At 41.6% G+C, this 288,358-nt stretch overlaps 1 protein-coding gene across 8 annotated transcripts; it reads right to left on the bottom strand.

The window, feature by feature from the left end:
* Window positions 1–90,139: 90,139 nt before the first annotated feature.
* tnrc18 (trinucleotide repeat containing 18) lies at window positions 90,140–255,537 on the bottom strand. Of its 8 annotated transcripts, none has more exons than XM_072268661.1 (30): window positions 255,239–255,537; window positions 254,772–254,909; window positions 252,999–253,328; window positions 198,606–198,782; window positions 181,728–181,853; window positions 175,276–177,099; window positions 163,458–163,548; window positions 155,610–155,815; window positions 154,329–154,475; window positions 153,146–153,330; window positions 151,547–151,961; window positions 149,848–150,810; window positions 147,688–147,884; window positions 145,947–146,083; window positions 145,385–145,513; window positions 144,783–144,957; window positions 140,611–140,986; window positions 138,251–138,556; window positions 133,878–134,081; window positions 123,706–124,103; window positions 122,594–122,743; window positions 120,833–120,974; window positions 118,652–118,769; window positions 113,564–113,639; window positions 112,794–112,902; window positions 106,206–106,322; window positions 103,925–104,122; window positions 101,893–103,121; window positions 95,973–96,209; window positions 90,140–93,895 (listed from the first exon to the last, which is right to left on the bottom strand). In XM_072268661.1, the coding sequence occupies exons 3-30, from the start codon at window positions 253,198–253,200 to the stop codon at window positions 93,689–93,691; spliced, it is 8,841 nt and encodes a 2,946-aa protein (XP_072124762.1). In that variant the 5' UTR covers window positions 253,201–253,328; window positions 254,772–254,909; window positions 255,239–255,537; the 3' UTR covers window positions 90,140–93,688. The 8 variants fall into 8 exon arrangements, with proteins under 8 accessions (XP_072124762.1, XP_072124760.1, XP_072124759.1 ...); XM_072268659.1 differs by lacking the exon at window positions 255,239–255,537 and adding an exon at window positions 255,067–255,126; XM_072268658.1 differs by lacking the exons at window positions 254,772–254,909; window positions 255,239–255,537 and adding an exon at window positions 254,955–255,126.
* Between the last annotated feature and the right edge of the window lie 32,821 nt (window positions 255,538–288,358).

Raw genomic sequence — 288,358 nt, 5'->3', positions numbered from 1 at the left:
CTTATATTTACCCTCAATCAATAGTAGGTCGATGGACAAATCTATCATCACATCCTGAACATTAATTTGATCACCAATGATCAGCTTAGGTTTTATCAGATCCAGTCAGTTGTAGACCTCAGTTTTTATATGAGGGGGAAGAAAGGCAAGTTAAGAGTGATTGTTAGTGACAACAAGCCAGCATTTGTTTGATCATGGTATCAAGGAGCTTCAATGAAATTGAATTTAATGCGAAGCATGGTTGTTGGAAATGATTACTCTCAGCTCTAGAATCTTGATGCAGAGTTCCATAGGGCAGTGTTGCTATGCTTAGCCATCCTCAGCTGCTTCATCGGTAATGCTTCCTGCGTCGTATCATAAACGGAGGTATTGCGTCATTTCAATGTACTCATTACTCCTCAACAATTGGAGCAGTCCATGACAGATATATGCCAGAGAGATGCAACCTCTTTCAACAGAAAATTGACCATTTATTCAATATCCTTTGCCATTAATATTTCAGGATCAGAAACATAACTAAATCAGCTGTTTAAATATTGTGACAATAGAAGCACGTTAGATGTTACAAGTGAATCTCCTCCTGACTCCCCAAGGCCTTTCGACCACCTAAGGTGCACAAGTTACAAACAACAACCAACAACCTTCAAGAAGTTTAACAACATTCCAGTCAAAGCAGATGAGTTGACCGACTCCAGTCGGAGCACCCTAAACATCGACTCTCTCCTTGAAGTGAGCCACCTGATAGCATGGACCATCTATAAAATCTATTGGAATTTACAAGGGATCTTCAATAGTACCTTCAAAAATCTCCACCATCTAGGATTATGGCAGTATGTGAATAGGAATGCAGCCCAGAGCAAAGTTCCCTTCCAAGTCATATATATGATGACATTTTGTCTGTCTTCATTGCCATTGGGTCTAACTTTTGGAACTGCCTGCCATGGGAGCATTTTACACAGCACTACAAGGAGGGGATTCAGCACTATCTGTTCAAGTGGAACAGGATGTGAAGAATATATTCTAACCTTGCCAATGATCTCAGCATTTCTTAGATGTAAGATTTTTTTTGTTATTACCAATGTAATCCCAGTGTGAACATGTAAAAGTAAAAGTCCCATACATGACGCACCAGCATAGTGGTTAAGGTAACACTATTACAGAGCCAGTGATCTGGGTTCAATTCCGCCATTGTCCACTCTCCCCATGACTGTGAGGGCTTCCTTCACATGCTTGGGTTTCGTTCCACATTCCAAAGCTGCCTGTTTTAGTAGTTCAATTGATCACATGGGTGTAATTGGTGGCATGGGCTTGTTGGGCTGGAAAGGCCTGTGTCTATGCACTATGTCTAAATTTTATTTTAAAATGACACATATTCATTTTGAGCCAAGAGATTGTGTATTTACCAGAAATGGTCAGCCTAAAGTCTAGGAAAACACCATGACAGGAAACCAGAGGAAAGTGTTCTATTCATACACAGAACAATAAAACTATTTATGCCATGTGTCAGACTGACAGCTGGGAGAAAATATAAAATCACAAATACTCGGAATCCAAAGTGGAAACTGATGGAATTGTTAACCAAGGCAAGGAAATCTGTGGGATGGTTGTTCCTGATCATGGCTCAGATGGTGAATTGTTTTCTTCCTACAGTCTCTGTCTTTTGTTTTATTTATTGATAATAAAATTCATTACATCGGAATGTGAAACAACAAGAATTCTTTTTTTAAGCTTAGACTGTTGAACTACAAGACTGCAGCGATGTACAATAGCATAGTGATTAAATTACTGGACTATTCATCTGGAAACTGGAGTTTGGAACCTATTTAACAGCAGGGGAATTCCAATTCAATTATCCAAATTGGAAATTAATAAGTTAGTATCAGTAACCATGAAACTACCAAAGTGTCATAAAAATTTAACTGAATGACTGCTGTTCTTCAGAGAAGGAGATCACTACATTTACCCACTTTGGTTTATATGCAATCCCAGAGCACATCAATGTTCACCTTTTCTTCTTTGGCTGTTCATTGGCACAACTGGCATCATCTCCGGCTCTGGGACTATAAGGTGACTGATAACACAGATTTGACCGTAGGTGGGCAGGAGTTGCTTGGTGGGGTGGGTTGTATATGCAATAGGGTAGGAAATGTGCTCCTACTGCTATTTTTAGTGGGTTCCTATGAGCTCCTGACAAAGATACTCGAGGTTCTTAATACATTGTTTTCAATCCTCATGGGCTGGGGATTCTCACAATTGTTGGGTTCCTATGAGCTCCTGACAAAGATACTCGAGGTTCTTAATACATCGTTTTCAATCCTCATGGGCTGGGGATTCTCACAATTGGTGAAAATGCTACAATTTTTCAAGGCGTCTTTGAGAACATGCTTGAAGCATTTCCTCTGTCTTCCTTGTATTTTCATGGTTTGGTTGACGTCAAATTATCATACAATATGGTTGTCTCTTAGTTTCCCCCAGAAATAGCTGAGCAAGTGGTTTGAATTGTGTAATAATGCTGGGCTAACCAGTGATGACATCCAATGAATGACTAAATAAAAGAAAAGCAAACGGCCATTGTAGCTATTGAGGAAAGTAGTTTGATTCTCATCATAACAATAGCCTATTTCAGAACAGTTCTTAAAGAACAAGTCGTCGTCATCGTCGTCATCGTCGTCGTCGTGGCTATTCCTTGAGGTCGAGGATGATGGTCTTCATTCTGAAGTGGCCCACAGAGTGAAGACACCTGTGTGTGTATTTGTTTAACGTGTACTTGATGTTGCACTCCAAGAAGCACACAATACTTCACAGATCAACCAACTGATTCCAATGGCATGGAAACCACGACGATTGGAGCTGTTGGATTTGTTGCAGCCTTCTTCCGCCTTCACAGCCGTTGAGTTCGAAGTAACTTTGTCCACCTGTTCCACCAATGAGGTCTTGGTTGGATTGTTCTTTGTCAGGGACCTCGCCCTCGACCTTACCGCCATGGTTGACCCTACCAGGAGCATAGCTCCAGACGACATTGTTCTCAGGATCACAGGACCACACAAGCTTCTCCACCATGACAAGGTGACAATCCATGGAGAAGTAAAGAACAAGTAATGGTAGAAGATCATGGCATCCTGATAGTTAATAAATGCATTAAAACCTTATCTCCTCATGAATGCATTCCTTTTCTTTTCAATGGACAAGCTTTTAGATAAATTCAGGAAACAAGCTACTTGTTAGTTTCACATTTTGCAAACTCCCACATGGGTTTAGTGAAGCAAACTGGCATTTATTATCCGTAGCGTATTCCATTTCTATACTTACTTTCACTTAAAAAATGAGAATGGTTTGTCTGTTTCTGTTATAATGCAATAACCAGAGGTTCTTTCATTATAAAGTTATATTACGCTATGAAGGCTGTTCAAAAACTAGATTTAAACTTGGAAGTGCTTATTGACACCATAATGCTTTATTATTAATATTTATTTTTTTCTCAGCTCCAGCTGGTTAAACCTGAGGTATGGGCATAGCCAAGCATACTCATTTCTCAATTACTAGGAAATTTCAGACTATTCTAGTAATCAGTATTGTGGCTTTCTGAAGATTTACATAGATGTTGCTGTGTAGCCCTAATTCTTTAATGCTATTGTGGAGTGCCTTCGGGATGATACCAGTTGAAGATATTACTATTGGGACAATGTATACCTTGTTCATGTTCCAAAGTCTTTCAATTTCCTCTTCTGATTCAGCATATTTCTGGTGTTTTTCACTTATTGATTTCTGTGTGTTTGGAATGGCTATATCTATTAAGTAAATTGTTCTTGCTTGTTCATCCTATATTATTATATACAGAAGGGTATTATGAATAGTTCTATCTGTAATAACAGATCAGTTATAATATAATTTGTGGGATTCTGACTCTGAAACTGGATCAGGCTTGTATTTATAGTAAGGTATGGTTTCTTTTATGAGTTTGTATATTAAAGCAAGATTTTAGTGAATGATGTTTGCCACTTCGTTGTGCCTGTTTAAGTAATCAGATTGAGTTAAATTGCTGCAAGATCCAGTAATGTGTTGGATTGTTTCTGTTTTTTCTTGGCATTTTCTACATTTATCCACTTGAATTTGTTGGTCTTTTATTATATATTTTTGATAATTTTTGTGTTAATCACCTGGTCCTGTGTTGCCAGAAGGAACCCTTCTGTTTCTTGAAGGAGGTCTCCAACTTTGAGCCAGGCATTCAATACTTCCTTGTCAACATCTAGTCTGCTCAGATCGTGGGGATGTCTTCCATGGAGGGTCATGTTATTTCATTGGTTAAATTTTTCTTCAATAGTGATAATTTCTTCACTTTTCTGGGTTGTACTCTCATTTAAGTTTAGTGTGTATGTTTGTTATCAGAATTGCATATTCTCGAGTGGAATGCTGAATCCAGTTTTCATTGATGAAAATATATCCTTAGAAGTTTTACCTGACTGTTGCGTAGATTTTTAATGTCTTTTATTCCTCTCCCCCCCCCCGCCCTTCTGCTTAAGTAGTGTTAATCTAAGTGCATTTGAGTGTACATAATGTTTTCTGAAATTTGTAATTTCAATTCTTATTTTTCAGTGTAAATTTTCCAGGTCAGTTTCAGACTAAGATATTACGGCAAATGAATATGCTTATATAGGTATAGTGAAAGTGTTTATTGCCTTTGTTATATTTTTACTGTTGAGCTCTGTTTGGTAGGTTTTCTTAAGTCTTGAAGTAAATTGTCAAAAGTCTTTCTTTTATCACACTATGATCTATTTCCTTTCCTTGTTATCCCAAATATGTTTGTATGTTTCATATTCATCCATCAATTGTATTGTATCCTGCTGCTCTGTTTTGTATTCTATTAGCTCTGTTGCACCTTTCTTTATACTTAATGTTCTGCACTTATCCAGTCCAAAGTTCATGTTTATATCTTTAGAAAATGGTTCTACTATTTGAATTAATTGCTATTTATGGTTTTATTACTATTTGATTATTTATGGTGCAACTGTAACGAAAACCACTTTCCCTGGGATCAATAAAGTATGACTATGACTTTAGCTTTCCTGATGAAGGAGCATATAATTTCAAATCATCCATGTATAGAAGGTATGTCAAGGTATAATTCATTTCATTGTCTCTGATTTGATACCCAATTTTCATCGGATTCACTAAATTAGAGAGGGGGTTTAAAGCTAGACAGAGCTATAGTGGACAGAGGGTTGCCCTGGGAAAGGCCTCGGGTTATTTTGGTAATGGTGATTGCTCTTTTTTAGTGTTAATAGACAGGGTGATTATAGATGTAGTATGAATTTCATAAGTAGTACTATTATTATTATTATTATTATTATTATTATTATTATTTTCCCATAATAAACTAAAAACGTTTAAACTATCACTTCTGTACAGGACCATGAGTGGAACATCTTCACAGAGAAGGACAGCAATCTGTCTCAGCAGCATTTATTTAATTACCCTCACACACTCACAGTAAACCATAAACTAAAATATACATCTCAGCAAGCCAGTTACTAGAGAACAGTTTCTTTGTATCCTTAGTTGGCAAAAGATTAGCGGCAGAAAAGGGGATATGAATAGTTCAAATGAGAATTTAGCCTTCAGTAAAATAAATAAAAGCCTTTGGATGCTAAGTCGAACATAAAATTTTATTGCCAAAATATTATTGCTTCCTTTTTTGTTTGAAACACTTTGCAATTGAATACAAGTTTAATAATGTGGGGGAATATGAGAAGGAAGGGCAAGTCAGCTGTTGATTCTGCAAATTGGTTCAAACCGGGTTTAGATCAATGAGGTGCTCAGGATTGAATCTCCAATCAACTGTCAGTTCTGTGAGTATTATACTTGTAATTAGATTCAGTGCTGCGAGAAGAAAACTATTCTTTGCTGCCTCTGTGTGTGTGTATGTCTGTGTGTGTCCACTTCTATGGATGTATACATGCTTGCATGTAGGTGGTGGTGAATCTGTGGAACTTATTGTCACAAGCAGCTGTGGAAGCCAAGTCTTTAAGTAAATATACTCAAAGGGAGGATGATATGTTCTTGATTAGTCAAGGCATCAAAGATTACAGGGAAAAGGCGGGAGAATGAGATAATAAATCAGCCATGATGAAATGGCAGACCAGATTCAATGGGCTGAATGGCCTAATTCTGCTCCTATGTCTTATGGTCTTATGTCTACTGGTATGTGTCCATATATGGATGCAGCACAGATGCCGGCCTGTATGTTCGTGTGTGTGTGTGTGTGTGTGTGTGTGTGTGTGTGTGTGTGTGTGTGTGTGTGTGTGTGTGCGTGGATACTCAGATGTGCCAATGTGAGTGTGCCTGTATGTACTTCTGTAAGTTCTTGTGAATGTGTATAGTAATGTATGTGACATTTGATTCTATGTGCAATAGCCTCCCCACTATCAAAGACACCTTCAAAAAGTGAGGATCATCTTGTTTGGATGGACCAGCATCACAGTCAAGTGATCCCCTGAATGAATCATGAGGAACATCCACCTAGGCCAGACCTACCAACTCAAACACTGGTCATGAGCTTCAAGGAGAGAAGGCAGGAAATTGGTCTGAGTCTTGCTAACAGTGAATGATTAGCTTTAAGAAGATGTTTATTTGCTCCAAGATAACATCATCCTGCAGGCAGCAAATCATGGATCCATTCTTCACCTTAACCTTTCTATAAACTCAGTCCATCTTGGAATGGAATTCAATTTCAATTGTTTGGAGATCTCTGACATGCAGATAACATTTTAATCTTGCATCTATGAAGCATTCTTTTGCCATATTTTGCTCTTTACATAGACTCCTTTATCTATATTTAGAAAAAAAACTTTCCTTCTGTATGATGAATAATTACTCAATCTACCTGGCAGAGTCTAATTGTGCAAAATCAGAAATGAAAGAAAATCTCATTTTTTTCCCTCAAGAGTAAATAAACTAATATTCAACCATGGTTTTAAATATAATTCCAACATGAAAGAACATATAAAGTGGAGCTGGAGTAGCCATTTGGCCTTGTGAGTCTGGCGCTATTTCCCTGGATTATTCCCATGCCCGCTAATCCCTCTTTTGAACAAGCTCAATCTACAAGCAAACTACTGCAAGCAAAATTTGTAACGAAATCTGCAGCAACATCCTGCAGTAAAAGGAATGTACTTTTTCTGGAAAAATGTAATAGTGCATGAACGATAACTGAATTGTGTAAATACCATTCCTAAAATCAATTGCCATACTCTGCAGCCGAGATGGACCGAGGATTTAATCATTCAGCTCCACCTTGACCAGGAACAATGTCTGTATGTACAGCCCTCCCTATGCCATATCAAATCTCCTATGGTACAAAACCTCGTGTGTGTAAATCTCAGAGCCACATGAATCTGCAAAGCTGTGTTTACAGCAAGCAAGATCAGATTTGTTTTAACTGTTGCTCCCCCTGCCCCCATCTTAAATTTAATGAAGTCATAACCTTTTATCTCAAGAGCCACTCTTCAACACAAAGGACAGCAAACAAACACTCCACTTAAATTGAAAATGGTAATTTTTTCTGGTAATGCGTACAACATCTGCATCTCACACCAGACTGTATTTACAAAACTTTGATCAGTTTCTTCTGGCTCTTGTGTGATCAAAAGAAAGTTAACAGGAAATACAAACAGCATAATCAGGTTTCTGTTTTCTTAAAAATGCAAGTAACTCTGTTTGAGTGAATTTTTAACTTCAAAGCGGAGAAGTGGGGTTTTTATCACCCGCATTCTGCACAATCTGTTTTATGATTTTCCAAAACCACATGCTCAGCTGAACATAATAAAGAGAATTTAGCTTATTATGCAGAGCATACTACTGATGTTTTGGATTATGAATGTGGAGAAAAACTTGTTTAGTGTAACATCAGACCCAATCCAATCAGAGAGCATGCACCAATTCACCAAATAGGGTAGGCAGCAGTATTAATGAGGCCAGAGATGAAAACAACTTGTGGGCAACTCCCAAGTACATACGATGTTATAAGCTTTGTTTAAATCATAATTACAATACAGGGAGTTTCTAAGTGAAGGCAGATGGTGTAACTGTCAGATGTGGATGGACCACTAGATTGTGAACACTATGGTGAAATATATTCCTAACAAGACTCCTTGATCTGGCCACAGGTTACACTCATTGCCATTTGCACATTGGACTGTGGGTTTCCCAGTAATTACCAGGTTTTCTTCCTCGTCAATTGGCTCTGAGCTCACATGGACATTTCCCAGGTGAAAATTGCTCAGGTAGTCTTTCCCCCGGTGGACATTGCGCAGGTAGGCATTGTTCAACTAGGCATGGTTCAATAGATAGGTAGATATGTCGATAGGTAGTCCTTGTTCAAGTGGACATTCACCAGGTAGGCATTGCTCAGGTGTAATCCTTGGCCCTCCATTCCCACAGTCTATTAACTGCAGGGTTCACAATGTCGTTTACTCTGAATTCCACTCACTTTGTCTTCTTCCGCTAAGATAGTGGTGTGTACGATCACTGTGGTCTCTCTGGGTCCAATGAAAGGTGCAAGTGTTTAGCTTCAACATTTTTCTTGTGATCACAGGGCCCTGTTGGACATTGCTAATATGAAACACTGCCAGTCTGGTCCATTGATACATTGGTGAGACCGAAGGTGGGGGAGCTACATAGCCTTGGTTGTTGCACAGACCAGGCTATTGTGCTGCGCTGTCACCTGTCACAGCCACCCAGAGGAGTAGGTGCTAGAGGCGGGCTGGGAGAGAACAGAGCTGCGGATGGCTTGCTCTCCAGTGTTAGCTCTTCAGAAGACAAGCTAGATTGCCTTCACCTGCAGCTATCCAGCGTGAGACAACCTGCTTTGGCTTCATCTGCATCTGACCCACAACGAGACAACCTTTTTCTACGGCTGATCTGGTGTGAAACAAGCTGATTTGCCTTCATCTGTGAGATGAGGAACTGCTGCATACTTGTGCTTGCAGAAATGTGGCTTCAGGACGACATCCCATGCACCATCAATTTTCAGGCCATGACACTCAGGGGCTTGTGCTCACACTATTTTGAGACACTGTATGTTTTATCATAACTGTATGTGATTGTATGTACTGTGCTTTACATCTTGATGCCAGGGGAATGCTGTTTAATTTAACTGTATACATGTGTATAGTTGAATGACATTAAACTAGAACTTGAACTTTACTGTTCTTGCTGACCAGGAAACCTTTTAATCTGCCCTTGGCAGCCTCAGTAATAACCAGGGATCAAGCTTGAAACTTTTCAGCTTTGAATAGGCCATACTGTATGAGCCAAGTACCCGTTCTCCATTTGCATTATATTCTGTGTTGTGTGTTTATTATTTTATTATGGTAATTAGTCACATGAAGTGGGAGCGTGGTAAAAGCAAAGGGAATAAGTTACGTATTGTTGCTTATTTTGTGGCAGTTTGAACTTGGATCTGGCGGAGGTCATACCTTTGCTGACCACTTAATATTGCTTCAAGATTGTGTGTTTGCTAATTGCTAATGAAGGATTGAACAAAGGGTTTGAGTCTTGGGAAGAATCATTTCATTAGTGTTGAGGGTGCATCATGCAATTATAGCAGCCCCGTGGCGGTCGCAGGATAGTGGCGATTGTTTTGTTTAGATTTTGGACTAGTTTTGCTGTTACATTTTGTCAGCAAAGATTTCAGCACTTATACTAAATGAACATCAGCACTCGGACATGTCCGACAAATTGGAAGCACCAGCCTGGAGCAGCTTGTGGCAAGTAACAAGCTCTGTTGTCATTTCATGCTCTGTGTTTGGATTTGAAACACAGACTTGAGTGGTCAAACATTGCTGTAGCCAACTGGGTTGGGTTGGAAAGCTGTTCAGTGGTGTTTGCCTGAAATGTTTGAACCTTGGTTCTGTTGAAAAGGAACCAACCCATTAGTTGCATTTCATTTGACAAAATGAAATATTGCTTCCATTGTTGAAAAGCTGAATTGAAACTGCCATTGTTTTGTCTGGTTTATGCACTTGGAAGCAAAATGAGTTCAGCTGGAAGCAGTGACCTTGAAGCCAAGACTCAGAGAGAAATTAAACAATCATGTGATGTTGAAGGTCAGTTCTCTGGGGAAATGAAAATACTTAGAAAGATAAAGAACAGACTGTGACTACATATAAAGTTGAAGACAGCGTGTCTAACGTATGTGCAGCCAGATCTGTTGCCAGCAGAATGTCCCATGCATTTGATAGCACATCAGTGCGCATTAGAATGGAGACTGATTTAGCTGAGTTATACACAAGAGAACAGGTGCTGAAGGATATCCACGCTTTGGAAGAAAAATTGTAACAATTTCAATGAAGCCATGTTAAAATGCAACGTCAGAGGAAGATGGAGTAGCTTAAGTTACAGAAAGAAATTGCAGCCAAGATTGCCAGAGTTAAAGTGGTAAGGGCTCTAAGTCCTGTGAGTACTAAACATGTTCCAGTAGAGCAGTTCTCTCATGAGAGTTCCTTTGTTGGCATGGAACAGAGAAAATCCAACATATTCGATATCAAGGTGGATACATTAGAGGATCAAATGTCTATGAGCCACAAGTTCGAACTGCAAGGGGTAGTTCACTTTCAGTCTGCACCAAGGAGGCACACTGAAACTATGCCGTATCCAATAACACAAGATGCTTCTGAGGATATTGATTTACGGTATGATGATACTTGTGTTTCAGATGATAATGATTTAAATGCCGCATTGAAGGCCATAGGACATGAAAGGAAATAACAAGCATAGTTCTGCAACATCAATGCATTACATCTCTGTCCAGAGAGATTCAAATCTTCAATGCAATCCATTGCAGTATCATTCATTTATGAGGGCTTTCAAGAATAGCATTGAAAGTAAGACAAAAGATTATGGTGACTACCCCTATTTTCTCAAACAGTACACTGGAGGTTACCCTAAAGAGCTCGTCAAAATTTGCAATTGGGCCAGCCTGGAAAAAGGATATCTGAGCCTCAGAGCTTTACTATGGGAACGTTTGGTGATGGGTACATAATTTCTGTGGCCTGCACAAAAAAGGCTCTTTCTCGGTGGAATATTAAACCAGAAGACGCAAAAGCTCTTCAAGACTACAATCTTTTTCTTAGGAGTTGTTGCAATGCCATTGAAAACGTGCAGGATGAGCATGAGTTGAACATGCCCGCTAATGCAAAGATCCTTGTAACTGTGGATACAATAGGATCTTTTAAGAGGCTCCTGGATAGGTAAATGAAGCTTAGAAAAATAGAGGGGTATGGGTATCCCTAGGTAATTTCTAAAGTAAGTACATGTTCGGCACAGCATTATGGGCCGAAGGTCCTGTATTGTGCTGTAGGTTTTCTGCGTTCTGTGTTCTAAGTTGCCCAATGAACTTAGAAAAGAATGGAGATTGGCGGGTAATGAACTGTAAAAAAGGCACAACCATCAGGTTACTTTCACTGAGATTGCTGATTTTATTGAAAGGCAAAGAAAGATTATTACGCACCCAGTGTTTGGGAAAGTATACAAGATGTGAACAAACCTGGATCCCAAATGCATTCTCAAGCTAAAAGAAGCAGCTTTGCATCTACTGTGGAAAGTGAAGCTGAATGAGCTGGAGCTGATGAAAAGGGTGAAGATTCAAAACAAGCCATGAATGAAGCAAACTCATCAGTGAGTACCACCCCGGTATCTAAAGGTCTTATGAGGGCTGGTGATCATCATTGTGAACTTCTTATCATTCCGGTTCAGGTGAAGTCTCAGAAAAGTAACAAGACAGTGGTTATTTATGCCTTCATAGATCAAGGAAGTATAGCAGTGTTCTGCACAGTGAGCCTCATGAACAAGCTCAACTTGACAGGAAAGGGAACACGGGAATTCTCTTATGCACCATGTGTCAAGAGAAGGTTGTGAATGGCTACGTCATTTCAGGATTGGAAGTGGCTTGCTTCCATAGTGAAAACTACTGTGGACTGTCTAACGTCTATACTTAGGAAAATATGCCTGTCCACAAAGGGAACATTCCTCATCAATGAGATCTTCAGGAATGATCTCACCTGAAGCATATTTATTTGACAGAAATTGAGCTGCTGATGGGGTGAATGTGCCTAAGGCATTGGAGCTGTTGCAAGTGAATCACAGTATTAATGATGGACCCTATGCAACCAGAACGATGCTGGGCTGGACTGTTAATGGGTCATTGAAAGGAGACTGTGCTGGTGGAAGTGACTACCCTTGGCTAGAGCTGACAGTTAATGGGACTTCAGTTTGGCAATTCAATGAGCTTTGGCAGCAGCAATTCAAGACACGTTTTCCTCAATGCAGTCAAGAAGGACAACCTGGTTTGGCAGAAGAAAAGCACAATGTGGATGGAGAATTGGTTAGCAGACAGGAAGCAAAGAGTGGGAATAAACGGGACCTTTTCAGAATGGCAGGCGGTGACTAGTGGGGTACCGCAAGGCTCAGTGCTGGGACCCCAGTTGTTTACAATATATATTAATGACTTGGATGAGGGAATTAAATACAGCATCTCCAAGTTTGCGGATGACACGAAGCTGGGTGGCAGTGTTAGCTGTGAGGAGGATGCTAAGAGGATGCAGAGTGACTTGGATAGGTTGGGTGAGTGGGCAAATTCATGGCAGATGCAATTTAATGTGGATAAATGTGAAGTTATCCACTTTGGTGGCAAAAATAGGAAAACAGATTATTATCTGAATGGTGGCCGATTAGGAAAAGGGGAGGTGCAACGAGACCTGGGTGTCATTATACACCAGTCATTGAAAGTGGGCATGCAGGTACAGCAGGCGGTGAAAAAGGCGAATGGTATGCTGGCATTTGTAACGAGAGAATTCGAGTACAGGAGCAGGGAGGTAGTACTGCAGTTGTACAAGGCCTTGGTGAGACCACACCTGGAGTATTGTGTGCAGTTTTGGTCCCCTAATCTGAGGAAAGACATCCTTGCCATAGAGGGAGTACAAAGAAGGTTCACCAGATTGATTCCTGGGATGGCAGGACTTTCATATGAAGAAAGACTGGATGAACTGGGCTTGTACTCGGAATTTAGAAGATTGAGGGTGGATCTGATTGAAACGTATAAAATCCTAAAGGGATTGGACAGGCTAGATGCAGGAAGATTGTTCCCGATGTTGGGGAAGTCCAGAACAAAAGGGGTCACAGTTTGAGGATAAAGGGGAAGCCTTTTAGGACCGAGATTAGGAAAAACTTCTTCACACAGAGAGTGGTGAATCTGTGGAATTCTCTGCCACAGGAAACAGTTGAGGCCAGTTCATTGGCTATATTTAAGAGGGAGTTAGATATGGCCCTTGTGGCTACAGGGATCAGTGGGTATGGAGGGAAGGCTGGGGCGGGGTTCTGAGTTGGATGATCAGCCATGATCATAATAAATGGCGGTGCAGGCTCGAAGGGCCGAATGGCCTACTCCTGCACTTATTTTCTATGTTTCTATGTTTCTAATGCAGGATAGACTGCTTACCAAAAGTGGACATTTGTGTAAGTGTTGAGATTTCATGTCTCTTGTGTCATAGTAACATGTAGTCGTAATTATTGTAGTATAATGATTAGGGGGCTGGAATGTCGGAGCCTTGTAACTGATCTCAATTTGCTTTGTGTTCTGTGTTGCACATTTACTATGTTTATTTTGGTAACTTGTCATATGAGTGGGAGTGTGGTAACATCAAAGGGAACAAATTACGTATTGTTGCTTATTTCGTGGCATTTTATAGATTGCGACCGGCGGAGGTCATATCTTCGCTGACCACTTAATATCACTTCAAGGCTGTATGTTTGCTAATTGCTAATAAAGGATTGAAGAAAGGATCTGACTCTTTGGAACAATCACTTGATTGCAGCTGAGGATGCCTCGTGCAAGTACAACAGCCCTGTGGTGGTCACAGGTTAGCGGCAATTGTTTTGATTTTGGATTGGTTTTACCACGACACATGTGGTTCTCAATCTTATTGTTAATTAAATGTATATATGTTTTATATAAGCTCTTACTGGCTTAACTTAAAAATTCTAACCTTGTTTTGAAATCACTTCATGCCCTTACCTGTCATGGCTTTGTCCAGCTTATCAACGCTCAGGTCTCTGCATTCATGGAGTTTCTTCAGTCCGTCACTTGTAGGCATGCCTAGGGCTGCCTCACCCCGATGCTCTGGAATTCCTCCCCGAAACATTTCTAACTCAGCATCTTCTTTCAGATGAAAATCAGAGACCCCAAATCTCCAGCTGATCAGAAAACATCTGTAGAAAGAGGTACCTTCATCAGAGTTGGGAAAGAGAGCAGGCAAGTTGGTTTTAAGTTCAAAGTAAAATTCATTATCAGAGTATATACATGTCACCACATAGATTCTTTTTCCTGTGGGCATACTTAGCAAATCTATAGAAGAGTAACTGTAAACAGGATCAATGAACAACTAACGGTGCAAATGCAAATATAAATAAATAGCAATAAATAATGAGAGCATGAAATAACAAGATAAGGAATCCTTAAAGTGATTTCATTGGGGGTGGGAGCACCAGAAATAGAATGAGTGTTGTTATCTTCTTTTGTTCAAGAGCCTGATATTTGAAGAGAGGATGGAGTCAAGGATAGTCTAATGGATATACATATTTAAAAAGGTGAGGTGGAGGTTGTTTTTAAATTAAGTCAACCAGTTGATGGGTTAATATGGGGGGGGTGGTTAGAGAGAGAGAATCTGAACATCAGAGTATAAATGCTGAGAAATGCAGAACTGACAGAAATAGTCAGCGGGTCATTGAATTCAATATTGAATTGCGATGGCTACTCTGTGTACAGACATGCAGAGTGCTGTTCTTCATCTTGTTATAACACTGCAGGAGGCCACAGACAGGTAGGAAAGACTGGGAGTGAGATTGAGTATTGGAGTTGGAGGCATCTGGAAGTTCAGCTTAGCCTCTACGGAATGAATGCAGATGCATCAAAAAACAGTCCCTCAGTCTGTGTTTGCTTTCTTCAGTGTAGAGGGCACCACACTGTGAACACTGAAAGTAACAAACTAAGAAACAACAGGTGAATTGCTTCTTTACCCGGAAGGATTGGATGGTAGGAAGGGATGAGGTTAAATGGTAGGTGTTGCGTGGTGAAGTGCCACGAGGAGTGACAGGTGGAGATGGAAGAATAGACCAGGGTATGGTCCCTCTGGAATGCTGCAGGGGATGAGAAGGAGAGGTGTGTCTGGTGGTGGAGTCTCTTTGATGGTGGCAGACATGACAAAGGCTGATCCATTGAATGGCATAACTAGCAATGAGGATTTCACTAAAATTAAACGTTCTCCATTTTATGCGTGGACTATGCAATTTTGTATTGGTTGAAGCAATGGAATAGACTGAAACAGCATGCAGGAAGCTCCTTCTCCAGAACTCTGGCCATAAATTCAAAATCCTAATTTAGCTGGATTTTTGACATGGGTCTCGGCCAACAATTTGTGTCCCTTAAGACATCAAGATGCTGTAAGTGAGCCAACCCTTTTTTGTTCTTAAATGACAGATGCACATAAATAATGACTGCCCCATAGCAGATTAAACAATCTAACGAGTTCTTTCTTGTTTAGATGTATTTAACGCAGGAATGCAATTGACTATTCTCCTGTACAGTACTTGGCTACACTCCTAAGTATGAACAGGCCAGGGATAAGAAAGAACACAGATGGCTGAAAGCAGAACAAATCTATTCTTCCTTCAGACTAAAAGTGAATTTCTAAAGATGACTGGAAATGGAACAGGCCATTCAGCCATTTGAGTCTCCCTCCTCATTATCGATCAGTAGCCATTCAGCACAGCTCTGTTTCAGTAAGTTTTAATACCCTATCCTAGCAAAATTCTATCATTACCTGTTTCAACATTTTAAAAAAATTTCCTGTGGAAGAGAATTGTTGGTTTGCCCTTTCGTGTAGGAACTAATGTCCTTAGGTATCTATGGCTCTTACCGAGACTGGTCCCTATGTGGCTACACGACCTCAGCAATGTGATTGGCTCTTAACATTGACTGGTCACTGTCTGAAATAATTAAGGAAGATACTCAGTTCAAGAACTGAGAGATGCATATAGTTCCGGTCAGACTGTCACGTGTGTTGTTTTCTGGTCACGACATAGTGTGGGCAGTACATTCCAATAATTTCCTAGCTTAGGGAATGGGACTAATGGAGTGAGAGTGAGGGAAGATTTCCCACCACATGAACAAATCAGAAACTTTCCAGCACCCTCTGTGTGAAGCAATGCTTCCTCACTTCAAACCTGAACGGCTCTTAACTTATTGGGCCCCTTAACCTAGAATTTCTCTCCATCTAATCAATTAAATTATTTAATAATGTTCTGCATTCATCACACATACATTCCCTGACTATCCAGAATGTGGGGTTATAAACATAAGAATTCTGTGCAGGTAATTCTCACTGCTACAACCAGACAGGAGGTACAAAAGGCAGAAATCCCACACCACCAGGTTCAAGAACAGTTACCTCCCTGGAGCCAGCAGGTTCTTGAACGGACTTGCACAACCGTAATCCTTCATCAGCAAAGGAATATCACAGACCACTACTATGGATGCCTCTGATTGTGAGGGTTTTTTTGCACTATTATGCACAATCTTTTTCTCTCTTCATACCTTGTTTAATTTATGTTTTATGTGTTGCATGAACCTACATGCCTGTGATACAGCAGCAAGCAAGGTTTTTATTGTACTTCTACAATAGACTTGACTTGACTTTCACTCTCTTATCTATTTCATCCCCTACAAGCAAAAGAGAGAATAGGTTTGCTGCCACAAGCTTTGTGTTCTTCATTCTGCAGGGAGAGTGGAGGGATCCAGCCAAACACACTTTCATGCAGGTTTACTTGCCCCATAGTGTGAACATGAAGAACTGGACGTACGACTTCTCCCTCACTCTTGCATAAATCTCTTTGTAATATTCCATTCAGTCAAGGTCCAAACACACAGTCCTCTTGTGGTTGTTTGGATCTGGTTGGGTTCTAGATTGATCTTAACAAACTTATCTGTTCATCTCTTACATTCCAATTGAAGGCCAGTTATTATTAACTTAGCAGGGAGTGGGGGAATGAATGAAGACAATTTTGTCCTGCCGCTGAGCTAAATGTTCCAGATACTTACCTCGAGTTCTTCCAAAACCTTTCATAACCTCTGTAAAAGATAGCAATATTCCTTCTATTAAAGTTGCTGGTGGACGCAGCAGGCCAGGCAGCATCTCTAGGAAGAGGTGCAGTCGACGTTTCAGGCCGAGACCCTTCGTCAGGACTAACTGAAGGAAGAGTTAGTAAGAGATTTGAAAGTGGGAGGGGGAGGGGGAGATCCAAAATGATAGGAGAAGACAGGAGCGGGAGGGATGGAGCCAAGAGCTGGACAGGTGATTGGCAAAAGGGATACGAGAGGATCATGGGACAGGAGGCCTAGGGAAGAAAGACAAGGGGGGGGAACCCAGAGGATGGGCAAGGGGTATAGTCAGAGGGACAGAGGGAGAAAAAGGAGAGTGAGAGAAAGAATGTGTGTATAAAAGTAAGTAACAGATGGGGTACGAGGAGGAGGTGGGGCATTAGCAGAAGTTAGAGAAGTCAATGTTCATGCCATCAGGTTGGAGGCTACCCAGACGGAATATAAGGTGTTGTTCCTCCAACCTGAGTGTGGCTTCATCTCACCAGCAACTTTGATGTGTGTTGCTTGAATTTCCAGCATCTGCAGAATTCCTGTTGTTTGAATAGTCCTTCTATACTGCCTTTGTCAAAATAAGAATGAACAGACGGTTGAATGTGAACTGCAAATATTTCAGAAAGGCATATACTCCAATAAAATAGAATAGTTCTTTTGTTTTTTTGTAAAAAGAAATATGGACCTGTTCTTGGAGTCTTGCCCATAACTCAATAACACTCCTAGAAGAAGAAAGCAGATCAGCAGCAGAGAATTTAGTGCAGATTGATTACAGCACCAATTCATCCTCCCAAACTCAACCAAAAAGTCTGCCAATATACAACGTTACTTCTCATCAGGCCTCAGTTAAACGCTGAGTATGTAGAACAAATTGCTTCAATTCGAAGATCAAAAGAGTCAAAGTAAATTTATTATCAAAGTATATTTGCGTCACCATATACTGTGATACCCTGAGATTCATTTTCTTGCAGGCATTTACAGAAGCACAGTAGAATCAATGAAAATCTGCAAATAACCAATGTGCAAAAGACAACAAATTGTGAAAATACAAAAAAGGAAAAAACAGCAAAAATTATAACAATAATAAATGAATAATAAATAGTAAGAACATGAGCTCAGTGTTAGAATGAGTGAAATTATCCACTCTGGTTGAAGAGCCTAATAGTTGAGGGGTAATAAATGTTTCTGAGCCTGGCGGTATGGGTCCTGAGGCTCCTGCACCTTCTTCCTGATGGCAGCAGTGAGAAGAGAGGATGAGCAGGATGGTGGGGGCCTTTGATTATGGATTAACAGAGCTCTTTGAAGTTGTACTCAATGTTGGGGAGGGCTTTATCTGTGATAGACTTGGCTGCATCTACTAATTTCTGCAGGGTTTTCCATTCGAAGACATTGGCATTTCCATACCAGGCTGTGATGCAACCAGTCAGTGTATTCTCCACCAGTCATTTATAGAAGTTTGTCAAAGTTTTAGGAAACATGCCAAATCTTCACAAAACTTCTATGAAAGTAGAGGCACGGTCTTTGTCATGGCACTTACCTGCTGGACCCAAGACTGATCTTCTGAAATGATAAATCCAAGGAATTTAAAGTTGCTGACCCTCTCCATCTCTGACCCCAATGAGACTCAAGGACCTCTGATTTTTTTTCCCTCCTATTAGTCAATAATCAGCTCTTTGGTTTCGCTGACATTGAGTGAGAGGTTACTGTTGTGGCATCATTCAGCCAGACTTTCAGTCTCCCTCCTATGTGCTGATTCATCACCACCTATGACAGTGGTGTCATCGGCAAACTTAAAGTGTGCTTTGCCCCACAGTCATAAATATAAAGTGAGCAGATCAGGGCCCTGCTTTGCACCAATTCATGTACTCATCAATATTGCCATCATTTCTATCTCCAAATCAGAAATTTGCTGGATCAAGTATCACTTCAGAGATCTGAGCAAAAAAAATAGGCTACCATTTCAATACAGCACAGAGGGTGTATTTTAGTTTGGAGGGCTGTTGTATTTCAGACAGGAGGCTAAGTTACAGACCTATTGTCTTTCAGAGCTGGATGCAAAAATATAACCAGGAATTATTCTGAAGTGCAGGGAAGCTACCTTCGTGCATTTTTAAGTCTTGATCAACAAAACTGCAATGGTTTAACAGGTCTCATAACACTGATTTTGGTTAGAATCAGAATCAGGTTTATTATCACTGGCATATGTCATGAAATTTATTGTTTTGTGACAGCAATACAGAGCAATACAAAAAAATCATAAGAAATATAAAAAAAGATGTGCAAAAGAAAGCAAAATAGTGTTCACAGATTCGTGGACCATTCAGAAATTTGATCGCGGTGGGGAAGAAGATGTTCCTAAACCTTGAGTGTGTAACTTCAGGCTCCTGTACCTCCTCCCTGTTTGTAGTAATGAGATGAGGGCGTGTCCTGGGTGGTGGAGGCCCTAATGATGGGTACCACCTTTCTGAATCATCGCTTTCTGTAACTTTCCCCGATGACGGGGGTGGGGGTGAGGCTGGTGCCCATGATGCACCTGGCTGGATTAACAACCTTCTGTAGCTTTCTCCGATCCTGTTCATCAGTGCCCCCCTCCCCTCCCCCCACACCAGACGGTGATGCAGCCAGTTAGAATGCTCTCCATGGTACATCTGTAGAAATTTGCTCAAGTCTTTTGTTACATACCAAATCTCCTCAAACTTCAAACGAAATATCGCCACTGGTGTGCCTTCTTAGTAACTGGGCCCAAGATAGATTGTCAGAGATGTTGACACCCAGGAACTTGAAACTGCTCAGCTTTTCCGTTGTTGACCTCTCATTAAGGATTGGAGAGTGTGTGTGTGTGTGTGTGTGTGTGTGTGTGTGTGTGTGTGTGTGTGTGAAAGAGAAACTTATTCAGGTTGCTAACCTTCCTACTTTCCACCTTCATCTTCCCTTTAATAAATATTTAATTTGTTTTAAAGGCCTTTGTGATGCTCTGAGATTGTGAGGTTGTGATATAAATGCTAGGCTTTTTATCTCTTTCCAGAAAAATGTAACTGTACTGAAACCTTAATGTATACCTACTGTAGACTGCTCCTTGGTAGAATTCTCACTCTCTGGGTGAGAATGGTTCAGACGGCAACCTGGGCAGAACGGGCTGGCAACCCAATCTGTGTCCTCTGAGAGGAGGACCCCCACAAAAGCTACAAAGAATCTAAGGGAAAGATACCCCCAGGGGTGCCCAAGAGCGGGGGAGGATGAGCACCCCAGTCGGATAGACACAACGACATCAGACCCAGGCAATGAACAAACGACGATGAGGAAGCAGTGTGCATGTGGCAAAATCTGCAAGAACGATCGCAGCTTGAAGATCCACCAAACGAGGATGAAGTGTTTGGCGGGAGCAGGAGCAGCACAACGCGCAGGTGTCCAACCTGGTGAGACAAAGGAGGCGCCAGGCCCGGAGTCACCCCATAGTGCCCGGAACCTCCAAGTGTTGCAAACTAATGCCTCTAACATGAAGTCTAACAGGAGGCAGATCAAATGGCCTGCAGCTAACATGACTTCACTGTGGAAGCAGTTTGATGAAGATGTTAACCAGATTCTGGAGGCAACGGCGAAGGGAATAGGAAGCTGCAAGCCATGACAACAATTATTGTCAGTATCGCAGCTGAATGGTTCGGAGAAGAGGAGAAGGAAGGCTCCTAAACATCTTACTCGAAGAACCAAAGAGCACTGAGGATCCACAACATCAGGCAGGGGATGAAAGCGCTGAAGTCCCAATACAAGGAGGCAGGAGAAGAGGTGCACATTGGCTTGGCCCAGCTGATGTGCATACTACGAAAGAAGATCAGGGTCCTCCACCGGGCAGAATGGCATCAGAGGCAGCGTTGTGAAAGGGCCTGAAAACGTGCTGCCTTTATCGCCAACCCCTTCAAGTTCACCAAGGAGTTGCTGGGGGAGAAGCGCAGTGGAAAACTGGCCTGTTCGCAGGAAGACATAGACCAACATCTGAAGAAGATATATAATGATCCTGAAAGAGAGCAGGAGTTGGGAGAGTGCGACATCCTAATAGACCCACCTGAACCGGATGTGCAGTTCGACATGTCAGAGCTGCAACTAAAGGAAGTCAGAGAGGTCGTCCGCAAAGCAAGGGAAAACTTGGCTCCAGGACCAAGCAACACCTCGTACAAAGTGTACAAGAATTGCCCCAAACTCCTGCTGCGTCTGTGGAAGATCCTGAGAACCTTCTGGAGAAGGGGGAAGATCCCAGAACAGTGGAGAGTGGCTGAAGGGGTGTGGATCCCGAAGGAGGAAAATGCCACCCAGATCGATCAGTTCCGCATCATCTCCCTGCTGTGTGTCGAGGCGAAGATCTTCTTCAGTGCCGTTTCTAACCGGCCGTGCACCTACCTGGCAAAGAACACCTATATTGATACATCAGTCCAGAAGGGTGGCATTTCAGGGATACCAGGCTGTCTGGAGCACATTGGTGTGGTGACACAGCTCATCAGGGAGGCCAGAGAGAACAAGGGCAACCTATCAGTGTTGTGGCTCGACCTGGCAAGTGCATATGGCTCCATTCCACACAAGCTGGTGCAGCTCAAACTGACCAAATATCACGTCCCCAGCAGAATCAGAGACCTTATCGCTGATTATTACAGCAACTTCAGGATGAGGGTCTCTTCAGAAGCAATTACATCAACCTGGCACAAGGTGGAGATCGGCATCATCACAGGGTGCACTATCTCAGTGACACTGTTCTCCCTAGCCATGAACGTGCTCGCTAAGTCTGCTGAACCAGAGTGCAGAGGGCCCAGAATGAATTCCGCTCAACGGCAACCACCTATCAGGGCATTCATGGATGACCTCACAGTAACCACAGAATCAGTCCCAGGCTGCCGGAGGATTCTGCAAGGGCTCGAAAGCTGGTGGAGTGGGCCCGGATGCGTTTCAAACCTGCCAAATCAAGATCGATGGTGCTGAGGAAAGGGAAGGTGGAGAACAAGTTCTGGTTCAGCATCGCAGGCACAGCCATCCCAACCATCACAGAAAAGCCAGTCAAGAGCTTAGGCAAAGTTTTTGACAGCTCTTTAAGGGACACAGCATCCATTCAGGCAACCTGCACCGAGTTGGATGGCTGGCTGAAATCTATGGACAAGTTTGGCCTACCTGGGAAGTTTAAAGCCTGGGTGTATCAGCATTGCATTCTTCCCAGAATCCTGTAGCCCCTCCTCGTCTATGCAGTTCTGATCTCGACAGTCGAAAGCTTAGAGAGGAGGGTTAGCAACCACCTCAGGAGATGGCTGGGGCTGCCAAAGAGCCTGAGCAGCATCGCACTCTATGGACACCACAACAAATTGCAACTGCCCTTCAAATCCTTGGAGGAAGAATTCAAGGTAACAAGAGCCAGAGAAGTGCTACCGTATAGGGACTCAAGTGACCCGAAGGTGGCTAGAGCAGGGATCCAAGTAAGTACTGGCAGGAAGTGGAGGGCAGAGGAAGCTGTTCAGGAGGCAGAGGCGAGGCTGGTGGGAGTGGTCACACGAGGCCGAGCTGGGCTAGGATCCTTTCCAACTCCCCAAATGGACACTAGAGGGAAGGAAAGGAATCATCTAGTTCAGGAGGAGGTGAGAGCAGTAGTGGAGGAGATGAGAGCCTGCAAGTTGGTGGGAATGAAGTAACAGGGAGCTTGGACAAGATGGGAGAATGCGGTTGAGAGGAAAGTGACCTGGGCTGAACTTTGGAAAGCCGAACCACACCGCATCCAATTTCTCATCCAGGCAGTGTATGATGTGCTTCCAAGCCCATCAAACCTGCATACAGGGGGCAAGGCAGAGTCATCTGCGTGCCCACTGTGCTCCAAGCAAGGAACCCTGGAGCACATCCTCAGCGGCTGTGATGTGAGGGATGGTACAGGTGGAGGCATGATCAGGTCCTGAAGACCATCGCTGAAGCCTCAGCGCAGGAGTTGAGTGGGCGAAACAGTCCCAACCCTCCAAGCAGACAATTGCTTTTGTCAGAGCTGGGGTGCAGCCAATACCTGCCAAAAGAACATCTGCAGGCATTCTGACCTCTGCAAGGGACTGGCAGCTGTTGGTGGACCTCGAAGGGCAGCTGAAGTTCCCCAACCATATTGCAGCCACCACCCTGCGACCAGACATTGTCCTAGTGTCTGAGTCTACGAAGCAAGTGGTGCTGCTGGAGCTGACAGTCCCATGGGAAGATAGCTTGGAAGAGGCCTTTGAAAGGAAGCTCTCCAAGTACGCAGGACTGGTCAGCAACTGTCAGCAGGCTGGATGGAGAGCGAGGTGTCTCCCAGTGGAGGTTGGTTGTAGGGGATTCGTAGCTCATTGTTTAGTTAGAGCCTTCAGCATTTTGGGCATCGAGGGAGAGAGGAAGAGGAGAGCCATTCGCAGTACCACCAATGCGGCAGAGAGGGCCTCAAGGTGGCTGTGGCTCAAAAGAGGGGAGCCATGGAGTCATAAGTAGCTAGCCATCTGGACACAAGCTGGGCTCTGATCAGCCCCGGCTGGGTCACCTGGAGGAGGTTGCATGATGTTGAAAGACCCGAAACACCCGATGATTCCAGGAACATCACTGACGATGTGTCCAGAAACATCAATAGATGTATGTACACAGCAGGCCACTGCAAAGACCTATATACACATTCACTCAGCACAAGTTAAAAATCCCTTATTTGAAAAAGAGTAAGGAAGTTGCTCCTGTGGTGCTGATGAGTATTTTATCCTGTAGCAAAGATATTATTTGTTTATATGAAGCTGCTGATTCATACTAGCTGTCAGCTGCTTGGCCGCTGTGTGTCCTACAATAATGACCAGGCTAATTCTGTTGCCCTAAAGTTATGAAATTTGCTTTAAATGTCTGTTGTGTTTTTGGTCCTGTGCAGTCAGAATGTACAAAACCTGAAAATTTATTTTCAGACAGATACCCTTGTACAGTGCTCAGAATAGTCCAGCAAGTTCTATAATAAGTATCCAAACCTCCCTATTGGATTACCACCAGCCCTCAAAGATGAAAATCAGCTTCCATATCTTGTGTGCAATGAGTTATGAAATGTTGGAAGTATCCTGTAATAGGTCACAATACAAGTGACCTTCTCTTTTTCATTTTGTAAATTTCTGTTGCTTCTTCCCCCACATGAGCTAGAATGAGTGGGAAGAATAACAAATATTTGCAATGACAGATGATGTGTGCACCACCAGAACTCACTGCACTAGACGCTTCACAGCAGCGAGAGAGAACAGGAGTACCATTGTGCATTTCTGCCCTTCTCCTGACAGACGCAGATCAGGGAAACTCAATTTGTCTATGGCGATAAGGGTGATTTTTTTTTATGGTGAATTGAATGTCAGCCTTCCAGTGCAGACCCTAACACTACGTAATTGATATAACTCAATTGCAAATCCTCCAGGATTGTCCTGGAGTAAATATTAATCTCCAATACATCATGGCAAGCAGCCAGGAGAAAAATTATTGATGAATCAAAAAGACATGCTTTTGTCATGTGCTTCAGTGCAGATGAAGGGTCTTGATGCAAAACATTGACTGTCCATTTCCATCCACAGATACTGCCTGACCCATAGATTCCTTTGCAGCTTGTTTTATGTTTTTAATGTTACTGTTTACCAGCTTCATAAGTAATGCGATATTGTAACAATCAGCTTTGATGTCAGTCAAGCAAAACGAAAGTTCGTTCGATTTGTAAGTAATAGAGTTGGTTGTATTGGTTGAGCACTGGTGTGTGTGAAGGGGCAGGCTCATTCAAGATGGGAAATCTTGCTCTGAAACCTGCAGGAATACATTCCTTTAGAGTCAGTAACTGGGCGAGAGCACACAGCAGGGAACGTGACAGATTTGACTCGAACTACTTCACCTCTGTTGGAAGTTTCTTGTACAAAAACCCAGGTGTACATAGCTCAGAGTCACGGGTTCTTGCAGCATAGAACTCTACACTCTGTGTACCTCCTGTACCTAATAAAATGGCCACTGAGTGTATTTCTCTGTGTTCATGGTCTCCTGCTGCTGTAGCCCATCCACTTCAAGGTTCGACATGTTGTACGTTCAGAGATGCTCCTCTGCAAACCACTGTTGTAACACATGGTTATTTGAATTACTTGTTGCATTCCTGTCACCTTGAACCAGTCTGGCTATTCTTCTCTGACCTCTCACATTTACAAGGAATTTCTGCCCACAGAACTGCCACTCACTTGATGTTATTTTTTTTTCCACCAGCCTCTCTAGGGACTGTTGTGTGTGTGGAAAAAAAAATCCCAGGAGATCCGCAGTTTCTGAGATACACCAACCTCTCCATCTGCCACCAACGATCATTCCACAGTCAAAGTCACTTAGGTCACCCTTCTTCCCCATTCGGATGTTTGGTCTGAACAAAAACTGAACCTCCTGACCGTGCCTGCATGCTTTTATCCATTGAGTTCCTGCCACGTGATTGGCTGATCAGGTGTATGCGTTAACAAGCAGATGTACCGGTGTACCTAATAAAGCGGCCATTGAGTGTAAAAGTACATGCACAGTCACTGTTCTGATCTGTAGTTTTCTCCACAAAAACCAATTCATCTAACCTTTTCTCCCCACTCTCTTTTAATAATTTTCAAATGGAAATTTCATTTTCCTTTAAACCAACTTGTGGATTTTCCACAAATATTTGTTTGTAGTTTAAAAATTATTGTGAAAGGCAAATATTTGCAAGCCAGTTGATCTATTTTGTTGGTGCTCATCTCAAATATATTCCATCTTGCTACTGTCACAGTGACCACTGAAAACATTTTAACGCTATTAATTTTGTTGTGACATTTTGTAATCTGAAAATATCCAATATGTAGCCTTTGACCCTTGCAGCTAGAGTGCAAAGAGTTTTGCTTTGTAAGTCTCTCTACGTAACTGTATCTGTTTGCTCATGATAACACTGGGAAATTTCCATCACTTTCATACTCTTCTAAAATGGGCTGATCAAAGCAGCGCTCAGTATTTCAACTGCAGGCTGCTTTGCACAAGTTTATATTAAAATCTGTGTCTACCAATAGTTTTAAATAGATTTAAATTTGCTTTCACTACAATCACTAGCATTCTGCAGATTTGAACACAAAGGTCGCTCAGTCCTTGAAACTCTTGCTGATTCTCTCTTTCTACATATTTCCAAATTGTACTCCCAGAACGCTACAGCACAGAAGGTCATTGACCTTGTCATGTTTAAAAGAGCTAGCCAACTAATCTGACATCCCCTGCTCTTTCTCCAATTCCCAAATTAAATTGGCTTTTCATGACCACTCACTGAGTAAATTCGCATGTAACAGCCAAAGAATAAACTACTAAACGCGTTCACAATGCTGCAGTTTTTCACATTAACAGTTCCCCGTACCTCCCAATTTTCTGTGAGGAGTATACTTCATATGGGTCTGGTTTTCAAATGAAAATCAAGTTTGACTGTAGCCGCCAGCATTGTCCGTGAAGTGCTGCTCCTGTGTCACGGTTGTCTCTTCACCTCTTCTGTGGGCAATCAGAGGCAAGCTGTATGTTGTTGGCTGCCATTTTTTTTTTGAGTGTCATTGGTGGCGGTACAGAGTATGGAAGCCGCTGAAAAGTGACGGGGTAATGCATTGTCGGTGGGAGGATGAGAGCAGGTCGTGGCATTGGGAGGAACAAAAGTCAATCAATTCAATCAATCAGTCAGGTCATTTGTTAGGTAGCTCTGACTGAGGGCTCAGGAAGCAAGTTATCCCCACTCCCTTTCAGTTGTGAGGAAGGCACAGAGAGGAAGAAGGAAAGACATACTTTATGAATAAAGAAACTGATTGCAGAGATAACGTTAATACTCACTGATAGCAAAGACATATCTCTCTTCACAGTTTTCTCCCTGATTTTATGGTAAGCTACAATTTGACTTCAGGCTGGCTTTAGTGGCAGAAATGTTGCCGAGGACCATTTCAGAGTGCGCCTCAGGCGGGATCTCTCACAGATTAATGTGATTTATGAATTTCATGGTGGAATGAAAACAGATTGTAAGATTATATTTGGACTGTATACATCCCAACAGGTCAGTGCGGAGTTTTGTTATTTCATATGTAACATGAATTGCAATAAGACTGAGTGCCTTAGCACCCTGAGCCAAATATTTCATTATGGAATTGAAGCCAGTGTAGAATGACATTCTTTATCTTTGCTTCCCCAAGTATGTAAATACTGGATAATAATGAAAGGAGGGTGAGTTACTGAGCTGTAATTCAATCAAACCTTTCAGATGACTTCATAAACTGAGTCATCATAAGCCATCAGCTGACCATACAGAATGAATTACTCACAAACTGTGTTCATATAACAAACCTTCTTTGTTATATTAATCCAATTATTTTAATTTTTGTCAGGTTTGGCTGTTCCCTTAGAACCTTTCTGGGGGAAAGGCATTAGACTCTGCTAAAACTGAAGCTTTCTTTCAATGAATAATGTAAAATTGACTTTTAAAAAAAAAACGCTCTTGCTGTTTGGCTAACCCAAGTAGGTGCGCAGGGTGACAAGGTCAACAGCATGTGCATTCCTTCGACAGGAATTGATACTATTTGAGTAGAAGGTCTACCTCTCACAAAGGTAATGCATGCGGGATGTGTGTATGGCCATGACCTTTAAGAACTGAATCTATCATGTGGTAAGACACCTGATACATTGTTGTACCAGCCATTGCTATTGGCTTAGCATTGATAGTCTTCAATGGAGGATGGTGTCTCTACTTCTGTCACCTTCAATTCAATAGTGCCTCTACTCCTGTCATCTGTCTTGATAAGGAAAAATAACAAAAACCTAGTGACACCATACAAGCAACAAGATTCAAAATTAAAGTAAATTTATAAATTTATTATCAAAGTGGTAATATGTTATTATATAATATCTTGAGATTCATTTTTTGCGGTATGTTGTGTATTTAATATTTCAGTAATATTTGAGTAATATTCCAAATATATTATTTGATTGAGCATTATTTGTTTGTTTAAATAATTCACTATGTAAAAGTACATGCAAGACATACACCATAATTGTTTGCCTTGCTAAAGGCAAAAAATAATGAAATAAGAGTAGATGGGTTCTTCCAGGCTCCTATCTTTTTCTCAATTAGTTTTATGTTTTAGAATTTAAAATAACAGTGGTGATAAGAAAGTTTTAAATGAACATGAGATGACTAGCTACCTGCTGAAGTTCAGCGAGATGTTCGAGTTTTAAAAGAAACGCAGACATTCGAGTTAAAAAAAAAAATAGCAGCTCCTCTTCAGTGGAAGGATAGAGACAGTCCACTTTAAAGACAAGGCAGAAAAAGGAAGAATTCATGGGTCAATAAACTGAGTACCAGGTAATAGAAATAATAAATAAATAATAGCAGAAATGGCTGGCTACATCAGAAAGGTAAACACGTTCGATTGCCCAAGAGATAACTTGTTGATGTACATTGAATGAATTAAGCAGTATTTTGAAGCAAATGAAATAACCAATGCAAAGCAAGTGCCAGTTTTGCTGAGTGCATTGGGTGGAAAAGCATACAGTTTACTTAGAAGTTTGACTGCTCCAACCAAACCAGCTGAAATGAGTTTTGCTGATATTGTGAAAATAATGCAGGTACATTTAAAAACTGAAACAATTGTTGATTGCAGAATAATTTAGGTTTCATAAGTGGAATAAAAATGAAGGGGACTCCTTCAGTTCCTCTACAACTTCTATAGATGTGTGGTGGAAAGTGTGCTGACTGTTTGCATTGAGGCCTGGTATGGGAACACCAATGCCTTTGCATGGAAAATCCTACAAAAGGTAGTGAATTTGGCCCAGTATATTACATTATCGGTAAAGTCCTCCCAACTGTTGAGCACATCTACATGAAATGTTGCCGTAGAAGAGCAGCATCCATCATCAAAGATCCTCACCACCCAGCCCATGTTCTTTTCTCGCTGTTGCCATCAGGTAGAAAGTACAAGTGCCTCAGGACTTGCACCACCAGGTTCAAAAATAGTTATTACCCATCAACCATCAGCCTCTTGAACAAAACAGGATAACTACACTCATTCTATTTCTGGTGTTCCCACAACCGACGGTCTCACTTTAAGGAATTGTTATCTTGTTATTTCATGCTCTTGTTATTTGTTGCTATTTATTCATATTTGCATTTGCACAGTTGGTTATTCATTGACCCTGTTCACAGTTACTGTTCTATAGATTTGCTAAGTATGCCCACAGGCAAAAGAATCCCAGGTTTGTATGTGGTGACGTGTATGTACTCTGATAAATTTTACTTTGCAATTTGAATTTCAGCATATGTGGCTGAATTGAAGAGATTGGCTGAGCATTGTCAGTTCAATGATGGGCTAATGATGCAATTAGTTTATGGAATCCTAGAAGAAAACATTCAAAAATGCCCCCTAACTGAAGCACAACAGACATTTAAAAGAAATTGCTGTATCAATGGAAACAGCAACCAGAGACACAATTGAGTTGCAGTCAGGAATGAAAGTGAATGTGAACAGAATTGACCATCTAAACAGCAACCTGCCTGGCTGAACGAGTTATGTTGCTGTTGTGGCAGGGGCTCACATACACTAGACCAGTGCAGGTGTAAAAGCGAACCTTGTAGGAAATGCAACAAAAAAGGGCACATACAAAGAGAATCTCAGGCAGTCAAAAATAAATGGACTGCACAAGGTAGGCAAAAAGATAAAAGGTTAAGTTGCAATTTCAAAAAGAGCATTAATCTGCAAGCTGTTGAAGAAAAATCTGATAATAATGAGAGTGACACAGGACTGTGTAGCCTTAAGATGTACAAACTGAAAACTAACAATAGACAAGCAACATAGCTTACACCAGAAGTGAATGGCAAATTTAGTAAAATGGATTTGGACACTGGCTCAGCTGTTCCTGTCAGTCCACAAAATGAGAGTGAATAGCATTTCAAAGATATCCAACTAAGAATATATACTGGAAAAAAGATCATTCCTGTGGGAATGATATTTGTAACAGTGAAATCACTAATCAACAAGTCACATTGGGCTTGTATGCAGGAGGGCCGGCATTGGGAGCCATGATTGGTTAGACAATTACAACTTGATTGGAGATCCATCATCACTCACATGCCACATTCCCTGAAAAAAGTCAACTGAAAGTGAATTAAGAAAGGTACTGGATAATGTCACAGCGTGTTCAAGGATAGCACTGGAAAATTCAAACATATCAAGGGTAAAATAGTGTTAAATGAAAATGCCACACCCAAGTTTTGTAAGGCCTATCCAGTTCCTTATTTCATCCGTGATAATGTAGCCAGTGAGCTAGATCACATGAAGGTTGAAGGAATTCTTTCAAAGGTTGAGTGGAGCTCATGAGTAATGCCAGTGGTCCCAGTGGCCTAGAAAAATGGGTCTCTCTGGCTCTGTGGTGACTTTAAGGTCACCATCTACCCAGAACAGAAAGTAGTTCAATACCCTCTGCCCAGCATAGAGGATATTTTCGCAAAACTTTGCAAAACAGTTTATTGTGGAATAGTTCAGTTATTCCTGGAAATGAATAGAATAAGGTATATTCCATCTGTACCATACCACTCATCTACAAATGGCTTGGCGGGAAGGTTTGTCCAGGTTCTAAAGAACAAGTTGCGAGCGAAGTCAGCAGAACACACTACACTGACACTGAACCAGAAACTCGCCAATTTTCTCCTCGAATATCGCAATAAGCACACTTCACAACCAACAACTCACCAGCTATGCTGTTCCTGTGTTGTCCTTTGCATTCATGTTTGGATCTCCTCAAACCCAACCAGTATGCAGGACAAACAGCTGAGACAGATTGAGAGAGAGATTCATTCAATATTAAGTTGTTTATACCTAAATAGGGAAGAGCATTGTCTATTTCATATTTAATTAATATTTGAGTAACATTGTAAATATATTGTTTGATTAAGCATTCTTTGTTTAAATAATTCTTTACGGGTTATACAGTATGTAAAAGTACGTGAATGGCATATGTTATTACATTACCACATCACAAGTGTGCACCTTGCTAAAGGTAAAAAGAATAAAACTGCAGGGCTACTTTATCAGTAAGCTCCTCGTTGATCGGAGTAGCTGTACTGGTGCTGGTGGTGGAAGTGTCAAAGGAGCTGGTCAGGTTGTCGGAGGAACCCACCTATGTGTTGGAGCAACTAGGAGCTGACCTATCTGCAGAGCATGTTGCTACCTGCTACTCAGAAGCATTGAAGTTGGTGCAGTATAACCGTGGGAGATGGTCTTGGATATTTCACTTGCAATTGCAAGACTCTGTTGGACAGTGATAATGTAGGTTGCCACAGACCTGTTTCCCTTGTCTGGTGGAGGGACAGTTGACTTTGTAGCAGTGTAGCCTCAATTGTAATGAGAACTGGGCCTCAAGCCTCGAGGTTGCCTGCTACTGCAGACCAGGTGAGCGATGCGAAAGCGCTGCAGTGTAGTTGAACTTGGCTGGGGCTTAGCCTCACCCATCGGTGTTTGAGCAGTGGAGTGACAGGCTGGATTGTGTGCCTCTGTACACTGCCGGGAGACTGTGCCACCAATTGCTGGACATTATTGCTCAGGGTCTTGGACTACATATATTTTTTTTTTCGAGTGAATATGCTTCTTTGCTCGATATTTTGAATTGGGTTACTCGCTGTTTTTGAATGTTTTGCACTATGGCTCCAGAGGAATGCTGTCCTGTTCAGCTGTGTCTATGTATGGTTTGAATGATAATTAAACTTGATTTGATTTGAAAACGAAGGGTAGACACGTTCTCCCAGGCTTCCACCTTTTTCTTTCAAATAATTTTGTGTTTTGGAGTTACAAAACATAACAAAATACAATGGAATTTATGAAAAACTGTACATAACCAAAGACTGACAAACACCCAATGTGCAAAATTGTGCAAATAAAGAATAAATAATACTCAGAATATAAGTTGGAGAGTCCCTGAACATGTTCAAGTTCAGAGTTGTGGTGAAAGAAGTTATCCACACTGATTCAGAAGCCTGATAGTTGAAGGTTAATAACTGTCCCTGAACTTGGTGGTGTGGGATCGAAGGCTGTTGTACCTCTTGCCTGATGGTAGCAGTGAGAAGAATGCATGGCCTGGACTGAGGGCGAGGTGGGGTCTTTAATGATGGATGCTGCTTTCTTGTGGCAGCACTCTTTGTAACTGTTCCTGCCACTTTCTGTAGACTTTGCTGTTCCTGGGCACTTGGAGCTGTTCCATACCAGGCCATGAAGCAGCAGTTCGGATACTTTCTACTTTGCATCCATAAAGGTTTGTCAAAGTTTTAGGTGATGTGCTGAATCTACGCGACCTTCTAAGAACACAGATTGCTGTTGTGCTGTCTTTGTGAAGTTTGGGTTGTTGTTACTTGAGGGAAAATGAGCACCATAATCAAGTGTGAACTTAGCAGAGAACAGGATCCTGTAGTGATGAACACAGATAGTCAAAATGATGGACATGGTGGTGAGTTTGAGAATTACAGTTGGTTACAACCAATTGCCTGGTACTTAGAATGAGTGGCAATGTTCCTGAATGTGAGTAAAGTGTTGCTCAGATACCGAGGGAGGACACAGACAGAGGAATGTGCTCATACCTAAGCAGAGAAGGTAATGTTAGCAGTGAGTTGGAAACAGTTAAAACATTGATGAGTCTATCAACACCAAAAACTGTGCATGGAGTGCGGTAAAAGCTCTGAAAGAATATTTTAATTCAGCACTGCCAGAAGCTTTCAAGAACAATGCATCAGACACATGTGAAATGCAGCAACTGGTAAAAATGATTGGTAAATACATGGCTGAAGACAAAGGGCACCCCATCACATGAAATCTGAGATATAGATTTGGGTGCTACAAGCTCACGAAATAGACCCAAACTTTCAGAGTATGTTCACTGCTATGGGTGAAGCCCTACAGATTACTGAAGTATAATTACGATAAATGGTCATCCAGTGAAGGAAGCCATTAGCATGACTCCAGATTTGTTAAAGGGCCACAACATGTATATGAAGCTGATACGAGCGACTGCAGTGCCATCATGTGGCTGTACTCTGGGAGGTCTTGCAAGCTCTCAGAGAAATATCATGTAGAGTCTGGAGAGGAAGCAGAAATTGTGGCCTACCACACACCATGGTCAGTACTAATGACTACAGGTTCTATATTTTGACAGGATATTAATCTTATAGAGGTGGCAATGTAACCAGAACAAACTGAAATAACTTCTCAACAATTTGAACACTGGTTAATATTACACCCACATTTGAATTTGTCCAGTAGCCAAGCCCATTATTGTCCCTGTGCCTGTAAATGTAGCTGGAAGAGTAGCCATATGAGTTAATGAGACTGGGTTGCTAGTGAAGGTCTGGCACGCATATAGTAGTGGACCCAAGGCAGGCAAAATTATGCAATAATATAGGGACTGTAAAGTTACCTCAGTAGAACTGATGACAACGTACATAGTTTCCCACATTGCCCAATTTATTCACGGAGTTTTGGGATCCTGATACTCAAGGATAGTATTTTAGACAGAAGGAGAAGACTTATGCCCCAAGAGGAACACTGTCTCATTCGGCTGTATCCATGTATGGTTTGAATGACAATTATACTTGATTTGATTTGACAATGTCGCTAAAGAAGCTGGGTTGCCTATGTTTGCAAAATTTTCAGAATTCAGTGAAGGAACAAGAAATCAGTGAGGAAAAGAAAACAGAATTCAAGTCTATTGAAAAACATGAAGATACAGACAAAAATTTCTAGAGATATTAAAAAGGAAAATAGTACTAAAACCTGGTATACAGCTGATCCTCATGGTCTTTGCCCTATCATAGAGATCCCCCTCCTTCACCCTCCCTATAGCTTATCTAGTATCTCTACTCATATGAAGTTCTGAGAAAAGACAACTGGATTGGAGTGCAGCTTGTTGTTATTATTCTGGTTTTTTTTTCTTTTACTTTTAGCTTTCTTTACACTTGCTGATATGTTTGTATAATCACCTGTTTGTCTGTAAACTTTTAGTAACGTAGTACATTTCGTTCTATAGTTCCGTAGTTTCTTTGTCAGCAAAGCTGAATTGTGCGACTCAGTCAATACCTGTTTACAGGTTTCTTACCTGAGCTGATTCAGACCTGTCTGCAGTATTCAAGGGAAGCATATGCTAAAGTTCCTCGGTTACTTCTTTACTTGCCTTGCTTGCTGATACAGGTTGACCCTGTACGTACTATGGTGAACATCTAACAAAGCAGCTGCAACCACAAGCTTTTTGTCTCATTCTTGGCCTCTGAAGATTCTTCAGGACAATATCAACTTCAGATTTAACAGGGCCTTTGACCTGAAACCTTAGCTCTGAATCCTGTTTTTCTTCCCAGCAACCCACCTGTTTAAACTAGCCTAATCACAGGACAATTTAAAATGATTTATTAACCTACTGACCAGTACATCTTTGGACTGTGGGAGGAAACTGGAGCACCCAGAGGAAACCCACAGGATCATGGGGAGAAGATAAAACTCCTTACAGACGGCACCGTAATTGAACTCTGAACTCCAACTCCCCGAGCAGTAATAGCGTTGCACTAACTGCTATGCTACTATGTCCTCCAACCTGTTGAATAACTCCAGCATTTTCAATTTTCGTATTATTAAAGTTTAGAAAAAGATCCTGCGGGTTCTTTTCAGACTGAGACAGGAAAAAATATACTGTGTGGTAAGGAAGTGGCAGAGGAATTAAGCCAATATTTAGTGTCTATCTCCCTGGAAGAAAACAGGAAACTTTCAGGAAGTAGTGGAGAATAACATCTCCAAAGTGAATGAAGATCTGATGAATGGATGCTGCCTATCATCTTGACCAGGTACTAGACATAAAAGAGATTTTAGTTCTCGTAACTGGTGAGCAGCCAATAATCAAGCCTGATAGCCTGACATAATGTATTCGTTCTGTGGCTGCCTGTGCACCAGCTATATCTGAACCACACTGGGAAACCAAATGTTGGCTGCTGGAAGACGATGACGATGGCAATGGCAATGGGTGGATGCAGCAGACTACAAGGATTTCTATGCAAGCACATTTGAGTAAGTATGTCTTATTACAGTTAAATATGGCCTTGGTGAAATCACAACCAGAGTACCCTGAGAACTGAATCTAATTTTAATCTCATGACCGATTTTCATATAAAAAATGAATATAGAGGAGATATAGTGAAGACTCATCAGAATGGTAACCATTTACAAACACTTGATCTGATTTTTAGGAGATACACAATTGTTTTTCCTGTTCCATCAGGTCTCGGATGCCCTGTTTCCTTCAAGGTTCTGTTATCAACTTGTACTTGCAGCAACAGGTTCCTCAAAAGAAAAAATAAAAACTTAAACATTCAAGGCGAGTCCACCAACAGCACAATGTGCGAGATTTCCAGCTACAGCTAATTATGGCCCTTTGTAAAACCATGGCACAAAGAAGGAAGCAGCATGCGTCCTCATATCTCCTTTCACAATGTCAGGTGATCTGAACAGCATTTCATGAGAAGTGGACTTAGTTGTATCCTATAGGAAATACAGCAATCCATGGGTACACGGCAAAGCCCCACAATTCACAATGGGTTAACTGATCAAATCTATTGCAGTGAAAGTAGCTAAAGAACAAATATTATTCAGAACCCCAGTGTGGTTGGATCTTTCAGATCAATCTCAAAAAGGAGGTGAGACCTGAATTTAATATAAGGTGGCACTTCTCCTTGAAAAGCAGTCTCTTATTTTTGCACTGTGGTGTCAACCTCATATGTATGGTCACGTTTTTGGAGTACACCTGAGCTTCTGACTCTGACAGGTGGCAACTGCGCAAGCTGAAAATTACGCTGTTTTGAGATTAATGTAAAATCAAATCCCACTTTCTCAGATACTGCTTGTTCCCAATCCTGCTAGACGTGTGAAAATACATTGTTGTAGCTTCCACTCCGGAGCTTTTGTTTCCAACCTGAAATAGTTTGTAATCCTTAAAGATGATATGTAAAACACATGTCTCTGGGCTGGGCAATGATGGTAGTGAGTGATTTAAATTAAGCATCCTTCTATCTGTTCCCCATTTTGAAGGCTAATGTGTGAGATGCAAATAATTTCCAGTCTTGCCTGCTTCAACATGTATTATGTCAATGTGAGAGTGTCACTTATACATTCTTCACCCCTTGAAGGTTGTCTTTTGCTGTCAGTAGCATGGCAAATCTCAGCTGCATTAACTAAATGAGATGCACTGCTCAGATCAGTCTACAAAATGGTGACATGAACGAGCTTCCATCCCTGCCTACTCCTCCTACCTGATAGCAGCATACTGTCATAATAATCATGGATAAACTGCTTTGGCCATTTCAATTACTGTCCCGGCTGCCCATTAACTCAATTGACAAGTAGCTTTTAAAAAGCACTATGTTTTTAGATGCAACAAATGTTCTTTGACCTTTTCATCCATATTCAGCAAGGTGATCCATTTTCGCTGGGATGTTTTTTAATGCTGATTCAAATAAGGTTGGATATAGGACATCTTTGGATTTACATGGTTGGTAAGTTTAGAACTGTGCTGAGCTTATCAGATTGATTGTTACTCTCAGATCAGGGCTGGGAAAAGGTAACCAGGACACCATCTCTGTCCTCTCTCATCTAAGTTCAGATGAAGAGGCACCATTCCTGGCTGGTTTTGCTCATTAGGCGCAGATGCTTTCTTGTCTTCTGTTCTCTTTGTTCCTTCCCTCTCCTGTTATTCCCTGAATCCACTCTGGAGGCCTGAGGATTTAGTCCACGTTAACACTCATGCCCGGCAGTGAGGGAGTGTTTCCGTGTCTGAGTTGCTTTCTTGTCTTCTGTTTTCTTTGTTCCTATCCTTGCCTGCTATTCTCTGAATCCATGGTGTTTGTAAATCCACCTAAAGATTTCGTCCAGGTTAACACTCAAGCCCAGCAGTGAGGAAGTGTTTCAGTGACTCAGATGCTTCCTTGCTGATGAAATTCCAAATCTTGCTTGTTTTGATGTTCTAGCCAATATTCAGCCTTCAACTTACAACTGTAAACAGGTTCTAGGTTTCTGGAATCTATCCAAAATAAACAAAGCCCCATTTCTATTAGTTTTAGACCATAACACTATAAGATATAGGAGCAGAAGTAGGCCATTCAGTCCATCAAGTGTGCTCTGCCATTCAGTCATGGGCTGATCCAATTCTTCCAGTCATCCCCACTCCCCTGCCTTCTCCCCATACCCTTTGATGCCCTGGCTAATCAAGAACCTGTCTTTCTCTGCCTTAAATGCATCCAATGACTTGGCCTCCACAGCTGCTCGTGGCAACAAATTCCACAGATTCACCACCCTCTGAATAAAGTAATTTCTCCACATCTCTGTTCTAAATGGACATCATTCAATCCTGAAGTCATGCCCTCTTGTCCTGGACTCCCCTACCATGGGAATAACTTTGCCAATTCTAACCTGCTCAGGCCTTTTCTATTCATTTTCTAGTTCTCTATTCATTCTTCAGAGTTAGGTTTTATGTTGAGATTCAATTCTAACTCAGTGATACTTTTCAATATAAGATCAAGTGGCATTTCTTGCTATGTGAAATGGAACAACAGGTATTCACAGATCATTTGGTTTTGGAGGCATCAGCAGTGGATGATCATTATACTCTGTTCTTGGTTGGTGCAACTGTAACGAAACCAAATTTCCCTCGGGATCAATAAAGTATGACTATGACTATGACTATTCCAGTGATACAGTCCTGTGACTGTGCTGTCTTTATTGTGCACTTCAGTGCTTTATTTGAATATTGTACAAGTGAATCTGAGTTTTTAGTAAAGCTTTCAAAAATATCTCACACCTCTGCATTCACTAAATGTCACTCTGGTTGCTAACTTACCTTGGCTCTTGATCACCTAGCACCTTAAGGTCTTATCTTTCCATTCAAACTGCTTCTAGCCTTACAGTTTCCTCCTTCCTCCTTCCTCCTTCCCCCCTCACACCCACACACTGTGCCCCGCCATTTTCAGCCATGGTTTCAGATGTCAAGGCCTTAGTTCTGAAATTCCCTCTCTACACTGCTTCCTTTCTCTCCTGTCTTAAAGCCCTCATTAAAACGTATGCCTTTGGCCAAGCTTCAGGTTAGCTACAGATCTGGAGTAAAGGCCACAGTGCCTGACTCCAGCGATACTGAATGAGTAAGCAAGAAAAGCAAGGCACTTCAAAAAGCACTGCTGAGGCAAACTAATCCTAGATTCTAGAGGGCCAAAGGAACAAAAGCTCTGAAGCTTATATCTGAAGAGGAACAGATATAAAATGACTTGCTGCAAAATCTGAAATGATTATTCTTGCTTTATGGATGAAAGCAACTTCCCTTTTTGTTCATTTGGTCACTGTGCTAATGTTATTCATTTAACACATTTGTACTGGTTTGTATGACACTATTAATCACATTATACAGTTTAATAATACTCCACTCCCTTGCCTCATCAGAAACGATAGATATCACTGAGTTGGTTGAAAATGACGCCCTTCTTACCAGTATCGGTGCTGTCCCATAATAGCCTGCTTCCATCAATGTCTTTAAGGTTTTTGTAAAGCTCTATTCCAAGTGGCAGGTGCACTTAAGAGTTCATGAGTTGTATGAGCCTTTGTTCAACAGGACAGCCGATGAATCAACCTCTCTTTTGCTTCTCTTTAATGTTTTACTTTTTGGACTCCATTTATTTTGCTTCAATTTGAAGCTAGTTGGGAACAAGTTTTAGAAATTTTCTTGACAACAAAAGTAGCTAGCTATATTTCCTTGTGAAGTGATATGGCTTTTGAGGGACACTGAATGAGATTCCTCTGCTTTTGCTCTAATGACAGGGATTGGAACCTCAAATAAAAATGAACTTTATTCTGTTAAGAAATGAGGTTAAGTTAGCAGATGTCCTTCCTCAAAGTTCATTAATGAACCAATTTAATAGCTTCATAGTTATCTTTACTGATACTAGGCTGTACTTCAACACCTATTCCATTTTTTATTTAAATCCCCACTTGAAGAACTTTAGCACAAGCCTCTGATGTTAGTTGCTGGGATCCAGAACGATTAATTTAGTAGGAAAGGCAAGAGGAGTTAAATTAAATGACTTTGTCTACTGTTGTTATTTTAAACCCATGATATTGTATTGTTATAAATGCAACATTAACCAAAAACAAGCCAATGTTTAATACACCTTTGCCTCCCCAATTGAAGGTCAGACGTGGTGATGTCCATGTTCAAAGTTCAATGTTTATAGTACATTTATTGTCAAAGTATAATCTGGATGATGGGGTGGTAAATTGGATTAGTAAATATGCAGATGATACTAAGATAGGTGGTGTTGTGGATGATGAGGTAGGTTTTCAAAACTTGCAGAGAGATTTAGGACAGTTAGAAGAGTGGGCGGAAAGATGGCAGATGGAGTTTAATGCTGAAAAATGTGAGGTGCTACATTTTGGTAGAACTAATCAAAATAGGACATACATGGTAAATGGTAGGGCATTAAAGAATGCTTTAGAACAGAGGGATCTAGGAATAATGGTGTATAGTTCCCTGAAGATGGAATCTCATGTGGATAGGGTGGTGAAGAAAGCTTTTGGTTTGCTGGCCTTTATTAATCAGAGCATTGAGTATAGGAGTTGGGATGTAATGTTGAATTTGTATAAGGCATTGGTAAGGTCAAATCTGAAGTATTGTGTACAGTTCTGGTCACTGAATTATAGGAAAGATGTCAATAAAATTGAGAGAGTACAGAGGAGGTTTACTAAAATGTTGCCTGGGTTTCATCTCCTAAGTTACAGAGAAAGGTTGAACAAGTTAGGTCTTTATTCTTCAGAGCGTAGAAGGTTGAGGGGGGAATTTGATAGAGGTGTTTAAAATTATGAGGGGGATTGATAGAGTTGACGTGCTTAGACTTTTTCCATTGAGGGTGGGGAAGATTCAAACAGGAGGACATGGGTTGAGAATTAGAGGACAAAAGTTTAGGGATAACATGAGGGGGAACTTCTTTACTCAGACAGTGGCAGCTGTGTGGAATGAGCTTCCAGCAGAAGTGGTTGAGGCAGGTTCGATGTTGTCGTTTAAAGTTAAATTGGATAGATATATGGACAGGAAAGGAATGGACGGTTATGGGCTGAGCGGAGGTCAGTGGGACTAGGATAGGGTAAGAGTTCGGCATGGACTAGAAGGGCTGAGATGGCCTGTTTCCGTGCTGTAATTGTTATATGGTTATATATACAACGTCGAGATTCATCTTCTTGCAGGCAGCCACAAAACAAAGAAACACAATAGAACCCATTTAGAAAACTCAATATCAAAGACCATCAAACACCCAATGTGCAAAAAAAACAAATCGTGCCAATAGTAAATAAATAAACAAATAACTCATTGAACATTAACTGCAGAATCCCCGAAAGTGAGTGCACAGCCAGGGAGCCAGTTCAGTGCTGGGGTGAGTGAAGCCAGTCCAGGAGCCTGAAGGCTGCAGGCCACAGCCAAGGAGCCAGTTCAGTGCTGGGGTGAGTGCCGATGGTTGCAGGCCACAGCTCCGGAGTCAGTTTAGCGCTGAGGTGAGTAAATCTCACAGAGTAATGAGCTGAACGCCAGTTTGTCTTTCACCCTCACCCTTGACGCCTTGATCTTTTTAATCTGGCTCGGCACTTAAATTGGCCAAACACCGATTTGCTTTTTTACTCTCCGGCCCAGACCCTGCTGCTTCGATACAGCCCAAGTCCACCAGCAATGATCAAACATCGGTTTGTTTGATTGTGGGTGTCCGTTATGCCCTCAGTAGTAGTTTTGGCCTCTCTTTCTCAAGGATGCCATAATCTTCTGAGAATTAGTTTGCATGGTGCACCCAAGTGTTTCTAAGTAGAAGGTCCATTAATCTGACCTGCATGAGAATGAAAATGAGAGTGGACATGAGGAGTGGGTTTGGTGGTGAATGGGAATACAGTCACTGGGAAAAGTTGTGCAGATGTTATACACTTTGAGGCATACAGAGGAATATAACGACCTGGAAGAAAGGTAATTCTTTTTCTGTTATTTTAAGAGGAATGAAGACGAGAGCTGAAATCTATTGTGTAGTGAGACTTTTGTTTTGACAAAGATGCAAGAAGTGCATGTAGGGATGGGTACTTTTGTCGGACATGGGTGCAGGCAGAAAACACGTTAATATGTTATAAATGGTGGGGTCACTATCCTACCTTCAGCTGTGCCTGTTCATTAGGGGAGAAATCCATCAGCCCTGCAGAGATTTCTGTGTCTGATTTGAAGATTAATCCCTGGTCAGCACTGACCTTAAGGGAGAGGGTTTTGAGATTTATAAGTGGCCTTTGCAGGTAGGGCTGAGGGGAGGGAAGGCAAAGTGCAAATCTGCATTATAAAAGAGGAGAGAATGTTGTTCTATAGCCTTTCTCTAATGTCAATTGAAGCTCCGGGTGTGATGGTATCAGACAGAACTGATATTATGATAAACAGCTTTCAACATTCCCTTATAAAGGTGACCTCAGTATCCCAGGCTTTAAGAAGCATCTTCAAAGGGGAAGGGAGAGGCAAAGAAGTTTGAGAAGGAAATTACAGTAAGTACAGCAGCAATTAGGGTGGCACTGTAGAGCAGAGGTTATTTAACACGATTACAGTGCCAACTGTGAGATCAGGGTTCAATTCCTGTAGCTTTCTATAAGGAGTTTGCACGTTCTTCCCATTACCATGTGGGTTTCCTCCAGGTGCTCTGATTTCTTCCTGGATTCCAAAGGCATACAGTTAGGGTTAATAAGCTGTGGTGATGCTATGTTGGTGCCAGCAACATGGCAACATTTGCAGGCTGCCCAGCACATGTGATGTGGCGTGATGTGACACAAAAATGACAAGTTTCTCTGTACTTTTTGCAGTACGTGTGACATATAAAGCTAATCTTTCTTACTGCCCAGAGAAAGGTCTATAGTCAAGGAGCCAAAGTTGTCAGAGGGTTGTGAGTAGGAGGAGGTTGCGCAGGTGAGACTCTGGGGGGATCTGGATACATATGTGAGAATTTGGAAATTAAGACAACAGAGGCGCAAAGTAAAAGCAGCTCAAGCTGTGAATATAAACAAAGTTGTTGTGTTCCCAGACACAGATAATCCTCTACTTGTCAAATTTCTTTTGTAAAGGCACCAATTCAGAAATTTACCAGAATATTTTAGGACTCTCAGAATCAGCAAGAAGTGCTTTGCCTTCCTCGAGTCACTTCATGATACCTTGCATTGCTTGATGGCCATGTTAGTCACTGACTCGGGTGCAGGGCATGGACTGGCGGATAGAACTGGAAAGCAAGTACTGGAGAGCAGATTGGTTAATGAAAAGAATCAGAGTCAGGTTTATTTTCCCTGGCATGTGACATGAAATTTGTTAATTTAGCAGCAGTTCAACGCAATAAATACTCTAGCAGAGAGAGAAAATAATAAATAAAATTTTAAAAATAATAGTAATAAATAAATAAATCAATTACAGTATACATATATTGAATAGATTTTAAAAAACGTGCAAAAACAGAAATACGGTACATTTTTAAAAAGGTGAGGTAGTGTCCAAAGATTCAATGTCCATTTTGGAATCGGATGGCAGAGGGGAAGAAGATGTTCCTGAATTGTTGAGTGTGTGCCTTCAGGCTTCTGTATCTTCTACCTGATGGTAACAGTGAGAAAAGGGCATGCCCTGGGTGCTGGAGGTCCTTAATAATAGAAGCTGCTTTTTTGAGAAACCGCTCCCTGAAGATGTCCTGGGTACTTTGTAGGCTAGTACCCAAGATGGAGCTGACAAGATTTATAACCTTCTGCAGCTTCTTTTGATCATGTGCAGTAGCCCCTCCATACCAGACGGTCATGCAGCCTGTCAGAATGCTCTCCACAGTACAACTATCGAAGTTTTTGAGTGTATTTGTTGATATGCAAAATCTCTTCAAACTCCTAGTAAAGTATAGCCTCTGTCTTGCCTTCTTTATAACTACATCGGTATGTTGGGACCAGGTCAGATCTTCAGAGATCTTGACACCCAGGAACTTGAAACTGTTCACTCTCTCCACTTGTGATCCCCCTATGAGGATTGGTATGTGTTCCTTCACCTTACCCTTCCTGAAGTCCACAATCAGCTCTTTTGTCTTACTGACGTTGAGTGCTAGGTTGTTGCTATGGCACCAATCCACTAGTTGGCATATCTCACTCCTGTACGCCCTCTCCAACAATAGTTGTATCGCCAACAAATTTATAGATGGTATTTGAGCTATGGCTAGCCACACAGTCATATGTATATAGAGAGTAGAGCAGTGGGCTAAGCACACTACCCTGAGATGAGCCAGTGTTGATCGTCAGCAAGGAGGGTATGTTATCCCCAATCCGCACAGATTATGGTCTTCCAGTTAAGAAATCAAGGGTCCAATTGCAGAGGGAGGTACAGAAGCCCAGGTTCTGCAACTTCTCAATCAGGATTGTGGGAATGATGGTATTAAATGCTGAGCGATAGTCGATGAACAGCATCCTGATGAAGGTGTTTGTGTTGTCCAGGTGGTCTAAAGCCGTGAGGAGAGCCATTGAGATTGCATCTGCCATTGACCTATTGTGGCGATAGGCAAATTGCAATGGGTCCAGGTCCTTGCTGAGGCAGGAGTTCAGTCTAGTCATGACCAACCCCTCAAAGCATTTTATCACTGTCGATGTGAGTGCTACTGGGTGATAGTCATTAAGGCAGCTCACATTATTCTTCTTAGGGACTGGTATAATTGTTGCCTTTTTGAAGCAAGTGGGAACTTCCACATATTGTAGTGAGAGGTTGAAAATGTCCTTGTGTGCTTCCGCTAGCTGGTTGGCACAGGTTTTCAAAGCCTTACCAGGTACTCTATCGGGACCTTCTGCCTTGCGAGGGTTCACTCTCTTTAAAGACAGTCTGACATTGGTTTCTGAGACAGAGATCACAGGGTCATCAGGTACAGCAGAGATCTTCACAGTTGTAGCTGTGTTCTCCCTTTCAAAGCATGCATAGTTCATCTGGTAGTGAAGCATTGCTGCCATTCATGCTACTGGGTTTCGCTTTGTGGGAAGTAATGTCTTGCAGACCCTGCCAGAGTTGCCGTGCATCTGATATCGCCTCCAACCTCATTCGAAATTGTCTCTTCGCCCTTGAAATAGCCCTCCCCAAATCATACCTGGTTTTCTGGTATAGGCCTGGGTTGCCAGACTTGAATACCACAGATCTAGCCTTTGGCAGCCGACGTACCTCCTGGTTCATCCACGGCTTTTGGTTTTTGGAATGTACAGTAAGTCTTTGCAGGCACACACTCATCCACAAGGTTTTAATGAAGTCAGTAACAACTGCAGCATACTCATCCAGGTTCGAAGATGTATCCCTGAATACAGTCCAGTCCACCGATTCAAAGTAGGTACTCCTGTGCTTCCCTTGTCCATACCTTCTTGGTCCTCACTGCTGGTGCTGCAGTCTGCAGTCTCTGCCTATACTCAGGGAGTAGAAGTACAGCCGGGTGATCAGACTTCCCGAAGTGAGGGCATGGAATAGCACGGTAGGCATTCTTTTTTTATATATTCTGTACTGACTGTACTGACCTTTGAAGCTGTTGTGCTTTTTAGCTTTTTCAGGCTGAAACAGGAATGTTTAATCGTATCCATTGAGAGAACAGCTGACAGTATATTTCATTTGGATAAATAATAACAAGCTTCCAACACTTGCCAGTTGTAGATTTATAACTGAGATATACTTTATGTTTAGACAGTCGAAGGCAAATACAGCGACAAACTTTATGTGAAAACTTTCATAAAAATGAAAGAACTTGCCTTCAAGTCCTCTTTTATTCTCAGGCAGTCCCTTAGGGTTGAAGATGACTTGCTTTCACTCCACTTGTTCAGAAGCGACTGAAAGGCGATGTGGGTCCTGCAGACTGTGCCACAGATGGGAGGGGGGGGTGGATAGCACGTTGGGAGGTGGTGAACAGTGCTATCACTGTGCCACCTTCTATAGGTTGAGCAGTCGTGGGCCAGGTAAATGAAAATGTTTTACATTTTCATGGAGGTTTTGAGGAATGTCTTTGAAGTGTCTGTTTTCTCTTCCTGGTAACCCCTTACTGTGTCACAGATCAGAATGGGGGGGGTCTGTTTTGGGAGCCTGGTAGATCGATGGGGTCTGCCTATCGAAGCTGAGCAAGAGTAATTAGAGCTGGAGGCATGAGCCTGGGCAAGCACACTGACCTTGTTTCCCTATCCAGTCAATGGATTTGATGGGTTTTAGAATAATGGTGCTCTGTTCCATGACTTTGAATTGTGCAGGAGAGTGGGGATCACTGTTGCTCAGCAGGCCATGAGCTTGGTAGCAGTATCGTGTCTCAGCCCTAAGCCACAGGCTGGGCTGCTAGTCATCCTTCGGGCTAAAGGACCAGGCCTTTCCTCCTTTTGGGCAGCTTCTCAGCTCTAGTTTCCTGACTTCCATATCCCCTCACTATCCTGACCCAAAGAAAAAGTAACAATTTAAGAACAATTGTTTAAGTAAGCAACCAAATCATCATTGTGGTGCCAGGCCTGATAGGTAGAGTATTTGAGATCATAGCAGATGATTGATAGGTACATAGCAGATGATTGATAGGTACATTGATAGAAAAGATTTGGAGAACATGGGCCAAACACAGGCAAATTGGACTAACTACAATAGATATTCTGGTTGGCATGAATGAATTGGATGAAGGGTCTGTTTTCATTTTGTAGAACTCTACGCCTCTGCAACTCAGTTTTGCAGCTATTATGATGGAACTGGGCTCCCTGTCTGCAAAGCTGCAAACTCAAAAGAAGATGTTAAACCCTATCCAGTATAGCTATATGGGTACCTTCACTATAGGGAGGTTATACTGTATCCAACTACTCTTCAAAGAGGAACTTGCTTCCCTTTCTAGCCTCTGCAGTGAGGTTTAACTGCCAATATCCACTACTTTAGTGGTGGGTCCCTCCTCCCTACCGAGGAGTAGATACTTCCAGCTAACAAAGTAGATTAAATACAGTTAATTTATTTTAAATGATACACATTTGAATTTAGACAAATAGTTCTTAACACGCATTTAACGTTCACACAGGATTTCTACTTTATAAAAGATTTTCAAACTACAAAGGATTTCCATACACAATTCATATGAACTCGAAGAAGAGTTGCAGAAGAACGAGTTGTCTGTCGCGGAAACAGAAGGTTGAGGAATTAATTCTAGACAAGGGAAAATCTGAAGATGCTGGAAATCCAATGCAACACACACAAAATGCTGGAGGAACTCAGCAGGTCAGGCAGCATCTATGGAAAAAGTACAGTCAACGTTTCAGGCCGAGACCCTTTGGCAGGACTGGAGAAAAAAAGTTGAGGAGTAGGATTAAAAGGTGGGGGAGGGGAGAGAGAAACACGAGGTGATAGGTGAAAGTGGGGGGAGGAGGGATGAGGTCATGAGCTGGGAAGTTGATTGGTGAAAGAGATACAGGGCTGGAGAAGGGGGAGTCTGATGGGAGAGAACAGAAAGCCATGGAAGAAAGAAAAGGGGGAGGTGATGTGCAGGCAAGGAGGTATGGTGAGAGAGGGAGAACGGGATGGGAAATGGTGAAGGGGAGGGCAGGGGGCCATTACTGGAAGTTCAAGAAATCAATGTCCATGCCATCAGGTTGGAGGCTACCCAGGTGGAATATAAGGTGTTGTTCCTCCAACCTAAGTGTGGTATCATTCCTTCACCCGCCCCATTCCCTCTTCCCTCTCTCACCTTATCTCCTTGCCTGCCCATCACCTCCCTCTGGTGCTCCTCCCCGCTTTATTTTCTTCCATAGCCTTCTGTTTTCTCTCGTTGGACTCCCCCTTCTCCAGCCCTTTATCTCTTTCACCTATCAACTTCCCAGCTCTTTACTTCATCCCTCCCCCTCCTGGTTTCACCTATCACCTTGTGTTTCTCTCTTCCCTCCCCCACCTTTTAAATCTACTCCTCATCTTTTTTTCTCCAGTCCTGCCAAAGGGAATGAATTCTAGTTCTTCTTTCTGTAACCCCATCTTTTTGTCATTCTCCTAGTCATTCCTAACAACCTGCAATGCTGCTGATATTTATACTGTTTTCTACTAAATGACATCATCTGCATGTGATGTTTTCCAGATACCTTGGCAGACATCCCAGCCTGCAAAAACTCATTTCAGGGAGGTAGCATACCCGCCTCCCGCAACCCCATATTCCACCCCCCCCCCCCCGTTGACTTCCAAGTGTGTATGTAATACTTTGTTTAGTGATTTTGTCTAATCTGTAAATCAAGTTGGGTATATGCAGGAAATGTGACATTAAAATGTGTACTTATATTATATTATCATGTTTATTCTATTACAACTTTAAGTAAGTCTACAGGGAGTTTGGCCTCATCACGTATGACATCAATAGAGCAGCTCCTTAGCAGCTGGCCAGCTAGTTTAAATAACGTTAGCTATGCTAATGAACAAATGACACCTGTTAAACTCACCTCAACACTTCTTTTACAATCTTAACCCACCATGGGCAATAGAAAAGTCACTGTTGCAAACAGTGCAGTGAGCAACACTGTCATTATTTTTGAGGTCGACTGTAAAGCCCGCCCACAGAGAAAACTGATAGGTCTACTTAGCACGAAGAGAGACTAATCAGGATGCTCACTCTCGCTCTCCCTCTCCCTCTCCCTCTCAAAAAAAATTGATTTCCGTGATATTGTATATAAATTCTGGGCATCAGGGAGTCGCTATCAATATGTGGGAGACTCCCGGAACTTCCGGGAGAGGTGGGATGTCTGCCTTGGAACCTGGTCTTAAAAGCATCTGACAATGGAGATCTCAATCTTCTACAATTAATGTAGTGAAGGCTGACCCCTTAAGTACACAAACATCACAACATGTAACCATGTTTGACATAACCCCATTGTCTTATATTTGACTAATGCAGACAAAAAGTTTCTTGGTCACTTCCCTTTGTAAAGCAGATCTGCTGTGGGCTAGCAGCCTGTATTCTGTAACACCGTTTTTTGCAAAGCTATGCCTCCAACTTCAAACTGATTGCTGCTTGCAACTTACATTAAGAACTGGAGACCAGTTCTTGTTTACAACAAAAAGCTGAGCAAGGAATATTTGTTACAAGTTTAACTTCATCACAAACAACTCTGACCCTTTGGAAAGGTTATACTACTGTGCTTGAAAGCTGATTTTAGCAATAAAGTCTCTTGGGGCCTGGAAAATGAACATCCATCACACATTGAACTGACCTCCATACTCAGCAACTTTGTGGGGAGAAAAACAATGCCTCTGTACTTGCAGTGAAGCAGTAATTACCTGGTTTTCGTACCCCAGATCAAGCAGCAGCAGCCTGGAATTAATCATAAATCCTGACTCACCAACACGCTGAAAGCTTCTTTCCAACTGCCTTATCTAATCCCTTAATCATTTAATTAGATCATCTCTTAATCTTTTATACTCAAGAGCACAGTCTGAGGCTATGCAACCCTTCCTCATAATTTAACCCATTTTAGCCTCAGTGGCCTTATCTTGTTGCATCCCGTCTAAGGATAAAGCACATTTCAATGTTACCTCAAAGTTCAAAGTAAAGTTTATTCTCAAAGTACATCCATGTCATCACACACAACCCTGAGATTCTTATTCCTGCGGGCATACTCAGCAAACCTACAGAATAGTAACTGTAAACAGGATCAATGAAAAACAAATGGTGCAAATGCAAATATAAATAAATAGCAATAAGTAATAACAGTATGAAATAACAAGATAAGGAGTCGTTAAAGTGAGATCATTGGTTGTGGGAACATCAGAATAGAATGAGTGTAATTATCTTCTTTTTGCAGGAGCCTAACGGTTGAGGGATAGTAACTGTTCTTGAACCTGGTGATGCGAGTCCTGAGGCTCTTGTACCTTCTACCTGATGGCAGCAGTGAGAGAAGAGCATTGCCTTGAGGATCTTTGATGATGGATGCTGCTATTCTATGCCAACATTTCAAGTAGATGTGCTCACTGTTTGGGACCAAACCTAAATCCGGAGAGTCAGAAGGAGTCTGATTAGAAATACACATATATAACATAATTTCTTTGATGCTTGTCAGCATAGTGGCACATTTGGGAGGGCCTCATCACCACATCACACTCACCCCCAGCTGCTCCACCTCACTGCACCAGAGATCCATGTCCATTCCTGATCTCAGGTTCTCTCTGTGTGGAGTCTGCACGTTCTCCATCTGACAACATGGGATTTCCTCTGGGTGCTCCAATATCCCATTGCATCCCAAGGAAATGTGACTCAGTAGGTTAAAAGGCCACTGTAAAATGTCCCTTACGTGCGGATGAGTGGTAGAAACTGGGAGGAGCTGAATTAATGTAAGATTAGAGTAAATGAATGGTTGATGGTCAGTCACACCTAGTGGGCTGGAGGGCCTAATCCCATGCCATGTGACTCTATGATATGTAGAGTAACATTCTATTAGGCTGCTAAATTACTATTCAAGGGATCTGCAAATGAAGGATCACCTTAGGTACAGAAGAATCCTTGCTCAAAAAGAAAGGGGGCATTTGTAATGAAACAACTTATTTTTCTGGAAGCAATGCCTGGGCACAATAGCCAGGTTTGTGAGATACCAGGCCAGAACAGTCACATCACTGACTTTTCCGCTGGCCAAAAAAGGAAGCATTGAGAAGTGTTTAGTGCTGAGGTGGCCCTCAGCTAAATGAGACTGGATGGAGATCATGACTGAATCAAAGTTCAGGAACTTGGAGTCACTGTGGGTTGGGATTAGAGGTAAGGTGAGTAGAGTTACTGGAGTTTATAAAGGGAGGCAGATTGTCACTAGTCAGTGGTTGGTGGACAGGACCCGGGTCTGAGTGTTGGTGATGGAGTTTAGACATGAAAGATCCATTATCCTTGACCTAATGGGTTAGAGAGTGAAGGTTGTGTTGGGTCTGTAAACACAAGGAATCACTGTTACATGGTAATAAATCACAGTGGATAACATCATGATGAATGGGTGGAGTTGATTGTAGGATGGGTGTGTTGTAGAGTGAGCCTAAGAGTCATTGTTTAGAAGGCTGAAAGAGCCATTTTTTTGGCCAGCGCATTTGTTTTTAGTCTATTAACAACATATATTGAGGAATGAGTGATGGACTGAATGTTTTGCTGCACTCAAAGTGCTGTGTGCTCTGGCACATCTGGTTAATTTTACTTAGCTCCTCACCATATGTTTTAAGTTTCTTTGAATAAATTTACTTCAATAAAATGAAAGCTGCTGTGAGTGTGGCTACGATGCTTTATTGTTTACTGGATGCTCAGTGTGTGGTGATGCTGCAGCTCCTCAATTAATGGAGAAAAATGCAGTGGCCTGGACCAGCAAATGCAAAGACTAAGTTTAAAACCTATTATGGCAGATGTCAGATTTTAAACTCAGCTACAAATTACAACTGATCATTGGTAATAATAACCACAAAACTGAAAAAGCCATAAGCACATAAGACAGGAGAAGAATTGGGCCATTCAGCCCATCGAGTCTGTTCCACCATTCCAGTATGGCTGATTTATTATCCCTCTCAACCCCACTCTCCTGCCTTTCCCAGTAGCTTTTGACATAAGCCAATCTGGTGGCTATTACTCTTCAGGGGAGGAAATATACCATCCTTATGCAGGTCTACAGTGGTTGCTTGTAGAACAGCCGGTAAACCTTCAGCCCTACCATTCCTGCTATGTTGAAACAGGAGTAAAACTAAAGTAGCCAATTATCATTGATCAAGACAGAGAAATCAGATCCAGTAAAATCCCTCCCAAGCAAACTTCTGGGGACTGGTCTCAGCAGAGCTGTCCCAATCAACAAGTTAGACAGGATCATAGTCATAGAATTATATTTACTTCCCAATTTCTGTCGACATCCTATTCTACTGGCAAGGCAGAACCACCAGTTGGAGGGTTTTACCCTGGAAATCCTTAACCAAACTCTGGACTGAAGAGAATCTGGAGAAAATTTTGCAAAGCTACAGACAAAGAGGCGGTAGGAGAAGATGGCGACACGACACAGCGCGTGCGGCCTCTCCGGTGAAATGATATCGTATTTGTTAAATAGGGGCCGTGCACAATTCTGATTTGATGGAGACAGGCGTGAGAAGCATACAAGAACATCTGGAGAAACTTCTGAAATGCCCGTGTTTGCTGCCGCTGCTACTGTGCAATCGAGAATCTCCAGAGGGAAGGCCCCAAATCCTTGGCTTTTCCTGTTGCTGGTGGCCAGGGCCGGGGTCGAAGCGCTTGGCAGAGATGGTACTCGGTGCTTGGTGTCGGAGGGCTGGTCGGAGGCTCGAAGTTTTCAAAGGGACTCGGGGTCGGCTGTGGTTGTGCTCTTCCAGGGTGCTACATCGGCAAGTTTGCGGCGCTGGAAGCTCATGGCAGGAAGAGAGTTTTCTTCCTTCTCCCGTCTGCGTGAGATGATGGGACTTTCGAGTGACTTTGAACTTTTTTTTTACTGTGCCAATGGCCTGTTCTTCATCAAGTTACAGTACTGCTTGCACTGTTGTAAGTATATGTTATAATTATGTGGTTTTTGTCAGTTTTTCAGTCTTTGTCTGTCCTGTGTTTCTGTGATATCACACCGGAGGAACATTGTATCATTTCTTAATGCATGCATTACTAAATGACAATAAAAGAGGACTGCGTGTCCTCATAATCTAAAAAAAAAAGGATCAAGAGGCTGAACTAGTGAGCAGCTCTGGTAGTGAGCTACAACCATTTGGGCCAATTAGCCTCCTCGTCTTCTGTAACCATTCTCTGATCCTATGATTCTTCGCCATTTATCTTCCTCTTTCAACTGATAAGTCAGTGGTCTTCTACACTGAACTACACTTGGAAGAAGCACTGAGAGTGACAAAGGTATGGAACATAGTCTGGGTGGTGGACTTCAATCCATTATGAAAAGTAGATTGGATAGGCCTGTTAGGAGCAGTACCAGGCAAATTTAAAAATGTGAAGTTGAGACACAGAACTTCTTGCATATTATGCCACATAAACTCTATGTAAAAGAGTTATGCAACCTCGCAACTAATGGATAAGATAAGAATTTTGCAATCCTACCACATATAATCACTGTGACAAGAACTGAGAAGAGCATTCTCATCCTTATCAAGGGTAGAGTCCAGCACATGAATACTGAAGAAGACATTGAAGCATTCATAGCCATATTTCGCCAGATGTGAGTGATCTAGTTTGGCTCGTGGCTCAAGTTTTCAGCCAATTTGATTCCCTCCTGTGATATCAAGAACCTGTTGTGAGCGCTGGATGTAGCAATGGTTATTGGACAGGACAACATCCCAAATATGGTACTGAAGACTTGCACTCTAGAACAAGCTACACTTCTTGCCAAGCATTTCCAGTACTGTTACAACACTGGCATCGATCCAACAATGTGGAAAACCTTTTCTGAAAAAAACAGCACAAATCCAATCTGATTAATGACTACCAACCAGGCTGCCCTCAATCATCAGGAAGACGTTGGAAGCTGTCATGAGCCCTCCTGTCCAGTGGCACGTTATTCCCTGATGCCTAATTTGGATTTCACCCAAAACACTTAACTCCAGAGATCATCACAGCCTCAGTCAAAACATGGAACAAAAGGCTGAATTTCATAAATGAGATGAGAGTGTTAAAATCACAGTTAAAATCAAATTTATTGTCTTATGCGTAAGTACACACATGCAATGAAAAATTTAAATGCAGCGGCATCACGGGCACATCATATCAAATAAGCAAAATTCATACAAAAAAAAGATAGATTAAACAAATTATACACAATTTTTACAAGAAAGAACACAATCAAAAAAAAAAACGCTGTCCATTTTGCCGCAAAATGATTGAAGAGGTGATAGTGAGGATGAACTGTAACTGTGAGGCAGGATCTCTACTAGCTGCACCACTGTGCCTCCCAAGTACTTGACTCAATGTGACATCAAGGAGACTTCCTTAAGAACATCACTGCAGGAGATCGTCAGGGCAACGTGCCAGCTCAATAACCTCTATCTCTCTCAGCACTGAGCTGCTTTCTATCATAAAGTCATATTTGTACATGTGAGGTATTCAATTCCATTCACAGCAAATTAAGCAGCCCATGTCCACATGCAGAAAGACATAGATAATATAAGATATAGATAAGCTTAGGCTGATGATTGGCAAATAATATTTGGACCATAAGGTACCAAGCAATGCCCACTTCAACAAGAGAGACTCTAACCACCTTCCCTTGACATTCAAAGGTATTCCCACCATTGGGTTCCCAGCATCAACGTTCTGCAATCATTGTTAAATAGATACACAGCTGGACCAGCCACATAAGTTTAGACGTTCCAGAAATATGTCATTTCACTAACCCTAGAGAACAAAAGTTCACTTGTCGATTTGTTAATGGGATGAAAAAACAGAATGTTGAAGGAAGCTTGGCTCAACAATGTCTTTAACTCTGACAAAACAGGAGGATCCAAATGTTGTCCTATGATGTTTGAATCTCTGTCTTTACTGACCTGTTTTTCTCTTGTGTCAGTAATGTCTCCATTTTCAATTTTTCAGAGTTATATCCAAATCCCTCCTTGATCTCATTCTCAATTGAAGAAGTTGCTCTGTCCCTTTAACCTCCTCTAGCCCTTCTTCTGTCTGTGACTGCAGGAATCATCCAGTTGCAGCTGCTGGCACACCCTTTACGAACATCCCTCCATCCCTGACTGTCGTGCCTTTAGCTGCCAAGACCTGAAGATCTGGAATTCCCTCCCGAAACCTCTGCTTACCTTCTTGCTAAGTCTACCTCCCTGACCAAGATTTTGGAGCCTGATTAACATGTTGCAGACAAGGCAGAATGTGCAAGGGTGAGTCAGATCATTGTCTTCCTGCTATGATTTCAGCGTCCAAAGGTTCTCCACTGAAACTTGAATTAAGAAACTCACAGTGTGTACTACATATGAAGGACTTGGAGTGTATGACATTTGGTCCACATACTGGAAACTGGCATTTCAGTGGACCAGTGAATTACAGCAACAGTAGGGAGGAAAATTTGACTGTTGTGGTTGTAATAATACAAAAAAAGATATGAACTTCAATAAGCTTGCTACCTCAAACTGATGAAGCTATAAAGTTGAAAGAATCGATTACGACATTTGCTTTAAACTTCTGATTATTAAAAAAGTTGTTATACAGGTCACTTCTAATTGTTAATTCATCAAAGGATTCAGAAGTATAAGGCAGCAGCCATAATTATAAGGCACCGCTGGTTTTGAACACCATGCGGTGTGGTATAGTAAGGAATGGAATGTATGTGGAGAGTGAGTAAATGCGCCGGCACTCCGGATCTTTTGATGCCTGTAGCACTACTTTGCTTTAGGAGAGTGGAGCATTTCCTGTGCTGGCTGCTGAGAGACAGCAGATGTTTCCTACCTCTCTGTGGGGGACACTGTGTTGGCTGCAGACTTTTCCAGGTGGGGAGCTTTTCACTTCTGCTCCAATAGCTAATTTATACCAAGGAAAAGAAACAAGTAACAAACCTCCTTTAATAGTCCATATTATTTCTCTTGAGAATACTCCAGGATTCTAAGTGTCATTTTGAATTTTCACTTCACAGGGATATTAAGAGATACATTCACCTGTACAATGTGTGGTCAATTTTTTAAAAAAACAGCACACAAATTCATCTACAGTTGCTAAACATGTAAGATATCAGTGTGTGTGAATTCCACTCTCATTCTGAAATTCAATTCCACTGACTTCAGCTGTTAAATCCTGTCTCTCTGCACAAACAACCGAGAACAATTTTCTACCCTTATTTATTAAAAGCATGATGTTTGCAATACATAAATTCTTATGTTTCATTTTGTTATTCAAAACTCAAAAATAACTCACCACACCTATAAATCTGCCATGTGAATAATAGTCTATCATTTACTGTGGGAGTAATCTTGATTTAAGGGCATGAGAGCATAATGGTCATGTTACAGACTAGTAATCCAAAGGATGGGATTAATTATTATTTTTCTCCTTCACCCATTTATTTTCAGAACTAGGGTGCGACTGACACATCAGTGATTGACCCTGAACTGAGCGGATCATCAGACTTTTACAGAGCACTTCAGAGTTAACTGCAAATTCACCTCGATAGCTGAACATTTAAGTTTGTTTGGTTGGCTGAGTATAAATCATACATAAAAATCAATAATGTGCCCATGAAACTGCCATTTTGTTGCAAAGAACCCATCTGCTTCACCAGAACAGGAAGCCAATCATCATTCCCCACAGATCTGGCAAACAATGTGGCTCCATTGCCACTGTGATGTGGGTACACCCATGGTGATGTGGGTGATTGTTAACTGACCTCTGAAATGTCCAAAACAACGACTCAGCTGGCAATAAATTCTTGCGTTGCCACCAACGACCACATCCTTTCAATGAATTAAAAATAAACCTAGCTCTCAGTCTGTCAGAGTTGTTGTTTCGTGCTTAGGCATTTACATATATTTTCATGTCAAGTTGCCAAAGGTGTGAACTGATAGCTTCACAGCAAGGAAAGTCAGGCATCTGGGACTGAGCAAACAAGACAAGAAAACGTGCTCCATCTTAACCAGTTTGGCTGAAATGCTGAGAAGTAGCACAGGTGAACTTAATGTCAATTCATCCAATACAAGTGAAATAGTGGATTAAAGAACATATAATCAAAAATAAGAACAACGGCACATAAGAAAAATAGCAGGAGCAGGTCACTTGTCTCCTTGTGCCTGCTCCAAAATCTAATAAGATTCTGGTTAATCATTTACCTCAGTACTACTTTCTTCATGAACCTCTTTCTAGACACTAGACACTAGTCACTAGAATACTACAGCACAGTATAGGCCCTTCGGCCCTAGATGTTGTGCCGACCCATATATTCCTTAAAAAAATACTAAACCCACACTACCCCATAACCCTCTATTTTTCTTTCATCCATGCGCCTGTCCAAGAGGCTCTTCAATACCCCTAATGTTTTAGCCTCCACCACCATCCCTGGCAAGTTATTCCAGGTACCCACAACCCTCTGTGGAAAAAACTTACCCCTGATGCCTCCCCTAAACTCCCCTCCCTTAACTTTATACATATGCTCTCTGATGTTTGCTATCCATGCCCTGGGAAACAGGTACCGACTATCCACCCTATCTATGCCTCTCAATCTTGTAGTCCTCTATCAAGTCCCCTCTCATCCTTCTACGGCTCCAAAGAGAAAAGTCCCAGCTCTGCTAACCTTGCCTCATAAGACTTGTTTTCCAATCCAGGCAACATCCTGGTAAATCTCCTCTGCACCTTCTCCATAGCTTCCACATCCTTCCTATAATGAGGTGACCAAAACTGAACACATAACCCTAAGTATGGTCTCACCAGAGATTTGTAGAGTTGCAACATGACCTCTCTACTCTTGAACTCAATCCCCCTATTAATGAAACCTAGCATCCCATAGGCCTTCTTAACTATCCTATCAACCTGTGCAGTGACCTTGAGGGATATATGGATTTGAACCCCAAGGTCCCTCTGTTCATCCACACTCTTAAGTACCCGACCATTAACCCTGTACTCAGCTTTCTGGTTTGTCCTTTCAAAATGCAACACCTCACACTTATCCGGATTGAACTCCACCTGCCACTTCTCTGCCCAACTCTGCATCCTGTCTATATCCTCTTGTAACCTTCGACAACCTACAGCTCCATCCACAACCCCTCCAATCTTCATGTCATCCGCAAACTTACTCACCCATCCTTCCGCCTCTTCATCCAGGTCACTTATAAAGATCACAAAGAGCTGGAGTCCCAGGACAGATCCTTGCGGCACTCCACTAGTCACTGACCTCCAGGCGGAATACTTTCCTTCCACTACTACCCTCTGCTTTCTTCTTGTAAACCAATTTTTTATCCAAACAGCCAAGATTCCACTGATCCCATGCCTCATGACTTTCTGGATGAGTCTCTCGTGGGGGACCTTGTCAAATGCCTTGCTAAAATCCATGTAGACCACATCTACCGCCCAACCCTCATCAATTTCTTTTGTTACCTCTTCAAACAACTCAACTAGGCTCGTGAGGCACAACCTTCCCTTTACAAAGCCATGTTGACTATCCTTGAGTAGACTGTACTTCTCCAAATGCTCGTAGATCCTATCCTTAAGAATCCTTTCCAATAGTTTGCAGACCACCGATGTAAGACTTACCGGTCTATAGTTCCCAGAATTCTCCCTATTACCTTTTTAAAACAAGGGAACTACATTTGCCATTCTCCAGTCCTCCAGCACCTGCCCTGCAGCCAAAGAGGATTCAAAGATCATAGCTACTGCTCTAGCGATCTCTTCTCTCACTTCCCACAGCAACCTGGGGTATATCACGTCCAGCCCTGGGAACTTATCAATCTTAATGCTTTTAAGAAGATCCAACACTTCTTCTTCCTTAATCTCCACATTGTCCAGCATACAGGCCTGTTCTATTTCGACCTCACCCTGATCAAGGTCCTTTTCAGTCGTGAATACTGAAGCAAAGTATTCATTTAGAACATCCCCTGATTCCATAAGACCATAAGATATAGGAGCTGAACTAGGTCATTCAGCCCATCAATTTTGCTCTGCTATTCCATCATGTCTGATTTATAAACACTCTCAATCCCATTCCATAAGACCCCAAGATAGAGGAACAGAATTAGGCCATTTGGCCCATCAATTCTGCTCTGCCACTTAATCATGGCTGATCCAATTTTCCTTTCAGCCCCAATCTTCTGACTTCTCCCTGTATCCCTTCATGCCCTGACCAGTCAATAATCTAAAACAATAGGAATTCTGCAGATGCTGGAAATTCAAGCAACACACATCAAAGTTGCTGGTGAACGCAGCAGGCCAGGCAGCATCTCTAGGAAGAGGTGCAGTCGACGTTTCAGGCCGAGACCCTTCGTCAGGACTAACTGAAGGAAGAGTGAGTAAGGGATTTGAAAGTTGGAGGGGGAGAGGGAGATCCAAAATGATAGGAGAAGACAGGAGGGGGAGGGATGGAGCCAAGAGCTGGACAGGTGATTGGCAAAAGCGGATACGAGAGAATCATGGGGCAGGAGGTCCGAGAAGAAAGACGGGGGGGGGGGACCAAGAGGATGGGCAAGAGGTATATTCAGAGGGACAGAGGGAGAAAAAGGAGAGTGAAAGAAAGAATGTGTGCATAAAAATAAGTAACAGATGGGGTACGAGGGGGAAGTGGGGCCTAGCGGAAGTTAGAGAAGTCGATGTTCATGCCATCAGGTTGGAGGCTACCCAGACGGAATATAAGGTGTTGTTCCTCCAACCTGAGTGTGGCTTCATCTTTACAGTAGAGGAGGCCGTGGATAGACATGTCAGAATGGGAATGGGATGTGGAATTAAAATGTGTGGCCACTGGGAGATCCTGCTTTCTCTGGCGGACAGAGCGTAGATGTTCAGCAAAGCGGTCTCCCAGTCTGCGTCGGGTCTCGCCAATATATAAAAGGCCACATCGGGAGCACTGGACGCAGTATATCACCCCAGCCGACTCACAGGTGAAGTGTTGCCTCACCTGGAAGGACTGTTTGGGGCCCTGAATGGTGGTAAGGGAGGAAGTGTAAGGGCATGTGTAGCACTTGTTCCGCTTACACGGATAAGTGCCAGGAAGGAGATCAGTGGGGAGGGATGGGGGGGACGAATGGACAAGGGAGTTGTGTAGGGAGCGATCCCTGCGGAATGCAGAGAGAGGGGGGGAGGGAAAAATGTGCTTAGTGGTGGGATCCAGTTGGAGATAGTCAATAATCTATCAACTTCTACCTTAAATATACATAAAGCTGCCTGTGGCAAAGAATTTCACAGATTTACCACTCTCTGGCTAAATAAATTCTTCCTCATCTCCATTCTAAAATGATGCTCCTCTATTCTGAGGCTGTGTCCTCTGGTCTTAGACTCTCCCTTCATAGGAAACATCCTCTCCACATCCACCCTGTCAGGGCCTTTTACCATTCAATAGGTTTCAATGTGGTCACCCGTCATTCTTCTGATTTCTAGTGAATACAGGCCCAGAGCCTTCTTCATATGATAAGACATTAAATCTTGGAATAATTTTCATGAACCTCCTTTGAACCCTCTCCAGTTTCAGCACATCCTTTCTAAAATAAGGGGTCTAAAACTGTTTACAATACTCTGGCATATAAGGACTCACCAGAGCTCTATAAAGTCTCAACATTACATCCTTGCTTTGATATTCTCGTCCTCTTGAAATGAATGCTAGCATCATATTTGCCTTCCTCACCACAAACTCAATATGTAAATTAACCTTTAGATTTAGAGAATCCTGCACAAGGACTCCCAAGTCCCTTTGCATTTCAGATTTTTGTATTTTCTCTCCATATGCACAATAGTCAAATCTTTTGTTTCTTCCACCAGAGTGCATGACCATACACTTCCTGAGACTGTATTCCATCTGTCATTTCTACGCCCATTCTCCTATCCTGTCTAAGTCATTCTGTAGCCTCTCTCCTTCCTCAAAACTACCTGTCTCTCCACCTATCTTTATATCATCTGTAAACTTTGCAACAAAGCTATCAATTCTATCATCCAAATCATTGACATAGAACGTAAAAAGAACTGGTTCCAACACAGATCCCTGTGGAACACCACTAGTCACCGGCAGCCAGCCAGAAAAGGCTTCCTTTATTCCCACTCTTTGCCTCCTGCCAATCAGCCATTGCTTTTTCCACGCTAGAATCTTTTGTAACTTGTTAAGCAGCCTCATGTGTGGCACCTTGTCGAAGGCCTTCTGAAAATCCAAGTACAAAACATCAAGCAATTTTCCTTTGTCTACCCTGCTTGTTATTTCTTCAAAGAATTCCAACAGATTTGTCAGGCAAGATTTTCCCTTGAGGAAACCATTTGGCTACGGCCTATGTTATCATGTGGTACCAAGTACCTTGAGAACTCATCCTTAACAATCGACTCCAACATCTTCCCAACCATTGAGGTCAGAATAACTCACCTATAGTTTCCTTTCTTCTGCCGCTCTTCTTTCTTGAAGAGTGGAGTGACATTTGCAATCTTCTAGTCTTCTGGAACCATTCCAGAATCTAGAGATTCCTTAAAGATCATTACTAATGCCTCCACTGCTGCATTCCCCTGACTTCTCCCTGTAAACTTTGACACACTTACTAATCAAGAGCCTATCAACCTCGGTTTTAAATACACCCAATGACTTGGTCTATGGTAATCATTCCACAGATTCACCATCCTCATATTTTTTCTAAAGGGACATCCTTCTATTCTGAGGCTGTGCCCTCTGGTCTTAGACACCCCTCCCCCCCCCCCCATTATAGGAAACGTCCTCTTTACATCCACTCTATCTCATCCTTTCAATATCCAATAGATTTCAATGAGATTCCCCCTCATTCTTCTAAATTTCAGCAAGTACAGGCCCTTAGTATCCAAAACCTTATTAATCTCTGCATAAAATACAGTCAGTAACTAAGCACATTGTGTAGAGAATTCCAAAAAAATACTGTTGTCTGACCTGCGACTGGCCAATAACCTATTTTGAAAAGCTGGACCCATGGTTCCAAGAGAAAGACCATGCTGTTACTAGTCTGCCAAGCCCCCTATGAATTTTGGGAACTCCAGTAAGATCACCTCTCTTTCTTCAAAGCTCATGAGGATATAGTTCCTGTCCATTTAATTAAGCTCTTCTTATAGGAAAAACCACCCATTTCCGAAATATCCTGGTGAACCTTTGTTACTCCCTCTCTCCCTATTGTAAGAATATCCTTCCTTAGATAGGGAGACTGGACTCCAGCTGTCATCCCACAAATGTCCTATGGAAATTGCAGTAAGAGGTCTTTATATCTTAGCTAACTTCTGCTGCTATAATAGCAAACCTGTCCAATGAGACACAGAAACAGGCCTTTCAACTCAACAACTTCACACCAACTGTAACATCTCATTTCCACTGCTCTGACATGAACGCCATTTTTATTCTCCATTATTCTGATCATTTTGTCTACCACATCTACATACTAACATTGTGATCGCTGTACAAAGATACCACAGTTACCCCGAACACCAACACTTCTCAAACTCTCATATTTAAAAAAAATACTCCATCTTTATTTTTTACTAAAGTGTATGACAAAGTACCCAGGACATCTTTAGGGAGCAGTGTCTCAGAAAGGCAGCGTCCATTATTAAGGACCTCCAGCACCCAGGGTATGCCCTTTTCTCACTGTTACCATCAGGTAGGAGGTATAGAAGCCTGAAGGCACACACTCAGTGATTCAGGAACAGCTTCTTGCCCTCTGCCATCCGATTTCTGAATGGACTTTGAAGCTTTGGACACTACCTCACTTCTGTAATATACAGTATTTCTGTTTTTGCACATTTTTATATAATCTATTCAATATGTGTAATTTACTTGTTTATTTATTATTATGTTTTATTTTATTTATTATTATTTTTTTCTCTCTCTGCTAGATTATGTATTGCATTGAACTGCTGCTGCTAAGTTAACAAATTTCACCTCACATTCCATATTCTGATTCTGATTCCAGTTCATATTTTCCTACATTATAGTCTCTTGGCCGTGTCCTTGTCCACTCACCTCATGTATTTACTTTGCACTAAAGCCACTTCTGCATCCTCCTACAATTTACTCTGTTTATCATCAACAGTTTCAGAACCGGTACACTTCATTCAAATCATTGATATAGATTGTGAATTGCTGAATCGCATGAACTAACTTCCATTACCCCAATAGTCATTGCTTCCCAGAACTGAAATGACAGTCTACTCCAGTATATTACCCCCGATCCCATGTGCTCTCATTTTGTTCCTTTTTACCTAAAAGTCCAAATATATTCACTGACCCCACTCTCTTATTCTACTAGTTGCAACCACAAAAAACTCTGTGTGTCAGACAACATTTGCTTCTCATAAATTAGTGTTGACTATAGCCAATCCTGTTATTTTCTAAATGCTGTGTCATCAATTGCCTCATAAAATGAGGGAAATGGTGACAGATGGAGTTTAACCTAGCCAAATGTGAAGTGTTGCACCATAGCTGGTCAAATGTAAAGTGACAGTACACTGTTGAGGGCAACTGTACAATGTTGGTGAGCGGAGTGACCTTAGGTAACAGGTTCATAACTGCCTGAAAGTAGCTACACAGGTTGATATGGTGATGTGACTTGCCTTTATTTGTTGAGGCATTAAGTTCAAACTCAATCTGGAAGTTATGTTGCAGCTTTATAAAACTTTAGTGGGGCCACATCTGGAATATTACATACCGTTCTGATTGCTCCATTATAGGAAGGATGTCGAGCCTTTGGAGAGGGTGCAGTTATTTCTTCAGCAACTTGAACAGGGCACGACTGCGCAAATGCGTGGAGGTCGGCCAGTGAGAACAGCGGGAAGAGATTAAAAGCGAGCAGAGTTGAAAAGGTGACGGTTATTTCTTCAGCAGTTTGAATGGGGCACAACTGTGCAAGCGCATAGAGGTCGGCCAGTGTGAACAGTAGGAAGAGTTTAAAAAGAAGACAGCAGAGCGGGCATCAGAGGAGCGGGTGATGGAGTAGTGGGAGACAGAGTAGGAAGGCTTTGGCTCAAGGGGGCTTAGGCGATAAGGGGTTGAGGCCAGGTATGTTATCTGTTTAAAATAAAGACAGAGAGTATGTGTGTGAGACCAGTTTTCTGCGCTCAGTGTCAGATGTGGGAGGCTCTAGAGAGAGGCTCCCGGACGGCCACATCTGCACCAGGTGCGTCGAGATCCAGCTCCTTCGAGACCGCGTTAGGGAACTGGAGATGCAGCTCGATGACCTTCGTCTGGTTACAGGGAGTTAGGAAAGAAGTTGAGAAGCAGGACCTCAAAGGTAGCAATCTCGGGATTACTGCCTGTGCCACATGACAGTGAGTATAGGAATAGAATGAGTTGGAGGATAAATGCGTGGCAGAGGGATTGGAGCAGGGAGCAGGGATTCAGTTTTTTAGATCACAAGGACCTCTTTTGGGGCAGGCATGACCAATACAAAAAGGATGGGTTGCACTTGAATCTGAGGGGGACCAATATCCTGGCGGGGAGGTTTGCAAAGGCTATTGGGGAGAGTTTAAACTAGAATTGCTGGGGGGTGGGAACCAAACTGAAGTGACGGAGGAAAGGGAGGCTGGCTCACAAATAGAGAAAATTTGGAGACAGTGCCAAAGGGAAGATAAGCAGGTGATAGAGAAGGGACATGCTCAGACCAACGGGTTGAGACGTGTCAATTTAATATGAGGAGTATCATGAATAAAGCGGATGAGCTTAGAGTGTGGATCAGCACTTGGAGCTATGAGGTTGTGGCCATTACAGAGACTTGGATGGTGCAGGGGCAGGATTGGCTACTTCAAGTGTCAGGCTTTAGATGTTTCGGAAAGGACAGGGAGGGAGGCAAAAGAGGTGGAGGCGCGGCACTGTTGATCAGGGGTAGTGTCACGGCTGCTGAAAAGGAGGAAGTCATGGAGGGGTTGTCTACAAAATCTCTGTGGGTGGAAGTTAGGAATAGGAAGAGGTCAATAACTCTACTGGGTGTTTTCATAGACCACCCAATAGTAACAAGGACATTGAGGAGTGGATAGGGAGACAGATTCTGGAAAGGAATAATAATAACAGGGTTGTTGTGGTGGGAGATTTTAATTTCCCAAACATTGATTGGCATCTCCCTAGAGTGAGGGTTTAGATGGGGTGGAGTTTGTTAGGTGTGTTTAGGAACGTTTCTTGACACAATATGTAGATAAGCCTACAAGAGGAGAGGCTGTACTTGACCAGGTATTGGAAAATGAACCTGGTCAGGTGTCAGGTCTCTCAGTGGGATGGCATTTTGGAGATAGTGATCACAATTCTATCTCCTTTACCATAGCATTGGAGAGGGATAGGAACAGACAAGTTAGGGAAACGTTTAATTGAAGTAAGGGGAACTATAGGGCTATCAGGCAGGAACTTGGAAGCATAAATTGGAAACAGATGTTCTCAGGGAAACGTACCGAAGAAATGTGGCAAATGTGCAGGGGATATTTGTGTGGGATTCTGAGTAGGTACGTTCCAATGAGACGTGGAAGAGATGGTAGGGTACAAGATCTGTGGTGTACAAAGGAAATTGTAAATCTAGTCAAGAAGAAAAGAAGAGCTTACAAAAGGTTCAAAAAACTAGGTAATGATATGAATCTAGAAGATTGTAAGGCTAGCAGGAAGGAGTTTAAGAATGAAATTAGGAGAGCCAGAAGGGGCCATGAGAAGGTCTTGACGGACGGAATTAAGGGAAACCCCAAGGCATTCTACAAGTATGTGAAGAACAAGAGGATAAGACGTGAGAGAATAGGACCAATCAAGTGAGACAAGTGAAAAGTATGTATGGAAACGGAGGAAATAGCGGAGATACTTAATGAATACTTTGCTTTAGTATTCACTACAGAAAAGGATCTTAGCAATTGTAGGGATGACTTGCAGTGGACTGAAAAGCTTGAGAATATAGATATTTAGGAACAGGATGTGCTGGAGCTTTTGGAAAGCATCAAGTTGGATAAGTTACCGGGACCGGACGGGATGTACCCCAGGCTACTGTGAGAAGTGAGGGAGGAGATTGCAGAGCCTCTGGCGATGATCTTTGCATCATCAATAGGGACAGGAGAGGTTCTGGAGGATTGGAGGGTTGCGGATGTTATTCCCTTATTCAAAAAGGGAGTAGAGGTAGCCCAGGAAATTATAGGCCAGTGAGTCTTATTTCAGTGGTTGGTAAGTTGATGGAGAAGATCCTGAGAGGCAAGAATTATGAACATTTGGAGAGACATAATATGATTAGGAATAGTCAGCATGGCTTTGTCAAAGGCAGGTCCTGCCTTACGAGCCTGATTGAATTTTTTGAGGATGTGACTAAGCACATTGATGAAAGTAGAACCGTAAATGTAGTGTATATGGATTTTAGCAAGGCATTTGATAAGGTACCTTATGCAAGGCTTATTGAGAAAGTAAGGAGGCAATGGATCCAAGGGGACATTGCTTTGTGGATCCAGAACTGGCTTGCCCACAGAAGGCAAAGAGTGGTTGTAGATGGGTTATATTCTGCATGGAGGTCGATGACCGGTGGTGTGCCTCAGGGATCTGTTCTGGGACCCCTACTCTTTGTGATTTTTATAAATGACCTGGATGAGGAAGTGGAGGGATGGGTTAGTAAATTCGCTGATGACACAAAGGTTGGGGGTCTTGTGGATAGTGTGGAGGGCTGTCAGAGGTTACAACGGGACATTGATAGGATGAAAACTGTGCTGAGAAGTGGCAGATAGAGTTCAACCCAGATAAGTGTGAGGTGGTTCATTTTGGTAGGTCAAATATGATGGCAGAATACAGTATTAATGGTAAGACTCTTGGCAGTGTGGAGGATCAGAGGGATCTTGGGGTCCGAGTCCATAGGACACTCAAAGCTGCTAAGCAGGTTGACTCTGTGGTTAAGAAGGCATACGGTGCATTGGCTTTCATCAATCATGGGATTGAGTTTAGGAGCCGAGAGGTAATGTTGCAGCTATATAGGACCCTGGTCAGACCCCATTGGAGTACTGTGCTCAATTCTGGTCGCCGCACTGTAGGAAGGACGTGGAAGCGCAGAGGAGATTTACAAGGATGTTGCCTGGATTGGGGAGCATGCCTTATGAGAATAGGTTGAGTGAACTCGGCCTTTTCTCCTTGGAGTGACGGAGGATGAGAGGTGGCTTGATAGAGGTGTACAAGATGATGAGAGGCATTGATCGTGTGTATAGCCAGAGGCTTTTCCCCAGGGCTGAAATGGCTAGCACGAGAGGGCATAGTTTTAATGTGCTTGGAAGTAACTACAGAGGAGATGTCAGGGGTAAGTTTTTTACTCAGAGAGCGGTGAGTACGTGGAATGGGCTGCCGGTGGCAGTGGTGGAGGCGGAAATGATAGGGTCTTTTAAGAGACTCCTGGATGGCTACATGAGGGCTATGGGTAAAGGCTAGGTAGTTCTAAGGTCGGGACCGATCATTGTATGCATTATGATCAGAGATTAAGGGAGCTAGGGCTTTACTCTTTGGAGAGAAGGAGGATGAGAGGAGACATGATAGAGGTGTACAAGATATTAAGAAGAATAGATAGAGTGGATAGCCAGCGCCTCTTCCCCAGGGCACCACTGATCAATACAAGAGGACATGGCTTTAAGGTAAGGGGTGGGAAGTTCAAGGGGGATATCAGAGGAAGGTTTTTTACTCAGAGTGGTTGGTGCGTGGAATACACTGCCTGAGTCAGTGGGGGAGGCAGATACACTAGTGAAGTTTAAGAGACTACTAGACAGGTATATGGAGGAATCTAAGGTGGGGCTTATATGGGAGGCTGGGTTTGAGGGTCGGCACAACATTGTGGGCCGAAGGGCCTGTACTGTGCTGTACTATTCTATGTTCTATGACATGTTTGGCACAGCTTTGTGGGCCGAAGGTCCTGTATTGTGCTGTAGGTTTTCTATGTTTCTATGTTTCTAGAAGAGATCAACAAAAATGCTGCGTGGATTGGAGAGCACTGCTATTAGGAGAGGTTAGACAAACTTGGTTTGTTTTCTTTAGAGAGGCGGAGGCAGAGGGGACATTTGATAGAGGTTTATAAGATTATGAGAGGAACAGATAGAGTGGATAGACGATACCTTTTCTCCCAGGATTGAAATGTCTAATACCAGAGGGCGTGCAAGTGTGAGGGGTGAGTGTTTTAGACAGAAAGTGGTGGGTGCCTGGAACGCACTGCCTGGGGTGGTGGTAGAGGAAAGTACTTCGGGCATTTTTAAGGGGTGTTTAGATAGCCACATGAATGTGAGAAAAATGGAAGGAGATGGACACTGTAGGAAGAAGAGATTAGTTTAGTTAGCCATTTGATTACTAATTTAATTGATTTGGCACCACACTTTGGGCTGATGGGCCAGTCCCTATGCTGTACATTTCTACGTTCTATCATAGGTTCCAGCATTTTGCCTACTACTGTCAAACTAACCGAAGTGTGGTTACCTGTCTTCTCTCTCCAAGTAAGATAGAAATATTAAAATGTTTCATTTTGAAAATCTCTTCTAGAAGGGTACAACCACAAAACTAAGTCTGGCAGTAAATATCTATTTCTATTTTACTTGCTGCATTTTGGGATATCTGAATGAGACGTGCCTGCTCACTGTTCCTCTCTTTCTTGGCCGTGCATGGGAACTGTAACATGTGAAAGTTTCGGCACTTTAAAAGTCCACACATGCTTAATCAGCTGTGAAAGTTAAACCTGGGCATCACTGTGTTGTCTCAAACTGCCAGAGACCCGAGTCCAGACTTGACTTCAGGTGCTGTCTGTGTGAGGTTTCCACATTCAGTCTGTGTCTCCATGGGTTTTCTCCAGACATTCTGCTTTCATTCCATACATGCAGGTTGTGTGGGTCAATTGGCCATTCATCTGTAGGGGTATGGTAGGATCCAGGTAGAACCTTGATGTGAATGTGTGGAGAATAAACAACTGAAATTAATGAAGGATTATCATAAGTGGATGGTTGGCAGGTGGAGAGGGCTCAGTGGGTGGTCAGGCTTGGTTCCACACGTTAACTTGCTCTGTGCCAACCAACTAGCGGGAGTACTCAAGGACATTTTCAACCTCTCACTGCTATGGGCAGAAGTTCCCACTTGCTTCAAAAAGGCAACAATTATACCGGGGCCTAAGAACAATAATGTGGGCTGCCTTAATGTAGCCCCCCTGGCCGCCCTCAGGGTCGCTCGGCTCACTGTTGTCTAGGGAAACAGCCTCGGCCCCGCCAAACTGGGTGATTAGTTTGTGTGGATGCTGTGTGATGTACCCCACCCCGCCCAAATAACAGACAATACATCAGATATGATTAAATGATTTATAATTTATAGATATTACTGGAACTATATAATTAAGAGAGAATAAAATATAAAAGGAAAATAAAAGGTGCCACACTTATCAAAGTTCAATCTCTTCATGCACAAAACAGTTGGAGCTCAAAGACCTTCTTCTTCACCCTGCAACCCCTCAGACCCCCTCGACCAGCCGCCTGGGACCACCAACGGTGGTCGACCAGACGCTCCACATGAGTCCGTCTCCATCTCCTCGCCGAATGCCCTCCTCGGGGTCTGATCCCGTTAGCGACTCACAGCACCTCGTCCATCCTCTGTCTCGCTCTCCCGCCTTCTGCCCCAAAACCCCGCCCATACAGTATCTTCAAATACACCAAAAACATAACAACTATCCCAATTGGTTAATAGCACCCTCTTATCACACTCTAAAGAAAACAAGCTGGTAGCACAAACCTTCTCAGCGTTTAACACAACAAAGCCGCATCCCCCAGATTAACATAACAAAGACGCCATTTTAATTAGCCCCCGCAGTAACATAAAAGTCGAAACCCCCTTACATTAATATCGCCCAGTAGCACTCACATCCACAATGACGAAATGCTTTTAGAGGTTGGTCATGATTAGACTAAACCTCTGCTTCAGCAAGGACCTGGACCCATTGCAATTTGCCTATTGTCACAATAGGTCAATGGCAGATGCAATCTCAATGGTTCTCCACACGGCTCTAGACCACCTGGACAACACAAACACCAATGTAAGGATGCTGTTCATAGTCATAGTCATAGTTATAGTCATAATTTATTGATCGCTCAGCATTTAATACTATCATTCCCATAATTCTGATTGAGAAGTTGCAGTACCTGGACCTCTGACCTCCCTTTACAATTGGATCCTTGACTTCCTAGCTGGAAGACCACAATCTGTGCGGATCGGGGATAACATATCCTCCTCGCTGACGATCAACACTGGCGCACCTCAGGGGTGTGTGCTTAGCCCACTGCTCTACTCTCTCTATACCCATGACTGTGTGGCTAGGCACAGCTCAAATACCATCTATAAATTCGCTGACGATACAACCATTGTTGGTAGAATCTCAGGTGGTGATGAGATGTCGTACAGGAGTGAAATATGTCAACTAGTGGAATGGTGCCGCAGCAACAACCTGGCACTCAATGTCAGTAAGACAAAAGAGCTGATAGTGGACTTCAGGAAGGGTAAGATGAAGGAACGCATACCAATCCTGATAGAGGGATCAGAAGTGGAGAGAGTGAGCAGCTTCAAGTTCCTAGGTGTCAAGATCTCTGAGGACCTAACCTGGTCCCAACATATCGATACAGTTATAAAGAAGGCAAGACAGAGGCTATACTTTATTAGGAGTTTGAAGAGGTTTGGTATGTCAACAAATGCACTCAAAAACTTCTGTAGTTGTACCATGAAGAGCATTCTGACAGGCTGCGTCACTGTCTGATATGGGGGGGGGGGGGGGCGCTACTGCACAGAAGCCAAAAAAGCTGCAGAGGATTGTAAATCTAGTCAGCTCCAACTTGGGTACTAGCCTACTAGTCATAGCCATAGTCATAGTCATAGTCATACTTTATTGATCCCGGGGGAAACTGGTTTTCATTACAGTTGTACCATAAATAATAAATAGTAATAGAACCATAAATAGTTAAATAGTAATATGTAAATTATGCCAGTAAATTATGAAATAAGTCCAGGACCAGTCTATTGGCTCAGGGTGTCTGACCCTCCAAGGGAGGAGTTGTAAAGTTTGATGGCCACAGGCAGGAATGACTTCCTATGACGCTCTGTGCTGCATCTTGGAGGAATGAGTCTCTGGCTGAATGTACTCCTGTGCCCACCCAGTACATTATGTAGTGGATGGGAGACATTGAACAAGATGCAACTTAGACAGCATCTTCTTTTCAGACACCACCATGAGAGAGTCCAGTTCCATCCCCACAACATCACTGGCCTTACGAATGAGTTTGTTGACTCTGTTGGTGTCTGCCACCCTCAGCCTGCTGCCCCAGCACACAACAGCAAACATGATCGCACTGGCCACCACAGACTCGTAGAACATCCTCAGCATCGTCCGGCAGATGTTAAAGGACCTCAGTCTCCTCAGGAAATAGAGACAGCTCTGACCCTTCTTGTAGACAGCCTCAGTGTTCTTTGACCAGTCCAGTTTATTGTCAATTTGTATCCCCAGGTATTTGTAATCCTCCACCATGTCCACACTGACCCCCTGGATGGAAACAGGGGTCACCGGTACCTTAGCTCTCCTCAGGTCTACCACCAGCTCCTTAGTCTTTTTCACATTAAGCTGCAGATAATTCTGCTCACACCATGTGACAAAGTTTCCTACCGTAGACCTGTACTCAACCTCATCTCACCCAGGATATCATTAGGGAACAGTGTCTCAGAAAGGCAGTGTCCGTTATTAAGGACCTCCAGCACCCAGGGTATGCCCTTTTCTGACTGTTACCATTAGGTAGGAGATACAGAAGCCTGAAGGCACACACTCAGCGATTCAGAATCAACTTCTTCCCCTCTGCCATCGGATTCCTAAATGGACATTGAATCCTTGGACACTGTATCACTTTTTTTAATATAAGATATTTCTGTTTTTTGCAGTTTTTAAAAGATCTAGTCAATATACATATACTGTAATTGATTTACTTGCTTATTTATTATTTTTTTTTCTCTTCTAGATTATGTATTGCATTGAACTGCTGCTGCTAAGTTAACACATTTCACATCACATGCCGGTGATAATAAACCTGATTCTGATTCCATGACAATAACAGGAGGAAGCCTTCAGTCATTTCAACTTGCTCCATCTTTTATTTAAGTCCTGGCTGGTCATTATCATAACTGCATTTACCCACTCGGATCACATAACTCTCTGTACTCTCACCCAGTTAAACTCAGCCTTGAATGTTTTGATTATTTTGAGCCTCAGCACTGATTGTCAGGAGAACTCAGAATTTCCACCGCACCACCCCTTGCATGTGTCTGTGTGTGGAAGTGCTTGCTGATTAACTGCTCGCCTGCCTAGTTGTGATTTTAAAATACTGTACTGCACCTTTGTTCTGAATTCACCTCTATCAGAGGAAATTGCTTCTCCCAATCTGCTCTGTCAACACTTTTAATCATCACAAACTTCCCGATCAGATCACCCTATAATCATTTATATCTAAGGAAACATGTCTAGACTATGCAATCTCTTCTCATAATTTAACTCTGTTTGCTCATGAAGAAAGGCTCTGGTTCAGCATGTTGTCTTGCTGCAGGAGTGGGTTTTTTCTTGTCAGGGCTGGATAGTTAGGCTGGTGGATATATTCAGTCATTGTCTTTAACAGTAACAGGCGATAGGACTGATTCTTGCCATAACTTGCTCAATCTACAAATCGTGGAAGGATTGATCTTTTGTTCAAAGTCTTCAGTACATACAGAGTCATGTCAGCTTTAACTAACCCTTCCCTTCACCAGAAAAGCAGAGCACTGTTAATGGGTAGAATGCCTGGAGGCTTTCGGACACTGCAGCTTATTATGGTAAATAACATACATCGACATAAACATTCTTTATCAAAGGCAGTCAGCTTCCATGTACCAGCTGTGACTACAGAAAGAATGAACAGAAAGTCATAATGTATGGAATTTCCAGTTCTGTAAGGTACAGAGACTTTTGTATGTTTCAATGAGAATGGCATTTACTCCCAGTGTTTCTGATAGCACAGGAGCAGTCTAACTCCCGCACCCTTGGCATTTCTTTGTGAGAATTACCCATCTACTTCATCCTTGGAGTCCAGCAAATCCCTCTTCCTCGAGAATTTTTCCAGTTGTATTATAATGGTTACAGGTAAGCCTCTTTCAGACTGTGCTTTGCAGACCATAACAGCCTTCTGAATAAAAGCAAAAGCTTGAAATTCAGTATCTTTCTTTCAGGGCCCAAGTGAATGAGTGGACATTTGACTGGGCACTCCCTGGCGTTGCATTTGCTTCCCTGGCAGGCTTTGCAAATCTGACGTGAAAGGTCAACATTACTTGTCACATATACATCAAAAACATCGAAACACATAGTGAAGTGCGTTATTTGCAATGAATCAGTGAGGATTGTCCAGGGATCAGCTCACAAATGTTGCCATGCCTTTGTTGCCAATGTAGCATGCCCATAACTTCCTAACCCTAACCCGTGTGTCTTTGGAATGCGGGAGGACTCTGAAACACCTGCAGAAAAAACTCCTTACAGACAGTGGTGGTAAACAAACCCTGATCGGTGATCACTAGCACTGTAAAGTGATTGCGCTAACTGCTGGCCATCAACACCATGAAGTGTTGCAGAAAGGATCAGCCATTGTGATTCTGGAATCACTTTACAGGGTAGGGGGTGGGGTGCTGGGGGTGTCGTTGGACAACAGCACTTTCATTGCACAAAGCTGGATTGGAACCACATCAAATATCCATTACTGATGAATAACAGGAGCCTTTCTCCTTCGTGGGACTGCTGACCTTGACCCTGACAAATCTACCTCCTTCTTGATTGCCTCTGGCAGTGACTTCGGATTGTTGCTGGTGTGAACCCCTAGTCCCATGTTCCGATGTCCCATTTCTCCAGTCACCTTCACTGTTGCAAGCCCCGGCTCTGGATTGCTCAAACAGTAGAAAAGTTGTCCCTATATCCAAACTGTTTGGAATTTTGCAACTTAATTAAATCCCCTCTCCAAAATACATGTTTAATTTGTGTGTTACAGCCAGTGTATGTTGTGTGGGGTGAGAGAATCATAGGGAGATGCCACACAAAAACAGGCCTGAGTCTGATTCTTTGGCTCACAGAGTTTGTGCTATCCATCAATCACTCATTGACATTAGTTCTACATTCCATCAATTCAGAGCCTAACAAGGGATTTTGTTAACATCCCTAAACTACAAAGGTTGGTTATCAGACTGTCTAAATCTACAAATTGGAACACATCATCCATCTACACTGAGATCAGCAGTTGCCTGCATTTCTTCTGTTACTGTGGTCCTAAACGCAGTTTTTCACTGGCAGAGAAGGCAGGAAGCCCAGCTCACTGATTGGCCGTGGTGGTACTTCCTTGACTTTCTGCCTTATCAGCTGTCAGAGCTGTCGGTGAAGTGGAAAGTTTGTCATTCAGAGCACCTGAAAGGGCTCATCATTATTAAAAACAAAATACTAGTATTAAAAAGGCAAAGTTATCAGAAAAAAACCCTCAAAATAAAGATATTTAAACCTAATGGGAAATTAAATGAGTAGACAAAGGCTCCATGACCTTAAATGCTAATGTTATGTTTTGTAAAACAATATTACAAAAAATAAGAGACATCTTGGGGATCAAAATTGGCGGTGAAAACATCAATAATTTCAGATATGCCGATGACTCTGTGTTAATTGCAGGTACGGAGGAAGAACTACAAAACTTAATTGATATAGTTGTTGAAGAAAGTGCAAAAATGGGTCTATCTATCAATTGCAGAAAGACAGACTGTGTGGTGATATCCAAAAAGAAGGAGAATCCTATCTGCAGGCTGAAAATAAACAGGGAAGTCATAAAACAAGTACGGAACTTTTACTACTTAGGAAGCTGGATGACATCAGATGGCAGGTGCGACATGGACCTCGAAAGAAGAATAGGGATGGCAAAAGACACCTTTATGAGAATGAAGAGTATACTGACCAACACTAAACTAGGCATGATAAATCCCCTCAGAGTACTGAAATGTTACGTTTATCCAATTATGTTATATGGCTCAGAATGTTGGACAATATCTAGTAACATGAAGAAATGAATTGAAGCAGCAGAGATGTGGTTTTTGAGGAGGATGCAAAGAATATCATGGATGAAACGAATATATAATGAGGATGTCACGAACAGAGCAAGCACAAAAAGAGGAATGATGTATGAGATCATGAGAAGGCAACGTAACTTCATTGGACATGTGATTAGGATGGAGGAGTTAGAATGCACGGTAATTATGGGAAAGATTGAAGGGAAGAAAGCAAAAGGAAGGCAAAGACAAATGATGCCAGAAAACTGGAAATGAATACCAACGAATTGATCCACTTGATCCGAAACAGGAGTGTGTGGGCCGTGGCAGTCAGAGCTCAATCTGGGCACGGCACCTGATGATGATGATGATAATGATGTTTTGTAATTTCAAAATATTAAACTAACTCAAAAGAAACCACGGGAGACCGGGAATGCAGGTTTAACTTTGAATTTATTTTAAACGAGGTGACATATGCAATTAAGGTATTTTACATATAACCCATAATTAATTATTTAAACAAACAGGAAAGCTTACTCAATGAATGTATATACAAGATTACTCAAATATAACTGAAATATTAAATACACAACACTCCTACCTGCTTAGATATAAACTCCAACTCAATAGAGAGTGTATCACAGTATGTCATGCAAAACAACTACTATACAGACATCCACAGTGTAGTAAACTTTAAGTAGTTCAATTCATTTCAAAAGATTTAATCACTGTGGAGGATTTCTTACTTGTGGGATAGCATTTTTCCTGACAAGGGAGGTCACTCTGCTATGGCAGGTGATTCTTGTGGCTGTGAAACAATCTCGAGTTCCGGGGCCTCCTCCATGGTGGTTGCAGGAGATGACTCTGAGACTGCAGAAAGTGGTTCTGATAGTGGTAGCCAACTTTCCTCTCTATTAATTATCTCTGTTCTCCTCAACTGATCAATGTGTTGTCTCCAGATGATATCAGACTCAATCGCCACTGTGTAGGAGAGTGGTCCAGTTCTGTCTTTAATCTTTCCAGGTACCCACTTTTGATCACCTTTGTAGTCCCTCACCAGGACTGCTTGTTCAGGAGTGAAACATTGGCACTCCTTGTTTGAGAAGCCATCATTTTGTCTCGGTTGTTTGTCCTGAATTCTCCTTCTGAGATTGGGTTTGAGGAGATCCAAGCGTGAATGCAAGGGACAGCCCAGGAACAGCATAGCAGGTGAGTTGTTGGTCGTGGTATGCATTGCATTGTGACATGCAAGGAGGAAATTGGCGAGCTTCTGATTCGGTGTTAGTGTAGTGTTCTGCTGACATTGCTTGCAGTGCATTCTTTAGACTCTGGACAAATCTTTCCAGTAAGTTATTTGTAGCTGGGTGGCTGGTGCGGATGTAATATGCCTTATTCTATTCTTCTTTAGGAATGGTTGAAACTGTTCTGCAGCAGATTGTGGTCCATTGTCACTGATTAGTGTTCTGGGACGCCAGTCTTTGAGAAGAGGCTTCTCAACATATCAACAGTGTGCGAGGTTGTAGTGGAGGCTATCGGGAACACCTCTGGCCACTTTGTAGGTGCGTCCATTAGTACCAAAAAATTTGTGCCCATGAACTGTCTGGCAAAATCCACATACACTCCAAATCATCTGACAGGGCAATTCAGGCCATTCCCAGGGATGGATAGGTGTTGCTCTTGGCATCTTCTGGACTTGTTGAACAGTGCATGGCAAGCTACTCAATCTGCTGATCTATCCCAGGCCACCAGAAAAAGCTCTGAGCCAACACTTTCATTTTAACCACATCTAGAAGACCAGCATGTAGCTTCTCCGACACTTCAGCTCTAAGCTTGGATGGTACAACAACTCTCGATCCCCACATAAGGCAACCTCCGTCAGGGGCAATTTCATCCTGGTGCAGGTAAAAATAGAGGATCTGGGATTTCTGTCACATATTCCTGCTTTGTGGTGTGGCCATGTAGACTTGACAGTTCGGGGTCTTTTCTGGTTTCCCTTTGGGTCACCTCTGCTGTAATAGGGAGATTTTCTATTTGCGTTAGGGAGAATGCATTAAGAGGAGTGTCTTTCTCAGATCATTTTCCAGTACTTCCTTTTCTAGGGGTGAACAGAACAGTCCATCAGAATTTCCATGATTAGTTCTCCACTTGAATTCAATCTTGTAATTGTGTCTTCCAAGAAACAGAGCCCATCTTTGCATTTATGCTGCTGCTGTTAGTGGACTAAAAATGGACACTAGTGGCTGATGATCAGTGGTCCGGGTAAAGATTCTCCCATACAAGTACTGGTTGAAACATTTCATACCCCAAATCAGACTCAAGACCTCTCTGTCAATCGGTGTATAATTTTTCTCTGCATGTGTAAGGGAATGTAATGCAAAGACTATGGGCTCTCGCTTCCATCACTCATAACATGTGACATTGTCACAAACACGGATTTGGCAGCACGATAGATACAGCAATTGCACTCGTGAATTTGCATGTGTCAGTTAATTATTATTTAATCGTGATAGTATTTAACTCCATACTGTTGATGTAGTGCTTGTCGAGACTTGGACAGAGCACAGCAATGCTTCGCTGCCTGTTTGCATCGGCCTTGCCTGAGAAATCGGACTGTCGAGTCAACTGACTCTGATGACTTTAGATAACGGCCCTGTTTGGCCACTGCTTATTGTTTTATTTTCCCCTTAACACTGTTTGCATTAAAGTTTTGTGAACTATCGACCCCCTTCAGTGTCTCTCGCTCCGCACTTGGGCCATGTCCAAACCTGGTAACAGCAAGTCTCGAATGACAAAGATGGGCCCAGCAGAGAGAGAGCAGCTGACCTTGGCCGTGAGATTCATTGGTCAGGTAGGAGACAAGCTACAGGCAATAGAGTCTGTTCTCAGTGAAGTTACAGAGGCAATGAGGCAGATAATCTCGTGCCGACAAGCCCAGCATCACTTGGAGGAACAGGATGTCCCTAGCTGCAACTGTTCAACAGCTCACCACAGACGACCAGACTCAGGTGTCTGCGATTTCAGCACTCATGGCTGCCGTCCACGAAATTGCTGTGAACAGCCAGCATTGGCTGACAGTCATTAACGTTCTCACCAACTCAATTCAGCAGCCTCAGGCCGCCTCAGTCCCACTCCCAGCATCTCGCAGGTCCTCCTTTTCTCCGCTGTCCCGACAATCTCTGCTACTAATGCTCCTGCTCCTGCACCCGGACCAGAGCCGACTCCCACGACTTTACAGGAACCGAGTATTTCACCACCACGCGGATCCCGATGGTTGCAGGTATTTTATTATCCAATGCGAGCTGACATTCCAAGCCCAGTCTGGTCATTTTGGTGATGATGCGAAAACTGGCGTACACGGTCAATCTTCTGACGGACAACCACTCAGCCTGTTCAACACTTTACAGGAGCAAGGATACTCCTCAGCCCAGGCGTTCCGACATTTCGTAGTGGAGTTAAGGAGGGTTTTTGATCTTCCATACGGGTTTAGGAGACTGCCCACTGACTCTTGGACCTGCGCCAAGGCAGAGGAACAGTGAGAGCCAGTGCAGTTAAATTCCGTACCCTTGCAGTAGAGACCGAATGGAATGAAAGATCTCTCATTACTGCCTTCCAGTGTCGACTGAACGCAGGGGTCTGGCATGAGATCACTGTCCGGGACAAGCAGGGTAGTCTGGATGACCTGATTTATCTAGCTATTCGAGGTGATGACCAGGTAACTGAGTGGCGCAGGGAAAGAACATTTCAGACTTCCTACTCATCCTGATCACCGTCTTTCCTCGCCTTCTCCTCTTCCCTCACCACCCAGCACCCAGCCCACGGAGGAGCCTATGCAAGTGGGTCACATGCGCCTGTCTCTGGAGGAACAAGAGCAGTGCTGGAGAACAGGTTCCTGCCTCTGTTATGGTGATCCAGGACACTTCCAGGCGGCATGTTCCAAGTGTCCAGTGAAAGAGAATACCGGTCAGCAGGGAGGGGAATCCCGACGGGTCGTTTCTCTCTTCAGTCAGCTTCCCCTGATTCTGTAATGCTCGCAGCTTCCTTGTCGTAGAGGTCTCATACCCATGAACTTAAGGCAATAAACAGGCAATAATATGGACATCTCTCGCTCAAAGATGGGTCGACCTCTGGGAACCAGCCAGATCCACCTTTCCACCCAACTGGTGCTCGAAGGCAACCATCATGAAGAAATATCTTTCTATCTGATTAATTCACCGGAACTGCCACTGGTACTTTGTCTCCCCTGGTTATCCCGACATAACCCACAGATCAATTGGTCTCTGAAGGTACTCCAAGAGTGGGGACCAACATGCCTGTCTACCTTTCTGGGTCCAGCTCAGGCTCCGTTCGAGACTTAGACAGAGCACAGCAACGCTTCGCTGCCTGTTTGCACCAGCCTTGCCTGAGAAATTGGACTGTCAAGTCAACTGACTCTGAAGACTAGCAGTATTCGTTTAATGTTTAGATGTTCTTTTCAGCCGCAGTGTTGGCTTTGTTTCCCATTTGAGAGTTTTAGTTAATAGCCCTGTTTGGCCTGGCATTTATTGTTTTATTTTCCCTTTAACACTGTTCACATTAAAGTTTTGTGAACTATTGACCCACTACAGTGTCTCTCACTCCGCACTTGGGCCATATCCAAACACTGTGACAGACATGACTGCATCTATACCTTACAGTGAGGCATCACAGGCAAGCTTCACTGGATGATGTGGATCATAATGTGTCAGTACAGAGACTGATGTCATAGTTTCCTTCACCTTTTTGAAAGCCACCTCACACTGCTTTGTCCATTGCCATTTCTTCCTGACCTGCAGTAATGAGTTCAAGGGGTGGAGTACATTGGCCAGGTTTGGCAAGAAACTGTTATAGTAATTGACAAATCCTGAAAAAAAGACCATAACTGTGACACACCCTTTAGCCTTGGGGCATCCACCACTGCTTGAATTTTCTCAGCGCACTTGTGTAATCTTTGTGCATCAATCGTTTGACCACAGATGCTTGGTTTAAAGAATTCGCACATGATGTGTCGTGACCTGAGTCTGTAATCTTCTAATCTTTTTAACACTGTCTCGAGATTTTGGAGATGTTCCTTGTTATCCTTACCAGTAACAATGATGTCATTCGGGTAACACTGACTGCCTGGGCAGCCTTGCAGAACCTGGTCCGTAGTTTTCTGTCAGAGTGCAGGTGCAGTTGCTACTCTGAATATAACCTGATTGTGGAGATTCAGGGTATTGATATACTTTCAGTAGTGGATTGATGGTAGGTAACATTAAAATCATCACAGATCCTGACAGACCTTTCTCCTAGGCTACTGGGACCACTGGCATTGCTCACGGGTTCCACTCAACCTTGGAAAGAATTCCTTCAGCCTCCATCTGATGTAGCTCACTGGCCACTTTATCATATATAGTATAAGGAACAAGACAAGCTTTGCAAAACTTGGGTGCAGCATTTTCATTTTGTACTATTTTACCCTTCATATGTTTAAGTTTTCCAATACCGCCCTTGAACACTGCTCTGGCACCATCCAGTATCTTTCTTAATCCGCTTTCTTTTGGCTTCGTTGAAGAGGATCGAGAATGCAAATGATGTATGGGTCTCCAATGAAGTTGTAGTTGTCTCAACCAAACATCTCTCCACAATGCTGGCCCTCCAGTTTTTGCTACATACAAGCTCAATCTGGTTAGTTGCTTATTGTATTTCACAGTGATGGGTGTCATTCCCACAAGAGTTATCTTTTCACCAGTATAAGTGTTTAGTTGGAAATCTGCAGGCTTCAGTTTGTTATCTTTGAAATGCTGTTCAAACTTATTTTGTGGAATGATTGAAACAGCTGAACCAATATCTAATCCCATTTTAATTAATTTGCCATTCACTTCTGGTGTAAACTATATTGCTTGTCTATTGTTAGTTTTCACACTGTAAATCCTAAGGCTGCACAGGCCTGCATCACTCTCATCATTATCAGATTTTTCATTAACAGCAAGCAGATTAGTGCTCTTTTTGAAACTGCAAAATGACTTTTTATCTTTTTTCTCTTCTCTGTGCAGTTCATTTATTTTTATCTGGCCTGCATGCTGTTTTTATGTGTCGTACTTAGTCGCATTTTCTGCAAGTTTCCCCTTGAAATCTGCATTGATCTGGTGTATGTGAGCCCCTGTCACAATGGTAACACCATTTGTTCAGACAGGCTGGTTTCTGTTTAGACATTACAATTTTATTTACGTTCACTTTTATTTCTGACTAACTCAATTGCAACTCTGTCTGCGGTCTCCATTGAAACTGCAATTTTCACTGCTCTTTTAAATATAAGCTGTTCTTCAGTTGGGAGCTGTTTTTGAATGCTTTCTTGTAAGATTCCACAAGCTAAACAATCTCTCAGTGCATCATTAAGCCCACCACTGAACTGACAATGCTCAGACAATCTTTTCAATTCAGTCACATACGTTGGAATGGACTCCCCTTCCTTTGATTGTGCTTATAAAACCTGAGATATTCTAAAATCAACAATGGCTTTGACTCTAAGTGTTCCGGCATTAAATGTGTACAATAGTAGCAAAGCTCATTTCTGCAGGTTTAGTTGGAGTAGTCAAACTTAGAAGCAAATTGTGTGCTTTTAAACCTAATGCACTTCGCAAAATTGACTCTCACCTCTCGTTGGTTATTTCATTTGCTTCAAAATACTGTTCCAATAGCTCAGTATACATGAGCCAATTACCAATTGTGTAATCAAACTTGTCAATCTTCGTCTGGTACTCATAGTTTATGAAACCGTAAGTTTTTCTGTTCTCTTTATGAACCCATGTATTCTTCTGTTTACAGCCTTTTTTTAAACTCGGTCGTGTCTTCCTTTCCAAAGACCATGAGCTGGCTGCTTTTATTTTAAACTTGACCGTCTCTTCACATGCAGTGCCGTTTCTTTTAGATTCAGCCATCCCTCGTCGCAATTTTTTTTAGTTCAAACATCTCGCTCCGCTTTAACAGGTCAATAGCGGACTTGGATGCCTCATCGCCCATGTTATGTTTTGTAACTTCAAAATATTCAGCTAATTCAAAGGAAAACACACATAACCCTCTCAATGTGGCTTGCAACGGACTTGGCTCATTAACTAACTCTGGCTAACAGCCATGTGACTCCACATGGCATGGGTAACGGTGAGAAGGCCATCTTCAATAAGCAGCACATGTCTAGGGCTGGTGTGGTTCTGATGCAACCAAACAGGAAAGTTGGACTGTTCCGATAAGGGAATGGAAATTATGGTGAGTGCTGTGTAAATGCTGCCCCATGCAAGGTTATCATTCACCAAAGAAATAAGACCTTTCTCTGGCATAAAATTAAAATGGAAGTTTATTTACAGATATTTCAACTTTAACAAACAGTTAACAGAAAAAGAAAAGAAAAAGGGCCCATTACAATTAAACCTTTACTCATGGAACTGTACAAACGTCCCCCGAGGAACATCACAAATAAACCAGCTAACTCAGAATTATGGGCTTGGAACCATTCCTCTGCACCAAGCACTTTTAGCGACAGGGGCTTCCCTGGTGCTCTTCTCACACCTCCCAACAAAAGACCCCAAGCCAAATCAATGTCCCTCTGAAATCCGACCATGCCCAAATCTCTTGAAAGTCCCATAGCATCCCACTGGACAGAAGGTTACAATGCGTTACCAAGCAAAACCCGACTGGCTGACACAACCTTCCTAAGTCGGGCAAATGGCTCCTTATCTCAGCTGAAGCCAAAACATTAGTCTGTGAAGCTTAACTAACAGAAAATGCTGCAGTTGCAGAAAACTGCTAAAATAAGATGCCTAACAGCATAGCAGTAGAAATACAATTTTGACCACGCGGGAATGCAGGTTGAACTTTAACCACATACATATTAAGTGGTAGCATGATAACATATGAAATTAACATATTTTTACATATAATCCATAATTAATTATTTAAATGAACAGGAAAGATTAATCAACCAATACAGGATTACTCAAATATAATTGCAACATTAAATACAGAACAGCTAACTGTTTTTCCACATATGCTGACTGGTTGTGTGTTTCTTGGATTTTCTGTGTACTGTATATTATATTATATTAAATACAAAGATGTTTTGGCAACACCCATTTGGCCCCTTCCATTTCCATGTCACCTCTGTATGCAGCAGGTCTCACCTGGTGTAGACATAGCAGGCAAGTTACCTGGAAATCTACATTCAGTGGGCCCCTCCTGTACCCTATAGACTGAGCACTGAGTGTATGTTTGTGATCTTTTGTTGCTGTAGCCCATCCACTTCAAGGTTCAATGTGTTGTGTGTTCAGAGACGCTCTTCTACACACCACTGTTGTAATGCGTGGTTCTTTGAGTTACTGATATCTTCCTGTCACCTTGAACCAGCCTGGCCATTCTCCTCTGACCTTTTTCATTAACAAGGCATTTTCACCCACAGAACCGCAATTCACAAGATTTTTTTTGTTTTTCACACCATTCTCTGCAAACTCTTGAGACTGTTCAGTGCGAAAATCCAAGAGAACAGCAGTTTCTGAGATACTCAAACCACCCTGTCTGGCACCAGCAATCATTCCACAGTCAAAGTCACTTAGATCATATTTCTTCCCTTTCTGATGTTTGAATAACAACTGAACTTCTTGTCCGTGTTTGCATGCTTTCATGCATTGAGTTGCTGCCACATAATTGGCAGAATAGATACCTGTATTAGCGAACAGGTACACAGGTGTACCTAATAAACTGGCCACTTGAGTGTATATGCATCTGTGCTGCCTCGTTGGACTCTGATATGAGATTTCCAGGCAGCTGATGGGGCCAGGATTCTGGTTCAGCTGAGAGGAAGACTGCTCCTCTGCTCAGTGGAGTATTTACCAAATGACGTTTCACTGTAGTGCCAAAGTCCTGCTGCACAAGGAGTTCTACCTGTCACATGAAATGTAAACTGACGTCCCGTCATCTCAGACAAGCAACCTTTCGGTCGAATTAGAATAGGGAAGGGAGAATGAACCTGGTAGAACCTAGAGTTTAACCTTTAACCCACATCAATAAAGCCTATTATTGTTATATTACTGATGATGGAAGCTTGGAGCTTACTATATGAAAGTTAGTTGTCATGTGTCCTATGTTAGCCTCCTGGCTACATATCAAAATTCATTGAACGCAAAGGACTTGGCCCTGCTCAGGGTTGTGAAAGGTGCCATGGAAATGTAACTTATAAATAATTAATTTTAACCAAAATTTATTAAGCTATCAATTGTTCCACATCAAATCTCATTCACAGAAAATCCTTAAGAATTATATTGCAGGTTTGGACTTTATTTATAATATTTTTCAGATATGTGGGGCATTTTGCATGTGTTGATAAGCTATAAAACAATCAAGGTGTCTGCTTGACGTGATAAATCAGTAATGTGTATCTTGGCAGATTTATGAGCACCACCTGGCCCCAATTTGTCACTGAATTTCACTTCTTGTAGGGATATAGTGTTTTATATAACCCAAATGTTTTTAAGGAGAAGTATTATGTGACTAGAATAAAATGGTGACTGCCTCTCCGAGTAATTCAGTTAGGCATGGCCTGACGGCAAAGGAGCACATTACAGTGAGAGATAATACAGCCCTTCAATGCTACGCTCTCCCCAGTGGAACTGAGTGGAAGTGATGTCCCTGGTAAGGTCGTGGTGTTGGGAGGAACCAAGCCACTGGATCTAGGAGGCTCAATGTGGAATGGATGTCTGAGCAAAGTTATTTTGCCTGAAACGTTCCCTAGACGGGCACCAGTCTTGCAGCAGCAGTGAAACCAAAGAGATGTGAGAACATAGTGGCAGCCATACATCTGCAGCCATGTAAGGGCCAGATTAGCCAGTCTTTTATCCCTAAGCATCATTATTAAAACCGGTGAGCTTTACAATCGTATAGCTTCATAGTCAGAGATGTTTATCATCCCGGATTAATTTAATTCACTAATTTACAGTCCCTGGCTGTTTTGATAGGATTTCAACCTTTGCATCCACATCACTAATGCAGGTGCGTGGATAGCAAGTCGAGTAACACAGCGGTAGCATTCTGTAGTCCTAATACTGGGAATGTAGCCCATCTATGCAGAAAGCGGTGAACTGAGTGATACCACATTGACACAGTGCTCAATTTTTACCCAATGCCAAGACACAGTCTAGATAAGGTGTCAGGCATGAAGATGGTGAGGGTTCAGTCCCAGAGCAGGCTGACATCAGGCTTCAACAGCTCCGGTAGCCAGTTACATCATCTCATGTGCCGATTACCTCAATGGGCTGAGACCTTTGAACCTTGGAAAGCTGATATCATCGCCTCACCCTAAATCTTCAATCAGAGCAGCAGTGACAGCTGCCAGGGGAAACGCTTGCCTTGTGAGGCCTCTGCCTATGGGAGCAGAGTCTAACGAGATATGCAGAAGGCTACCAATAGACCAGGAATTAGTAAGACCTTTTATAAGACTATTAGACACAATTTTACTTCTTCATTCATTTTCCAGGATTTGGGGATCGCTGGCAAGACCACCATTAATTGATGTTGCATATTGTCCTTGAGAGGTGGGAGCAAGCCTTCTCTCTGAACTATTGGATTCTGAGAAGGTTCCAGGACTAAACCTCAGTGACAATGGATTACTTCAAATCGTGGTGTTGTACACCTTAGTGGGACCTTTGTGGCTGGCGGTGTCCCACTTGGCTGCTGCCCTTCTTCTCTGCAGTAGAGGTAACAATTTGGGAGGTACTGTTGGGCTAACCTGGGCGAGCGTTTGCAGTGCACTCTGTGGGTGAGAGACACTGCGGGCACTTGTACCGGAGATGAATGGAATGAATGTTCTCGGCTGTGGATGGGCTACCAATCAGGTGGGCTGCTTCGTTCGATTTGGCCAGGGCTTCATAGCATCACACTTGTTTAAGTGCTGTCTCGATGTTTTTGGCTTCCAGTGGTGGTGGAGTGGTAAAGATATCAGAGTAATAATCCAGACGTTTGCACTAACAATCTGAGTTCGAATCACACCAGCTGTGGACACTGAATTCAGTTAATATCAAATGTGAATAAGTCATCTCAGTAAAGTGAGCATGAAAAGAACAAAATTGTCAATAAAATTCCATCTGGTTCATTAGCATCTTTCAGGGGAGGGATTTTGCCTCCTTATTCCTCCTGGCCAATATGTGACCGGCCCCCACCCTCAGACCCACTCTCCTTAGTTAGCTCTTGCACATCTTCCACTCAGTACCATCACTACTATGTTAAAACTGAGAAAGAAAAAAAATAAGCAGATCACCTGACTTAGACACAACAAATTCATTCCCACCCCAGTCTGACCTTGTAAAGTCCTCTCCAGGAACATCTGGGATCTGTTGTCTAAATTGGGAGAGCTGTCATGCAGAATAGTTGAACAGCAGCCTGGCATATTTGCACTGACAGATTCACATTTATAGACAATGTGCAGGATTTGTTTGTCAAAAGCCTTGACATTAAGTCTAATATGGACAAAGAAACCGTTTCTTAATTACCAACACAGCGATTCTTTGACCATATTAGACCTGATATCACAAGAGTTCATGGACCTGGAGTCAATGTCAAAGACTTCCAGTGCTACTCCTTCCTCTCCATCTGTGGGGCAGGACATACCAAAAGGACAGATGACCCCATCTCACACCGCTTGCTTCTGGGCAGAGATCCAGGTCAAAATGTACAGAGAGTTGTCAGGGCAGGGGAATGAAGACATTTGACTGTGGGGAGAAAGCAGAAACCTGTGACGGGTCTAGAAGGCAGAGAAGCTCTGTATTTGGAAGCTGGCAATGGTGAAACTTTGGTAAACTTCCCCTTACATGTGATGCACATATTGTATAAACACTGGCCGCAACAATCCCATTTCTAGACAAGTTACAGTGCCTATAAAAAGTATTCACTCCCCTTGGAAGGTTTCAAATTTTATTGTTTTATAACACTGATTAACAGTGATTTAATTTGTTTTTTTTTGCACTGATCAACAGAAAAATACTCATTTGTGTTAAAGTGAAAACAGATCTCTACTAAATGATCTAAATTAACTACAAATATAAAACACAAAATAATTGATTGCATACATATTTACCCCTTCAGGTCAGTATTCAGTAGATGCACCTTTGGCAGCAATTACAGTGTGGATAGGTCTCTATCAGCTTTGCACATCTGGATACTGCAGTTTTCACCCATCCTTCTTTACAAAACTGCTCAAGCTCTGTCAGATTGCATGGGGTTTGTGAGTGAACAGCCCTTTTCAAGTCCAGCCACAAATTCTCAATTGGATTGTCTGGATGCTGACTTGCCACTCCAGAGAATTAACTTTGTTGTTTTTAAGCCATTCCTTTGGCTTTATGCTTGGGGTCAATGTCTTGCTTAAAAAACAAATCTTCTCCCAAGTCGCGGTTCTCTTGCAGACTGCATCAGGTTTTCCTCCAGGATTTCCCTGTATTTTGCTGCATTCATTTTTCCCTCTACCTTCACAAGCCTTCCAGGGCCTGCTGGAATGAAGCATCCCCACAGCATGATGCAGCCTCCATGCTTCAGTGTAGGGATAGTGAGTTTTTGATGATGTGTGGTGTTTGGCCTACACCAAACATAGTGTTTAGTCTGATGACTAAAAAGCTCAATTTTCATCAGACAATAGAACCTTCTTCCAGCTGACTTCGGGATCTCCCATGTGTCTTCTAGCAAACTCTAGCTGCACTTTCATGTGAGTTTTTTTCAACAGTGGCTTTCTCTTTGCCACTCTCCCATGAAGCTGTGACTGATGAAGCACCCGGGCAACAGGTGTTTTACACGCAGTCTCTCCCATCTCAGCTACTGAAGCTTGTAACTCCTCCAAAGTTGTCACAGGTCTCTTGGTTGCTTCCCTCACTAGTCCCCTTCTTGCACGGTCACTCAGTTTTTGAGGACAGCTTGTTCTGGGCAGATTTATGCTGTGCTATAATCTTTCCATTTCTGGATGATTGACTATTCCAAAGGATATTCAGTGATGGAAATTTTCTTGTATCTATCTTCTGATGTGTGCTTTTCAATAATCTTTTTGTGGAGTTACTTGGAGTATTCTTTTGTCTTCATGTCTGTCAGATCGCTGGCAGGTGGTAAAAGTGGACTCTGTCATCTCTGTTCCTCTGACTCTCAACACAGGTGCCCCCCAGGGCTGTGTCCTAAGCCCCCTCCTTTACTCTCTGTATACCTATGACTGTGTCACCACCCTCGCTCCAATCTGCTAATTAAATTTGCTGATGATACTATATTGATTGGCCTAATTTCAAATAATAACAAGGCAGCCTACAGAGAAGAAGTCATCACCCTGACACAGTGGTGTCAAGAAAACAGCATCTCCCTCGATGTTGCAAAAACAAAGGAGCTGGTTGTGGATTACAGGAGGAATGGAGATAGGCTAATCTCTATTGACATCAATGGATCTGGGGTTGAGAGGGTGAACAGCTTTAAATTCCTCAGCATACACATCACCGAGGATCTCACGTGGTCTGTACACAGCGACTGTGTGGTGAAAAAAGCACAACAGCGCCTCTTTCACCTCAGCCGGTTGAAGAAATTTGGTATGGGCCCCCAAATTCTAAGGACTTTCTACAGGGGCACAATTGAGAGCATCCTGACTGGCTGCATCACTGCCTGGTATGGGAACTGTACTTTACTCAATCGTAGGACGATGCAGAGAGTGGTGCAGACAGCCCAGCGCATCTGTAGATGTGAACTTCCCACTAATCAGGGCATTTACAAAGACAGGTGTGTAAAAAGGGCCCAGAGGATTACTGGGGACCCCAGTCATCCCAACCACAAACTCTTCCAGCTGCTACCATCTGGGAAATGGTACCGTAGCATAAGATCCAGGACCAACAGGCTCTGGGACAGCTTCTTCCACCAGGCCATCAGACTGTTTAAATCATGCTGATACAATTGTATTTCTATGTTATATTGACTGTACTGATGTACATACTATTTATTATAAATTGCTATAAATTGCATGTTGTACATTTAGATGGAGGTGTAACGTAAAGATTTTTACTCCTTGTGCGTATGAAGGATGTAAGTAATAATGTCAATTCAATTTAATTCAATTTTAATTTGAATTTCCAGCATCTGCAGAATTCCTCGTGTTTGCGTCAATTTAATTCAATATAGTTTTTGCCAGGATACTGACTCACCAGCAGCTGGACCTTCCAGATACCAATCTATTTTTACTACATTCAGTTGAAACACCTTGACCGCACACAGGTCTTCAAAAACAGATCTCAATTTAACTAATTATGTGACTTCTAAAACCAACTGGCTGCGCCAGTGGAGTTGGTGTGTCACTTTAAAGGGGGGGGGGGGATACTTATAATGCAATCAATTACTTTATGTTTTATATTTGTAATTAATTTAGATCACTTCATAGAGATTTGTTTTCATTTTGACATGAGTCTTTTTCTGTTGATCAGTGTCAAAAAGGCCAAATTGTAAAACAATAAAACATGAAAACTTCCAAGGAGGGGTAAATACTTTTCAATAGGCACTGAAGTTACTAAAACTTGGTTAGTATATTCATTTGCAAACAACAGGAATTCTGCAGATGCTGGAAATTCAAGCAACACACATCAAAGTTGCTGGTGAACGCAGCAGGCCAGGCAGCATCTCTAGGAAGAGGTGTAGTCGACGTTTCAGGCTGAGACCCTTCGTCAGGACTAACTGAAGGAAGAGTAAGGGATTTGAAAGTTGGAGGGGGAGGGGGAGATCCAAAATGATAGGAGAAGACAGGAGGGGGAGGGATGGAGCCAAGAGCTGGACAGATGATAGGCAAAAGGGGATACGAGAGGATCATGGGACAGGAGGTCCGGGAAGACCTCTCCTCTACTGTATAGATGAAGCCACACTCAGGTTGGAGGAACAACACCTTATATTCCGTCTGGGTAGCCTCCAACCTGATGGCATGAACATCGACTTCTCTAACTTCTGCTAAGGCCCACCTCCCCCTCATACCCCATCCGTTACTTATTTTTATGCACACATTCTTTCTCTTACTCTCCTTTTTCTCCCTCTGTCCCTCTGAACATACCTCTTGCCCATCCTCTGGGTCCCCCACGCCTTGTCTTTCTTCCTGGACCTCCTGTCCCATGATCCTCTCGTATCCCTTTTGCCAATCACCTGTCCAGCTCTTGGCTCCATCCCTCCCCCTCCTGTCTTCTCCTATCATTTTGGATCTCCCCCTCCCCCTCCCACTTTCAAATCCCTTACTCACTCTTCCTTCAGTTAGTCCTGACAAAGGGTCTCGGCCTGAAACGTCGACTGCACCTCTTCCTAGAGATGCTGCCTGGCCTGCTGCGTTCACCAGCAACTTTGATGTGTGTTGCTAGTATATTCATTTGAAAATTTCCCATGTCACTAATAATAGGGAATTTAATAACCTGTTGCTTTGCTTTTCAATTAATGTGGAAACATCACCCACCAATAGCAGGAGTGATGGAGTTGGGGGAGGGGCAGGCTGGGTCAGTTGGTGGTCATGTGGCGGTTCTCCCCATCAAAACCTGGAACAGACAGATTGTATCAAAGGCCAGAGAAAGCAGAAAAGGACATGGTTCTTTCTAGCCATAGAGAACAAATCAGATTTACATGTGTATCTTCAAGGACATTTTCACTTTTGGAAGTTAAGGGAAGGACATGGATAGATTTTAGCAAGTGGTTTCAAAGAAAATAAAGCAAGACAGCTAAGGCACAGCCTGGATACACTGTGATTGAGATTCTCAAGTCATCCTCCTGTCCCATCTATTCTACTTTGTTAACTGCCTGCCCTGCTAACAATAATAAGCTTGCCACTGTGGGGTTAAAAGACCATTGACTGATTAACCATGCAATATAAATGCACATGAACACCCATATCCAAAATACATCAGGTTAAAGTCCTCTGGCTAATGCATTCACCTGAAATTCTCCAGACTCCATTTTCAAGCACACACAAACCTGCCTTAAGCTAGATGGGGTCAAAGAATGCTTAGAGAAAACTCACCTCAAGCCCTTCTATTCAAGATGTGTAGTGGAAATAAATTGCCTGGGATATGTCGGGTGATTTCCTCTCATGCCTTTCTTCACGAATAAAATACATTTCAAAGGTCAAATAGACATGCTCACATAGACACGTACACGTACCAAACATGTTTATTTTTATATTCTGTTTATTGATGAATAAAGTATAAAAATCTGAGTTACTAAAATGCTTCAAAAGGAACACTTTGTAAAACTCTGACGTTTCAATAAAAAGTTCCACATGAGTTTTATACACTATCAGTGTTTCCCCCTTTCAAACGCAAGATTAAATGTTTATACAAACAGAATCAAACATGATGTGCCCACCGCTGCCCACTGCCCACCCCCACCCCCCACAGCTCATTTACAAAATGGTTTGATGCTTTTTTTAATTTCCAAAATAATTTTTTAAACCCCTTAACTGTTCTTAAACTGTTTTACACATAACAGGAACACACTGACTGTTGAAGGAATTCCACAAAGCAAGGACTCATGGATGGACCAGCCTCCTGCCTGCTTATGTCTGTCTATTTTCATGGTAATCAAAATTACAAAAAATCTTTTATCATCCACTAGCAGCTACTTTAGAGAATCCGGTCAGTCAACAGTATTGCACGTTTAGAACCGAGGAGCTTGTTTACTTTAATAAGGGGTATGTGTGGACGAGGATAAGCAAAATTAGGAACAGGTAGTGATTTCATTGTTACAATCCTCTTTTTAAAAAATTAGTGGCTTTTTACAAACATGAATACAATCCTCCATATTATAGCAGGAATTCATTACAGATTACTTACTGATTAACAGGAGGGAGTTAAAGTGTCATCGTTTTTAAACTATTTTCTTGAAGTACGCTACCCTAGACATTACTGAGACCGAAGTTGCCTTAGAATAACTCAATCGTCACAAAAATGCGTGCAAGCGTCATCAGATCTGAATTCAGCTGAAGGTATTTTGTCCCCTTACCACCAACCAGGTATTTCTCCAGTTGAATGTGCCATCGGCAGATGCAGTAGGAAGACCCCACCCTCTGTACCCCTGAGCACTTCTGACCACATCGGTGGGCAGTTCCATCTCCAGTTCTACGGTGCTCTTCACCCGCTTTAGGGTAATCCATTTATGGTCACTTATCTCAGGCAATCTGCCCAGTGATGTCAATAAAATAACAAACTGTGTGGTGATTTAAAGCTCATAAAGAAGACCAGATGAAATTTTAAAAATATAGACATTCAATATTTGCTGTAAGACCTTCGCAAAATGGTCTTTGAAATCATGATGTCATTGTATGCACATTGACAACACAAAACACTGAACTTTTAGTTTCCCTTAGTATTTCTAATTCTTTTTATAAAAAAATGTCATTATTTTTTATAAGGTGAACCGGGGAGCTCAAACTTAAACAGACTATTCACTGACTAATAAAGTAGCTACCAGCATATGCTTTGAAACAATCCTCATCGATCCCTCCAGTGACCAATAAAGTCTTTAATTAGGTATTGGGCCAGTAATTCAACATGGGTGGCTTTGTATCTGCTGTCTGTTATACACTGGCTCCACAGACAGTGTTTTTGACTTTATGATGCTACCAAAGTCAAATTTCAATCACATTTCCTCTTTTGTTTCTTTGTGACTCTGCCTGATCAATATTTTTATTAATTATTTCCCCCAATTTAAAAATATACTTTTCTGAAGTCTTTGCTAATTTTATACATTCTATGTGCATTTCATTTCTACAATCCCACTTGAGGTGCAAAACATTGACGAGCTCAAACAAAAAAAGGGATATGCCACAAAGGAGCTGCAGCGGAATACCAACCCAACAGTGTTAATTAACATTGTAATTGCAGCTTCTGGGGAATCTGGAGGTTAATTAAAATGCAGTTAAGCATGATGGCAATCTCACTACACAAACCGGTCGCTATAGTGACAAGTGTGCACTACATTCAGTAAAAACTGTCTGCCTTAAACAATATGATTGAAAACCCTTCATGTTCCAGGACCTTTGACACATTCTGCTCTTCTTTGACAGGTGGAAAGTGCAGAGGCTCGAGTACACTTTGCCTGTTTGCTGCCTCCTGCCATTGTCACTTTGAACATTTTTTTACATTAAAAGAGCATCACACTAAATTTTTGCTTCAAGGTAGCATCACAATTGAATGTTCAGTTCAAAAAACAATGTATTTTTGAAGAATTAATTTAGAGAAATTATTGGTAAAATAAAAATGGTGAAATCACTTGATTTGTTTTAAACAAAGGGCTAAAATTGCTCTTTAAAATGTTTTATTTGTTAAAACAATCTTCACTGTAAATTTCTTTAAAACTTATTTTTAATGCACTTAGAAGCCCAGAAAAATAAAACACAATTAATTTATAGTCAAACTCGAGTGACTTTTAAACGTAACTCCCGATATGGAGTAATTTGTTCAACAGGCATACTTTTGGTGCATTTGATATTTGCTGATTTTATTTGATACAAGCTCCCATAATATTTAGTTTCAGATGTATCGGTTTTAAAAGGTAATTAGCTATGAGCCAAAGATAAATCTCCACGAGAGATCTGATGAATTTTCAATTGGTGCTGGGCTTTAATATCAGCTGTGTCTATTAAGCATGCTCAGTAGCATGATGCATTGTGGGAAACACATGCCTTAGGCTCCATTGCAACAAAGAGTGTATACTGTCGTTCCACTGACGTGGATTCAAGTGCAAGTGGTTCACATTTTCTCTGCGTAAGAGGCCTTACATGAATCTCTGCAGTTGATACCAATATGGAGTGAACTGCAAGTGGCATTCAAAGGTTTGTTGTAATTGACTGTACAACACATATAAGTATCTATGTACATAAAAACAATGTGAAAATCTCCCTCCTCATTCTCGATTGTCAGCAATCAGCTCTCCATAGAAGGCATTCGGCAGTGAATAAGTGCTTTCCATCAACACTATAGTTTTCTTATTTAGTCGCCATCTAGGCAAAATACTGCTCGAGTTCACTGTGAATTTACATTAGTCCATCTAGAAGAGTTCATTGATCTCACAAGCTATAAATAGAGCTTAACCCCCTCCTATCTCTTTAATAGGTCATATTTCACAGTCCTTAGAAAAGACTTCAATTGGATATTTGATACACGACATTCGTAGACCAATTTGAAACTGTACATTAAAGTACTTCCCTTGTCCCAACTGAACACAGTTAGGTTTGAGAGGAAGCAATCTGTGCTGTAGAAAAATACACTAATATAGTATCTCTTCTAAAACTTTTGTTTCACTTTTATCGACATGCTCAACGTCCATCTCTGGCCTGATTTGAAACAGAGTTTATTGGCCTTTCTTACATAGGCATGGTGCTGCTCAATATGGAGTAGCCATTAACATGCCACGCAGACAGCACTGACCAAAGATAATGCAGACCACACACAGAAATAATGCCATCCTCTTCATACATATTAAGTGCATAAAGCATGCTTTGCCCGTGCCTTTGGGGAGTCTGGCTGGCTGTGATTGCAGGTCAGCTAACTTCCTCTGAACTGGAAGGCACTGCAGAAGTCCTGCTCTTGAGAAACAAAAGCTACCCAAGAAAAGTGAGAAGGCCATTTTAGCCATATATTTCCTGGTTTAGTTCAATGCTTTGTTCTCTCTACACTTAGACTCTTGTCTTTGAAAGGCCTTAGACCCCGGTTGGCGTTTCACCATTGTTACTAGTCTAGCAAATGATGGGCACGCCATCCGTGTTGAAAATCATGCCTGTTGTTGGTTCATAGGTTCCTGCCAAGTGGTACAAGTCTTCACTGTCTTGGTATTTCTTGGTCTTGACCATCTGCTCATACTGGTCAAGGTTGACCACCTGGCACTTGTGGGAGATCGTCTGCACATCATTTTCATCAATATGTGAAGACTGGTACAAGGCGCGCTAAAGGGGACAAAAAGGAGGAACAAGGTTACAGAATCCGAAAGCACAGAAGGAGGCGGTTTAGAACACTGTACCCATAACAGTTCTGAATGCACAAATGCTAAAGTTCCACTTTCCCTTTCTCCAACCCATAATGTTCTTTATTTTTTTTCTTAGCTGGTTAAGATCCGTTGCACTAGCTCAGATCTATCTCAGGGCTGTGGATTATGGATCTTACCCTTCTTGTTAAAAAAATAATCAACACTTTTATATTAGGAGAACACAATGACTGTGACATTCCATACACTGAACACAATGAGTCCATCTGAAATCCTGTCCTGGCTATGGATTTGCGTAAACCTGCCAAGGGCTTGTAAAACCTAGCCTACTCAAAAAAAACGTAGAAGGCAAATCTTAGAAACATACAGCATGGAAGGGGGTCATGCAGTTCACTTGTCCAGTCTAGCTCTCCCAGCAAGATGAATCCTGTTCCCTCCCCAACTCCCAATCATTCAAAGTTTCCTGCAGTTCCTTTTGCAGCAGATTGAAATTGACTTCACTATCTTCCCTGGCAATGGAAACATTTTCATCACGTTCACCTTGGTTTTTTTTACACTAATCCCTCTCATTCTGTGGCTTTTGATCCTTCTGCCAAAGCAAGAGGTTTCTAATATCATTTCTAAAGTGCTTTATCCAGAATTGGACAAATATTCCATTTATGACTGAACCATGACCAGGTTCCAAGGGCTTCCTTATTTTTGCTCTCTACACTTTGCATATTAAGCCCAAATCCTGCAGGTGCTTTGAACCGCTTTCTTAAGACTGCCTTGCCATTTTAAAATGTTTTACACACACATGCCAACCGATTGTTCTGTTCCTGTAGTCCTTTGAGAATTGTGCCCGTAGTTAATGCTGTCTCTCCTTATTCTTTCAATTGAGATGTAGCTCTCTGTAATTTCCATGTTAAATTTCACCTGCTACTCGCGTGCTCAATCTACCAAGTTGTATATTTTCCCTTGAACTGTAATCATAGTTTTTACTTTTAAAATGGACAAAATGTTTATTTTGCAAGCTTTTCTGGTGTAAGGATCAGAAATTAGTGATGACATTGAATCAGAACTACAGCAAAAGATATGTATCCTATGGTGATGTCTTTAACTCCTGGGATGATGGGGGCTCAAAGCTCACTGGCACAACAGCCTTTAGTGAGGACAACTGGAGGCTGCACAGTGTCACAACTAGTAGAGCTGATGTCTCACAGCACCAGATACCCAGTTTCAGTTCTGACCTCTGTTGCTGTCTGTGTCTACACGTTCTCTTTGTGACCACATTGAGTTTCCTTGCACATCCCAAAGGGTGTATATTGGTAGACCCTTCAGCCGTACTCACTAGTGTAAAGCCGAGTGGAGAATCGGGGGGGGGGGGGGGGTGATGGGAATGTGGGGAGATGAAATGGGATTAGTGTCGGTTCAAGATGAGACCAGCCTCATGTTTATCTGGAGCAGTAAGGATGCCATGTTGCCACTGGCATTCTTGACTTGGGGAGGTGGAAATTTGCCAGCCATTCCTGAAACGTACTCGAACTACGTATGTGAATGTAAAGGGAGAGGAAAGACCCACATTCGGCTCATTGATGGCTAAAAATATCCAATCAGATATGATGCAGATGTAAACGGGAAATTAATAGTTTATGTGGAGCCATGCTGAAGGCAAGTATAGGCTTTCGGGAGAATAACAAAGGAAAGGCAGTGTGGGAGGAAGGAAAGGGGGAGAAAAAGAAATGTCAATAGGTAAGTATCCAATTATACTGAGATGTTAAATTATTTAATACATTTTTTGCATGGTTTTCTGTTAAGGTGTTGCAGTTAGCAGTGTGATCACTGAAGAAACAGGTATAAATCTACAAGTTCTTAATCATAACTTTGGATACATTATATGGAAAGAGGCTCCTGTAAGTTACACCCCTCGAATTCAAACTCTAGAGTCAATGAGTCAGCCAGAAAACAATGCTGACAGAAAATACCTGGTCTTCACTGAAGGGTGTGAATGGGTGAAGACCCATTTCTGAAACAAGTCAAGAATTGTATTCCAAGCTCACCTTCCCATCGTTAAGTTTCTTGCCCAGGTTGGTCTCTTCCGGGTGGTAGAACCATTTCACTCGTACCACCATGTTGTTACCCCAGGACTCCCACATACTCTGAATTCTACCGATATAAGGCAAGTTGGGGCGTCCAGCAGAGAGAAAGACAGCGCAGTCTCCAAGACGAATTATTTCTTTGCCCCTGACAATAGCCTTGTAGAAGAGTTTCTTGGCTTTTCCCTTCATTCCTCTCCTCTGCACAAAGATGAGATATGTTAGTCATTCCCTGCAAATGTCTGGCAGTGTCACATCTGATTCAATCGCAAGCTGATGGTTTACTAATATAAAACCGAAGGCTAGCTTAAATAAGCTCACTTTATCTGTACATTAAGGTAGTGGGGTACTACAGGATTGATATTTTTCAAACCTTTCAGTTAAGAATTGCAAATACAAATGCAAACGTTGCAAGGCCGTTCAATATCCTTCCTTTTAATTTTTTAAAAAATTGAGCTGTAAGCTATTGAAAACAGTTATGCAAAGGTATTTTACTACAAGGATCAAGGATTCATTCACTGAGTTATGATCAAGGTAGGTAAAAGTGAATACTAGGGATAAGTATGTATCACATGGGCTCTCTCAGTTGTTTTATTAGAATTAATGAATGGAGCAGGACACTTTTTCTGAATTTGAGACCATGGTTTATGAAAAGTGTCGACCTATCAGGCGGCCCTTATTACCCGTGCAGTCAATGGACACTTCCTTCACACTGCTGTGAGATAAGGCATTGGCTGAGATAGCTCGCAGGTAATCTTCCTCATTCTCTCACTTCCTGCTGCTCCTCTCTCAATGCCTTGTGTCCCCCCCATGCTCTGCTCTTCCTCCAGCACGAGCAGATAGGCTAGGTTGTGTAGTGTAAGGCACACAATGATGAAGTCTCCACACCCAGTGCACATACACTACATGACAGCCCCAGGCAGTCACTACATGCAGGCACTGGAAATGTAATTTTTGAAGACACTTGATCCTGGTACCAGGGTGGCTCAGTTGCTCTGGTAACTGCTGTGAGGGATCAGTCAAATAGACTGTACCCCTTGTCCTACAAGTGCCCAAGCCAGTTGTGTTGGGTAAATTATCACCCACAAATGGTGGCTAAGGTGATCTAGTCTGAACTGAATTGATTTAAAAGCAATTTTCTCATGAAAATGGACAACAACCTCTGCATGTTCTAGGATCAATAACTGTGGCCACGAAGCCACTGGATTATCATAAAAACCCACCTAATATAACAGTCTGGTCTCCATAGCAACACGGCTGGCTATTAACTACAGTCTGAGATGCTCCTCAAGCCTCTAACAAGCTTTATCAAACCACTTTCAATAAGATGACTTATCAGTACCTTTGAAAGGCATCTAGGGAAATGCTGACACAGACGGTGTTGCCCATATCCCATGAAAAGAATAATAATAATCAGTCTACCCCATTTCTACAAACCGAGATATATTCAGAATTAGTGGAAGAAGATGGTCAAAATATCTTTATGGAGCTTTCAAGGGTTCACACAACGTACTGGACATCTGTAAGGCCGGGCTGGGTCCCAAAGACTGACAGTGCAGCATTCCCTCAGCACTACAATGGAGTGCCATTGCATTTGTTTTCAACGCACAACTCAGAACCGAGTGTAGGGTGCGACTGAGGCTGACAGGAAGCATGTGTTAACCACTAAAGGTAGTATTGGTAGGAAGAGAAATAAATGAAAAAATTGTGGTCACGATGAAAGTATGTTTGCTTGTTGTGACGATTCAATTTTAACAAGAGTTTTAGACGCAAAAGAGGTCAGTGAAGAGCTGTCCAGAGAAGGAGCTTCAGCAATTACTTATACTGAATAACCCAAACAGGCCTGGTGAGGACAGCCAGTTCAGGCCAGATCAAACATCGGAAAAGGAGGTTGATTAACCCCTATGTGTGAGTAAATTCCACATTTTGTTCTGCATATCTACTAATTTTTTTTGGTCAATAAGAATCTATCAGTCTTAGATTTACAATGACAATTTATCCGGGATTAAGTGCTTGCAGGAGAGTTCCTAAGTTCTAGCACCATCTGCACGCGGAAGTGTTTCCCAACTTCACCAAAAATTCAAGGATGAAGTCTCTCAGTTCCAAGTACCTGAACAAGCAGTAATAATTTCCTCTCTGTTCACTCTTATAATCCCCTTAGTAAATATTTTGTAAGCCTCAATCAAATCACCTTAAACTTACCAAATTCTATGCAAATTAAGAATGTATTTGTGAATCCTAAGAAGTCTAGGTAATTTCATAGTTATTGAAGAAAAACAGTGAGGTACACTCACAATTGGCCAATATATACTTTGTAAAATATGGTGTCCAGACTTAATCTCAGTAAACCGTTTGCTGTCTGGATAATAATGGTGAGTATATCATTAAACACTGAGATCACTTTTTGTTCCTACCCATAGCATATTCTTAAAGTATATAGATTGAATCTTCACTTTTCTTGAACTCCTCTTCATCTGGACAGAAATTTGTTTTATCCTTTTTATGTCCAAATAAAATGTTCTCATATATAACCACATCACAATATTTCTACAATGGTTTTGCTTACGCACTTCAGGTATGTGTAGGGTACACTAATGCTTTCATCTACACAGTTTACAAAGGCACCTATCTTTGTGTTATAGTGAAGTGATTCTATGTGTCTTTCTATCCAATCATCTGGTTGTTTATAAAAGTGGTGAATAGCTTCACACCCAACATGGATTCTCAGCTGCACTCACCACTGACAACTTGCCAACTTGGCTATTTCCCCTTAATTCCTATTTTCTGCCATTCACCCAATCAGGCTTTAAACTGGCTTCAATTCCATCAACTTCAACATTAGCTAACACCGTCTCATGAGGGTCTTGTGTCTCTGGAAGCCCAAGGAAGAACCATCTAGAAATACTGCCCTATCCACTGGTTCTAACACTCTGATCAGATATGTCAGGTAAAATCTATAACTCTATGCTGGCTCTGTATAATCAATTACCAGTCTTAAGTTAGAAACAGTAATTTAATGTAAGTCAATCAATTAACAAAATTTCAAACTCTCCAAAGATTGAAACTTGGACTTTCACACTTAGTCTGAACTTGGTTCAGTACCTGCTCAGTCAAGGTGGCAACATCCAGAATAGTTTTACAATAAGTTTGGCAATATTTATCTTGATCTGGGGATGTGAAAAGATGTGGTGAGGAACAGCAGAGGCAATAATCATTAAGCCCATTCAGGCTGTAAACGTTTGCGTACACTTTTCTGAGCGACCTGATTGAAGCATAACGGCTGGTTTCGAGTCAGACTACAGTTTAGTAAAGCTTTTACATTTCACATTAGAGATATAAGTAAATCTTTTACACTTTAGGCCACAAGGCAATTCCGCTCACAGTGTATCCAATTCATCCAATTGCTCTGTTCTTTTCATTAAACCCTGCAGACTTTCCCCTTCAATTATTTATTCAATTTCCTGTTAAATGTTCTTCTATCAGCCTCTCTAGCAGATTCTAACAAGTGATTACACGAAGAAAAAAAAAATCTTCTTTCACCTGACCTCATTCTTTTGCCTTGCATTTGATTGGAGACTTAAACTGCATCTTGATCAATTATGTTTTCTGGGATAAATTCAGTTTGCAGATTGGAAACATTACAAATTTGAATCAGTCTGAATCTAACACCCTATAGTTGTTCTGGGCTGAGCTTATTATTGGGGACAGTGTATCTTGGATGCATTGTAGCCTGTGCACTGTGTTGCTGCAGGCAGCAGGCTGATCTGGACTACATGTTGTATGATCTATACTTCAGCTTGATGTTTCTGGCAGCTCCTGCTTCTGGTGCTCTGATCAGACACGCACTCGGGAGCATTCTCCCCTTATAAGTCTGTGTGCATTGGCCATGCATGTAAATGGAGAAAAGAATCCTTACAGACAAGGATAGGATGCTGTCACAGTCTAAGAAACATTGCGAACAATCGATAAGAAAGAGCACTTAGACAAGAATCTATGTGGAAGAAGATGGAAACCCTGGGCTCTCCAGCAGCTGTCTATATGTTGGCATAAAGACATTTTGTGCTGGGAGCCCTCAGCAGGTCAGGCAGCATCTGCGGAAAAAGAAACCGGGTTAACGTTTCAGATTGTAAACGTTTCATCAGAACTAGGGAAGAATTAAAAAGACTTTAAGTTGCATAGCAGGACATGGTTTTAAATTGCAACTTAAAATCAATATTTTATCTCATTCCCAGTTCTGATGGAGGCTCTCCAACTTGAAATGTAACCATTGCTTCACTTCCCATGGACATTTCCAAATCTGTTGAATGTTTCTACAATTTAATTATTTTTACAAACGTTTGTAGTTCGGATTTGTAACCTTCCAGTTTATATGATTTTCACAGCCTGCATAAGGTTGGGTCTCTGCCAAAGTAAGGGTTGCACTTTAACCTTCTAACTATGGCTTCTCATTGCAAAGCCAATACCCCTCACAAATCTCACGTACAGTGTTTTATTTTGCATTAATTACACCAAAATGAGCAAAATGGGCGAGCAGATTACTGTGTATTTGCAGCAGCTTCTGTGTATAAATGCATGGTGCACAGAAAGGGTCTGAAATGAAAGTATAAAAGCAGGATTCTGATGCATTAAATACACAACCGTGTTCAGTGATCTGGCTGCACAACACAGCTTCCAGCCCAATATTTTGTCAATGGGATGAAAGCACATTGCACCTCAGTGTTCGCAACCTATCCAACCCTCACAATTTCATACTCCTCAAATCCGTAATGTCCTACACTGTGGATGTATTCCATTTTCTTGGCAGTTCCCTCACCCTCTACCTGATCTACCCTTGTACACACCCAGATACTCCAACAGCTCAGCCCCTCCCTTACCTCCATAACTATGCAAACTCCAATGCAAAAAATATGCCAAACAAATATGAATACTTTATTAAAGTCTGAACCTCATGAAAACTTTCCAGTTTTTATAACCACTGCCTTGCTTTAGCTGGTGGTCCAGGAATTAAATTAGTTATGATATTAAGGTGGAGCTTAGGGGGGTTAATGGCGCCTAACGGCGACTCCTTTGCTTACATCTTGGAAACAGCTCTATTTCCATCTTTAATATCTTTATTTTTCCCTTTCAGCATTCTTTGGCAGACCCTGACCTGGAGTTACACACTGACTATGGTTCTTTGCGTGAATGGGACCCGCTCTTGGGGTTCCATAACTGGCCGTTGTTCGGCACACCAAGGGCTTGACCTAAGTGTCTGGCTCGAATTTGGAAGCCTAGGATCTCAGGGCTCTGGAAACAGGCGGATCAAGGGTTGGTGTCATGACAGGAGACCCTTGTGTCGTTGGGGGAGTCAGGGTATCTGCTGTGTGCCTGTAGACCCGGGATCTTTGTGATCTTCAGGCACAGAGTTCGAGAAAAGCGACGTAACGGACTTTTAACATTGTAAACCAGTGAATTGTTTGTTAAGTCTCCCTGCTCACTGTGAAAATAGAGACACCTCTTTCTCCCTTATTAGGGAGAGAGAGAACCTATGGTATGTCGAACGTCGGGTGAAATGCGACGTTTATGGGGTGACTGCAAGTCTGTGTCTTTGCTATTGCTTTGCTCGCGCTGAGTGCTCGGTAGCGGTACTGATAGTTGCTTTTTTTTGCCGGTGGGGGGAGGGGGATTGTTGCTTGCTGCCGCTTACGCGCAGGAGGGAGGGGAGCTGGGGAGGGACTTTGGTGTTCCAATTTAACTGTCATTCATTCTTTGGGGCACTCCTCTGTTTTCATGGATGGTTGCGAAGAAAAAGCTTTTCAAGATGTATATTGTATACATTTCTCTGACATTAAATTGTACCTTTGATCCTTTGATATTAAATTTGTGTAATATGAAAAGTACTTACTTGAGTAGGCTTCCCAAACCACTTCCAGAGTTGTCTGGCTGGGAGGAAGGCAGCGATCTTGGGCCGGTTTTCCACCGATGGCAACCGCTGGCGCTTGGCGAGCTCCTTTGTTGTTGGCAGGTGGATGCCATCTCGCTTCTTAGCCTTGCTCTTGCTGTTGCTCTGTTGCTTCTTCTGCTTCTGGGCGGGCTGCTGGGGAGCGCACTGGGCCTCTGGTTCCGGCAATGGACTGGCCATTGCCTGCTGGCCTGAGGGGACACTGGGCGCCGGGGCGGACTGATAGCTGGACTCCTCGTCGGAGCTGCAGGAGGAGTCTTCGTCGGTGGTTGAGGAGGAGGAGGAAGAGCTGGAGGAGGAAGAGGAAGAGGAGGAGGAACTGGAAGATGAGGACTGAGATGATGAAGACACAGGTGATGACGCTCTGGAGCTTGTTGTGCTGCTGTTTCCCTGAGCCTCTCCTGTATTGTTCTGTTGATCGTCCTCACCATCAGATTCCAGGCTGCTGCTGCTACTACTGCTGCTACTGCTCGCACTGCTTTCACCATCTTCCTTCTCTTTGCTCTTCATTTTGGTTAGAACATCAGAACTGCTGCCGTACGTCCCACTAGAGTAAGCAGCCCCGATGCTTGCCTCTTTCTTTGCAGCCTTAGTCTTTGAGAGTTTCTGCTTGGCATCGCTGCTTGCCGTTGCTGCTGGATAAGGTAAGTTCAGCAAAGCTTTGCTGTCCACCTTACTTGTTAAGTGTTGGTCTTCCATCATCATTGCTTTGGTCTTCTTTGTCTTCGGTGACATCACCCCTTCGTGGTCAAGCTTAATGAGAATCTCAGCCTCCAACTGTTTCCTCAGTCCCTTCCCAACCGCCGCAAACTCCTGAGTTTCCTCCTCTGCCTTTTTTCCCTTCTTTGTCTTCACTTTCACTCCAGCTGTCTCGGAAGTGATGAAGGAGTCTGATGAAGCAGGCAGATCACTGTACGTTTCTGTGCCAAGAGCATTCCCGAAAACGGGTGAGGGTAAAGCCGAAGGTTGCTGTGTGCCTTGCTTTGGATTGGCCTTTCCTTTGGTCACTTTCTTCTTCTTCTCCCTCATGCTTTTGCGCGAAACTCCACTGGTACTCCTCTTCTGAAGACACTTCCTCGATGGTTTGCCAACCTGCTTGCTTTGGCTCTCTGCACCGCCCTGGCTTTCCATCAGACCAGTATTCTCAGCCTGCTCTGAAACTGAGTCTGCTCCTAACGGAATAGAAGAAGGGGGGGAAAAATATCTCTCGTTACTTAATGGTTTTTTATCATTATCCCCCCCTTCTCCCCCCACCGTGCCAGCCCTTTCAGATGGACCTAAAAAACTCCGCAGTTGAAACACAGTGGTCAATAAGTTCTTCTGGAGACAATAATGACCTCATCAGCATCATAAACACACATCAGAGGCTTTTAAGAGACGTTTGGATAAGCACATGGATATACGGAGGATGGAGGGATATGAACATGGTGTAGGTAGGAGGGATTAGTATTTGGGTGTTTTTGATTTGCTTTTGGGTGTTTCTGGTCTCGCACAACACTGTGGGCTGAATGGCCTGTTGCTGATCTGTACTCCTCTCTGTTCTATGTTCCAAAAAAATAATACATCCATCGTGTCACTACTCTGAGTGAATTGACTGCCATGTTTTCTATGTTATTGCAGTGCCCAAAGATTGAGATAATTTCCAAACAGAATTGAGAATTTGGTTCAACATGTAGCTTCTTGGACACTTCAATAAATACTAAATAAGCTAAGTGAGGCACATATGGATAGAAGCTATTTAATCCCTGTTGCTCCTGTTAGCTGGACCTTGGGTATATCAGCACTATTCCTCATGCCTTTGTCCCGTCACCGAGTTTTATCAATCTCAGATTTTTCTCCTGCTGTGACGACCATCCAGGTTCACAACACTCCATGACAGGAAATGCTTCCTTATAACACTTCCTTTCCACAGGGATGTGCATAAGATCTCGGCCAAACTGTGCATCGAGGGAAGCCTAATTAATAGCCCTCTTACCGGTTTTGCCTTTGGTGGAGGTTTTCCGTCCACGCCCTTTGTTTTTGGATGCAGCAGTGTTGCAACTCTGAGTGCTGGCCTCCTTGCTCTCCGTGGAATCTTTGCTGGACTTTCTGCTCTGCCGTTTGGTGTTGGGCACCAGCAGGGCAGGTGATGGCTCAGCACCTGTTAAGAGGAAGCCAGTCTCTGAATCAGACACTGACAAACATCGCACTTTTAACATTTGTGCTACTCATGACAGTAAAAGACGCAACGAAAGAAGGAAAATAAAAAAAATTCTGGGGTGAGGGAGGACGTTTTATGCCTCTATCCTCTACACCTGAAGGAGGTCACTAGTTCACCTCTCAAGGGAATTAGTTACCTGAATTCACTGGAGAAAGATGCAAACTTTCTAGTCCATTATGAAGACCATGCCATATTACAGAATGGTCGCAGTCTTGGGTGCTGGTGATGAAATCTTACATGAGGCTTCTTTTAGTAGCCCCAAAATACAAATGGGAATGCTAGACAGATTGGAACTAGCTCAGCTAGAACTAAATAAATATACTGAAAACCTTTATTTTGGGGTGAATCTTGCTGGCTAAAGTCAGCAAAAAAGACAGTTTGAATTTTAGTCAGTCTCAGTCTGATCTCTACACTATATCTTTGGACAAAACCAGAAGCCTGGATTGAAAGTATCCTCTAACATTGTGCTGGGGAACTGCCTCTCTGGTCAAAGCTGGTGGTGAATCAGACGCCCAAATGAATTCAATGTAAATTGAAGGCAAGCAGATCAAGGAGTAAAGGGAAAGTGGAGATTAAAAAAAAAATCAAGAGAAAATCTGCAGATGCTGCAAATCAAAGCAACACACACGAAATGCTGGAGGAACTCAGCAGGCCAGGCAGCATCTAGGAAAAGAGTACAGTCGACATTTTGGACCGAAACCCTTCGGCAGGACTGGAGAAAAAAGCTGAGGAGTAGATTCAAAAGGTGGGTGGGGGGGGGGTACAGAGAAACACTGGGTGATAGGTGAAACCTGGAGGGGGAGGGATGAAGTGAGGCTCCAGGTGAGGAGCAAGTAGAACAAGTGCTACATCTGCCCCTACACCTCCTCCCTCACTACCACCCAGGGCCCTAAACAGTCCTTCCAGGTGAGGCGTCACTTCACCTGTGAGTCTGTTGGGGTCATATTCCGTATTCGGAGCTCCCGGTGTGGCCTCCTGTATGTCGGTGAGACCCGACGTACATTGGGAGACTACTCCGCCGAGCATCTACTATCTGTCCACCAGAAAAAGTGGATCTCCCGGTGGCCACACATCTTAATTCCACTTCCCATTCCCATATGTCCATCCACGGCCTCCTCCACTGTCGTTATGAGGCCACACTTAGGTTGGAGGAACAACACCTAGTATTACGTTTGAGGAGCCTCCAATCTGATGGCATTAAAATTGATTCCTTGAACTTCCAGTAATGCCCCCCATCCTCCCCACCTCTTCTTCACTGTTTGCCATCCCCTTTTCCCTCTCTCACCTTATCTCCTTGCCCACCCATCACCTCCCTCTGGTGCTCCTCCCCCTATTCTTTCTTCCATGGCCTTCTGTCTCTTTCACCAATCAACTTCCCAGCTCTTTACTTCATCCCTCCCCCTCCAGGTCTCACCTATCACCTGGTGGTTCTCTCTCCCCTCCCCCACCTTTAAAATCTATTCCTCAGCCTTTTTTCCTCCAGTCCTGTCAAAGGGTTGTGGCCCGAAACATCGACTGTATTCATTTCCTCCAGCATTTTGTGTGTGTTGCATTAAAAAAAGTTATTTCATTAATAAACAGTTTTCAGCATTTTTAATATTTATCTCAATTTTAATAATTTTTTTAAATGGCTTTGAAAGCCAGAGACATTTACACAACTGTTCAAATCATTTCTTGACATTGACGAAAGACAAACTCCACTCCCTTCTTTGCTTTCAGATGTAGCCTTTCAGAGCATTTTAGGAGCAGGGCCTCCGAATGTTTCACCTGAGTTCCTGAGACCTCACTATCAACTCAAAGGTGCACAACTAGTGTGAGTTCAGCCTTCTGCCTCTGACCTTTGTGTGACTCTGTGACGACTGCAGCCAGCAACACTGGGTGGCAAACATGGCCACTGTGCCTGCTTTTAAGGTAACTCTGCTCTTTTTCTGTTATAATTCTGATGCTGCCTTTTCACATCCAGCCAACATACTTTGGCCTCCTATCGCTATCCGTCCATATGGGTCCTCAAATGTGAATGGGCGCAGCCTGAACAGAGGCCATCGGATTTACGTACATTGAATCTTATAATCTGGAGGTAGGAGGCGGATGTGAGAAATGGGGATCCGCCCGGTGTCCCCATCATCAAACTCCACTGTAATCAAATCCTCATCTTCATCCGGGTCTGGACTGCCTAAGGAAAGCAGAAAAGCAGAAGGGTTAGGAGAAAATTAAGGGAAGGAATGGAGACTGGGGTTGTGGCTAGAAGGGGGCATGTAGTCGATTGGATACAGCAGTGTTTGCTAAGGAACATGTATTAGTAGAAAACACTCGAGGAAGTGCTTTAACTTACTTGAAGATGGCATAATACACAGGTAAAATCTAAGACTGAGATCACTTGTAGGAAAAAGTCCAAAAGTGATACACTGAAGCGATGGAGGCACTTCCATGCTGACGTGAACTGAACTAAAGGAGGGCTGTGTAATCAGTGGGGTATTTATTGAGTAAACTGTTAATCTAATGTCACACCTAACTTCTCAGCAGGTTGCAAAAGTTCTCACATCACTATAGTAAGGGATATCAGTAATGTGTAATTAACCGTTATTCCACAAACAACATGAAAACATGCAGTGATTTGGTCATTATTATTTGCCATTTGAAGGATTTTTCTGTGCAGATATATTTCTACACCATAGTAGTGACCAGAAACATAAAATTCCAGGTGCAAAATAAAGTCTGTGTATGCTACTACAGTACATTGGGAGTTAAATGGGAGCAGTGCAGATAAATTTGCAGCTCATTGGCTTTTTTTCTTTATTAAAATAAAATTCATGATATGAAAGGAAAACTACAGTGCCTCTTTGAAAAAAAACTATCTAAATCATTCCATCCCTCTGCTGGTTCTCTATACACCCTTGATGGGACATTCCCCCACTTCAGGCCCATATCTTAGAACACCTCAAAGTTAATTTTATTGAAGTCAGGAGCAAAAAAATGTAAACAGCAATTACAGAAAAGAAAACATACTGAATGGAAACTAGGAAAAGATGAAAAGAAAATATTCTGAATCCTGTGTTGCACATGGGTGGTGGAAATTTGAATAGGCCATCTGCACCTAGGCTGAACTTTTGGTGATTATTGCTTTATCATCCAATTCTGGACTTTAATGAATTCCTAAAACCACTTCAAAATATAAACCACATGGAACAAATGCCTAATGGAATTTCTGTTAACTCTTAAATATTCTCTCAGTTAAATCTAGGAAGCAGCCAATCAATGATCTGAACAAAGTGCAGATGCAACATTTCGTAAAATTCTTTTTTGTCATTTTTAATGCAAGGAATTGTTCTAATTTTCTACCATTGCTCAGAGATCAAAATATACAATTTTTGATTTTCATTTTGGGTTGGTTCCAATCTTCCCAATGTGAGATTTCACTGTAATGAAACTGAAAACCGATATTGCATTTAATGTGAAAGCTTTTCCCTTAGGCTACTTTGTGGAATCACTCTAAAACATGGATTGCTACTAAGCTACCAATGCTACATACCCTGTTCCTGCTCAGTGTTGAGGTAATTGTTTCTCGGAGGTGTGGAATGGACATAATGGCCGTTTATATGTTGGGAGCAGTGTTTGTTCTTAGTCCTGAGTGTTCAAGATATCTTCAGTTGATCTTACACATAGAATGAGGTGGAGAGGTTATAATGCTCATCTGGCCAAATAGCACATTAATATTCAAAGCCCTCACAAATACTGAAGAATACCAACTCTGAAGAACATGTTTTAAGCTCTGGAATGCTTTCAGCACCTTCGAAACTTAAAACCTACTATTTTGGTCACTGATCACAGTATGGGGTCAAATGTTGCTCCCATGAAGGGCTGTAAGTACATTCTAGTTGTTTTGGATCCAATATTGTTGGGATGTTGGTGCTGAGGAAAGCTGTCTCCTACACAAGAAATGAAGAGTGGGCTGAGCAACAGCCACATTACATGCTGCAGTACTTGAACCTCCTGCTTGTTAAGAAAAATCCTAAATAATGCAACTGGAAAATGGAAACTGACAACAGGACACCAGTTTCCGGGTGATATATCCATTTCCAGTCAGCGTTTATGCTGCATCTTCCCATTCTAACCCTGGAGATTCAGTATTGCTGACTGATCTCTGGAACTGACGGTTTCTTGAATTTGAATAAGAGAAGCAAAGGATTTCATCCTTTTCCTCTTGCTTATTAAAACAGCGGTGGGGATAATTCTCCTTAAAGTCATATCCTGATTTGAGTTCTGTTCTTTATGGAAATGATTACAGTTAAAGCTGATGCTTAAATACTCTACTGTCTAGGATGTTTCTCACCTCTCTCTTGCTATGATTATGAGAATTACAAGGCAGAGATGGAGTACAAAATCCTGTACAGATTTCTGTGCTTTTTATAGACTTGTAAGCTACTCAATACCGAGAGAGAATTTCTTTATGTAGGAAATGTGCCAAATAGGCTTTTGGCGAAGGTACAGAAAGTGAACATAGTCTGGCTGATTCCATTCCATGTAACCAACTACAAGCATTGGTTTTGCCACCATAAAGGGAGCTGAGTTCAGCAGATTTATGAGAATAATTAGAGAATAGCAGCTATCACAATGTCAGTGAGCTACGTGATAAATTTCTGCATCACATTCAAGAGGAGAGCAATAAATCTGCCTTGAAAGCAAATGGCTCAACACGTTTGAAAAACTTACAAGCATCGAAGACCTCCCTGTCAGTTTTAGGGATCACTTGACCATTTTCATTACTGCATTCAGTGCTAGGTTCCTTAATGCTGATTTATTACAATCAATGGGTAGGAGCAAAGGTTATAGAGCAAATGGGAAAAAAGAGAAAGGGAAACCCCCTCAAAAGAAGACCTATTCTAATGTGGGATTCATTATAATACAAATAAATGATTCGACAGGTTAAGTAAGTGCTGAACACAGTGAGATTAAAATTAATGCTAATTTTTGTAGTTTACAAGAACCTCAATGAATCAAGTCAATATAATTCGATATCTCCTCCAAGTGGCCATTTCTGAGGGACAGAGTTTATTTTTGGTTGAAGCATATTATCTATCTAGTTTGCTGATGAGATGTTAAAGCAAGACCCCTCTTGTCCTTTCTGCCTGCAAAATGATTGCATGAAACTGTTTAAAACAGAAAACCAAGGGTTTTTTTTTCCTGGACACCATTTATCCCTCAACACTACTAAAGAACTTCCATTTATTTTTCTAATTATTTTGTAGATGTTTCTGGATACACATTGGCTGGAACATGTCGCTCATTACTAGTCACTGCCCTTCAGTAGTACTTCATTTGACTGAGTAGCATTTTGGAACATCCTGGCGTAATACAGATTGATTTATATATTGAGATGAAGCACAGAATAGGCCAATCCGGCCCCTCAAGCCTCTCAGCCCTGCAGTCCCCCAGTTTAATCACAGGACAATGTACAATTGCAGTCCCCCAATTTAATCACAGGACAATTTACAATGACCAATTAACTTACCAACTGGTAGATCTTTGGACTGTGGGAGGAAACCGGAGCACCCGGAGGAAACCCACGTAGCCACAGGGAGAAGCTCCTTCAGGCAGCAGTGGGAATTGAACTTGGGTTGTCTCTACTGTAGAGTGTTGTACTAACCACTATGCTACTGTGCAGCCCTTTGTCTGATTCCTATGTAACTTTAGTCATACCTCCATTTTCCAGCAGGGTAAATTGATCGTGACCCAGAGAAAAACCTATAATCCTGTTTTCCTATATGGCTTAGTGATGCAGAGATTCAGTGACAGGTCTGTGCAGGCCAAGTGACAAAGCGAGCCCTGGAGAGCGATTGAATCAAAAATCGCTGTAAGGATAACAGGATTGCAATAGTGGGAGATTTTAATTTCTCTGGTATTGACTTGGCCACACAGTGTTAAGAGCCTGGACGTGGTGCAATCTGTGAAACGTGCCCAGGCAAGTTTCCTGAGTCAGTATAGAGAGGGCCCTACTTGGGAGATGCAGTACTGAAACTTCTCTTGGGGAATGAAGTAGAGCAAGTATCTGAAGAAGCAGTCGAGAAACATTTTGCCTTCAGTGACCTTAATTCTATCAGTTTTAAGATAGTGATGGAAAAGGATAGGGCAGGTCCAGAGGCTGGGGTCCTACTAGAATTGGGCTAACCTTGATGGAATTAAGCGGAGGTTGAAATGAACAAATAGCAATTGGCAGACTTTTAAGAGTGATATATGAAGCATCTGGATGCAGCATATAGGGTGGGAAGTTTAGGGGACCCTGGCTGATGAGATATATTGAGGTGCTGGTCAAGAAAAAGATGGAAATATATATGGGTTTAAGAGGTCAGGGATGATTGTAAGAGTGTAACTACAAGCATATGAAGATTAGGAATACAGTTAAGAGGGAAATCAGGAGGAAAAAAACTGTTTCCCCCCTAAGTGTATTCTTATAGCCATTGGCAAAGTTCCTGAAGCCTGGAACTGATGATCCATTGTTTAAGAACGTTAGCAAGGACAAGCCAGGGAACTACAGCCCAGTCAACCAGACACCAGTAGTGCGGAAGTTATTGGAGGGAATTCTGAGGGTCAGGATCCAGCAGCATTTGATAGAGAGAGTCTGATTAGGAGGAGTCAACATGGAAGTTGTGTTTGACAAATCTGGAACAGAGAGTACAAGTGCGCGCTTCGTTGGAAATGGCGTTACCAGTAGATATTGTGGTGAAAAGGGGATTTAACACACTAAAGACACAGAAGATTCTGCAGGTACTGGAAATCTTGAGCATCATACTCAAGATGCTGAAGGAACTCAGCAGATCAGGCGGCATCTATGAAGAGGAATAAATTGTCAATATTTTGGGTGTGTTGACTGGTTATTCTTCTCCATAGATGCTAACTGACCTGCTGTGTTCTGCCAGTGTGTTTAGCACACTGGCCTTCATCAGTCAGGGCATTGAATATAGGAGCTCGTTGGTAAGTTCCCACTTGGAATACTGTGTACAATTTTAGTTGCCCTGTTACTGAAAGAAATGTCTAATCTAGAGCAATGGTCCCCAACCACCGGGCCGCGGACCGGTACCAGGCCGCAAAGCATGGGCTACCGGGCCGTGAGGAAACGATTATGTGTCAGCTGCACCTTTCCTCATTCCCTGTCACGCACTGTTGAACTTGAACATAGGGTTGCCAACTGTCCCGTATTTGCCAGGACATCCCGTATATTGGGCTAAATTGGTTTGTCCCATACGGGACCGTCCTTGTCCCGTATTTCCCCCACTAAGGTAGAGCATTCCTATGAAACCTTCTGTGCCGAAATGGCGTAAAGTGAAGAAGCAATTACAATTAATTTATATGGGAAAAATTTTTGAGCATTCCCAGACCCAAAAAAATAACCTACCAAATCATAGCAAATAACACATAAAACCGAAAATAAATAACACTAACATATAGTAAAAGCAGGAATGATATGATAAATACATTGCCTATATAAAGTAGAAATAATGTATGTATAGTTGGGAAGATGAAGGCAAAACCGAATTGTGGGGAAAAAAATCGGCACATACGCTCATGCGCAGATCACATGCGCATGTGATGACCGGTGCCCGCGCGAGGCTTCATGGTCATGGTAGTCTTTCCTGGGGTAAAGTGTCCCAGGATTTGACTGCTACTTTTGTCCCCTATTTAGGAGTGGGAAAGTTGGCAACCCAACTGTAAAAGACATATTGAGGTGAGTTTAACCCTACTTCAACAACCCCCACCCCACCCCCAGTCGGCCGGTCCGCAAGAATATTGTCAATATTAAACCGGTCTGTGGTGTAAAAAAGGTTGGGGACCCCTGATCCAGAGGGAGTGCAAAAAAATTTATGAGGACTTTGCCAAGACTAGAGGGCTCAAGTTGCAGGGAAGGATTGGCCCGGCCTTTATTCCTTGGGTGATCTTATAGAAGTGTTTAAAATTGTGAGAGGCATAGGTAAGGTGGAGCAACAGTGTTTGCAAAAATTAGGGGGCATAGATTTTTAGGGTGAGAGGGGAGAAATTTTGAAGGGAGCTGAAGGGAAACTTTTCCACACAGAGAGTGATGAGTATATGGAATTGGCTGCCAAAGGAAGTGGTTGGGGCAGGTACAACAAGATCATTTAGGAAACACTTGGACAGGTAGATGGAGGGGACGGGGTCAATGCTGGGAATTGGGACTATCCGGGTGGACAACGTGGTGGCATGGACATTGGCCTGTATCCATAGAAGAGCTCTATGACTTCCTCTGCCGATTGATCTCATACACATATGACAGAAATAGGCCACCAATGATTTTCTAACTGGCCAAAATTTCACATTCTCCAAGCCACTAGATGTTTGAGACCAGAGTTCCCTCCCACTTTTTTTTTCACTTTTCTCTCTAACTACAATTGTTATACTATGTCAAAAAAATTTATTACAGGCAAACTGGGAGGGATACTGTGACTTCTATACTTCAAGGCAAACCCACTAGAGTCCGTATAGCTGAATCACCATTAAGTTTGCAATCCTCACACCTCCTGCATGCCAGGCAGGGTTTGACGTGACTCTGTGGGATATCTTTTCTTTAATGACAGCCTGACAAGGTAGGCCAATCTACATTTCCTCTGGCTCACAAACTGATAGTGACGGGTACCTCTGACAACAGTTCCTGGGTAGAGACAGCGATATTGTTGACTCCAATATGCAGCGATACGAGTACCTTCAGGCAGTAACCTCACAGAGGAGGGTTTAACATCAATGATCTGCATTAAAGAGATATTGAAAAGAGAACAAGATGCAAAATTAAAGTTGGAATTTCAGATTATTTCAGTTCTGACAAACAAAATGCTCTCTTTGGGAGCCAATGCCCTTGGGTTTAACTTACTCAGAATGTAAAAAAATTGCACTTTTGAAGATCCTGAACAAAATATATAAAACACCTAGTTGTATTCAACAGCTTTAATGTCGGAACTCAAACTATATCCCCTTCCCCATGTGCTTCACAGAAGTGTTACCAAGTGAAAAGAAATTGACAGCATCAATAGGAGATATGGCAGATCCCCCTAAAACTGAGAAAAGTTAAGTTTAATACCATTTAAAAAGATATAAAGTGAGGTGGAGAGGTGGAGACATACATGGAGGTAAATTCTAGAACTTGGGACCTAGGAAGATGAAAGCATGGTTATAAATGATAAAGAGATTAGATGTAGGGGCAAACTAGAGCACGGTTGTAGATACCTTAAAGAAACATGGGATTCCTGCGGTGGTCTGATCATTGTTTGATTTGCCTCACTCTGAGTACTTCGACTTTGTACAAAATTCAAGGCTGAAGGAAAGCTCATGCAAAATCATTTCCAAATTGAACAGAGTGCAGAACGTGACTAAAACAGCAGAGGGATTTTATTGGCATAACAAGCCACTCACCGCTTCCTGTAAAAGTTGTTCCAATGAATAGATGTGAGGACGATTTCCCCTCTCCCCCTCTACAACCACACGGTATCTAGAATAGGAATTAAAGAATCCAGATGTGAACCCAAAGCTCTCTAGCATTTTTAGAAGGTCCAAACTTCTAATCATATTTCATGGTGTACACAACATAGCAAAAAGTTATGTGTGAAAAAAGAACCGTTGATTACTTAACAAATGTAGATGAGGATTTGAAATAAAAGGGACCAGACTTAACTCAGTATTTGCGACTTCAAGAAAACAGGACATAAGAAATAGGAGGAGGAGTCAATCATAAGACCACTTTGACTCTGCTCAGCTGTTCAATAAGATCTGATCTGTTCTGGCCTCAATCCATTTCCCTGCCCGTTGTCGATACCTGATTTCCCTTACAGTCGAAAAATCTACCTCACCCCTGAATATATTCAATTGCTTCACCTCCTGGGCTCCCTGATATGCAGTACTTCTGAGAGAAAAAATTCTCATCATTCCCAATTTGGAAAGGTGGCCCCTATTCTGAAACTATGTCACCCAGCTCTGGGTTTCCCCTAAAGAGGAAACATGATGGTGAAGATAGAGATTAGTTTCAATTGGCCGCATGTACATCAAAACATGCAGTGAAATGTGGTGTTTTGCACCAATGACCAACACAGCTTTAAGATGTGCTGGGAGTAAACCCGTAGGTATCACCATGCTTCATCACCAAAATGGCATGCCCACAACCTATCAACTCTAACCTTTTCATCTTTGGACTGTGGGAGAAACCGGAGCTACTGGGAGAAACCCAGGCGGTCACAGGGAGAAAGTACAAACTCCTTACAGACAGCAGCGGGAATTGAACCCCGATCTTATAGCAGGCACTGTGAAGTGTTGCGCTACTTGTTTGTCCATGATTTCAATGGAAGACCAGCTGTTGCTGCCACAGCAAAATCAGTACAATTTGCTGGTTGTCTTTGTTCAGTGGAGTTATGCACTTTTTATACAGATAAAAGGAAAGACTTTCAGATGATTGCTGCACTGCTGTCCAGCAGAAGACCTCAGCTTTAACGTAGTCCACTTAAGAGCAGAAAAACCCGCAAGCACTAAAAAAAGTCGCATTTATTGAAAGTCAAACGCAAACAACGCACATCATAGTCAATGTCACATTTATGGTGTTGTTTAGAGTTGCACTTTATGAGACAGAGCAACTGGCTTGTGAATAGCAAACTGCCATAAATAAAAATCTGATCTTGATCAAATCCATTTGTTTCAGTGATATTGATGGAGGGATGAATATTAGCGAAGTTATCTGGCACAAATGCCTGGATTGTTACTGAAATGGTGCCATGGGATCTTTAACAAATGAGGGAGCAAACAAGATCTTGGACTTGTGTTTTATCTGAAAGATGGTACCTCTAAAATCTCTGTAGCTGCTTCACACCCTTGATACTGCACTGTGATAGTGGTCCAACCTGCCGTCATGTCCTTGGACTGGGACGTACACCACAGCCTTGCAACTGAGGTGAAAGAGCTAAGCTTCTACTAAACCACAGCTGACACCTCATTCTTGGCACCCTAGGTGTTCTGTCGGCTCAGATTTGTTACTCCCATGCCTGTAGGCACAAAATGTGGCCTACCTATAAAATACTTCCTTTTTAAATTATCACATGAGGTTAAAAGTTAATCATTTGGATTGAAGAGATGACCTATATTTTTTGGCTACTACAGACCATCTGTTGTTTATGTTGAGTCAGTTACAGTGCACAACAGACACATGATTACAGCTACCTCTGAATAAGGTTTCTGAAATCGAGGAGACACTTCACATAGCAAAGAGGCGCTCCCAAATTCACTCTGAACTTGATAGTTCTTTGCTTGGCTCAGAAATGGGTGTATGGTAAATGAAAACTGGGGTGTTTTGCTCAGCAAAATGAAAACTCTGCAGAAAAGGACTTTTGTTTGTTTCATACGCTAACAATAGATGTGGCTCGATGATCCTTTAGTGGTCCCTCACTCTCTGCTTGTGGATTACAGAACACTTCCAGCTCAGAGTACAGATCGCTCAGCTCAGAGTCCGAGCCACAGGCACAGGCCCGAGCAGCACCTGTTTCACTGCCCACAAGTTGCCCTTTTTTCAGATGAGACGTTCAGCAGAACGATGAGACCAGAAGGACACTAAAGATACATTAATTTATTCAATCAAGGACAGGATATTCTCCCCAATGTCCTGCCCATTGCTTATCCCTCAAAAGTAAAGCAAACAATAAGCAGCAGATGAAGCCATTATCCCAAGGCCATTTGGCAACCAGCAGTGCCTCAGTATTTCCTATGACCGCGGCTGCCTTGGCCAAGAATGCAAAAAATTGATAAAGAAATATCTCCTTTTATCAGACTATTTTATTTTCAGATTTCTACTTCTGACCCAGTTGAAATGCTTCACTATGCTTACCCCAGGTGTCTTGGAACACTCTGCTTACAGATGCTCTGAGTGGATCCAGTGGACAATGTGTTAAATATATAAATGAATGCCAGTGCTCCTTAATTGCCTAAGGTACAACAGCAGTGTTTCTTTGAAGCATTTTGGCCATCTTTATTCGATGCAGCGAGGCTCCTGCTAATGCTGAGCAGCTTGATCTTGACGTAGTGGGAACAGATGTGCTCAGATTGGGCTGTGCCCTGGGGCAAGGAGAAAGTCAGACCAACTGCTGGACTCATCATCATGACATGCTGATTTGTAATGGAAGGGCAAAAGATTTGGACATGACTGGAGGACACAAGGTACAGTTTCGAGCAGACCTTTCTGTCACATGATATTCACATTGGTGATTACTTCCTTTAGATGCCTTAGAACAGGGCCTACTACAAATGGATTTACAGTGTGCTTAGAGTAGAACAGTTCATTCCTAGAACTGATATATAACGGGCGCTGTTTTTCATTGATATCAATCCTATTTCCCCATCTCAGTTAGATGTCTGAAATAAGCATTGAAGAATCAGAACTTGCAAGCTCAAGGCTTTTTGAAGAGTCATTTTCAAGTACTGAAGCCAAGGTAAACAGCATAAACAATTCACCACAAAATACTGCAGACACTACGACCTTGAACAATAAACAGAGAATGCTGGAAGATCAGTCAGCATCTGCAGCGAGGGAAACAGTCAGTCTCAACTCTGTTGCTCTCTCCAAAATTGCTGTGTGATCTGATGAACATTTCCAGCATAGGGATCTGGCCTGCTCTATTCAGCACTCTTCGGTAGCCCCAAGGCCACTGAAGTAATTATTATTGTCTACTTCTAAAATATATTAACCAAAGTTCCTCTCTGCAGACCAGGAGTGGCCTCCCCTCCCACTAATGGCTCTGCAGTCACCCAGTCCCACCCTTGTGCCACCTCTTGGGGGGATTTATCCAAAGGTAACCCAGCTGCTGAGCCATACCACGCTCAATTGTTTGTTTCCATTGGGTGAGGTGACCGCCTTCAGAAAAAGGTCTGAGGCCTAATTTTTAGCAATCCTCAAGCCTTTGCGACAGATGGATGTTCTCCCTTCCTCGTCAAATCTAGCCCAGAGCATGTGGATTTTGGCTCCTTTCTGTGGGGAAGAAGAAGTAGTTCTGGCTGGGAGACTGCAGCGTGAAGGTGTGTTGTGGAGTCATCAGACTGCAGATTTGCTTGGTCATGGTTTCGGCTGCAGAAGTCACAGCATAACATGAGATGGAGGCGAGTGGGAAAATCACATGTGACCTGGAGATAATGAGAGTTCTCTCATTTCTGTTACCCACAACTCCTCAGATTTGCTTTTGCTAGCTGACTTTTTGTCAAACAGGAAACATGGTGCGCAAGTCAGGAGAAAACCACATCTACAGCAGGTGCCATCTCCCTGGCCCAATGCCCATTCCTGGAGCAGTAAAGGTACCTACATCAGACTATTGCTTATTGACAATATTTCTGCCTTCAATACTATTATTCCAAGCAAACTCTGGATCCTGGGAATTAAGCTCTCCAGCTGCAACTGGATCCTTGACTTCATGAGCAGCAGACCGATCAGTGAGAAAAGGCAGCACCACCTCCGCCACAGTTATTCTAAACATTGGTGCACCCTCAGCCCACTGATCTACGTTTGCAGATGACACCCGCCTCCTGCACCCCCCCCCCATAATAGTCCGCATCTCAAATAACAATGAGTCGGAGTACAGGAAGAGGATTGAGAGATGAGTGATATGGGTGTCCTAACAGTAACCTTTCCCTCAATGACAACAGAAGAGCTGGTCAGGAGGACGACCAAGCCCAAGCCAACTGTCATGGCCCCATCTACTTCAATTCCATTTGGTCTGTTGTACTCTATGCTGGTTGATTCAAGAATGCATCTAGATTAGGGGTTCCCAACCCAGGGTCCTCAGACCCCTTGCTTAATGTCCATAGCGTAAAAAAGGTTGGGAACCCCTGGCCTAGATACTTCTTAAATGCTGTAAGTGTCTCTTTCTCTCAACCCCCTCAGGCAATGTATTTCATAATCAAATCATTCACAGAGTGAAAAACTTCTTCCTCAGATCTTCGGATGCAGAGAAGATTTACACGGATGTTGCCTGGATTGGGGAGCATGCCTTATGAGAATAGGTTGAGTGAACTTGGCCATTTTCTCCTTGGAGCAACGGAGGATAAGAAGTGACCTGATAGAAGTGTACAAGATAATGAGATGCATTGATCGTGTGGAAAGTCAGAGGCTTTTTCCCAGGACTAAAATGGCTAGCATGAGAGGGCATAGTTTTAACGTGCTTGGAAGCAGGTACAGAGGAGGTGTCAGGGGTAAGTTTTTTACGCAGAGAGTGGTGAGTATGTGGAATGGGCTGCCAGCGGCGGTGGTAGAGGCAGAAATGAAACGTCTTTTAAGAGACTCCTGGATAGGTACATGGAGCTTAGAAAAATAGAAGGCTATGGGTAAGCCTAGGTAATTCTACAGTAAGGACATGTTCGGCACAGCTTTGTAGACCGAAGGGTCTGTATTGTGCTGTAGGTTTTCTATGTTTCTATGTTCCCTCTAAAAGCTCCTACCCTAACCTTAAGCCTATGCCCTCTGCTTTGGGGAAAACTTACATATCAGGAGAATGAACAGTTTTCACATAGCCGGCATAAAGCAGCTTGTCGTCCATTGGAATCAGCACACGAAGGCCATCCTTGAGCTCATCCTTGTCAATCACACATGAGCGAGGAGCTGTAGGAAGTGAAGGAAATCTCTTGTTAACTCCTTGGTGATGAATCTCTGTATCCAACCCTGATGGAATGTAATCCCATCAGTGATAACGTCTATTAACACTGTGTCATTAATTAACATTCCCTAGAAGCTTGACAGAGACTTACCATACACAAAATGTAGCAAGAATTACAGGCGATAATCAAAAAAGAGAAAAGAGACAGAGGGTCAAAATTACAACAAAATCTGCAGATATTGGAATTCTAAAGTAAAAACTGAAAATGTTGGAATTGCAGTAACCCAGCAGAATCTGTAGAAGATGCTGTGTTATCTGCTGAGAAGCAGACGGCTTAAGTGTGTGGGGAACTCACGGAATCAGACTTTATAAAACCACAGAGATAAGGAAAGACAAAAGCTCTGGCAATTTAATTATAGTTTGGACAATTGCACAAATCCCAATCAAGCCCATATTTAAGGTGCCTTTATTCAGATCCATTATCCACAGGACTATAATGTCTCTGGCTAGGCTGCAAGCAAAATTTTTGTTTCCCAACAAGTAAAGCAGATGTAAGCATGCACGCATGCTTCTCTCCCCAAGTATTTTCAGAAAATAAAATGGAAAAAACTGCAAGTAGCAAGGAGGAGAGAGGTTCTTGGAATAGACCACATAAGCAGAATAGGCTGCTTCTCTGCTACACAAGCTTAATTTTTTAAAATGTTTTCTTTATAACAAAAACAGCTCTGGTGTTATGAAAATGGGAATTTAAACTTATAGTCATTGTACTGAAGGACTACGCATTGTCTAGTGGGACCATTTATAAATAAAAAATGAGGCTTTTAACGGATTGGCAATAATTCATCCTGTCAGGTAAAATAAAAAGGAAAAAAAGGAGGGCATTTAATATTTTGAGAATAACTAGCCCATGATGTAGCGGATTTCTTTTGCAAAAGACTTGCTAATATCTGTGACTGTACCACATGTGTAGAGTGGATAGAATGAAGGATAGCTAGCCCAATACGGAAATGAAGGGTACAAGAAACACAGATGAGATGCACAGAGTAGAAGCGAAAGCTTTCAGCTTGATCAGAGAGCCAGGGCACAGAAGAAAAAAAAGTGATCATGCATAAAGTACCCAGTATTGGCAGAAAAGCCTCACAAGAGTTACTCCTGATATCCTTAGAGAAATATCATAGGCCAATAATTCTGCTTTTGTTTTACAGATGACAAAAAAAAATCAGCATAAAATTCATTTTATAATAGAGAAGTCACTGGAAGGATAAACACAAGAGATACTATAGATGTTGGAAATCCAGAGCAACACACAGAAATACTGGAGGCACTCAGTAGCTCAGGCAGCACCTACGGAAAGGAATAAACAGTCAACAGTCAGTTTGAGCTGAGAACCTTCATCAGGACTGGAAAGGAAGTGGGAGGAAGCCAGGATAAGAAGGTGGCGGGGGGGGGGGTGGAATCGGGGGGCAGAAGGAGTACAAGCTAGAAGATAGGTGAAGCCAGATGGGTGGGGGAGGGGGGGATGAAGTGAGAAGATGGGAGGTGATGGGTGGAATGGGTAAAGGGCTGAAGAGAAGGAATCTGATAGGGGACGAGAGTGGACCATGGAAGAAAGGGCAGGAGGAGAGGTGTTAGGAAAGTGAGAAGAGAAGATGTTAGTGGGGAGCCAGAGTGGGGAATAAAAGAAGAGAGAAGGGGAAGTGGAGAAATTACCACATCCAAGAAATCGGTGACAATTCCATCAGGTTGGAAGCTACCCAGATGGAATATGAGTTGTTTCTCCTCCAACTTGAGAGGGGCCTCGTCGTGACAGTTGAGGAGTCAAGGACTGACATGACGGAATGGGAATGTGGATTAGAATTAAAATGATAGGCCACTAGGAAATCCTACTTGTTACAGACAAGTTAGAAAGATATTATTTTTAAAATATCAGAACATTACGCTTGAGAAATCTCTACATAGATGAATACAACACGCCTAGCCAACTCTGCAGACTTACATCATTTGAACTCTACTATCCCTGGTACAGCAAATACACAATGAAATAGTTTACCAGCAGGGCTCAACAGACCTGGTGTTGTGGGCCTTTCAATGAGCATGCTCAGTGGTAGGTTCTCATCCTCAGAGAAGCTGCTGTCTTGATTCTGCTCGAAGTCCTCATCAGCTGCCATGCTCTCCATGAGCTTACTGACAGCACCTCCCTTGGAGCGCACCTGTTGGGAAGGGGAGTCAGTAAATCAGTGCAGAGCTAATCGTCAACACAAAGGAGAAAGAGCTTCAGCTTCCACAAAGCAACAATGACTCACTACAAACAAATTCTCAAACCTTCCAAAAGGAGCAGGTTAAATGCAAGAAGAATATTTCCTAGACAGCAACAGTGGTCACGCTTCTAAAAATTACTACGCTGGCTGCTACATGCTTGGCACTGTCTGAGGTTGCGAACATGCGATGTAAATGAAAAATCTCTTTTTTTTTTGCACAGACTAACATGAACATCCATGAAGCAACATTGTTCGGAGAAGGGATTTGTTTCATCAATGTGGGAAGAGAATTGAAGGTATCAGATTGCTGTGTTTCTCTGCATGAGAGAGACACAGGGGGTGAGGAAATCATTAAAATGGGCTCCTGGAAAGTTCAATGCTAATAGAGATACCTAGAAGGAACCACAGATGTGCACTTATTTTAATTCCTGCTTTGACAGTACAGTAAAATATGTAAATCTACAGTTATTATAATTAGGAAACATAATTATATGGAGGAAGCCTATTATGGAAAGAAAGCAGGAAAGCTGATGTCAAATTGGTTGTTAGGATCAGGTGTTCGCTGACTTTCTTTGTACCATTCAGCACATTGACAGAGCGTGAGGGGCCAATCTTAGATGTCAAAATATTCTATATTCATTTAGAACTGCAATATGGTCTATAATCCCACTAGACAATAGGGAATACGGGCCCTAATATCTAACCCCTTCAATGTCGGCCATGGGTCACTTGGAAACATTCTTGATTTCAAATCGGATGGTTGAAGCTTCGACAACACAAGTAGCATCTGTGCTTAAAGACCTCAACCGTGTAGTGAGGGAATGTTCCATTGATGGAGGTGCCATCTTTTGAATGAGATATTACATCATGGCCTCATTTCCACCCTGCTTTAAGGGATATTATGGTATGCATCAAGAACAGCGGCAGAGTTACCCTAACTGGCCTGGCCCACATTTTCCCAACAATCTACACTTCTGAATAAAGCAGTGTGCTTGGTCACAGATCATCGTGTGCGGAGGCTTGTCAAATGTAAATGATAGTGTTCCTAGAGTGATAGCACTTCTAAAACATTGAATCAACATTTCAAGCATAGAAAGTGCTTTGGAACATCCTAAAAGAGAGGTGAAGAGTATCACACCCAGTGGAAAACTTTCTTTGGTTTATACCACATTCTTCTTTGCTGTGGGGTACACTAGTTATTGAATGAGTATGCGGGCGGCTACATTAATGATTAGGAAGCATGGGATTGGAATCCTACCATTCAAATTCAGTTAACGAAATAAATTTGGAATAAAAACTTAGTATCAATAATCAATAGCCACAAAAGAAGTTCAGTGTCATTAAAAACCCAAATGGTTTACTAATATCCTTATTAGTGTGAACTATATTTCCTGTTTTTCTTGTGAATGGTGGGAACGCTACTGGAATTTTACAAGACACACTTAAATGGGCAAGGCATGGTGGGGCAAATGAATGTAGTGTACAAGGGGAAATGGTGGGTGGATGGACCCATTTCTGTGCTACACAACTCTATGACAAAAGACATACAATAGTATCAGAGTGTTGGTTACCTCTTTCTTCCCATCCTTTCCTTTCCCTTTGCCTTTGCTCTTTTTGCAGGGACTTGTGGTGCGGAGGAGGCCGACCCTGGGTTCAGGCAGGTTACTGGCCGTCTGGACTGAGGCTAAGCCAGGGGACTGTGGTTCTTTACCCTTCTTTCTCTGAAAGTGGGAAATACAGTATCGAATCAATAAACTCTCCTCCTCACCACCCCCCTGGTACACTTTATCTCATGGCTTGTGCCTACTTCCAAGCTCCTTTCCCAGTGAAGTGCGGCACAGCGGAAATGATGCTCGGAACGCCTGATTCTATCTTCCAAAAGAGCGAGAACGACCTCAGTTTCACGCAGACATTTCCAAGGAGTTTAGAATTGGAAAGATTTTGGCCATGAGGTGCCAGCATGAAGCGTGCCTGGACAGGAAGTAGCTGATTGACCTGACTTTCTGGTAGGGTCCTTGCTAGGGAGGCATGGTGTGCTTCTCTGAAGACGGTTATAACTCGGCACCTTCAGAATACACAGGAAGAATTTTAAAACTGCCTTTTTCTAGAACATATCTTTTGTGGGCAGCCACAGGAAACACCTTAAGCATCCTGAGCTAGAAAGGTCCAATGCTTGCTGCACCTATCTCTATGAAATTTTGAATAAGAGCTCCTTAAAATACATTAGGCCCTAAAACTAATTACTTAGCTGGCCTTTAATTTGTTTTAGATGTCTACCAGTAAACCCAAAGGAAGACTTTAGCCGTGTAGCCCACCTGAACACTAAGGAGTCACTCTGTGTTCCTGTTATATTCATCCAAGTTTTACACTACAACATTCAAGGCTTTGGAATTATTAAAACTTTCCTATTGAACCACCTCACATTTGCTTGTGGAGGGATTGGAAACCTAAGAAACAGCAATGATAGTCTTGCTTCTGTGAGGAGAGTGCCAGAAAAATAAAATGAGAAAGTGGTTGAAGCAGGTACAATAACAAAGTTTTAAAAGATAGTTGGACAGGTACATGAATAGGAAAGGTTCAGAAAGATATAGGCCAAATGCAAGCAAAAGGCCGGAGGATATGTTTCTGCATTGTATAACTTTATGACTCTATAAATGAAACTCTCTTCAGGAGAAATCACTACCTTGTCCTTTGCTTTGGATGCATCCTTCTTCGGACTCACCGCTGAACTCTTAATGCATCGACTGGTTTTAATAGTGGGGGTGGTGCTCGAAGGGGCCGTCGGTGAGAGAACAGCGCAGGCAGAAGCATCATTGAGGAAAATCCTCTCACTCCGTCGCCTGTTCCACAAGTCGTCATCGCTGGCTTCAGGGCCAAAGTCAAAAGTGAACTCCCGGGGCGATTTCTGCTTGGCCTTCTTTTCCTTTTTCCCTTTCTCAACCCCCCGCTGCTTGTCCTGACTCTGCTGTTCGCTCATGCTGCTCCCTTGCTCCTGAAAAGATTTCTTTGCCCGTGGCAAAGCAGCAGACTTCTGTTTAATTTTGATGTCACTTTCAGAGTCTGTGTATTCAAATTCTGTGCCTAGACATATAAAAGCAAACCTTAATGTTAGTGCCTTATGGTTTTTTAAAACTGTATTTAAAGAGAATAATGCACTGTAAGAGGTTATAAAATGCACGGGATGAATCATTCAGAATTCTCAATTGTATTGAAGTTCACATAACCATACAACTTTGATGGTCCCATTTCACATACAGGTCCTCCCCAGGATATGAACCCATGACATATGGAAGAAGGGTGGATTTGCCAGCCGCTGCAGAGCTGCAGGCACCTTCTGCCAGGTAGGAATGGGGCACTTCCTCGTACTATCTCTCCCCAACCCCCAGCCCTAAGCAGCAAGAGTCAGGGGCTGTGTTGAGTGGAGCAGAGCCGGGGGCGTTGCGGACAATCACTCGCTGAGTCGATGAGGCTGATTGGCTGCCGTTCCTTCTGTACCTGCTTGCTCTCTCTGATTATAGCTGTTTCTGTGATCCTCGCCCACACACTGGTTTGTTCTTTTCCAAGGTATGAACAGTTCAGGTTGTGATCAGTGCTCAGGAGCGGAACCCTCCTGTAACCTGTAGACTGCCTGTGTACCTATTGGAACATCAGCTCTAATGGACACAACACGTAAAATGGAATGATCAAAATGAAGACTATTGTATGATTCTGCTGTTCCAAAGGAGAAATGCAATCTTTCAAAAGCTCTGATTCCAGATGGGTGAATATATGTTGGTGTCTCTTATCGCAATTATTTCACATTCACATTCACATTCACATTTATCATTGAGGTAAACACTCACAAGGCACAATTCGGGTCCAGCACATGAGTATGTCTAAATTTACTAAATAATTTCAGGTAATTGCTGCTACACCTCATTAAGGATCGTGAACATGACGCAGCACATCACACAAACCAACCTTCCGTCCGTGCACTCACTTTACACCGCACGCTGTTGGAGCAGTGCTGCCAGGATAATCAAGGACACGACCCACCCAGCCAACACACTTTTTGTCCCTCTTCCCTCCGGGAGAAGGCTCAGGAGCTTGAAGACTCGTACGGCCAGATTTGGGAACAGCTTCTTTCCAACTGTGATAAGACTGCTGAACGGATCCTGACCCGGACCCTCCAAATATCCAGACCTGCCTCTCGGTTTTTTTGCACTACCTTACATTCCCTTTTCTATTTTCTATTTATGATTTATAATTTAATTTTTTAATATCTACTAATTTTAACTAATTTTAATATTTAATATTTGTAATCCAGGGAGTGGGAAGCGCAGAATCAAGTATCGCTGTGATGATTGTACGTTCTAGTACCAATTGTTTGGCGACAATAAAGTATAAAGTATAGAAGTTTCATCTTTTCTGTCTTGCTTGATTCCAGCTTTTTTGACAACAGTCTGATGTTTGGTGTCATGAAGCTCATCTGCACAATTCTACACTGGGCTACGTTCTCAAGTTTCTTCCCTTGCTCCCTACAAGTAAACTGAACAAAGCAGAGATATATTAAAACTGGTTTCCTAAACCTTTAGCAAACTGTTACATTGAATTTCCAACAGTATATTACACAGAATCCTGCATTAAAAGTAACAGTGCACATCACTAATTTTACTTGCAAGACATTATTACATGTATATCTCCATATGACTTCACCGGGAATTACGATATTATCCCCAGTGTTCATAGACCACACTTTAAACTAATTTTGATTTCATAGTTTTAGAAAAATGTTTGAGCTGTAACTTGTTTCTGGTACCCACATGTTGGCTGATATGCCTTGTGGGAATTGCAGACTGGATGAGGCACAAGATCAGTCATGATCTCATTAAAAGGTGGTGGAAAGCCAAGGGGACTGTTGGCCTATTCCTGTTTCCATTTCTTATGTGCCATCTTTTTCCTCATGATTAATTGTCAACTGTAATCTCACTGTAACAAACTGTACTGTTACCTAACATAAAACGAAAATTTTAAATATAAGTATTTAAACAAATAGGGATTTTAATGAAGTGGATAGTTGGAGATGTTCCCTTAGCATTTATTAATGGATAGGTGGAGATGTTCCCTAAGCATTTATTACTGGATAGGTGGAGATGTTCCCTTAGCATTTATTAGTGGATAGTTGGGGATGTTCCCTTAGCATGTATTAGTGGATAGTTGGAGATGCTCCCTTCAGTGGAGGGGGTCAAGGACTAGAGGTCACAGGTATAAAATAAAGGGGTAAAGAATAAAGAATGACATGAGGAAGAAATTTGTTGAACTGTTGTGGCTGGAATCTGGAAAGAGTTGCTTGCAGATGCAGAGCCAGTTTCACTGTGACTTGCAAAGGGGAATTGGATGAACAGGTGATGAAATGAAAATGCAAAGCCATGGAGGAGTTGCTGGGGATTGGCGGTGGAGCTGGTGAGTGGCTCTGATGGACAGCTGGTATGGACACGATGGGATGAATGGCCTCCTGTGCTGCAGCTGGTCTATGATTCCATGGCTTCGCAATGATCAGGACAATCTTGGATTATTGCCCACTTCGATCTAGCTTCATTAAAATAAAAGGCTTTAGACTCAAGCCTGTCTGGATGAGGTTACATTTCTTTGGATCTGACAGGTTTCCATTCAGCTCATTTGCACAAGCATTGTACCAGCCAGAAGAATGCATGGCATTGGTCTATAGATCCTTCACTCGACACATCCCTCACATTTCTTGTGTAATTTTGCAAAGGAGCCTTGAAGTGCCATCAGACGTTTCAGTCACATCAACCCTGTTCCCTGTAAAGTAGCTTCCAAACATGAAAAATTCGAACTTTCAAAATCTAAACTACATTAGATGGGTTCCTGAGTCAGATAAGGAATAATGCAGAAAACTCTCCACTTGGAGGCGGGACTGTCAGGATCACAGCTTGGGGCATTCCTTGAGCCTGACTGTTTCAATATTATTTGAATGTTCCTTTGAATATGAAAACACTGACATTATTTATTCCTAATCTGGAAATACGTTGTTGGGAGATCATTTTCTGCAGAGCATTTGGAGAAAGTCACCTTCATGCGAAGCCGGTCTTCCTTCAGTGGAGCATAAAACAAATGAGATGAGATCTGAAACAGGCACCGATCTGAAAAGGTCCTGATCAGGACTAAGTGTCAGTACAGTCATTACAGTGACGTCACCACTGAAGATTGGCCTTAAGAAACAAGGTGACTTCTGAATCGATTAAAAACAGCATGACCCATCTGGTCTTCAACATTCACACAGAGGAGATTTTTGATCAAAAATCTCAAATATAAAACTAAAGAAACATCCCTTTGACTTGTTTCTGTTACTAAACCCGAAGGGACCTTTGTTCTTGGTCATACTTAGCTTCATTAAGGTAGTTACTTGGCCTATGTGTATCTGACCTTACTGAAGTAGAAAGGCCAAGAATAACAGCTTCCTACCAGCTCTCACAAGTGAAGGTCAATGTCAATTAATTAATCAAACCCATTGCACAAAAGGCTGGACAATTTATGTGCTGAACTATTCTCCCACAATGAAACTTCATGGAAAAACAAACATTCCATTGCCTTTAGTGCTTTTTTTTTCCACATGTTCCAGCATTTCATTGGAATAAAGCAAAAAGGAATCCTTGGAAGTTAAGGTTTTTGAAATACGGCCAGACCCATGGGGGTAGTGTTCTGCATTTAAAGCAAGTGTTAAGCTGGCACAGCACAGGGAACCGGCAGCTGTTTCTCCCAGTGCCACTGTTGGCCAATTTGATGTTGCGCTCCATATACAGTGCTGCACATTAAACTCCTGTTAATAGACCAATACTGCGAAGTTAAGCAATTGACAGTGTGTTAATTGACTTGCTGCTCCAGCTCTTAAATGGAACCTGGCCACCAAAGCACAGCACTCCCAGAAGTCACGGTGAGACTTTGCACTGAGCTGGCAAAATGGGTCCTCGCGTTTGCACGGGAGTAAGCTCTAAGGCTCAGTGACGCTGATTCAAGGTGGTTTATGGACATTATTCAGTGTATGACTGTAAGGGAGAACAAAATGATTGCTACTCCGGATCCAGTGCAGCATTAAAAAAAACACAATAAGCATAAAGAAACAAAAATTAAAGCCTTTGCACAAAAGAATGGACAATTTATGTGCTGAACAATTATCCCACAATGAAAAGTCAGGGAAAAAATAACGTTCCATTTTCTTTTGTTTTTTCCCATGTTCCAGCATTTCACTGGAATAAGGCAAATATAACAGCAATCCTATAAAACACAAAGCAGAAGTCACTGTTACATACATGGACCGACTGTATGTACTTACAGTTACCCTAGGCGATGTGTGATATAGTGATATAGTGGTGGTGGGATGGGTTAATGGGTGGAGGTGTTGTTCAGCTTGATAGCTTGGGGAGGTAACTGTTAATGAGTCTAGTGGTCCTGGCGTGGATGCTGCGTTGCCCCTTCATCAATGGGAATGGGACAAACAGCCCCTAAGTAGGGTGGGTGCGAGCCTTCGTGATACTGCTGACACAAACAAGAGAAAATCTGTAGATGCTGGAAATCCAAGCAACACACTCAAAATGCTGGAGGAACTCAGCAGGCCAGACAGCATCTCTGGAAAAAAGTACAGTCGACACTTCGGACCAAGACCCTTCCCTAGGACTGGAAAATAAAAGCTGGTAGCTTTAAAGGGCGTGGGGGGAGGGGAGAGAGAACCACCAGGTGATAGGTGAAACCTGGAGGGTGAGGCAACTTAAAGAGCTGGGAAGTTGATTAGTGAGGTGAGATGAGAGAGGGAAAAGGGGATGTGTTGTTCCTCCAACTTAAGTGTGACCTCATCATAACAGTGGAGGAGGCATATCGGAGGTTGGGAAAGTTTTGGAGAATTATGTGCTGGATGCAGAGGCTGGTGGAGTGTAGGTGAGGACAAGAGAACCCTATCCCTGGTAGCGGGTGGTGGGAGGATGAGGTAAGAGCAGGTGTGCGCAAATGGAAGAGACGTGGTTGAGGGCAGTATAGACGGTGAAGGAAGGGAAGTCCCTTTCTTTGAAAAAAGAGGACATCTCCTTCATTCTAGAATGAAAAGCCACAGTGGCCACCCATTTTCATTCCACTTCACATTCCCATTCTGATATGTCTATCCACGGCTTCCTCCACTGTCGTGATGAGGCCACACTTAGGTTGGAGGAACAACACCTTATATTCCATTTGGGTAGCCCTCAACCTGAAGATCAATTTCTCAAACCTCCATTATTGCCCCCCCAACTCCTCCTCCATTTCCCATCCCCTTTTCCCTCTCTCACCTCAACTCACCAATCAACTTCCCAGTTCTTCACTTCATCCCTCCTCTTTCCAGGTTTCATATGTCACCTGGTCATTCTCTCTCTCCTCCCCCCACCTTTAAAAGCTACTCCTCAGCTTTTTTTCCCCTCCAGTCCTGCTGAAGGGTTTCGGCCTGAAACGTTGGCTGTACTTTTTTCCACAGATGCTGCCTGGCCTGTTGGGTTCCTCCAGCATTTTGTATGCTATTGCTGGCCTTTTCCGTATGCACATCCTTGATGGCGGGTAGACTCATGCCACTGATGCTTTGGGCAGATTTCATTACCCGTGTAGGGCCCTCCTATCTGCCGCAGTGCAGTTTCCAAACTGCACAGTGATGCAGCATGTTCGGATACTGTCCACTGTGCATCGGTAGAAGGTCGTGAGTGTTAGTACACAGACCAGATCTCTTCAGGAAGTAGAGGCATTGGTGGGCTTTCTTGACTGTGGGGGATGTTTATGAGAGGACGTGCAAGATGTGCCGCTAGGTGTTTGAAGCTGCCCGCGGTTTCCACTGCCGTGCTGCTGATGTGAAGAGGGGCGTGAGTGGTGCGGATTTTACCCAAAGTCGATATCACTCCCCTTTGTCTTGTTGACATTAAGGAAGAGGTTATTTGCCTGGAACCAGGCCCCAAGCTTTTCCATCTCCTCTCTGCAGGCCTTCTCGTCACTGTTGGTGATGCGCCCCACCACTATCACGTCATTGGTTAAATTGACAATGTGATTGCTCAGGTATTTGGCTGTGTATTTGTGTGTGAGCAGAACGTATGGCCCGTATGAAAGTAATTCATAAACATAATTTGTCAGTAAAAGTTAGCACTGCAACTTTCAAACTCCAGTTACAAAATCCAGCACTCACTGCTACTGCAACACCCACTTCTCTAGCACAGAAATCATCACATGACCAGGCACAGAGCGGGCCAATTTTCATTGTCACTTTAGGAATGAATTGCTGAGAAATTGTCATTTTTGCCTACAAACAGATGGGAGATGTTTCCAGGCCCAAAGATGACCAGTACCCAGGTGTACCATAACTAAGGTAGGATCTAAAGTGGCATGTGGTCAACCACACTGCCCTGAAGAAGAAGACCGGTCAGGAAGGGGAGGAGGATGACGCTCATCACTGTGTTTCTCCTCATGAAAGCACCATGTCACACCTTGACACTGCTTTCAACAAGGCTGGGCAAGGCTTTCCTTCTCTAGTCTCTCACAGGAGTTTAAGCAGAGTCAGGAACTCATCCAGGCAAGTTGGGAAGTGGGAGCCCCTTCTATGCCAGCGAAGACAGAGATGGAAACTCAGAGCTTTATTGATATTACCAGGTGCAGATGTTTATCATAGATCTGGCATTGGTTAAGGCATCTATAGGAGTAATACTAGCAGAAATATCACATCAAACACAGCAACCTGGAAAGCAGACACAAGAGGGAACCACAAGGACAGATAATTCGTATTATCATTTTGGAATTAAAAGTTTCTGTTGGTTTCAAAAGGTATTTGTTTTCTTTTCATTCCAACTTCTGTCACTGCAAACTAATGGATGGTGCCATGAAGGAAGGAAAATTCTTTTTATAGGGTGGAACACAGCACGATTGTTTAAAGCAAAAGCAAAATGCAACGATACTGGAAATCTGAACAAAATCAGAAAACTCTGAAAACATTTGAGCAGTGAACACTTGCACAACAAGTTATCACTGTGTATATCACTTACTCCCTGTACTTAATATTTGTGTTTGACCTTGGTTGCAAAGGGAATGTTTGGTTACATCAACATAATGATCCAAATGGTTCCTCTTGCACACCTGCAGAGGGAAACGTCAGCAGAGATATATTTTGTTGGCACAAGTAAGCTAGTTTCAAAATGGAAGGAAATAAACTTCCAATGTGAAAACTGCGTCACCAGAAGAACATCCCCTGGCACCTCACATGAAGACATGATGGATTACTCCTGCATTAAAAACTAATACAGTTGCAGGCTTTTCTAGCACATAGGGACAGTCAACGCAGCATGAAGTGAACAATGTTGACGCACAGGCTGTTTGGCCAATCTGTGACATCATCACCACTCGGCAAAGCTTGAATGTCACTGGGTAGGATCGTCTAAAGGCATTTAGACTATATAGTCGAGCATGTGGCATGCTAGATGGCAAAGATACTTGTTGTTAACCCTAAAGCCCTATTAGCGTAGATCTGAGATACAGTAACCCCTTACAGGTACAAAAAAGTGAATTCACATTTTTGCCAGGTAAAATCTAATGATCTGATTGTTAGTTTGGAGATGATGTGGTGATGTGGTGACATAGTTTGCTGCCTGTGGTGATCATTCAACATGACATTAAGGCAAAGTTACAGGTTTTAGAAAGGATGGAGCATAACAGACACAATGAGGGAACAAAGAAGCTTCTAATTCAAGTATGCCCCAGTTCACTAGCAATGTTGACTGCCCGTAGTAGTGGTATCTGAAAGATGCAGGGTGGCAAAGTTACAGAAAACTAAATGGGAGTGATATTTACCTATCACAAAATGCACTGTACCAGTCAGTCTGGCATCTGTTAATATAAAGAGCATTTTATGGAGTCATACAAGGGCTGATTTACACATCGTGAGGGCAGACAAATGCAGACAACAGCCAATGGAGCTTCAAGTGAAGCCCTAACATTTGGCAAGGAAATGATTCCATGGCTTATTATCCATTTTTAGAACTGTTCAATGGTAACTCCAAGCTAAACAGCCTACTTTCTGCTTTTGAGGGGGTGCCCGTTTAGGGTGACAGAGGCTTAAAGGTGGGTGTCAGCATTATGGAAATAGTAAACACACGAGACACCCACTCAGTATTTGAGAAACCGTATCCGCTAGATTCTGACATTAATTTCCCTTACTAAATCACAACTTGGGGTTTTAGAGGTGCAAGACATGAGAATCTCCAAGGTTTCCTGATACGGTTTTTGTTCACGTTGTAATACCACTAATACCTGGAAGAGGCTCATGGGGTCACCAGAAGTTGCTCTATTCTGTGACACCACTCCTGTCACCCCTGCAGCCTCGAGGGTAATACTGATTCCCCAGTAGAGCAGGCAGGAGTTGGCAACCTATGAAAAAGCTGCTTCCTTTGGCTGGCTCATGCAGGGCAATATTAGGCGAGGAATTTAGAAAGAGGGTAGTCCTTGCGTTGGTGTCAGCCACACATGCCTATGAACGGAAGTGTTGGCAATAATACCCTGTGCACAAGAATATCACTTTGAACAATAGAATTTCTAGTCTACATACTTTTTGAGGAGTCATGTCAATCAAACAAAGATCTTGCTCTGTTTATTTCTGGTTATATTATGATAATTAAAAAACAGATTAGAATTATAACCAGAACTTATTTTGTCTTACATGATCATCACCAACTGATGAAACATCATTGAACTGAAGTGCTAACATTTCATTCTCCACAAAGGATGCCTCACTCAGAAAATGACATTGAAAATAGACTTAACCCAAAGCAGAACAACACTGTATCCATTTTTAGGCACCTGAGCACTGTATGAAAATTTCATCTTCTCACATTTCAGTCATAGTTTTGTTAACACTAGAATTCATTTTCCTAGTGTACAACTGTTTCTGAATGATATCAGGTATATAATTTAAGAGCCAAAATTTGTCTCAAGTGTTAATTTCAACCCTACTGATTTGATATACTGTATAACTGTTCTTATCTACTCATACAACAACCAGGACAATAATGTGTCCTCTGAAACTAAACTATGTGAAGGAGCACAAACAACATCCTTTGTCATCAGTGAGATCTGTGACCTTCTGCAGCCTCAAATACAGACGCAGAAACTGCTTTGATCAGAGATGTCAGGGCCACAGTCCCTCTTAGACTCCTCTGTTAAGGATTATTACAGGCCGCTGCCACTGTTCATGGCACAACTCTCAGCTAGTTGCTCACCGTGGCACTCAGGAGGTCTTTCAAGCTCAGGGATACCTTATCTACTTCATCGTCCGCCTACAGGCAGAATGGTCGCTGGGGATTTGTTGGATTTGAAGCCTCCCCCATTGTGCAGGCATTGATTATACTCAGTGGCATTACTTTCTGTATAAACATCCCAGGGAGTGGCTGGCTGTAGTCCAGGTGGCTCTCCTCAGCTCCCTGAACGAAGAGCTTTGATTTTGCAATCTAGGCACATTCTTGCAATCCTCCCTTCATCACATTATCCACTCTGCAAGTAGAAGCACTCTCCAAAAGCTTTAAGAGTGCTGCTTGTATTTGCTGAGGTCACAACTGAAAGCATATTTGCTTATGCAAAAGTGCATGATAGGTCAATAGAATATGCATGCTAAAACTGACACTGTTCCTCAAGTAAATTTGAAAACAGGTTTCTGCGAACCTTACAACTGATGAAGACCACCTATATGGAATTCATTACCAACAAAATTAGGGTGACATACAATGCTGTTTTAATGCAATTAAAATGTAATAAAGCGACGTTTCAGTCTTACACCCACTAATCTTCTTGAAGCAAAAGAGATTTACTTACCCATTAAACTTTGCCTTTCTTCTTTCTTTTTAGCTTTTTGTTTTGCCTCCAGCTGTACAATGGATAATGGTGGCGTCATTATCGGGCTTGGCATGGCACTAGCCGCAAACCTGGCTAGTAAACCAAGGCCACTCTCGTCCAAGGCAGGAGAGGAAAGACCATCACTGCAGTCATTCCTATAATCCTCTTCTTCAGAGGTGTAATCTACGTTGAAAAAAGTGGGAAGTTACTAGTAGTAAAACCATGAACGCTAGAGAGTGGGTTGAAAGTACTGGAGAATGAATCCAATTTGTGCTCTGGGTCTCTTTGTCATCAGTTATGCATCTTTCATGAGACTGGAGTAGAAATGTTAAAGTATGGACAATAAGACTAAAGTTCTTCAGATTTTTTGCAAAATACTAAGACATCCTAATTCTTCACCCTATCATCTGTAGGTTATGTGACATTGGTACTTAAACGTGATTAGGTTATTGGCACTTTAAGGTAAAGGCAGGCATAATATTAACAAGGATTCTGAGTGGGTGAAAGATTATCCATTCCTCAGTCAAACAGGTGATTAGAATGGATAATCTCACCTCACGAATTCCAATTGACGGAACCAGATCAAAATCCATCTGCCTCCATGGACCAGCACTCTCCACTCCTTCAACCCACAATTCTGACAGCACATAGATATAAAACAGATAAGAAATTAAATAACTTTGTGTGAAGGAATTCCATAATGCAAATCTTATTTAGTCCTTTGACCATTGGTAGCTGTCAGATGGGCACCTTTTAGTCCAAGGATTAAATTTACAGATGTGTTTTACATTCATGTTCCATCTCACAGAGACATCAACATTCATTTTCTTTTCTTTGACTTACATTCTATGCATATTTCAAAATATTTGCACCACTCGATGAAATTTTACTGGTTAACAGCAATTTTTGGTGATTTTGCTTTGAAATGTTACAGACAGTTTAGACCTACTAAACAGTGCAAAATTGGTTAGGGAAAAGTAATGTTAAGAAAGCCGACTGTTAGCAGCATCTTTATTATTTAAGGAAATATCGAGCAGCGTAAGTATGTTAAGCAAAGAAAGCTTTCTTCTGAGCATGTACTTCTCAGAAAAAAACACATCACAGCTCATTGGTAAAAGCAAGCAAGCCTACTGCGCACAAAGGAGGCTGTGTGTAGGCAGACTTCGAACAGTTTTGGGTCTTTTGTTGTCATGGTAACAATTTATATATTTTATCACAACAATATCTTTAATTGCAACAGCAAAATGGATATTTGCTTTCCCAAAACATTAAAATTTAAATATGCTTGTATAGGTACAACTTATTAAACAAAAAAAAATGACAAGTCAGAGTTCATAGGTCACATGAAAAAAAGTGATTGTCCTACCTACATAACAAAGTGCAAGCTTCTGCTGCCATGGAAAGTGACCCCACTGCGTGGTGTCTGCCCTACTCCCAGCCAATCACTTTGCTTCTTAGAGCAGCACGAGTGCAATGCAAGATACCGATAGACATTCAAGCATCATGGATAGGGGGTCAAAGGTGAAGGGGTGTCAAGCAGCTGCAAGGAGAAAGCGAGCAATCTAGAAAAGCCAGTTATTGTTTTAGTACTGACATTAGGGGACAGCCATAAAGAACCCTATTACCCAAATATCCCTTAAGGCAATTAGTAACATATTTTGCCCTTTAATAACAATACCAGGCAACCCTTTTCTGACCTTTTGTAGGCAACATTTTCAAAAAAAATTCAAGAAAGCAACTTTGCTATCGATGTACCATTGCCAATTATATGACAAGCCAGTGATCCTACTTCTCTCTTGCTCGTTCTGTTGAGCGTACAAACATTTTGCTACACTCCAGCAGAATACGTTAACCCCTAAATCTGTTATGGGTGCATTGCTTGATCTCAGAGCACTTAAGAAATCCACATGCACATACGGTGGGCTGTTTTCTAAGGCAGACTTGCAGAAATGATCAATTCATTGCCATGGCAAGGATACTGTCTAGTACAGAGACTATTGACTCAAGATGTGTTAATGCAACCATGCATTGATGGATTTTGGCACAATGTTGACTGCAAAACAGGAGTAGGATTGAAGGAAGACCACTGGATTATTTACAACTGGCATTGTTTCCTTTGTAAAAGTTCAAGAATAGTTCACATTCCAAAAATGTTTTAAAAAATGAATACCCAAAAGATTCAGGTTCAATGAACCTCAGCCATTCTCACAGAACTGTATCATCCAGGTGCATACAATTTTGTTCAAATGGATGAGCAAAAGATTTGGATTTGACTTGCTTCTTTAATGAGAAATGTCTATATTTAATATTCTATTAATTCCAGTTCATTTTGATCTCAACCTAGTTCAAATTGATATTCTGGAATGGTTATGATTTATACTTAACCAAAAATAATCTGCCCTTTTCTACTACATTGAACTAGCATTACAAATCGTAACCTTTTGCTCAGCCGAGTTCAAGTATCTAGCCAACAGTGTTAACCATTGCCATTTCAAAAAAAAATAAAATGGTTTCCGGCAATGGGTTCTAGCTTTCTGAAGATTTCATGTGGTTGCTTGCTGTTATGTCTCCACCTAGTCCTAATGCAAGTCCAGTTCTGTGAATTTGGGTATTTGCAGCAACCATGTTGATACAAAAGATACACCTTGCTCAACAAAATACCCTCCTGTTCCCATTCAATTGGATTTGGCTCATTACACAGAAGGGACTTGCCTCTGAAAATATAAAAAAATGATTCAACAAACTCAGTGTATAAATGAGTTGGAATATCTACACTCTGGAACAGAATAGAGGTGCAAAATACTGATATGAAGTGGGCAGTTGTTTAATTTAGATTCACCATTTTTATATAAAAAAGGGGCATTCAACCCCAAATCTTCCCTGGAATGATACTATTTAAACAACAGTTTTAAGATATTAATACAGTTTACACATTTATTTTTTTTTAATTACCATGTACAGAATTTTTTTGTTCAAAAAAAACAGTACACATAAACTTTCAACCTCTCCAAGCTTATCGGGGATAAGGTGAATATCAGGCAGCTGCTTTTCAAACTGTGACATAATTTTACAACTGGTGTGACAGTTGTCTCAAAATACATCATCGGCCCAACAAATGAATCAGACTGTTAAATTTTTAAAAGTCTATGAGATCCCATGTTAAATTAAAAAGTGACATCTTTTTCAGTTTAACTAAAATTTAACATGATTACAGAACTTTAAATGGCCTTTTTATTGTACTGGAAAACCAGTCACCTATACCAAAGCTTTGAAAATATCTGGGAAACAAGCTCATGAAAGCCTAGTGTCTCCAGATACTCCGTTACAAAGGACAATGACAATTTAAAACTGGGAATACAGGGATGTACAGTTACTCTGCATATTTAACATATTTTGGCAGCATTATACTACACTCAGGCTGAACACAAGCCAATAATTAAAATTCCACAATGTCACTATTGACTTGAAACTTTCTAAATCCTTAAAATTGGTTAAATATATTAATTAGATCTTTCATAGGGTTTTTTACAAAATAACATGCTAATAATTATTCCTATATATGAGTTCCCACCCAATGCTACATAATATTCTGGTTTTCATCGGGGGCGTTTGCTGAGTTCTTCAGTAAATGCAGATGCAGCCTTATTTAATCAGCCCAAGCAGAAAATGCCAATCAACTCCAGAGGAGAATATTCAAGCTCTGATGCTTTCACATACATCTTTCATTTTGTGGCTTTGGGGAAAAGTTTGAACCGATAAAACAGAAAACGAAGAAACAAAAAAAGGAATACTGAAATTATTGGGTATTCAAGGATGTATTAGAAACTAGAGGAGGCGATACCAGCAAGCTTCTAAGAAATAAAGACAAAGAAAACCAACATTGCTGCTTTTCCTACAAACAGCCTGACATGAAAGGGATATCTGAATAATAGAGTGTTCTATTGCAAGTGGGAATGAAGTGAAATGCCCTTTCATCTATTAGAAGGAGACTATATTTAAAAAAAATTAAAAGCAGATGCAAAGCAAGAGAGACAAAGCACACTCATTTAGTTAAAAAAGAAATTAACATGTTTAATTAAGCTTCAGCACCAAATTGCAGTACAAACATTGGGAAAACACACACACACACACAAAGTATTCAATTTACAATTCCAGTGGTTCATTGTAGCCTCTCAAGAGGCCAATGCCAAGGAAAAAAAGGACTTAGGAAATAACCTATTGGATACAGGCTCCAAAAGAGCCAATATTTAATACATCACAGTTAGAAAAGGGCAGCCTACACTGCCAAATTCCAGATGGTCACGACTTTGTGCCATCTCTTTTTTCAACACCTGAGGTTTACTTCTATTAACCTTGATTGAATGAGTCCTCCGAACTGTCAGTGAAGGAGGATCCAGCCTCAGCTTCCTCCAGCAGCAAGGCAAAGTGCTTCACTTTTTTCTTGTCTGTCGCTCGCTGTGATCGCACAGTTCCGGTGGCAGAAGCAAGTCTTTTGGCCTGCTTTGTGCCCAGTGAAGCCTTGCTTTTCTTTGATATTATGCCATAGAAAGCGGGTGCCTTCTGCTTGGAGCCCGATCGCTCAGACATACTTGAGGTGGACTGCAGTGGCCATTCATTCTTTCCCAACTCCTCCTCATCCTCATCCTCTGTGTCAGTATCTGCAGTGGTAAAGGTAGCACTCAGTGTCACCACTTACAGCCTCAGCATACCACAGTATTGTGAAAGAAACATAAATGTTAAATGACCAGGTTTCCTTCAGTTGCCAAAGGTCTGACATTGGGATTGCAGTAGGATACGATGCCAACACTCACTAATTTATTACTTATAATTTGTTGCCTCAATTTTTAAATTCTCAAGCGTGCATTCAAATCCCTCCCCGGTCTCATCCTACCTTACCTCCAAAATGTCCTCCAACCCTTTAAACTTATGTACAGGAAATGACATTAAACAATCTTGAAGATCAACACCATATGCTCAAACGCTCCTCCCAAAGATCTCCATACCTCGTCCTTGAAGGATACTTTAAAATTCACCTCTTTTGGCCAAGCTTTTAATCATAAGTGTTAACATCTCCTTTTGTAGCTTGGAGTCCAATTTTGCTTGTTAACATGTTGGATAAATTGTTGGGGCATTCTGCTTTGAGAAATTTGCAATAGAAATGCAACTCTTTGCAATGATGGGCAGAAGACAGATTAGTACAATTAATCTATTACAATTATTTTTATATGTGCAAATGTGGTAGTGAGAAAACTAATCTTGTGTGCTAATACATTGAGAAAATGGTTACATTCAAAGTTATTCACAATTTTCCTCCAGTTAAAGCTACCAATTAATTTAAACCAATGAAAACCAACAGGAATAATGAGTAATTCACATTTTTCCTTAATTTGTTTATGGTCCTCTCCAAGTCCAAGCTCATTTCAAAGTAAGACTGGGATAGTATTTTTCTCCCATTAAATCTATCACAAAAATGGCTTTCATTTTTTGTCAATCTGGAAAGTTAGTCTGGCTAAGATTATCCACTGTGGTGTGCATTACAATTACAGCCACTCCTGTCCTCACCATAAAGTCCACTCATACATTGTTCCTGTTAAGGTCACTAGAGAGAGACTAGGAGCAGGGCAGGAATGGATTTGCTTTTTCTTCTCAGCACAGAGAAACTGAAGCCAACTTGCTAACTTGTCTTGCACACCAACCAATACATGTATTCCCCAAAGTCACCAGGTCAGTCAAGTGTTGCTAAAAAATGACAGCTATTTTGCAGTCTAGTGGGTAACTATTATATAATGCTGTTACATTGTAACCACTGCAAGTAAAAGCACAAATAGATGGATGTAACATTTAAGACATCCAACTGCAGTAGCTAAACCTTATTGGGATCATTCGCAGGATTTTGGTTAATTTGGCTTTTTAACTATTAAACAGCAGTGACTAAAAAAAACCTCAGTGATTACTCAAACCTACAACTGTACACATTGGCACCGCACTATCTGTTCAGACACAAAAATGACACAAGAAGCCCCCTGACGCTTGGGATGGATTTTCAACTCGCCAATCAGCTCATGTAGAGGCCAATTAACTTTTCATTCACAAAAATTTCAAAGGAAATGAAAATCTTCTATCCCCTTAAAAGCTGCCTGATTGGCAACAGTAACTTGGCTGCCAGTGTAGAGTCTCAAATTGATCGCAAAGTTAAACCAGAATGGGTGGGTGGGTGGGTGGGGGCAGGTTTGGTTGGAAGCTACTTTCTGCATCTGGCCAGAATCATACCAAGCCTTTGGAATGTTAACACTCACTGCAAAACAGGGAAGTATGTCATTTCCCAGTGCTGGCATCCATTACCTTGAAATTTTACACACACACACAGAATCACCGCAATCAAATCAGCAATATAATTATTTTAAGGAATTTCTAAAAGCAGTGCCAATTTCAAGGATACATTTTGCAGTAAAAGGCACCCATAATCTAACCTCATCTGAGACTCTCCAGCAGTCCAGATGGAAGCAAGACTTGGAACCTCATCTTAGTGTGCAGGATGCTTTTCTCTACATCAGAAAGGCACTGAATTTTTTTAAAGTCTGCATTTCCGCACATAGTAATCAAACCTCTTTTCAGATAATAACTGGTTTCATTTTGGACCCTTCTAACATAGGGATATGTGGTATAGAAAAAAAGAAACACACTTCAAGTAATTGGGAAAAATGGAACTTACTGTAGGAGTAACTGCTGACCTCAGACCTCGCTGGAGAATGGGATGCCTTCAGCCTACCCTTGATCTTTGAACTTGACTCCAACTTCCTGCCTTTGGCCGCCATTTTGTTTTTACTTTCTTTGGAAGAGAGCATGCTTGGTGAGCCACCAAGGCTCTTATGCAATATCTTCCTTCCATCCTTCCCCAAAAAGTCTTCATGAGATACCAGGTGCCTACAGCTGTCTGTCGTGCTGCATTTCTGTTTCCCTGTCGAGCCATCTGCAAACTTAAAGGGTGACTTTAATTTAGTTAGCGAGAGGGTTTGGTGCAGCTTGGTTGCCAGTTGATCCTGTTCACTGACCTTCCTCTTCTTCTTGAACTTAATCTGGCCGTGACTCTGTTGGGTTTAAAGTAACAGGAAATTACAAGTTAATTCATTTCAACATACCTGGTGTCCTCAATAACAGCAGGACCATGAGAATACACTTGAGGAGAAGAGGACGTTGAATTGTTATTTCTACGTAATTACTTGGAAGCTGGTGACAATGTAATAGCAGTCAATGTTCTTATAGAAGACTGGGTTTGGAGCTTCTGTGCATTATCATTCATAGTTTTGGTTTCAAATCTCAATTGTTAGAAACCTGGGCTTTCTCTTTATGCAGCAAAGGATATTGAGGAGATACTGAACTGTGATGTTCTACATATTAGGAGAGTATTACGATTTCTTCCATGGGGGTGGGGGTGGGGGGTTGCGTGGTGGCTTAGTAGTAAGCGTTATGCTTTGCAGCACCAGTGATCGGAAGATCAGGGTTCAGTTCCTGCCGCCATCCATAAGGAGTTTGTACGTTCTCCCCATGACCGCGTGGGTTTCCTCCTGGAGCTCTGGTTTCCTCCCACAGTCCAAAAATGTACGGAACAGGGCTAAAAGGCTGTTGGCATGCTATACTGACTCTGGAAGCTCGATGGCTTCCAGAAGTTACAATGGCTAATCAGAAACAAGAGAAGATCTGCAGATGCTAGAAATCCAAGCAACACACATAAAATGCTGGAGGAACTCAGCAGGCCAGGCAGCATCTATGGAAAAGAGTACAGTCGATGTTTCGGGCCGAGACCCCTCATCAGGACTGGAGAGAGAAAGATGAGCAGTCAGAGTTAGAAGGTGGGGAGGAGGGGAGGAAGAAACCTGAGGTGATAGGTGAAACCGGGAGAGGGAAGGGTTGCGGGAGGGGTGAAGTAAAGTGCTGGGAAGTTGATTGGTGAAAGAGATGCAGGGTTGGAGAAGGGGGAGAGGACAGAAGGCCATGGAATAAAGAAAAGGAGGAGGAGCACCAGAGGAAGGTGATGGGCAGGTTAGGAGAGGTCAGAGAGAGAAGAGGGAATGGGGAATGGTGAAGGTAATTCCACTTCCCATTCCAACATATCGGTCCATGGCCTCCTAAACTGTCGCGATGAGGTCACACACAGGTTGGAGGGGCAACACTTTATATTCCACCTGGCTAGCCTCCAACTTGATGGCGTGAATATAGGTTTCTTGAACTTCCACTTATGCCTCTCCCTCTCCTTCACCATTCCCCATTCTCTTTTCCCTCTCTCACCTTATCTCCTTACCTGTCCATCACATCCCTCTGGTGCTCCTCCACCCGTTTCTTTATTCCACAGCTTTCTGTCCTCTCCTATCAGATTCCCCCTTCTCCAGCCCAGTATTTCTTTTACCAATCAATACCGAGCTCTTTACTTCACCCCTCCCCCTTCTCCCAGTTTCACCCATCACCGTGTCACCCCTCCCCTCCCCCCACCTTCTAACTCTGACTCCTCATCATTTTCTTTCCAGTCCTGATGAGGGGTCTCGGCCCAAAACGTCGACTGTACTCTTTTCCATAGATGCTGGCTGGCCTGCTGAGCTCCTCCAGCATTTTGTGTGTGTTACAATGGCTAATGGTTGCAGACAGAATCTGTGAAGTCTAGATTGAAATATTCTGGAATCTTTAACAACTTAGATGAGAGTAGTTATCAATGGATTTAAATTTCCACGGCATTTAGCATGGGATCAAAGAATCCCAGTGTCTGTGCTCGCTCTGCACACTTCGCTTCCGTTGCAGCAAATACCAACCAAGTGAAGGTCAATATTTTAACTGCCAGCAAAGGCTCAGTTGCTTAATATCTTTCAGTTGTTGAAGATACCAATACAACCTGACAAACTTTAAAATGTACACCAGGCTGATATTCCAGTGCAACATTAAGGTTATGCTGCATTGCCAAATGAGGTTACCTCTGTATTCATAGGAGATGGAAAATTGACTGTGTAGTAATAAGGGAAAGGTAGGCTAGCTTTCTCACTGATCTTATGCCCCACTCCTGTATGAAATCATTTTTGCTTAGACAACCTCACGATAATACATGTAATTTTATTGTTCTTATGGGACCCGAACACACTGCCTAGTGAGCCTCCTACAGTGACTGCACAAAGGGATATCACTGGCTGAAAAGCCCTTTGGGATACTCTGATATCTTCAAAGATGCAATGTACATGCAATTTTTTTCTTCGTTCAGAAACTGGAATGTGATGGCTGTCATTTGTGAGATAGTCCCATTGGCATATGACGTAGTGTGCCAGTGTCCATGACGGAGAGGGAATATGCTCCTTTTTCACTGCTACATTGATCATCTTCACAGGGTTTCTCTTCTGATAGCCAGCACTCAGAAACTGCATCACATTTCTTTGAGAAACTGCTGATATTCCTTTTTTTTTAATTTTAGGAAGAGTGCCAAATAATAAAAACATTGCTGAAACATTCATTCTGCTTGCTATCGGCTGACAAATCAGAAATGTAAGCTTCAAACTTGCACTCAGGATTTCCTTATAGATAAAAAAATGAGAAATTCTTTCCAGTCTGCCAGCAGTAAGCAGAGGAACTACATCAGAGAAAATGCTCATACCTGGAGTAATCTCCACTCTGCAAACAACATTAGAAAATGAAAATTTTATCAAATTCATTTTTCTGACTTAAGCAGCTCGACCAATATATGCTGTCCAATATGAGAATTACATGCAGGAGAGTGATAAGGATATGAAGGTGACCATTAAGATCTATAACCTCAAATGAGTGATGATATCTGTGCAATCATTCTCATTGTTACATGCTGATTATTTTAAATATTCATTGGTTTGGAGCAGCTCAAAGACAATTTAGATGTAATTTTAACATGGCAGTGTGGTGCAAATGACTTTGAAAGTAAGGAGATCACGTGAGATATATAATGGGCAACCAATTAGATGAATATTTCAGACTGTTATGCAAAGTAAACACAAGCCAATTTGAATCGAGATTTTCTTGACAAAGTTCATCAGGATGAAGCAATGAATAAAAGTACTGAATTATGATGAGATGAATACTGTATGTCGACAGGCGTAAATTCATACAACATTGTTTCATAGATGCCCACCCTTGATAACCTCCAAGAGGATCACAACCTTGCCGTAGTTTGGAGGCTTGCATGCCTCAATGACCCGGAGAGCTATGTTGGGGCTGGAGACAGGGCTTTATGCTTTGGCTCTTGGCGGGGTCACCCATGCCAAACAGGTCAAAGGGTAGAGGTCAGACTAAGAGTGGTCCACTGGTCCTCCAGGCTGGGGGTTCAGCTCAGGGCTAACAACCCTGACTAGTAAAACAAAATTCTTACAGAAACAGCAATGAAGAATGCTTCTAACAGCTGAGTGTGACGGTATTCCTGAGTCTCCACCTGGGACTTGCATGCCTGACAGTAGGAAGCTACTGACACGATAAAGGGAGCCCTGAACACTGCTAGAGATGGAGGACCTTCATTGCTACCCTAAATGCCAGCAGCATTACAGGCAGTAAGTAAGTATCCTTGACAAGATATTCTTAAAAATGGGGGTGGGATGGGGATTTCTGAAAATGGGTAGTTACAAAATACTGTCTCTGTTTCTTTCTGGTATGCATTTACACAGGCTGCATTCACATCACACACTTCCATCCGATCGTAATCAAATTAATTGAAGAGCAACTTAAATGATTTATCATTTCAGAAATGCCGCTATCTAAATTGACTGAACAAACAGCCAGGATTACTGAACTATTATTGTAAAACATGGGCAAAACAAATGAGTCAATAGCTTAACAATCAGGTCATCAAAGGACATTCCGGAAGTTTCCTCCTTTCCAGTGGCTCACCTCATGTGAAAAGCTTGAAGATGCATCCTGTTCGTCCCAGATTCGGTTTCTCCTTTTCACTTTCACACTCACACTTTCTGTCTCATCCTCTTCATCCTGGTTCACAGTCCTAGCCTTCTTTCTGGCTCCATCGCCCATCTCCATCTCATCTGACAGCAAGAAGCCCTTGCCATGCCTGGTAATCGAGAATAGGCCGTCAAGGGGTGAACAGGGGAAACCTTGCTGAATGGACACACCATTTAGTAACGGGGGGAAAATGAAACACGGCTGCAAAGAGAAAGGTGGCCTGGTGCCGGCTGGTTCTGAGTTCTCTAAGGCTCACACTCCGGTAGAGTGCTGGCTTTTTATTTGCTTCCCTGTCTTGCTTGTCTGTCCCCACCCCAGCAGCCCTCTACCACACCAGGGTGATTAGGATTTTTTTCCCAAGAGGTAGCTTGAGAGGTGGAAGTGATTAGGCGTTGATTGCTGATGCTTTCAGTAGGGGCATAGTGGGCTAAATTGCCATACTGCTCAAGCCATTTGGCACTCTCTGATTGCTCAGACAACAGAGGCCAATACGCAGCTAACCAACGATGAACCATTTCTCTCACGCATTAACTTACTTCCCACTCTTGCTGTCACTTCTCCCTCTATCAACATGCGGTGATGGAGCACTTGAGCCGTGCTTTCTCTTTCGCGGCCTTCCGGGTCCTCTCCGTGATAAACTCCTACTTTTCTCATCCCGTTTTTCTCTACAGAAATACAATAAGGATTATTTTGAATGTGACTTAGTAACTAAGCTGTTTGTAGAGGCAAACTATTTCTAGGCCTAGTATTAATTTAGTGAATAAATTGACCCTACCTCCACTTCACGTCACATTACCGACCAGTCCTGTCTTGAAACTTTTCCCGGTTCAAGTTGTCTAGGCTACAGTCATTTTGATACTATTAATTTAGATGTTAATTATTGTTGCCGGGAAGATGGCTTAAACTGGGAGTATGCCTTTTATTCTTGCTTGACTGAGTGCTGTAGCTACCTTTATTGTGATTGAAAGGGCGACTCTCTAGGGTTTCACATTTCTCCGTTAGTCGTGAGGATTTTAGTGAGGTGACAGCAAGGCAACACCAACCTGGCAGTGATCTGCAGGCTTCTGAATGGGATGTTTTTGAAGCTAAGTCACTTACTCAGAGTCCCTTCTCTTCTGGAGCTTGGCCAGTTCCCTTTGTTTCTCCTTGTATCTCCTCTGAAGTTCTGCCAGCTTCATCCTGTAATCCAGCTCCATAGCATCCATTCCCTCAATGGCAGACTTAATGGAGAACATCTAAATTTGAAAACACATTGTCTTAGAGAAAGTCCTGGAAGGTGCCATGAGTGTTTGAAGCAGAATCTATACTTGCAAAACAAGGAATTGGATCTCCCCCTTATTTGGTGTGCTAAATGTGTTTTGTGCATCATTTTAATATCAATTTGGGGGTCACAGAAAATCTATCACAAAGCTGGGTCATTCTATCTTAAAGAAATCACAGCCTTAATTCTCTCGAACTTGGAAGTCTTGGAATTTGAGTTGCATGTTTGCATACAGGAGCTAGTTCCAGACTCCACAGTTGCTGGGTCAGCTGTACACAGCCTGCAGAGAAAGGGTTCAGTTCTATTCATGCCTATCCTCCATGACAGGCAAACACATTGCCTTGGAGGTGTGGGAAAATGGAAGGTGGCGGTACGGGTGGGTGGAGAGAGGGGAACCGGCTCTAGCTTCTTCTCATGGAGACCATTACACTGAGCAATGGAAATATTCTGCGCCACAAGCAGTCCTGAGCCACAATGGGCAGCAAGGTCACTGTTTTCTGATCATCAAGCACAGAGATGTGCAATGCAGGCACACTGCAATCTGAGACAGGACTGGCTGTAGACTGCAAATCTTTGATGCCATTCCCGACACATGGTGGCTATGAGTGTTATGCACATTGAAAGGCACAAATAGCGATGTAGAAATGATACCTGTGCTGGGATTGTAAATGATACCTCGATCGTGACAGGAAATGTCTGGAGCCATTTCCTCATAGATGGGACTTCAACAGGAAATGAAGGCAAATACTTCAATACAGGTGAAAAAATGATGTAGACGTAAAATCAGGCCAGTCTAATTTCCATGTAAATATCTCCACAGATGAGAAATTTAAAATACTACAAAGGGAATTTGTAAAGTATTCTCCACGTACAAATATTTTACAAGCAGTTAAGAGTAAAGGTTCATTCTGACACCTACAGTTTATGTTCTATGGTTGAATGACCCAACAGTTTAAACTTTCTCCACCAAACAGTGATAATTAAATGTATTCTAAATACAGTAAATACGTTAGCATAGAAGCGTGCTTCATGTCACGCAGATGTACATGTAATTTAGATAAAAGTCTTTTACCTACATTTACCAACAAAGGGAATAAACAGCAAAATGTAGTAAAATGTGTATGGCCTGCAAATATTGAAAGCTCATATAAAAATATTTAAATAAACTGTGGTCTTTATGTGAAAGAAGGTGTTAACTGAGCTTAGTGGATGAACTGTTGAATATTATATGGTTCTAGTTTCAAGTTCCACATCAGAAATGAGCATAAAATTTAAGGAAGTGGTTCTTTGCATTACTGAGGGATTGTTGCACTGCTGACAAACTGCCCTTCAAATATATTGACTAATCTCTGTCAAGTTACAGGCTTTGTGGTGCACAAATTGGTTACGGTATTTCACGTGTCTACTCTTAAGCAAAATGTGGCAATGGCAAAAAGGGCAACGAGATCTCTTGAGGTTGTGAAAATGGCATATAAATGCAAAACTTTATCCTTTCTATAATTTCAGAAAGATAATACTGGTGTGCCGTGTGTTACTGTGCGGCTCAGTTTGGCTTTAGTTTTGATATAATTAACTCACAGGTTCATCCTTCTTCTGCATCCAGCTGTATCTTTTGTTTGGATTCAGCTCCCGGGGGAGCCTGATGGTCACTGGCCCACTCTTGGTATCTCCAAGAACTTCGATTCCAAGCAAAGGCATGGAATCCATCAACAATGCTTGTGTGCTAGCAGCAAGAAGGCTTTCTAAGTCCGAGTGGGTCCCTCCTCCTTCAGGGCCTTCAAGGAAACCAGAAATAGAAACTTAATTTCTTAAAAGGCTTCTTCTTCCTCAGTATTAGACACAATACCTTTCTTTCAAAAGGAATGACAATATATCCAATTTCTGTGTAATAGCCATAGTGTGTTTCCACAAAGGCTATGCTACTGTAACAATAGTCCAGAGGCTTGGTGAAATACACCAGAGAACTTGAGTTCAAATCCTGGTGAGGCAGCTTGTGAATTTTTTTTAGGGAAGTTTTTAAAATGTTTAGATAAAATCCTGGTATCAGCACTAAGTGACCCCCATGAGGTTCTGGACCATTGTAAAAACCCATCTGGGTTCACTGAAGTAACCCTGCTACCTCTGGGTCCCATGCTTGACCCCAGTCCCAAACCCGTGTGTCAGTGGCCTGACAAGCCACTCAGTTCCATGAGACTGAAGGCAACCAGAGACAGGCTCTAAATGTCAACTGTACCCATTACACCTGTGTCCAAAGCCAAATGCTTCTGGACCTCATTCTTTTGTTTGTTGAACTAAAATAGCACCTGATATTGAATGTAGCTTATAAGGCAAAATGCAGCATAGTGAGGAAGAAAGATTTTCCTTTCTCTTCAACATTCAGCCAGTGCCCATTTCATCCACCCTGTTCTAACTCTCAGCCTCCGCACCATCTACACGCCCAATCACCACCACCCCCCCCCCCCAACGTCAGACCTTTGGGCCACTTGAAGTCTTTGGAATTAAACTCCCATCAAGTGATGTTGACATCCTGATGTTCAGCCTGACAGTGGAATCTGAGTGTTTGTAATTGGCACGCATTCACTCCAAGTTTTTTTAGTTTTTTCCTGTCTTTTTTTTAATGTGTTAACTATACACTTGGGAAAATAAGCATCCCCAGTCCATTTTAGCAGAGTGTGACCATACATCAAATATCAGAGATTTATCTTGAAGCACACCACTAGCAATCCAATTTATTTAATGTCCTGTCTCTTGATTTTATATTATGACGAATCAAATCAGCTGAAAGGAGGCTCAGGCAGAAAGAAATTCTACGCTAACAGACTCTAAATCATGGAATTAAGAAAAGGCAACACCGGATACACAGAAATGTGAGCAAACAAAAATATTTATCAATTTACTGCATTTAAAATTTCAAATTTTAGAAGCCTCCCTGTTTGCATCCTAATTAAATCATGCAATACTTTACAGGCGTTACAATAACCCCTACGCTGGTGACAGAATCAGAGTGTTCTGATTCTCTGCATTGATAATGGTGTACTGGATAGTGCTCATTTAATGCTACGAAAGGGGACTGCAGTGGTTCTTCCCAGCAAAAATATAAAGTGTTATGAATAATTATCAAAATAGGTCTAAATTTTATTGACTGAGAGTCTATAATCATTTGTGTCACGTCGTCTTCAAAAGTGACATTTTCAGTATTGGAAGATCGTAGATTTGATTCTTAAGGTTGAAAAAAAAATTCAACAACACGTCCAATCATTTGTGGACGGACAACGTATAATTATTTGGTATTAGATGTGCATATTATAATGTATATATTATATATTAATGTGTTATTCTCAATTAGCTGATTAATATATACAAATACATATGCATTATATACATATAATGGGTGCATTTAAGGCAGAGATAGGTAGGTTCTTGATTAACCAGGGCATCAAAGGATATGGGGAGAAGGCAGGGGAGTGGGGAAGACTGGAAGAATTGGATCAGCCCATAATTGAATGGCAGGGCAGATGATGGGCCAAATGGCCTACTTCGGCTCCTATATCTTATGGTTTTATTTTATATATATATATGTATATATACACACACACAAGCGTAAATGTGTGTGTATGTAATCTGTTAACTGCAGTTTTTTTTTCTATCTGAGCCTCATTTAACACTGATTCAATTCCTCATAATACAATATAGAACCCCCAAGGGCAGGGGAAGAAAAGGCAAAAAGAGGTTACTTACGTCTACTGATCTCACTTGTTTTGCGCCGTTCCAGTTCAAGTTCAGCGATTTCACTCAGCAAGGCAATGCCAATGAGGGACGAGCTGTCAGCCACACTGAAGTCAGAAGGCATTGGGAGAACAGCGGGCAGGGTGGGCTGGACTGCCATCGAACACGCCTGGGGAAGCTCAGCAGCAGCCACCAGAGCATTCATTCCGGCCATAGGATCATCTGGTTTTATTTCTGGGGTATGACTATCAGGGATCTGAAAACACAGCAATTCCTGTTTCATCTCAAAGTGCTCAAAGTCAGACTCCGTTGTGTTCGAAGGAGCGCTCGGTAGCCCCTCTTCACCAGTGCTCTCAATGTCCACCTTCTCGGTCTTAAAGTAACAGTCGTCATGCTCGGGCAGTTCCTCTGCTTTTGACTCCTCCACCTCAGAATGTGTCGTAGTGCTTTGATAGTCACCAAGAGGAGAGCCGGCCTGCACTTGTTGCAGCTCTGTCTTGGCCTCCACCTCGGTAGTGCAAGCTATTGTCCGGTAAGGTGACTGGCAGCTTTGGTGATCCTCTTGGCTCTCTAGAACAGGTGAGGCTTTGGGTTCTGTGGTCAGGTCTGTTGGTTCACTGTCCACCTCTCCAGCAAACAGCATGGGTTTGCTTTGCAGCTCAAGGTGTCGGTCACACTGAGTTTTGTTGTCCTCGAGGTCAATCAAATCTTCACATTGCACTTTGATCTGAATTGGCTCTGTGTGTATGCTGGGCGGCAAGTCTTCCTGTGCTGCTGGGGAATGCAAGTGTATGGGCTTCACATCGGGTGAGGATGGAGTATCAGAACAGGTTATGGGCTCCGAAGATTCAGCTGGCAATGGTACATCTGGTGCCAAACCATCAGCATCAGCGGCAGCTGTAGGCTGTAGGAGGTAGGGGTAATGACTACTGAAGGATGTTGAGAGGGACCGATAAGAATATCCTTGAGGAATTTCTATAAAATACAGAAAAAGAAACATGTGAGTTACCTGATAAATAAACTAAATTTGTTAACTCAGTCAAAAGTTGACATATATTGCAAAAGTTTCTGCGTCCGATGCTCAAAGTTCGTTTTATATAAACACACACAAAAGTCAACAGTATTCCTTAAAGATGATCAAACCTCCACAGTTATCAAACATGGAATTAGTAAGAGAATCCTCTGAAGGGCCAAGTGACCTCAAGAGAAACACTGATCTTGAAATTATCTCCAATGTTACTTTGTGACATTGGATATGGAAGGTAGAACCAGTCAGTCAGAACTGGCTTCTATGAGACCAATTCTGTAGCACAAACAACTTGGGCCCTTTTCAAATGGATGTATTCATGTTGAGATCCGAAAATGAAAGATGGACAATGAAGAGTCTGGGCAATGTAATAGATAGTCAACATACAATATTCATGTTAAGTTGACTGAAGACCACAATGTGAACTCTGATAAAAACTTGACTTCCGACACATGAACTCCATTTATAGAAAGGAAGAAGCCTCAACACTAATGGAAGGACATTATACAGGTCAAAGTTTCCCTGGCCAGAAGATAAGGAATCTGCAGAGACTGCACAATATAAGATGCATTTGATGTAATCATCGATATCTGTAAATTGCACGGCCTGGGTAAGATTTTCCACATTTCCATGTGATATTACAATTGTTTCACATGATGATAAAAATCAACAGGCTTTCCTTACCAGGGAATAAGGCTTGGAAAGGAGCCGAACCTTCTTTCTCCAAGCCTTTCTTCTCCGACTCTTCGGATACCTCCACCTTCTGGGACAGAGCTGGAGTTGGAGTTGGTGACCCATGGGGAGGGCTGACAGGATGGGAGGCTGGAGGTGGTGAAGGGTAAGCTTGTGGGGGCAAGGCCTCCCCCATGTCAGCTCTTACATCAGGCTTCAGTTTTAACCTAGGGGATGAGTTGTGCGATGAGGGGGGTGGGGTATCTGTCTTGTGATAGGAGGTGGACGGCACTGGGGAGTGCGATGGGTGCCTCTTCTGTAATAGTCCTGACGAGGAGGTCACGATGCCAGGTTTGTTTCCCTCAGCAGTCCTCTTGCACACTTTCTCTTCCACCTCACTTCTGTGCTCATTTGCTTTCAGTCTTTCCTGTGGTAAAATTGAAAATCCGGTATGTAGTGAGTACATTATTTTGATGATAAACAAAGACAAAAAAAAAAATAAGGATTATACAAGTGCTTCAAAAATATATTAACCTTTTTGGATTAGACCTGGCAAATGGACAAAGGATTAGGAATCATAATTTTACAGCATTTTAAGTTACAAGAGCTACATCTGCTACTGTGAAAATGCAGATCTTCCTTGGACAATGCAAGTGGCAGATGGAAACCACTAGGAAAATTACTTAGACCATAAGACATAGGAGCAGAATTAGGCCATTCAGCCCATTGAGACTGCTCTGCCATTCCGTCATGGTTGATCCCAGATCCCACTCAACCCCTTCTTGCCATATCCTTTGATGCCCTGACCGATCAGGAAATAATCAACTTCCACCTGAAATACACACAAGGACTTGGCCTCCACCACGGTCTGTGGCACAGCATTCCACAGATTTGCTACTCTCTGGGCTAAAAAAATTCCTCCTTACCTCTGTTCTAAAGTGTGCCCTCTAGTTCTGGATAACCCCGCCATAGGAACCATCCTCTCCACATCCACCCGATCTAGTCCTTTCAACATTTGGGGTGCTTCATGTATCTGCTGCTTCCTTGTTCAATTCACTCAGTTTATCCCTTGCTTCTCCACCCCTCTGATGCCACGGTCCCAATTTATCCATCCCAACTTAGCCCCGGCCTAGTTACTTGCGGTCACGGAGTCACAGCATGGAAACAGAGCCACCAAGTCCGTGTCAACATCAGCCCATCAGTTTGGTGTATTTCTAAATAATCCCATTTATCCTCCCTATGTTCCAATCTACCATTTACAGGGCAACTCTGGTGGTCAATAATCCGACCAATCTGCATGCATTTCAGATGTGGGAGAAAACTGGATCACCTGTGTCTCAGGTAGAGCATCCAGGCAGGAGGAGTGGTCAGTACTGAAACTGGGTCACTGGAGCTGTGAGACAGGTGACACTACTCACTATTCCCTCACAGCATCAATGTTTGCCATCAGCAAGCAGATATTTGGTTGTATGTATAAGTCCTGACACAATATCATGGACGGGGGCTGTAGTGCCCAGATATTTACCACACTTGGCATTAAAGGCTCTGCCAGCCCACTTAATCCGACTGGCAGGCTGGTGAAAGATGGGAGCGGTTACTGAGCGGACTTACGACAAGCTGTGCGCTGCGCTGGAGTTCCATGGCGTGGGCTGCCTGCTGCTGAAGCACGTACAGCTCGTGCTGGCGGAGGAGCTGCTGGTGAGACAGTAACTGGAGCTGGTGGGCATGCTGCAGGGAGCTCCCTGTTGGCGGGTACATCGAAGGCCACAGAGGAGGGGCTCTTTCCATTAATTCAGCTAGAAAACGTACAAGGTGATCACCATCAGGACAATGAGGTAACAGGCTGAGCACAGTACAGTGGTTGCAGTGGCAAAACTGAAGCAGAGAAGAGCAAAACTACTAAAGACCAAAAGGCTTTATATCTGTTTGTTTTCCGCTCTCAATATACACACATAAAATCCTTCCCCGCCACACCCCCATCCCGTACTCCAGTTGGCATATAGTGAAATGGTCCCATTCCAGCAAGTTGCCTACTCTTCTGAATTGAACTGATATCCCGAAGATGTCAGCTACTGTTTGCTCAAAATCAGATGCACAATAATTAACTAAATCCTTTACGGAAGGGTGTATTGGTTTCCCGGTATGTCACCTCTGTCCCACATACGTATACCCCAGTTACTGTCCTTCAACAAGTGAGCTAGTCTTTAATTAGCAACTGTGGGTGGATATAGGCCTTACTTGGCGGGCAGCAGAACCAGGAGCACCTCTCAGGCATTGGCGGCCACCAGTGTGCGAGTGAAACAACCACCATTTCCATTGCATACCCAGTGAAGAGGGCTCACACAGCTGAAGGTGCTAATGTCCACCCCTACCCAGTCATGGTGAGGTAGCACCCTACAACAGCACTGACCTAAGTGTCATAGATAACTCATGGCTGTAGGAAGCTTATTGTAAATTGCCCCATTATGACATTAGGGTTAAATCGGAGGCTGCTGGGCAGTGCCGATCAAAGGGCCAGAAGAGACTATTCCACGCTGTTTCTCAAAATAAAAATAAAATCAAATAAATCTGTTTCAAATATCAAAATCCATTTGCTGGTACCACACCCACCCTGCTAATGTTCAATGTTGTATCTCCCACCTTAGGCATACATTTAAACACACTGTGTTGGCTGCTATCTCCAATATCAGTTCTCAGCCCTGTTTTTAAAGAGGAACTTCTCCCTTCCAATTCAGTACATGTGGACAAATGCAAATCTGACCCTCTCTCTAGAACACCTTCCTTGTCAACGTACCAAAGTGCGGTAAATGTTCTGTCGGAATTACAACCAGCTGCCCTGACTGTGGGTCTCTTGCAAATTGGTACGTGGATGGCATAGAGCTGGGTATGCTGGGGGGAAATCCTGGTGGCACTCCCTGGTGTAATGATGGATGACCCAGTCCTGCCCAAAGCAAAAGAGAAAAAAAACTGGATGTGAAGGCAGTCCACAAAATACTCTGACCCTTTATACTTACAAAAGTAAATAACATATAGATAACATTTATCAAGTATAAAATTCACCAGATTAAGTAACATATACAAAGAATTATTCATTATGAACTCATTTCAGATTCAATGTCAGCCAAAACTAGATGATTTAAACATGACAAATGTCAGCTGGTGACTCTGCCTTATGACAATTACTGAATTGCACACATCTATTGTCATCGGTCATCAGATCCACCAGAATTAAAGGACAGATCTCTTCTGATCCATGAGTCATTTGGCCTTTAACCTAAGGTGGATTGAAACATACTTGGGGATCTGGGCTAAGTCATTACTGTGTATATAGAACTGAGGTGACCCTCAATGTCACTAGTCCTAGGACAGATAAAGCAAGGAAGAGGTTCCCCCGGCCCCCAATCCATTCTTTTAGGATACTCCAAGTACTGAGAGCCACTCAGTTTGGATGATACTTGCAATGAAAAATATAAATCACACACAATATGCAGTCTGGATATAAACTTAAAGACTAACCAGATGACAAGGGTACTGGACTGTAGCATGTTCCAGCCCAATGAGCCAAAATCTGTCAGTGAAATGGTGACTAGTAAAGCCTTGAGGTTTACTTCAACGTCTCCAGAAGACACAGCACTATGATGCTGAAAAAGGTTTAATCCAGACTAGACCAAAATTGCAACCCATTCTGGCTGTTTTGGTACTAACAAGGACATTCAACTGTTCTGTGACAGGATTTTCATCAGCCCAGGTCTTTTCCTGACATAAAGCTCCCCTAAACGATGCCAACAATGCTGCAATATATCAAACCCAGGGACTGTAAACGTAAGAGTTGCTGGTATATATAATTTCTGGAGAAGCTTATTTAATTCATTGCCTTCTAACTCCTGGAGACTTTACTAAAATTTAGATCTGTTTAAGAGATAACTTGAGTAAGAAATGCCAGATGGGAAGTAGAACCAGTGTGAAATGTGCACACCAGCACAGGCTAATAGGTTTCATGGTTTGATTCTGTGATTTAAATCTCCAAAACCTACTAAGTTAATAAAGACAATTCCATATATGGAGGAGTACTGACCATAGGGATGTCCTGTCAGCCACATGGAGGGACTACCTGTGCGTGGAAGCCAGGGATGAGATGCTAGGTGTGAGGTAGGATCGGTAGGCCAGCGCCCAGATCCAGCCAGAGCTGGGCCTCCCATCACCATCAGATTTGAATTCAGACCACCGCTGCTGCAGCCCACAGGGTGTAACCGGGCAAAATCTGCCAACTCCTTACTCTCTCTGTAGGTGGACATGGAAAGAGCAAAAATTAGATTCAATCAAAACTAAAACAGAATCTCACCTTATAATCTAAATCATACATTGCACAAAGAAAATCTACACTCAGTAGCCACTTTATTCGGTACCTGCTTATTAATGCAACTATCTAATCAATCAGTCATATGGCAGCAACTCAATGCATAGGAGCATGCAGACATGGTCAAAAGGTTCAACTGTTGTCAGACCAAACATCAGAATGGGGAAGAAATGTGGCCTACGAGAGGTGATTGATAAGTTTGTGGCCTAAGGTAGAAGGAGTCAATTTTAGAAAATCTAGCACATTTATTTTTCAACACATCCCCCCCCCCTACAATTACACACTTAGTCCAGTGGTCGTGGGGCATACGGATCTTGGACCTCCAGAAAGCGCCCACAGCAGGGGTGATTGATAAGTTCGTGGCCCAAGGTAGAAGGAGATGATTTATTAACTTCAAACTTTCTGAATTATCACTCAGAGAGTTGAACTGCATGTGCATGTAACGAGAGCTGTATAACTCATCTCTTTCTACCTTAGGCCACTAACTGATCAATCTCCCCTTCTGTGGGCACTTTCTGGAGATCCAAGATCCATATGCTCCACGACCACCGGACTAAGTGTGTAAATGTAGGAGGGGACTATGTTGAAAAATAAATGTGCTAGGTTTTCTAAAATTGACTCCTTCTACATTAGACACAAACTTATCAATCACCCCTCGTGAGTGACTTTGAGTGTGGAATGATTGTTGGTGCCAAAAGGGGTGGTTTGAGTATCTCAGAAACTGCCGATCTCCTGGGATTTTCACACACAACAGCCTCTAGAGTTTACAGAGAACGGTGCAAAAAACAAAAAAAAATCCAGTGAGTGGCAATTCTGTGGGTGAAAATGACTTGTTAATGAGAGAGATCAAAGGAGAACGACCAAACTGGTTGAAATTGACAGAAAGGCAACAGTAACTCAAAAAAAAGCCACATTACCGAGGTGTGCAGAAGAGCATCTCTGAATGCACAACACATCAAGTCACCCACAGCAACAGAAAACCACAAACGTACACTCAATAGCCATTTTAAAAGGTACAGTAGGAATCTAATAAAGTGGCCACGAAGTGTACGTGCGTTTAAAATTTATTTTGAAGCAACAATAGAGAGTGTTAAATGAAAACCATTACAACACTAATTTCTGAATGCACCCAAATAAATAATTTATAATCAGAATCAGGTTTGATATCACTGGCAGATGCTATGAAGTTTGTTAACTTTGCGGCAGCAGTACACAATACATAATAGAGGAAAAAACCTGTAAATTGCAGTATAAACATATATATTATATAGTTAAATTAAATAAGTAGTGCAAAAGAAAATTAGTGAGGTAGTGTTCATGGATTCAAGGTCCATTCAGAAATTGGACGACTGAGAGTAAGAAGCTATTCCTGAATTGTTGTGTGTGAGCCTTCAGATTTCTGTACCTCCTTCCTGATGGTAGCAATGAGAAGGGGGCATGCCCTGGGTGATGGGGGTCCTTAATGAAGGATGCCATCTTTTTGAGACATCAGACCTTGAAGGTGTCCTGGGAAACCTTTGTGTGAAATACATTTTTAAATCCCTGAAGAAATGAAAATCCAAATGCACCAATAATCTAATGTATTTTCCTTATTTTCCTTTTTTCATTTGGGGAAAAAATCGTAAGGTGTGTCAATGGGGTAACATTATACTGCCACATTGGGGTGGGGTATGGGTGGGCAAGGAGCTGCTTCTAGCCTCTAGCTTTTCAATACAGGAGAGGAACTGAATATTTAAATCCTCCAGCATGGAACACCTTCCACTGAGATTCTGGCTGATCTGGGAGCAAATTTAATTTTGGAAATCAGCAGCGCAAATCTTTTTTTCTACTAGATAAATTTGAGGAATCTGAATATATTTCATAACCATTCATTTAAATACAATGAAAGAAAGAGACGTAATTAAGTTGCTATTTCAGGAAGGCTATTTTCCAGTGGTCTGAAAGGAAAGTCAAGTAAAGATTATTTTCATGTGCACAAGTACAGAAAAGTACTGGCAGAACGTAAAACTTGCTTGTTTGCATGTATGTTCACAACACACACAATTTAAAACATATGCAAGAGTGAAGTGAAAAAAAACTTGCAGAACTAGATGTTAGTGCCATAAAAAGCACTGCCAGAAATATATCCATTATAGTGCAAGAAGTGATCCACATTGTTCTGTTCCTGAGGTCGAATTTGGTTGTTCATGATGGATTTCAAAAAGCTGATTTTTTTTTTTGGAAAATAACTGTTCAGATAGAAAATGACCAAGAACCTAAGGGACTAAATCCAGAAATCAATAGCCTGGCATGTGTATGTGAGCTTTTGCCTTTTGCCATCACAGAGCAGAAATACGGGTGTATGTGTTTTACAGCTTTTTAGGTGTTGAGGAAAAAAACTGATGACAGTTGAATTGACGGGTGAAGCAATTTGCTTAACAATGACACATTAACCTGTGTGGATTGGTTTATTTAAAATCGAACCAAACAATGCTGAAGGTGAAACTGCAGGGCATCAGTCTATTGCCAGACAAGGGCCATGGATGAATATTTACTGGTAGTGGATGTTAAATTCACAGAAGAGTGGGAGAGTGAAAGGATGTGGAGGGACAGATTTCTGCAAGGCTCTGACCTAAGCAGTAACTCACAAACTTCCTGAAGTTGAAGCACAAATGGTCAAATTTGTATTTTGCAAAACCTTACAGTGTTATCTTTTATGTACATGCACGTAGCTATTGTGAGAGAGCTGGGAAAGTGAAGTTTGAAAGCACTTTATGATACGAACATCTTAAGCTTTCATCTTTGACTTATCTGTGCAAGCAGAAAGACAGGAAAGCATAAATCACTCAACAGCCTAACAGCACTGCACCTTAGTGTAAAGCAGTGCATGGTCTCTCCCTCCCTGTGCACACACACATAGCATTGCTAACAAAAGGCAAACAACTTCTGAGGAAATCAGCCAATGCCACTAGTCTCCAGTTGGTTGTTTCAAAAACCTTTCATCCCTGACAAATAAAAGAAGGGCCATAAAAAAAGATATTTTTAAGAAAACATTGTTTTCTCTCCAAAGACAAATTCTCCCCCATTCTTCTACTTTGATAAGTGCAGGCTAAAAGCTTTTCTGTCACTTATGTGGGGCCAAGCAATTCGCTTTCTTTCACTCTAACACCATTGGTTAGTTTTCATCCGTATTAAGGTCAAGTTTGAAACAATATAATCTTCCACAAAATGTGATCATGACCAGTTGCCTTATCCCCTAAACCAAAGTGGCTTGAGTTGTTGTTATTTGAAGTGCCAGATTCAAGAAGTGTGTATAGGGAAGGTAAAACAGACTTAGACCATAAAACCATATGACATAGGAGCAGAGTTAGGCTATTCAGCCCATCTAGTCTGCTCCACGATTCCATCATGGCTGATTTATTATCCCTCTCAACCCCATTATCCTGCCTTCTCCCCGTAATCTTTGATGTCCTTACTAATCAAGAACCTCTCAACCTCTTCTTTAAATATGACTTGGCCTCCACAGCCATCTGTGACAATAATTTCCACAGATTTGCCACCCTCTGGTCCTAGACTGCCCCACTGTAGCAAACATCTTCTCCGTGTCCACTCTGTTTAAACCTATCAATATTTGATGGGTTCCAATGGGATCACTCCCTCATTCTTCTAAACTCTAGTGAGAACGGGTCCAGAGCCAAACACCCCCTCATTGTTTAACTCTTTCATTACTAGGATCATTCCTGTTACAAGAGTTCAACTGGCAGAAAAAGTTATTTCTGAACAATGCAGATATCTATTGGAAGTCCAGCCTGCGCTTGCTCGTCTTCAATGCAGACTCAAAGGAACACAAAAACGAGTGGTTGTCCCATTACTTATACTTCACACACACATACCAAAGCACAGATAGTCTCCCTCCCAACACAAGCACGCACGCACACAAGCACAACTATGCAGATGCACATGCATACAGTCACAGACACATACAAACAGACATGCTTGTACAAATGCTAAGTAAAGTTTAAAGCCAAGTCAAAGTCAAATTCAATTACCAAAGTATGTTTCTGTCACCATATACTACCTTGAGGTTCATTTTCCTGCAGGCTTTACAGGAAGAATTTTGGAAAACTATACATAAACAAAGACCGACAAACAACTAATGTGCAAAAAGAGAACACAGGGTGCAAATAAAAAGATGATACTGAGAACATGAGTTGGAAAGAGCCCTTGAAAGTCAGCCTGCACAGTTCAGAGATTAGAAGACACAAGAGGATGTAGGCAGATTCTGGTAGACAGATAGGCAGTCACAGACTCATGCTGAAAAGCACCAGTGCAGCTACATGCGCTTGCATACACAGGCACACACAGATACAGGCATATACATGATTTGAAAAGCAGGCAGGGATACATGGGCATATACATATAGATGCACATATGAATTAGCAGGTGAAGAAGACAGTTTACTTTCCTGCTGCAACAGATCTCTGCTTCTGATGAGCCAAGTTGTGATGTGACACTAACATTAGCTGAGGACTAGCCTCTAATCAACATTTGCTCAAAGTAAGCTTTTCCTGGTGACATAAAGCAGTGTTCTACATTTTAGGAAGGAGAACTTTCAAGTGTACAGAAAAAATACTCAAAATAAAGAAGTGCTTCTTTGCCTCTACTATTATTTCCAAAGAACTTCAGAAGTCTTCATATGCTACATTACTATTCATCTATAATCTGGAAGGACTGCACCATCCACCCCTTGTGTATCAGCAGTTGGTTGGAGCTGACAACTTTAAATCTATCCTGTATTAACAAGAGCCAAGAGAGTGGACTTCACCTTTGTTATGTTGTGCTAAGCCAGCAGTGGTCATATAGCACACTGACCCACAAATCTCCCCCAGCACACCCCTGTGCTAGTGTCCTTCGAGTCAGTGGGTTTGGGTTCATATCAGTGCAATGCTGTGGGAATATTGATGGGGCATTCAACCAAGGCCTCATTAGCCCTCTCTAGGGCAAAAGATCACTGTGGTGTTATTCCAAAGCCCTGACACTTATTTATCTCGCCAGCACCAGTAAGGTACAACGCCTAACTATTGTCGCATTGCTATTCGTGACAACTTGTTATCCCATCTCCAACAATACAGAAGTGTCTACATTGCTAAAAGCACACATTACCTGTAAGGTTATTTGGGAGTTATAAAAGGAGCAGTAAAAAAATCTCAATCCTTTCAAATTCAGCAGCATGTGATAATTATTGATACCTCCATGTACGCAGGGATTACAGATGATTATAGAGAGATTCTCTGTTACCATTCACCACATTTTCACCACACTTAAAAACAAGCCTGGTCTCTTATCTATAGATAATAGTTATGTAAATTTTGGAACACACTGTTAATATTTTCATAAAGAAACAAAATGACCTTAAGGGGAAGGTACAGGCTAAAGTTGATATACAATGATATTTTTTGGGTGAGTCCCAATCAGTAACCATATAACAAAAGAGAAAAACCAACTGTTGGGAATCAGGATTATTTAACAACATTAAGACAAATAAACTAATAAAGGATTGCTTTGTGCTCAACCATCAGCTCTTTCATCTTGGATGCATGCCAGCTTACGCAACACAGCTGTACCCATGTCACTCTGTTCAGTTTGACCCTGCCTTGTTGACTCGGGTTGGTGGAGCAGCAGACGATGTTGTGTCTTGCAGCGGTACCCGGAGGCCTTGAGGGAGCAGGCTCGTGGGCAGTGAAGTACATTAAAACAAAAGATAAATCTAATACATCACCTTCAGGGAACATTGGTAAAAAAAAATCATTCCTCATGGGTACTGCTTTTAAAAATTGTTTGTCTTGGATTGACTGAATGTAATAACACTGTAGAGGTTGAAGTTAGTGAGATGTAATTAATTTGGCCACTTGTCATTTCCCACATTTTTGTATGGAGTGAATGGCCCTGATTGTTGGTCTTTTTATGGAAAGAGTTTGTTTTATAAATGGTTTAAACTGAGGTCACTCTTATCCTCATCACAATCTCTGCGAGACATTACGCAACCTCTCGCACAGATGATATTTTCCTCTACAAGTTACTTTCTCCTTTTTAAGTTGGTTAAGTCAGGAGTACCCAACCTGGGGTCCGTGGACCATTCAGTTAATGGTAGGGGTCCATGGCACTAAAAAGGTTGGGGAGTCCTGTTCTAAACAGATAAGCTATGACTCTACTCAGTGTGGAAATATAACCAATGCTCTGAACTTGCACTTGCAGTATCTTCCATAGTTCGAGGACACGCTGAAGCATTTCAGTCACTGAAATGAAACATGAAAAGCAGTTCCGTGGAAGGTAAGATCGCAGAAAGAGCAAGTTAAGCAAAAAATAATTGACCAGCAAGATGTGTATAAAAATCTGTTTCCCAGAATACAATGCATGGGTTGAACTAAACCAATTCAGAAACTCAAATGGGCACAGGGAAATTGAATCCATTTGTGTGTCCAGAGCCTTTTCCTGCACTGGGTTTCAGTGGATCATACTAATCTAATATACATCAGACATTGGGCTCTTGTAACTCACGTAACTTTGATTTCTGGAGCCATCCTTGTTTGGGAGCTAGGCTATTTCAAAGGGACTCTCTGAGTTGGTACCAGCCTGGAATGTTGAACAGGGCTCAAAAACTCTATTTGTTTATAGGCTTGCATCCAGCTTTGTACTGACTGCACCCACCCATTCTCCACAACCTCAGAAGGCTCACCTTCACACAATCAGTCAACATCCCATTCTCTCATCCATCACCAGACACCACACCTTCGTCAGCAACATCATCCATAACTGCCAAGCACAGTTTCTTGAGTTGGACTTCCCAACATCAGCTAGCTCCTGATCAGTGAACCCTTGCTATGCCACCAGTCCCACCCACCACAATTGTAGGGAGCTCCCCGCTCCTCCAACCCCCTTCTGACTCGGGAGTTTGATCCTGATTTCTTCATGTTATTTCTACTGAAACAGGTTTTACCAGAATAATGCCAATTCAGTAGTGATTAAACTTGATCTCATGTTTGATGCCACAGAAACAATTGTTTTCAGAGCATAAGGAACTTAATGGAACAGGGCTATTGGCAACAAGGTCCAAATGGATATTACAACGATGTGTGCCTGTCTTATATATAACTGTTTTAATATATAACTGCCATCACTAACATCAAGAAACCTACTAGACATGTTGTAGTGATGGGCTATATTTTTGATTTTACCAATTGTCAAGTCTGACTCAGTTGCACAGATTCAAATTCCCAAAAAATCTGCAGATGCTAAAATCTGAAATAAAAACAGAAAATACTTGAAACACTCATCTGATTAGGTAACATATGTAGAGACAAAAGCAGAGCTACTGTTTCAGGTCAATGACCCTTCATCAGTCTTATGAAAAGTTATTGACCATAAAATTAATTTTGTTTATCTCTCCAAAGATGCTCTCTGACCTGCTGAGTATTTCCTGCATTTTCTGTTTGTGTTCTGAATTGCACATATGTTGAGCCAACATGGCCAATCCTGAGGTGGTAAGACACAACAGTCAGAATACTTCAGTGGCTCAGGATTTCTCACCTCAATAATTTCTCCTGTTCTCGGGCAATGAGGCGCTCCTCCCGATGGCGATGCCGATCGTCACTTCGCTCTTCATCTGTCCGCCCATGTCCTTGAAGCGAAAAAGAGGCCACTGTCATCTCTCAAAAGAGCTCCATAATCTCAGCAATAAAACAGCAAATGCATTTGTGCATCTCCTTTAACATAGCAAAACCATCCAAAGATGTGGTGCAGAATTGTCATCAAACAAACCTCTGACTCAAATAAAGAGATGTTGGAATAGATATTAAAAACTTGAGTTTAAAGAGCATCTCAAAGGAGAAAGGGAGATGAAGACAGGGGTCTTAGGGAGGGAAATCCAGACTGTCAGGACTTGGAAAGTGAAAACAGTAAAATTCAATGAGAATCTAGAATTGGAGAGCAAATGGCAAGCAAGGATGCAAGATGATAATTAAGGGCACAAATTGTCTAAGAACGGGCAACATGAGTGAAAACCTTAAGGTTGAGGTTTTGCTTAACTGAAACCAATAAAGTCAGTAAGTACAGGCAAACAGGGCGTAGAGAGAGCTAGGACATGTGCAGAAGAATTTATAGAGGAAGTGGGAGAGGCCATTTATGCTCTGGAATATTTAAGTTCAAGTAAAAATTGGGGGGGGGGGGGGGAGGAATGTTAAGGCACCAGGTGAACCTGAAGCAGGGATGGGGTCAGGAGAAGGAGGAAGACTTTATCATGGTGCAGATACATGGCCCAAAATTACTTAATTATGTAATACACATGTTTGCAGACATTCAAGTTTGAAGAGTTTTAAGTACTGCAAAAAAGAATGAAATATTACTCATAATGGCAGATGACAATAATTTCAAGTGCACAATTTTCTGCGGTTTTCAAACTAGGAAATCTAGAAATGATCACGCCATTACAAACATTTTCAACTAAAAATGCAACTTCATTTATCCAAGTGAAAAGATTTAATTCTAAGCTACCAAATCTATCATACCAATTTATAGAACATGCAGGTGGAAAAAAAATGAAGAGTTCATGGGGCATTTGTTTAATCAATTAACCATATAACCAAATAACAATTACAACACGGAAACAGGCCACCTTGGTCCTTCTAGTCCATGTCGAACGCTTACTCTCACCTAGTCCCACCGACCTGCACACAGCCCATAACCCTCCATTCCTTTCCTGTCCATATAGCTATCCAATTTAACTTTAAATGACGATATCGAACTTGCCTCTACCACTTCTGCTGGAAGCTCGTTCCACACAGCTACCACTCTCTAAGTAAAGAAGCTCCCCTTCATGTTACTCCTAACTCTCAACTCATGTCCTCTTGTTTGAATCTCCCCTACTCTCAATGGAAAAAATTGTAGTCAATCAATGCGCTGTAATTTCATAGGTACACTTTTTTCAGTCACACCAGGATGAGTACTGCATCCGGGGACAAAATACACAAAATGCTGGAGGAACTCAGCAGATCAGGCAGTTCCTATGGTAATGAATAAACAGTCGACATTTCAGGCCGACTGTGTTCAGTCTTTATGTGCAACTCTCACTGATGTAGTGACGTTAAAACAATTCATACTTGTACTTTGCTCCGAGACAACAAAAACCAGAAGAACCAAACAGATTTCAGTTGAAGATCCTATTAACATCAAGTTATTCAACTATTCAACAAGGCATCATTGACAACTTTCAAAGCCATACCAAAATCCTTCCAAAAATAAGTTTCCCAGGAATCACGAAAGCCTTCTTAGCAAATCAATTTTATTTAAATAAATATGAAGTAAATGGGGTTAAGTAAACATTGTTCTAAATGTTAAATCACAGCACATGAATCACCTGGTCTCCTCTTCATCCCACAACGCACCTAATATTCCTGGTTTTCAGGGATAAATCTCAATTGCTTTTTTAGCAAGAATCTGCTTCAACAGTGATATATACAGGGAATTCAACAGCAACACACACAAAATGCTACAGGAACCCAGCAGGTCAGGCAGCATCTATGGAAATTAAAAACAGTTGATGTTTTGTGCTGAGACACTTCTTCAGGGCTGGAAAGGAAGGGGGAATAAAAAAGGTGAGAATTCTACATTTATGCCACATGATTTTACTTCCCTTTTGTTTCTTTTGTGACTGACTAGTTTATGTGCCTGCTTCAGAGCTCTGGTAACTGGTGAAAACAATCAGCACAAAGAACATCTAACATTCCTGAATACAGGTCAGCTTGTGTTCAGGTCTGTGCCTTTTGTCCCTCTATCTCCAATACTACAACCCACCCATGGCTAAATTCACTTGCAATTCAGCCCCTCAGCAAACAACACCAGTGACGCAACAGGAAAACTTTCATATATGCTGCTGGAATCTCCTTTTTACTGCTTTCAAATTTCCACAGAGAATCAGATATTTAAGAAGTGAGCAGTGCCTGTCAAGACTTGTCTGGGGAATAGGAGATTGCTTTGGTTATTAGTAAGTTAACAAGGGCCAGTAAAAAGAAATTAGGTTTAAGCCGAGTGGCCATTGTGTGAATGGGCCAGTGTTAGAGTGGTCAGGCTTTGTCTCCATAGGCTTTGGCAAGAACAGTCAGAGGCTAAGGGTGCTAGTCTTTTGGAGTCATTTATTTGATTGTAGAACTTGAGGTTGAGAAGTTAGAGCCAAAGGTATTACAAGTGTAGGCAGAATGGTAGCTAAGGCAGTGGAATGCTGTTCCTGTAAGGTGTGGCATTACAGTATACCTGCCAGTCTCCTTGATGACTACATCTGCAGGGTGCACCCAACCTCAGCTCCTGGTTGACAGGGTCAAGGAACTGGAGCTGGAGCTGGATGCACCCAGGATCATCCGGGAAGCTGTGCACCTCATTTTACCGAGGTGGTCACACCCAGAGCGCAGGCTTCAGGAAATAGATGGGTGACTACCAAGAGAAGTAAGGGGAGTAAGCTGTCAGTTCAGGGTTGTCCTGTGGCCATTCCTCTCAGCAACAATGAGACCCCTTTGGATACTGCTGGGGTGGTTGACCGATCAGGGCACAACAGCAGCAGCCAGGCCAGTGGCACTGTGGCCGGCTTCAAGGCTCAGCAGGGGAGGATAAAGTCAGGGAGAGCGATAGTGATAGGAGACTCAAGAGTTAGGGAGATGAGCAGGAGATTCCGTGGTTGTGAAATAGAAGCCAAGGTAATGCGTTGCCTCCCAGGTGCTAGGGTCCAGGATGTCTCCGAACTGCTGCAGGAAATTGTCAAGGGAGAGAATGAGCAGCCAGAGGTCATGGTGCACATTGGCACCAATGATATAGGTAGAAAGGGGGAAGAGGTCCTGCACAGTGAGTACAGGGAGTTAGGGAAAAGGTTGAAGAGCAGGGCCTCCAAGGTAGTAACCTCCAGATTACTCCCATGCCATGTGCTAGTCAGGGCAGGAATAGGCTGATAGTATAGATGAATGAGTGGCTGAGGAACTGATACAGGGGGCAGGGTATCAGGTTATTGTATTATTGGAAACTTTTCTGGGGCAGGGGTGACCTGCCCAAGAGGGGCGCATTGCATTTAAACTGGAGAGGAAACAGAATCCTGGCCAGGAGTTTTGCTGGGGCTGCTCGGGAGGGTTTAAGTTTAAACCCTACTGATGTAAATTAGAAAAGCCAGCAGGGGCCACGAAAAGTCCTTGGCAAGTAAGATTAAAGAGAATCCCAAGGCATTATATACGTAAATCAAGAGCAAGAGGTTAACCAGGAAAGGGGAAGGACCAGTCAAGGATAAGGGAGGGGATATTTGATTCGATGTGGAGGATGTAGGTGAAGTCCTTGATTTTTTTTTTTATTACTAGTTTTTTAATTACAACACCAACAAATTACATTCAATACAACCAATTGCCAATTACATTTTTACCATTAGGTGAGGTCGTTGATGAGTATTTTACATCAGTATTTACCAAGGAGAAGGACGTAGAGGATAGAGAGAGCAGTGCCAAATGTATTGTTATCCTAGGGCATTTTGAGGTAAAGGAGGAGGTAGTGTTGGGTGTCTCTGAAGAGCAGCAAGGTGGATATGTCCCCAGGGCATGATGGGATATACCACAGGCAACAGAAAAGATTGCTGGGGCCTTGACCAATAACTTCAAGTCTTCTCCAGCCGCAGGTGAGGTCCCAGAGGACTGGCAAGTAGCAAACATTGCTCCCTTATTCAAGAAGAGAACTGGGGATAATCCTGGAAAGTATAGGCTAGTGAGTCTCATGTCAGTCGTAGGGAAGTGACTGGAGAGAACTTGTAGGGATAGCTTTATGAGCATTTGGAAAACCATGGCCAAATTAGGGAGAGCCAGCATGGCTTTGTGTGGGGCAGGTTGTATCTTACTGACTAGCTGACGAGGTGATGAGAGTGATTGATGAAGGCAGACCTGCGAATGTTGTCTACATTGATTTTAGTTATGTGTTTGACAAGGTTCCTCATGAAAGACTCATCCAGAAAATGAAGAAGCATGGGACCCATGGTGAATTGGCTGCTTGGATTCAGAGCTGGCTTGACCATAGATGACAAAGTGTAGTGGTCAAAGGGACTTATTCTAGCTCAGGGATCCACCAGACCCCTCGGTTAATGGTAAGGGTCCATGGCATGAAAAAGTCTGGGAACCCCTGGTCTCACTGGAGGTCGCTGATTAGCGGTGTTCCACAGGGATTTTATTACTAGCACCTCTGATGTTTGTGATGTATATAACTGACCTGGATATAAATGTAGATGGGTGGGTTAGTATGTTTACAGATAGATCGAAGATTGGTGGTGTTGTGGATAGCATAGAAGTCTATCAAAGAATACAATGGAATACAGATCAGTTCCAGATATGAATGGAGAAATGGCAGATGGAGTTTAACCTGGCCAAATGTGAGGTGTTACACTTCGGTAGGTCAAATGTAAAGAGACAGTACACGCATTCACCACTCTCTGCGTAATAAACTTACCCCTGACATCTCCTCTGTACCTGCTTCCAAGCACCTTAAAACTATGCCCTCTCATGTTAGCCATTTCAGCCCTGGAAAAAGCCTCTGACTATCCATACGATCAATGCCTCTCATCACCTTATACACCTCTATCAGGTCACCTCTCATCCTCCGTCGCTCCAAGAAGAAAAGGCCGAGTTCACTCAACCTATTCTCATAAAGCATGTTCCATAAATCCAGGCAACATCCTTGTTTCCACATCCTTCCTGTAGTGAGGCGACCAGAACTGAACACAGTACTCCAAGTGGGGTCTGACCAGGGTCCTATATAGCTGCAACATTACCTCTTGGCTCCTAAGCTCAATCCCATGGTTGATGAAGGCCAATACACCGTATGCCTTCTTAACTACAGAGTCAATCTGCGTAGCAGCTTTGAGCGTCCTATGGACTTGGACCCCAAGATCCCTCTGATCCTTCACACTGCCAAGAGTCTTGCCATTAATATTATATTCTGCCATCATATTTGACCTACCACAATGAACCACCTCACACTTATCTAGTTTGAACTCCATCTGTCACTTCTCGGCCCAGTTTTGCATCCTGTCCATGTCCCACTGTAACCTCTGACAACCCTCTACACTATCCACAATACCTCCAACCTTTGTGTCATCAGCAAATTTACTAACCCATCCCTCCATTTCCTCATCCAGGACACTTATAAAAATCATGAAGAGTAAGGGTCCCAGAACAGATCCCTGAGGCACACCACTGGTAACCGACCTCCATGCAGAATATGACCCATCTACAACCACTCTTTGCCTTCTGTGGGCAAGCCAGTTCCAGATCCACAAAGCAATGTCCCCTTGGATCCCATGCCTCCTTAATTTCTCAATAAGCCTTGCATGGGGTACCTTATCAAATGCCTTGCTGAAATCCATATACATTACATCTACTACACTACCTTCAACAATGTGTTTAGTCACATCCTCAAAGAATTCAATCAGGCTCGTAAGGCACAACCAGCCTTTCGCAAAGCCATGCTGACTTTTCCTAATCATATTATGCCTCTCCAAATGTTCATAAATCCTGCCTCTCAGGACTTTTTCCATCAACTTGCCAACCACTGAATTAAGACTCGCTGGTCTATAATTTCCTGGGCTATCTCTACTCCCTTTCTTGAATAAGGGAACAACATCCGCAACCCTCCAATCCTCCAGAACCCCATTGATGATGCCAAGATCATCGCCAGAGGCTCAGCAATCTCCTCCCTCCCCCCCCCACCCACAGTAGCTTGGGGTACATCTCCTCCGGTCCCAGTGACTTATCCAACGATGCTTTCCAAAAGCTCCAGCACAACCCAAGTTCACAACTCCATGAAAGTGGCTACACAGGTTGATAGGGTGGTTAAGAAGGCATATGGCATCCTTGCCTTTCTTATTCAAGGCATTGAGTTCAAAAGTCAGGAAACATAATGAGAGGTTGGACAAACTTGGGTTGTTTTCTCTGGAGAGGTGGAGGCTGAGGTGAGATTTGATGGAGGTTTGTTTGATTATGAAAGGAATGGATAGAGTAGATAGAAAGTATCTTTTTCCCAGGGTTGAAATGTCTAATACCAGAGGGCATGTGTTAAAAGTGAGAGGGGGTAATTTCAAAGGATGGGCAAGTTTTTTTTTTAACACAAGAAGTGTGTGGGTGTGCTGCCTAAGGTGGTGGTAGAGGCAGTAACATTATGGACTTTTAAGAGACATTTAGATAGGCACATGAATGAGAAAAACTGGAAGGATATGGACATTGTGTGGGCAGAAAAGTTTAGTTTAGTTAGCTATTTGATTACAAATTTAATTGGTTCAGCACAACATTGTGGACCAAAGGACCCGTTCCTGTGCTGTAACGTTCTACCTTTTATGGTATCCCAACATATCAAAAAAAGAAATGATTTCTCCACACTTCTAAATTCTCATAGCTTAAAATAACAAACATTTAATTTTAATTTAACTTGAATCATAAATAAAGCATTGCTGATCCCTGCATGAAATGGAACAAGTTAGAGTGTTGGGATAGACAGTCCTTTTAAAGAACAATTCATCTCAGAAAGGAGTATTCAGTGTGCCGTGTGCTGTACATTCAGAGTTTCCATTACAACTACTACTTATTCTGGACCTGTTCCAGCTATTATTGGTGGCAATTAATATCACAGCCTTGGTATTTAAGTCATGACGCATGAAAACTGACACAAAAGGTTAATTTATTTATGGTAGTTGCCTACTTCGCTGTAGCTTTCACACTGAATCCGCTCTCCAATACCCACCATATGTTGGCTAAAATAAGGTTCATATAAACATGAGCTTAGACATTGGGTTGTCCAGTACTACCATTTAATGCACTGTTGATTCTACTTTAATTACGTCAGTTGCCACGGAAAACTTGGGAATTAGCAGTCTCGGATCTGGAACTGTTGAGAGGCTTGGTGATCAGGGAGCTGACACATAACAAGTATGTTTTCATTGTGCTTGTGAGGCCGCTTTTAGTATAACTTATAAGCAACCTACCTGAGAAGCGCTGAGGGAATGACCCACCTTGTGCACCTGTGGAATAGTAAGCGTGTAATGGTGATCCTCTCACCAGCCAATGATTACCTGTGTTTGCACAGTGACAGAGGTCAACCAATAGTGGGCAGGCCAGGAAATCAGACCAAGTCCAACCTTCTGTTGCCATTGCACTGCTTACTTGGGATTGCAGTCTGAACTCGAGACATTCCCACTTTGAATTGACAACTTACATCGTATATTTACCCTCTGACACTTTGGGCACATTTCCTAAACTCAGCACTCTTATTTTTGATCCAGTGGCCAGAAACAAAATTTCCAATTACTTTTTTGGATTGATTTTCTGTTCTCTGTCTAATTAATGGCATGTCTGATTTAACAAATGACTATCAGTAGAATCGCTGTACAAAACAAAGCCTCTTCACATCAATTGAGAACAGTGCCCCACTAATTGCCAATATCACCAGTCCCCCCACCCTACACTACCTCAGCCCCATCGTTCCTTCTCAACATCCTCTGATCCGACCAGTGTATTCCATCTTTGGACCACTGAGCTTCATCTTGCAACAGAGATAATGTTAACGCTTGTTGAGTAATCTAGAGTTGAAAGTTTTAGTTTCAGTAAAAATGACTCCTCCACCCATTAACACGCTCTGCAAAATTATTATTCTTACACTATCGTTTAATCTTTTTAAAATGCTTTCTTAAAACCTGCTTGCATCATATGTTAAATTACATAAAAGGAAGATGTTGTTACCATGAATAAAATAACTTTTTTTTAAAAAATTCCAATGATGTTGTGATGTAATAGTTGAATAAGCAATAAGAAGCTTCTTTTGGATAGTAGAACAGTATCTTATCCTCAAAGAGACATACTTTAAACTTTGATCAACGTGTTAGCATTTTGATGGCCATGTTAGTTAATTTCTTAAGGATTAATTGGTCCACTGTTATTTCTCTTCAGATGCCAGAGTTATGCAGGGGACAAAAAGTAAATAAAAGATCATATGAAAAATCTGGACTCAAGATGTGGAAGGAGGATTTTTCTGATGCCTAAACTTAACAGTTTGAATTATTTCTTTATGGTTCAGACCCTCTGCAGGCAGTTTATAATCAGTACTGTTTAGAAGAATGAGAGGTGAATTTATTGAAAGATATAAAGTGGCTTGTCAGGGTAGATGCGGACAGGATGTTAATTCTTAGGGGAAAATCTAGAGTCACAAATTTAGTTTCAGAATTATTCACATTTGGGGATGTGGAGGAATTTATTTCAGAAGAGCACGAGTCTTTGGTATTCTGAGTCATATTCCAGGCCGATGTGAACCTTTAGACTATCAAGAAGTCAAAGGTTATGGTGAACAGATTTCAGTTCCATATTAGATCAGATATAGTCCAATGAATAATGCAGTGGGCCTGAGGAGCTGGTTCTGCACTAATTTCTTGAGTTCAAGCATTAAAAAGTCAATCAAGATATCTGTGAGTTTTGTGTTTTTTGAAACAGGGCTGATAAAGTGGTAAGTTGAGAGTGTTGTGATTAGAAAAACCTCTGTTTTCCTGCAGCTATTCAGAAGACCAAATAGACAGGAAGACAGATAAAACTTGGAAACTCAGCTTAGGTTTGTTGGTGTTACATGCATAATGAAGTAACGGATTCACTGTATTATAAATTCCAAAGCTGACATCAATAGAACTGAATTCCAAAGCAGACAGAATGCACTGTTGCTTTATAACACTCACGTGTGACTGAAGATGAATTTCTACTTCCTGTGTTTGGAGAACCATCTAGGACTATGAAATACTGTACTTAGTCCACTTGATTTCAATTACTTAGAGGGCTGGAAAAGAAATTACCAGAAATCTTGATTCCCCTTTTTTATTTTTGGTTTGTTTCCTTCTCTTGGGAGACTGAACTCCTGCAGAGGGTAAGCATCTAACCATCATGAGTGTAGAGCAGATTCAAATGACCACTGGTTTCTTCCTGAGTCTCAATTTTATGTGTCTGGATGAACTGTAGTTAAACCCTGCCTTGTGAGGGCAGATGTGTGTCAGTCCGGTCCATGTTTCATTTGCTTTAGCCATTCCTCCTAATGGTAAACTCATCTTTTACTGAAGCACAAACTACTAAGTGTTGGTCTTTGGAAGTTCAATTTTTGTGAGGGTTGAGGAGCAAAAAAAAACACTGAGTGACGTCAGGGAGGACCAATGCTTTGCATAACACATAATATTCTGATCATGACAAATGCTTCCTGAGCTGCACAACTGAAGTGTAAAGGCCACTTAGGAGAAATGTGATTATGATATTCTGGCTAGAGATAAGGGGAGAGTTAGGTTGTGTGATTAACAGGGCTCCCTCTGCTTCGACCGTACCTATAGGTAGCCAGAATACTGTGATTTTATGCAATATTTATTAAAATAATTGCTTTTAATTCCCCTTTCCATTTCTTCCTACAGGTGGTTCTAGAATGAGATAATTCCGCCTTCTACAGAGAGCTGCTGTTGATATCCATGAATAGAAGACTTGTCTTTAAGGGAAAAAAAATGAGTGTGTACAGGCCCCATACTGGCTGTGCTCATGTAAAGGCTTAGACTGTGTCTAGGCAACCCTGCCCTAAATATCAGCATTTCTTTCTTACAATACATCAGATTAGTCATCTAAACTGTGCTTTTACCTCTCTGTAAAGCTCTGTAGGTTCAGAGCCTTCTCTTATCACCGGCAGACTAATGTTATTACCAGGCTTTCCATGTGGAAGATAAAACAAAATTAATACTTTTTCTCCCAAGGCTTGTCCTGTATTGCCTAGCAACAGACTGGAAAACTGGTTAGAATTCCGTTCTTGTTTGCAGCTTTTAGTTCTGCTCAGTAAATTACACTTAATGTTAGCTGCCTGTATTCTAGTCATTGAAATGCTTTACAAACAGCTCCCTGTGATGCCACTGCAGACTGTGGACTGTTGGGCCTTGGCAACAGCCAGAGAAACTGCTTCATAGACAAAGATTTCCACTGCAGACCGCATGATGTCTAGCCAAAAGAATTTCTATACAACAACATGCAAAAGAGAGGGAAGTGTTCCACGTTATTGTCTCCCACTGTGCCACCAATCAATTTTTACATTAAAAACGCATCATATTATTGATGATAGACAGGACAAGGTCATGTGAGCTGCACACAGAAGAGCTGGGTTGAATGGTATAGCGTTGTTTCATTCTTTGCCTCCTGCATGTAAATAAGAGACTGCTATAGATCAGTTCAAACGTGAAGCTGCATTCCAGCCAGCTAGTGAGTTGAAGGTAAACATTGAAAACAAACTTCAGTAGTCTCAACGAGCAATCCTTATACAATACTTTAGCTACAGGCACTTCGAATTTTATCATTACTAACACAAAATAGATTATGAGTTTTTTCACCAGCTTCCAATAACTAAAGAAAATATATATTTTCTGCCTTTTGATTATAATCCGACTTAAATCTATGTACCCAAAATTTACTTTATATTTTGGGGTGTTCAATTTCACTCTTGGATCTATAAACTATCCAGTTGCATATAAAGGAAAATCGATATTTCAGTTCAGCAACATTCAGGGCAAATACTTCTATTTGTTTCAATATTCCATTTTTGATTGCCCAGTGCTCTCTGTAAGAATAAAACTAAAAGCTTTCTGCACATGCAGCCCATGTTAGTTTAACCTTGCTGACTGTGTGTTGATACTTCCCCTCCTGGTGTTTGAAATTCCACAATTTAATGTTTGCTTCAGGCACAGATCTCAAACCAGATGAGGCGCATTATCTTAAAAGTTCCTACTGTGTCCATGAATAGCCCATTCAGTTCCATCTATTACGCTGCTTACTTTATTGGCGCAAATTCGTTTATTTAAAAACATATTTCCAACCTGCTTAAAAAAAAACACCAAGAGATAAAGTTGCGCAAGAGTAATTATAAAGCAAGAGATAATTTTATCATTCATGTCTTCCCAAATAATTATTAACTTGAATGAACAGGAAACCCTTTTCGTAAGAACACAATAAATAAAAGGAACTGATAAACTAAAATAATAATAATGCTATTATATATGTCGATGAAGCCTTTCCATTCCTGTGGTACCCATCGATCTTCGAACGTCACAAGGGGCTATGTGCTACGTTTGGTTCTCCAGTGTTACCCAGCTGCCAACCAGGCCATGGAATAGAGACAGGCGATCAGGTTGCTGAACCGCATGGGGTACACAGTATTAGCCACCCACAGGAACAGACCCTTAGAGGTCCCTATTCTTCACCTCATAAGAGCTAAGAGCATTCAAGGCCCAGCATAAAAAAACATGGTCCTGTTCTGCAAAGCATCTCCCAAAACATGCGGGCCATTTGCTTACCTTTTACACTGCTCATGGAAAGCGAGCGATCTCTGTCCATCACACTGGCACCAGGCTTGCCGCTGTTGTCCTTCTGGCGGGCCACTGCCACGGCAATCCCCACGGGTGGATGCCTCACTTCCACCTCGCCCTGTGCTCCACTGCCCTCTCTCCCAAATGACTTTGCACTTTCAGGCCTTTCTGGGTCTCTCTTGAGTTGTTTGTTCAGCTGCTGAAGTGGCAGGTGCTGCACTTTGGAAACACTATGCTGGCTGGAATCAGTCTTCATGTTTCCCAGCCCGCCGAACGGGCTCTTCTTGCCGCTGCCCACGCGCCCCGCTGTCTCCTTAGCAAAGCTACCGCTGTACTTTATTAAGCTTTGCATGGCTGAGACCTCACTGGGATTTCCCACGACGGCCGATCTTTGGAGGCTGGCTGGGTCTAGGAAAGCCTTTTTTTGTTCCTCCTCGGCTCTGCTCACGTGGTTATGCTGGGCTGCTAAGGCCGCCATTTGAGTGGTAGCGTAAGTCGCCATTTCAAAGGGCTTCCATTTTGGCTCCGGAGTGCCAGAACGTTTCAGCTGGGACTGCTCCAAGTGCATCCTTGCAACATCTACCCCATTATACACTTTACAAGAGTCCTTCAAGACAGACCTTTGGAATCTCTCTCTCTCTTGGGTTCTGTGATCCACTTCAAAACTTGATCTCACCAAGTCTTTTGACGCAGCATTACTTGTGTGCAAGTCTCTGCTCTCCGAAGGGCTAAGGCCTGGCTTGTTCAAAAACAGTTCTGAAGTTATGGACCTCTTTATTGCTAAAGAGTTGGACCTAATGACAGATCCTTCCTCCCTTGTGTTTTCTACCCTTTTGATATCTGCATGCACAGGCAAGTCCTGCGCCAGCATTAACCGGGAAGGTTCCACCAGCGTCCTTTCTGAAGAGGCTTGTAAAGAGCCTGCTCTGTCCACAGAAGTTCTGTTGATATCTTTCTCTTTATTTTTGTCGCTTTTATTGTCTCTGGCCTGAGAGGCTATCTGAATGGGCCCATTTCTGTCCTCATAAAACCCAACTGAAGGCACAAAGGTAGGTGCAATCACTTTATGTTCCTTTCCTGGCTCCCTGGCAGACGGATATATCGTGTAGATACTGGAATGAACAGGAAGCGGGGGGAATGTGCTGGAAGGTGGCATCCGGGCTGTTTGAGACGAATGGGGTGACGGACAGCCACACGAGACATGCAAAGTGCCAACTGAAGTCACAACTGAGTCACACTTCCGGCTCTTTTCCGTGTGAGACTGCAGCACAGGCCTCATGTTCTCATCGTGTTTCATAGAGTCTTTGGAGCATCTGTCCTGTTCAGCGCCCACAAGCCTTAATGAAGAACTGGAATCATTGTTACAATTACTGAGAGATAAGGCCTGTAGGGGGTTTTTAGACTTTGGTTCTCCATTGCCAGTCCCTCGGTTGGGAGAGTGATTGCTAAGAACTGTGGAGAGATGGTCACCAATCTTGATGGGTTTATCAAGAAGGTGTATCCTCCTATCGTTTTCAGTCCGAACATCCTGTGTGAGATCCACTACACTCCTGGGCCTTGATTCTTCCCTGGGCTTGTCCTTCTCTTTTTTGGCCACATTTACATTTACCTCAGTTCTGTAGATTTTCTCTTTAGAATCTTTCCCAAGATACCTTTCAGACTCTTTCGCATTCTTGTGAGGGTGGCATATTTCCTTCTCTCGTAGGATAGAACCTGGTGTGTGACTGGAGGAGGTCCTTGGGATGGTAGTTTGAGGGTTTGCAGTACCATGAAGGGATGACTGTCCTGCATGGCTGTGAAAATAGTATCCATCTGTAATAAAACAGAAACAAATACACTGGGGTTAATCCAACAGAAACAGTGACAGTTCAGCTGCTACACGTGGGATCAAACTAAGGATGGTGGAATTCCTCGACAGATTGGAGCACACCTGTGGAAAGAGGACTGGAGTCCTTCAGGCCAATTTTGATTTTTAGTTAGAGATACAGCCAGTAACAGGCCCTTCCGGCCCAACAACCGCCTAATTACACCCATGTGACCAATTAATCTAACCCGTACGTCTTTAGAATGTGGGAGGAAACCAGAGTACCTGGAGAAAATCCACGTGGTTACAGGGAGAACGTACAAACTCCTAACAGACAGCAGGGAAAATTGAATGCGGGCTGCTATCACTGTAATAGTGATTAACTAACCACTACTCAACCATGACTTTTCATTAATGAACTGTGGTGATCTGAAACATAACTCCGATTCTCTCCCCATTGATACTCACACTGAAGAAATTACTACGATTGTTTTGATAATGATCACAAGAAAAGACTGAAGGATCAGGGTGCGTCTCCTACAAAAACTAAGTTGACTGAATGCATTTAACAGATGCTATGTGTTTAAGTTCACAAGATGCTGGCAAGTTTAGTTAGGGTAAAACAAGGAAAGTTCGCATCAATAGATTCAATAAACAGGGGCAGAAATTACAAACTTTGTGAAAAGTATGCAGGTGTTTGGAAAACTGTTTAATGCAGAGAGTATGAATGATCCAGAACTCACAGCCTGTATGGATCAATCAAGCATTTTACGAGGGAGTTGGACAGGTGTCTGGGGGGAATTAATTTAGAGAGTTAGTGAAGTGAAAGAGGAAATAGCAGTGATTGAGTTGCTCTACCATCAGTGACAGAGACTTGATGGACTAGTGGACCTTCCTTCTAATGATTCTACAGAGCATCTTTCACAGTGGTGATAACATCCACAGGTGTTTTGCTAAACTAATGATCAAATGAGAATGATGAGAGTCAACAGTGTCCATAGAGGAAGTTGTCTTGTTGATTAAGAACCTCAAGGTTAGTCTAACTTATTGATTTCCTCCAATCTCAGCAAAACCAGCCTGGCCCTATGAGACTGAGATTCCCTTCCACCCTCTTCCAACTTAGAACTCTTATTAGTCAAACTAATTCATCTTGGAGTCTGATGATTACCTCCAGGGTACTTGTTTTCCAATGTGATCATCCTGGGATGAAAATTAGTGAGCCTCAGCCCAAAAAGCATGTGTGGTAAAAACTGTTAAGAACACATACAACTGTAATTTATTATCAATATTATTGTTAAACAAAAGGGTTCGATTTTAAAGATGAATTGTTTTCATGCAATTGCAAAGCAGATTAAGAATTTGCTTTAAAATGATTTGAAATCATTAAGAATCGGACTGTCACAGCTATAAACAGTATTTGAATCCGGTGGTCATTTGGCATCAATGCTGATTACATTAATTGTGAAGAATGGTATTCATGTTCAGCTGGGCCATTCAGTAGATTGATGCACTCCTCCTCAGCAAGGAAAAAAATCGGCCCAGTTATCATGGCATGGCATTGATTAATGTGTGTGGGTAAAGTTCACAGCCCAGATAATCCTATTCTCCTTGCTGAGGGACATATGAAACACAGGAGGCAGATACAAACTCCAATCATTAAAACCAGCTCCTGAGTTTGAATGTAATGTAACACAGATAACTGGATTTCCATTTCCCCCTTGTCAGATTTACCAGGAAGGCTCACACTTCGTACATGCTTGTACCCTGGAATAATGTGTAACAAATAACGAATCAAGGATAACTCCTGTCTTTAAGCTGCCTGACCAACACTAAGTCAGTGATGGATGTGGTGCATTTGCTTTCATACCAGCAGTTAGGCTTCCAATAAATCTCTTGCCAAATTGGGATTCTTCAGAAAGAGAGGTACAGTCAATTCTGGGAAAAATGATACTTGATGGAAATGCATAGACCCACTATGTGAATTCCCAATCACGTTTCATTACATTTACTGTATCTAAGCATGGGCTGTAGAACTTGGTACGTATTGTGCTTGTTTGTTGGGACCAATATCGGTCATAAATCTCTTGAATTTAACGGTCAGACATTTTGCAGCCAATCCGTATAGGTTCTAGGTCCATTTGGGGTTGGGGGGAAGGGGGGCTTTGTTTAGGCATTTTGGCAGACACCTGTGGTGGGTTGCCAGATTGCTATAAATTTAAGGGCTCTCAATGCCTAATATGTGGCATGTTTCAACAATTATTCAGCAATTACACAGTCAAGATTCTTCAAACACCAACAAGGTGTTTTTTTTTAAATTTGAAAAGTGTGGGTTCTTTTTGGAAAATCAAAGAAAGGAGAAATGTTCCCATAATCCAGTGCCAACTGCTGGATGACCTGGCCCCATCCTATCCCAACAAAAGGAACTGGACAACTGCTTCTGGCACAGGTTTAATTTAAAATTCAGGTCACTTTGCTTCTCGGCTGTGTGGTCTGCAGCAGGCAACCAAAGCTTACTGGCCTAGTTTGGTTGGAGTCTAAGGTCCAAGTTTAGTCAGGCCTCAAGGCTTGCCTGTTCCGATACATACATTGTTTCATGATCCCAGTTCATGGCTGCAAAAGGAAGCCTGCGCTGTGCAACTCCCTAATTTGTAATGCTCACATTCTAATGATGCAAAACTGCCATTTAGATTCAATTATCTGCTGCTTCAATATGTCTGGTGTATAAATGACATGGTTTTCAGCCTGTCACTGAAGGAGACCTACACAACCTGCTCTAATTCAAAATGAAAATAGAAAGTGCTGGAAATCTACATGTCTATGAGAGAGATAAGTTAATCTACAGAAGTGCCAGCTGAAACGTTAACCAATCTTTCTCCTGCTGACACACGAGCTTTGTCTTCAACACTTTTCTCACCTTCTGCAGAGGAAAACTCAAAATGTGCATTTTCATTCAGTAAAGTAGGATAGAATAGTGAATGTTAACTAATTTCAGTGGTATTAGCTACAATGTCTTTTTTTAATTTGAAGAGGGAAAAAATATGAAAGAGAACATTTTAAGGCAAGCATATTAGTACACGGTAGCATCATCCAGCAGATATTTGTTTCGTTCAGTGGATCATGTATTACAAAGTCAAGTTTATGAAATATTCTGAAGCAGAATACCGTAATAGATCTTGGCATGTGCTCCCCATGAGAAACAAAATGACTTCATTCTCAACGGAATGAAGAGGTAAGGTGTCATTGCTACCTGTGGAGGGAGATCACAACTGACCCATGTTAAACAGATTTCATCATAAAAGCATTCCATTTTTTTCAAAATAACAAACAGTACAAGTAAAAGTTTTGCATAGTTTGATTAGCTTTAAAATTGTCCCCGAACTATATACCAAACACAGAGAATCAGATAAGCCCTTCTTTAAGTAGAAGCTTCAAAATCTGTCACTAATAAAATCACTTTCCAATATGCTTAATTTCCTGGAGAGATATCTCTGATCATAGGATTGGCTTCCAAGGTATTGATGCCCTGCTAAATTTCATTGTGATTTCTATTCCCCAAAGTCATTCAGTAGAATCCCATGACATTTACATTGCAATCCCTATTAATTGACCCTTACCAATTACATTCCCAATCACCTCAACAGACCAGAGCAACAATGTCCCAAGTGATCCACTTAATTATTTTTCATACAGACCTAATGTGACCCTGTGTGTTCCTCAATTCAATTCAAAACCAGTTATATATTAAAATCCTTTGCAAGTGAATTAAATTAGCTTAGTGTTAAAAGAATAACTACATGGGGTGCATTGTTCTTTCATATACCTATGGATCCTTGCCAGGCATTATCTTTATCTATATATAAAACTTGCTTAAAACTTTTATCCAAGTATATATAATGAAATGATCTGCTTCCATCAACATACTGTACTCCATTATATGAAGCATTTCAAACTTGGACCATATCCTATTCCAATTTTCTCTATCCAATAGAAACAGAATAAGAAATATCACTGCCTTATATTAATAATTCTTCACTTTGCTCTATGAACCAAAACTTCGTAGACACAATGTCAGTTCCATTACATCAAATTTGTAAAATCACAATCATTGTGTTGGGCTAATGAGCTAAGAATGGAAAAAGCTATTTCTTAAAGCAGAATCAGGTTTATTATCACTGATATGTTATGAAATTTGCTGTTCTGCAGCAGCAGCAGCACAGTGCAAGGCATGCAAATTGCTGCAAGTTATAGAAATAAATAAATAATGTAAAAATAGAGAAACGAGGGTGTTCATGGGTTGATGGACCATTCAGAAATATGCTGGCAGGAGGGGTGGTAGATGTTCCTAACACATTATGGGTCTTCAGGCTTCTACACCTCCTCCCTGATGGTAGAAATGAAAAGAGGGAATGTCCCAAATGGTGAGGGCCACTGGCAACAAAAATATGTAACCATTGCAAATACTAACCTCTGACATTGAGTTAGAAGCTTTGGTCCACTATTCCTTTTCAGAACAATTCATAAATTATATACCGTCTGATCAAAGTACCAGTGAATTACTCCCGAATATTAGATAGCTTGATGTACAAAAAAGACAAACGTTAAAATGAGTATGTATCAGAAGATAACTGGCACTGACCTTTCTGAGAGTCAAACAGGCTGTGTTGGCTGAGTTGGGCTAGAATGGGGCTGCCAGTGCTTGGGTGCTCAAGGTGACTGATGGGAATATAAGGTGGATAAAGGCTACTTGGCAAGTGAGAATAACCTGTGAAAATAAAGAATACAATATTACTTATATTACGTATTAAATAGTATGTACCATTTAAATTTAGCATTAATACATTTCAGTTTCACGTTATGCAGGAAAGAGAATTTCTTTTAAAGGACAAGGCTGGATTCCTGTATTAAGTTCTTTTGCTTTATTAGCAAAGGAAATAAATTGTATTTTGCTGTGCCTTTCACAGCTCCAGAACATTTAAATGGTTTAACACCCAGTGGAATACTTCTGAAATGCAGTTACTGATGCAATATAGAAAAAACACCAAGCAACTTACAAATAACTTCCATGAACAACAATGTGAAAATCACAAGAGAAACTTTTAATAAATTTGTGCTGAGGGACAAACTTTAACCAGGGTATTGGTGCTCGGGTGAGAGAGGGTGGTGGATCTAATAGTGGTAGTAATTGATGCTCTGTTGTCTGTGCTAAAGGAGTGGTGTTGAATTATGCCATTGAAATTTGGTTCTATTCCAGCCAGTTATGTCTCAATACATATTTACTGCATGCAACAGAACCAAGTTCTACAGTGAATCCCCAATATTCACCTGAGGAAGAAGACGGACCATGGATTTAACAAATGCTCCAAATGGTACTTGTAACGGTGCAGCAACTCCTAAGACTGCACAGGAGCGTCAGCCTGGATCTTATACTCAAGTTCCAGTTGTCTAATTTCGGAGATTTACAAGCAGCATTTAAGCACCCATAGTTGAACAAGCAACAAAAGCTTCGGCTAAAAATGGCAGATATTAAATACTAGATACAATCAAAAACATTCAAATTTTCTGGGTCTTAAAACAGGGAGATGGAAACCGACTCCCGCAGGGTAAAGTTAGCTATTGCAAATTCAAAATCTAGTAAGCTTTCTCACAAAAAGCATTTCCCTCATGCTTGACTTCTTCAGTTTCTTCAACAATCTGTAAAAATTTGTCTTGTAAAAACTAAACTGATAAACGGAAATATTTTTGGCAGGGGGGTGGTGGATGTGAGTTAGTAACGAAGAATGTAGGTGTATCCACAAAGCAGGCAATTCACAAACTGTATTTCTGTGATTTCTTCCCGTGCACATGGCAATCTCGTTAACACGAAGCTTTTCAGTAATTAGGCACTTTGTCAAACCTGCCAGCAGAGTGATATCTGCAGTGGAGCCAAGATAATGGAGGCAGGAGTGCACAAAGGTCACAAGTTCAAAGGTTAGGTCCCAAGGCTTAAATATGTATTTAGTAAGAGTCAGAGCAAATGTTTAACATCAGCCATTTCGAAGCCACACACAAGACTCAGTGGAGACTTCCTTTGATGTCAATGGAATTACGTGCAGAGGTTTACAAGATCATCTTGGCAATTCATTGAGGTGTATCTTATACAAGAATTAGAGAGAGATTTTTAATATTCGTTTATTAAGATCTATGTGAAGACCTGGATTATCAACTATCCCACATTCCCTAAAGATGTCAGGGTGGTTAGCTTTCTCCTTGAGCCACTGCAGTCATGGTTTTCTCACAGTGCTGTTGGACTGAACAATGAAGGCAATATATTTCTGAATTGGAGTTGCTGAGTGATTGGAAGGAAATTTCTGGGTGGTGGTGATCTAGCATGCCTTCTGCCCCTGTCCTACTTGGGTATGGGAAATGCTGTCAGAACAGCCTGGCTGAGAAAGAGTAGTGAGCCATCTTCATTTGTTCTTCAAAGATAAATTCAGTGATGGGCTAACATCCACCAGCAAACCCTGCCATGCTCATTAACATCTCCACACAATAGAAAGCCACAGAGTTCTGCTCCCACGTTCTCAGTTCTGACTCATTTGGTCTATACAATCTCCCTAGTTCTTGGTGATGGTATCACTCCACTCAACCAAAGTCCCAGCACCTTCAGTTGTTTAAGTCTGATTGTGAAGGGAACAAAGGGTCATTCAGGCCATTTCCCAAAACACATGGCCTTGCCTTTGTTACGACTGACTCTGGGCCCTGAAGCCAGTTCAGACTGCTTTATCAATCAGCGAACTAACACTGCTTATCCAAACCAGACTTGCTCAGGAACCTCTTGGGGCCCTGGTGGGTTGCTGTTCCGAAAATCAGACTTCAAACATTCAAAGTAAATTTATTGTCAAAATACATATGTGTCACCATATACAACCCTGAGATTTATTTTCTTGTGGGCAATCACAACAAATACGAGAAACACAACAGAGTCAATGAAAGACTGCACCCAACAGGACAGCCAACAATGAATATGTAAAAAAAAACTGCGCCATTACAAAAAGAAAGAGAAAAAAAATGATAATAATAAATGAATAAGCAATAATTATTGAGAAAATGAGATGAAGAATCCTTGAAAATAAGTCCACAGGTTATGGGAACAGTTCAGTGATGGGGTGTGGAGTTGAGTGAAGTTATCCCCTCTGGTTTAACAGCCTGATGGTTGGAGGGTAATAACTGTTCCTGAACCTGATGGTGTAGGACCTCAGGCTCCTGTGCCTTCCTCCTGATGACAACAGTGAGAAGAGAGCGTGGCCTGTAAGGGGTCTATGATGATGGATGCTGCTTTCCTATGACACCACCCCATATAGATTTGCTCAATGATGGCAAGTGGTTCAGAATCATTAGAACTTAACTTTGCAAAGCATGTTTCTGATGTACAGAGTGCTCAACACTGAATGTTAATTACAAAGATATCAAACCTTTGGCAAGACTGCAGAAATGTACTTGAATATTTCAAAGAACGCTGAACAAAATAAATTGGCATAAATCTTCTTGGAATGCAAAAGACTATAGGTAAATTTAAATGGGGTATCCACATGTATGAACTAAAGGGCTTGGTTAGGTGAAGCCACGTTTGCAGGTAAGACAACCATAGATGACAGGGATTAGCAACAAAAATCACACAGAAGACGAGAAATTCTTTCACAGAATAAACTACTATGACCTGGAATATGCTGTAGAAGAGTGTGGAAGCAGATTTAAAAGGAAATTATATATAGGCTTCCAGTGCGCAGGCCTGGGCAAGGTTGTACGGAAGACCAGCAGTTGCCCATGCTGCAAGTCTCCCCTCTCCACGCCACCAATGTTATCCAAGGGAAATTACAGTAAGTTAAAAAAACGACATAACCATAGGGAAAAAGTACGAGTGTGGAAAAAAAACCCAAAACAGCTCTTTCAAGGAAACTGCAATATGATTCCATCTGTTTTTTTTTGAGCAAGTTTATCTGATATCTGTTTCAAAAACTGGCACACTGTACCCTGTGTGTTGAACATCTTGGCAGATAATGAACAGCATAAATGAAGTACTGTAACTTATCTAAAACTAAATTAATAATTCATCTATGGACAAAAAGCAGAGGGGAAGGGGATCATGGCTGCCAGAGGATCCAAATCAGAATCAGGTTTAATATCACCGGACTATGTCATGAAATTTGTTAACTTTACGTTAGCAGTACAATGAAATACACGATAAATATAGAGGAAAAAATTGAGTTACATTAAGTATATGTCTATAAGATAGATAAAATAAGTAGTGTAAAATAACAGAAATAAAAAAGTAGTGAGCATCTTTCGTAAATTCTTCATCATCTAAACTGGAGTATAAACTAAGATCCTATTAGGACCCCAGAGTTTTCCAGAACAAAAGTCAAAAACCTGCAAATATACTGGAAATCAGGAAGGTTATTCAACCTTCCACAAATGTGTCCTGGCCTGTTAAGTTTTTCCAGCATTTGCTGTTTGTATTTAATGTGAAATTACTCAGGAATTTTATCTTACTTGCTTCAAGATTGAGCCATTTTTTAAATGAAGGCAGAGTGCTTAAGGCTATCAGCCTCTCTGCTAAGTCTGCATTCTTTCTCCAGGCTACACACACCCCTCTTTACATCAGGGCTAGAAGATACATCAGCTCAGAGAAGAGCAGCCTTAGCATACACATCTGGTAATCAGATTAATACTTCTAAAAATAGCTTTTATACATTTATTTATAAAGAACACTAGGTTTACAAGTTAGCTTGTGCATCTTTTTAAGAGATTAGAAGACAGTCAGCAGTCACATAAAGGTTCCCAAAAAGGAAGGCTCATTTCTCTGAGAACATTAGCATAAGACTCCAAGTGCAGGTAATAAATCATAGTGTGCCAGATGTTTCAGATCATGCGATAAAGTGACGCATGAATCAGCAGCACAGGGAGACAAGCTGAGGTTTAGGGTTTCAGGAATCATTTTAAATCTTCACTGATTAAATACCAATTTAGGGAGATTTCATCATCTGTGGGAGTGCTTTGCAAATACACACTATTTTCTTGTGCTAACATATCAGGTGAGGCTCAAGCAACACATCAGATTTTCTCAATGTTTTTCCAGTTGGTGGGGGGAGAGGGAGCGACCACGAACAGGGCACAAAATTAACCTGTTGTGCCTATCTAAACTCTTTGAAAGAGCAATCAGATTTCCAATTTCACTGCTCTTTTGCCTGAAACCATTTCCTTTTCAACACAATCACAGCCAGGTGGCATAACTCAGGTGAACAACATGATGCATCAAAGTGGAAAATGGGTCCTTTGTATGTGTGTAATTCTCCTCTGAAAGTTGCCGAGTAACCTGGTTACGATAATCCTTCGGGCAATGTATTCTAGATTATGACTACTTATCACAGCAGGAAAGCATATTATTTCTCCTGCATTTCCAGTTGGCCATTCCCATCAATGGAAAGAGGGGAAGTCAATCAGAACTTGTTACTCTTCCACACACTAACTGAATATCGTGGGAGTTTAGGTTTCTGATCTGAGCAGATCAATCCCATTGCTTGGTTTCCCCATGAATGGATGAAAGCCTTTATCCATTCATTCATCATTGTTTGGTCAAAATCATCAAACTTCTTAAATATTGTGGCAAAAAAGGCCTATTTGGGTATAAAGCTACATCCTAACCCAAATTTAACTATGATCTGTCTTACTCTGAATACTTGCATATGCCATCCAACCATCACTCTAACTATGTCAATTTTAAGCATACCATTGTTCTGCTTGAGGATGAAATCCAAACCTTATCGAGTATAGAAGACATATTATAATCATCTAGCACTGGATATAATAATGATCCAAGCCTATATGCGATGGCTTAACTTGGCCTGTCCGGAAATGAATATGGACCTGACCTGCTAACAGCCTGGGTCAACTGGCCACACTCTATATTGAAGAATGTTCACTAGAACAAAAGGAGCCTCAGCATTGTCCTTTCAAGGGAAATGAAGCAAGGGCTGCAATGTCCGTGTCTCAGAAATGAATTTTAAAAATATCTCTGCTTCTGCACCACCTCCAAAGTCCAGTTTGAAAAACACCACTTTAATTCTGTTGCCTGACTTCTACACCTGAGAAAGACTGCAGAGGCCAAGTGAATATATAAAATATATCATGAGATCATGGATGGGGAACATGGGAATTTACAGAGTAGAAACTATGAAATACACCTACTGATTCTGCTCAAACTACTTGATTTTCTCAAAATCTCCACAATGATAAATTCTGATAAAATAGGCAACCTTTTCCTATTATTTCCTCCTACAACAAACTTTTTGTTATTTATAAAACTGATCTGATGGTCAACTGACCAGATCATGGGCTATTTTTAACTTTGCACAATTATACCTGCCAGTAACCAAGAAACTGTAATTTGCTGAAGGCCACCGGACAATCAGTGACATTTTTAATCCAATTTATTTAGAGGAGTATTGTTGAAATGCACTTAGTGCCCATTAGTGACACTGAATGAAAGTTCCCTTTTACAAGGAGTATAGACACATTTTATTTCTGGTTCTATCCAATTGTTTGTGCCGGCCACAGGTTGTGGTGGAGGTGGTGCTTGCCTTACCCATCTCAGCTTCTGTCTGCTGGCCTGCTCTTGAACCATTAATGCTATACATACTACACGTCACTAACAAATCTTCCTGGGTGAATGGATGAATAGGAATTAGAAGCAGAGCAATTTCCTGCTCTACTGCCAATAGGTATTGAACTTAAGTATCATATCCTCAAAGAGAGGTGGGATAAATCGATGTGACTTAATTGATTCCACCCAACCTCCCCTTGCAAGCAACTTCGTTAGTTGTCCAAATTCTTTTTGCCCATTCAGGCAAGAAAATAAAAATAAACAATAATAGTTTGTCCTGATGAAGGGTCTCGGCCGGAAACATCAACTGTTTACTCTTTTCCACAGCTTGCCTGCTGAATTCCTCCAGCATTTTGTGTGTGTTGCAATAATATTTTGTATTAACATTAAGGGCACTACTATCCGAAATATTACAATGGTGTTTGTTAAAACTTCAGCCAAGTAATTCACGGGGGACTCCAAATGAATGAAGGCATTTATTAGCAGTAGGAAACATCTGAACCTTCTTTAAAAAGGCTGGTTATGTGTTCTCATATTTTTTTGATCATGAACAGGTGCTTTCATTTCATTTAGACACTGAATCATGAAGGCCATTATGTACAATGGAAGCTCAATCCCTTTGTCTGATGTGGTCGAGAAAAGGGCAAAAGCAATGAACAAAAAACATCCTGAGGCTGGCATGGGGTAAAATAAAAAGGCCACAGGGTCTAACTTTTAAATATAAATATAAATTCAGCTCAGCTATGGTCTTTCCTCTGTTTTTCTGTTTTGCCAAGCTGAAAAACATAATCATTTTTAATCCCAAGGGAGCAAACGGAAAACTCAGGATCACAACACAATTTCCTACTTCCCTGTTTACTTTAGCGCAAAGGATATTTATGTCAACTCCTCTGTGCAGTGTACCATCCACGAACCAGTCCCTTCCACAGCCCAGGTAAGACTAGCATTTCAACCTAAACCTGAAGCTGGCAAGTAAAACTCAGGAGGCTCAAGGAAAAGAGGTGATGCCTCCTCAGTCTCATTCTGGGACTGTATGAGACACCTTCTAAACCAATTACACACCCACTGCTCTCTTTAGCCCTGTCATCACTCTTCTTAGTCAATCTGTGTGTCGGGCAGGTTGGGTAGGAGGGGATGAGGGTGAGGGTGGGGAGAAGGTAAGAAGATAAACTGCTGGAGCCAAAATATAAATGTCAAAGTACTCTCTGGTGACCTTGAAGGAGATTATTCTGTTGTTTCTGTTACTGAAGGAGGCAGAAAAGCATTTTAGTTGTCCACGCTTCTCAAGTCCATTACTTAGTTCCAGACAATCATTAAGTTGTTTATTGTGGTTGGGGAAGCCTGGTGCCATTTTATAGGTCCAAATTAGTCCTACCCGGAGTGCCACAATCTCACAAGAAGCTGATATTCAAAGTGAATTCTGACTCCAGATCCTCTTATTTTATTTTCTGCCATACTCCACTAATTAAAAGCACAAGTTTCAAAAAAGCTACAATGCTGAATATACACCTCAGCTGCTTGCCAGGTTCAAGACTATGTTTCTGATGACATTAGCTTAAAGAATAACATTGGAAAGAGCGAAGTAGATCATTGCCAACAATTAGCATTCTAATATAGCTGACAATCAGTAAACATTAAAAATTTCTCAACTATTTCTCAAATAAAGCATTGCAGTGGGCGCATTTAATTTTCAATGCTCTCATTACATCTCAAACAAATTCTTCGGAACATTTCCCACAGGTTGAGTTGTCTATAAAATTCATGGCTATGTTTAAGAAATAAATTTAAAGAAGCAGATAGAACCGCAATAAGGAAGTTCTAGTGGGGCAATTCAGAACATAAAGGGTATAAAACAAGATATTGATTTCTCCTTCTGGTTATAAAAAAAATTCCTTTCTCCTTCTGATAAAAAAAAATTCCCTCACGCCCCCCCTTTCTCTATTCCCTACTCTGGCCTCTTACCTCTTCTCACTTGCCTATCACCTCCCCCTGGATCACCACCTCCTTCCCTTTCTCCCATGGTCCACTCTCCTCTCCTTTCAAATTCCTTCTCCTCCAGTCCTTTATCTTTCCAACCCACCTGGCTTCATCAATCACCTTCTAGCTATCCTCCTTCCCCTCCCCTGACCTTTTAATTCTGGCAGCTTCCCTCTCCCTTTAGGAAGGGTCTTGTACTGAAACATTGGCTGTTTATTCGTGCCATAGACCTGCTGAGTTCCTCCAGCACTTTTGAGTGTGTGTTGCTTTGGATTTCCAGCATCTGCAGATTTTCTCATGTTTATAAAACAGTATGTTTGAGATTTAATGGTAGTAAGTACTTCATCATACAAATTCAAGTATCATGTCAGGGATTTCTCCAGAACAGTTCTAAAACCTCCAGTAATTTACCAAAATTACCATTCATTTGTGAGTGAACTCCCGGTCACTTCAGACAGAATCCCTTCCCACACTCTCACCAAGCCACACCCTAGGAAGATATGTGTATCCAGCTGTGCCTGCAGCCTTTGGCCTCAGGCATCAGGAAAGCGAATCAGAGCATGGAGTTCTCTCCTTAAAGACTAATGGGGATGCAAGAAGTAAAACTGCACATGCTAAAAATCTTATAGAAACAGAAAATGAAGGTCAGGCATCTGTAGAAAAGGAACCATATTTAACAGTTCAAGTCAATGACCCTTCACCAGAATGAGGAAAATGTATAAATCAAAGTTAGAAATCAAATCTTTGATTTGATTTGAATTGCACAGAAAGAGTGGAGTTGTAGAGAACAAAGGGAATAGTAAGACTTCCAGGAAGAAGAGGCTGATGATAGGGCAAAATTGCAGTCAACAGAATGAATTGCAACGTAAGGAAATGGTGGATGAACTGAATAAGTATTCTGCATTATGTCTTCACTGTGGAAGACACCAGCAGTATGGTGGAAGTTCCAGGTGTCGGGGTCATGAAGTGTGTGAAGTTACCATTACGAAGGAGAAGGTTCTTGGGAAACTGCAAGGTCTGAAGGTACATAAGTCACCTAGACAAGATGGTGTACACCGCAGGGTTCTGGAGGTGGTGGCTGAAGAGATTATGGAGGTATTAGTAATGATCTTTCAAGAATCACTAGATTCTGGAGTGGTTCTGGAAAATTGCAAGCATCACTCCACTCTTCAAGAAGGGAGAGAGGCAGAAGAAAGGAAGTTATAGGGCAGTTAGTCTGACCTCAGAGGTTAGGAAGATGTTGGGAATCTATTGTTAAGGATGTGGTTTTGGGGTATTTGGAGGCACCTGATAGAATAGGGCATAGTCAGCATAATTTCCTCAAGGGAAAAACCCTGCCTGACAAATCTGTTGGAATTCCTTGAAGAAATAACAAGTAAGATAGACAAAGGAGAATCAGTTGAACTTCGATTTTCAGAAATCGTATTTTAGATGATCTGGATGAGACTTATTGAAAATGCAGGTAATAAAGGCAACCTATAGAGTTGAGGCAAGTGTGGTGAAGGGCAGAGTTGCTCAGGTGATAGAAGATAATGTTTGTGATGGAGAGGACTTAGGTTGGGGGGGAATGGTAACAAGCATGCAGAAAATGTTTTACTCTGGCATCTAACTGGATGAAATATCAACTCATTCAGATTGGCGGATAAATTAACAATATGGAAATTGGCAGCATAATTTAGATGAGTAATAGTAAACTGTTGGAGCACCTCAAAAGGTCAAGCAGCATCTGTAGAGGCAAAGGAATGGTCAATGTTTTGGGTTGGGACTCTGAATCAGGATCCTATAGAAGTTTTGTCCAGTCAGGATTTGAGGTGTCAACCCAAAATATCGACAATACTTTTGCCCCCACAGACATTACCTGATCTTGCAAGTTCTTCTAAAAGTTTACTTTCCTCCAGATCCTAGCATCTGCAGTCTCTTGCATCTCCATGCCTTGGATGAGGGGCGTATCGGTGAAGAAAAGGAAGGGAACAAAGAGTATATCTTTTGGCAATCCAAAGAGAATAGATAGGGGCTGGTTGGTGCGCTGACAGAAATGGATATGATCTTGATAGATTGGGATGGAATAAATGGCGACAATGGGAAACTAGACAGACTTTAGAGGTTAGTGAAACGATGTAAAGAGTTCAAGATAGATGAGGGGGAAAGTATATACTGTATAAATTTCCTGATCACCACCTCAGCTAGAAAGGGTGATGATAAACGAAGAGTGAGGTAGAATTGTTTAACCGCATAATTATACACAAGGCCAGCAACTCTCGCTACCTCAGCTGGCAACTTAAATGAGCTATTGGGCAGCAGGGAACAGCAGAAGTGGTTGACAAAATTGAGCTTTGGCATGAGTCAGTGCCTTCAGAAAAGTCATAACAGAAGAAGGAACTGCAATTCTGACAACATCACATATTTTTCCAGTGAAGTTGCATAAAAATTAGCTTCTGGTCTTGGCGCTGGGGTACTTTTGTCTTCCAGGGTTTTAACTCTGAAACGTGGCTTAGAGTTTTAATGCATTTACAATAAAATCACAACGGATGAACACTGCTTGGGTTATTTAGCACTGTTTACAGCCAACATGTAGCCCGAGTGCCAGGCTAATAAAAAGCAAAGCCTCTCAGTTGGCACTGACTTCCTATAAAATAGGCCCCAAATAGCCAAAGGCAACTGCATAGATGGCTGTGACTAAGCTCACAGTGGCTTGTTGGGAACTTCCGACTCCCATTATCCAAAAAAAACCCATCTTGTTCAAATGTGTTATAGAAGCACAACCCTGAAATCTCTGAGCAATAGCTCAAAATAAGTCCCTGAATGATTCGGGAACCAGTTCTTTCAGACATTCCTCCTTTTAGAAATCAGTCCGAAAATCCCAGGGTAAATGGAGTTTCTATGTATCCACATATCTGAGCTGAAATGTATTAAATCTAAAATTCGCACACTAAAATATAATTTATTCTGTGAAGTTATTAACAGCAAGACAACATAAAACATGTTTCTTAGTTACACCAACATTGTCACAATAACACCTATAACCACAATTGCAACTCACTACTTAAAATGCAATGTGATTTGTGGAAATGATCAAATGGAATCCGGTACATTAGAATCCTGACATGAATGGGTTAATGCCATTTTAGGAGGAGGGACAACTTCATTAGACGGATAAATAGGATCTGAACAGAAAAGTGCGATTCTTTCCAATAACAATCTGAATTGCTGCTGAAAATGGATTTATATGATTCACTTGCAAGCCAACCTTTTCTTTCATCTTAAATAGCCATGTGTGCCTAACAAAACAGGGGAACACTGGGCTTGGCTTGAACACAAGAGCTTGCTGGTGATCGCGACTATTTTGTTAACCCTTCAATGGCTTTTCTTAACTCCTCCAACGGTAATCCATGTTGACCTAATTAGCTAGGTCTAGAGTAGAAGAATTATTAATGAGATAATTATTGTTATTTTAAATGTTATACAGTGGGGGGGGGGAATTAAAAAGGGAAGGGTGGCATGTCACAGCAGTACTCAGTCAGGAAGGGTTGGAGAGCTCAGCTAGTGAGGCTTTATGAGTAGAACTGAGGAATAAGAAAGGTATGACCACATTAATGGGTTTCACATGGTCATATCTTGGTACAGACTACCCAACAGTCTGTGGGATTTGAGAAGCAAATTTGTAGTAAGATTACAGACTGTTGCAAGGAACATAAGATTGCGATAGTAGGTGATTTCAACATTCCACATATTGACTGGAACTCCCATACAGTAAAAGGGCTGGATGGGAGAGATCTTGTCAAATGTGTGCAGAAATGTTTCTTTGATCAATACATGTAAGTCCAAACTAGAGAGAGTATATGATACTAGATCTCCTAATAGGGAATGAGACAGTATAGGTGACAGAAGTTTGTGTAGGGGAACGCTTCGCATTTAGTGATCACAGTGCCATTAGTTTCAAAGTAAGTATGCAAAAAGATAGTTCTGCTCTGTGGATTGAGATTCTAAATGGGAGAAGGGCCAATTTCGATGGTATCAGAAAGGATTTGGCAAGTGTGGATTCGGACAGGTTGTTTTCTGACAAAGGTGCACTTAGTAAGTGGGAGGCCCTTCAAAAGTGAAATTTTCAGAGTACAAAGCTTGTTGTGCCTGACAAAATAAAATACAAGGTTTAGCGAAGCTTAGTTTTCAAGAGATATTGAGGCCCTGGTTAAGATAAAAGAAGAAGGTGCATAGCAGGCGGAGGGAGGCAGGAGTAAATGAGGCACTTGAGAAGAAATGCAAGAGAACACTTAAGGAGGGAATCAGGAGGCTTAAAATAAGACATGAGGTTTCACTTTCAGACAAGGCAGTGGGTGTCATTTGCATGAACAAGACCTTTTACAAGGTCCCACATGGGAGGTTGGTCAAGAAGATTCAATCACTTGGCATTCAAGATGAAGCAGTAAATAGGATTAGACATTGGCTTCACGGAAGAAGCCAGAGAGTGGTTGTAGATGGTTGCCTGTCTGACTGGAGGCTTGTTACTAGTGGTACGTTGCAAGGATCAGTGCTGGATCCCTTGCTGTCTGTCATCTGGATGATAAGGTGGTAAACTGGATCAGCAAATTTGCGGATGACACCAAGATTGGGGGTGTAGTGGATAGTGAGGAAGACTATCCGGGCAGTGACGGTTGTGCTAGAGCAGAGGGATCTGGAAAAACAGATCCATAGTTCCTTAAATGTGGTGACATAGGGTGATATAGTCATTAAGAAAGCCTTTGGTACATTGACCTTCATAAGTCAGTATATTGAGTACAGGAGTTGGAATGGCATGTTGAAATTCTATAAGACACTGGTGAGTAGCATGGAGGGCTATGGTCCAGGTGCAGGTCAGTGGAGCTAAGCAGGTAAATGGTACAACACTGACTAGGTCAGCCGAATGGCCTGTGTCTATGCTGTAGTGTTCTGTGACTCTATTGATGTAATTCTTAATATTGCAACATGAGACTGAATTCGCTTTCTTATTTTGCAAGATCAACTGAACCAATAGAAGTAAATTCAGTGCTCACTAAAAGAATAGGATCAGTGAGAGACTCCCAAAGACCCTATTAGTATTGTGGCAAACATAAAATCTATTCCTGTGGTAGTACTGTCACTCCCTCTTGGTTGCATCGTTGCCAGTGTCTTCTGTGAGGAATTAGTGAAAGGGAATCTGTGAACGGGAAAAATGAGACTGAGAGGAGAAAGAATCTTTTTACAGCGATTATTATACACAGGACAGAAATAAATGATTCAGTCGTACAATCAGTGCTATTCTGTGCCCGGGCTTTCTTCCAGCCCACTTTGTTCCACTCTTGTCAGCAATACTGTTTCTGTATTCCCTGATGTGATATTGTTTCCCTTTAAAATATCTACTTGAAGGGAAACTGGACACTGGACCACAACCACTTCAAGCCATCGCCAGCAGTGGTTTCTCATCACCTCATGGGTAAAGAAGCTTCTCCTGAATCCCTTATTGTATTTCCTGCTGACTAAATTTATTGCTGCTACGGTTCCGCAAATAGGTAAGTCTTTCACACTATTACTGGAGTTTCCTTAGGACTGATATTATCATCTGTTGATTCCACAAAGCCTATCCCACCACCTACAAAACACAATCTGGAGTCTGAAGGCTTTCCAGTTGTGTGGTTAAGTAAAGCCCCATCAACAAGCTCAAGAAGCATAACCATTAAGGTCAGAACAGCTGACTTCAATGGCATCCATCTACCAGTGTACGCTCTCCCTCTCTCATGCACCTGGTACGTAACAACCTATAGGGCACACTGCAGCAAGTTGCCCTCGTCTTTTTGGTATCGTCTTTGGAATTTCAGACTCCCATTATCAATCAGTTGGTGTGGAATAATGACAGAAACAAAGACGAGTTTTAAATACAACACCAAATTTAAAATCTAAGACCTTAATCTCCGACCAACTGAAGAACAAGGTAACAGGTTTATTGGAAAGGACCTTGTGGGTCATTAATAGACCTGGAGTGGGCACACTGTTAACTGCCTGTTTTACTTCAGCAGTGTTTTCTGTGAGTGGGGATTGCAAAAAGATTGCCTGGTGTCATCTGGGTGAATTGGAGTGATCAATAAACAGTGATTTATAACTTTTGATTTTCTTAAGTTGGGTGTTTTATGTTCATACTAATTCTTCTTTCACATTCCTGATGCAAGGGCAATCCATTGTATTTTTTTTGATAAATTATAATATTGTACGGCATAAAGAGGGAAAGAGTAGCTTGGTAGCTTTTGGCCAGGGTGAAGCTCTGGATCAATCAAGGATAAACTAATCCAACGGGAAATCTCCGCTCAGCTGTCCAAGATTTGCATAAATTGTTGAGTTCCTGCAGCTGGAAGGCCGTCAATCAGTTCAGGCCTCAGCCTCTGAAGTGTGCTGACTTCCAAAATAGCAGAGGCCACCCCAACTAGGGGAACTGATTTGACGTCACTAATAATCGCCCTCAGTGCTCACCTTTGTACAACAAGTTATATTTCACCAGCATCTTTAACACAGCAAAATGGCCCAAGATGATGCACAGGAGCATAATAGGGCAAGGGACTTTGACAGTGAGCCAAAGAAACCAGGTGGCTGGGCCTCTGAGAGAGTTTCAAAGCAGAAATGCCTGAACTAGATGATTATCATCCGAGGAAATGCACTACTTCAATTACAGTACCTAGTTCACATGGAAGAGAACATCCAGTATCCTCTAGAATGGATTTAGAACTCCCCGGTGGATGGAGCATTTGCAGATATAATGTGTTCAGGGGAGGGGAGGAGGTAGCACAAACAGTGAAGATGGCAAATGTTTACTGATGCCTGCACAGTACCTCAATGGAACCAGCAGCTTCCACTTCTACATGACAACTTCACGTCATTTTCACGGATGCAGAGGCACATTTACTGCATAATATACAATATTGCCTGGAGTTCAGGCAGGTCTTTGCTATAATCATGGATTGCCACCAGTAGCACAGGGAAGGTTCCCAACTCAGGCTGGCAGCATTGTATCACGTGACCTCCACCACAAGACAATCCATACAGTCCCACAACCTTCTGTGTTATCCCACATTTTTTCAACACAAGGTGAAAGCAAGATACACTTTTAATACCTTCAATATGTTTTTTTTCTTTCCTAGCATTGTAGTGACTAGAAAATTAATTGCAACTTCCAAAAGTCTCCAGGGCAATTTTGGAGTGCTTGGACAATGTGAAATAGAACAATGATTCCTGGTGGAAAAAAAGAATCTTTTCTACAGAACAGGGAGCCAGCGTGTATAAAGGTACAAGCAAGTTAAACCTATATATCCAAAGAATATTTTTTTTCTACGAGTATGGATGAGGGGAAGGTGAGTGAGCACAATAAGAAGTCATATATGATTTTTTTTTCTCTATGCTGAGGTTTGGGAATGCAGGAACTATTCATTCATCACCCTAAATAGTAGCCCCCAACTCCACTCCCATGCTAATCTGAAGTTACAAAAACTAATCCCAGCCCATTTCTCTGATGCAGTGCCATCCTATTTTTTAATTTTTATCACAGAACTTTATAGACAGTAAGTCATAGGAGCAGAAATCATAGTACAGAAGGTATTGTACAGCCTGTCTCCTATGAATTAAACCTTTGTAAGATGATCCAGTTCATCCTCCACCCCCCCCAACCCTTTCACCATTGCTCAGCCAATTATTTCTTGTTCAAGGGCTATATCCAACTTCAATTTGAAGATATCAATTGAATTTTTTGCTTTTATTCAACGTACTGCAGTCCGTAGTGCTTTGCCGAACAAAAACAAATTCCGCTTTCTCCCTTGACTTTCCACTAATGACAATGTATTTGCTGTTTTCTGCTAATCATGTTAAATTAACTACAAGACACAAGAGACTGCAGATGCTGGAATCTGGAGCAAAAATATAAGCTACAGGAGAGGGAATCAGCAAGCAAGCTGCATCTGTGCAGGCAAAGGGATAAAGAACATTTCGGATTGATGCCACTGAAAGTATCAGGAAAAGACAGCCAGTGAGAGGGAGAGATGAGACAGAGGACGGTAGGCGATAGGTGGACACATAAAAAGGAAAGAAAAATCAGATGGAACCAGATGGTGGAGGGGAGGAGGAAGGGGAGAGATGGATACTGGTAGGTGATAGGTGGAACCAGATAAGAGAGGGATGATGGGCAGATGGAACAGGTGGAGGAATGGAACTAAGGGAGATCATATCAAGAATAGATATTGGTATTTGGGTGATGGGCAGATGGAACTGGTGGGGGTGGATGATGAGTCCAGGTTACGAGGAAAGGGGGGACAGAAAGGAAAATACAGACAGGTTACTGACCCCCTTGCCTTGCCTACTCCAACATTCATGAAGTTTCACACCTCAGTAGAATAATCCATTATCCTTCTCTGAGCTATTGGGAAACACGTGCTGTTGACTCTCCACACAATACTAATCTAAGGAAGAAAATGTGGATATAATCCAAGACCTTTTACACCCTGGAACAAAGTTACAGATAATAAGAAAGGAGACTGCAAGATTATCTCTCCAATTGGTTACACAGTTAGAGGCTGCAAACGCACAAAATGCTAAAGAAGGGAGAAGACGTCATGATTGCTAAACCAACGCACGTCATTCTTTGTTTGCCAGGCGATAGATTAAACAGCAGATGATTATTCACAGGGAAAATAACAAAGTCACAATTGGGTCTGGCCAGTTCCAAAAGCTTTGTGTGAGAGAACTATCATTCAAGTCCCTCAGATGTTGCCACTTACTTACTGTTTTCCAGACCATTTCACCAAAGGCTTTGCAACACACGAAACTGCTGACAAATAAGCCCGTTGTTCAGTTCAACAGCAGACTTAAACCGCAAAGACCAAGTGCAGTTGAGAATTTATTTTTTACCTTCGTGAGGGTGTGCCACCCAGAGTTGTGCCATCTGGATATTTGTGGGGTTGGGTCCACGGAAGGAAGGGTCAGAGGGCAAAGGAGCAGGGGTTCCGTGAGGTGCAGTCGAGGTCCCTAGGCCACTGGCGACGAAACCCCCAAGAAAAGGAGTTGAGCCACCGGGGTAGGCATCACCTGATTTGGGGAGAGGGATGGGAAGGGTAGGGAGAGACAGTACAGTCAGGATCTACTCGAATATGGTCCACAGTATTAACCATTCGACAATGTGAAAAAAAAATCATTCTTGATTTAATTTGAATTTAAAATACAATAAAGTGAACAGTATAACATTTACTGCACAAAAATGAAGGGTTAAACCTCAGGTCTTTGCAATGCCTTTTCAAAACCACCTTTGGAGCTAATAGAATGAGTTGGACTCAAAAACAGTGTCTGTTCCAATCTCTGTCCTTAGATTCAAGTCAGTGCTGCAGTTCATCAGACTGTAATTTGACAATGTTTAATGTAAAGAAATGCTCAGAGGCTACAACACATTTGCAACACTGGGGAGAGCAGGGTTTGTCCAAAACCCTTTTTTAAAAGTCTGTTTAAGTTCAAAGGAGCCATTGGGTACAGAGTTCAAAGGACATGCACAAACATCCAAAGCAACTTTCTGCATAGAAATCGAATGAAGCTGATAACAAAGTTACAAGTGTATTAATCCATGCTTACTAAAATGCATATTTTTCCCCTCTTCCTCATTTTCGTTAACGTTACTGAAGCAATGCCCATTTACTTTTCAGCTAGTCATGATTGCAGTAATGTGGCATTTGCTTACAGTGAATGAATGTTACAAAATCCACCTTTATTACCCTGTATTTTGGATCCTTAATAGTCCGCAATTTTTCTTTGCAGTGGAAGTTACAAACTAATGGCCTTGCCCAGATGAGATAATATTCTGTGGACCTATTGAAGCTGTAAAGAGAGGAAGATTTCAGGAAGTGGACAGGGCCCACAGCAGTAACCTGAGGGAGCTAGATACAGAATTACGACAGTACACAACAGTCATTACTGACACAGCAAATAATCCAGTTACATTGCATCGTACTGTTGGATACATTATTCAGCTTTACTGCTAACCCCACGTTGATCTGAGAAAAGTCAAAATGTACAATAAGTCATCAAACAGATAGGTCAGCTGCATATACAAAGAAGCTGTTTGTAAAATGAGGTGCTCTCTCTCATCACTGAGACAAAACATTGCAGGCTCAAGACAGACTGTGGGGACCTGATGACAGAATCTAGAACAACTATCAGGGGAATGCAGTGATGTCTATAAAATGACTTTGTTCACCCTGGTCAATTTTACTCATCAATTCTTATTACTAAAAATGTTAAAGATGGTCACAATATGTGGGATCTTGCTGTGTGCAAGGCAACCGAAAAGTTTTCTATATTAAGAGGGTGACTATAACTGCAGAAATATTCCTCCAATGGTTATACGGTGATTTGGTAAATTCTAGGCTGGAATATAAACACAAGTTTCTTCTTGCTGAACAACTGTAGACATTTTACACTAGTCTGTAACATGAGTTTCACTTTCAACATTACAGGTAAAAGAAAAGGCAGTATCAAAGGGTGGGGGGGTGAGCTGGTTCAGACAAGGTCAATAAAGCAGGAAAACAGGTTATTGTGCAAATATGGTCCAAGAAAACTGCGGTGCACAATACGTCCCAAGTGAATGGAAGGTCGTGACTTCACAGCAGGCACTCAGGTACAAAAAGGCCACGTTAAAACCCAATAGCACACGATGCTTCGTTTTAGTCTGGCTGTAACTTGCTTTCTATCCCAGGCTCTTTAATAGCAAGCGCATCTGAATTGACTTGTCTAAAGCTTGTTTGTGCATCGTGTTTTCTAAAAGGAACCATCAGGCAACCTGCAGCGCCTCCGGTGCAGTGAGTCTACATGTGGAATTTGACCACAGTGAAAAGGAAAACAGTGGCATTGCATGAAATCCACATCATCTCATAAAAAGCAGGGATCTATTTAGCATTTTACATTCTGTGTTGAGATTGAATACTTTTGTTGAAGAAGTTTGGCTTTGCCAGTACTGTTCTTTATTTCACAGGCTCAAAATAAAGAGTATTATGCTGCAAATATCTGAGATCCCTACGCCTTTTACCAGCTCTTTTATTGGTGGTAAATAAAATCCCATTTTCAATGTATATAGCAAACTCTAGGGAAACATGCCTGATTCATTCAGCAGTTTTCGGAGAAGCCACTTCAGCTTTCCCAGGGCCTCACTTTGCAAGGTATACTGATTGTGGAGGCTAACTTTATAAGCAAAGAAGAGCCAAGCTCCGTCAGTCCTGCTTTGGGGACCACCTGGTCAAAAGGTCTTACCTGGGAGCGCCATTAGGCTTGGCATCTATGCCTATACATAGAAAGTAACCCCTCTCTCAAATAGGTCTGGGGATTGCACATCTATAGATGGCCTGGACTGATTTTATGCCCTTGATTTGAGGAATATAACTCCTCCAGTCACTGCTATTTAGTGGGGAGATCACCCTGCTATCATCAGGGGGTTTTGGTGTGTTTTCATTCAGGAGTATTCTTGCTATAGTTTGTAGATACTCATTCTAAATAGTCTGTTGTAAAACGTTGTTTCATAATCCGATGATTAAATTCACTTTGCTGTAAAATGGACTGTTCCTGCCCAACTTTAACTTGACTGGCGTCTGGGGGGGAACATGCCTTGGCTTCTCATTTCCGCTCCTTCACCTGATGAGAATCATTCACCCAGTGACTGCTGTGTGACTGGGTCCGACTTGCCCCTTGCAGTTGTACAGCATGTCACTGTTTAATGACTTACGCCCATACTTGAGGTACAGTGGCACTTCTTATGGGGCGCCAGGAGTCTTAGAATTTGACAGCACTGTAAGTAGGGCAAGCATGCTGGGGTGGGGAGTGGTCATATGGTTTTGGGGAATTGGTGGGGGGGGTTACCATCTTTGAATTTATGGATGGAAGGGGAGAGGCTGATAATCACAATTAGTGTACGATATTTGACCAGGTGCCGTCTTTTCCTGACCCTCTATCAACAGTAGGAAAAGAAAATGCTCTGCTGTTTGTGGGAGCTTCCTGAGTAAACAATAGCTGTGACCACCGCTACTCGGCTGGCCCAGGGACACCTTCATATGCACTGAACTGCTGCAACAAAGATACATGTAAATGCAAATTACTTAAATTTATTTCTTCTACTTAATAGCCAATTGCCATGATGAGAGGCTTTTCTTTCAAAAAATAAATTCACACTACTTGTATGGAGTGCTGAAATTGTTTAGGTAATAACCACAGTTGTCTGCTGTTGTTCAACAATTAAATCCGATTATCACGAGTTAAATATTAGACCAGTACGACTCTGGCTGTTTATTAATGGGCGATGTACAAAATGAAACACAAATATTCACATTAATTTTGCTTTAACAAGGCAGCGGCTAGTAACTCTGCGCAAGTTTTTCTAAAGATGATGAATTTTTCCAAACAAAAACCTGTATTTAAAGAAAGAGTCTCCCTTAAAAAAACAAAAAGAAATGTGGTGCTTTTTTACACGGTGGGATTAAATATAAACCTCTTGTTCCCTCATCCGTTCCCCTCCCAAGCCATCTGCTGAACTCTACGAAAAAATTATTTTGTTGGAATACACTATTGGCTCATTAGCAGTTCTGTCAAGAATCTCCAGCCAGATGCCTAGGTTTTCATGTCGGTACCTCTGACTCATTACTCCATCATTCAACTCAACATTAAGTCTAGGTACATTCCATAACTTGATGAACCAAGCGGTTGATTACACTTCATATCTGGCCCCTCATCTTTATATCAGCATAGATACTTGATGGCAACATTCATTAAAAGGATAATTTAAGTACTCTTGTTTAATAATATTTTCTTTACTATACATCTATCTTTTTAATTAGTAAAGATGTGTTAAATATATGTATTGTTCTTAATACTCTTAAAAGTTTTATTTAAGCAACTTTCACCAGATTTTAAATTATTCACTCAAAAGTGCAATATTATACTTCTGTGACTGCAGTTCAAAGTAATGTTTACTGTGAAATATTTAAAGATTTTGTGAAGATACAACGTAAGTGCTAGTTCATTTTACAACAGGGACTTTTAAATACAGACATTATTAAACAACAAAACCAGAACATCAGCCTGTATTTTTTTGAAGAGGGGCGTTCTTTCCTGCAACATGCATACACGTGTGCTAATAAACACACACACACACACACACACACATACACACATAAATACAGAGGAATATAATTCAGTGTGTGAGAGTTCAAATTATTGGATGACATCCACAAAAACTGTAATAGATTTTAAAGGTATATGGGTGGGGGAGGCTAGTGGGAAGCTGATTACTGTACCAGGAAAAGTTTCTTTGTAATGCCAATTAAAAAATGTATAGAGTCTGCCTTCCCTATCCAGGACTGGTCTAAATGTGACTACACTCGCCCACATGATCAACTTTTAACCTGAGGTGTCCTACCAAGTTGCTCAATTGTACCAAAGCCCAGGCAATAAATACTGCATTTATCAGTGATACCTGTACTTCAAGAATAATTAATCATAAAGTAAACTGTGGTCTTGGCAATGAACCAGACATTCAGTCACAGTGGAAGATAAGGATAATCTCCACCACAGGGCAGCACAGTGATCCAGACATGAATTGCGCCCCTCAGCTTTCACTACCCCAACCTCACTTGGTGCAGTCTAACACACTAAAAATATGACTCTGCAAACTATTTTAAAAACCGCACCTTGTTCAATAGTAGGTGTTCTAAATTCCGGCCAGCATTAAAGGAGTGTGTGTGATCTTGCAGGTGGAAAGCAATGCTGTCAGACATGGAACAACTAAAAATACGAATTCCACTTTTCCTTAACTCCAGGGGTTTAATTTTCCATTTACATTTCTCTCTTAAAATAATGCTGCAGTACAACTGGAGACTTCCCACACCTCACAAACAATATAAATTATATCTGGCATGTTAAGTGTACCAGTGACAATTGCCTAAGACCGAAAATGAATGTTTTTAAAAACGTACTTGTACAATCATTTATCTAAGGAGAGTAACCTTTGGCAAAGCTCTGCTAGTTGTCCCCTTGCAGATATTCTGCAGACAGTTCTGAGTATGACAGAACTGAAAGGAATCCAGTCTCTAATGAGGAAGGAACTTAAAGCTTGGTTAACATCTTGAAATTGTGAAGTGTTTATCAACAAAAGGCTGGGGTGAGTTATAAAATGCGAAAAGGGCAGGATGACAGCTGGCCAAGTGCATTTAGTCCTCAATTTCTATCAGCATCCTTGTAGTATTTATACACCTTCATAAAGGGAACTGGATTGGGATCTGGCTAGGGCAAAGATCAGACCTCATAAAAGGTGGGTGGTTGAACAATCAGGTATGCATTATCAATGAGGTCTCCTGGACGGCTTTCAGTTGCCTGAGGAGGTCAGAGAGGAATTCTCCAGTTCCCTGCCCTCCCCCATTCCTCACTCCAGCCCAGGATTTATCTTTCTGTTTCTCATCACTGTCATGTGACTGCGGGGGCAGGGAGGTGAAGGAAGCATCTGGTCACTGTTGCCCAAGGCATCATCAGTGCAGGGGCAATGACGAACATGCTGGTGTTTAGCAGCCTATCAATAATATTTATATATATGCACAATATGTGGCAAATTCCAAGCATTCTTCTCTCACCTCCACTGCCGAACTCCATCAAGCAGCTACCTTGCTTCACTGAGGATGGATCTTGCATTAAATGTCTGTTAGGCAAAGATCCTTTACCATCCTATCCCCACCAAACATGACTGCCATTCCCAGAAATCAAAATCTGTGATGGGTCCCTGGAACACTTGTATCACTTTTCATATCTTGGGAGTGGCCTCCAGCAACACTCCCTCTTGAGCGTTCCAGGTAGTCATCAGACAACTAACGACAAGAATGTTTGAAATACAAGGCTACCGAAGTCAGAACTAGGCCCAATGTCTACTGAACTGTGGTGATCATAAGAGTCATACAGTCACTCAGCACAGAGCCAGGCTCTTTGGCCCATCTGGTTCATTCAGCCATGATTCCCATTTTAATTAGTCCCATTTGCCTGCCTGTGACCTGCGTCCCTCTAAATATTTCCATTCACCTGTCCAAGTGCCTTTAAAATCCCTCCCTCTTGCAGCCTACTGTACGCAGCTCAAAGCGCACTATACAATAAACATTTTTATTGTATATAAAAATAGCACTGATGCAGCCTCCAAAAAATCCTCAAAAGTCATGAAGACAGGTAGGTCAAAGACAGGGACTTTCTCAGGCCAAGAACCCCAGTTCCAAGGCTCTGATCACACTTACCCAGACTTCAGCAGGTAAGGCCACACTATCCACATACCAGGCTCCCAAGAAGAGTTACTCTACTCAACGCCCAACATGACATTGGATTTCCAGAAGGGCAAAGGAAAAAGCTCAGGGCCGACCTTAAAGTCTCCATGAACAAATATAACATCCCAGCCAATGCTTCCATCCTTGGCTCAACATAAAGGAGTGAACACCTCAGAGCTACATCAGTGGCGAGGTCAAGTGCAAACAGCAGAAGTAGATCACAATATCCCTAACTACCCAACCAACTACTCTAACAAGCTCTCCTTGCCCTGTCTATGGCACAGTCTACATAGGACCCACATCAGAATCCACAATCATTCTTGCTCCTGGAAGTACCAAGAAAAGGAAGCAATAACTCTACACTCTCTGCCTATCTTTCTAATGCCTTGTCAAAGTAGTTCTTCCTCATGTGATATTTGTACTGTGAGCTTTGGCACTGAGAGGGATATTCCAGTCAAGCACGTCCCATCCTGATGACTAAACTTTTGTATTCTTCACCAGAGGTCACTGATTTTATTTTCCTACATAACCTAGACTGCTATGTCAAGGATCAGAAGCCAGTCAGTTCAGAATAAGCCAGGATCTGACCAAGACATCTCTGAAACATAGAAACTTGTAGTGCAGGCAATGATCTGTCCTACCTTCCTCTGTTAGCTCTTTGAACAAGCTACCCAATTAGTCCCACTCCCCACTCTCATCCACCAACCTTCACATATTTCCATTCAAGCATTTATCCAAATCTCGAGAACAATACAATTTCACTTCCTTCTGCTTATCATTCAGGCAGTGAGTTCCAGATCAGAACAGCATGACAAAAAAAAAAAATTGACTCCTTTATCCTTTCACCAATCTTTTTAAAATTATGTTGGCCAATCTCCCTGCAAGAAGAGAACCTTCTCTTTATTTACCTTTGGAAAAACCCCTTTAATTCTTGAACACCTCTATTAAATCTCCTTCTCTAATCTCCAGTGAATACTTTTGGCATCTCTAGTCAGTCCTTGTAGCTGAAGACCCTGAGGCCTGTGCCTGTCACCATATGCAGCCACCGAATGATCTGCTTCTCAAACAGTGGTACTGATAGGCAGGACTCCAAATGAGGCCTAAGCAGTTACTTGTGGATGCTATGCCTCTTTTTATAAAGCCCAGTGCCTGCAGATTTCTTGGTAATTTAATACCCATTAATGAATGAAATTACAACATTGGAAATTATTTAGATTTAATAAACTGTTTCCATTCTCCATCATTAGTGCAGATGGAACAAATGAGCAACTGATTCATGGATGCATGGGACATAACCCCACAGATGGGGAGAGCTGTGTGTTTATACATAATATTAAGTGTAAGGGATAACTTCACTCACCCCATCACTGAACTGTTCCCAGTACTTATGGATTCACTCTCAAGGATTCTTCATCTCATGTTCTTGATATTTATTTATTATATTTACCTTTTTCTAAGCTCAGGCTAGTAAAGCCTGAGGTATGGGCATAGCCAAGCACACTCATTTCTCAATTACAGAGAACTTTTTATCTACTTCTAGCGGTTTTTAGCATTGTGGCTTTCTGGAGAATTAAATACATATTGCTGTGTAGCAATATTTGTTTAATGCCATTATATAGTGACTTTGGGATGATACCTGTCGTAGATATTACTATCGGCACAATGTATACCCTGTTCCTGTTCCATAGTTTTTCAATCTTCTCTTTTAGTTCAGCACATTTCTGGTGGTTTTTGTTTATTTATTTCCATATGTTATGTGTGTTTGGAATGGCTATATCTATTAAGTAAGTTGTCCTTGCTTGTTTATCAGTAATATTATATCCAGAGGGTTATTATGGATTGTCCTATTGGTTAGAATGGACTGGTTGTAATATTATTTGTACATATTATTATCTCTCTTTTTTTTGCATTTGCACAGTTTGTTGTGTTTTTTTTATCAAACTGCTTGTTTGTCCATCCTGTTGGGTGTGGTATTTCATTGACTCTATTGTGTTTCTTGTATTTACTGTGATTGCCCACAAGAAAATGAATCTCAGGGTAATAATATATGGTGACATCATATACTTTGATAATAAAGTTACCTTGAACTTTGTATTTTGTTACTACTGCTACCAAAACCACAAACCAATATTTTTTATGTATATAAAGAGCAGCATTTAAGCTAGTTACTGCAGGGTTATTAATATGTATTCCCCGCATGAGGAAATAAATAGATGGGGCAGTGGGGGAGGAAGAGAGATGCTTTCCTAATGACCTATTTCTCATAACATCCTGTGCAGAAGCTGCGTAATGTGCCTTTCTACAATTTCCTCTGCAACACCAAGTAATATGCAGAAGCATAATTTAAGAAAAAACAGAAGCTTTCTGGACAAACAATATGCATCGACGTGCATATATATTAGTTCCAGTTTTCAACTGTAATAAGCAGGCGATCTTCTACAGGAATCAGAACAAAATGAGGATGTTTTCAGCTCAATGGCTCTGCTGTCACCCATATTCTCTGCTGACAGTCGGAATACAAAATGTGTGCTTCAATGCTTGGGATACTCTTTGGTTGAAGAGGGACATCGCGTCCAGGTGCTTTGCTCCTTGTTATTTTCCAATGAGTTGTCCTGGGAATGAGGAGGTGAGGTCAGGGCTAAGCTTACTTGCCAAGCTCACCATTCAATGTACTTTCCACATTGGTGAGACAGGAGAGGGCCACACTGAATGTGGTCCAACAGAAATTGGTGCTGTTAGGCAGGGAATCAGTTTGCTAACAGATTGGTGGGGTTGATGAGGTAAGGGGAAATTTGAAGCATGTAAAATGCTGCAGTCACACCCTCACAGGACTGCTCTCTACAAAGATCAAGGTCACATGAACTCCAACATTCTCGCTATGGTATCACTCCAAGCAGCTGTAGCAAACTTCTGGTATGTCTCCATATTTCCTGTTCTCTGCTGCTTCAGTGAGGTCACTTGGGCATTGCAAGTGCTATTTCTTCTAGTTTGATCGAAGGGAGGAACAGGCAGTATCTCGGACACAGACCATCAAGCTTTGCCAGCTGTCCACAAGGTTAGGAAGACATTGAATGCACACGTGTGCCCCTATGAGCTCCCAGTAAGTAATATCTCTTCACCAACAAAAATGATTTATACCATCTCAAAGTACAAACGGCCAAGGATCATTGTAAATTCTCTGTGAAGATGACCAAGTTTTCATGAGGCATACACAACACCGTGTTCCTCATAGAAACTACAATACCGATATTGTCTCAGTGACCCTGGAGGAATGGATCATCAGGGCAAGAAGTCCAGCCACAGCAACTGAGCCCTACCACAAGTATCAATACCAAAAGTGGAAAACAGTATTGGCATCCTGAAATGGGGAATTGGCTGCCTGCATCAGTCTAAGTGCATACCAAGCAGAAAGGGAGACTTCATCATCCTTTGCTGCATAAACTGGCAAACTAAAGATAACAGGGAAAAACACAAGGAGATCCACAGGGACTGGGGACATGGAAAAATAGACAACTAGGAGAGGGTCCTCACTCTATATAATGGTACAAACTCTTAGTGGAGCAGAGGGTACAAACAAAGCTCTAAGGAATTCTCTGAGATGCTTCTTCACGTTCAATCACCCCCATGAGCATATAGCATTGTTAGTCAGGTTGCAGACCCTCAAGGACGGATAACAATCTCTCACATCCTACTTGTCCAGTCCACCTCCACTGAAAGTAGACCATCAATGAATGGGCTCCTACTGCAATTACTTCAATGGCCTGATACAATACCTCTGTGATTCTTGGAGACAAAAAAGACTGAGAAGCTGCAAGCTGGAGCAACAGACAACCTCAGTGGGAGGAAAAGAACAGTCGATGCATCAGGGTCCTGTACCTCTTGCTGAATTGCACCACATAGAAATAAGCCTGATCCTCAAGTGAAATAACTGTGAGGAATTCCACTTTGAAGCTGCAAAGAGTGTTGGGTGCATCACTTTGACGTATCTTATGAGAACGTGAAATTTCTTTCTGCCTCGCTCTAGTGTGTGGGAATCCCACTGGTGGCCACCACTGCAGCTGCTCCCCAGCACACAGACCCTCACTCCTGGCATGTATTCTGTTGACCAGTATTTGTATGATCCTTTGAATCAATGCAGGAACTCTCACTCTCTTCCCCCATGCAACCTCTGACTCCTCCTGTTTCAACTACATGTTGCTGTTGTGCATTCAAGAAATGTAGCACATTGAGCAAGTTCCCATCCGGGGTGGCTCACACTTTTAGTACTTACTCATCTGGGTGTGCGGCCGCTCCGAAATGATATCGTATTTGTAAGTAGGATGCCGTGCACAATCCTGATTTGATGGAGACGGACGTAAGAAGCACGGAGGAACATCTGGAGAAACTTCTGAAATGCCCGCTTCGCTACCGCTGCTACTGTGCAATCGAGAATCTCTGGAGGGGAAGGCCCCAAATCCTTGGCTTTGCCTATTGCCTGTTGCCGGGGTCGAAGCGCTCAGCAGAGATGGTGCTCGGTGCCCGGTGTCGGAGGCTCAAAGTTTTTGGATGGACTCAAGAGTCAGCTGTGGTCGGGTGCTTCCAGGGTGCTGCATCAGCAAGTTTGCGGCGTTGGAAGCTCATGGCAGGGACAGATTTTCTTCCTTCTCTGTCTGCATGAGATGATGGGACTTTCGAGAGACTTTGAGACTTTTTTTTTCCTGTGCCCATGATCTGTTCTTATCAAATCATGGTATTACTTTGCACTGTTGTAACTATATGTTATAATTATGCAGTTTTTGTCAGTTTTTCAGTTTTGTTTGTCTTGTGTTTCTGTGATATCATTCTGGAGGAACATTGTCTCATTTCTTAATGCATGCAGTACTAAATAACAATAAAAGAGGACTGCGTGTCCTCATAATCTAATGCTTCACGTTGGGTTTCATGATGTTTTACAACTCTCGGCTGATTCGGTTCAAAAGGTCCCGAATCTGTATTCGGATGAGAAAATGCAAAAAGGAATAAAGTGTCCTGTATGTCTAGGGCACCATTGTTCACTCATCCTCCACCAAAAGGGCTGATACTGAGACCTTGCTGTGCTCGCTTGCCTTCGGAATAACTTAAACACGCAGGGCACATAATGTATGCATACTTCTGAGGGCCACGAATCAAGCGCTCAGTTACTCTGTATGTGGCCCGGGCAGCCTGCACTTCACATCTGAACTGTAAATGGCAGGAATGTAAAAAGGGAAAGATGTCTTCAGAAATACAAGCTTACACTGCGACTACAGCGCATAATACAGATGTTAAATTTTCAATGCTGCTAAATGTGAACATGGTTTATATCATCCTGTTTAATAGCCACAGATCAAAAACTAAAGCCTTGTAAATTTTCTCAATCTTAATTCCTGCATGTGATCAGTTGCTCATGGTTTGAATTAGTATCACAAACTATGCTTTAAAAAAAAGGCTAGATTGAAATTGCTTTAATTGGTTTAAAATGAGGAACATTGAGAAACAGATGGTCTATATTTTCTCTCCACTCCTTGCCAACACCAACAAAGAGGTAGCATTGGGATATATTGTTAAAACCCACTGATAAGATCTAGCAGACTTTTATCTATGACTGATTATTGGTCCAATGACAATAAAAGGTGCTTGGATGGAAAGAAAAAAAGACCCTGTTTTAGACAAGTCCAAGTTTAGAACCTGGGAGATTCTTTGACACAAATTTGGTAGGAAGTATTCTATTGCAAAATCTGTACTGCACAAACTATTTCTTGTCATAAGGCAAGCAGCGCAGAAGATGGTCTTTCAATTACCTGTAGGCCATACAAAAATAAGGCATACATTCAGAGACTTTACACTATTCTTGTCATTGTCCACATTTTCCTGTTTCAACCAAATAATGTCTATGGTATGAAGCTATTGAGTAGCAGGTCGTATCAGCACTAATTCTTGTCCCTATCATTTGAGGCTTTTTGGTTGCATCACAATCAATGTAATGAAGCTCCACAATCTAGGTATCCCAATGTCTCTTGGCACTCTGGTGTGCCTAGAGCAATCACAGCACCTAGGTAGGGACAAAGAGCAAATGCTGAACTGCTCCCAAGAGCCATGCTCCAAACAGTGTGAGAAAAGCAGAAATGCTTTGTTCATCTTACAAAGATATTCACCTGCAATCTTTACAGCAACCAACAGATTCCATTAAACTGGTAAACCCAGTGGATCACATTATATTTGTTTCATTTGTTCCCCCCCCCAACACATACATACACATACACACACACACACACACACACACACACACACACAAGCTAAATGTGTGTACATATCAGTTGCATGCATGCATATTTTCATATTTATTTCACATATATATTCAACATACTACACAAATAAATGAGACCATTTTTATATAATATACCTTTGTGGCAGCTTCATACAAATCATTACCTTTGAAAAAGGGACTGCATTTATTAAGCATTTTTGATTTGTTCATTGAGAACAGCCCCAAGTATTTCACACAGAGCATGTTACTCTGCAGTGATTTAATGTGGATAGATAGGTTACCCATAATGTGGGCAAGCATTATTTCACTGAACAGTTAAGTCCAAACATATGAAAAAGGAGCAGTACCAATACGTTTAAGATCAAATGAAATACACTCTGACACAACAGGGCTGGTGTTAGTTAAGTTCAGCTATGAACTGTCAGTATTACAAGGCCCAAATCTGGCAAAAAAAAGAACAAGATGTGCTTATTTATATGCTTTCAAGTGACTGCCCAAAATGCCTGGGGAGAGGGAAGTGCCAGGATAGTCTGTCCATATCCTCCACTGGTAAAATAGGCATGGGTCTGGCATCCCTACCCAGCACCCTTTTAGGTGACCCTTTCTAACTTTAAAGTGGAATTGGTTCACTATTGTCCCATGTACCAAACTGCCTTTGTGTACTGTCCAGACAGATTATTTCATACATACTCTCTTCGTAACTCTAGGCGCTGACCCTAGTCTGGGCCCCCTGGATGCAATGCAGCCCTCCCTCAATTCTATTTTGCAGCTAAAGTGATATGTATTCAGGCCTTGTGAGTAAAACTTTAATCTGGAAATTCTTACACAGAAGTGAAGGTGTGTCTGGATGAACGTGGCTAACAACTTTCCCGAAAAGGGCAATGTTGCCAGGCTGAAAGTAATTGACAAAACTAAGACTTCACGTTGTTTCTGAGGGTTGGGTTTTGAACTGGAACGGCTCCCTAGCTCCCAACAGCTACAGCATCTGCAGTTAAGTTTAACTGGAAGCAGACACATTGCTGTTTGGAAATTCTTCTGAGGCCTCTCTCTTTTTTTTCAGCTGAACCACATGACGGTCACAGGAAGCTGCTGGCCTCGGGGCTTGAGAAAGACGTGCTTTTCCCCCCAAAAAAACAAAGTTCAGATGTTTCTGGTTGGGCTAGCATTGTGCAAGGCAGCTGACTGCTGTTGGGAGGGCCGGTCTCCTTCAAACACAGACCGGAAACACAGGAACCGAAGTGGAAAATGCAGCACTGCGTAATTTCCAGACAAATACTCATCGCCCGTTAGTTTTTTGTTATAATTTAAAAATTTATTTTTCACAAATTTTTGGAGTTGCTCTGAACTTCTATTATGAAATCAATTCTTTCACCCTTTATTTATAACTGCAGGACAGCACTCCAAGAACCAACAGGGGCTCTCCGTGGTTAATGAAAACCATATTCGTTCTGGGGCTAGTTCTCTCTCTCTTTGACTCCCCTTGAGTGAAATTATAGTCTGCAATGGCCAGAATTATATTGCACAAGGAGTCAGGAGGCAGTTATTCTATTTAAATGGAGAAAATTCCAAGCGGTGCAGGATTGATTTCAAAGCATTAATCTGAATCTATTTATACTAGTACTGAAATTTTACACATAAACTAGATAGCTTAAGAACTTTAGCACACCAACCAAGTATTACAGGTGCCCTATATTCCTATGGTAGCTACTGCAGGATAATGGTTGAAAATTCTCACAATACACCAATCAGGCCTCTGCTACCCACATCCCACCCGAAGGTTAAATATTGCTGGGACCCTGAGCCTGGTCATCCCATCTCAGCTCTGGCCTGATTAAACATCCCACACTGAACTGAACTTTGGGAGTAACCATAGAACCTACATAGAAACATAGAAAATAGGGGCCATTCGGCCCTTCGAGCCTGCGCCGCCATTCAGTACGATCATGGCTGATCATCCAACTCAGAACCCTGTACCTGCCTTATCTCCATACCCCCGATCCCTTTAGCCACAAGGGCCATATCTAACTCCCTCTTAAATATAGCCAATGAACTGGCCTCAACTGTTTCCTGTGGCAGAGAATTCCACAGATTCACCACTCTCTGTGTGAATAAGTTTTTCCTCATCTTGGTCCTAAAAGGCTTCCCCTTTATCCTCAAACTGTGATCCCTCATTCTGGACTTCCCCAACATCGGGAACAATCTTCCTGCATCTAGCCTGTCCAATCCCTTTAGAATTTTACACGTTTCAATCAGATCCCCCCTCAATCTTCTAAATTCCAGAGAGTATAAGCCTAGTCGATCCAGTCTTTCATCATATGAAAGTCCTGCCATCCCAGGAATCAATCTGACCTGCTCACATCCTGCACTGCAGGGGAAGGGGCTAGGCTCCAACTCCTACTGCTGTAAACGCAGGAGAATATGAGAGGGAGGGAAGGGTAGGCAAGATGGAGGGCGGGGAGAGGAGGTGCATGGACAGACCAAGATGGGACATAGAGGTGGTGAGGGGATGGGACAGGATGTGGAGATTTTGGGGAAGGTAGGGAGATTGACAGGGTGGGGGAAGTGGTGAGGGAGATGAAGATTAGAGGACAGAATGAGTAAATGCATATGGAGAAGAGAGAGAGAGACAGAGAGAGAGAGAGAGAGAGAGTGAGGGGAGAGAGGAGTGACTAAGAATAATACCCTCACTTCCTTTGTTTTCTATCCTTCTGCTTCATCCTCTTTCCAACCCCTACTCTCTCCCTTCATTTACACTGAAGATATTACTGCTTCTCGACACATTTAAAATTGTGATTAATTCATGAAATATTTGTAACCACGCTAATAATATTTTTAATTGACACAACAGTCCAAACTATAGTCATTGTTAAAGATGTTGATAATATTATGCTTTCAATGTTCTAATGCTACTAATGAACAGAGTAAGAGGTAAAACTTAATTTCTGCAGATTACACTTAATAAAAGTTTTGTCTTTGTATACTTCATATTAGTTTGGGCCATACTGATCACTATTGCTGCATTTCGAAATTTGCTTTTTGAGTTATAGCCAAGCTTCTTAAAAGTTGAAAGTTATTTCTGCAAGGGTTGAAAGCTCTTGGTCTCAAGGTTGGCTCAAGAATGGTTTGGCGGGTATGCTTGAGCATTGTATTTCACTCTTGTTGACATTCCTGGAGTGTAACTGATGATAACCGTGTAGTTCCACAGTACAGACTTGCAGCTTGTGACAAGGTGCCATTGAGCAGGGCCATTTATTAGAACATTAAGCATTTTCAAAGGTAGAGTTGGACTGTCCAGTTTAAAGTGATATACATGACAAAGTTCAGTTGAAGGGACTAATGAGATGAAAATGTTAAACCAGGAAACTAAATTTTTAATGAAAGTACGGTTAGTTGGGCTAAGGTCAGGGCTCTGAGGCAGATATAACTGCAAATAGGGGGCTTGAGGGCAGAGTATAAACCAGGGAGGAGTAGGAAGGAGAGCACTACTTCAGAAAGATTACATCAGATGCGAACTTTCTAGCCAAACAGTGATGAATCTGTGGAATGCTTGGCCACAAACTGCAATTGAGGCCAAGTCAGTGGATATATTTAAAGTAGATTCCTGACTGGTCAGGGCAATGAGGGATAATGGTGAGAGGACAGGTGCACAGGGTTGAATGGGATCCATATTTGTCATGATGAAATAGTGGAGCGGACTTGATGGGCTGAATGGCCTAATTCTGCTCCTACGTCTTTATGGTCTCCTTCATTTGATTATGAAAGGTTATTGGTTGGAGGGTGCGACAACATTGTCCAAGACGACAGGATTGCCAATGTCCACTGAAACCATTGCTGCAATGTTGAAAATGGTGCAAGATTTCTCTCTCCTTAGATAACTTGGGCAAATTCTGTATGTTTCTTTATTGATGCAATTTCACATTGCTTCTGTTATACATGAGGAAATATTCAGTTTTCAGACACACTGGGTTGCAAAGCATATTTCTGTTCAGTTTCTGACTTTACTGTAGTAGCATTACTATTCTAGTTAAAGTTTTAAAGGGTATCTATTCTCAAAGGTTTCTCTCTAGAAATGGTTATAAATTCAATTGTCATTCAGAATGTAAAACTCATTGGCCAAAATAAACATGGAAGTATTTATGCTTGCAATTCCCATAAAATGGAGAACGGAATTGTATTACTTTTTTCTCAAGCCCTTCTCAAAATTACTGTTGGCCCTCCATAGCCTCTCAACCTTCGGGGAACCTTGTTTTCAAGATTGTATGATAACCTGCCTGGCTGCAACAGAAAAGGGTGTCTCCGCCCGGACACACTGGTGGAGGTGGCCAATGGTCAAATGAAAGCAAATTACCTTCAGGCAACAGAGGGGTGGGGGATCAGAGTGGCCATTCTATCAAAATGTCCAAATTTGCAGCTGTCGCTTCTTATCTGACAGGTTGTCATCTTAAAGACTGAAATGGCAGCCTGTCTCTGCGTGACAGCTCGGCAAGATTTGAAGTGGGGTAGGCTGCTGTGTGAAGGTGACATCATTGGAATTCACCGCCAGTGCTGTGAATTAGTATTCCAAACAACAGGCATCTGAAGGACAGCATCAAATCAAATATAATTTGCTATCCGCCCGAAAGAGCAGCACGCATTCATTTCCAAACTGGGAAGAGATTAATATGAACCTGCTGCAAACAATAAAGTTGGGAGTCAAAAGCAAAAACTGTAGGGGTGTGGTCTGCATATATAAAATACACTTCATCAGCACAAGATTACAGATGCAGTGTGTTTATATGTTTGCGTCAACAGGCTATGTTTAAAAAGTACTGGATGGCCCAGGGACCACAAGCAAAGGAGCTGCATTTTCTATTCTCCAGACTATAATTAAGTGACTGCACCTAATGATTTTCCACACAATCAGTGAGAACATCTGCTGAAGGCAAATCTCAGTTGGACACTTACAATATTAAATGTCACAAAATGCAGCAATTACTAATAATCAAGGGGGAGATGGTTTCTCACAGTATTTCAAGAAAGCAGCAAGATGGCGAGCAGAAGTAGAGGAGTAGGTTTGAACTTGGCTAGGCATAAGACTGAAAGGTTTAAATCTAGAGACGAAAGAAGAAGGATTAGAACTCTGAAGCATCAGGTAAAATGCTTCAATAATCCACAGTCTGATTGTTTAGGAAATCCTGGTGATGAGCCAGATGCTTGATTGCCATGCTCCATTGTACGCACCAGGGCTCCAGTTCTTGCAGTCCCTAGAAACTCACCTGATACTGTTTCTAGTTTTCTCTGCACTAAAAACAATTATTTTTTTTACAGTAATATAAAACAAAACTGAACCATGAGTGTGCTGGAGTATTAACAGGCTAGCATCCCATAGTTTGGAATATCTGCTCTTCCGGCACCTCCGAGTGTACCTGATTAGCATCTAAACTCAAGTTCAAAGAAAATTCTATTATCAAAGTACATACATGTCACCATACACAACCCTGAGATTCACTTTCTTGTGAGCATGCTCAGCAAATCTATAGAATAGTAACTATAACAGGATCAATGAAAGATCAACCAGACTGCAGAAGGCAACAAACTGTGCAAATGCAAATATAAATAATTAGCAATAAATAACGAGGACATGAGATAATGAGAAAAAAAGTGAGATCATTGGTTGTGGGAACATTTCAATGTTGGGGCAAGTGAGTGTAGTTATCCCCTTCTATTCAAGAGCCTGATGGTTGAGGGGCAGTAACTGTTCTTGAACGTGGTGGGGTGAGTCCTGAGGCTCTTGTATCTTCTACCTGATGGCAACAGTGAGAAAAGAGCATTGCCTGGATGGTGGAGGATCTCTGAAGATGGCTGCTGCTTTCCTACAACAGCATTTCATGTAGATGTGCTCAATGGTTGAGGTGTCATAATAAGTTTAATGGTGTAAGAGCAACCTTAAAACTCATAACTGTTTTAAAGAGAATGCCCAATCCAATTTGAAATGTTGGCATACAACGCAATGCAAGCCTGACCTAGTCCTCACCTCAGAGCCTTAGGCTCAGGTGATGATAAGGGGTGGTAAGTGTGATCAGCTTTACCTTCTCCCTATTTCAAGAAGATGACTTCAGAGCTCAAAGTGCTGTCAGCACAAGACTAGCTAGGCATTTCCTCATCCTTGGTATCAGTTCCACATCCACTGAGTTGGTCACTTGCTGACTGAGCAACTTACTGTACATGTCGTAAATGCAGTGTGAAAAGCCCAAAGGGCAGAAACTCTTTGTAAATTTGACAGATTTCACACCGAAAGAACATTTGTGGTAATGCAAAATGTTCTCTTGGCTCCCAGTGCTTTACTACATTGTTTTGCAGAATAGGTTCACATGACCACAAGCCAGTGCATTAGCAAAAGCAAGTATTCCAATTTGGCATCTTTCTAATTTGCTCTCTTTTCCAGGGTCTTTGTGCATAATGCAGCCATTTCATGCTTGGAAGCAAGAGCCAATTGTAAAGCACAGTAAGGAAAATGTGCCTAATTTAATATTAATATTTATCCCAAAATGCAATTTCCTTAATTACCACACAATGGAACCACTCGACTCCAGGCAATAGGTCGGTTTTATCATTTGCCTTAACTTGACAGAGCATGGTCAAATATCGGGAAGCTGGGGCTCATTTTCACTCTACAACAAGGAAGCAAAGACTGTTTCTGTGCAGGGCACTATAGGGTTGGAAGGGAGTTTTTAGGCTCCCTTGCACGCTCTGGACAAACCAGATCAACAGAAAGCAGCATTTGATTTTTTAAAAAATTCTTATTTTATATAAAGGGGAAATCCATAGTAGTAATGATGTCATGTTAGTCAGCTTTTTGATGTTCGTGTTGCTGTTCTTATCGCCTGAGGCTTAAGTGTGTTTATGTAGTCAGAATAACTCCATTATGCAGGTCTGAATGGAACATACTGAAAACCACTGTACTGAGGCATCTGATTTAGAATATAACCAATGGAAACACATAAGACTTGCACTTCTCCACCATCTTGACCCAAAGCACTCAAAATAATAAATTACTGTTGGAAGTGCAGTTACTCTCGCTTTAAATGTGCAGAGTACTATCACAACATGATAATGACCAAATAACTGGTTTGTGACGATTCCACTGACTGCAGAATACAAATGTAAACTGCTGGAAACATTTAGCAAGACAAGCAATACTACTGATGCTGCCAGTTCTGCTGAGTCTTTCCAGGCTTTCTGTTTTTATTTCAGATTTCCAGCATCTGCAGTGTGTTTTGATTTCCACTGTGTACGTTATTGCTGTCAATTCTGGATTATATGTTTCCTCCAGAAATGAAGTTGGCTGCCAAGAATTTTTTCAAAATTATAATATACCTTTTTTGGATAAGAGATGCAATATCAGGGATGTTATCTTTTGGAAAAGAAATTAAACAAAGACTTCATCCTACCTATATCAGGGAAGTCAGCACTATTTTAAAGAAGAGTAGAGTGAGGTTTTCCCTGGTGTCTTGACCATGTTTGTCCTTACCCATACCCTTAAAATGAGGATGGGCTGGTGACGACCCCTGCCCCCACTCAGGCCATGCATTCTTCTGACAACTACCATCAGGCAAGGGGCACAGGATATTGGATAATGCTATTAAGGGAATACCATTAACTCTAAACTTTCGCTTTTCATATGACCTCCCAAAGTGCTACGCCTCACACTTTCCCAGGTTAAACTCCATCTGCCACTTCTCTGCCCACCTCTGTAACTGATCTATATCCCCTGTATTCTTTGATGGTCCTTTACACTGTACACAACTCCACCAATTTTTCCTGTTATTTAGAAATTTGCTAATCCACCATCTACATTTTCATCCTAAAATCATTGCTCTATATCACAAACAACAGAGGTCATAGCACCAATCCTATGAAAGAGCACTGGGTCACGGATCTCCAGCTAGTACAGCCTTCCACACCTATTCCCTGTCTTCTATGGGCAGATCTGATTTGAACCCAAACTTGTAATTTACTCTGCATCCCATGCATCTTTATCAACCTACCATGAGGGACCTTATCAAATACCTTTCTAATGTCCATATAGTTAACATCCACTCCCTTATCATTATCAAGCTCCTTTGTTACCACCTGAAAAAACTTGATCAAGTTTGTAAGATGTGACCTGCTCTGCAGAAAGCCATGCTGACTTGTCTCTAAGCAGGCCATGTCTGATCAAATTTGCATTAATTCTATCCTCAGTATTCTCTCCAACAGCTTCCCTATGATTGATGTGAGGCTCACTGGACTAATTACCTGGATAATCCCACCTTCCTTTCTTGAATAAAGTCACAATATCTGCTACTCTCCATTCCTCCAGGACCACACCTACTCCTGGTGAGGGCACAAAGATCTTTGTCTGCAAGCTCTGTATATGTCATAGGAAGATAATTTGGTTGCATGAGGTCAAAATGCAAAGTTATGCCAGCACAAGTATTCACAACTGTTTAGTATCAAACAATTGCCAATTTAAAGAATTCTAAGAAATATTACCATTGAACAAATTGCAATGTTCTGGATTCAGTGATAATCAATCAGTCTGCAATCGGTAAATAATCATTGTGAGATGACTTTGCAACATACTAAACTATGAACAGGACCAAGAACATAGGCTGATTTCCTTTCGTCCCCTTCCTCATCTACTCCTCACTAATTGCAACACCTCTGCCTTGGGCCTGGCAAAGACACTTTGGACACCTCATTCGTATCATGAAAAGTTCCCCCTCAGCAATCAGGGAACCTTTTAATTGCAAAGAGAATCCCAAATACAAAACTCGGTGATCAGCTACTAGAATTACGTGATCAAATATGAACAAAAAATAAAATTAAAAGCAATCATCTTTGGTACTCATTGTGAAAAAGAGCCTGAGAACACAAACTACACATAACTAAGTTTTTGCATATGTACCTTTGAACATTAACATCTCATTTTAAGCTGCAGACCTTGCCAAAAGGCAAGCTTGAACATGTATCACGGGTAGATGACTAAAAATCTAGACCAAATTCCATTTGTCAGTGGATGTCACAAAATCTTCTTTGACGCAACTGGTTCCTCTGGCACTCATGACAAGCTCCTCCACCTGCTCTGTTCCTGTACTGGTATCACTTTCCATCAATTATCATATCTTTAAACATTGACATGGTCTGTAGCTATATTAAGAACTCTGCAAGTTTTCTACAATTCTTTTGAATTTAGTTTCTCCTACCTATGTTGAAGCCTACATTTATCCAAACCCTTGAAAATATATTGTGAAATATGCTAACAACATGAATGTTTTGGTAAAATCTCAGATAGCAGCAAGGAGGCATACAGGAATGAGTTCAAGATGTCAGGGCACTGCAGTTTCCATCGAGATCGAGGCTCAGACTTAGTTGTCTATTAAGTTCATAGGGACAGTTTTGGAGACAGAAAGTTAGATGTTAGATTAGAGTTTAGGCACAGGGATGTGGAGAAGTTACAGGTCAGGCTTCAGCTCCATGCTCAAAGGTCAGCGACGTTGACATCCAGAATCAAGAACTCCACTCTGTGCTCAAAAGGCCAGCGATGTGAACAGCTGGAAACACAACTGGTGACCAGACCTCCACTTCGCACTCAAACGCCAGACATGGGGACATGGGGACAATGGACATCCATGGTTATCAGTCTATCCCAGGTCAGTGCATCTCTGCGCAAACAGGAGGCACGAGAAGCACAAGGGCCAGTCACTCAGCATGCTCAGAGTTCCAGCCATGGGGTCCCATCATTGACTAGGCTGGGGTCAAAACCAAAGAGGGCCAATTGGATGTCCGCAAGTTGTACTGCAGTAACTGAGACCTAAGGGCCTGGAGCTGGAGGACTGTCTGTGTATGTGGGTGGGAAGGAGGGTGGTCTGTTGCTTGTTGGTTCCATTTTGGTGTGTTTCATTGTGTTCCGTTCTGTGTTGTTCTGCCAAAGATAGTGAATGTTTTGCTGGCACTGGAATGTGTTGCGACACTTGCAGGCTGTATTCTTGGGTGTGTTAGTTTCACTGCACATTCAATGGCCATATTATTAGGTACACCTGTGCACCTGCTCATTATTGCAAATATCTAATCAGCCAATCATGTTGCAGCAACTCAATGCATAAAAGCATGTGACTTTGAATGGGAAATGATCATTGGTGCCAGATAGGGTGACTTGAGTATCTCTCAGAAACTGCTGACCTCCTTGGATGTTCACACAGCATTCACTAGGGTTTTACAGTAAATGGTGCAAAAAAACAAAAAAACATCCAGTGAGTGGTAGTTCCGTGGGCGAAAACCATCTTGTCAGAGGAGAATAGCCAGACTGGTTCAAACTGACAGGAAGGTGACAGTGACTCAAATAACCACATATTACAACAGTGGTACGCAGAAGAATATCTCTGAATGCACAAAACTTTGAACCTTGGAGTGGATGGGCTACAACAGCAGAAGACCATGAACATAAACTCAGTAGCAATCATTAGGTGCAGGAGGTACCTAACAATGTGGCCACCATGTGTGTGTTTCACTATATATGTGATAAGTAAATTTGAATCTGAATGAGACAGATTGGCTTGTTGAGTGTTGGTACATCAACAATCTCATACATTAACAGTAGTAGTGAGGTCGGAGATGGTATTAAACAGGAAATTAGAAATGTGCGCAATAAAGGAACAGCAGTTATAATGGGTGACTTCAATCTACATGTAGATTGGGTGAACCAAATTGGTAAAGGTGCTGAGGAAGAGGATTTCTTGGAATGTATGCAGGATGGTTTTTTGAACCAACATGTCAAGGAACCAACTAGAGAGCAGGCTATTCTGGACTGGGTTTTGAGCAATGAGGAAGGGTTAATTAGCAATCTTGTCGTGAGAGGCCCCTTGGGTAAGAGTGACCATAATATGGTGGAATTCTTCATTAAGATGGAGAGTGACATAGTTAATTCAGAAACAAAGGTTCTGAGCTTAAAGAGGGGTAACTTTGAAGGTATGAGACGTGAATTAGCTAAGATAGACTGGCAAATGACACTTAAAGGATTGACGGTGGATATGCAATGGCAAGCATTTAAAGGTTGCATGGATGAACTGCAACAAATGTTCATCCCAGTTTGGCAAAAGAATAAATCAAGGAAGGTAGTGCACCCGTGGCTGACAAGAGAAATTAGGGATAGTATCAATTCCAAAGAAGAAGCATACAAATTAGCCAGAGAAAGTGGCTCACCTGAGGACTGGGAGAAATTCAGAGTTCAGCAGAGGAGGACAAAGGGCTTAATTAGGAAGGGGAAAAAAGATTATGAGAGAAAACTGGCAGGCAACATAAAAACGGACTGTAAAAGCTTTCATAGATATGTAAAAAGGAAAAGACTGGTAAAGACAAATGTAGGTCCCCTGCAGACAGAAACAGGTGAATTGATTATGGGGAGCAAGGACATGGCAGACCAATTGAATAATTACTTTGGTTCTGTCTTCACTAAGGAGGACATAAATAATATTCCAGAAATAGTAGGGGACAGAGGGTTCAGTGAGATGGAGGAACTGAGCGAAATACATGTTAGTAGGGAAGTGGTGTTAGGTAAATTGAAGGGATTGAAGGCAGATAAATCCCCAGGGCCAGATGGTCTGCATCCCAGAGTGCTTAAGGAAGTAGCCCAAGAAATAGTGGATGCATTAGTGATAATTTTTCAAAACTCGTTAGATTCTGGACTAGTTCCTGAGGATTGGAGGGTGGCTAATGTAACTCCACTTTTTAAAAAAGGAGGGAGAGAGAAACCGGGGAATTATAGACCGGTTAGCCTAACGTCGGTGGTGGGGAAACTGCTGGAGTCAGTTATCAAGGATGTGATAACAGCACATTTGGAAAGCGGTGAAATGATCGGACAAAGTCAGCATGGATTTGTGAAAGGAAAATCATGTCTGACAAATCTCATAGAATTTTTTGAGGAAGTAACTAGTAGAGTGGATAGGGGAGAACCAGTGGATGTGGTATATTTGGATTTTCAGAAGGCTTTTGACAAGGTCCCACACAGGAGATTAGTGTGCAAACTTAAAGCACACGGTATTGGGGGTAAGGTATTGGTGTGGATGGAGAGTTGGTTAGCAGACAGGAAGCAAAGAGTGGGAATAAACGGGACCTTTTCAGAATGGCAGGCGGTGACTAGTGGGGTACCACAAGGCTCAGTGCTGGGACCCCAGTTGTTTACAATATATATTAATGACTTGGATGAGGGAATTAAATGCAGCATCTCCAAGTTTGCGGATGACACGAAGCTGGGTGGCAGTGTTAGCTGTGAGGAGGATGCTAAGAGGATGCAGGGTGACTTGGATAGGTTGGGTGAGTGGGCAAATTCATGGCAGATGCAATTTAATGTGGATAAATGTGAAGTTATCCACTTTGGTGGCAAAAATAGGAAAACAGATCATTATCTGAATGGTGGCCAATTAGGAAAAGGGGAGGTGCAACGAGACCTGGGTGTTATTATACACCAGTCATTGAAAGTGGGCATGCAGGTACAGCAGGCGGTGAAAAAGGCGAATGGTATGCTGGCATTTATAGCGAGAGGATTTGAGTACAGGAGCAGGGAGGTACTACTGCAGGAGGCCTTGGTGAGACCACACCTGGAGTATTGTGTGCAGTTTTGGTCCCCTAATCTGAGGAAAGACATCCTTGCCATAGAGGGAGTACAGAGAAGGTTCACCAGATTGATTCCTGGGATGGCAGGATTTTCATATGAAGAAAGACTGGATGAACTGGGCTTGTACTCGTTGGAGTTTAGAAGATTGAGGGGGGATCTGATTGAAACGTATAAGATCCTAAAGGGATTGGACAGGCTAGATGCAGGAAGATTGTTCCCGATGTTGGGGAAGTCCAGAACGAGGGGTCACAGTTTGAGGATAGAGGGGAAGCCTTTTAGGACCGAGATTAGGAAAAACTTCTTCACACAGAGAGTGGTGAATCTGTGGAATTCTCTGCCACAGGAAACAGTTGAGGCCAGTTCATTGGCTATATTTAAGAGGGAGTTAGATATGGCCCTTGTGGCTACGGGGGTCAGGGGGTATGGAGGGAAGGCTGGGGCGGTGTTCTGAGTTGGATGATCAGTCATGATCATAATAAATGGCGGTGCAGGCTCGAAGGGCCGAATGGCCTACTCCTGCACCTATTTTCTATGTTTCTAATCTCATGCTCACTGTCAGCAAGATCAAACAATTCATTGTGGACGTCAGAAAGGGGAAGTTGGGAGAACACGCACAAGTCCTCACTAAGGGACCAGTGTCAGAAAGGGTAAGCAGCATCAAGTTCCAACATCTCAGAGGATCTGTCCTGGGCCCAACACACTGATTCATTCATGAAGATGGATCTCCAGTGGCTTTACTTCATCAGGAAATTGGAGAGATTTGGTATATTGGCAAAGACGCTTCCAAATTTCTATAGCTATGTGGTGCAGAGTATTCTGACTGGTTGAATCATGGCATAGTATGGAGGCTAAATATCTCAAGAGGCTGCACACGTTTGTAGATGTGGCCAGTTCTATCACAAGCACAATCCTCTCCACCACTAAAGGCACCTTCAAGAAGTGGTACCTCAAGAAGGTGGCATCATTAAGGACCTCACCAGTCAGAACATACCCTCTTCTTGTTACTACCATCAGACAGGAGGTACAGGAGCCCACACTGAAAGATTCAGAAACAGCTCCTTTCCCATTGCCATCAGATTTCCATGAACACTACCTCATTATGCTTTTCTTTGCACTATTTATTTAATTTGTAATTTATAATAATTTTACATCCTTGCACTGTACTGCTGACACAAGACAACAAATCTCACATCACAGAAGACAGTGATAGTAAACCTGATTCTGACTCAGAGGCTAGACAAGCAGGTCAGAGGTTATATGTTCTGGGGTGAGTGACTTACCAAACACTCTCCACCCTCTACAAGTCACAATTCAAGACCATGATGTAACATACTTGGATGAGTGTAAAGCCAGCAATACTCAAGAACTATAGACAATCTAAGACAGAGCTGTCTGTGCACCATTGACACCTTATCGACCATAGAAGACTCGTCGCCAACACTTGTCTGACCATCTACAGGGTCCACTGCCACAACTCAAAAGTCTGCAGTAGAACATTTCAAACCTGAAATCTTTACCATTTAGGGAGACAAGCAAAGAAACAGCAGTAATTCCTTTCTCCGTTCAAGTCAATACCTGTCCTGACTTGGAAATATATCCCTGTACTTCCACCATTGCTGTCTTAAAATCCCAGAACTTTACCATCAGATGGAAGGCAATGTCTCTGTTGGTTGTTGCAATGTTGTTCTGACACTGAAAATTTTCAATTAACATTGTCTACTTCTGTATATTCCAGGCCATCTATATAATGACACCGCTTCTACAGTAAAAAAAATTGGATGAGGCAATAAAGTGATTTTTAATTAACAGTAAAATTAACATAAATGCACAGATTTCTAAATAATGCTGTTTATTATAAAACAATAATATTCCAAGGATTGGCATAAAATCTTGCATGGCCTTGCATCCATTTTATACACAGAATACCCTACAATGTGCTGACACTGAATATCTAGCAACCAGACAAATGTTGCCACCATTAAATTACAACTTCCAAACAACCTTGAAAGCAAGGACACGTGCTTGTTTATGAGGACAGTTAGTTCAGTGGAAAACTAAGAGGGGTTGCAGTTTGAAATATTGTCATGATCACTTTCAAATTATTACCTATGGCAGGCACCACCTTTGAAACTTTAAAAAAGAAATCAAATACAATAGTGTTCTGATTCCTAATGCCTCGCAAGGATTGATCCAAGGTGATTCTTTGTCAGAAGTAAATTTTCATTTTGATGGGAATGCCAGCATTCAAACCCAATACTTCAAATAGGAACAGAATGCATTAGAGATATGAGTGTGGGCATATTACTAAATTGTGCCATATCTGAATGTGCATTGTAAAGCTGAGTTATGAATGTTTTATAACACTCGAAAGAAAGAATGGTGATTTTTCCAGTATATCAACCCGGGCTGGGCTTTGTTCTAGAACAACCTTCAAGCAAGACTGCACAGCGATTCTTCTCATTACAATTAGACTCATTTTAAATGAGCTACATGGTTGTTCCTAAAGCCTTTTAAGACACCTCAAAGTACTTTACAGCCAATGGGAATGGAGTCACAACTATTATGGAGTAAATGTCAAAACCCATTTGTGGCTTGTCTTGCAAACAAACACAAAGTTACCCTCCCCTCCCTCTCAGAGACTTTGCCTCAGGATCCTTGCATGTGTCTGTTGTGGATGCCAAAAGTGATCGTGAAGAAGCAAAATGTAAACACAAAATAATCGGCAGATGCTGGGGTCAAAGCAACACTCACAACAGGCTGGAGGAACTCAGCAGGTTGGGCAGCATCTGTGGAAATGATCAGTCAATGTTTCGGGCTGGAACCCTTCGTCAGGACTGAAGAGGGAAGGGCCAGAGGCCCTATAAAGAAGGGGGAGGGTGGGAAGGAGAAGGCTGGTAGGTTCCAGGTGAAAAACCAGTAAGGGGAAAGATAAAGGGGTGGGGGAGGGGAAGCAGGGAGATGATAGGCAGGAAAGGTGAAGAAGGAAAAGGGGAAAACACAATGGGTAGTAGAAGGAGGTGGAACCATGAAGGAGGTGATAGGCAGCTAGATCATTTCCACGGATGCTGCTCGGCCTGCTGAGTTCCTCCAGCGTGTTGTGACTTTGAAGAAGCATTTCTTGTACAATTCCTTTTGGTATTCCTTGCCGCTTAATTTTAAGGGAAAAGTTATTTTACTTGCAATTTGCTTGGCAGAGAGCTTCAAGTATTCAGGCCTAATGACAATGGAAAATTTGTATTCTACCTTCAATTAATGCTCAAATGGAGCCCTCTGTTTGAGTCGACACTGTCAATGGTACAGGCTAGTATGACTGACAACAAAGCCAAAAGTCAACATTGGTCATTACCCTGCTTTTTGTCATCAGAAAGCAGCACCAGAGGACCCAAATTTCTCACACTAAAACAAAATCCCTACCTTATTAAAGGCTTAGAAATATGAAAAATTGGTTTAAGCAATGATAGGGTGATTTACATCCACCAAGTCTCTAAGTTAATTTGTCATTCAACAGGCAGCCCGATTGAACTTAACATTTTAAGATCAAGGACTGCATCATGCTGAGTTTGCATTGAAATTTTTGCTATTATGGTAATCAATTACAGCAACACAACACCGACTACACCTAGTTCTTAATCTTGCAGAAATCAGCCTGAATCTGCAAAATGCAAGTCGTAAATGCCCATTAAATTGGACTCACTAGCACAGTGTTTCTTGTGTTGTGGCACTTTGCTCCTGGTGAGTTCCCCTCTTATATATAAAAAATACAGAGATAAATCTGGTTGAAATGTGTCTGATTTAATTGCAGGAATTCCTACAGCACATTGTTCACTTCCTTGCTCTGCCCTTACTTGCTCTGCTTCTTGCTCATGATTAATCAGCTACAGAGCTGTAAATATTGTAATTGCCTTGCCTGAAACTCTGGTGCTTTGTGCTCTGGAGATCAGTCACCAGCCAACGAGGTACAGAGCTGAGGTACAACTTTGGAATCACATCTGTTATGGTTTGGGGAAAGCACCTAAGCCTGAGGGCTTTTTTTCCAAAAATTACACTGTGCATGGGGGAATAGACTCCTCCTTACACCTCCCCAGAGTCAAACCTCAGAATGGGTCTTAAATCAATCAAAGGTCTGGTTCCCAATCATTTCCTTCTTCTGCCTTGTTGGATTATTGCTTGAGCTTAAAGTTCCCAACACAGCTGAGCGACAAATTCCGTTTATCGTTCCTGGGGATGGTTTTACTACATTCAAGCTGCTAAATCAATGCAAGCTGTCTTTTATGATGAGGCATTCCTTGCTGCTGTTTTCTCAATGGGCAGGGCTTTAACGAAAAGAGGAACCACTGGCAGTCAGACAGAGCACCATCTGTGCCCCTACCCCTCCATTTTATTCTTCCCTTCTGACAATATAAGATTGTTTTTATATCAACATTTTCAAAGTGTGCACCTGAGCACTTTTTAAAATACTTTATTTTCAGGCATATTTTAAGCAAGGATAAGACCATGATGTCAAACTTTGTAAAGCCCGTCCTGCAGAGTTTGAGCCTGGCCATGTACTATGCTAGTGACACCTCCACATCCATTCACAAGCAGCAAAGGTCTCCAATAAAGTAACAGCCTTTGTATTTTATTCCAAATGAGTGAAGTATCTGTGAGCCTGGGATTGCTAACGAGAGCTGAATGGTTCTCTTTGCATCAGTCCAACTCACTTGCGATTGTAAGAAAGATGTTTGGAATGCCTCTGTACAGATCAGGCTGGTAGGATTGGTAGCAGGAAAGCAAGGGCTAAAAAGAAGCTCAATCAAATAAGAGATATTAAGCAATCTAACAAGGGGGACAGGAACAACTAATACTATAAGCAAAGTTGGGTGGGGGGGGGGGTGGAATGAAATGGAGCTTATTCTCCAGACAGACATCTTGGCTCATTTTCGACCCTAGAGTTCCCACAGGAAACAAGAAGAATGATACATCTGGCATCTGGAAAGGAAACAGATTCTGGATAAAAAAAACTTTCAAAACTTCATGGCTCTCGCATTGCCTCCTGAGCCTTGTGTCATTCACCGAGTCTTTTCCCCTAGCTCATCCCTTAAGCCTTAATTCAGTATCTGTGCCTATTTTTAAGCATTCCTCAATTTTGATGATGCGAGCCCCAATACATCAACAAACCTAAATAAAGTTCCAGCATCACTATAAAAAATCACGGCAAGAACTCAAAGGAAATTCAAATTCATTCTCAATCATTCCAAATATTCTCCAGCTAATCTCACTATCACAGGGCTTATTAGGAGTTCACCTCATCCACTATCGTTACTGTATTAACACTTACACTACACTCACAAAGTACAGTGAAATAAAATGAATATGTTTCTAATCCATAAAACATCTAGATACCAACTTGTACAACATAATAAGGCTGAACTGGTTTAATGTGTAATTCTGTTTTCAAAGTTTTGAAATAATGACTTACAAAATTCTGCTGGGCATCATTAGGTCTGAAATAAAATACCATTATATCGGCTTCCACTCCAGGCCCTTATTCGTGCTATTTTAGACTTCATTATGAGAAGATTTAACAAAACTAAGTAAATTTTATAAATTGCTTTAATTCTTACATTAATCAGAGACGCTAACATATGTTCCATTTCTAATCAGGTCAAATAATTTGCCCCCTCCCACTTTCAAATCTCTTACTAGTTGTTCCTTCAGTTAGTCCTGACAAAGGGTCTCGGCCCGAAACGTCGACTGTACCTCTTCCTAGAGATGCTGCCTGGCCTGCTGCGTTCACCAGCAACTTTGATGTGTGTTGCTCAAATAATTTGTTACATTTATTGTCAGAACATACAGTATATTTTCTGGGTGCCACTCTTTTCCCTCTTGATCAGATCCACCCTGGCGTCTGCTGGAATATATTTACAAACTTGGTACACTTCATTCAAATCTAGGACTTCTCTGGCGTTCAAACTGTTCATTAAATAGATACCAGTTGCCTATCTGCTCTATATTCAACAGGAAATGGATTCAAACACTATTTCTTTTTCCCCGCACATGTGTGTTTCATTTGGTAGTTAAGATGATGAAAATTGCAATGTAACAACAATATCCAGACCAACAAGTTACAATGACACACTAATAAACTCTTATAATTATATCATGAGTTGTTATTAAAAATGCATCTTTAGCCTTTATTTTATATTAGCATTTAACCTTTTGACTGTGATTTTCCATTTGTCATCCAATTAGCAAACTCTAAACTGAACCTGATATGGAACTAGAGAAAAAAATAAAAAGAAGCAATGATCTGTAAGAGGAACATCTCAGTTAGCTGCTTTTAATAAAGCAACCTAAAGCCTCTCAACATGCTGCTGTGCTCTAGAATGTTCCAACAAAGTAGCTCATATATGTTGCACCAGCACAGCGAACACAGGGTGTGCAACGGTAAATGTCCCCTTACATTTAAAAGGGGTGAAACATACCTGTCATACATATGCTTGAGAGGTGAATCCTGTGTACATGCATATGGATATTCTATGAGATGATAAAAATTCTGTGTGGGTTTCCAATGAATTCTTTTATTTAAGACTTTAAACTGCACTTGTCTGGGTAAATTCATCTCCATTTGTATAACTTGAACTGCAGTTGAACAGGCATGTACAGTATATTATCTAAATATTAAAAGTCTAAATTCTTGCAATGGCAAAGAGACTGGGATAGCTTTCAGCTAAGAAAATATTAAACATAGTGAACAACCTTTGGTTGAAATGGCCATAGTTTCTTTATCAATCAAGGATTTTATACTTGTAAAGTTGAACAGCAGATTCAATATGAGGAATGGAAAACTTACTATGCCAAGCAGACTGGAAAGCACTGTTCCAGCTCTTTCCCACCACTACTGGTACTGTCAGTTACATCAGCCACCCAGGCTGGGCACCCGACGTTGTGAAAGGGTAATGATGGTCTTATATATTTATACCACAAACTGCCTCCTGCTTTTTTATTTTAATTAACTCCTTTTAGAAGTTGTGAAAATGTCACCACACTTAGCCAAAGCTCTTGATATAAAGGAGCTCGCTTAGAAACTTGATATTTTAATTCTATATGTGGAATTGTGCATTGACCAATAAGGCTGTTCTTGGTGACTCACAAATCTAAAGTGAAACACTTCATTCCCTCCACTGTCTTTGGTCACATTCTGTTGACTGGTATCTATGACTCACTTGAAACGCTGCATGGGTACATCTGCCTCTTTTAACCTGTCAGAACACTTGCAGATCTACAGAAAACTGTGAGAATCTGCCAAGACCTGGTGCCAATATCGCCCTGTCCCTCTTAAAGTCATGGGGCTCTAAGCATTTAACCATCATATTGCCCACCCATCCATCACTTACACTCTGATCCATGCCTTTACTTTTGGAGTACTGGTTTTCCCTGGTCAGGTCACCACCTTCCAACTGATATAAATTGCCACTTAGAATGTCTTACTGCCCATATTCTACATCATATCAAGTCCCACATAAACATCTTCTCAATCCGTGATGACTAATGTGATGTCTGTTCCTAAATGTAAACTTAAAATGCACATTTATGTATTTGAATAGTTACATAGCTTTGCCTATCCCTTTATCGGTAATGTCCTCAACCTACAGCTTTGTAACACCCCCCCCCCCCCCCCGGAACCTTTTCCCCTCTGCTGAGCCCTTGCTGGTCCCCTTCATTCCCCTCATAACTGATGGTCCTTCAACTATGCTCTGAGAACACATCTGCATAGCCTTCTACTCTCAGCAACCTTCTTCAAAATCTTTCTTAAAGCTCTAGCCTGTGACCAAGTATTAGGGCATTTCTCTTAATCTCTCCTTTATTGGCTCAGTAGCTATTTAGCATGCTCAGATCTCTGTGGATACCGTGGGATTATTCTTCATAGGTGCTAGAAACGTTGGGTGAGAAAATAGAGAAATGCTGTAACTGGTGAGGTCAAAGTGGGGTTGTCAGAGATAAAGAAACAAGCAGACAAGCAGCACTATGTTTGACTGAATTTAAAGCAGCTTAACTATTCTACTAATAATGCTGAGTCCCAATTTAACACATGCCTCCTCCCATCATCACAACTAATAAGCATAACCTTTTAATGCTTTCTCTCAAATGGACTCACCTAGCCTCATCTTAAATGTACCAACAATGTATCCCATGTTCAGACTTTCAGTATCAATCACTCCCTTCATACCTGTTGTTCAAGAGTTAATTATAATACCAGGACCTAGCCATTATCATTAATACCCAATATGATGAGCCTATTTATTCCTTTCACCTTCCTCAGCAATGTCACGTTGCAGGTGCCACTTGTGATTACTATTGCCTTGGCACACTCAGTCTGAGGTTTATAATATGAGAAATCACAGACCCCTGCATTCAATGCAAGAATTTCTCCAAAAATGGCCCCCGGCAAAAGGCTCTGAAACCACAATCAGATCACCAGGGTGCGTCTGCACACAACCACTTGTTGGATCCATTTTTAGTGCCTGGAAGCCACAGTCACAAAACCACAAATACCATTTTATAAACAATCTATTTGATTCCTGTAAGAACTGATGAATTATGGTGAGCATCAGACAATATCAAACAAATATTGTTACTTTAAAAACAAAAGCATTTAGCAGATGGTGCACAGTATGCAGCTGTCATTATCGGAAAAGGCGTAACCCCTTTTAGACAGTTCAGAGTCTATAAAAGATCACCCACCACTCTCCAGCCAGCTTACCCCCTACCCTCTCCCACAAATTCTCTACATATTCAAAAGTCGTAGCTTCCACCCATGGGTAGACCAGCAGCAAGTTATTGAGCTGTACAGGGTGAGATGGTCCAAGAATTAATCTTTGTTCGACATTGAGGTGACGGTAACATGATACAATAGTCTTCAGGACAGATTGGTTAGACATCTGTCTCCTGCTTTTTGTAATTCTGGATACATGAAGCTACATCATCAAGGACTCTGTATCACTGGAAGAGTCATCGTCACCAGACAAAAGTGCTGATAGCTTGGGTTTTCACAATCTTCATTGCTTCTATAAATGTAACTTATTTTATTTATCATCATCAATGCCATATGAGTGGGAAGTGCAGAATCAAATATTGCTGTGATAATTGTACGTTCTAGTAGCAATTGTTTGGCGACAATAAAGTATAAAAGCACTGAAACTTCACTAAGCTCCGTTTATACTCACTCATCCTTAGAACAACTATACAAGGAGGACCGGGGCGAATCTTAGCTGGAGATATGCCTGCCAGAGATGGGACCTCACTATCACATGTGCAACTCAGAGTAATTTACAGTCGTCAATCTACCAACCAGCTGGGAGGAAAACTGATTTTGAGTGCTTGAAGTCAGGATTGAATCGGGATCACTGGAGCAGTAGCTTTATCTGCTGCACAATTACACCACCTCATTGTATATTTGGGTTCACGAAGAATCAGTGACCTAATTCATTAAACCATATGATCTCCAATCTGTGCTGAGCCAGATGATCTCAGACAAGAGGTCATCAGAGGTTTCAGTACCTCTGGAATTTAGAATGTACCGAATCGTGGTACTTTCCTAGGTTACTGAAATGCCTGCTTGAACAGGGAATGGTGAGCACCAAGTGAGGACCCTTCTTTGTAGGACAGCATGCTGGTAACATCACAGTTTTCAGGCAATTTTGTTTTTTTTTAAGCAAGGCCAAGCATATTTTAAAGTTGGCTGAAAACCACCAGAGGAAGAAATCAAAAAAGAAATTGGTAATAAGGTTAAAAATGCAAAGTAGCTTTAACCTAGTTACAAAATAGTTGAGTATGCTGTTTTAAGTTATGTTTTAAAAATACATGCTTAAAACAGAAACTTGTGAACATATGTTCTTGAAATCCACAGTTTCCATTGTACCACCAGTTCCTGCCCTGCTTGGAATTCCCTCCCTGAACCTCCTCCTGCCCTAATATTAGGATCAACATCAATTTTTCCCTGATAGTTCTCTTAAGAGGCACCGCTGAAATATTCTGCTATGTGAAATGTGCCAGGTTAATGTAAAGTGCCTGGATAATGAGATCTGAGGATACTGACAATCTACTACTGAAGTTTAAACAGAAGGTAACAATTTATAAAGAAGGATTTGGACCGTATGATTGGGCATAACCAAATTTCAATATATTTTACAAGAGTTTCTATTATCCTCTATGTAATTATTGAAAATTTAACACTTTGGATATTCGACACATCAAACTGCTGTCGGCAAACATTTTAAACCTGACATATTGACATGAAGACCGTTCCACCACTTCGTGTTGCTTGCATTCTTCAGTGAGAACTTGTCAGAGGGAAACTGTCCAGAGCACAGAAGCTGAGTTGTTAATCCAAAGACACAGGATACCTGGCAGATTGAGCCACTGGTCACGGGTGACTGAGTTCTTCAGCTTGTGAAAGTCCATCCCTTTGTGCCCTAACGCCAAAGTTTCCCTCTGTTTAAAGACAGCAGGGTGTTCCAGCTATCTGGATAAACCAGTACCTTTCAAACACTGGGGAATTAAACTGGGAAGAGGCAATTGGAGTGCTTTTTAAGCATCGAACAGCAAAGGTCCCTGTGCTTACAAAGAAAGATGTAAGCAATCATATGCATATATCATTGGAACATTCTAAATTTTGTGCTATATTTGTCTTCTTAATTTCCAGAACTCTTGCCTCTGATTGTAGGTTTATGTCCAGAGGCCCTGATGCAGAGTGAGATGGGCACCTCCAGTGCAGTACTGAGGGAGCACCACAGTTCTGAAAGTGCCATCTTTTGGATAAGACATTGCCTGCCATTAAGTAAAAATTGAACTGCAAGAAACAAGTCAGGCAGCAAGTGGGGAAAGAAACAGAGTCGATATTTCAGTTCAATGACCTTTCAGAACCTGATTCGGATAAAAAACCTCCAACCTGATTAAATCAGTTTTTCTCTCCATCGGCACTACTTTACCATCATACGGTCTTTTATGTCCAATTTGTGATGTCTACAGTTCTTTGCTTTTGAGCTTGCCTGATACTCAATTAGATGTAAACGATGCTGTTTCGTTATTTTGAAGTGGACTATAGAGCTCGTCTAGGATACCTGGCCAACATTCAACCTTCAGTCAAGATTAGTAGCCATCTAGTTGCCATCACAATGCCACAGGTGGGAGCTTACAGTGAGCAATCTGGCTGCCATAATTTCTACTTTGTAACACTCTCTACACTTCAAAAATACTTCTTTGGCTGATCAACACTTTGGAACTTGTTGAGGTCATGGAAAGTACTACAGAAATGCAACAATATCTGACTTGAGTCTTTTCCTTTCAACGTGTAATAAGAACACATCAGCGGCAGCTTTCTACTAAAATCCATCTTCAATTTGGCCAAGAAGTGCTACTCTTTATCCCACAGGATCCTCCTGCACTTGGTTTCTCGTGCTGCTTTAAAATTCTCAACTTTCGATTGAAATGTTTGGCATGTGCATCGCATTCACTTGAAAGAATTTGTACTGAAACCGTATAATCGGCCAGCATTTAACCTTTTGCCTTCGTCAAGTTTAGATTTCCATGAAAAAAAAGTTCTAGGGCTAAAGGTTTAAAGGCACGCCTGCTCAAAGCTGGACCTCTGATTCCGTAAATTTGAACAACATGTTGAAACTCTCTCAGGTCCGGGAAATGTTTTTAAAAAAAAAGGTTCTTGGGCAGTGCAGCAGCTATGTCCCATCAGCATTCTTCTTAGCAACTTTAGATTAGCAGAGAATTTGGAGCAAAAGGGCAGCTCTTAACTTTTCCACATCAACCAACTAAATTTATTAAATGATAACCGGGAGACCCGCCATTTTGCCCCCAGTGATACGTTCCAACGTACACTCTACACTTCCTCCCTTCTCCCATCATGGTTTCTCTGACTCTACCTTCTATTCTTTGTCTGGCATTTCATTCCCCCTTTACACTTGCTTCGTCCTTTCCTCCCATTCTGTTGGAACTGATTAAATTGGCTTGGAGATTCACGCAAGGTGTATAGAGTATCTTTTCTTACACAATGACCAACAAGTCTCTACAAAAATACTGGTTCATGTGGAGCCATCACAGTCACTTAAAATACTCAGTTTTCTTTGACTACTGAGCTCAAACTGGAATTCAGCGCAGACATTTCATTATTAAATGTCTCGATAACCTTTCAAAAAGTGTTTCTTTATGTCACTATGTAAATCAAAACAGATATATAGAACTTCTCTCCTGGACCCCTTGCATAGTCAGTACAACAGCTGAACGTAACCTGCTCCCTGGGTTTTCTGGCTGTGTTAGTTGCAAGATGAGGATGGGATAAAGTGGTTTCACTGCCACACACATCAAAGTTGCTGGTGAAAACAGCAGGCCAGGCAGCATCTCTAGGAAGCGGTACAGTCGACATTTCAGGCCGAGACCCTTCATTAGGACTAACTGAAGGAAGAGTGAGTAAGGGATTTGAAAGTGGGAGGGGGAGGGGGAGATCCAAAATGATAGGAGAAGACAGGAGGGGGAGGGATAGAACCAAGAGCTGGACAGGTGATTGGCAAAAGGGATATGAGAGGATCATGGGACAAGAGGTCCGGGGAGAAAGACAAGGGGGGGGAACCAGAGGATGGGCAAGGGGTATAGTCAGAGGGACAGAGGGAGAAAAGGGAGAGTGAGAGAAAGAATGTGTGTGTAAGAATAAGTAACGGATGGGGTACGAGGGGGAGGTGGGGCATTACCGAAAGTTAGAGAAGTCGATATTCATGCCATCAGGTTGGAGGCTACCCAGACCTTCAACCTGAGTGTGGCTTCATCTTTACAGTAGAGGAGGCCGTGGATAGACATGTCAGAATGGGAATGGGATGTGGAATTAAAATGTGTGGCCACTGGGAGATCCTTCTTTCTCTGGCGGACAGAGCGTAGGCGTTCAGCAAAGCTGTCTCCCGGTCTGCGTCGGGTCTCGCCAATGTATAGAAGGCCAGACAGTCCTTCCAGGTGAGGCGACACTTTACCTGTGAGTCGACTAGGGTGATATACTGCGTCCGGTGCTCCCAATGTGGCCTTCTATACATTGGCAAGACCCGACGCAGACTGGGAGGCTGCTTTGCTGAACACCTATGCTCTGTCCGCCAGAGAAAGCAGGATCTCCCAGTGGCCACACATTTTAATTCCACATCCCATTCCCATTCTGATATGTCTATCCACGGCCTCCTCTACTGTAAAGATGAAGCCACACTCAGGTTGGAGGAACAACACCTTATATTCCGTCTGGATAGCCTCCAACCTGATGGCATGAACATTGACTTCTCTAACTTCCGCTAATGCCCCACCTCCCCCTCGTACCCCATCCGTTATTTATTTTTATACACACATTCTCTCTCTCACTCTCCTTTTTCTCCCTCTGTCCCTCTGACTATACCCCTTGCCCATCCTCTAGGTCCCCCACTCCTTGTCTTTCTCCCCGGGCCTCCTGTCCCATGATCCTCTCATATCCCTTTTGTCAATCAACTGTCCAGCTCTTGGCTCCATCCTTCCCCCTCCTGTCTTCTCCTATCATTTTGGATCTCCCCTCCCCCTCCCACTTTCATATCTCTTACTAACTCTTCCTTCAGTTAGTCCTAACGAAGGGTCTCGGCCTGAAATGCCGACTGTACCTCTTCCTAGAGATGCTGCCTGACCTGCTGCGTTCACCAGCAACTTTCATGTGTGTTGCTTGAATTTCCAGCATCTGCAGAATTCCTGTTGTTTGGTTTCACTGCCATTTAGGCCAGTGGGGAGAATACCAATCACCCCCAGTGACCCTCACTCATCACACATAGGTGAGTGTAGAGTGACAGCAAGAACACACTGAGTTTGCAGTGGCCAGCCAGCCAAATTTCATTGTTGAAATTTCCACATGAAAAGCAGTCACTTAGCCAAATTACAGGAAGAAAGGGGCATTACTGTGTGTCTATGAGGATTGGGATAATGGGTTAATGAGGCTTAATACCCCAGCCAAATTTCCAATGTCTCTTTAGAAAATAAAGGCATGGATATCAAAAATCATATTAACTCTGGCTCACATACACCAGTGAAAATCTGTTAATTGTACATATGTACATATAAAAAGAAGTCAGATATTATAAGTATTAAAACCTTACATTTTGTAAGGCCTGTCATTATTGTTCAATTTTCCTTTATTTTAAGGTTTGGGACTTCAGGAACCATGGGAAATGAAGATTGAACAAGTGCTTTCTTCAAATGATAGCTGTAATGGTGTTGAATATTAAAAGTCTAACTAACAAACTTCTTAAGGTCAAAGGATATGTTTTTTACAGGCCTTTCTGAATTAAATATCAGTAGGCTGGATAGAGAAGTGGGAAGGTATAAAGAAACCATCTTGTAAAGTTCAATATTGTTACAGATCGTAAGACATTCACTATCTTGCATGATCCAAATTCCAGTTGAAACATAATTTGGTAATTGATGCCATGTTAAAAAGTCAAAGAATCCTTCACTAAGGGGATAAAGGTCACAGCTTTCATTAGAATAACAGATACAGATTTATTACCTGCAGATGAATTGCGCAATAAATCATCGTTACCTCTTGTTAAGACACAACACCTTTATTTTTTTGGGGGGTAACTCATAAATCTGTATTAGGGTATGGCAGCCAATTATTTTTGCAATCCAATACTCAATCCATTACTGATTAAATCAAGAATTTGGACTATACTAAATATATCAGCAGGTAAACAGGCAAAAACAAGCATCACCGTGCACAGAATTTGGGATTGGCTCGTGTGCGCGAGTAGTTTATGTATTTTTTTCCATTAGCACGTTTGTCAATTTCTCAGTTAATAAACTGAAAGGCTATAAATATATTGGACTGTTTTTTGTGCAGCACAGCTAGTTGATCTCTGTATATCAACTTAACAGTACATGGGCACTGTAGAACTTTACCCATATCCAGTCAAGGACAAAGTGATTAGTTAAGTATCTATTTCGATCTTAATGCTGTTCCTCTCTTGCCGATGTACTACATGACACACTGCAGCATAGCTCACGCCAAGCCAAAAGCCCCAAAATAAGTCATAAATGATTATTTAAGTCACAAAATATCATATTTCACATTATTTCACTTCAACTATTATCCTTTAAGGTTCCATAAATGGTGATGGTATCATTTAAAAACCATTATGTGCATGTGCTGTTTTTTAATTTGCACTCTTTCTTGAAATGGTCAAATCATAATATATCACACGTACTAAATTTTACAAAGCAGAATTTAAGCAGGGCACAATTCAACTGAACAGATTTTTAAAAGCCTATCATTAGAGGTGAAACAAAACACCTCCAGTCTTCAAAAGATTAAAATCATCAAGGAATATTCTTCCTCTAAATAGCCTATATTTGGGGTTCTTTTTAAGAAAATAGATGCAGACACATGCCCGGAAACAAAGACACATTTAGTCACGTAAATACAGACACATAAACACTTCTGTCCTCTCGTTGCTTTATAATGTTAACATTAAGACTGACTTGCATAATCTTGTACATGACTAGTGATGAGAAACAGATTCAGCCTCTGCACAATGTAAGGGACCATTCATCGGAGTTAGTGCAGGCATTAAAAACATTATGCATCTCGTGCTGTTGTGCATTATGCAATCTCCCAAGGGTTACAGAAAATCCAAGATGAGGCGATTAAACCTTTGCCAAGAAAAAGATTGCCTTTTAAAGCTATAACATAACACAAACACCATAAAGGAGCTGAGTCCTTGTCAAGGCTGAAAAGGGACAGAATTCACAATTTCACAAACATGCAGATAGAACTGATAAATGATCATACACAATCTGGGCAGCACCAAGAACCAAAGCAATTAATACTCAGCTAGCTTTTTTTCAAACAATCTCTTGTCAAAACATATCCAAGTAGTCTTCAGCAGCTAGCAAATAAAAAAGCATTTAAAGTCATTTTATATACTTTCTGACTAACTTTCCATTTCATTTTTTAAGAAAAAGTCTTTAGTTTACTTGCCTTTAAATGGAAACAAATTGGAAGACGGTTCCTACAATAAGTGCACACAATTTATTATGGCTTTTTGATTGTGTAAAAGGATTTCTAGGCTGCATTCATAGTGTTTGAAGACAGCAGATCCTATCTGTTCACAGCCTCAACTGCAGCAATAATTTTGCCTTTTAAGCTACTTTGGGGACCATCAAAATGTCATTTCACACATGTGAGTCACCATTCTGGATTTGTACACATTTCAATATTAATCCCAAAAGAAATGAGATTATCACACCCACGTACATAAAATTGCATGGTGCTAACAAAAAAAAATTAAATTGTGAGGCCTTGATGATTTTGAAGAAAATATTCCATTACGTGCATTTGTATAAATTTTAAAAAAACAATCATTGCTGCAATATGTTTATAAATAAAAAATGCTACATGCAAATACAGTTATTAAATTAGAAAATAAAACGAACTCCCTCGGTGCTGAATTGCTTATTAACAGCATTAAAGGAGTTAACGCATCTGCTGACATGATCACCCAGAAAAGGCAGGACTTCTAACCAGTTTCTCCTTCAAATTTTGCACATGGCTTACAGCATAGAAAACCACGTAAAACCTCCTCTGTAGATAAAATCGGTCCATTTTTAAAGAACCTTTTTATTAACATTTCTTGGTGAGAATATGAACAGCTTCTTGAGCTATCAAGGGTTATAAAGTAAAACTATATAAAACGAGGAAGTCAATACAGTTTTATTTAAGCAAGGTGGTTGGAAGCTGGACCCTCAAGGTTCATATTATTGGTTTAGCATAGATCATCGTCCATGTGATGAAAGGAAAGCAGTCAGATCTAATTAGTGAAGTAAATTATTCCAAATATTGCGTTTGTCAATACAGCTACTCCTAACCAATTAAATACAATTATCAATATGTTCAGATCTTCTCAATACATTTGACCGTAAAGCTAGTAAAAATAGATCTAGACTTAGTTATTCTCGTAACACTGCTAGCTTTCCGAGGCAGTGCCTTTTTTTTTGTCTTGTTTCAGAGATCTATAAATATATCTACTTTTTGTATCAATCAGATATTGATATAAAATATCAGCTAAAAATGAAAGTAGTTTCTAGCAGGCAACATTAGAAAGAAATAACATAGAAACCAGTTTCATTGTCACCCATGACCAAAGAGTTTTTTTTTTGGAGGCTATGATTGCTTTTGTGTCATGGGGTGTTAGAGAGATGTCACAGACACTTGGTGCTGACAGACACACCCTACTAACTGTTAATAAAACACATCAGTCTTCACTTTCAAGCTACCCTCTTCTAGAAAGGATCCACAAGCCTCAAGGCTTTTGCAGCGATAGCTCCCTAGATACCAATTACACTATTGCCAAGGTAACCTCTAATTTGGGCTGAGGCAGAAATATTTAGGGCCTATTGAAGCAGTTTTCTAAACCACGAGTTTTACCATGATTGCAATATTTATCACTGATAATCTTCAACAATATTTTAAAATTTGCACTGCTTCCAAAGCACCAGCCAAATCCCTACCATGCAACACTTGGAACGAGGAGACCAGGAAACTCCTTGTTCCCCTCTAAGTACACCCCAACCCCATTTGGAAATTCATGACCACCTATTTCTTGCTGCTGGTTAATCCTCAAGATCACTGTCTGCAGCACCATGGGTGAATGGTGGGAAAACTGTGGGAGTACTGCAGGGACTCACGTCCATCCTTTCAGGGGCAACTAGAGGTGCTGCCTTGGCCAGTGATACCCTTACCTTGAAAACTGATTCTTAAACATCCAGATATTTTTATTACCAATGTAGGGATCAAAAATGTAACTATAATGTTAATTGCTCTTACGTTAGAAAAATTTAATGTGCATTGAAATAAAAGTGACAGTATCAGTCTGGAAGTCTAGCCCAGCCTGACCCTCATCAGCATCTAAAGCAGAATGCTGTGAGCATCCCAGTGGAAGGCTACCTCACATTGCTTTGAGATCACCCCAGATGCAATGTAACCCCAACCCACTAAAGATTACCTAACCACCCCTTTTGGCAATTTTTTTGCTGCCTTCTCAAAGGTAGGTTTTTGTGCGTATAAAGTAACATTATAAAGTAGCCGGGTAGGGCGAAGGGTTTTGAATACGGATAAGTTTATGACCCACCAAATTAACTCCCACATACATTCTAAGATTTATATATACAATAACTGGATGTAGGTAACAAGGTAGCTACATAAGTAACATTGCTTTGACTGTCCCTTCCCAAAAAATATTTACAAATATTACAAATAATACGGAATTCAAATTAGGAAGCATTCCAGGTAGTTGGTAGTTAGCAATGATCAGCTCAACCTCAGCAGAATCTCCAGCACATTAAACTTCAAGACATTCTGCTGATTTTAGCTCAAGCTGTGAAGATAGCACATTAAAAATAAAACAAAACCTCATCCAACATGTCTTCTAATGACTTATTTCTAAATGACTATGATGTCCCAAGGAAGAGCACTCCCAGCGCTTTCATTAAGTTTGGTGCAGAATGGGTAAAACTTCCAGGACCAATACTGCGCTAGTGAAGATGGGCAGAGATAGACAGATAATGCATGGATTCCTAATTAATCTGGGTTGATGGCTAATGTGAGTAGGAACCTATATTAGTGGACCTTGTACCAAGGAGCTCATCGGCTAAAAATGAATGCTCATCCACTTAAATGACTCACCACATTCAAAGTGACAGGGAGGAAGGCTGTCTACTGCCCCACTCCCAAAGCAATACAGCAAAGAAGTGTAGCAATTTGCTGACTCCTAGCAAATGAAAGGCAAAAGAAAGAACAGTCAGTGTTTCTGCCTTTCCAAGTTATGGATTGGCATGCATTTCAAACAGATTTATGCATTATTCAGTCTTTCCTCCCTCTTATGTAACTCTAGGCGAAACAGCAGAGTTGGTTGTGGAGGTGGGGGGCTGTTAAATGGGGCGAACAGAAAGGCTTAAAGAAATTGCAACTAGAGATCTGAGCACTGGGGACTTTGGACTGTAATTAAGTGATGGGCTGTCAGGTTGAAATCTGTCTTCTGTCTCCTTAAAAGCAAGCCTGGACCAAGGGGAGTGGGGAGTGCTACTAGCACTCAGCCAGACTCAGTCCCTTCAGCTGAGAATACAAAAGCCTACAGCAGGCTGCTGAGGCTCTGCGTCCATGGTGGAGACTCCCAGAAAGACGTTACAAAGTTATTTAATTCCTGCCTGTCATTGTTAATTTATGTAAACAAAATGTATAAACGTCCGCGGCTGGCAAAATGCTTTAAAATATGGTATGTAGATATTCTAAGGTCTACATACATCAGTACAACTGATAGTGTTCTGAGGAGAGACTGTTCCTTAGTCCCACACCAGAACCGATATCCCAGAGAAAGCGAATCAAAGGGAATGGGAACACCTTGCTCAACAATATGGCACCTTAAGCAAAAACTATTCAACAAGTATACAGGAGTGTTCTGACTTTGGAATGCTGTATGCACCCCGTGGTAGACAACTGATGCCTGGATTAAAAATACAGTACACGTTTAGAATGATACATAGGTGTATCTGCAGGGTAGTTGCACAGTGTTGCTTTGTGCTTGGGCATCTCCAATATGGTGTTTCTCACCACCTTAAGCACAGTGGTCTCTGCACATCTGTATCTTTCTCGGTCACACCGCCATCCCCTCCCCTCAGCATTCACAAATTCACACACCCCTTACTTAGTTGCCCTCAGTCACCCAAACACACACAACTATCTTTCTTGGTCCCCACCCCAATCCCTCCCACAAAGGCTTTAGTTATTCTACTGTTCTTGGTTTTTAAAAAAATGTAAATTTGTCTTGGCCATTTTGGTGTTAAATCACCGCAGCTTTTTTTTTGAAAACGCAATGTGCAAAAGAAGGTTAAACAAAAAAGGAGCGGAGAATTTAGTCTCTCCCATCCCTTGTAGTCGATGGCACAAGCTGTGCAAGTCGGTGTGGGCGATTACACATACGTTTTGTTTACAGGGCTCCAGAGATGTCGCTTCTCTAGATTAAAATTACAATATTGCCAATTTGATCATTAAAAATTGCTCTTGTGCCCAGACATGCTTCCACATAATCCATTATGTCTGTAGGGCAAATCTCAGCAACAATCTTCTTAATAATGAAGCATCCAATATGAAACTAAAGATGTAATTTTGTTTGCATTTAAATAAGCTGCTTAACTAACTGTTCTTATAAACTCAAAGATTTAAGTGTATCCGCCAAAATGGGGCAAATCCAATGAAAAAAAGACGGAAATATCTCAAAAAGGGTGATAGGTTAGGGTGATATTCTGAAGCTAAAGTAATAAAAATATATAAAGAGCAATAGCACAGTCTGCAAATAACCAAAAAGCCATCACTGCAAAACACTTCAGGTAACTATGTATGCTGCTTAATTAAAGTTGTGGGTACCTAACGTTAATGACATTAATCCACTAAAATACTGTCAACCACGTCTTTACTGTTTGCAGTACAGGCATCCTGCATTAACTTACTAGCAGCATGGTGAAGTGAGCCAGTGATCCACATCTTACTAAAACAGACATTGCCTTTTAAGTCAATACAAAGATTATTAATATCTGATGAAGTGCAGGAAAGTTTGCCAAGTTTGGACTTGGCATCCGAAAATGTAGAATCTCCCCTCCCAAAATACTTCAGTGCTGTATTTAAAATGGAACCTCCCTTTAGTAGAGAACTTAGCCCTGATCAGGGGAACAACTTCCATTACAATTGAAACAGGCAAGTGTTGGTAAGCCCCACCCTCTGCTAAATCACACTTCTCTGAGGCACCCCGTTCACCGAAGCTCAAGCACAGAGAGAAATGGGTTTGCCTCACGGTGAAACAGGCCACAACCATTGGTTAATCAATAATGAAATCGCCAAAGGGTCGCACAAACAGTCGCCTTTGTTTGGAGCGGTGGCTCGGGTTTATTTTGACTTTAAAAGGCACGTGTTCCTTAATATAATTCCGAACAGACATACAAGGCTTCTGAGTAATGGCATTTAGCAATTTTCCAAATGTGGAAAGAAGCTCAGTTCTCATTTAGTCCAAGCCAATGACATTTCTTCTCCCTTTTTTGTTAACAGATCCCTATTTGATGTACTTTCGCATAGCCAGATCGCCCAAGCACACAAACGGCCTTCCCTCTGGCTTTGAGAAGATGGATAAATTACATTTCCTCTTATTTTTTTTTACCACGTCCTAACAACATTCTTCATTATTGACATGGGTCTCCCAATGTTCTTCCAATTCGCACTCTACTAATACTGTATCAGCATGAAATGTGCGATTGTGTTTGCACAGATTCTTCACTGTAAATTGTGTACAGCTATTTAACAGGACATTCAATTTCTCTCCTCCTGGCACCTTGTCACAATGGATAGAACAGCGCAAAACTTGGTTTATCCACACGCCATAGTCGAAAACAGTGAAGCAGTGTCCTAAAAAAGCGGGAAGGAGATAAGGAAAGCTGTGACTTCTACGCCATGTTTATCCATTCAGACTAAGAAGAAATCATCAGAACAGTCTAGCGTATACAGCCGCTTCAATGTGCAAACACCTGTGTTTGACAAGAGCATATAGTCAGACGTTATTATTTAGTCTGAGTATTATCGTTCGGAGCAAATAAGTTTGTTCATGAAGATCGTCTGTAAGGAAATCTGTTAAGAGTTTGGAGAGGAATTCCCAGGGCCAAAAGTTGGGCCCAAAATCGGGAACTGACATTGGAGGATTGTGAACACAAGTAAATTCGCTTGATTTATGGTGTCTCTCACTCCCCCACATCCCCTCCCCATTTTTTTTTTGCGCTAGTGTCCCGCCGTCTACACAGATACACAGATGGAGGCATGCTTCTTAATCTAGAATGCGACGGAAAATCGGCTAATGTGAGGAAGGCATTTCCGAAAACTCCCAGACACGGTGTCCTTGCAAAATAAGACTTGACCGCTGATTGGGGGCACATAAAAACTTACAACTTCTATAATACAGTTCTGATGCAACTTCTACAATAACACCCGAGCTTCATGCCCAGGTACAAATAAAGGAGGGGTGGGAGGGGGGTGATGTGCTAATGTGCTATTTTCCGGTATCAACGCCTGCCAAATAATTGTCCAGGAACTAAGTGCAGGGTCTTCCAAATGAATAGCGATCTTGCAAATGTTACAGAATAGTAAGTATATAATAGAATACAGAACAGTAAGCACTCCATGCCTCCTTTTCATATAGTCACCACTGCGCTGAGACTATATACTGTACTCTTGTTAATCGCTTCAAACCACAACTAGTTGAGAAATTGCCAGTAATAATTGCCCCATATTCTTGAGGAAATTAGAGTAAATCTAATTGTGTTTGGGGGTTGGGACGGAGGAAATAGCGGTGTTAACCTGGAAAGACTGCACGTGAAAATCGACAAAGCAGCAGCAAATGCTCAAGCGACCAAAACATTTTTGCTCGAATATTTTAAAGAACTGCGTCTCCCATCCCTTTAGCTGGTTCGCTGACGCAACCCAGAAAGGGGCTGCTCTCCAATCTTCCCAGATTCGGCTCTTTCAAAGGCCCACTCTACAAAACTGAAAAGTTCCGTGAAATTTTCCCCAATTCCCCGTTGGAAGTTGGTATCGTTTCAGCTCTCAGCATCTTTTCAGACGCCGCCTTCCAGATCAGCAGGTCTCTTTTTTTGTAAAATGTACAAAACCCTCCATTTGGTGAGAGGAGATTAAACATTAAGAACCTGGATAAAATAAACACTGAGTTTTCCTCCTGGATCTTGGAACTCTATTATCACCATCCACATAATTATTTTTAACATACTGACACGTTTTCTGGCTTTTAAAACCCTCAAGTTTGGAACCCTCATTGTTGATTCAAATCGATTTCAACCGGGTGTGGTCTCGCACTGAATTTTACCTTCATCGCGAATTCTCTATCCTGTGTTGGCATAATCAAAAAATACGCGTAGCCTTTTTTTAATAAAAGGTCCCTTAACACGAATCTGTGAAAGTAATTTGCATTTTGGAGCTTCATGGATTTCTCTGGCACAATGCTTCAAACTTATGCGCAGTGACCTATTTGCTTACTCCACCGTATAAGTAGCCCAGTGCAAGGATTGGTCGATGGAAATATCCAGGACGACACTGACGCGAAACTGACAGAGGCACTCCGCTACAAATGTGGCACGTTGCCAATTATTTTCAATGGTTGTAAATTGTGCTTTAGGAGAATAAAATCTTTCAATTATACATTCGATCTCAGCTTCAAAGTGCTTAGCTAATCTGCCGCAATCGGTGTACCTCAAATTGCCAGTGAGATTAGCAAATACCAGACAGATCTGAGGACAAATAATACTTCGAGATTATAGTCCAACCGCAGTTTATTTAAAATGGAGTAACTCCTGCTCTTTCTTCCCAGCTCCTTGCCACATCTAAACAATTTCGGCGAGGAGTGGGTTATAAACTGCCAAAGGATTAAATAAAACAAAACGTGGAATGTGTGAGTTTTCTCCGACTGCCCCGATTTCCTCACACAGGCCAAAGGCGTACCGGTTAGTAGGTAAATTGATCATTGTAAAGTGTCCCGTGTTTAGGCCAGGGTTAAATTGGAGTTGGTGGGCGGCAACTGGATGGGCCGGAATAGCTTCAGTGTTGCATCTTAACAAATAAAAAAAACAAAAGAAAAACAGTGCTCCACACCCACCGCCCCCAACACCGTCAGTGCGATTCAGATGCTGCTGGACTTGCGGAGCATTTTCTGTTTTAATTATGAGAGATGGAGCGAGCCTGCACATCAGTGATAAATCAGTAAGGCAGAGCCGGTTCAAAATGGGAACACATCGACTTTACTGAGCATGTGTATCTCAGTTGTGTAAACTGAAAATCCAGTGCAAGCAAATAAAATATAAATGCAGTTTCCTTAAACGATCTGATATCTTCGTGTGTGTACATGTACTAGTGCATGTGGAAAGTGGACCTGAAGACAATTTAGAAGCTGATATTGTGGTACTGAATGACAGGCAGCATCCATGGCAGAAAAGCCCAGTCAATGACCTTCCATTGCATCCTTCCATATTTTTTCTTCTTCCACTTCCCGCCTGACTTACTGTGTTTCCAGTGTTTTTGTTTCCTATTTCAGATTTCCAGTGTCCTCATTTTTTTTTTGTTTTGGCTTCTGGTTTGCAACGCCGACCACCAGGATTAATTTCTGCGGGAGTGAAGGCGGCCTGGCGTTTCAGATGCCTTTAGGTTGAAGCGCTTGAAACTAGGTCGCCTTTATCCGTTGCTCAAACCCTATCAGTGGAATGCTGCTCCAATTCTGCCCGTGTCCGGAGATCGGTATTCCTCCGAGATCTTTTCAAATCCCGCTGTCTATTCCCACTCGCCTTCACTGTTACACCTGTCTGCACATTTCTCATGCAACACTTGATAAAAACACGCAAAATTTGCAGTTCGGCCCAACTAGTCTGTACTGGCTGTTGCCACACTACTTCACCCTGTCAGCAGTTACCTTACATTCTTTTCACCCATTGAATACATGCATTTTAATGTACTCGTGAGACAGGAACAGCCTTTGAAATATTTATCTAAAAATGTGTTGGGCAGATGCTTTGATGTTTGTAGAGTTTGGCAGCCTCAAGAACAGGACTTTGTATCCTACCGGTATGATTTCTGATTGCAGAAGAGGTGGGAAGATGAATGAAACATATCTCTTCCACTTCCTGGATTAAAACACTGATTACTCTTCAGGGTTAAACCAGCACTAAGCAAATTCCATTTTTGGAAATGGTTGGGACATAATTTACGATCATCTCATTCATCTATCATGCCAATCCTCCGACTAAGAAACTTTTCTTTTAAATTCTGAGCACTTGATCAGTCAGTGCTAGGTTCAGGCTAGTGATCAGAGACTGGGCCACGCTGTCTTGTGTCCCAATAAACCACAGGGAAATTAAGGCGCAGCCTTTGTTTTCAAGTGTGGGGGAACAAAACTAAATCAGAGCAAACTAAGAGGTGATACTCGCAATATCCGTCGGCTCAACCAGGTGGATGAGTCATTTACATCCTCTTCTTTCTGCAGACGAAAACCTCGACTCCAGATTTGCAATGCTCTTAAAGAATCTTCCGCCTGGCCGACAAGGGTTAAAATAGATCTCTGGGGTTCTTCTTGGCATTCGGATCCACTTTTGCCTAGGGAACCACAGAGATGATTTTACTTGACTCCAGTACCCTCGCTGACCAAATGGCACATCCTTTAAAATGCCCGAAGAAGACCTTGCATTAAACCTTCCCGCTCTTAATTACGGTAAAATGAATTAAAGGTACAGAACCGGTCCACACAGTCACGGCTGGTATCGCAGTTCGAACCTTTAAATCCAGAACTGATGAGAATTTGATCTTGATAAAAGGGCAGGGAACTAAAAAGAAGAACCCGCTGTTTAATTTTTAAAACGTCTAGAGCTCATTGCCGAGAAATGAGACACTAAAAAAGAATACAGTGCCTTTAAACACCGGGAATTGCAACGCACTGACTTTGCAGAGCTTTCTATTAATATAGTAATGACGTGCTAGATAGGTTGATTCGGTTACCAGCTTATATGAATTTCCAGTTGTGCAGACTGAAAACGAAGTTTAGAAAAGCATGGTTCTGTTTTAGTATTGTACTTTCCAAGGTCAGAGGCGAGGCCCGGGGGTGTGTCCGCTGACGGCTTCCACCATCGCAAAGATGTCCTTCAAGCGCTGAAATGTCCTACCAGAAGTTTTAAGCTTTAAAAACTTGTTTTAAAAATAGAATTTTTCTGGCAATTGTAAGATTGTCAACACATCTACAAATAGCCATTCCCAGTCTAAACAGTCTGCTAGAATGTTTTGTATTACCCTACCTACCCTTCCATCTCACAGACATTAGTTACACAGATATTAATGTATTAAGCTCTGAGCTCACAGCGTATATGTCTTTAATTATTTACCATTTTTCCATTTCTACTTTTTGCATATGCTACAAGAGAATTGCCCAAGCCGTTATGACTCGGAGCTACCTATTCCAACTCTGATGTCGCCTAAAATAAATATGACCAAGTACTCTTAATTTTGATGCACAGCCACCTTCCAATGGTAAAGTCATCGAAGTCCTTAACCTAAACCTGAAACCATTCTCCATAATTTAATATTTTAAGACTCATTAAGATAATACGGTGGGACGTAATGGCAGTGAAACCTGCAGCTCCGAGTAATTATTAAACTGAAAACTTAAAAGTCACTGGCATTTAGCTGGAATGATTTTATTTTTTAAAAATCTGGCGAAATTAACATTTCCTATGAGACAGTCGTACAATCGCACTATTTCATATTACATAAAAAACAATATTAACACTATGACTGCCAGGTGCATTATCTGAGGTGGATTGGTTGAGCAACCTACTTAATCCTTAAATCATCATGCATATGCCTCTCATCTCAGTTTGCCCGAGTGAAATTAGTAAATCCTCATTATAAGTCTCAGTATCACAGAAGAGCCCGTCAAACGCTTAAATAGCTCGGTAGTCAGCCCCGTGTACCACCCAGCGAAGTCCCAAATAGCTGTGCAAATAGCTTTTTTTTAGCTGTAATCGTCGTGATGTTTCAGCGCTGGTTTTACCTGTACATGAACTAAATCCCTATTCCTTTCAGAGTACAGCAGACGCTGATAAAGTGAACTTTCTGATATTTGCAGAATGGTTAAGGTAGCACACTCGCTTATGCGTGCTCGCGCACAACCGGGAAGCTGAGAATTAGGGCGAACTAACCGAACTATTTGCTAAATGGTCAGTGGGAGACAGCTGCTTCAGAATATGAGCAGTTAAACCAGTCACACAGCAGTGAAGTTCTGATTGTAAACAGCTAACAATACAGACCTTAGTTACTCTGTTGAAATGAAGGAGCGCACTTAAATATTAGCTATAATGCAGTTTTTAGGTGAACGCGCGGTAGCTTTTTGGACTTTAGAGAATCACCACAGCCTACAAATCATTTTGCCATGTCAGCTAGACATACTTATACCAATAAATGAATGTAGTTTCACAAATGTCATGGTTGGCGATTTCTACTCGCTGCTCCACCGGCCTTTTTTCACACAAAGGTGCACTTTCAATCTGCGCAATTCTAATCATCCCTAACAAGCGTGAATGTCAGACAATTTGCATGCTTGAGGGAAAAAGTAGTCAGTGAGGCGCAGCTTCCTCGAGAAACATTTACAATTCATTTAACCAGTTGGCATAGACTCTTAACAACACCTTCAAAGCACCCCCCCCCCCACACACACACACCACCACCACCCATCACCTTTTATCTTACGTCGCAAAGTCAAGATTTCCATCGGTTGATGTTTGACGGTTTTTTGGGGACGCCACAGCGTTTTGCTATCTGTTACCAGCTACAAACTTTCTAAACTAAATAAATCAATTGAAAAATGTCCGTATGTGATATGTCACAAACTCTGAACAGAATTCCTGTCCCTGTAAACCTAGCCTGAAGTTTCCATCTAAAATATCTTTCTACTGAAGCGATAAAATCCACCAGCAAGAATGCTGTATGCATTTATTTGTGTGGATTTACATACCAAAGGGAACCTATTTAAAGAGAATTAGAACTACGCCACCGGACAAAGGTGTGAATATTTGTTCGAATTCACCATAAAAATAGTTGCTTGTATTTTAATCCGATTTGAAATTCCTAGCCATTCAGATTACATTCAATGTTTCTGCAACCTCCTCTCTCTATATGTTTATATATCTTCAACCTGGTGATGGGTTCGTCCATGACATTTTCTCTCTGTTTGAACCGCCCTGTATTTTTAGAGTACCTAAACGCTAAATTGGCTCGTACTGAAAGCTCTGAAAAGGACGTGTATACACCCCAGAATCAAATTCTCAAATGTTTTTCTTCCGAAACACAGTCTTGTGGTAGTTTAGACAGTAGAACGAGGGAGCACGTTTACCGTTTGTAAAGAGGGTAACATTTAAAAACAGAAAACCAAATCCGTCCCAGGGAAGCTATAAACTCAGCCCCCAGATGTAATGTTTTTAATAGCACGCATTGTCTCCCTTCTAGAATGCTAACTTAATCGGATTTCAAATTTAGGCATATAGTTACACAACAAACACACACACACACACACACACACACACACGTACGCGCGTATATATGTAATTTATCTACTCGAACCTTTTTCCATCGGCATCGCTCGACTTAATTAAAGCTCAGCACGCCAACAAAATGACCACAAGTAACCACGGTGCTCTCGGTTATAACGCGCCACGCAATAGCAAGCTCCAAGCGAACGGCCCTTCCTTCAGTGTATTCCACACACTTGAGTGTTTTTTTGTAAACACTTGAGATTCCGCAGAGGCTGAAAATCCAGAGCAACACACACCAAATGCTAAAGGAGCTCAGCATGCCGCATTTATGGAAATGAATAAACATTCCACTTTTCGGGCCGAGACCCTTTTAATACCTGACCCGCTGAGTTCCTCCAGCGTTTTGTGATTTCTTCTTGTCTGCCTATCCTGTGCTGATTCCAAGCACAAGAGAAAAAACTACCACCAACTCACGGGAAGAAAAACCATTCCGAATGCGCTTAACACTTAAGAAAAGGGGAAACTATTTAGGAACACCTGATTGCAGTCAATGAGATCTGGATAGGGGACATTTGACCCGAACTATTATTATTAAGAACTATATCCATAATGTGCTGGCATAATTTACGCATTAAATAGGTGCATCACATGATTTGATCTTTTAAAAAGTAAGTTTACAAAACTTTTAAGCAAACTTTTTCTACCCTTGGAATCTCCCACACGGTTCCGTTTTCCCCTCGTCAATAAAAGGACTCCCGTCTACTGGGCAAATCCTCGTGGTTTTGAAAAATCATTGTTTTTTTCTCTCAGAAAATACAAAACACAATTCCTTCAGGTCTAAGGCGGCTCAGTCATAACACAGATTCACCTTTATAAAGCACACAAAAACCACATTGAGAATTGTTGGAGGAAGACAAGGCTGAACTTACCCGAATGCCCGTGGACCGAAACCGGCGAAGAGAGGTACTTCCCCGGGGGAAGGTGAGACCCGAGCGCCGAGCTAAGGTGGCCGGCTGTGGAGACGATCCTTCCGCTTGCAGCGCCGACTCTATGCGGCTCCATGCTCAGGCCGGTGAGCAGAGGAGACGGGACGTGTACTGTTCGGTGATGGCCGAAATCTCTCCCATCCATAATAATTCAGCGCGATTCCTATCAACTCTGCTTCGGAACAAATCCCTCTTGTTTAATTCAGGATACTAGATAGTCCCCAGATTTACAACCACATTATCAGGTTTCCTTTGAGCCATTCTCAACCGCATCTGTGGAGAAAAGCACTACTTTAGTACGTACAGTAGTTTAAAATATTAAATCCATGTTTCAGACGCATCTTCTTACAATAACTCAAATGAATTGGAAAATGTGGCTTTTATTGGCATAAAAAAACAGAGAAAATTACATGTGCGTTTCAAGTTACACTCAAAACCTTTCCTCTTTAAGGATCGGCATCATTTACAGCTCATGCTTTTTCGCTATTAAATAGAAATTCTAATCTATGTTAGAGCTTGGACCATACAGTTTACATCTGCCACCGAGAGTTCTGCTGCTCTGTCGCTCAATTCAAATTCTGCCCGATATTTCATGTGAGCATTGCTAACGCAAGACATAGCGAATACCCACAGAACTAAATATTGCTTCTGGTACGGTTCGTAATTATGCCACCGCCACCGTGCATTCGACAGCAGAAAGCAGACAAAAATAATTTTTACTTTAACTCCCGATTCGCAAGTATATTGTTGGTACATACTTTTTTTTAAAAAACTGCCCAGAGTAGCGGGTGATTATGAAACAAAATCAGCAACCGCATTGCTTCTTAAAATTATAGATGATTACCCCTGAAACCAATAGCTTTTTAAACATAACACTAAAAGATCATCTTTTAAGCTGTTTAGAGCATTTTGTATACATTCAGGCTCAATAATTCAAATGAAGTACATAAGTACAATCAGTAGTGATGATAGAATGCGAGCTTATTTTTTGCTCTACTACTATAACCCTGATACGGGAGTAAAGGTCCCCCCACCTTCGTTTTCTAATTAAACACATTCGAAGTTCCATTCAATAGAATCGACGGATTCCTTTCCTTAACAAAGCGTACAATCGTTCTATCACTGTGATTTTTTGCAGTTTCTAAAATCCCAAGTTCATGCCCACCAGTCACTGTTCTTTCGTAAGACGCGATGCTGAAACATGCCGAAACCAGCAAATATAGAACGCAAAGGTTCCTTAAACTCAGCAGTTAGGCGTTTTGAGACATCTACTGCAAGCGCAGCAGACATTAATAACATCTCCAGATAGAGTGGAAGATTTTTTCTCTCTCTCTGTCTAGAACTTTTCGCTACATTTGCCAACCTAATCCTTTAGGAGCTTTGTTTCCGTATCCAGGCTTTGGCCAATGTTTCGGGAGATGGTTTAAATCTTGATTTTAATTAAAAACAGGCATTTGTTCAAAAGAGTACAATCAATTGCAATCCCCGTCTCCCGTGGAACATAAAAAAAAACTAATTCTGTTTTTTAGGGAAAAAGGCTTAATATACGTGTAAATTTGGTCATTTTCACTTATCTTTTTAGCAATAAAATGAAAGTTTATCTTTTTTAAGCGGATAGCAGTGAACGTCTTGCTCTTACAGAAAATCCGGTCTAACTTCAGTAGAGACTTAGACAGCCCAATCGACAGCAGTAAAATATATAAGAAACAATCCCACCTCTATTCCAGTAACGTCTAGTGTTCTGGAGAATCTCACTTCCCAGTCCAAACTTGTGCGAATACGCCCAGAATAAATGTTTTTCACGGTTTGCGCGCCTTCCCATTACTTCACGTCTTACAAGCACGGTTGATTACCCTGTACAATAGTTAAAGAGTACGTTAGATGTGAAACTTTACTCACGTTTATGGACGATTCAGACAGCTAAGTAGGTTTTCCCCCCAGTTTATTTTAATCCAAGATAGAGGTGAACGCAAATTCTGGAATCGCCATACAGAAAACAAAATACAAAAACCTCTTTCAACTCTAGCCAGTCTTCCAAACTCTCCTTTTGCAATGAAGCACACATTGTTTCACCATCGCCTGCCTCCTGTCAATCACACCGTGTCAATAACTCGACGATTGGCTGAAGAAGCTGCCAATCAATCAATGTAAACACGCCTCTGATTGGCCCGGGGCCAACTCACCCTCGCGACGTCCCTGAAAAACCAATTAGAGAGCACGGGAAGTTTCAAGGCGATCCTTTGTACGGCATTGAACGATCACAATAGTACTCAGTATAGTGCGGTTTCGAGGTTGCCCATTCTCTCGTGAATGATCAAAATAGTAATAAGAATCTGGCGAGGAGTTTCAAGTTCCCCAACTACTCAGCTTCGCCGTGTTGTCTCATGTTTTTTTCAGGCGGTTTCAAGTTCCTCAAGTTCCCTAACACAAGGAAAGGGACTAAAATAGTAATGAGCTCCCCGAGCGCCAGGGGAACAACCGTCTGAATGTTTGGAAGAGCTCATCTGAATATCTCCCAGGCACAATCGCGCCTCGAATGAAAGAAAAGCAACTTCTGAAGGACTCATCAGCGTTGTGTTTGTCTCAAATTGGCGACAGGATCGAGATAGAAAGCGAGAGAGGGAGAGACGCCCAGAGAGGGGGAGGGGAGGGGCAATTAATGCGGATTGACTGATGGCAGCAGCAGAATGCAGAAGATTGTGAATGATCAATGGAGCAGTAATGACTGACAGCTTCCTTCCAATTTATTTTCCCCCTTCCTTTCTATTCTAATAGAAAAAAAACGCTGCTATATTTTAAAATGTAGAAAATCAATGTATTGCATCCCATCATGTTATAATTAAATGCAATGCTTGGTCCGTGAATTCTTTGTCTACCAAGGAATCTTAAGACAACTGATTACATGTAGCACGGCGTGTATTTTTTCCCTGGTTTTGTTCAGTGTGTGACTCAATGTTTAATATACTGGGATGCAACAGAAGCTGTAATGTGATTAGGTATGTATAACAATAAATCATCCGGTTAATAACGAGTTGTAGATATCCATGTGTCTTTGTGTGTTGGTGGTGTTCATGATTGGATCGACAAACGGGATTGCAATTTATTTTTTTAAATTTTCTGTTCAATAATCGAGATACGGCTGTCTATATGATGCTTTAATTGATCTTTTAAGTGCGTCATGTGTGTGTGGATGACAAATTGAACCGCGGCTGTGCGATTTCATGTTTTTAATACATATAAAATAATACTCTCGGTCAGTTGGGAGCCATGTTTGAGGAATGGGTAATGAAGGGCAAACAGCAGCCTGCAAGGTTACCCGGCTATATTTATTGTGCTGTGTTTTCTATACAATGATTTGGTTGAGAGTTCGACCTTGAGTTGAAGGCTTTTTTAATACTTGTTAAACGAAGCCCCAGTAAATAGCACTGCTTACGTGACAAACGTTCGGTGGCGAGTTACAGTTTGCTGGCAAATGTATTCTCTGCTTGTCTGGCAGACATTAATAACACGTGGCAGGGTGCTGGAGTTAGAAAGATATGCGGCGATTGCAAAAGTGAAAAAAGCCCCCTCTTCCCACTTTATACAATGTTCATTTCTATTTCTCACTGTTCCGCGCTGTACAAATAACTCACGTTTAATAATTTTTAACAGAAAATTAAGCCCTACAGGCAAATAAAAAGTCGTTGCTTGGCAAAGATTTCAGAGAGCACAAAATTGATAGAGGGTGGAAACCGCTGGAATCCAGGGTGGGCCGACAGTCGAAATTCTCCCCCCTACCCCCATGCCCCCCCACCCCAGGACCTAAGAAAAAGCTGTTTGGAAGATTAAAGCAATTGAATCAATATTTGGGAGAGCGGCTCAGGCGGCGAGAGGAAGGGCCCCAATTCGAGTTTTTTTTTACAGCGCCTTGAGGGTTTTTACAAAGGGGGAATGCGGATACTTTGCCAAACGAATTGATGCGACTTTCTCTGCTCGCAATATACCACCCCCGTCCCCAAACAGATAAATCGCTCTAAAACTGTACCGGGTGACCTGAAAGGGAGCGCTCAGAGGGACTTTGGTTTCTACCATTCCGTTTCTTCCAAATGTCTCAAACGGACATTTATAATTAGGCTGAAATGGGGCGTCTTGGTTCTAATATGAAATGTTTAACATTCAGATTTTAATGGGTTGGGGTAAATTCTTTGCGGATTGGATATTCTGCAGTGGGTCTTGTTCTTTTGAATCGTAAATGCTGGCTGGAGTGTCTCTCACAGCTTTATGTGAAAAGGTCACTCTCAGAAAACAAATCTGTATTGTGGTCCAGAAAAGGAGTGCAAGGTCATTTTGACTCTACAAGTTTTTATTCCATCCAAACCAAGTTCTGCCGTGGTTGAAACTATCAGAAGAACGTAATTACTGACAGTCCTCGTATAGATCTTGAGTTAGCTGATGAATTTTTAAACGCCAACAAAAAAAATGCAGGTTAGAAAAGGGCGTCATAGCTTATAATAACAGCATTTGGCAACTTTAGCAAACCTTTACCTGATCCGAGGGTGATTTAAAAATAAACACAGATTCCGGTATTTTCCTTTTTAAGAAGTAAAACATTGATTCTCAGACTTGAGCAACGCCAGTGTCCTTGGCGCCAGTAAGTCAGAAGTAAAAATAAATCATAAATAAAAATATGTACCTAATATTTTCGATTAAGCTGATATGGCCGTGTCGCTTCAAATGCCCTATGTAAACAGCACTACTGACTCCCGAGTTATTGCCCGCAAGGTCTGAACCTCAAACCAATATATTGTTTGATTCGAATCGTTGATGCCTGCTGTAAAACATCGAGGAAGGGGAAAATGGTATTAATTTAGAGAAGGTGATCTTGTTACCACAGTGTATGTTGTTCCAGAAGGTTGGAAATGGATGTAATAAAACTTTCAAAGTTGTAAGTCTATTTTAAAGACCGTCGCCTGCCTGGCATGCTGCTTTAGGTCCCTATATGTCAATCAACATAGTTTTTGATAATCCAACTACAGTATACTATGTTCTGAGTTCTCTGCTGTTCCTATGGCATAAGTCCTGTGAGGCTTTCCGATATTAATTTTAAAGTCTTATAATTATGATCCACAACGGACAGTGAAATGCCGTTCTCAGTCAGAGCTGGATTCTCAACCGCAATTCCCAGCACATACATTTCAGCTTTTAAAGCGCGACTGTCAGTTTTCTGAAGAACTTTGTTGGTTTATTGATGAACATGTCGGTTCAGCTTTTGATTTGAGCAACTGAAAACTGAGTTCACGAGAGTAAAATTCTCCCCTAACTTTACAGCAAAATTTTTAATGTTTGTGTAATTTGTACGAATGGAGGTTGGGGTGTGTGTATTCTGTAACCTTGGGCCGCAATCGATAATGTCTACTTTGCACCGTTTATATTTGCCAGGGTAAACGTAATATGTTCTCCCTGTGTGCGAGTGTGTGCACGCTCATTGATTTAAATCAGTTAATTTCCCCGGATATTTGCATTGCAAACAGTTCTTCACCAAACTCGAGATCAGAGGTGCAGTGGCGGCAATAAATCTCACCGGACTGACCACAGTAAATTATGTTAGGGCGTTGCTTTTTTTTCAACCCATTTATTTGTCACCGTCCAGATCCTGTACAATCGATCTGAATTAAAACACTGACCGCGTGCTTACATGCTTCAGCATATTTGGAGGAAAGGCGCGATTAGACGAATGCGCATTATAAAGAGAATGTCAGCGTTTCGGTTGCTAAGATAAATCTAACACTGCCTAACAATAATGTTGTTGTACAATAATTAACCAAGTGCCTGCTCCATAATACGCGGCGGTATCATTTCACAGCGGACTGCAAAATATATAGCATTTCTGTTTCATATTCTTGGCAAACTTAATGTACTGAGACTAAGTCATGAGTTACAACATGACCACATTGTAAAACACAGTACACATACCACTGTAACGTTACTTTGCTACATTGCGATATCAGAAACGGCCTATCTGCAGCTCACAGAGTAACCGGAATGAACTGGTTGAAGCTATCTGAAGATAAGGATGCTATTGTGGCTGTCCTTTCACATTCAACTGAAGGGGGTGGGGTTGACAAAACGAGGCGTGTTTTAAGCCTTACTTCTTTTAAGTCAATAAAACGAACCGGCGCGTTGAGATAATGAAATGATTCAGCGGTCAACAAATCAGCCTTTGACACAATTCTTTCTGTATCTTGTTTAGACGTTTCTGTAACTTCGGTTACTCTAAGGTAGGGTGGAACGTTGGGGGTAGCTGCGGATTTAGCAATTTTACCTGAACTTCGGTAAACCGGAAAAAGTCTGCTTCTATTTTTATGCTTTTGTGCGTTTTTATAAACGAAACTATGCTGGTTTCATTACAGGATGACACTGGCACATAGATCTTCAAACCTTTCTTTGCGTATTATAGGCTCTTTAATAAACGCGTGCGATCGCTGATTCCCCTTCTGGCTTTAAGTGTGTTAGACTTATTTGTTGTACTGGTGAACAGTCAAGTAATTGGAAAACATCGGCGACAGCAATTAAAAAAAAACCAAGATACTTACGGCAAACTAACTAGATTATAATTTGTGTTCTCTCCGGTGTGCCTGGATGTTGGCAAACCAGTAATTTCCCCCGGTTAAAGTAATGAAAACAATGTGATCACAAAATTTTAAAAATCGCAATTAAACAGACCATTTGTTTCAGGAGTGGCGTGCCGGGTATAACGCGGTCACTTTAGTTTCAAGTATTATGGGCTGTGAGTGGAATTTAAGCTTGTCTTTTTATTAAGTAATCGGCAACAATGAAATAAACTTTACTGGTTTGCCATGTCGTGCCCAACGAATGCTCTTTAACCCTTAAGCAATTGGATTTTAGAACTGTCGGCAATATTTAATGTAGGGAACATTTTTTTCAAAACAATTGCATACAGATTTATAAATAACTGGAAAAGGCATATCTCAAAGTCTAATATACGTGGCGACTCGTCGAATGAAATTCTATCCAGGGAGACCTAGTGAGGGACGTTTTACGTTAGAACGGCATGACTTTTCAAACGAACACGCTGAAAACCGAAAGAGCTTGGATCAATATGGCTCTGTCTTAGAACAGCAGAATAGAAAAACATAAAGTCACAGTCATTAGATATGAGGTCTTGACAGCTAACTTATCTCATGAATCACCATTGAGTTCTTTGGTCTGCCAGTGGAGCCAAATAAACAGCGAGATAAACAAAATGCACATTGTTCGCTGTTTCTTTTTCCACTGGAAACGACTGGTGCTAGTTTCATATTAGATGGGGACTGTGATTAGCGATTCCTTGAGTGCGAATATGCCTCATTGGCGAGTGTGCGTGGACTGCTGTCGTTCTGGCATTGAAGATAAACGCTCCAGTATTTTCATTAATTCCGTCGCAAATCTGGATTTCCAGAATCTCTTTTGTGCAAACAAAAAATGGTTGTTTGCTTGTGTGTGTGTGTGTGTGTGCACGCGCGCTTGTGTTTGTAATGGGGGAAGGGGTGGAGTGGTTAAAATAAGAGGCTGAAGATTAGAGGGGATTTAAAAGCAGGCTTTGCACAACAAAACAAAATTCCTTTCTGCCACGAAATTAAACTTGTCTATCCTGTAAAATGAACTGATAAATAATACAGACACAATTCAATACCATGATACACCTTGATATTTTCGTCTTGTCGTTCGCGTTAAAGTTGGCGATTCAACCAAATCAATCTCCAAGGAGAGCTTGCAGATTTCCTTCCTTAGCTGTTCCAGTAAACGAGATTTCCTGAGCCAATGCTCCATTATCCTTATACCCATCACTGGGGCTTATATGAAGTTTTTGAAAACTTCATCACAAATTCTACCTATGATTTTCCATATTGTAAAGTATCTTCTCCAAAATCATTAGGCAATAATTGCAAGATAACTGGATGGTGCAGGATTTTAACTACAGCTGTTGCAAATATATCGCTGGTTGGCTACACCTTTTACTTGTACAACAGCTATTGATTTCCACATAACACTCCTCTTTTTTTACTACTTTGTAAAGTCTTGTGGAATATTATGTAAATAAAACACAAGGAAATTAAAACAATTTAAATATAAGTTACTTTCTTAATAAGTTCCACCATCAATGTAAGAGTTAAGATCCTAACTGGGGTCCAGTTTGTTTAGAGGGGCAATTTATTTTGTCTCTGAGTCGGTCGCCAGTACATGCTAATTCAATTTGACAAAAAGTACACTAAGAAAGTCCAAATGCAACCGCACAGCCACAGACGAGGTACTGATTCAGTGATGGACGGTGCACATTGATCAAGCTGATAGATTCCAGGTCCACCCGCTTACATTTTTTTTGGAGCTGATGCAGCGTATCATAACAGCCCCAATTCACTCGGATCAGGTTATTTGTTGCCATTTCAAATTTCAATAGCCTTGCCCAATCGTTAACGGAACTCAACTCCGTACGCTCGCGCTTTTATTAATGTGGTAACTTCAGCGACCCCAGTCTATCAATTTGCTGACGCCCACTTTAAACCAAACCGAGAAGTTACTAAAAATTCCCAATGGTTTATACAGTATTAGCCTTGTAAGATGTTTTTTTTAATGTAGCAGTTTTCTCCTTTTTCTACTGCACAGTCGCGTTTACACATGCAACGTAGTTTCTTTAGCATTTTCGTGTTTTTTTCTATGTTAGGATAGTCGCGTTTACACATGCAATGTAGTTTCTTTAGCATTTTCGTGTTTTTTTCTATGTTAGGATAGCGATGACGCGGCTGTCGAACACAGAGAATACCCTTTAATCCCGGGGTCATAAATCAGAGCATCCGACTAGAGAACCGGGAAGGAGTACAAACAATTCAAAAAAGTGATTCAAGGTTGGTGCTTGATAGTTGCGGAGGAGGAAAAAGAGGGTGAAGCTCGAAAACCTAATCTTGATAAGCACCTGAGGTTTTCAATAAACCCGATCTGTGTGTGGCAGGGACCTGGTTGAGGGAGAGTTATACCTCACAAGCTTCCTTACATAAACAGAAATGCAAGCCAACATGTAAAATCGGAAATTAAGCAAGCTATCCTAGAGTCACTGGCTTCCTATAAATGAACTTCTTGTGAGATTACAAAGAATGGTAGATAACGGATATTTTTCAGTGCCTGCCTCGAGTACAAATCCTGACTTGAGTAATAAATAGGGCTTGTTAGAACATGCAGGCGAAAACCTTAAGCGTTTTATATTCAAAGTACAGGGTCCCTTCTACATCTCCTTTTGGATTCAAAGAGATTTTCTTTCTGTATTTGTTTCCTAATAACTCACTCCCCTGATATACCGGGAACCAACAAACGGAACATTGCCTTCTAGGTATTTAAGTATCTGCGATCATTTCAAACAGGGTAGCATTTTTTAAGGTCACTTACACGTGAGCGCTGCAGCTACGGTGCATTTTAGTTACAGCCACCAGTTGATTCGGAAACCTGAGAAACTGACGCGAAATTGACGAAGTAATTTTTTTGTGACCGGCGAACTATGCGTGTCTTTTACATAATCACAAAACTCACAGGTAATCTCCGGGCGACCGGTTACTTTTACTTAAACTCCTATCACAGTAACCTATTGGTTTGAACATACATAGAAGAGTGAATCGTCTGAATGGCTATATTTCCCATGGCATGTGAGGTGATTGAATCTATGAGAACAGGACATGGCATTAAATAAAATAGCAAAATTTGCGAATAGTGAATACTGTCTTTGTTTCTTCTGACAATATACTAAGCATTGGACGATGGTTTGCACCTTCAAAAGAAAAAAAAGGCTCCTAAAATATTATTTTAACCTAATGTATAAATTTAAAAAATAAGACATGGGTATTGAAATGGTACATCCCGATTGTTATAACAAAAAAAGATCCAAACGCGAATTCTTGTGTATCTATTATTTTCTCCACGCTGTCTCTGTCTGCGCCGTTTGATTTATTATAGGGACTTTGCACATTGGTACAAAACTGTGCCTCATCTGTTTCCTAATGAGTGTCCGATATCAGCTGCTCTGTGCGAATGAATCATGTAGAAGAGGGAAAAACCGAATGTGGAGGGAATGGGAGGGAAGGACAGAGATAACAAGATAGGAGACGGTAATCAACCAGTTCCGGAGAATAAGTAGTGTGGGGGAATTAAAATGAGAACGTGGAGAGAAAGAAAGACTAATTGAATAGCACAGGGGAAGAGAAACAAAATGAAATAAAGAGAGAATGGGGCGATGTTACAAGACAGAGGATCAGTCCAAGTTATATCACTCAACACACGGAAAGCGACTGAAGCCGGAAAGGCGAGCTTATCAGCACTTTCCATCATTGTTCGTTTTTCCTGAGAGGCACGTATTAACGCTTTGCGGACTTTAGTAATCTCAAACTCTAAGAGCTCTTTTTCGGGTTGTATAAACCTGCTCAAAAATGTCAAAGAGAACAAATTCGGCAGTAAAACGCAGATGATCTTTTTTTTTAAAAAGTCTTAAGTAAAATATAGCAGAGTCTATATGAAATGTTTCTACCGAACGAGCAAAAGGACATCTGTCTCGAGTGACTGCCCCTCCCCCATTGCTGCTTGAAATCCGCATAAGCACATTTTGAGATTTAGAATGCCATTCTTTTCTGTGTACTGTATATAGACTGGAGTATGGGATTCCTAATGTATGGGTTACCACACAATCTGCAGATAAAATGTTGCCAGCATATCCGACACAAATACATTTTCTCAAGGAAAAAAAAACTTTACTTATTACTTGATCTCTCCGGCACCAAGTACATCAGTCCGGTTACCTGGTGATGCATTTAATTGCACTTAATATCTACACGTATACTAAAGGCCAATATGGTAGTGATATCGATGACCCGAGGTGATCCTCGGTCTCTTGATGTCACGAAAATCGATCTATATTTAAATTAATCCCATAAAAGGAAAAGTATAGATGTGGAGAATTCAAGTCACCACACAAGAATGTAGGGCGCTTATAAATATTATTTCGCATTTGATTAATTAAGATTTTTATTTCTATCTTTAATTCATTTCTTCCCCCTCCCACCTCACTTCCATATCGTAAAAGGTTTCATGAGGAGAAGGCAAACGGTTGCAGTAAATGTGTACTGATGGTTGTATTACAGACCACGAACGATCGCTATTTGGAGCGTTTTTCAGCTGAAAGGCTATTCTTGAGAAGAGGAAAAACGCAGTTAATAGCTATTCACTTTGTTGGACTGGGTTTATATTACCCTGTACGGATATCACACAGGAAAATACCACAGTTATGCGTCTGGTCTCTGTTAGACGTTCAGACTTGGCTGTTCTAAATGCTGTATGTATTTAATTACTTGAGCTCCAGGAAATGTGAAGATACGTTTGCACTTCAGACTTACACTCTCTAAATTTACGTTTCTTGCCCCCCTAAAAAAGTCAATAACTAATTTATTTAAACAGCAATGGCAATCACAGGGAACCAAGAGAAAGGAAAGAGAATGGCTCTGAAAGGCAAACGAAGCAATTTCCATTTAGGTGGCTTGCTGCAATTAGTCTCCATTATCATTTTACCAGTGGCATAAAGTCTTTAGACCAACCCAGTGATATAAGTATGGAACAAACAGTTCTAAAGTAAGTAACAGAAATTGATGCTAATAAGGTTTATGTGAAACATCTAATCTCATTCTAACCCAAAGGTTCTGACATAAAGCGGTTTATTATTTAGGTTCTATACTTTCAGACGAATAACACAGAAGGGATTAATGATCCGAATTCATTAGAGATTAACTGTGATTGGAACTATTGGTGACATAAGATTCCAGAGTTATATATTTAATAGCATTTTTATTCTGAATGCAAATGATTTTTTCCCCGGAATATCAACACTAGCATACCAACATACAAAATTAAGTGAAATTAACGTAGTAAATATATTTCCCGACATATACCAATGAAATTAAACCTGATTATGATTCTGATTCTGAAGATGACATTATCGACGCTAAAAGATACCCTGTAAATCGAGGAGACTTCTGGTTTTATAAGGACTCTCTGCGATGTAATATGATACGAAGGGGGCTGTGGGATCTTAACTACATTTTCTGAAAGTGGCAAGATAGCGATATAAGAATCCCGAGTATGTCATAACAACGTGCCAATGCAGAATATATATAATAATAAACCGTTAATATAATTACATAGCAACAAGATACCAATCTTGACTACGTGGTATCGAAGTGAATGAGACACCCATCGTTACTGTGCGTAAAGGCTGACACTATTTTTTCGGTTAAGAAAAGTAAGTAAAGATACACAAAGGGAATAAAATAGTAATTTACAATGTTTATCCACAGTCCTTTATTGGTGCCAATTGCTGGCAAGGAAACGTACATTTAAAATAATTTAAGAATGTAACGTTTTAGTAAGGATAGAAAACTGATTCATGGAGTGCCCTGGGACGTGGCACAGATCTAGAAAGAGCGTCTACCGTTATCTTCGTGTTAAGAACAGTTCGTTCAGTCTGTCCCAGAGCGCAAGTCAAACGTAGAGGCCCCAGAAGCAGAGAGGTACAGAGGCAAAGTCATAGGTTCTCCACTTGGAACTCACTTGAGAATATTTGACAAGGGCTGAAGGGAAGAATTATGAAGGATCAAAAAATAACTGGCAAGTGTATATTTTTGTAATAAGCGAATAACGTAAGACAAATCGTGTAACAAGAATTTGAATAAGTTTCGCAAATACCTGTCGAATATTTCTAGATTAAAAATATTATGCGCTAGAACTTTTGGATTCCAATTCTTGTACGCTGATAAAACATAAACGTTGTATTTTGAATCCTTTATTTTCAACGATATTTGATAAGTTAGTAAAGAACTCAAATAAAAAAGCAGGCCTGAGAACGTTCACCATCATGTCAACTTGCAAATTTTCTTTCTAAACTTTAGTTTTTTTAAAAGCGTTCTATTTACCGACCGTTTTCCAGCAGATGGGTTGGCCTATCACTGACAGCCCACAATTGGAAATGAGCCTACATCAGAATCACCGGCATGTGTCGTGAAATTTATTAATTTAGCGGCAGCAGTTCAATGCAATACGTAATATAGAAAAAAAAGTAAATTAATTACAATATATAAGTTAAATTTAAAATAATGCAAAAACAGAAATAATAAAAAGTGAGGTAGTGTTCATGGGTTCAATGTCCATTTAGGAATCGGATGGCAGAGGGGAAGAAGCTGTTCCTGAATCGCTGAGTGTGTGCCTTCAGGCTTCTCTATGTTACCGACCCCTCCTTAGCTCCCCCCCCCCCCCACGTCCTTTTACGGGCACATCACTTTCTCTCTCTCTCTCTCTCTCTCTCACACACACACACACACACGTACGCAAATGTGCCACTTATACTGGCATTGTGAATGAATACCTGCACCGTGCCAATTGTCCACTGTTGGAAGTTTTAAACACGTCTGTGAATCTTCGTCATTCTCTTTTCAAAGAATGAAAACGAATTTAAATATAAATAGCTCCATTAACAGGCAGTCTGGGAAGTCTACAAAGAGAATAATTCGGCTGGGTCAAACGGTGCCGGATGCCAACAGTCCCGTCTTTATTTCCGGGGAGGGGGGTGTAGCAGACCAGTGGAGGAGGACGGGGGTTACAAAAGTCGTTAGTTAATGTGTACTGAGTCAGAAGTTTACCTAACGTGTTTACCGAGTCAGCAGCTTACAATTCGATAACAGCATTTTAAACAAAACACACGTAATTCAGTCAGTGGCTCGGTTAACGTGCACCGAAAATCGAAAAAAAAGAGCAGATGCTGGAAATCTGAAATAAAAGTATACAATGCAGAAAACACCCAGCAAGTTAAGCGGTATTTGTGGGATAAGAAGTAGAGGTAAGATTTCAGATCGAAGGCCTTTTGTCAGAACGTACACAGTGACAATTTAGTAAACGTATAACGAATCAATAGATCGGTTCACGAACTGAGAAAGTTTTAATTAAAAAACTTAGAATTGATAATTTTTTTTGGCGTTTTGATTTTCTCGTACTGCCTGTACTTTAAAAGAAACTCTTAGAGGGAGGAAATTGTTATGGAGAATTCACCGCCACAATAAACTGCACCACACATAGCCTTGCAAAACACGCGATGCTGGGAATGCAGCAGATTACAGAGACGCTTTGAACGACAGATGTGAAGACTTTATTACAGGCCACGGGATCGAGGTCACAATCGACTTGTAAATACATGCTGCATTCATTTCGTCCCATCCCCCACCCTCTCACCCTTTCTTAAAACTATCTGCCTTGGCGAGTCTAACGAGATGAAGGAAGAAGCGGAGGAGTTTGGGATTTAATTTCCATTACAGAATTGCAACGCTCAATCAAGCTTCAGTGAGTTTTGGCCCGGTTCCAACCTCTGCAAAATCCAGACGGAGGACGGCTGGGTGGGGGTGGTGAAGGCAAAGGGTAAAGTATCCGCTACAGCCGAAGCGGATCTTACATCTACAAAACGATCTTACACCAAGGTTCTCAAACGCTGCTCGATTCTAAACAACTTACTAACGTTTGCGCGGGTAGTAATGTTACACGAAACTACACGATAGTATTTTCGAAACAAAACCTTTTTTTCCTGCCTTAGTCCTCCCGAGACATTTTTTTTGTAAACCTAATGCCCATTTTGTGTCACGTTGTCTTATGCATTGATCAGAGCGGAATGCCCTCTAGGATTCGGCTCCAACAAACGTGCACAAACGGTTTTCTTTCCGGCAGCGTCGAAAGAATGGAGCGCCTGTGGAAACACAGCAACAGTCATTCTCCCCGCGAAACACATACACAGTACTCACTGGGGAACATGCAGTTTAGTTCGAGGCCGATAGAAGGGAGAAAAGGAGATTAACGTTTCACTGAGGAACACATTGGCGATTTTATGACACAACTGCTCTGTTGCTTTGTTTTTTTTGATTTTTTTCCCCTCCGAAATGCACAAGATCGGAGCAGCGATAACTGAAGGAGAAATGCAGCGCAAAGCAGACGGAGAGCATGTGGCTGGTGACGGCGTTAGGGACTGTTCGCCGTCGGAATCCCCATTGCCCCTGATAGGAGGCCCCGGCCTCTCTGGTGTCGCTCCCAGCCGAGTCTGGAGCGCCGCGGCACGAAAATCAATGGAATCACCAGCCCGTGGTCACATGTCCCCGGAGAGGCCCGGCCCCCCGAATCCGCTCACAAAACAACATTCCTCTTCCCTTCAAACGGCCGGCTCGCTCTCTTTCTCTCAACCCGACATTGATTTGTAATTGACTTATGGCGCAATTTATTTCGATTCCGAATAATAAAGAGGCCTTCTAATGACCAACTTTTCCGATTCTTGCTTTACAAAACACATCTAACCAGTGATAAACCAAATGCCGTTTTTTTTTGTATACTGTCTAATAATGCTAGACAATATCAGTCTTACGTTGCTAAAAAATGGGATATTCTAGTCAGGAGTTGTATCTAGCTGAGATGAAATCAACTATTTTGTGAATGCTCCATTTGAATCGGACCGGGGCTTGTTGGGTTCAACACATTGCATACGTCGAGCTTTTAAAAACTAAGCTGAGTGTCGCAAGCCTATTGTTCCCACATTTAAAGTATTGTAATGTGCGATTGGACCAAAGTGACTTCAATAAATGTCTTTATTTTCCATCAAACAACCAGTAAAAAATAAGGGGAACAAACAAGGATACAACTCGCACGCTGTCACAGGGTGGTGGTAACTGGGACCCCTGTTGTTTCCCCCAGAACATCGAAAATGAAATGAATTGCAAGCACCCCTCCGGGTCTCCTGCGGTTTTAGTCCCGGTTGCATTGTAATTCGGAACACTTAGACCCAGTCCTTCAGTAAAGCTGTTCAAATCTTTCGTCGATGAGCTTGTTGCTAAATCAAGACAAGTCAGAGGGTAAAAAAACGACTGAAGAGACGCTTCTTTGTGTGAAGCCGTTGTCCTTGGATTATTAAAGCTGTCATGTCACCCACGCGTAATCGAGAGGAACAAGTTGAATTAAATATCCGTGTCCCTCTTTCCCGGACCGTTAATAGCCAAACATTGAGATCTGAAAAGATGCTGGTGCGTGATGTCTGCGTATCTTATATAATGTTACCCAATAGTTTTACTCGCGTACTTTTGTTAGCGCAATTTCCTTGCTGTTATATTTCCTCGTGTAAGCACGTTGCTGGTCTACTGATTTCAAGCATGTAAAATTGACTTGAAACCGCTTTTCCACGCGAAAGTTCTCATTACGCATATTTCATTCGAGTCCCGAAGCACTACCTCAATTCCCAATGTTTTCTCTGCTGTAACTACTCTTGCACAGAAATAACGTCTAACATCCAACTATGCATCAACGGTACTCCATTAATCTCTAGTTTGTTAAATTAGCTCAATAAATTACCACTGTAATCTCAGAGTTTTCGATGGAGTCTACGTGTCCACACGGCTCCATAACGTATCAAACCATCTACGCTGTTTCGTCTCGCGAACCTAAAATCAGTTCATTTTTGGTTGCGCAACATTTATTTTTGAAGTGGAAATGAAAACGCAGGATTGAATCTGCAGATGAGAAAAACGACTACACTATCAACCGACGCAAATAAAAGAAAAATGGTAATAACTGACCAGTCGGACCCGATTCAATTGTGCGTACCCGCTTTAAGAGGGGGAGACTATTCTCTGCAATAGTTGGTGTCGTGTGAATGTGCCTGAAACCTCTGTAGCTGTTCACCCCGTCTCAAAACCCTCCCTCCGGAAAGCATGGATCAGAAGGGTGGAGGACATGATTTTGCACCGTCATATATCTCTCTATTATTAACCGATTCGACGATTTATAGATTTCCCGGATTTCTGTTTAGCAAAGGCGCAACTACATTTTAACATCTTGGAAACTCATTTACCGTAACAAAGATCTCGATTCCTTTTGTTTATTGGAGTCAGGAGTAGGGGGAGGGGTGGTTGCTTTTATTGTCTACAACCGCCCAAACTGCGGTGGTCAGATTAAATGTGACATTTTCTTTCTAGCTGAATTCCAAATATCGCATAAACAAATTCTGTCAATGTTACCGGCTTCTTGTTTTCCAGCTTGACCGAATCGCTGCAATGGAGAATTTGCTGAGAAGTTTCTCAAGGGCATTCTGAAGATTTATTTTTCAATCTCATCGTGAAGACCCGAGCAAGACAGATCAAGTTAATCTCCACCCAACCCTTTCGTACCCTGTTATTTATTTGCAAGAAGGTGAGTCGTCTTGCTTGGGAAATGGGAAGGGCAATTGCGAGAAAGATTTTTTTAAAAAGTGGGGCATGAAGGGAATTTAACCAACGTTAATACGACCGGAACACGCAATGTATGCATTTTTTTTTAATAACCCGTCATCTAATCGATCAGCCTGTCTGCATTGAAGATACAGGTGGGACTCGTTTAATATTTTACCTCATCTCATTCTGCTTTCTATTCTCCGACTCAAACACATTGATGGATAACATTATATTGTCCTTTCCCCATTTTCCCATGCGGTTACGAGACTTGCTTTGGAGCTGGAGCGTTGTTCTTCGGTGTCTCCGAACCCTTTATTTTACCCCAACCCCCACCCCTAACAATTTACAGAGCTGCAGATTTAGTGAAGGAAGAAGTCGCCCACAGCTGTATATATCTAAAAGCTGATTGACACTGACGTCTGGGGAATTAGGAATAGAGTTGCGTTTGGCATTTTGTTAATCAGCCCGATGGAGCGTACAGACAGATGAGATGAGAGAGGAGGTAGAGGCAAAGCTGTCTGTCCTCCGGGGAGCCTGCGAGGATAGGTGGGGGGAACGTAGATTTGGGGCTCCGTCGTAAGCTTTCTCTCTCCCCCTCTCTCTCGCTACACGCACACAAACACACACACACACACACACACAATTCCCTTTAGCTACTAGTCACTGAAAACTCAGCGTCCATGAAAGTGTATCTGGTACAGTATCTGGATCCATGCAGTTTTATCTTGCACAAGGATACGTGGCAATAATGTAACTTCGAAGCGCAATGTCCTGACGTCCTCGAAGCAAAGGCAAAACCACGTAAAGATTGCAAAATAATGAAATTTCAGTGAATAGCTATTAAAACCATTAAAATGAAGTTGCTTAGCGAAAATACATTGTAATAACCAGATGACGTCAGGTCCGCTGGATTGCATAAAGGTCTCGCTATGTACAGTCTCCGATGGTTTTACACGTGCAATCAGGACATTTTAACATTTTTCTCTATAATCGAACGGGCACGACTGCACCAGTTACATCTGTTCAAATCCAACAAATAATTCTCACGAAGTGTTGCTGCGCTTCTGTGCCCTCATGAAATTTATTTTTGTTTAAACGCGGATGATGCATTCACTTTTAAGACTAATAGTTTAGGATTAAAGCCAATGTGTTTCTCTCTCTGTAGGTTGCAAACTGTCGAGGAAAATGCGATGCGGTCTGCAGGCTGAAGAATCCACGTTTGTTGAAATAAACCCGTGAACTTTTTTTTTGTATTTTTTTTAAACTGAAAGGCAGTGAGGAGCCGCGAGTTTGAGTCGTAATGGGGCTGGTTATTCTGTTGCTTCCACTGACGTGCTGAACAAATGAGGCACTCTGCTCGTTAAAAGGTAGGCGCGATGAAAGGTCTCTCAAGAATGAAAGATCTGCATGACTATTGTGTGTTTTATGGGAGAAGCAGAATGATAGAAGGAAATCGGAAATAAAAGATAAAAAAACTAAGGCTTTGATCAATAGTCAACTCAGAATTTAATAAAATATATATATTTCTACATAGAGAGCAATATAATTAAAAAATCAAACGGACATTACATGCAATATAGATATTTATAACGAGTAAAGGACGGATGCCACTTCGAATGGAGGATGGAAATAAAACTGCTATCGGGCCCATTCTTATATCTGTGGATGTAAAATGGCCAAGCATCTTTACCTCAATAGTTCCGTAGGAAATAAGATGGATAATGTAACAGATATCACTCGAATGATGTTCGGTTGTCGAAAGGTCAATAGTATTCCTGTTCAGCTCCTGGTCGTGTACAGTTTAATAAATGACAGCAATCCTTTGTTTTTAAAAAGAAGAACGCGAGTGTATCACGATGTACAGCAATCATTGCTGTATGTAATAAATTCCCTCAATCATTCAGTACAGGTACATGATACTCTCCTTTTTCATTCTTCCCGTTCCCTCATTCAAATACTTATCTCTTTAACATCCCCCGTCTATTGTAGCGCCCCCCCCCCCATCCAAACATATCCTGCAGTGTCTTGCTTTGTGTCCTCTAGCCATTTTCGGTATCCTAATCAATGCTTTAACTACCAGCCCGGTAGTTCCTTCCTTCGAAGCTGTGGAATGAAAATGTACACTTAAACTGATTCAAACCCTGCTGACAGTTTTTGGGGGAAAATCCGCCTGAAAACGGATGGCAAATATGTTCGAGGAAACATTACTGTGAATACCACATCGGTATTAATTGACTGCTATTGCGCAGAACTTTTTTGTTCAAAATAAATGAAATCTTTTACCTACAGTAACAGCTCAGTTTTTCATTGGCTATCTAAACCATTCTATCACTGTCCCTGTGTGTGCTCTACATGTTTGTAACGCTGTCCGGATTCTTGTCCCTCTTTTTCTGTTCCATCGTGTAATTACAGCCTTTTCCCCAGTCCACGCTGTAATATGGAGTACTCACTCTCACACACTGCATGTGTGTTAAATGTTGAATTCTACTTTCGCACGTAATCCTTTCAGTCCGCCTTTTTTCCACACAAGGTTACCCGTCAGCAATTTAAGGAAACAAAATGTTCAATTCTGAGTGACCCTTTTAAAAATCTAAAAACTAAAAAAAAAATTGCTTTCTGAAAGAATTACATCAGATTGAAAAAAAGAGAACCAGTTAAGACTACCAGTTTTTTCGAGACAACGTGCCCGGGGGCAGGGACTGGACATTAACCTGTCTCCGACTCAGCCGAAGAATGATACACACACGGAGGCTCTTACAGAGGGGTTTCAGTGAGATTCACCAAGAGACACTGAAAACGGAAAGTTCGTGGGTTCACCTTGACACGTTTGGGTATGTCTCAACCACCGAGCACACATTTTGCAGTTACAGAGAAAGGGATCTCGTGCATAGAATGACTTCGCCAAAGGTGAACGTACAGCGAAATATAGAGAAAGATAAATACCGGCAAAAGTAGAATCTTAAGGTGATTTTATCAAATCTTAAGATCTGTAATGTTTAGAAAAACAAGGAAGTCAAATTAAAAATAAATGTAATGGGCACAGTGGAATTCAGATGGCGATTTCTCCTAATATGTCAGGAATCAGGCTAAACTAACACATATCTTAAATGGCATAAAAATGAGTGTAAGATCTACTGATACAAATGTGTGAATAGACATACATCAATTGGTAAAGGATGCAAAAGTCATTGAAAAGCAGATGAATAGCCTGTTAAATAATGAACATACTGTGTGAGAGTGTTGAGAGACAGAGAGAGAATGAAGCATGACAATATCAGCATAAATAAAAAAATGTTGGGGAATTCATCTCTGGTTTTCCCATATGTGCAGACAGGGAAGTTCAAGGTAAACTTGGAGCCTTTGTTATTGCATTTGACCTTCATTTCATGCAGTCAGCAAGCAGTTGATGCAGACCGCTGTGTTTCTATCCGATCTGCCCCGGCTCAACGAAACAGACCCGCACCATTAATGAATGCTGTCCTGTATAATTAAATAATTGACCGCTCCCCGGAGGAGTCCTCCGCAGCATCTGTCCCATGGCTCCACATAGTATCCTAGACAATGCAGACCGGGCAGATATTGAAGGAGGAATCCCTTTTCTTATGCTCTTTGGGAAATCGCCTCATGTGAAATACGGGAAAACTAAACTGTTTAATAAAATGTATGTTATTGAAATAGAAATATTAAAACACTTTTGCATCTTGACGCCATTAATATAAACATCTATCTTTTCAAGTCATGCTTCCTAATATTTCCCTTTAACTGTTATACAATAGGGGGGAAGTAAGTCTCACTAACTCAAACAGCCCAGTGACCTGTCTGCTGAATCTGAACTAAAACCCATTTTGAATATAGAGGAATGAATATATTGCCTATAAAAGGCAAACAGGCAGTACACGTGGATCTGTTTGCGTGGAATATGTTTTGATAGTTTCGTGTACAAAGCTGTATTTCCGGCACCTTACAACGGTTGGAAAGTTGAAGCATTTTTGGTGAATTCATTGGTAACTTGTTCTAAAGTCTCAGAGCACGGATTCACCATTGGCACGGGGCTGGGGTTTTGTGTGCATGTTTCTATATTGCTTCAGACTTTCACAAAATCGCATAAATAAAATATTAAATTAGTCTTTTTCCTGTATTTGTCTTATTTTGCTTTCCGGTCAATAAATAAACTTGCACCTTCTTCTTGAATGCGATACACCCAAGTTTCCGAACGGTCAGTGATTTTCCAAAGGCAAGTGCCAACAGAAGCAAACAGACCCAGACTATGAATCTTTTATACTCTCACTAATACCAGTGTGAAATCCATATACACTGCACTATACCTCCTGAACGGAACTCAATCAAGTAACGTAAACCAGTACGCAATAACTAGGAGTACCGGGTGTAGGACGTGAGGATTCCTTCTGATTACCAATAATTCGGTTTGGCTCAGTTCGGTTATTTACAGACCCCAAGAAACGTTCGCGAAAATATATTTAAAGAACAATCATAATAAGAAGATCAAAGTAAGCTAAGTAGTAAAGTGGCCAGTGCATTTCAGTGGAAAATTGCGGAATATTTGACGTACGAAGAGTTTAATGAATAGCAAAACGCGAGTCTTAATCTTCAGCGCCGGTTCGAACAGTTGGACTCTTAACAGGATTTTTTCCGAGATATCTTTAAGAACTGGGCGATCGGTTTCGTATTAAAGTTTGCATGATTTATCCTGTACAGCGACAACGCCTACAGGTAATGGGAATGATTCTGTAGCAGCCACGCCGCCGGACACCTTAAATGTCACTCGGGCTGTTCAAGCGGCCAGTTCCCACTGGCAATCGGACGGTACAAGTCATGCCCCAGCAGAGCTGCAAACACTCAGAAACCGGAATCCTAATGCACCATCGCAGTTGGCCAGAACGCCTGTTTTTTTTTCCGGGTTATATTCACTGAAGACGTAAGAGAAAGTAATGAGTTTAGGTTCGGATAGAAGCGAAATGATTCTCCATGTATTCTACTGCCCTAACCCCTCCGCCCCAACACACATACACGTATAAATACGGGCACAATACGATACTCCAGATATTTTTTTAAGGAGTCGACGGATCCAGTTTTTTTAATGGAATAATTCTAATTACATCTATTGAGAGGGAAGCGGGATTGAGAGGATCAGTGACCCGAGGGGGGGATTTTATATAAATAATACCGTTATATAACCGCTTCATTTAACCATCCACTCCAACTAGCTTCAAATGCAGAATCACTGGATGGCTTAGGCATATCAAATCATGAGACTGTCCCGCAAATTTTCGTACGAATAAACCGACCGAGCAGCTTAATCTGTGGCCAGACCAATACGCAGCAGCTAAGTAACAGCGACGGTTGAATCTAATGAAAAGTCCAACGTTAGGAAAATTATCTCAGTTTCTCTGAGCTGCTAAGGATTCTGAGCATTTGCTGATTTTCAGCACCCGCATAACTTTGCGTTAACTCTGTGCGGAGCTCCGCGGTGACCTTGCCTTGTTTACAGTTTGCTGGTGTAAACAAATGTTACTCACAAGAGACCAAGCCGCCTGCTATTCGCCCATCTCCCCCCTCCTCTCTCTCAGCCGGACACAGAGTCTCCACTGTGGGTGAAATACAGGGGGTCCACATCGTTTATTTTTGTTAATCGATCAGAGCCGATGGAAAATTCCAGTAAGGAAAAATAATCAAAACCGCGTCCAAGTTGAGTTATTCAGTGAAATGCTCATCGTTTACATTATCAACTTAACCTACTGCTCAAAAAAGGCAAAACAAACCGATCCCATGCTTCCTCCTTGGGGGATAATGGAACGCAAAATGAATCGGTGCGTTAATAAATGGGCCCTTTAGACCCAGACATGTTCAATAACATAGGCCTTAAAGTTACTGGTTACCGAGCGAGAGTCCTAGAGCCTCTGTTAGGGGCGTCTACAAATAAATTTGAAAATATTGTCTGGATTAAATATCGCTCAATGATACGATTCTATATGTTGTTACTGATTACCAGTAACCATAATCTATTTGCTATTTTAAATCAGTTATGAAATGCAAATAGTTAAAGGCCTTCTATTCCGCATTTATGAGGTTTCTCTACTAGATAAGTAAGTCATGATCTATCCACCGAAGCCATCTGGCTGGGTGGAGTATTATAGTCAGCTCTTAACCCTCCGTGGTCTGGTGGCCGTTAGTTGAAGTCCCGGGCGCTGGCCTCAATTCGTGATGCGCGGTCACGCATCTCGGGGTCGATAACTGTCGGTTTGTCTGGAAGGAAAAGTTACCGAAAGAGCATCAAGGTTCACTCCTGGAGGTGTGGGTGAGATAGTCTCCAGCCCTCCTTCCCAGAATACTAGGACGGTGCCCGTCATGGAGTGTTTATGTTATGAGGGGAGACTGGATAGGATTGGGGCTACATGCCTTGGAACGAAGCAGGCTGAGGAGGACCTGACACAATTGTGAGGGGCATAGAAATGGTAGAGTAAATTTCCCTCCATTGCAATGGTGTTGAAAACTAGAGAGCATACATTTGAGGTAAAAGATAACAGGTATAGAAGGGGAATCTGGGACACTACCTGAATGGGTGGTGAAGGTAGGTATTACAATATTCAGTCAGTAGCTGGATGAGCATTTAAATGATTATCATGGCACAGCAGGCTACGGGATTAGAATAGACAAGTACAGTACCCGATATGTACATGGAAGGCTGTAGAGCCTGTTTGACCCTAGGATTCCAGCACGAAGCCACCTCTATTGTCCCACCTGCGAAAGAACATTTTATGGCAAGTACTATGTCCAGCAAAGGCAGAGGCGCATTGGATAAAAACAAAGTCAAATAATCGGTTAAGTTATTGATCGCCATGTCATCATTATCATCATCTCACGCAATGATCTGACTCCAAGGCGAAAGCATTGCCGGAGCCTACTGATGTCCAGTTCCTCCACGGGCCCGGTTCACTTGCCTTGACTTTCAATGAATGAAATTCTTAAAGCGACGAGGGGTGGAACAGGCGAAGGAGCTGAGGCATGGCTGCAGCTTCAGCGGAGAAATCTGAGTCTGTACACTGACGGCTCCACTGGACCCGCTCTGAGTCCGAGCACCTGAGTACGTACACACACACGGGTCAGAGGAGTCACGAACAGTTAAAAGATAATAGAGTTCTCGACCTTCTCTTAACTAAAGTGATTGAAGTCCAAGTTAAATCGCCAGTGTGACAATGACGGCGTGAACACAGATTAACACCCTCAGCCCCCATTCGCACCCGGCCCTCGTCTTTCTAACCACTTCTGGCAACTGCTATCACCAGAGTTTGTCTATCACTAATCAGAGTTGCCCCCCTCTGTAACCCGAACTTGTTTTCTAAAGCGTGTAAAATGCACGGTAAAAAAAAAGGTTAGCTTTACTTTACTTGCACGTTTCAATAAATTCTGCATTCTGCTCGAAAGTAGGACGAGTGGAAATGATTTAATTGCATTTATGCAAATGAGCAAAACAGTCAATAAAAGGAGGAAAAAAAGACCCATTCAGCATTTTTTATGCAAGGGCAGTAATGTATAAACAAAATGGTTGTGTTGAACAGGCTGGGGGAGGTGATTGAAGGGGTCCCTTGAGGGACGTGAATGTCATAGGATCTTGCAATATCACTTACGTGAAATTTAATATGAGCCAATGCTTCAGCATCCAAATGGGATTTAGCTTATGAAAGCGGGGTCTGTGTACAATACCAGCCAACCCTGTTATGTGCGTGGATGGTTTGATTGCAGTTCTGTCGTAGCTAGAAGGAGGTTTCTATGCACTGAGGGTTATTTAGAATCAGCTAGACCAAATTAACCCATAGTGCATTGAAAGTAATTTGCAGTTAACAGCAAAAAGGCATCGTGTCGCAATCATACTACATCAACAAAATTGAATTTCTAGAAAGTTCTCACACTGATTATTTGAAAGTTAAATCACAGAAGGACAGAACTTGAGTCACAATCTTCCTTAAAATCGAGCTTTTACAAATCTTATTCAGGATAGGTTTCACACAAGAAAAAAACTTAAATTGCTGCACTCTTATTAACTGAGAGGAGGTCTGACAAAAGGAACAAGGAGAGGTCCAAAATTGATATTTTGGTGTACTTTGAAAGGTCAGGAAAAGGAAAGCTATGAGAGAAAAACATGCAAAGAAGCACAAGAATTAGAAACCAAAAAAAAAGTCCAACTCTGGAAATTGAATTGTTAACACATACCATTGAGATGGTCAATAATTAGATCTTAAATAGGATCATTATGCCAGTGTGGGCTGTTGCCGGTTTTGAAGTCTGTTTGACAATGAGAAAACTGAAGTTAGTGAAAAATAGCCATTCATATGTACTTTTTGTTTATTCCTCAATATAGTCATTTCTTCTACACCCTTGCATTTTAAATTTTTTTCCTTGCTTTTGTATCAAAAATTGATGCACTCGTTTATACACATTGTGGAATTTCTGACTATCTCTTTGGATTCACTAACAGGCTCAGATACAAAACTTTCAGGGCACAAGAGTTTGATGCTATGTATCATTTAGAGGTGAAGCTTGAAAGTGTGGCAGCCAGTGCAGCTTAACAATGTGAAGCAAGCAACTATGACAAAGTTAAGGACTTATAACTCGACAAATATTGTATTGTATAAAAACTGGAGGGATTTCACCATATTATTTCAAACTTAAAATATACCAAATTTTATGGGCCATAGGTTTTTATTTTTCTCTTAGGAAGAATTGTCACAGAACTAAACCACAGTGAGACCACCACCTTGTGGAGGAACGACCTAGAGAAATAGTAGCCACACATTTGAAATTTGTAGACCTATCCAGTGAGACTAAGAATAAAAAGTTCTCAGAACAGTAGTAAGGTTATATGTAAATGTGAATGTGGTACTTTGAATTAATAAACGGTAAAACAGTAAGACATTTCTATCACATAAAAAAGGAACCGTGTTTACAGAGCACCTTTCACAACCTTAAAACATCTCAAAGTAATTTAAATACAATAATGTATTTCTGAAACTTATGTAGGAGATACAGCAGGCCATTTGAAGTCAGCAAGCTCTGTGTAACAGCAATCAGACATGAGGATGACTTCCAGTACAGTTTTTTAGGTTCTGAAGTTACTGAAGCATCCAATGGGGCAGAAAATTTGTTGGGAAACAGTATGAGAGGTGATACGTTCTCTCCATCATTTCACTGATCTTCTATGTACTCCAGCAAAAAATTTTGATTTGTCCACTGCCTTCCAGGATCTTCTCCATTTGGATCAATTACAGCTGAAGATTCAGGTAAGTTGATAAGAAGGCTTCAAAGAGGCTCCTGGGACATCCTTGACACAATATCTCAGTACTCTTTATAATGTATTGGATGACCTACTGTTGATACCTATAAATCATGGTCAGGCCATTGGCTAAACTCTCTTGCTGGTTTTTGAATGGATTTGATGACAAGTCTAGTTGATCAAAGGGGTTCTTAACTTAAGATAAAGATAAAGGTTAGTTTTATTTGTCACACGTACATCAAAACATATTGTGAAGTACATCCTTTGGCATCAAATCAAATCATCGATGATTGTATGCTTGCAAATGTCATCACACTTCCATTGCCAACAAAGCATGCCCACAGTTTACTAATCCTAACCTGTGTGTCTTTGGAATGTGAGAGGAAACTGGAGCATGCGGAGAAAACCTGTGCGGTCATGGAGAGAACATGAACTCCTTACAGACAGCAGTAGCAATTCAACCCCTATTTTAGAGCCAGTGCTGTAAGGGCATTACACTAACTGCTATGTTACTGCATTGTATGACCTGATGCCTTGTATTCTTTTGACATGAAGAATCAATTACACAACTGGAGACACATCTAGGCAAATCTAGGCCAGGGAACTAGTGAGGCATTAAGACCATTAAAATAGTCCAGCATCTGAGCAATTTTTAATCTTGTTGATGCCAGCTTTATTTTTGTAAAACTGATTTCAAATTTGGAAATTGCTAAGGCAGAATTTGAACATCAGATTATGAATCCCAGTCTTCAGAATATGAATTCGGTAACATCAGTAGGGCACTAGTTGCATCTACTGGATGTTATTGATTGGCAGGAGTCCTTGATTTGACATTCCAAAGAAAGACAGCACCTCTGAAAAAGCTATACTTTCTCATTACTGATCTGAAGTGTGAGCCTAAATTACATAGTTAAATCTCTAGAGTGAGGGCTGAATCCGTGACCCTCTGACTCAGTGGCAGGAGGACTAGTACTGAGCCAAGGCTGACATTTGATAAGATGCATTATTGTGTAATCAATGAATGGGAAGTCAGTTTGAGTTTTGGAATTTTGTGATGTCAAGCCAATTGTCATATAAAATGGCAGGGTCATATATACAGTAATGGATATCTTTCAATGATTCAGATGATGTCATGAAGCTTGAGAGGAAAACTTGAGTGCTTTGTCAATGTTGTTGGAAAACAGATTTGGTTACAGGCTCTAATTCAATTGATTATTTATTATGCAGGATGGTATTTTCTATACGTCTAACATAAAATATACCAGTTAGGCAGCCCTACTATTTTCAGTTATGGTATTTATACTGAAACTGTGCAAGGTAAATAAATTGGTGGGCATGTTTTGTGTTGGTAGCTGTCATTGAAAAGTGTATCAGCATGGGTGGATAAAGATGCCCTTCCTTTAGTCAACATGACAAAGAGATGCAAGCTCTGTTTTTAAATGTCTTTGGAATTGTTTTTGCTACCTTTGTCTCCAAGGTTTTATTTTATCTCCAATTGACGTTAGCCATCTGCTGCCAGTGAGGCCAGGCTCTTGACTTTTGGCAGCATTTTTCACTAAGGGAAGTATCAGCCCTGATATTCCCTCGAAATGTGAACAGAAAATCGAGGCCAAGACTTGAGTGCGACACCGACCAAGTGCCATGCTGCTGCATGCACCACCCTTCTGATTATAGAAAATTTCAGGACCGAACCAGGCCACTTAGCTCACTGTGTCCATATCAGCTCTTCAGTGGCAGATTTGTAGGTTATCTCATCTTGAGCTTTTATCCAAACATTTTTTTAAATGTAGAAAGTCACTGTCTCTCTCACACTTTTGGATAGTGTGTTCCACAGCCCTATCACTATTTGGTTAAAAATAAGTTTTCTTAATTCCTCTCTAATCCTTCCTCTAAGTGCCATAAATCCATAATTTGTAGCTATTACCACTCAGCCAAGGGAGAAATAAATGATCCTTCTAATTCTCCTTTTCTACATCTCCCATTATCTTATACAATGGGATATCTTCTGTCCTCAGCCACCTCTGGCTAGAAGAGAGCAATTCCAGCCTTGCTTCCTCTCCTCACACTAAATGTCTCCATCATCAGTAAAGGCCCTGAAGTCTCTTCTGCACTGTCCTGTCATCACATCCCAGGTTGGGGGAAGGTGTGGGCAGTGGTAGGTAAAAAATATGATTGAAGAGGCATATATGATATCTTCCTTTATTGTGCAAGGGATAGAATACAAGAGTAGGTAGGAAGTTATGCTGGTGATGTATAAAACACTAGTTGATTAATGTATTGTGTATGGTTCTAATCATTATTAGGATGCAATAGCATTAGAGTGCAGAGGTTTACTAGGAAATTGCCTAGAATGGAGACATTTCATTATGGGGAATGATTAGCAAGCTGGATGCATGAGGACAGATAAGATTGAGGCTCCGCTGTTACACTAAATTTGCCAGTAAACCGCAATTTATTATATATTTCCTTAGTTTGTTTGCTCTTTCCAAATGTGTTTCTTCACATTTTCCCCAGATTCAGTTACATTTTCTGCCCAGTTTTCTCACTGTCTACAGTGCTCCTCCTTAGTAATGAGTCACAACCAGCTTTTGTATCGTTTGCAAAGACTCCAAAGGATGCCTTCTGTTGAGATGTTAAGTCTGGCCTGTTCGTTTTGTTTTCAGTTTGACATAGCTGATCCCACTTTGAGGAAAAACAAGGAAATTTTCCCTGGGATCCAGGCAAAATTTTTATTCCCTCAAACAATACCATGGGCGTTCAGACACTGCTGTTTGTGGGATCTTGCTGTGCATAGTTTTTAACAATGATTGTTGCTATGGTTTGGGATTTTCTGAGGTTGTGTAGATATCTGTAGAAAATCAAATCAATCTTTTGTGGATTTTAGACACCCAAGACATTCAGAAATGGGAACTGTGAGGAATGTGTCCTAGTTTAGACTCTATAATAGTTAACCCCATGTTGTCCAGTTCTAGAATGCAACCAGAAAGGATGAACTTTGTGCAAAGTGTAAAATGCATGATAGTGATTCAGCTGCACATTTCACATCCAATTTTTACGTCTGTTCACTTAATCGGAAATAGTATTCAGGAGAGATGTAGTACAACCATCACTCTTTTTCGCACTGTTGCACAGAGTAAAGATCTAACCCCAAAGGGTGTGACAGTCAGATGATTTTTGGTTTATGCAAGGCAAACTAGCAGATGGCAGGATGACATTCACAGAAGGGTATTAAAAGGTGTTTGTGACATATTTACTGCAGCATTACAAAGAAATAATCTACAGTTGATTACAAGGAACTTTCATGCCTACATTTTATTACAAGCAGGTTTCACTGAGTTATTTTCACTGATGGGGAAATGGCACCATGGTCGATCGATGAATTTCAAATTTCTAGATCATCAAGACAAAGTAGTCAGTGGGAATCATGACCAGAACACATACTTTGAAAATTACTCTCTTTAAAAATTACAGCCTTTGAATTGTCCACATAATAATAAAATCTATTACTGTAGTCATTCTATCTTTGCCCCCTAAATCCATGATGTTAACACTTATAAAAACCAGTGCTAAATCACATTGTACAGAAAAATTGATAATCTACTCGTCTCCTATTTTGAGAGGTGTATTAGCTTGTGACAGAAGTTTTAGTGCTAGACCCTTTGTTACTACCAAGGACAGTCCTATACTATGTTTTACTAAATGTAAATAAAATTTATTATTCAGATGCTGCAGAATCACTTTAAAAATATCAATTTAGGTAAATTGACTATGGAGCCATTTTGCCAGAAAAATTTCTTCTGGTAGAAACAAAAGGCCATAAGCATTTAGAAATATGAAAAATGATTTCTGTCTCGCACTCCCCTTGGTTTTAATAGAATATTAACAGATGTGTTATAAAACTATATCCTGTTACAATGCTCTTAAAGTTCAATAAATACCAAGATTGTAACACAATTAATTATCTTTGAAAGGTTATATGAATTCCACATATTCTACAATGGGCTTGGATATGTTTACATTCTCAGGCTTGAACATTTAATCTCTTTCTTCTTTAACAGGTTACACCCAGGTTTAGAAGAGGGAAAAGAAAAGCACAGAGTGGAGAACGAGTGAGAGAGAAACAAAAATTAATCTCTTATTGTTCAGAGTACTGAGAATCACACTCGACTAGATGAATTTTGTTTCCTCTTTACCTCTTTTTAAAGAGTTATGAGTAAATTTTCCCAAGATGTTTTGACTCGCAGTCTCAAATCTCCTTCAGCCTTTATTTTTGCTGCGTTTGTAGAGAGCTGAAAACTCCAAGGCAGCAAGTCAAAATATCCTGAAGGAATTTTCACACACAGCACTTAAGACAGGAATAAGGTGGAAATCTAGTTTGCAATGTTTATGTTTGCATTTTTAGGTCCTTTTACATTTTCCACACAGCCTGTCACTGTGCTATAACTCTAGTCTAGACTGCAACAAAACAGGCATATTCACTTGCTTATTTCTTTGCTGATCTGAAAGACGTAAACATGCTGGTGAATTGGGGAGAAACACGGACGAGACACCGTAAGGCCATAAGACCAAAAGACATAGGAGCAGAATTAGGCCATTTGGCCCATTGAGTCTGTTCTGCCATTCTATCATGGCTGATTTATTATGCTCCTCAACCGCATTGTCCTGCCTTCTCCTCGTAACTTTACTAATTAAGAACCCATCAATCTCTGCTTAAAATTGATCTCCAAGGCTATCTGTGCCAAACAATTCTACAGATTCTGTTCTAAAGGGATGTATTCTGAGTCTGTGCCCTCTGGTATGGTACTCCCCAAGTATAGGAAACATTTGTTAGTAGTTATCAACACAATTGTTATCTCTCCTTCAATGGTGATGTGTCTCATTGCCACATATTGAAAACCAACAAAACCCCCCCGTAAAATCTTCAGATGGATTCCGGTTTCAGGCATTACCAGAAAGATATGGTGGACTAGTAACTCCAGAGGTCCAAATTCTACTGTTTCAGCTGGGGAATTTAAAATCAATTACTTTAAAAATAAAACCTGGAGTAATAAGCTGCTATCAGCGATTGCGACCATAAAACTAGAGTTGCTGTAAAAACCCATCAGGTTCACTCATGTCCTTTAGGGATAGAAATCCGTAGACTTACTCAGTTTGCCTTATTTGTGATTCCAGACCCACCAATATGATTGATTCTTCAACTGCCCCCTGAAGTAGCCCTAGCAAGTCATTCAGCTGAAAGGAAACTGGGGAAGGAAAATCAGCTGCATTATCCATGGGCTGTGACTGATGAATAAAAGGAACAAACCTTGCGGAAGCTGAGGCATAAATTATTTATCTTGGATAAACCATTGTGCTTGGCATAGTAAAAAATGCTAGTAAGCACTTTATTTTGTGTTTTTTTTGTAGTCGCTGTCATTCAATTACAAACAGTAGCAAGATTGCCTGTCCAAGCTTCCTCCGAGCCAGTCTCTCCTGAAATCACCATCAGGACAGTGCCAATGTGACCTTTGCATTTCCTTTATGAGCCGATGAGATATACTGTATTAAAATGAGAAAATTAATTTAGGGTTTTTATTGAAAAAGAATGGGTTAGTTCTGGCCTGGATAGAGATCGCCCAAAGTCACTGAAGACATTTATATAATTAGTTATACTGTTAAAATAGCTGTAAGGCTGGGGCTCATTTGGAATCATTCTTGTCTCTAATTGAGCCAGTTGTGGGTTAAAGTTCCACTCCAGCTCCTTCGGTACTTAATTTAGGCTGATACTTGAGTGCAATGCTGAGGGACTGGTGCAGTGGAGGATGATGCTGCCTTTCCAATGAGACGTTAAACGAAGGTCTAATTTGCTCACTCATATGAGCATAACAGATCTTGTGGGACTACTAGATGGAGCCGGGGACACCTCCTTGCAAACCGGCAAATATTTACTCCCTCAACCAGCACAACTACAATGGATTATCAGGTCACACTGGAGTATGGAGAAACCCGTAAATTGGCTTCCACGTTTCCTACGTTGTGACGGAGACTGCACTTAAAAGGACTCATTGGCTGTGATGTTCTTTTGGTTGTTCTGGGCTTGAAAAAGGTGCAACCTTACTGCAATCTTTATATAGCTTGAATGGTGACTGTAAGCTGCCACCTCACTCACAGCTGCGGTGTTGTGCTTACTAGTTTCGGTTTTTTTTTGCTCTAGTTTTGTTTCTGATACTTTACATTGCACGTAGGCACACCCGTGCACATACAGTGACATAAGAGCTCTCAGTGGGTTTAATTTGCTTCATCCAGGCACTGAATTACAACTCAACTAATAGTACCAGTATACTACTCAGACAGTTGTCTGACATGCTCCGATAACTTGGATGACAGGAGTTCATTTATGTTGTGCCAGGTCAAAGTTTTTTTTTCTTGTTTGCTGAAGGTTTGCTCCCATTGCTGGAAGATTGTTTGATGGACAGCATTCAGCCACCAGCCCCTCGACCAAGCTGTCGTTATCCGCGGATGGATTACGCAGCCAAATACACAAGGTCTGCTCGGGACTACAGTAGTTATCCCAGCCAAACCTAATCCTGACTTTCACTCAGTGTTGATTTGCAATTACCTTTAGCAATCAGGAACAGGAGCTTCTCAGATGTTCCTCTGCACTCAAGGCTACCAATCAAGATCAAATTGTAGGGGAGAATGCTGAATGAACCAGAGGCCTTATATTCTACTTGGCCCACAGCCAATGACCACAATATTAGACTATAAGACCATAAGGCATAGGAGCAGAATTCAGCCATTCAGCCCATCGAGTCTGCTCCACCATTCCATCATGGCTGATCCGGGATCCTACTCAACCCCATACACCTCGCCATATCCTCCGATGCCCTGACCAATCAGGAAACAATTAACTTCTGCCTTGAACATACCCACAGACTTGGCCTCCACTGCAGTCTGTGGCAGAGCATTCCACAGACTCACTGTTCTTTGGCTAAAAAAAATCCTCCTTACCTGTGTTCAAAAAGGTCGCCCCTCAATTTTGAGACTGTGCCGTCTAGTTCTGGATACCCTCACCATAGGAGACATGCTCTCTGCATCTATCCTATCTAGTCCTGTCAATGGTTTCAATGAGATCACCACGCATTCTTCCCAAAGCTGCAAAATGCTCTTCATACGGTAACTCCTTCATTCCCAGAATCATCCCCTTGAACCTCCTCTGGAGTCTCTCCAATGACAACACATCTTTTCTGTTGACAATACTCAAGTGTGGCTTGACTAGTGTCTTATAAAGCCTCAGCATCATTTCCTTGCTTTTATATTCTATTCCCCTTGAAATGAATGCCAACATTGCATTTGCCTTCTTTACAATAAACTCAAAATGTAAATTAACCTTCTGGGAGTCTTGTACAAGGTCTCCTCAGTCCCTCTGCACCTCTGATGTTTGAACCTTCTCCCCATTTAGAAAATAGTCCACACTATTGCTCATTTTACCAAAATGCATTATTATACATTTCCCAACAATGTATTCCATCTGCTATTTTTTTTGCCCATTCTTCCAATTTGTCCAGGTCCTACTGCAATTGCATTGCTTCCTCAGCACTACCTACCTCTCCAGCTATCTATGTATCATTCACAAACTTTGCCACAAAGTCATCAATTAAAGTAGTGGTCCTAATACTGATCCCTGAGGAACACCACTAGTCACTGGCAGCCAACCAGAAAAGGTCCCTTTTATTCTCATTCGCTGCAGCCTGCTTGTCAGCCATTCCTCTATCCATACCAGTATTTTTTTCTGTAACACCATAGGATTTTATCTTGTTAAGCAGCTTCACATGTGGCACCTTTTCAAATGCCTTCTGAACATCCAAGTAAATGACATCCACAACCTCTCCTTTGTCCACCCTGCTTGTTACTTCCTCGAAGAACTCTTACAGATTTGTCAGGCAAGATTTCCCTTCAGAGAAACCATGCTGGCTTTGATTTATTTTATCATTAGTCTCCAAGCACCCTGAAACCTCAACCTTAATAGTAGACTCCAACGCTTTACCAACCACTGAGGTTAGGCTAACTGGTCCATAATTTCCTTTCTTTTGCCTTCCTCTCTTCTTAAAGAGCGGAGTGACATTTACAATCTTCCAGTCCTCTGGGAAAATGCCAGAATCAAGTGATTCCTGAAAGATCATGACCAATACATCCGTTATCTCTTCAGCAACCTTCCTCAGGACTCTGGGATGTACGTTTGTAGTTCATCTGGTCCAGGATCCACTTTAAGACCTTTCAGTTTGCCTAGCACATTTTCCTTTGTAATAGCAATGACACTCACTCCCACTCTCTGACAGTCACGGACCACTGGCACACTGCTAGTGTTTTCCACAGTGAAGACTGATGCAAAGTACTCATTAAATTCATCTGCCATTTCTTTGTTCCCCATTACTACATCACCAGCATCATTTTCCAGTGGTCCAATATTAACTCTCAAACCCCTTTTACTCTTTATATAATGGAAAAAATGTTGGTATCCTGCTTTATATTATTGGCTAATTTCCCCTCATATTTCATCTTTTCCCTCCTTAGAGCTTTTTTAGTTGTGTTTTGTTGGCTTTTAAAAGCTTCTCAATCATCCAACTTCTCCACACATTTTTGCTATCTTATATATCCTTTCCTTGGGTTTTATGCAGTCCTTAACTTCCTTCATCAGACACGGTTGCCTACCCCTGCAATTTGAGAACTTCTTCCTCTATGGG

The sequence above is a fragment of the Mobula birostris genome, chromosome 9 (genome assembly GCF_030028105.1).
Source record: "Mobula birostris isolate sMobBir1 chromosome 9, sMobBir1.hap1, whole genome shotgun sequence".
Classification (NCBI taxonomy): Eukaryota; Metazoa; Chordata; class Chondrichthyes; order Myliobatiformes; family Myliobatidae; genus Mobula; species Mobula birostris.
This window is presented reverse-complemented; position numbering and strand designations above follow the sequence as displayed.

Bases quoted from the DNA above. Each gene is read 5' to 3' on its own strand.
- tnrc18 (XM_072268661.1), bottom strand. From the start codon at position 253,200: ATGGATGGGAGAGATTTCGGCCATCACCGAACAGTACACGTCCCGTCT. The intron at 177,100-181,727 runs GTCAGTGCCAGT...GTTTTATTACAG, and splicing joins CCTGTTTGACTCTCAGAAAG to ATGGATACTATTTTCACAGC. The intron at 154,476-155,609 runs GTCAGTACTCCT...TGCTTTGGGCAG, and splicing joins GCTGACAGGACATCCCTATG to GACTGGGTCATCCATCATTA.